This window comes from Aythya fuligula, chromosome 5, assembly GCF_009819795.1.
Source record: "Aythya fuligula isolate bAytFul2 chromosome 5, bAytFul2.pri, whole genome shotgun sequence".
Classification (NCBI taxonomy): Eukaryota; Metazoa; Chordata; class Aves; order Anseriformes; family Anatidae; genus Aythya; species Aythya fuligula.
Genome location: NC_045563.1, coordinates 62,392,199 through 62,670,895, shown reverse-complemented (window position 1 = coordinate 62,670,895; position 278,697 = coordinate 62,392,199). Strand labels below are relative to the sequence as shown.

Below are 278,697 nucleotides of genomic sequence, written 5' to 3'. Positions count from 1 at the left end.
TTGCCATTCCTTCAGATTGCAGTGGGAGCAGACCCTCTTCTGAACTGAACTCTTAGTCAGAGCCATTCCTTTCCTCTTCCAAAACACTAGCAAGAAAATGTGCAGGTCGCAAGTTGTTGATTTCCAGGTAGAATAAACCTCAGAGGAAGCTGGAGGAAATAGGCTGTGAATGTGTAAATTCAGTTTGTATTAATTCTGAGAACAGTAGGAGATTCTGGCACTCTGCCTGATCTGGGCAAAACCAAATCCCTCCAGTTCTTACAGATGTCAGTAATGGACTTTGAGCATTTGTCTTTGGAAATACACAATTGTATGTATAATCAGCTACTGATTTCATCCCTCTTTTCAGGGGAGGTTGCTCAGTTTGATCACAGCTTGACTTATTTTAGTGGTGGGACAGACAATCTTGTGAATGATACCCAAGGTCGGGCAGAAATACTTCAAAGCACTGGTGATCAGTAGCAGTGCACATGTTCTTGCTCTCCTAGGGAGCTGGCTTCCTTTGCCGATGCAGCATGAGCTGAAGTATCTTTCAGTTTGCTAGACTTGAAGGTGGAGATATTTAACCAAACCACAACATGGCAAACACAACCTCTGTGTTAGGAGAGTTACATTGAAGTACTGTTGACGATTCTGTGCATTAGCAAATATTAGCACCGAGTATCCAGTAACATGTCTCACTAAATCTTACCAGTTATGAGCTGCTGCAATTTTGCACGGGCACTGTGGAGGGGGATACAATGGTAGCTCACTTATACTTGCAGCACTTGAGAGTGTAGGAGTCTTGGCTTCATAAAATAAACATAAGAGCGCCACAGAGGTGAGAGATCCTGTGTTTGACTAACACTGTGGTGACCTCCTCTCTAATGCTGATATAAATCATATTTTTATCTTAAATGGATACTGTAAAATACCTTAGGCTCTTTTTTTTTTTTTTTTTTGTCTTGAAGTTCCAAAATAAAGTTGTTTAGATAAAAATGATGAACTCAGGACTTAAATACTTTTTAACTTCCCGATTATCTTTATTTTGGGTAATAATAAAATTTCTTCCTTTCAGAAATTAAAGCACTCAAATCCAGAGTTCATTGATTTTTGCTCTGATGGGAAATTAGAGGAATACCAGGCTTGATAAAGAACCTGTATGAACAAACAAACAACTCCCTCTCCCATCCTCTTCCTCTCTTCTGAAGAAGGGAATGCAAAGCTGTCTTTGATATGAGCTCCATAAGAAGGTGGAAATGCTTGTCAAATGAAGTCTCTATGTGAATACTTCTTTAACTGGTAGAGGCAGAAGGGGTTCACAGTCACTCGTTTAAAACATGTAGTAAGAACATTCCTTGGTGAATCCCACATCGGCATCAGTTGAAACAAGCACCTGTTTTTAGGGCTTTTGCAAAAGAGCTCAGAAAATCTAATTCTGTTGAACTTGCTTATTTTATCACTGGGTTTATTTTATACCCTGTCATTTTTGTCACAGTCACCTGGTAAATCAAGTATGCCATAAAGGAATCTTTTTTTTTTTTTTTTTTTTTTTTTTTTTAAAGCAATAATAAAATAATAATAAAGCAGTACCGTTTCAGAGCTGACCTGTACTAGTCCTGTTCCAGAAACAGTAATAAAAAAAAAAAAAAGTATTTTTTTTCTGCTTGTTTGCTTTTAAATTATGTTCTGAGATTTGTATTCTCCAGGAGGCATATTTCACAGATCTTGCCTGAGGAGTTCCCCCTCCCTCTCCCTGCATACTGCTGTTTGGGATTGATAGCATTCAAAGCATCTAGAATGAGAATACCTTTGTTGTAGATTTATACTTAAGATGAGGAAAATTCTCTAGTTGGGAAAAAAAGAAAAAGAGGAGAGCTTTTAAAAGATTTGCATAGCTCCTTTCAGGACTAAGCTCCCCCGTGTGGCTGGGAGCTTCCAAATAGCCTGTGCAAGTGTCCATGCCCGTACACTTCAGTGCTCATTCTAAATCAGTCGCCCAAAGACAAGAGATTTAAGGTCCCTTCTGCTATATGAGCTGCTATGCTTTTTGTATGATATTTCTATTTAGACCTCCTTTATCTACACACATCCACCAGGTCAAGTTTCAACAATGACTTCAGGCAAACACTTCCATAGCAACATTTATTTACTTTTTATCCTGCATTTCAAACCCATGAAGAGACAGGGTTATGGGGAGGATAACCCTAGATATAACAACCTTAGCTAGCAGGAAGCAAGGCACTTTTCAGATCACAATAGAAAATGAATTTGAGGTAATCTTCTCCTGGTCCATTGTGGTCACCTCCCCACCACGTCAGTTGTTTCTGAGAATAATATATTAGTTTGGAAAGAAAGAAAGAGGGAGAAAATGACAAACTGTTGTTCCATGTTTGCAGAAATCTATGGGTAAATATTTAAAACTTCTTGCTGCCAAGTTTGAATCCGTTTAGTAAACTACTTCCATTACTGTAGCTAGGCATAGATGCCGTTCTGGGGCGTCATGTATCTCCACTAATGTTCAAGGTGTTGACTCAAGGAAAAATTTGGCCAGCTGCCTTATGACTAATTAGCCACACAGATCTAAAAGCAAACACTGATCTAATAAGTTTCCCAGGGTAATGTATACATTAAGCACTGAAAAGGCTTCGCTTCAGTACCATTGCTCTAACAAACATCCCATGAGGTTTTGTGTGCATGCTGATATTTCATGTTCAAAGGAGTGAGTTTTCTCCATGCTGGGAAGGAGTTTTGCCCAGAGAGCCATCTGCTTGCAATCCCCCTTTAGCAAAGTATTTAAGCAGGTGCTTTAACTGCGTTGGTGGGTAGAAAATGGATTGCTGTATCAAAGTATTTAGACCAAGAATGGACTCCTTTGTGTCCACAACACACTGGCAGATTGCTAGCTGCTAGCATAACTGGGGCTTTGTAATGGCTGCTGTGCAGACCCCTTGTCCCTCAGGCTGAAGAAGGCAAGAAAACTGCTGACTGGGCAAGGACAATATGTGGGGGTGAAAAGAAGCCACATCTCTGTTGGGGAAAATTCTCTGCAGTTCCTGCTCGTGCAGCAGCTGTTTAGCAGCATCTTAGATACTGGGCTGTTTAGGTGTCAATGGCTAATGGCAGGGAAGCATCCCAGGGCTCCCTTGATGTGAGGAGTCCATAGCCCCTTTGTTAGGGGTGGCTGTGAATTCTGTCAAGAAGTCAGCAGAAGCAGACTCAGCAAAATAATGCAGCAGGCTCATGGGGAGGTTCGGTCCAGTCACTCCCCTTAGGTGCAGTCTGTAGCTCTGGTTGTTACAGGGTATTGTCAGGCCTTGCCTTGGCCAGGTGCTCTGCATGAAGAGACTAAATCTGGCTGTTGCATGACATCTCTGGTTGACTCTAGGATGAGCCAGGGAATCTTAAACACATTGCATGAACCCAGCTGTCAGCCGTTTTCACCTGCAACTGGAGATGCCTTTCCCTTCTGACGCTCGGTGCTGCAGGCAGACTGCCTGAGGCTTGAAAGCAGCAGGCTGCAGCACATGAGAGGGTCACCACAAAAGGTGTTGCTTCACTGTCTTCTGTGCTTTTCACCCTCCCAGGATTCCTGATGCTGCTGGGGAAAGCCTCATATGCTCCTGTGCCCACAATGGGTGCACAAAGCTGCTCTTGGGCTCTTGCAGCCTGCTTGTGGCAGGTGCCTCACTGTGCCACCCAGCGTGTCTCCTCCTGGCCCTCAGAGTCAGTGTCTTGTCCTGCCAGACCCTTCCTTTCAGGGAGGCTCCCAGCTGAATCTCAGATCTCAGCAGTTGCTGCCAGACCAGGACAGGGCTTGATGTGAAGAAGAGCAGCGCCCTCTTCCTCCCGTGCTTCAGAGTTCAGAAATCTCCTTGAGCAAATCTTCAGCAGTGACATTCCTGCGTGCCCTGGCTCTGCTGCTCCTTGGTCTCTGTGAGTCAGAGAAGGAGAGAGAATATCGTGTTTGTATGGTGTGAAATGACTTGCACAGGTTTAGCCTTGACAAGATCCCTCCTATATCTTTAATGACCTGAATATAAAATTTACGGCGTGGAAAGCCCCAGCAGCAGAGGAAGCCATCAGCACACAAGCTGCCTTTTGCAGGGCAGGAGGGGAAGTGAAATCCACTGAGATTTGGAAGTATGAATGATGTAGTTATGGTTGGCACTTTGAAATATATATGTAGCTTGCTTCAAAATAAATATTTGCAGTTCCACTCCAGCATATATGTGAGAGGGTGAGAGCTAGCATGTGTTGGTATTTCTTAAAACTAACCATTTTGAAAGTTTTGTGCTGGAATAATCTTATTGCACTGAACAGAGTTTAGTGTAATACATGCCAGGGAGAAGTGTCACCTGCCCTTCTACAGCCACCATTTCCTGCCCAGCTGCTCAGGTAGAGTTCCTGAAGAAAGCTGTGCAAGGGAGATTAAGGGAGAGAAAGAGATGAGAATGTGCTTTTGCTTGGAAGCTGCAGGTGAGGAAAGTTCTCTTGTGTTTTCAGCTCCATGAAAAACTTTGAAAGACACATTAGCCATACCTGCATCTAAACTTTTGATAAAAGGCAATTTTTAAGTCTCCAAATTATTCCAGTAATTTGTCTGAAAGTGCTAGAGCTGACCATTATATAGACTGCATTATTGGACAGCATAATTTATTTTTCTACAGTAATTATTGTGGCTTCCTTTTCTTGAGCCCTCCACAGTCTGTCTTCTGGAAATTCTTTCCTGTAGAGTTTTGTCTTTGTCCTGGGTTATATTATTATTATTATTTTTTTTTTTTTTTCTGGGATTCATGTCTGTTTTTCTGTTGCTGTTGAATTATACAGCTTTATCTGTTTCTTATTCTGAGTTTTCTGGGGCATCTCTGCATCTTTTCAGGATATGTTGGCAAGTACTAAAAATCACTTATTTTTAAGATAAGATGAGAGATCAGAAAAAAAAAAAAAAAGGTGGGGGGGGGGAGGACCAGGATTGACTGACCCACTTCCCGCTTTGCTGATTTGCTCTTTGTTTTCCATTGAGAGAGGAGATGAAATGAGGGTGTAAACAACCTCAGCAGCTCTTCTTTCCTTAGACTGGTTAGCCTGCACGCGTGACTGGGTAGTATGCCAATAAAGCATGGCTGTAAAGTGGGGTATAAAATTCCTGGTGTTTAGCTCAATGAGTTTACATCAAATGTAAAGCAAATTCTGTCTGCAGGCAGGAGCCATGCCGCTCCATCTTGCAGGGAGGCTGTTAGATGAGCTCCCCAGTCCTCTGCCCTGTCTTGGAGGGGGCTTGTGCTGCTGTTCAGCACCACCTTCTTGTGCCCCAGCGCCCATATTGAGAGGCCAGGAAGGGCAGCATTTCCTCATGCTTCCTCCTTGCAGCAGCTTTGGGTGCTGAGGACAAAAGCACCCCTGTCCTCGGCTTTGCTGGGCCAACAGATAGCTTGGGCATGGGGGAGGGCCTGTGAGGCAGCCTTGCCGGGAGCCTCTGGGGCCATCTGCCTTCAGCCTCCAGTGAGCTGTGGAAAACGGGCTCCCCAGTCAGTAGGATTGTACAGTAGGTATATTTATTCAGCGCTGGGCAACACGGGGGGTAGTCCCACCAAAGTCATGTGCACCTGACACAGCAACTTGCCTTGGTTATATGCAGCAAAGAGTTACATACGCATGGAGTTTCACAATATGCGTATACATATTCATAACCTGTCCCCGCTTCGTATTAAAATTAGTTCCAAGGAGTCATTTCCATAAACTCCTCCCATCTGGGTTTGCGCAGTGTATTCTGGTGGTGGTTGTTGGGGGTCGTAGGGATGAAGATCGATGACTCTTCCTCATCACTGCTAGTTGACCTCCTGTCTTTGCACAGACTCAGTTGCTCCTTGGCTCTTGTCCATCTGCAGGACCAGTTTCTACCAGTTTCTTAAGATAGGCTCACACTCTCATTAGGAGACTGACCTTGGGAAGGGGCCCATGGCTTCTTGCTGTAGTTAATTTGCACAATGCACCATAGTCAGCAAAGACACTAAGTAGCATCCTAGTTTAATGCCGTCAGCGCTCTATCAATACTTGATAAGATTCTCCTGACTCCCTCTCTCAGTCCCCCCTTTTCTAGAAAGTTAGTAAATTCTTTTGTTGTATTCTCCTAACTCCTCTCCCCAGCACGTGCTGCCTGCAGTGCATGCCGTCTGTCCATGCCGGCAGCGGTGAGTACCAGAGCTCGGTGGCAGAGCCATCCTGTCCTGGAAGGCAGGGCCAGCACCCCCAGCATGGAGGGGTTTTGCAGCCTTTTGAAGCCTTTTGCTGACATCAGCCTTGATGCTGTGTTGTGTAGAGATGTGTGCACGCTGTGCTGGAGTCGGGAAAGGGTAAGAAAGGCATTTTAGTCTGTTGGGCTTTTCTTGAGTGAGAGGCAATGGTCGTGTGCGGACCCGTCTCCAGTGAGCAGGATGAGCGTTTTCTGAGTGTGCTCTCCTTCAGAGACGTTGCACTGGGAGGGAGCCATCAATACCCCTGGCTAATCTGTTGCAAGCGAATAACCAACTCAGGAGTTAGCCACTGTTTTCAAGGTATCCAAACTAAACGACTATTGTACTGTGGATCTTAAGTAGTGTGGGCAGATGATACGCTGCTGCTCCAACTTTCCTCTTCCCCATGATTAAAAATCAGGATGGGAATTAGAACCTTTATCTTGCTTATTACCCTTAAGTACAGGGCAGGTTTTTTTTTCTTATCTTTTGGTATCAGGTGCATTTATAACACACAGTGAAAGTGAAATTGTGTGATTCAGACAAAATGCTTGTCTGCTAAATGAATACCCAGCCTGTGGTCTTGGAGCTGTAGTGCGTGGGTTGCTTTAAATGCTCCACCTGCTCTTGCAGCTTTACTCTTCTTGCCATAAACCAGAGCTGATGGGGCATTTGCTGGTAAACCAGGCAGAGTGCCACTCCACCAGGGAGCTTTTATATTACAGTCACCACCTGGTTTCAGTGGAAGTCCTTTGGTTTTCTTGTGTGCTTCCTTCCTTTTGGGAGAGCTCAAATGTAGCCATGTATCTTTATTTAACCAGGTGAATAAGTGTCAAATAGTTCCCAAGGTGAAAAATAAGGTGCTTTTGTCCTCTCAGGCATGTTTGCTCATAGTGGAACAATGGTCCCGTTGCATAATGAACCAAGTCAGCACGGGAGAAAAAACTATATCCCCCTTCAATCTGTCAGCCTCATTATCCTGCTGCACACAGGCTGCTCAGTGAATGCTTGAGTTGGCTCACGCGTAATGGCCTTTTTGTGAGGCTGTGGAATAATGGGCTTGCATTTCAGTGCGTTTTGCACTCTCATCTGATTTTTCCTCTCTGCGAGGTCATGTGAGGAGGGGCTGAGCACAGCTGGGCCGGCCGTGGCTGCAGAGCTCAGGTGAAATGCCTGCCCGCAGCACGTGGCTGCTCTGGCATCAGCACAGCCCGGGTGGTGCTCACATCTGCCCTGCTCCAGGCATGGCTCTGCACCAGCACAGCTCCTGTGTGCCAGCCTGCGGGGCTGCTGGGTCCGGGCAGCGCTGTCAGTGCCCCCCCCTGCACGTTCTGCCAAACTGGCCGAATGTCGGTGGTGTCTGTGAGCAGCAAGTGTGAGCCTGGGCTGCATCAGCAGGGAGAGAAAAGACACCATCAGGAGCTGTGGTTCCTCCTCAGGGTTCCAAGTGCCCTGGGAATCAGGCTTGACATAAATCCTGGGCTAAGCTCTGCTTTTCTTGTGCATGCTTGCTATCACATCAGAAGTGTCCTTTAGCTTAACAAAAACCAATCCCACGTGGGATGTTTCCGGAGCTGTGCTGTATCTCCTGAGACAGGGCTGTATTTAATCATGCGCCTTCTCTTTGCAACAAATAGCTCGAAAGGTTCACATGAATGTCTGCTTGCTGAGCTGCAGCGTCTGGGCCCTTCTGAAGAAAACACAATAAATTAAAATGTTTCTGGTGAAATCTTTCACCGTGCAGGACCACATTGGTATTGGGCAGCTGTCATCAGCTGGGCTGCTTCAAACACCAGCGTCAGGCCAAAAGGCTGTGCTCCAGAGCTGCGCTGGCTCTCAGGCTGCTGGCAGCCCTGTCAAAGCACTGGCAATCACTCTCTTTTCTGCCAGTGATGCTGCTGGGGGCTTTGAGAGCCACAGGTGTGTCTGAAGGCTGATGCCTGCCTGCCTTTTTCCTGGATCGAGCCCATTTAAATCAGACTGGCTCCGCTCGTAAGAGTCACCATGCAAGACGTTTCTTTGACCGAGATCGGTTCCTGGCACAGGAGCAGTGCCGGAGGCAGGCGCCTGCGGCTAATCTCCCTTTCAGGAGAGGCAGCGAGGAGGAGCGGTGCTCATTATTCCCTTAGAGTGTGCCTGAGCTCACCCGCGTTGTTTGTGCAACGCACTGCAATGAGCCTAACCCCTCCTTTACTACGCGGCGCTGGCTGGAGTACCTGCTGGTCTCCAAACGTCACGAGGCTCCGCTTATAAAGCACAGGCAGTGGATCTTCCCCCTGCTCTGTCCCTCCAAGAGGTGCATCTTTGAGAAGCAAGCTCTGCGCAGGCAGAAAGATGTTTTATTCAGGTATTCTGACAGAGCCGAGTAGAAAAGAAGTGGAGATAAGGGAAGCTGCGTCTCTCCGCCAGCAGAGGAGGATGAAGCAGGCGGTTCAGTTTATTCACAAGGATTCTGCAGATCTCCTTCCTCTGGATGGGCTGAAGAAGCTGGGGACTTCGAAAGACACTGTAAGGTTTATTGTGTTTACTCACAGCACATAATGAGATTTAAGAATCTGATAGGGCAGTGTCTTTTTTTTTTTTTTTTTTTTTTTTTCATGTTATTTTACTGTTAAGAGAATGAGTTGGCTGCTTGAGGAATTAAGTAGAAATTGGTATAATAATGAGGCTTTTGTATGTAAAGGAAAGGAAGTGGAAATATGATGTTATGGATCACATGAGGTTGCTGTTTGCTAGTAGGTGCTTTCACATGTCTGGCACTTGGATCTAAGAGCTTTTTTTTCATTGATACAGATCTCAGAAAATTGGATACGGCTTTCTATATAAAAACCCTCTCAGAATCAGAGTAAACCAAAATGGCTTCATATAATACATACATATGTACACGTTTGTCTGGGATGCAGATGTGTGCGTAACGTGATCACAAAAGGTTCAGTGAAGTACAGCCAGCAGGACTTCACAATATAAAGCTGTCACGATTACGCTTTGATAAAGGCTTATGCATATGTGGTAATTTTTACGAAGAAACTTAATGCTAGGTTTTAAATACATACATATGTAATGAACCATGTGATTCTGCAGCTGACACATAATATCCTCCATTTCTAAGGCTGGAGAGCTCTTCTGAATAATGTGCACAAATGTTTGAGCTTTCTTTAATGGGAAAAAATACCTAAATGTAATAGAAAAAGTCCTAATGTAAGAAGAAAAGTCTAGAAAACATTCCTTACTGGGGAAATCTTTTCTTTATTTTTTCCCCTCAGTTTTTGCAAAATTCTTGCACCTTGTAAGATTTCATATTTACTTCTTTCAATGGTTGATATAGGTTGAAAAATATTAATCTTTATTTTTAGTGAGTTAATTGTATTCTGTCACAGCCTTCCTGCTCAGCTGGCTTAGGGTCAGCTTCGTCTGGGTGAGATGAGTGGAACGAGCTTGCCGTTCTCTGCATTGTGCACAAAAATGATTATTTTTTTTTAACATCCCAAACGTTTTGCAGTTTTAGGCAGCCACGTCTCTCGGCTGGGGAAAGGCTTGGAAGGAGCTTTGCTAAGTCACCATCGAACTGTGGTTATCTGTTAGGGAGCTACAAAGTGACTTTCAGAGCATGCTGGCGTGGTTATCGCTGTGATCTGCAGAGACCAAATAACTTGGCGTGGCAGAAAACCAGGGGTTTCCCCTCTGACCCGGTGAGGGAGACAACAGGTAGCAGAGCCAGGGGTGCTGAGAGCTGAAGTGTCTTTTCCCACAGCATTGAGGGCCGGGCTGTGGGCAGAGCACGGGGCTCCTCACTCCCCTGGGCACTGAGATGTCATCTGAGGCTTTGTCCTCACTCCCATGCCAGTGGCATCTGCACATGCAGCATCGTTGCCTGCTGCTCCCCCGGCAGCAGGAAGGAGGGGTCCCACAGGGGTCCCTCTGTGGGGCTGTGCCCGACCCCATGCATGGCTTCTTGCCCCAGCTCATGTGGTGCCGTGTGGCTGGGGATGGACTGCTGGTGGTGTGTGAGCAGCACCAGGGCTGCACCTGTTTGCTGGTGCTAGCAGGAATCATCTTTTGGTCACCTTTTTGGCTTGCTGGCACTAGCAGGGATCATCTTTGGTCCCCGGGAGGAGCAGGAGGTTGCACGTCTCCGAGACTGGGGAAGCACAACAGCCTCTGAAACACGTCGTGCTCTGGCGCTGCTTTGGGCAGGTGGGACTCCCACCTCAGCACAGCCTTGAACAGCACAGGTAGGAGGCCCAGGGCATCAGGGGTCCTTGCTCAGGACACCTGCACGTCCTTCTTTTCAAAAAACCACACATCTCCCAACAAAGCAGCGTCCTTTCATGTTTAAAACTGCGTGACAGCTGTGCTGACGTAGGTGGAAGAGCATTTGATGCGACTGACATTATTAATGCAGGGTTTCCTGCAGGGGTTTTCCATCAGCCTCGGCAGGAGAAAAGAGGAGATAATGGCTCCTCAGGTTTGGGGATGGGTGGTGAGGACAAAACCTGTCTCCAGGGTGACTGCTTTCAGTGGCAGCTGGCGGTGACTCCTCTTGTTTCAGGGATAAATCCTTTTCCTTTTGGCTGCATCCCGGGCTGGGCCCCCCGGTGGTGCTGTGCGTGTAGAGGGGGGCACATCGCCTGGGCGCCTCCAGCTGCTGTGCTCCCACTCTTTGGAAGCCTGTGCTCTCCTGGTGATGCCCTGCATGGGCAGGTTTGGTGTTCCCCAGTAAATACTTGTTGTAATCATCCGTATTAAGCCCCGTATGTTTTAGTATCTTACTCTGGTTTGAACCAAACTCTTCTAGCTCCTTTCTCCCTGTATGTATTTCATTTTATTTGTATGATACGAGACCAAACCATAGGTTAGCATGCTGGATTTGACAAACACACAGCTGGTTTATGACACATAACCCAGCTCATTTCTGCTCATAACACGCATGGTTATGAGCAGAAACTGGGTTTGTTTTGATGCTTTGCTATCAGCCACCTCTCCAAAGCTCAGGGGACTGGCACAAGGTGGTCAGTAGCTGGGATTTGGGCCTCCCAGTGCAGTACCCGTGAGCTGTTGCCTGAGGTGGACGGTGTGCTGCCTGCCACCAGATCCTCCATGTGCTCAGCATTGCTCTCACCAGCTCGTACTGCATTTTCCACCAAGCAATGAAGGCTGACGATGAAGGCTTGGCTTCCAAAGCAGAGCGAGTTGCTGGGGATGGGTGGCCCAGCAACTCACAGCCTGGGACGAGGGAAAGGCAAGGAACACCAGAAGAAAATGATGGGAAGGAGAAGTTGCTTTTCTAGTATCTCGTGTAATTTATTTTGCTGCCACACCAGGCTGAGTTTTTCCTCACTGCCCTTTCAACATGTGTAGATTATTTACTGATTTACAGCCCATCTGCTTTTTGTCCAAGAGGCACTAGCTAATTCTGACGCAGGAGATTTCTGCTTTCCCACGGAGCTTAGCAGAAGCTGGCAGCTTCCTCCTCGCTTGGGGGGAAAGCACAGAGGCCGTCAGGCCCCAGGGCCAGGCACACAGATCTACCTGTGTGTGAGGCACGCGTCTGAGCCCCCCGATCATCAGCAGTGATCCAGTTGATTTCAAGTGTGGACACCATCATTCAGCTGACCCAGATAGTTGCCTTCTTTTAGGGAGAGCGGGGGCATGCGGGTGAGCAGAAGGCATCTCTTGTCCCATGACGTGATGCTCAAGAAGAGGCTGCTGATAGAATTTGAATGGGGGATGCAAAGAAGAGAGAGAATGTGGTTATTTCCTGGGAGGAGCTCTCTTGGTATTTTAAAACTTTATTTTTATTTTTTCCCCCAAACTATTTGGGCACAAAAGAGAGGGCAAACCTTGTGAGGTTGGTTATGGGCAGGGAGGAGCTGGCATCTGCCCTGACCTTCAGCTCTCACCTGAGGGAGACTGTTGTGACAGGTCTTGTTATCCCCTCATCTAGAAGCCAAAATAGTGAGAAACCTGCCAGGGAAATGCGTACTGGGAACTGCGGTGTGTACTTGTGTATCAATCAGAGAGGGACAGAGTGGACTGACTTATTTGTATTTTTGACAGACACCGGTAAATAGGTTCAGCAATACCTGATGTCTCCATTCATTTCTTCCAGTTTTCTACTCTGACTTTTTTAGAAGATTGTAGGTTTTTGCAAAGTTGCAGGGATGGAAATGGAGATATTTTATGGAGAAAAAAAAAAAAAAAAGGCTTGTTTGGAACTTCCATTCTTCTGAACGATAGCAGGAAATATTTTTTTTACTACTGCAATTTAATAGTAGGAAAGACTATTTTTTCCCCACTTTCATGGTGGTATGTAACATTTTATTCTCTTATAAAACTCTCATCAGGTTTGTGTGATGTGTAGAAAGACAGTACCCAATAACCTGGGTTACTGTGCACATCGGTCCTGGCTGCTCTGCCAACCTGAGCTGAGGAGAGAACACTGCTGGTTTCCAGATCTGTCGCTGAAGAGGTTTTCCCCATTTCCCTTCCATAAATGGTCTGCTTGCAGTTTTCCAGCAAAAACTGCGTTTGCACATGTCCCCTAGCACATTATCTGTTTACCAAGTATGTATCCATCACTTGAGTCATCTCTGTGACTAACATCCCTCACTCTGTTGCACACGAGAGTTGAGAAATACAAGCTAAAGCAAACTAATTAATAGTCTGAGACAGAATGGTGCTACAGGGAACCTTTCAACCCCCTTTTGCCGGATTATTTATGTACTGGAGCACGAGTAAGCAACATTTTCCAGCACACCTCTCCTCCCTCCCCCCCTGAAGGCAGGATGCGCTGCTGCTTCCAAAAGAACGAGCATTAGCAAGAGATGGTCCCATGTGGTTGGTAAATGTTTGCTGAATGCTAGGTATTTTTTTGTTATGGTTATGGATCCCATACAGGAGTCATAAAACCAGGGCCTGAGAAAACCCGTGCATGTAACTAATTAATGATCTGTAGGTGAACTTGTGAAATTTTTTTAGGTTGAAACCAAGGATAGATGACAGCCAAAATAGCAGTGATGTGTGCACTGGTGACTTATTCTTCTCCAGGGTGTCCCTTCAAAAGGCTTTGGCAGTGCAATTTAGGCCAGGCACATTGAGAGAGCATCCTGACTGTTCTGGTTTATGACCACATGAGTTCCTATCAGTCCTAGGTACAGTGGACCAGGGCTGGATGTGAGCTGGTGACCAGTTTATGATAGGCAGTCTTCCATCCAGCTGGGAACTTCATCTGTTTTTCTCCAGCCCCTGCCCCCATTTGTTGTTTGATGCCATGAAGCTTTAGTCCTCCCGATGTGTGTCTGTGTGGTGGGCAAACGTAAAGGATAACAAAGATGTGCCAGCTACTGTCTTGCATTGCTGCTTGGATGTGGAGCCTTCAAGGTGGAGATAGTGCTGATTGTGCACCTATTGCTCCCACCTCCTGTAAGAGAGTGCTTGCTTCTGAATCGATTTCTTCATCCCTCACCATGGGGTCTGTACCACTGATAGTGGAGCTAGTCTGCCTACCTGGCAGCTAGCTAAGCAGTACTGGCTCTTGCAGTTAGTCTTGTGGATCCTGTCAGGAGAGCAGTAGCTCACCAGTGCAGTGATGGATCTTTCTTTCTTTTTGTGCACGAAGGAGGTGGCATATTGTAGGATCTGATGTTTCCCTGTCACTGGGAGCACAGCCATGGTCTCTCCTTTGCACAGGATGTGCTCTCAAGTGTCAGACACAGCACCTGCAGCTGGAAATGATGATGAAATTATATTTCAAGTGACAAGTTGTATGCAGAAGAGCAGTGAAAAGTGTGGGAAAAAAGGAGACTACGTGTCCCTGTGGCCACGGCTATCTACAGCATATACCTGGTTTTGTCACTCACATCCAGCTGAACTGCCAGGGCTCTGCCCACAGCAGGATGTGAAGCACCAACGCCGCCTCAGTTATTTTAGGATGATGCCAAGTTGCATTAGCCTGCTGTAAGTGCTGTTATTTAACATGTCGTCCAGAATATTTGTAAAGATGAGGCATTGTGTGCGAGGCTGCGTGCTGGCTAGCTTGGAGGACTACAGCACGAAGTTTTCAAAATTATCCCAATCCCATCGAAATCCCTTCAGAACTAGGGGTTTGCTGTTCTAGATGCCTTTGCAGACACACGAGTGTATTTAATACGAATGCAAGAAATTCAAGAATGAGACAGTAAAAAGCTCTTACTGCAGACAAATTAGAATCACAAGAAAAGGTCGGGGGGCAGGGGGAAGCTTAGCCAGGCAGAGAAATGAGCAGATAATCAAGTAGAGTCATTTCACCTCCAGCAGCGTGTGTGCATCCGTCCATGACTAGCATTAAATATAAAAAGGCTTTTGGGAAAGCAGTCAGAGGAGATACTGAGAGGCAACGTGCTTCTCGCAGAGCAAATGGAAGTGACACGGAAAGCAAGAGGCAGCCATACGATGCACGGGGACTTGTAGGGGTGAACTTACCGCAGGCCGTGTTACCGCTGCCTCTCCTCTCCTTTCTCTCCCATGGCGTGACACCTAGGACTTGTCCCACTTACCTCAGCTGCTAAATAGAAACGTGCTGGGAAGAGAGACCCAGGGCAAAAGCCTTATTTTTGATCAAATTCTGATCCAAAGACCAGATCTAACACTAGGCAGCAAATTAAGCTCACTCCTTGCAGTTGTGCCTTGTTCACTCGCACATGTAAGAACCAACACACAAACACCCACATCATCTTTTCAAATTCTGGGTTGATCCATGCAAAGAACATGACCGGTGGAGATTGGACTCAGCTATTTTGCATATCAGCAACACCAGTGCTGAGCCAAGTATCAGCATGTGTTCATTCAGCACCTCCACAAGCCTTTTCCATACTTATCTAGTACACATAATTTTCCAATTGATTTTGTTACCTCTTAACTTCTCCCAGTTTTGCAGAATTCCTGATACTCTTATCAACAGATCACGACAATCAGAGTGGAAACAACACCTTGAAAAGCCTGATTTGTTTTTACTCCTATACGAAGTCAAATCCTGAATTTGGAAAAAGAAAGACGTGCCTCCAAAGTCTGCTTAATATTTTTGAAAAGGGTTATTCCCTCACCAATGCCAAGTAGTTCTCTTTAATCAAAGCCATGTTCAGAGCTAGCACAAGAACAAATGGGTGCAGCCTAGGACGAATGCATGCAGTCTGGAAATCAGGGGAAATTTTCTGATCACTGTGAGAGAAGACTTGGGGGCAGCCCTCCCGTGAGATCCATGCTGACCCAGAGGCACCGGAGGATCATGCAGCAGGCTGGCAGCGTGTGTCACTTTGGAGCTTTCCACTGACTTCACCCTGCTCTCTTTTTGTGTTCCCTTAAAGCAACCACACAATATCCTGCAGAGACGCTTAATGGAGACAAATTTATCAAAACTGCGAAGCAGCCGGGGCAGCTGGACTCCGAAGAGTGACATCTCAGCACAGACCAATAAGTTGAATCAGACCAAACTGGGCAGCTCCAGGAAAGTGGAGGATGAGGAGTTCATAGTGGTGAGCTGCCAGGTAATATTCCACAGCCTTCAGTTTTATTTGTTTTTTCCTCCAAATTTTATTTTTGACAGCCTCACGCGATGTTCTTGCTTTCCTTGTTTCTCGATTAGGGATGTTAGCTTAAGGCATTATTTTGACAAAACCCTGTTTAGTTCTAGAAGAGAAAAGCAGGCATTTTCAGCAGCGAAATAAAAACCTATTGCTATTTAGCAGCCATCTCCTCCTACGTGAGGAATGACAGCAGCTCTGCATCACCCGAGATTTGCAGCAGCCTTAGAGGCGGCTGCGTGCAGCTCATGGGTTGCCCAGGGCTGCACTGCTCCTGCCCTCACAGCCCTGGGGCTGCCATGGCATGAACACCCAAGCATCACAGAGAAAACTGGTCTGATGGATGCCTTCTCTTGGACGTCAGGCTGTAGAGAGTAGCAAGGCTGGGGGAGCACACTGAAATGCTCCAAATTTTTCTTGCTCCAAAGCACCCTCTTGCACCATACACCAGGTCTAGCAGCTATAGGGTGCCAAGGAGATGCCAAGGCCAGCGTCTGCAGCTGGAGCCCCTCAGTGCCCAGCACTGTGTTATTTCATAGCCCCAGCTTTCTCAAAAAGCAGTTTAACAGCTGGGATGGACAAGGTGATGTGCTAATGCTGGTGGTCCTGTGGGGCTTGTGCATGTGGTAGGGCGTGCCCTGAGACAGCTTGGAGGGGACAAGGAAGGTGTGGGCTGAGGTAACGAAACACCGGTGCTTCTGCATTCCTCCTTCCCCCCCCCACGTGTTGTCTCCCCTCTCTGCTTGCTCCTCACAGTGCGCTGGGAAGGAGCTGAAGGCCGTGGTGGACACGGGCTCGCAGCACAACCTGATGTCGTCCGCCTGCCTGGACAGGTTGGGGTAAGTGTGCTCTGGTGGGCTGGGCTCTGTCCTGCGGAAACGTGGTGCCTGGCAGTGCTTCCTGGGGCACGCTGTGAAGCAACGCAGCCTGCTTTATGGATTAGAACAGCGCATGTGGAGGGGCTTCATCCTGCAAGATATTACACTGGCTGCTCAACACGTCCTAGCTGTACACTGATGGCCTGTGACAGTCCCTATGCTGCCCATGTTACCCATGCTGGTCCTCTGCATTTTTATTTTTTTATTTTTTATTTTTTTTTTGCAGCACTTCTCAGCTTCAGAAACATGCCCAGGGACTGACCTGGCAGGCACCAGCAGGACTGCCTTTCCACCAGCTTCTTGCAGCTCCCTTGCTGTTTGTGTTTGCCGTGACAAAAGCTAAAGCCAGATTAACCAAGCAGCTTAAAAAACGGGGCTTTGATGCCCAGCCTGTTCTGCCTTCTCTGTGGTAGGCCCTGTGCAACAACAGGCACTGCTCCAGCACGTTTCACTTCAAAGCAGTCCAGTGCACGTGGCGATGATAAAACACGAGTTTTGTTTAAATTCAGCCCTGGAAAGCAGTGGGGAAGTGACTTACTGAGCGTGCTTGTTCCTGCTGGGGCTGAAGGGCCTGCTAGGATGCTGTGCCGAATGCTGCTGCCTGCAGGTCAGGCTTCGGGGCGCTGGGGTTGGGTTCCTGCTGCCTCGTCTGGGGTCTGGGCAGAATGCGTGTGCCTGAGGCACAGGCTTTTTAAAAACCTGTGTGTTGTCATTGTGCCTTTTGAGGTCTTTCTCTTGCCTTAAGGCTAGCTCTCAAGTCACTGCAGTGCAATAAATCCTCCTTGGGTGTAGAACTGAACAGCAAGGCTGTGCTTGGGGGCTTATGGAAGGGAAGAGAGACCCGAGCCTGCATGTCTTCCCTCCAGTCACTAGAGAAGCCGCTGGGAAATGCCTGCTCCAGAGCAGTTCTGGGGCAGAACAAGCCAGCTCAGGGTCAAGGAGCCAATAGACTTGATGTGCTCCTGACAGCATTTTCAAGGCCAGTCTCTTAGTAAAGAGTCAGAGGGGATCCAGATTGTTCTCTTTGTTGCCTCTCCTGGTCTTTGTACTTGTGCTGAATGATGTGGGCAATCCTAACCTCAGCACTGGCATCTCTGCCTCTTTGAATGGACAAAAATAAATGCAGCGTTTACCTGAGAGAGACGTTACTGTCTGGCTGCTTTTCCATTAGATTCTAGTTCGGTTTAAAGGACGCATTAAAGCTAAATAATTAATCAGCGTTGTCAGAATAGTTCTTGGAGCACAGACAGAAGAAATTACTGTACTTGAGATATTTGTGACACCTTTTTTTCTTTTCTTGGGCTGAATGTGATTTATATGTCACAGCTTCCTCTGAAGACAGCCAGCAGTAGTATCTGCTAATAAGCAAGCATTACACACATTGCCCTAGCTTTAAGGCATGGAGACAAAATGTTGTTATCTCAGCTGATGGAAGTCAACGTAGAGCATCACTTGCTTCCTCCAACACTAAATTAGAAGCAATTTTAGATCAGGAGCTTTCTAAGGCTTGGGGAAATGTTAAACAAAAGATTCCTCAGGTAAAAAGAACTCAGAAGCCGTGAGTTACATTCAGAGTTCGCTTCAAACAAGGCCTGACTCAACCCCATGGCTGCATCTTGGGATGGTGCTGTGAACTGAAGTGGGTATGAGCTGCAGACTACACACAGGACATTGCAGAAAACCTGCCAGGAAAGCAGCATCTGTTAGCAGCCGGATAACACGAACAAGCTAAGAGCACTTCAAGTCTGAGTACCCTTCAAACGCAGTTTGCTCCTCCCCAGATGGGCTGAACTGTGGCTGTTTCATGTCACAATTGTTTTCAACGTGCAGGTTAAAGGAGCATCTTGAAGCGCTTCCCAGTGAGGAGGAGGCAATTTCCTTACCACACAACCAGAGGGTCATCGGCCAAATTGCCCATCTGGTCCTGACGGTGGGAGCGGTCCGCGTGGAGTGCGCCGCGCTCGTCGTGGGTGAGTGCTCCGCTGGGAGTACCCTGAGGGAAAGCACGAGCCTTCAGGAAACACATTAAAATTCAAATAGAATTACTTCTGTTCTTGATAGTGTGTTACATTAACTCCTGGATTGATGCTCTGGGCTCAGTGCTTATGTGCAGAGCAGCCACAGCAAGTTGGAGCGAGGCTGGCCACGGACCTTGACCTCCCTGGCATGGGCCGTGCTCAGCCATTTGCCTGGGCAGTGAGTGCAGGAGGGAGAGAGGATCTGCTTGGCAGGGCTGTGCTGATAGCACCGAGCTTGCTCTCTGCCATGGGTCCATGTCTCCCCTGCCTGTCCTCGTTTACCTATGCTCCCCTCTGGAGTAATTCAACCCCTTTATAGACTGGGTTTTTTTTAGCAGAGCAGCTATCGAGGAAGGGTGTAGATACTTTACAGAAAGCCGTGGGAGATCATTTTGAATGTATAAATCCAAATGTTCCTATTTTTCAGAAGACAATGAGAAATCCTTCTCCTTTGGCCTGCAAACACTGAAATCCCTGAAGGTAAAAGTTTTCTAATAGGGCTTTTACCCATGCTGGAGAAGCTGGGACCACTGTGAATTGCAGCTTTCCCTCTTACATGAATACATTTATTCTTTACAGTGTGTCATAAACATGGAGAAGCACCAGCTTGTTCTGGGGAAGACAGACAGGGAAGAAATCCCGTTTGTGGACAGCTTCAGCACTGGAACAGGAGAGCAGTAAGTCTGCTGTGCAGCGGGGCAGCGTGGGGCTGTCCAGGCTGGCGGGCAGGGGGCAGGCAGACCCTTGCTGCAGGTGAGATGGAGCTCACCAGCACAAGCAGAAACTGTGTGTGTTGACTCGTAGAGTTTTGAAGCAGAGCCCCTGGATTTTTCAGAAGCCTTTTTCAGCTTCTGCTTTTTCTCTGGTAAATGTTGCACGGTAAGGGGGATGTCTGCAAAAATCATACTTAGGGAAATACCTCAGAAAATGTACTGAGGTCATTAGGAGGACTTCTTGAGCATTGCTTTTTGAGAGCATTCCCAAACAAACATTTTCCTGGAAAATATTTGCAAAGCAAGGCAAACAAATCCACATGACTATTTTACAAAGCGCGGGAGAGAGAGATCCTGCCTGGAGATAACTGTGTTGCCTCTTCCTGCTTTGACCTGGCTGCTGTTGCTTCTTCAGTTTTAAGTCCCCGCAGGAAGACAGTGCTGCCCGCTCTGGTACTTCCTTAATGCATGCAATAACTCCCTGATATGTCCTGGGGGCAAATGTTTGCTGACGTTAAACATTAAATACAGCTGACTGTATTTAACTATCTGGGCAGCGAGTGCACTGGGCATGTGCACACCAGGTTAGGGAGGCAGGGTACCAGTCGGGATTGCTATTACAGTTGGTATTTCCTGAGCAAAGGGGGTCCGGGGTGACCCAGGCACCAGGCACACGATGGGTGGGTGCAAATATGGGCACTGCTGGCTGGCTGGGCACCTCTCAGGTACCCCACAGCATGCTCCATGGGGACAGGAGCGCACGGGCAGCCCATGACACCCGCCGGCCGTGTTTGCAGCATGGCAGGGACGCGATGCCCTGCACGGCACCACAGGGAGGGAGCTGCAGGGTGAAACACGGGCTGTTTTCCCTCTCTCCTTTGAAATACAAATGAGTATGGCTTCTTGTAGCTCTGCCGCAACTGCAGCTATGAATTATTTCTTGCTACTGCATTCAAGGCTATTTTTTTTTTCCATGTAACAATTCCGATTAAATATATTTTCCTTCCTGTTTCAGCACTTTGGAGGCGTAAAGAGGAATTGAAATGCCGTCCCTCCACAAGAGCTCGACATCAAAGAGATTCCGTGCAGCTGTTCCAGACGAAACAGCAACGCACTGCTTTGAAAACATTTATACTAGGCTACAGCTTAAGTATAGCTACATGAAATCTGTTCAGTAGCCAGTAACTTAGAGATATTGTCATGTTTATCTATGGGGTTTGAGAAACAAATGTGTGCTTATTTTCTGGACTTTTCTATATAGTGTTCTCTTTATTACGAACAGTTGGGAAACCTTACGAATTTCTTCTGATGAGAAAAAACAATTTTTATAGTGGCCTCATAAGAGTAATTGTATTTAGCTGTGATTAGAGGCTATCAGAATGAAATTTTTATTAATGATTTTTCCAGAGGCTAAGCATTTATATTCACTTAATTGATACTGCCACATTCAAATGGCCATTACCAGGAAGTTACTCATAGTAAAATAACAACGCTAATATCGGCCATGAATTATAGTTCATCCTGTTAGCCATAGTATTGTTGCTGTGTAATTGAGGACGCAATGGCTGGTTTGATGAGAAAGAGCAATTAGAGAATTATTCATGGGTTAGGCTCCCCCTCGGGCGGCGTGGCGCGGGCTCCCGGGCTGACCCCTGCAGCCGTGCCAGGGCTCACCCTCTCCAGGGAAGTCCCCAGAGGGCTCTTGGCTGTCTCCCTAGAGGGAACAGGCAGGGAAATTACTCACTGTATTGTGCCAAAAAGAAACAAATGAGCGCACAACGGTATTTTCGGGTACGAGAGCAGACGCAGAGCCTCACTGCGAATCACGTGCCCTCAAAGCACCCTTGCTTTTCCCCTGCTGCTGTGACTGGTGCCTCAGCTCAGCCTGCATCTCCAGCTTGTGACCCACAGCACCAGCAGCACCGGGGCTCCGTACCCGTGTGGGGGTTGGACTCCGGTTGTACTTTAGTGGTGCTGTCAGGAATGCCACAATTTTTTTACCTATTTCCAAATCACCAGGGATTGAAAGTACAACACTAACCTTGTCCACCCTCAGGGCAAGTGGGAATGTTCACTGGGATCAGCACCTCGTTTGGCATTGCTATCCTGGAGCAGCGAGGTTGCTGCTTCACATGCTGCTTGCTTGCAGGCCAGAACAAACGTATGGAACTGCGTGGAGGAACCTGACCTTGTACAAAAGCAGCTTTCTAGATTTTTAAAAGCTAATTGGAATTAATTAGTCATCTGCTGAAGGGGCATCTTTGAAATTCAGAGTAATACCCTTGTGACATTCTGTACCCACTGATTTGGAATCACAGAATTGAAGGGGTTGGAAGGGACCTCCAGAGACCATCGGGTCCAACCCCCTGCCAAAGCAGTTCCCTACAGCAGGCTGCCCAGGTAGGCGTCCAGACGGGCCTTGAATATCTCCAGAGAAGGAGACCCCACAACCTCCCTGGGCAGCCTGTCCCAGTGCTCCGTCACCCTCACCGTGAAGAAGTTCTTTCGCATGTTGGTGCCGAACTGCCTGGGCTCCACTGTGTGGCCATTGCCCCTTGTCCTGTCCCCACAAACCACTGAAAAGAGGTTGGCCAAATCCCTCTGTCTCCCACACTTCAGATATTTGTAAACATTGATGAGATCCCTTCTCAGTCTTCTCCAGGCTGAACAGCCCCAGATCTTTCAGCCTTTCCTCATAGGGAAGATGCTCCAGGTCCCGTATCATCTTTGTGGCCCTCTGCCTGACTCTCTCCAGGATATCCCTGTCTTTTTTGTACCGGGGAGCCCAGAACTGGACACAGGACTCCAGGTGAGGCCTGACCAGGGCAGAGTAGAGGGGGAGGATCACCTCCCTTGACCTGCTGGCCACGCTCCTTTTAATGCACACCAGGATCCCACTGGCCCTCTTGGCCACGAGGGCACGCTGCTAGCTTATGATGCCAGCTGGCAACCCCGTATCAGCCAGGTTTGCGATAGCCAGCGGTGGGAGAGCAGCTCCTGCAGTGTGTGCCTGAGCAGGGACAGGGTCCGGAGCCCGGCCTGTGTGCCAGTTCCAGCCCATGCTCAGTACCGCAGCTGGTGCCTGCAATGGTATCAAAGCTGGAGCTTTATTTCCTGCAGCGGGCTTGAACCTCTTTGCGATAATGAGTATTACTATCACATCTGGAGCATTTGAGTTTTGAGCTCTTTTCTATTTTGGTGTTAAGTTTCAGTGCTTTCTCTACATATAGTATTTTATATAACACAGCTGTATGTATATACATACAGGGTTGAGCTGCCTACAGCAGTCCCACTGACGTGTTGTAGAGAGATTTCACTAAATATGAAATATATTTGATTATTTTATAAGCTATGAGTTTGGTATTTTGGTACTTCTTTCTGTGCTCATTGCTGTGCTAAATGTCAAATTAAATCTAAATAAAGTTTAATTGTTATTGCTGTTTATTTCCTTGTATCCTGGATATGCCAATTATTTGTTTTCAGTGCACTTATCTACTGAGAATAGGAGTTCATTTAAATCTTTACCCTGATGGGGCTCTACGGTGCCTTTGTGATTGTCAAGAATTGATTTTGCGCTGTACAGAGACTGGCAGCTGAGACGCACGAAGCAAGCAGGCTAAATGGCACACAGCACGCTCATGGTAAAATGCGAGCAGTTGGAATCGCAGCCTTTATTGCTGTGCTTCTCCCTCCTAAGGGATGCCTGAAAGCCAGCTTGTGCTGTTTGAGATTTGCCCTTTGAAAGGATGAGTTTGCTTCTGCCATGTTTATCTAGCTCATCGGGGCAGTACGAGCCCGGTTAGTGGAAGATGGACGAGCCTAAACTTCATGAGACTGGGAAATGGAAGTGATCAGAGCAAAGACACCAGGTGAGTCACGGTGCCTTTCTCAGAGTGCCAGCTTCCCTGGGTGCTCGCTCCTGCTCACCTCCAGTCCCCATGGGGCAACCTCTCCCCTGCCGCCTCGTGGTGAGGGGCCAGGAGCAGAGAAGAGGGCAGTGCCTGGGATGAGACGGACTCAGAAGTAACGTTATTCACAGGCATTTCACATCCTGCTGAGCTCCACCAACAGATTTTTTCGTAGCCTCTGCCAGCAGAACAGCTGATGGGCCGAAAGCTGCAGGGGTGTTTCTCCACAACTATCTGCAGGGTAATCTGTTATCCAACAGTTCTCTGGGGAGGCCCTTTTTATAGGCTTTCCTGTTATTGTTTTGCTGATGACAATGCAATGCTCAATGTGTTGTGAAAATAAAGCTGATTTGAGTGCCTCAGAAGCAAACAACCAGGTGACATTTCAACACAAACGTGTCTTATGGCTGTACCTTGCTTGGTTTGTTTTATGGGGCGAGCACCAGCTCAGGTCTGTTCTTTATCACCTGCTGGCTTAAAAGATGGAGGGATGGCACTGGGTTTCTATCAGGTGAAGGGCCCTGAAACACCAGGGCTCACAAGGGATACACTGGTTTCTAATTCCAGTATGAAAGACTCCAGCTAACTTTAGCTTCACATACTCTGCGTGTCACTGTTTGGCTTTTCAACAGATGTTGCACCTTTCCCTCAGAAGCTGGCTCCTGGTTCCTGACAGGCCGTGTTGCTCCCTGGCTTCCACAGCCAGCCCCTGGGCTGTGCGGCCCTGGTGCTACTGCAGCCACGTGCTGATCCCTTCCTCCTCTGTTAATTTGCTGATGAAAAATGAGCCTCTTAGAGACAATGCTATAGGTATCGGTGACATTTCACTAGAGATGGTGTTGCTGAGGTGACTGATTTAATGATTTTGTTACTAGAGTGGTGCTGCCACTTCCCCGGGATGAGACTTCATCGTTCTCAAAGTGGGAGTGAAAGCAGTCAATAACCTAAAAATACCATGAGTTCAGAAATAACAGGATGTCGCACCAGCAGGGGAACCAGTCGTGGAACGCTCCCCAGTTTTCCTTTTTTTCTTCTTCTTTTTCTCTCTTTTTTTGATGTGGCAGGATGGGTGTCTGGGCTCCGTGAGAGCCACCCACCAGGACACGCAGCTGACCTCTCCAGAAAACCACCTTGGCTCACACAAGAGAAAGAGGTGTGAAGATGCATGCTCATTAAATGTGACCCCCCCAGGCACCTCAGAAAGAGGTGTTGTGCCTGCAGGAGCCCTTTTCAGCCCTGCACATCACCTCTGCTGCTCATGCATTGCTCAGGCATCCGCAGCCCCTCCGTGCCCTACCAACACAGCGGGCACGAGGGGCTGCCAGCTGGAGAGCATCTCACTGGCAATGCAGACAACATGGGAATGCACCGCTGAAGTGAAAGAGCAGTACTGAGAATGATGTTCTCAATGAGAAAAAATAATTGTGTTACTCTGAACTCCAGTCCTCTGTTCCTCCACCAGCAGCTCAGATGGAGCCAGGGCAGTTGCCAGGCACTCAGTAGCTGGAGAACACGCTGACTCGTGGGGAACACCTGGGAGTTTGTTGGCAAGGAGAGGACAGGAGAATGCCTCAAAGGGGGCAAAACAGGACTTAAAGCTGGCGCAACAGGGAAAACAGGACTTGATGGCACAGGCGGCTGTGACTCTGGTAAAGTAGGGCTGCTGTGCACTGTGCCCCTGTTTGGCATTCTGGGTCGGTGTGTTTAAAGAATAAATCTGTGGATTTTAAACTCCTGACTCACAGAGAGCTTCTCCACTGAAAGCATCACGATGCCTCTTGGTTTAGGCTTCAGTTGACATATTTAGGATTGACTTTTCAGGCTTACGAAAATGAGATCTTGTTCCTCCAGAAGGAGATGGCCATGGAGTTTTAAGAACACATTACGTATGAGGGCTAATTAGCTTGATATTTACAGTTTAGCATTTCCTGAGATAAATTTGTTCCAAGTGAGATCACATTTTGATGCGAGGAAGCTTCTGCATAGCAGCCCTGTCCGCCTGGTGCTTTGTGTGCTGTGCCGTTAAGGTCATGAGCCCTGCACAGAGCCTTCCAATTAAATGATGAGTGAAGCAAGGATCCTGCATAGGGGTTAGCTGTGAGGGCTGAGACCCCTCTCCTGCCAGGCTCACTTCCCACCCTGGCAGGAGAGCATCTGACACCTGTGGTGGGCTCCCTGTGCAAGTGCCACCGTCCTGGCAACTCAAGCCAAAGGGGTTATTGGGGTGTCAGTGCGGGGCCAGAGAAGGTGGGACCGTGACCCGGCATGGGAAGGGCAGCAGCATAAGCGGGTTAACTGGCGTGGTTAGGGCTGCTCCTGCTCGGTGAGAGAAGCCAAGCTTACAGCTCTGCCACAGCCTCCGCATGGCCACCTTGCAGATTTTCCCTCCCGTGCTATTGGAAAGCCAAGCATTGTCTAAGCAGTTATCACAAAAAAAGGGAGAAGGGGTTCACTTGTACCTGTTCTGAGAGCAACTGAATACAGGTGAATAAAACCCACTTGGGGAAAGCACTAGGGTAATGCGTCCCCACAGCCTGAACAGAGGAGGGATTAACAGGATGCTTTCATTCAAAAATCGTATTAGAGTCTGCTGATTTCTTTGAGCTGACATCAGCTGCTCTCCCTGTGCTTCCGCTCACTGCCAACTGGAATTGAATTAAGGTGCTCCAGATGCATCCTATTGCTGTAGGAGAGAACATCTTACTGTTTTCCTGACAGTCGCAGGTAACTCATGCAAGACAGGCCAGGCACAGGAAATTTAAAGCTAGCTCCGCAGTGATACGAGCTGCCACATCACTGAAGTCAGGGGCTATCCCCACAGGCCTGGCGCAGGCGTTTGGTGCGTGGCTTTGAGGAGCAAGGCCCAGGGCTCTGTCTGCTACAGCACGGGGATGCGATGCGCTGAGCAGGAGATGGGCCCGTGGAAAGGCTGCAGCAATGCACAACGAGTTCTTCACGTGCTGTCCACAGTCTTGAACTTCTTTCACTCTTTCAGGTTTTCTTCATTTTTAACAGCACAGCTGCAGCTGACAGGGTCTCCGTTTCCCCACTACTTGCACATCACTGAGCTACAAACAGAAATGGTGATTGGGTAAGCAAACAAACCAACCCCAAAGACACCTACATGCACACACACACACAAATAAAACATTAATTGCTGTAAAGCCTAAAAGCTCCCGTCGGGGCTCCTGTACATTAAACGTGATACAAACACAACCGACTCAGGCTCCAGCTTTTGAGGCTGATGAGATAAAATTAGGGCAACTTGGCTAGTGAAGAAGGCAAACATGAGGGCAAAAATAAGGAGACAAAGAGGCTTGAGAAGTAATAACTGCATGCAAAAACAACCTACCTGAGAGTGGTGTCAACGATCAGCTGTGCCCTCTGCTGTGTGCAGAGTGGTGCCTTCCAGAAACTGCATCCCAGCTGTACCGGGGTGTGGATATAAGAAACCTCCCAAGGAGTTTTGCTCAGAATGAACGACCTCTCTGTACTTCCCACTTTACAAGGAGAAAAACCAGCCTGTGTATTTAGCAGAATCTCCCGTGTGTGTTCATTGCCTTCCCCAGAGACCATGGGTGCTGTTCAGCACTGCTAAGCTGTAGCCTGTCCCAAATCACTCTCAAAAAAAGCCCCACCACTCCCTCCAGAAAAGGCTCCAAATTTTGGTCCTTTTCTTGATGCCACAAAGCTCCTTTCTGCCCTCGATTTAGTGGAAGTGGGTGCTCTCATCAGGCAGAGGAAGACAAGAAGCACATGATGTACCGTGCTCTCTGGAGACTGCTAATGATGTTTGGTTAATTTTCATTATCAGCATGAACAATCTTTGGGCTTTCTCTGCATCTGTCTTATTTCAAGTCGTCTTTTCTTTCTTAGTTAAGTGGCAGCTCCTGCGAACAGTGATCTAATTGCTCCTCGGTACCTGCTCAAAGCAGCTGAACTTAAAGATGGAGCTCGTATAATTTATTGTACATATGATTTGGTCTTTGAGGCTTGGATCAAATAAAATGGAATAGCAGATTAACCAGTAATTGAATGAAGTGAAAGGTACTGTGCAGGCTAACGCAGAGCTCACAGAGAGCTTTAGAGGCTGAACAAAACTGTGTAGTGAATCAAAGCGTGCGTGCTGTAGTCAGCAAGTGGCAGGAGGCATCATTCCAAGCCTTTGAGCTTGGGTGCCCAGGACACACAAGCTGCTTTCTCTCTACTCAGTTGCAGCAGCCAGGGCACGATGCTGGGGGTGGAGTGAAATGCCCAGGACAGGTTACGTGCCGGCACCTAGGGGCCTTCCAGCACCTTGTGCTGAGCTGCAAGTGGCGAAGCCAGCTCCACGGCTGGGGTTGAGCAAGGCTTTTGAGTCACCTGAGGAGGTCACAGGGAGGTGCAAGGTGCAGGATGCTCAGAGGGCTGTGTTGGGAGGCAGCGTGTGGAGGGTCTGGCCTGCTGATGCAGCTGCTGTTACAGGCACTGTCTGCTCCAGGACATCGGGCCTGGAAAATCTGTTCCCTTTCCTGGCCTTCCTTGGATTACAGCACGCATTTGTAGAAAGAAATAACGAGTAACAGAGTACAGACAGAGCCACAAGGCCCTCTGACTACATCTGGAAAGTAAAATGACCTTAAAATCTGTACCAGAGAATTGTTTTAAAATATTTAAATTATTAAACTTAAAATAACTATAATCTTCCAGCACACTGTAGTACTGCACGGGACTGGCAGCCAGGAAATTGCTCCCTTTTCTCTGCTGCCTCCCAGATTCAGTGCCCTGAACTCCTCTGTATGTTCCCCACCATGCTTCCTCTGTACAGCCACAAGAGAACCACTGGCTTGACCCGCCTGTTGGCCCTTTGGGCTCCTCTTGTACTTATAAAAGGCCCTCACCCCAGCACTGCCAGGACGCATGCAGGTTTTGGGATGACGCTCGCCCCTAACAAAACCAGACCTTCCTCTCCACCACAATTTGTCCCAGCAAGTCCCTGCCACCTACTACACAAAATCAGAAGCTCCTTGAAGCGCTGTTATAGCGTAATTCACTTCAGCATACATGGAGAAACAGGCACACTGTACCCAGAACTAACGAAAACAAATTCAGTCCCTTGAGCAAAACCAGAAGTCATTCCTAATTACCTTACAAAGCAGCAGCACACAGCATAAACCAGCAGACCAAGCCCAGCCATTCTCCCAGTGTTGGGTGATGGCGAGCTTAAGATTTTGTATTCTGACAATCCAAACACCACTCTTTCGGATGGACTTTTTTTTTTTCCCATGTAGAAGAGTTTTTGTTAATCGGAAGAAGTGGGATTGTCAGGGGCTGGCAGTCGCTCTCTGGGCACGGCTGCCAGACGCAATGAAGCGGTCGGGGAAGGCTGGCAGGGAGCTGCTCTGCAGCGTTGTCATGGGAACGGTGCAAGTAGGGCACCCTCGTCTTCTGCACGAGCTCTGGCAACGTGGTAGCACAGAAGTGATGCTGCTCTGCAGGGCTAGCAGGGCCAGCTACTCGGCTTTCCCTAGCAGAGATTTAACCTGAATGAAATCCAAAGGCCAGGATCTCTATTCGTGTGGAAATGGTGGCGCTCCTGTTGAGCTGACTGCAGGCAGACTTCAAGGCGACTGAGCGAGCGCTTAGACGTGGCCCTCAGAGGGAAAGGACTGGCGTTAAACATAGGCAGTGGAACCACAACCTCATCTACGAACCCATTGAAACGAGGTGGTGTTAATGAGCAGTTACTGAGGCCCTTGTTTGCTTGGATGACTTCACTTGATTTCCCCTGTCTGTGCACATTTTAACAGCCCGTTAATTTGGCATTCATAATGGTAGTAAACATACACTCCCCTGTACAGGTCTACGTATATGGAATTATTAGAAATTTCTTTACGCCTATGCGAAATACCTTGTGTGACACCGTAGTTGCTAGGGATAAGCAATGGTTGAGAATAGTTTCCTGGCTGAAGAAGATGCAGAGATTCCTGCTCTGGCAGTTATACAAAAAATTGATACTATAATAATAGAAATGTTACAGCAGAGTTCAGTGAAATAGAAGAATATGCAGTATTCTCAGGCTAAATCTGAAAAGGGTGAATATACTAACTGAAAAAAAAAGGTAAAAAAGCTAAACACAATTCATGGCCTCCAAGCTTTCATTTTACCTGCCCAGGTCTGCAGACAAAGTGAAGAGCTCCTAATTAAAGCAGGCATCTGTGGTGTAACCACGCTGCTGCTGCTGGCCCAGGCCAGCAAGGTGCTGAGCAAGGTCCTCATCTCCTGCTGATGCTGTGGTGTGAATGAGGGGCCCGCGTCCATCCAGGGCTTGCCTTTCACATGCGTCTCACTGGCTGTGGAGCTCCCCTGCCTGCTGCTGCAAAGGTTTGAATGCAATGGCCAGCGCTGGGTAGAGCTTGTGCTGGATTCACAGCGACCTCACTTTTAGTGCTGATCCATTGGAATCTAAGACAGCATGGAGTCATGAGAGTAATCCCAATGTATTACTCTGTATGGACAAGAAACTGGTTCATTTTTGGGGCATGGTCGCCTCCCTGCACACAGAGCTCTGGTGAAAGCTCTTCTGCGTGCCTCTCCTGAGGAGAAGAGGGGAATGATACCAAGTGTATGGAGTGGTGCTGAGCTTGGCTCTCTCATGGACGGCCCATGCAGGTTGCCCGAAGTCCCGACGCGTGGGGTGCGGCGCAGGCTGTTCAGAAAGTTTGCATTAAATAAACAAATGCAGGAGCTCTTCTTTGTGCTTCAAGGGCTGATGTCTGAGTCATGGACAAAGACTGCAGTTAACCAGCTGAAGCCTCCTTCTCACCCACAAGCTGATGTTGCTTGTGTTTGCAGCACTTCTGTGCTGAAGGAAGGGCCACGCACCAGTAATGACATTGGTAAGAGCACGAGCTATGTCACTGACTGAAATTACATGCAGAACGCCGCACGTTCCCCATGTGTGTGATATGGGGAACCAGCTGCTGATAACAAAATGCTCTTGTGCATGAGCACAGACTAACCTTGTATTAATAGAGAAGGACCTTGAACTCTTACAGCCCGCAGAAAAGTCAAGTGGATTCACTGAAACGGAAAGATAAAATAGATGCGGAGCTCTTTCAGCACTTCCCTCCATTTGCTTCATATCACAAATATCAGCTCAAATATAGAAGTGCAGAAGTAAACACAGTTTGCCCAGTCTGTCCTTTCCATATGCATATATTTATGTTGTGAAAGGTTTTACGTAACTTCTACCGGCAGACTGCAAAATAATGCCTGCATTATGAGGGGAAGCCACCAGCCATTACACTGCATTACTGCAACATAATGGCTCTCGGAGATGAACTATATTTGGAAAGCTCGCTTTTATTGTAAGCCTTCTGCCCCATCTACCCACTGGCATTGATTTCTCCCTGTATTCTGCGGAGACCACAGACCATTAGACCAGAATATCAGCTAACCTGAGCAAAGTCACAGAGGCTTTGGCCCCAGTCAGAAACCCGTGAGACAAACTTGTGCTGTGTGTTTTAAAGAGACTCAGCACCAGAGACAGAACATATTCAAATGGACACTGATGACCAACCAGCTGACAGGTGAATTTCTCATTAGCCTAGAGCAACCGACATTGTAATTAATTGCTCCCCATACTTCTTTGCTGAGTAAAGGCTCCTGTAACAAGTACTGACATTTATTATTATTTTTTTTTTAACTGAATATAGGGAATAGAAGAAATCTGTATTTATTTTATTTTTCTTTCTGTGCGAATGTCACATTGCTCTCATGTTGGCAATGACTGCAACAGTGCTGATTCAATTACTTATTTACATAATCCCTTCAGATTCATTTTGTGTATAATTGATGATACAGAAAAGATTTCCTAGCTGAGGAAAGCAAGCAGGCCAGTTCTGAAAATGAACAGGCTGAACTGACATAAGAAGATGGTAATTCGCATTAGTACGAACTAATCACACTGTAAATGATAAAAATTAACATAAATACTGACTACTCTACCTGCCCTGAGGAACATTCAGTGACACTAAATGTCCATTTGCTTGCAGTGTGAAACAAACACCGCACCCATTGCTTGGCACAGCTGAGACCAATTTTATTATCGCTTAATGCATAAATTTATTTTATAGGTAAAAGTTTTTAAAATATTCTTATTTGAATGTTAATGAGTGCAGCACAGTAAGGAGTAAAAACACGGCTTAGAGTATTTCTTGCTGTGGGGATGATGCAGGTCTGGAAAGGATCCTGCAATGGGAAAGGAAGAGCAGACAAACACTCTGCACGTACACTGCCTGGAAACACAAAGCTCTGCATTAAGTATTTCTGTAAGATGACTGAGCAGAAAAGATATGACCCTGGAGCAAACCTCTGAAGCAGAGCCTTGGAATTATCAAAGAGAGTGCCAGTAGCTGTTGGGGTGAGGGCTAGCTGTGGAGTCTTGATGATGAAGACAAATATGACAGAAGCTACAAATGAGAAAAAGCCTACTTCTAACTCAGCATAGTGTATGAATAGGTAAGTGTAATGTTTAGCTTAAAGAGGCCAGCTCGTTGTTGCAACTCTCAAAACAGATCTTATTTTTATGTTAAAAAAATAAAAAAAAAAATAGATGTGAGAGCTCATATCCGTTAAGTTGAAGAGGGTTTACCTGGAAAGGGCTCAGTCAGGAGTGCAGGAAGCAGACTGCACTCCACTAAACCTCAGACTCCATAGATAAACGTTTGAGAGCTCTCTTGAAGATAGAAACCTATCCTCATCCCTTCTGGAAGATTGCATAGCTGAAGAGCAGCTGCAAATAGGGCTGTTACTGTCAGGGCAATCATTTTTTTTCCCCTGAAAATCACTCCTTCTTTAAATTTCTAACGTTTCTTTTACAGCGATTTAACAGCGTTGCTTCTGATACTGGTATGCTGAAAAATAAATTAAAAAAAAAAATGAAAAAAATCTAAATATTACAAGAAAAACTTACAGCACTTTTTTTCTTATAATGTGTCCAGCAGTTTTGCTTACTAATTCAATTCTTACTGTTTCCTAGGGAAAGCACAGACTTTTCTAGAAGAAAAGCTTTTTACTCCCTGATGCACTGAGAGCCCGAGGAAGCTCCCAGACAGGTCTTGAAGGTCCCAAAAGCTATTTCAGCCATCAAAAGTAGGATTTGTATTGACTATGTGTTAGAAATCTTTGAGCATGTTAGAGGTGTTCCATTTGCATTGATGCCTCTGAAGCTGCATGTTATTTACATCAGCTTAAAACTTGATCCATGATTTTCTAAATATTCAGCATAATTTTCAGCTCAGCAGTTGATTTGCCACTCACGGACTATGAGCGTGGGTGATTAAGAAGACAGAGAGCCACCTTCATGCTTCAAAACACTTTCATTGTAGATACAATCATTAAAAAGAATAACTGTTTGGCTAATGCTGAAATCCAATGTAGGCTTGTTATACAACTTCAGGGGAAATTTTATCTGAATTTGAAGTAAAGGTGTTTTTTTGTGTTTCCATAGTAACTCAAGCTCATTTACCAAGATGCCTCATGCACTGTTAGCATTAGACAATTTCACTGTAGTAAAACAAAGTAAAATAGTACAATTGAGGAGTAAACTATATGTAAAAGATTATTTTGGTTCCTGTGAAATTACAGCAACGTACTGGAGGCTGGGGAAGGAGAGAGAAAATAGAATAACTTTTCACTAAGTATTACTACTTAGTTTAGGACAGCAAATGGATGTAAGAAAGATACAAAACACAGGCAAGGGAATGGGGACATGAAAATTAGCTAAAACACGTGGTCTGCTATTCCTCTGTGAAATGTGCCAAAGAATCTGAAATAAATGTGAGTGGGTTCCATGGCTCAGCACTGGCTCCTGTGCAAGAGGCAAGCTGGATTCAGTCCTAGCAGCATCAGGTGTTTTTTGGAGTTTTCCTACACAAGCAGGGAAAACCTCAAAATTGCTTCATCTCCAGGTCTCAAGGGATTGCAGCTGAAAAATGCTGCTTCTCAAGAGCATATATTTCCCTTCTGAAGAAAGGTTAACACTGACTGATCTTGGATGGAAATAATTCACAAGCATGTGAAAAATAGGGAAAATTGCTGTATTTCAGTAAAATTTTCCCAGAGAAGTATCTACATATAAAGTAAGTTAAGATTCAAATAAATTGCTCTTGTGCGTTTAGTTATGGAAAAAAATAGTTATCTGTAACTTGAATGTCTCATTTAGAATGCCCCTTATTATCACTTTTAATGCAATTTAATACTTTTGTGGTTTTGTGTCCCTATAATGTGCTTTATAGGAATGAGTAACATGAGCTTTATTTTTAAGCTTAGCTTTAACAGAACCAATTTAGCAAGTTTTGCAATTTGTCAGAAGCTGTTTAAACAAGGAAAATATTCTCAGTGCCACTGACTGGCATGCATGGATACAACAAGCTTTACATGTTTAAAGAGAAGAAGGAGCTAGGATAACGGGTATGAGTTACATTACACGTAATCCATATGTTCTCTGTCACCAAGTGATCTGTTTCCTCACTCTCCGCTCCAGAAACTATGGGGAAAGTTATTCAGAAAAAAAAAATAAATCCTGCAGTAGGCATTCTAGAAAACGTTGCCTGTGTCTGTTGACCTACGCAAAATGGTTTCCTCACTTACTCTGGAAAGCATCCAGTGTGTTTGTTGGAGGGGATTATCCTGACACATTGCCAGCATGTTGTCACGCTGTCAAACTCTACATGGTGATGACATTTGACCTGTTAAGAATACATAAACAGTATTTAGATTTTAGGCTCGTAATCACGATTTGCTCGAAATCCTAACGGATGGAAGGCCCACGCATCTGCATGACACACAGTTTGGGTTTGGTTTCCTACCAATAACCGAGACAAATCCCCTCCATGCTCCAAAAGCATGGGTAATCTTGGGTGCAGCTGGGGTTGGTACACCAAAAGGCAGGCAGACCTCAGGGTTGTGTGCTTTGTTCTTTGTGTAACAGGGGACACGATATGGCAACACCTTTACCTCTACCATCTTAAGGAACAAGAGGTACAATATGGCAACTCCACCACCTCCACCACTTTGGGTAACAAGGGGCACAATAAGGGAACTCCCACCACCTCCACCATCTTAGGTAAAAATCGGCAGATCAGGGCCACCTCCCATCTCCACCATCTTAGGTTAAACATGGCACAACATGGCAACCCTTTGTCATCTGAAGTGAAATGGGACACAACATCTGAAGTAATATGGGGCACAACATGGCAACCCCTCCATATCCGCCATCTTAGGCAACAAGGTACGTAACATGGCACCTCTGCCATTTGAGGTAACAAGGGGCACAATATGGCAACTCCCATCACCTCCACCATCTTAGGTAAAATGTGGCACTTCAGGGCCACCCCCTGTTTTCCACCCTTTTAGGAAAAATGTAGCCCATGAGGGCCACCTTCCATCTCCACCATCTTATGTAAAGTGTGGCACAAAACGGCAACCCCTCTACCTCCAACATCTTAGGCAACAAGGTACATAACATGGCAACCCCACCACCTCTGCCACCTTAGGTAACAAGGGGCAGAATATGGCAACCTCTCCATTCCCAACATCTTAGGTATAAGGTGGGACATCAGGCCCCCCCCCTCCCCCCCCATCTCTACTATCTTAGGTAACAAGGGAGTATAACGTGGAAACCCTACCACTTCTGCCATTTTAGGTAACAAGGGGCATAAGATGGCAACTCCCACCATCTTACGTAGAAGGTGGCACATTAGGGCCACCCCCCATCTCCACTATCTTAAGTATCAATGTGGTTTAGGTAAAATGTGGCACATCATGGTCAGCCTCCCATTTATACCATTTTAAGTAAAAAAGTGGCATAATACGACAACCCTTCGACCTCCACCATCTTATGTACTATGGGGCACAACATGGCAACCACCCTACCTCTAACATCTTAGGTAACAAAGTGCACAGCATGGCAGCCCTTCTACCTCCGCAATCTTAGGTAAAAGGTGGCACATCAGGGCCACTCTCCCCCTCACCTCCACCATTTTAGGTAGCAAGGTGGTACAATGTGGCAGCCCCCGCCACCTGCACGTGTTTGGTGTGATAAGGACTGAGGGAGGAAGGCTGGGTCAGCGGGCTCTGTGACACGTTTTATAAATAAAGTCTCAACCATTGTTCTGTGCTGAGGGTGGTTTATCTGGTGTTTGTGAAAATGCTGGCCAAAGGCAGACCCTTGGGCACCTCCATCACCCTTGGGAGACACAGGTAAATGCATGCTCTGTTATTGTTCGTCCCAGACACTGGGGAGTGCTTTTGGAAGGGGAGACTGTTTATTCATGGTTTGAAATGAAAATAGCTTATATCCTATACTTTTTTTTTTTTTTTTTTCTTTTTGTATTTGTTAAATCTCGTATATATTCGCCTTGATTGTGCTTCCTACTACTAAACCCCCCGCTTCTGGCGTACAGAAGACACCGCGTTTATTTCAGACGCGTTTCACTCGCAGCTCCCGGTCCCCCTCGGCCCGGAACCGCCGGCAGCCGCCACAGCTCCGCGGCGGGCCGGGACAGCGCGGACACCGCCCGCCGCCGGCCCTGCGGAAGGCGGAAATGATGGCGGCGGCGCGGCGGCGCTAAGCGGCGGTGCCGGTGCCGGTGGCGGAGCGGAGGGGAGCGGAGCGGCCCCGGGCCCGACATGGCGGGCGGCGGCGGGGGCCGGCTGGGGCCGGGGCTGGGGCTGCGGCTGTGGCTGTGCTGGCTGCTGGCCGCGCTGGCGGCGCTGGGCGCGCAGGCCAAGGTGGGCGCTGTGACGGGGTTTGGGGTTTTGTTGGCGGTGATTCGGATTCGTTACCTGGGGGTCCTGAAACGCCGCGTGGGTGGCGAGGTCGGGGTTTTCCTGCTGGCCGTGTGGGGCTGCTCCGAGTTGGTCGCTCGGTACAGGGGTTTATGAGCAAGATTCTTGCTGGGTGGCTTCTAAATTCGTAAAAAATAAGAGTGTGATTTTTCTTATGAAGAACGTATTGTATTTGCTATCAAAAATGTGTTATTTGACAAATTATTGTTTGTTGCTTCTACATCAGTAATGTTGAAAGTCAGCTCTTAAACGTGACAGAAATCCCGAGTTAGACTGTTCGAAGATACCCGCAAGCACTTTGTGTTGAACATTTCATGTATTTCATAAACACAATGCCTTCTGTGCGCTGCCCTGTTGTTGTGCATGTGGTGGTCTGCTCTCAGCACCTTGTTTTCTTCGCAGAATTCCGAGGACGTCCGATGTAAATGCATCTGCCCTCCTTACAAAGACCATTCGGGCCATATCTACAACAAAAACGTTTCACAGAAAGACTGGTGAGTTGGTAATCAGAAGTTAGAAGGAATCTTAGTGGTTAAAGATGTGTTCTGCTGTGCTTACACGTGATGCCAGGAGAAATTACATTTCTTGCCTAACATATTGAGCCTTTATGTTTAAAAGTATTCCAGACTTCAGCTGTAGCAAGAGACAAGGCTTGAAATCTTTAATTTTTCTCTGTCTTCTATTTCGGGTCGCTTGTTTACATTCTCGTTTGTTTATTGTAGAAGGGAAAAGGGGTGTTTGGATTTGCGTTCAGTGATAAGAAATTGCATCATGGCGAGGAAGCATGTGCATAGAACTGGGACTCAGAAGCATTTTCTCTTCTTTGATTTCTCTTTCTTTCATTTCTCTCTTGAAACTTGTACTATTATGTGGGGATTGTTTAGGAGATTCGTTCCTCAGAGTCACAGACAAAGAATGCAGTTATATGAGGTGGCCTGAGCCATCTAATAACCTATGCTTCCTGCGACGAAGAGAATTATTGCTTTCCTCTGTCACAACAGTGTGCCCTACTGTAGTGTTTAGGCCAGCTATGGCATTTGCCAGACCTCTTTGAGCTGAGGACTGTTGTGCATGGCCAGGGTTGAGGGGCTGGGGAAGGAAGAGGGATGACAGTCATTTATAACAGCATATTTTGAAGTTGCATTGATGTCTGACATGCTCAGGAATTCTTGGATCAGCCTATAAATATGTGAGGTACGTTTTGATACGTTGACTCTTCTTCAGAAACATTAAGAATTAATAAACGACTTTTCAGTCTGTTGAGTAGCAGAGGGTTAGAAACTTCGTTATGAAATTGTCATGCCCCTCAGTAGTCCTACTGAAATAGCTACAGGAATAAAGTTAAGGATACAAATGTGTACAGAGCCATGCCTTAACTTATTAAATTACTTACAGAAGAATCGTAAGAAACATTGCTGTAAGTTTCAATCTAAGCTAATGAACACTGAACGTACTGTCTAGTCTAAAGTAATATTTTGTCCTATATGATTACCTTAACAACATTAGGCCCGCGGACAAATTAAGATGCAATAGTGAGACGTACCGAGAGAACTGCATCTGCAGCAGGCATTGCAGAGCAGCACCATTACTGGCTTTCTTGTTTATTACTCCTCTGCAAATGGAAATAGATTTTTTTTTTTTTCAGTGGGTGTTGTTAGTGTTTGTCTTACTAGCAGAAAAGACCCCGTTTCCCTTTAAATCAAGATTGGCAGTGACTGAAGTTACCTTTGAACTCTTCACTAATCTTATGGTGACAGATACTGATGCTTACAGAATCTCAGAAATCTATTTTCTTATCTTAAATCTCATTTTGTTGAGATGATTTCTTAAGAGACTGCCTGTTAACGTTTTATGGTTTTGATCTTCTATTTGAGATGCCTTCTCTCTGCTTTTAAAAGGCTTGATTGCTGGCTCATGTGCAATGAGATTGACAAATTTAGTGCTCTACTTGGGCGTCTGCGTCTTGCAAGTGACTTGTTATTATGTGGAACTGCACCATCCTTTAGGCATTTAGATCTGTCACTCATGACACAAGAGCCAGATCAATTTTTAGTGTCCCTGTGAGTTATGCACATTATGATGGCTGCTTACCGCCTGCTTGCCCAGACATAAAATAACAAAATAATTTTTAATGTTGAACCTGGAGCCTGCATCATGATATTCTTATTTAGGTGTTTCATTTCTTCCAGTGGAGTTGTCTGCTCCTCCCACCCCACAGACCAGCAAACAGGGCCTTGTGCTAACATCAGGACGGGCTGAGGGTGCTCTGACACCACTAAAAGCATTCACCATTGTAGCCATGGAACCATTTCAGGCAGTCCAGTCCCGATTAATGATGCACTAGAGAAGTGTAGCGATGTGTTGGCAAGTACATGGTATTGAGTTAAATAACCCACGTTGAAAGAAACGTGTTGGCATTTCATGTACCGGAGGCTAGCTGCCGTGGTAGTCATCAGCATGGTGGGAGGGAAGACACCCTGTCTGCTAGTGGGATCAACTGGAAATCAGCAGAAGCTGCCCTTCTGAGTAGCCTCGCCTCTTTGATGCTGTTACTGTGGGTACAGGGGAGAATGTGGTAAGGCAGAGGCAGTTGAGTGGGAACATCCTTTAGGAAAGGATCAGCCTTTTCCACTTGAAACACTGAACTAGAGAAAAAACTCACTGATGCTAATATAGGATATATTTACAGTAACAAACTTCCTACTGTACCTAAGCAAAATGCAGGCTTTATTCTACAGCATATTGATGTAAACTTTCAATCTCATGAGATCATAACTTGTATTTTGTGGTTTTGCATCCTACGTACTGCACAGCGGAGATCGTAATTCTAATGACAAATAAAAGGAAAAACAAATCCCTCCATTCCTTCCCAGAGATTGTGACGTAACAGTCAACAGTTTTAGTTATGAGGAGGAAATACAAACCGAACCGAAGTGATGAACTGGTATCTGGCTGTGTGGATTTGCAGCATTTTAATTTAGCTCAGTGCAGTGTTAAATCAGAGGCTGCTGCTGTCATATCAGGCATTTGGTTTCATTACCTCCTTCTGACTCTGCTACATTGAGTTGACAGGGGTGAAAGCGAAACATGCTTTTGTTCCCTAAGTGCTCTGCTGAGCGCCTAGAATATTAACTGAACAACCAACCTGAGTCATCAAAAAGAGCAAAATTTGAAGTTATTGGTGGAAGGAGTTGTCTCATGGCAACTGGATTTTCGTGCTGTGGTATAGAATATTGTCAGTAATATTGTCAACCACACTTTTTGGCATGAGGAATGTCTTACATTTTGTAATCTTTAAGTCAAAGTAGATTTTCACATCCAGTTCCAGTGCTTAAAACGGAACACTGTTTATTCAGTATCTCACTGCTTAAAGAAACAACTCATCTGACAGTGAATTTTATTTAATGACTGTAAGACCCAGTGTTAAGAAAAAAGAACTTCTCTTCATGAACACCAAGGGGAGGTTAATCTTCTTTTAGACACTGGAAGACCAGAGTAAAGCTCTTTAAGTGTGAAGAAAAAGAGTGCATTATAGTTGGAATTTACTTCAATCTGAGATGGCAGTGTCAAATGATGCATGTGTGCTGGGACTCTAATCCTTGGATTTGTTATGCTGACAGCTTTATTTCCAGTCAAAATATTGTGTTTAGTTAGAAGGATCTTAAAAACTTGTTTAGCAGCTTGTCAATAGCTGAATTTCTTGTTTAAGTAAAATAATAGTGGAGTAATGATTAAAAAAAAATCTTGAATAGCTATAATTTAGAACAGCTGTACTTAAGCAAAGGTGAATTCTCAGCCAACATAACGGGTCTGCATGCATCTGAAGATGTGAGAACTGCCTACATAGGGGCAAAGTAAGGTAAAACCATCTCAGAGCTGACTGAGCAGTTCCTGTCTCTCTTCAGTGACTGTCTTCATGTGGTTGAGCCTATGCCTGTCCCTGGACCTGATGTAGAAGCGTATTGCTTACGTTGTGAATGCAAATATGAAGAGAGAAGCTCTGTCACAATTAAGGTAAACGATGTAATTCTGCTGGGATATGTTAAATCCTTTAATTGATTAGTAAATATATCTATGGTCTTTTAGAGAAACACCCTTTATGAAGGGAGAACTTTTCTAAAGCAGTCTAAGAGTTATTTATTTTTCTTGATAGCTGTTCATGATTTGTTTTGAGCAATAACGATAATATCAAGCTGTAGCAGGAGTAGGCTCACGAACCTTTATCAAAGATCTCCAGTTTTGAAATTAAGCTTTATACCTTGCTGAAATTCTGAGTTTTCTAGGGCATTTTGTCAAGCTTTGGACTTGATGTTTTTGTTACTGTTTTAGAAGGTCTCTTATTATTCAGCTATCTTGCTTGATACAAATTTTCTTTCTATCTTGGCAAGCTAACAAAGAGCAAAATCAGCCAAATCAATCATGTTTGCTCGAGCAGGGGATTTCTTTATTCATGTTCTCATTCTGTTAGAACCACTGAGCCTTAGTCTGGGTGAATACATTTTGTAGTGCATCTTCTATTACATTATTTCTTTTTGGTATTCTAGAATTTTGTTGCTTTTTCTCCTTTCTGTTTTTCTTACTGGCCTCTGTGACTGTTTGCAGTCTAACCCGGCAGATTTGTGCTGGAGAACGGAGATCATGCAGGAACCCCTAAATTTGTGACCCTAGTTTAATGCCCCTTAGGAACAGTGGTCTGATTGAGGTGAGATAACACCAAATTATTTTAAGAGTCAAAATGCAGGATTTCAGCAAGGCCTCATTAAGAGAAGCTTTATTTCAAGCTCATTTATCTGTCTGTCCCAAAACTGTAATGCCAATTTAATAAATTGATGGCTCTTCTCTGTTCATGGGTTTTAAGTCGTCTTGTGACACTACTAAAAGCCAACAGGCTCATCACAAACTTTGTCTGTACTGTTCCTTCGGTCCTTGCAGCCTTTTGAGAGATTGTGGGAGGTAATGGCATGACTCTGGCATAAATTGTGTTTGTGTTGTGCAGGTTACAATCATCATATACCTGTCTATTTTGGGCCTGCTTCTTCTGTACATGGTGTACCTCACACTGGTGGAACCTATCCTGAAGAGACGTCTCTTTGGACATTCACAGCTCATACAGAGTGATGAAGACATTGGGGTGAGTTCACCTGACTGCTTGTATGTTTGGGTTAGTGTAAAGATTGGAATGATTAATTGTTACGTAACTGTTCTGAACAGCTTTTTTTGCATGGCAGTATAAATTCCGTTCCCTGAAGGGAGAGGATGGTCTTCACAGGAGTCAGGAATCTGTATGACGACTGTGGAAGCCACTATTTCATTTTTCACTGGGCTTAAAAAGTAGTCAAGGGGACTGCTTTTATTATCCTGCCTCTATACACAGATTCTGTCCTAACTGAAGGAACAGAGGAATGGAAGTAAGCTCATACAGGAGGTATGAGTTCTGGTGTGTTGCCGATCAATACAGTCTCCCTAGAGATCAAATTTTATACAAATTGGTTACAAAAGCAAAGTATATGCTGAGGGATTACATCTTCTGTTGCTCCGGTTTGGATTTGCTGATGCTAGAAATTCAAGAAGGAATAATTGGAATAATATATATATATATATATAAAAGGAATATAGTAACTGATGCTGAAACAATTTCCTTGTATTACAACTGAAAAACAGAATGTGGTAATACATTCTCACGGATCAGAGCAGCCTTTCTCGTGAGGAAAAGGAGAGTAGTCCATCCATGGCAAATGAGAGGGCATGGTTTCTTGTCTCTTACTGTCCTTCCCCACCTTCAGCACACTGTTTTTGGCTTCAGATAAAAATGGAACAAAATTTTCTTTAGTACCGCTACAGGAAGGGAGTGCAAGAACTTAGGAAACTTTGTGTTGGAAACTGTGAGATGCTTCAGTATGGGGAAGACTGGTGGGAGTAGGTTATTTTTGTCTTGAAGAGGGCATTAGAGTAGTATGAAAATACAGACTATCGCTCTCTAACTGTACGTAGTTCTATGAAGCTGTTGAATCGGCTTGCTTGGGAGAGTTATTGCCGTAAAATGATGTAGGGAAAGTATTCTAAACAGCAGCGGGGTTGGTGGTTAAATGTCAGTGTTGAACCATGTGAAATGCTAAAACAGTGCGGAAGTCTCAGCATCAATGTACTTTTTATACTGAGCCCCTAAGCAGTGCTGTTTCTGCTGGTAAAGTACACATCAGATGTGGCATCGCCTTAGAAAGAATTTCTGAAACCAAACCCAGCCTTTGAAACAGGAAGGCTTTCCATCTGCTTAACCTAAGTCCTTCAGCAGACACGAGCACTTCATAGTAAGTACTGTTGAAATAAATGTGAGCTAATCGGAACGATTAGCATTTATTAGTGTCGTACAATAGGATCCTGAAGGATGGTTTTGTCACTCCTTCAAGATAATAGCCTTTGTTAGCTCTGCCACCTTTACGTACTTTGATTTCACAACAAAAATATGTGATTACCCAAATGTTACCTGATGTTTTTTGAAATAGAGCTTATTCTGACAGAGGTAAACTGTTGTTGTGTCCCACTGTTTCTGCACTTCCCCACGTATTACATGGAGATATGCTTTGTATGTGTTGACATCTTAATATTTTCCCAGTCACTTGTAAGAGGCTGTTAGCATTTTTTGGAAAGGAGGGGTTTGAATGACCCCTTTTTCTGCCTGCATCCGTACAGAAAACTGGGCAGATTCCTAGTTGAGTTAAATGAACGTGCTGTATGTTATACCTGAAACAAATTATTTCTATTTTATACCTTAGTTAAATTATTTTAATACCTCCAAATCTGGACTAGAATTCTGACTGAAGGTGGAGGGAGGACATGAAATAAATCCAGTGGCAGAGCTCACGTTAACTGCAGAATGAAATTATCTTAAATTCTCGATCCATCTTAATCAATTTTATGTTTTTCTGTAATGTACCGTGACTCTTAAGTGTGCTTGTGGAGTCACTTGTACTTTTACTGCAGCAGTGCCTGGAACAAAAAGCACTGAATCTTCTTGCTTAGTTCATGTTACTCATTTCACATCATCCCGTCTGTGACAGTGAATGTGAAATAAGTGAAGGTTATTTCATGGCTTAGCCGTTTCCTTGCCTTCCCTCTTGCAAGTTTTTCAAATATTCATCCTTGTCTCGCTCTGGAAATATCATCTGCATCGATTTTGTTGCTCAATTTTGAGCTAATGTGCTTGCTTTTTCTTACTGCCCGTTGGTGGCAGTGGCAACTAGTAAATGTAAGCCACTTTGAGAGACCTCTTTGCTTTTAAATTCTTTTTTCCTCATTTTTTTTTTTTAACATAGAAATTGACAGTAGCTAGCCTTTGAGCTGAGATCCTTATCAGACTATCCAGTACCGTCTAGCTTATTGAATGCTCTCCCTTCCTCTGTTTTATGGTGGAAGTGTGTTGCTATTGTGATGTTTTTTCCCTGTGAATAAAGTGATCTCTAATCTTCAAACTTACCATTCTAGCTATATCCAGCTGCGTAGTCTTTTATGTAAGGTCATAGCTTGGGTCAGGGATCGGCTCTTGCTCTGGTTTAGTGTATTTCCTAGCCCAGAGAGGCCTTTGTGTGGCTTTGGGACTTGTAGATGTTACTTTAATGGATAATCTTTGTACTGATAAGAATTATCATTGAGCTACTAGGCACAGAATCATGTCACAAATACAGTATCCGTTCATGCAAACATCTTCAAAAGCATTCTGGAACAACAACAACAACAAAAATTATATGAGGTTTATATGCACCAAAGGGCAATCGGTTATTTAACATGGGACGTAGTTATTTTTTTCATTAGTCATTGTATACCTGATGCTTTCTGACATAGCTTTAGAACCATGACTTTGTCCAAAACATCTTGACAACCAATAAGTTCAGTTCCAACTCTTACTATTTATAACCTATTTTATTTACTAGGAGAAAATACAGCTTTGCAGGTAGTGTTGGAAAACAGAGAGAGTAAATATTAAACAAGCCCTCAGTTATTGTTGAGCTCTGTCACTTAAACAGCTGTATTTACACTTTGCTTTTGGACAGCTTGGTACAATGGCTTTAGTTTGGTAAACATTGGAGTGTGTTGGCTTTACATAGGATCTTTGTGTGAACATCCTGAACCACCTTACAGTAACAGGCCAAGAAGTGGCAGTGAACCAAAAATTCATGCTTAAAGTGAAGTTAAACGAAGTGCTTTCATGACATTAACAGGAGGTCCCTGGCATCTGGGTCTATTCTAGATTTCTGTCCTCAACAGCTAATGATGGATGGCTCGACTGTGCAATGAATAAATTCGTGGATGTTACTTTGAATGAGAAGTTGAAGAACAGTTTTTTTAACTACAAAACCTTGCTTTGTCATCATGGCTAACTAGCTGTTTAAAATAGCTTGTTTTACCTTAAAACCCAAAGCAAAAAAAAAACACCAACAAAATAAAACCTTCAGTTTCACTGCTCGTTGGAATTGCTGAGGTCTAACTATTGATTTTTGTCATTCCAGGATCACCAACCTTTTGCAAATGCCCATGATGTGCTGGCTCGTTCTCGGAGCCGTGCCAATGTATTGAACAAAGTGGAATACGCCCAACAGCGCTGGAAGTTGCAGGTCCAAGAGCAACGCAAATCTGTTTTTGACCGTCACGTTGTGCTGAGTTAATTGTCTCTCAGCAGTAACTCCAAGGAAGTACAGCAGACTAATTGAAAGAACTGACTTATGTCTTCCTGATCCTACCACTTCAGAGGAGTTTTCATAAATGGTTGGTTACTGATTTGAAAAAATAAAAATAGTGCTTAAACTTTGAGAGAATGTACTAGAGTGGAAGCAATTAAAAATATTAGCTAATCAGAAGCTAAAAACCTTTGCATTTTCAAATGGCTCTTGCTGATAAAACCGAAGAGAAAACAAACCGTGAGGTAGCTTTGTTTGCCACTGTGGTACCTTATTCACAGTTGTGACTTTATGGTGATTTTTAACTATATATTTCTCTCTACTACTTATCTACTACGTGATTAAAAAGTACCTGGGAACACACTAACTGCTTACAACTCACTAATCACTTTATGTAAAGACCTTTTGTAAATATACTTGGATTTTTTCTGCTGACTAATGCTAGGTACTAGAAATCTAAATCTTGCAGTGTAGTTTCCACATCAGAGAATGAACTCCTGATTGGTTGTATTCATCATTTGGTTTCTTGCACTCATACTTTCAAGATGCTTGTATGTCAAGTGATGCTTGCAGATTTAAGGCAAAACTTAAATGGACACTGACTCGTTGAGCTGCATACTTGAATTACTGTGATGTAGATAAACTCAAATGCAGTGTACATCAAAACAGTGTTGGCATTTTGTTCTATTTTGCTTTAATAGTTTAATATATTGTATGTGTATGATATCTCTTTAAAACAATCTTCTCCCTTTCTTTTAATGGGTAAAATCTCAGGAGATATATGATGAAATATTTATTATAAAAATCTTTATGCATTTGTCTGGATTGGTGGTGTGAGGCACGTACTTTCTTGAGCACCTGTCATCTTGGGAGTTAGGTGTATTTTTTTATCTGTGATTCTGTACTCATTTCTCTTAAGAGGTATTCAGTTGCTAGATGACTAACTTTCATATATCCCCTTTGAAATGTAACAATTAAAATGGATTTTTGAAAAACAGATGCACATTATCTGTATGTCATCATTTTTCTCCCTCATTACCCTGCATGTAGGTTCCACGTATAAAAGCACTTACCTGAAAATGCTTCAGAGTAGAAATATAAAATTGTTCAGTGCTTGGATAAGGGAAGTGGCTCACCAAATTGCTAATTGAAAAAAGTTTTTAATTCCTGGCTCAATTTTAGCTAGGCATGTGTAGTTATGCTATTGTATTGTAACAATTTTCATTTCCAGTGTTGAAGGAAATGGTACCATGGAATACTGTTACATATTGGCAGGTACAGTTTTGGCTTTCTTGATTGACAGACATGGGGACAGAGTAGTATGAAAAACAGACTGTACTTGTATATGTTACTCAAGGGTAGAAATGTAGCTGCTCTGTAACAACATTTGCATTGACTACAGCTCTTTGGCAGATTCACTAAGGGAATTTCCCAAAATTGCAGGTATAGTGAAGGTTAAATTTGAGGGTATTAAGCTAACTGTGTTCTCACTTCTAATCTGGAGACAAATCCGTCAAAAATTTCTTCTAAATAAGTATTTGTTTTATGAACTGGAAGTGGAAGCTAAGAAAATACGTGTTTATGCATTGACATCCTAGCTAAAATGTGATACTTGTATTAAGTATCAAAATCTTAGTGATATTAACATGAGGTAACACCCATTTGAAAGAGCTGTAGGCAAAGGTGCTGTGAAACATCTTTGGGCTTCCTGACTCCTGGCTTTTGCCTAGAGAGTAAGAACAAAGGCCAGTGCAGCGCATTGCTCCTCCCTTTTAACCCCCAAGAGGGTATCTGAGCAGTTTCTTTCCCCAGAAAGCATAAAGATGTGGGAATAAGGGCTGATACTTGGGCTTAGTGTTGAGGACTTAAGATAGAAAAGCAGAAGTGTATTTAAAAGTACTTGAAGTAAAGCAGATCTTGTGAGATGACCATAAAATGTAATATTAGTTTAATCCATACTCTTACTGAAATTTCTGTGTCCATTGTAATGGTAAGTATTTAACTAAATTCTAGCTGATTGTTCTAATTGGACAGTAATGTGTGATAGTCCAATAAAGGAAAATACTACTTCAGTAAACTGCAACAGTGTGCATATAGGGAGTAAACAAAGCACATTCCTGTCTTTTTCAAGTGAGCCTGTTTTGTTCAATACAGTTTCAAAATTCCTAGTCCCTAATGCCAAGTCTTGTTGTCATCATAGCTATGGTGTGGGTGGAAAAGACAAACCAGAAACGAGCAGATCTAACTGTAAGCTATTTTGCATGTTGTCAATTGGCTATAAATTGCAGGAGTCATCGACCCAGCGGAACAAGCTTCGTAGTTCAGGTAAGAGACTTGCATATTGCCGTATGTAGCAACAGGTCTTCCCTGAATTTCGGTGTTTCTGTAAAGAACTTCTATCAGCTAGTCAGTAACAGTGCTTCTGTAGCTTTCTAATGAGCGGTGTTTCATATGATCACTTATTACATTAAGATAGAAGAAAACTGGAACGTTAACTTTTTTTTTTTAATATTCAGGTATTTTCAGGTATTATTCATCAGTCTTAAAATCAGCACATCTTGTTTCCTTGGATTTTACTTTCATCTGAAGATTGGTGAGTCTCTAGTCTAATTGGAAGATGAATTTTGCCCTATGTGCAGACAGTAAGGCAACAGATAACTTTTATATTTAATGCTATCATACAGTACAAGTGTCATTACTAAGCAATAAATGCTGCAAGTATCTCATCTTGAGGGGCTGTGTTGATTTTGTGTTCTTGCTGTATAGTTGTTTTGCTATAAACATTTTTTTGTGATGTAACGGGCTTTTTCATTCTGACAATGTTTTTAAGTTGCTGCAGTACAAAATTTTAAGAGTAATTCAACTTGTTAGGAAAAAGAAAGATGACTGTCGACTACTTTCGTTTTATAATGAGTGTATATATTCATCTGTGATCTTTCAGCATGTTTATTAATTTAAAATGAATCTGTGCATGCTGTCAGCCTACCTACAGAAATACCTGTTCAAGATGCACGTGACTTTCTGTCTTGTCTAACAGCATGCTATAAATGAATTCCTAACTCACAGGGTTTCTGTAGTGAGATCCATTTTCATTAGAAAACCAGATGACACTGAATACAGATGCGTTTTGATGGAGTACGTTGTTAGAATAGGTTCATGAGCGAAAATTCCCAATTAAACATGGCAGGTGTGAAATTATTAGAAAACATTAAAATATCTCTGTATCCTTGTGAAGGATGAAGAGAGTCCAAATAATGTTCCAGAACTGCTGTCTGAGCATTGGAAGCTTTGCAAGGTTTTTGTGAGTAGTGGAATCTCAATGTTTCTAGTAACCTAGTTCATGTTCATGTGCTTTTCCTTTTATAGAGAGTGTAATATAACCTAAGTGTTTCAGAAAGCCATATATAGGTGAGGAAGAGGATGGCAAATAAGGAACATTTTTGGATGGGTTTTGTGTTTGCAAGTACTGCTTGAAGTCAGTGAGGATGGATCATAATAAATCTCTAAACTTACTCTAAAACTTTTATGAAGAGTGGATTTAATACATGACACACAAAATTAAGATTGAGATCCCTCCTTCCCTGATAAGTTTTGTATCTAGTCATGATAGTACAGTGAGTGAGACATCAACTGAATGGAGAAGAAAAACATTTTGTCTTTGAAAGCTTTTTGGTATGGGTGGGGAGCCTGCTACAGGAATTATCAACAGAACTTTTTAAAGGAGGATTGGGTGGAGAGAATGCCTTCAGTGTTGGCCTGGTTTGTCTGTTGTCTGTAAAGATACAAGTTTTGGTGGATTTGAAGCAAGCCACACTTATGTGGGGTTCATAAAGGTAGATGTTGATTTCTGAAGCTGAGAGGAAAGTAGACTGTTTGCTGTGTCCTTTAGGAAGTTTTAGTGGCCTTTATTCCTTAAATTCTTAAAATTACTGAGTGATGGTAAGTCCAGGTGAGTAGTTTTTTCTCTTGTTCAGTATGAGTTGTTTAAACTGTTGTGTAATTATGCATTTCCAGGTTAAATGCAGAACCTGATGGATGGCAAAAGCTACTGTAATGTCATGGACAAGTTGTCCATCTGTGCTGACACTCAGTGCATACAGCTCGCTAGGCCTTTCTGTGCAGACCCATTGGTCACATTTCATGTGTACCCAGAAACACCAAACCAGGTCACTGGCTCTGAAGATTTGTCCTTCTTCCCTTTCGTGTCTGAGCATCTCATCACGGAGAACTTCTACAGCGAGCCCTGCGGCTTTCCCTACCAAGTGCCCCATTCCAGTTACAGCAGAAGTGAGTACTCCTATGGGCCAGCGTTCATCAGAAAGAGGAATGAGAGGGAAAGACAGAGGGTTAAATGTGTCAATGAAGGTTATGCTAAACTGAGGCATCACCTGCCTAAGGAATACATAGAGAAACGGCTTAGCAAAGTCGAGACGCTCCGTGCTGCAATAAAATACATCAGCTACCTGCAGTCTGTTCTGTACAGTGACTCTGTGGCGGCAGAAAAGAATGTCATCGAGCCAAGTCAAGCACCTAAAACAATTAACAAATAAAACCAGTGTTTGGAGACTATCTAAACTGTCCCTAACCAAGCAAAAGATACCCTGTCGTGGACCTGATAGCTACTACTATAATTGTTAATAAAATGAACATTCCTGGAGCATGTAGGAACAGATCGTAATACACATCAGTATCAACCCACAGAAAGGAGTGTTAATGTTGTAGACACTAACAGCACTCAGACTTGAAAAATCTCATCTGAATGGCCTAAGATAATTCATGGAAATTGGAAATCACATCTAAATTGTTACCAATCCAAAAATACGCATGTGAAGTAACAGTATGTACTGTCACAGACTGCATGCCTTAAAATAAAATCTTTCTACTGATGAGACTGAGATTCCTTTCATTTTCTGTAATGTTACTGGTTTGTTCTCTCAGGCACCTTGAAAGAATTTTGCTCTAATTGCCAGTGTTTCTGTTACAATGCAAGTAGGTCTTTTTAAAGGTTCCCAGGAACGTTGTTAGAAGCCATTAGAAAGGATAACTTACTTTAAAAGAATAACTCAGTCTTTCCCTGTCCCCTGGTCTCTTTCTCTGTATTATTTGGTGGTTTCAACTAATTGGTCCAGAACAGATTTATGTGAAGATGGTGATTATCTTGTAATTAGCAAACTGTTGTTAACATTTGCTGTACATCAGTCAGTTGTATTGATACTAACAATTCAGCTGGCAGCATGAGAGCAGTTCATCTGTGGGTTCAGCAGAACATAGAGAAAAGGGCTACAGACGTGGTAAGTGCTGTCAGTATCCTTGCCCTTAATTGCAGTCATCTCCTCTGTTCTCATGTTTTAATAGCAGCGAATTGAAAAATGCCTACTAAATGCAATTAATTATGTCTCTGTGGAGCACGGTGGGAAATACACAAGGTGTTAATGTTTCTTAAGGAGAAAACAAAGGTTAGGGATCACAGTGGAGATGAGCAGGAAGATTTCTGCATCATACTTTGGCATTTTTTGGTATGTGCTTTGCAGGAAATGGGGAGAATTCACAAATTCTTCCCTTAACTGTGAAAAGGAAAGGTTTTTAAAGTGATTTGATCTCAGTTTGTCTCAATTTCAGCCCTTCCATCCTCATTTCAAACCAGTATATTTGTCATATCCTGTGGTGGTTTCTCTGAATCTGACCTGTAGCTTTGTATGATGTGATACTTTTTGGCCATATAATGGTACACAAAAGGACTGGAGGACACTTTGCCCTTTTATAATCCCTTCTCTCCCCCTGCAGTCTTTCATCGCAGTATCTAGATCAGCAGAACTGCGTTTAGGAGTACGAAGTTGAGCAAGGAAGTGGCAAACAAATGGTTAGCTCTGTAGCTGGGTTGCAGCTGTTTTTAGCTGGTCAGGTCAGCACGTCAGTTCCTGGTGGTAACGGTGCTGGCAACCTTCTTAGCAACTGGAAAACGCTGGCAGCAAATGTTTCTTGCATCGAGCAGGGAAAAGGGCAAGGTTTGTGCATCGGGACTAAATTCAGATTGACACGGTTGTGTTATCGGTAGCTGGTAAGTTTGAAACGCTGCCGGGTTCAAGTTCCTGGAACTGTCCAGGGGATCTCACAGAACACAACACAATTGCCTTTGTCAGAGCCCTGTTTTGTACATAAACTGGGGACCTGGTTCTCCTCAGCAGTGACAGCTCTGAGAAGCATTACAATGGGCCTTAACGTAGAAGTGGTATTTGTTTTTCTTTGGAAAATGTTACTGACTCCAGTTGGCTTTGGCTTAGAGTAGGGAAGTTTGTGTAGTCGTGAGTGAAATATGTGAGTATAATGTGTAGATTTGCTTTCATAGAGACACGTTTTGCAGCAGTTAATTGACTTTGTGCGGGTTTTGAAATGATGCATAATAAGAGTTTGCAGAAACTCACAAAAAGCATTCTGTGTTTGTATCTCTCTCAATAACATTCAGATATTTTTCTAAGTGCCTAACATGAAAGCCTGAACTGTGTTTTATAAGGGAAATTAGCCACTCGAAGTTTACATACCCCTGACTTCCCATTGCAGATTTTACCCTCAGCATGCTGAAAGTTTCTAAGCAAAAAAAAAAAAAAAAAAGCAAAAACGAACCTTGTCTAATAAATCTCAGATTATCAGAGAGAGCAGCACGTCATGTATCTTACTGTGACAGCCTCTGAATAGTTATCACTTGTCAAATCTCAGCATCTCATTCTTTCTCATGGCAAGCCATAATCCTACTGTTATAAAACATGACAGGACAGCTGAAAGATCAAAATATTTCCTCTTCATACATCACTATAAATAAAACAAGTAACAGGCAACTGTATTCTAGCATTACATTCAAAAGCTGTCATGTCTGCTTGACTACGTGAGCTTCAGCTGCAGGTTCTGTTTTAGCTTGTGCAGCAGGGAAGGGTTGGCTGCCTCTGTGCACAAGGAAGCTTTAAAGGAGGGTGTAGGTGTAAGCAAACAGCCAAATGACAGAGGGGAACAAAAGCTGGAGGTGGGTGAGGGCATTGTTTTCCTTGCGATTTTCACAGCATTTCTAGTTCCCCTGGATGCTTGTGCCCCTTTTATTGGGAAGGGATTTGATGAGTGACTAAATGTCACGGAGATCAGTAATAAGGGTTCGTCTGATCAAATACCAGACCAGATATTTGAATTCATTCCTTTTTTTTTTTTTTTTTTTGGTGGTAATAATTCATAAAAGTTACTGAGTACTTAGCACATGCCAGTAAGTGTTTGCTTGGGGTTGGAAAATGCAAATATATTGTCTCTTCTCGGCTACCAACAGATCATGATTTAGTCTTGCAGGTAGCTGCTTTTCCACCAGTGGCTCATCCAGAAGGGTTCCAGCCCATGGATCACAGATATTGCAGTGGGATGCCAGCTCTGGACAAATTCCCATGCTTCAGTGTCATCCCTCCTGTCAGCCCCTGCTGTAGGAGCTCTTTTGCAGCACATCCTACCTGGGTCACCAAGCCCCCTGCCCCCCAGAGGTAAAATTAAGTTCTTGTTTCAGTCTATGGTTTGTTCTTTTGTTGTGATCTTTAAGCATGTTGGAATGTGTCAGGTTAATAAATCAGCAACTTCAACGTCATTTGTGTTTTCCCCTCCCTTGTGCTGGCAGTCTCTAGATGGTATTAACTGAAATGATTTGCTACTCTGGGAGATTTTGGAAAGCAAAGCCTGGAGTAAAACTGCTATCAAAGAAACAGACTTTTATTTGGGTAAATAAAAGCATTTTGCGCTAGCAGTCATCTTCTGTGAAATGCATCCAATGCTTTGCGACAGGGAATTATTTTTCCTGCTTTGAACTTCAATCTGACATCAGCCAGCAGAATTACTTTTCTGCTTTTTCTGTTGTTTCTTGAACTCCCCAGGACAAACCATCAGCTATAGTGCTCTTGAGTACATCTGAACTGTGTTCTACACTGGAGATGTATCCTTTCTCTTGCCTGATCTTAAGAGTTGTATTGACTTGCTGTGCAAACAGCAAAGCTGCTAGTGGAGGTTATTCTAGCCTAGGATTCCAGCGTATTTCTAGATCCCAAATCAAAGAGAATTGGGTAGGTCAAGCACTTTTTTTTTTTTTTTTTTTCCAAGAGTGAGGGTTTTTCCCAGCACAGGCAAGTTTTCTGTTTCCTTCCACACTATTGGACCTGTGGGAGTGTTATAAAATGAGGTGCAGTGATCCAGTTCTTACAAGATTTCTTTTTCCTGACATACAGTAGCTGTTTTCTCTTACTGCTGGCCCATTTTTCTTTTATTCAAGGTGCCAGTGGATTAACCACTGCCTCCCATCCCCTGGCCCAGCGTGGAGGACGCTGAGCGTGTCAGGGAGATCAGGGGGCTTAGACAGGAACGTCCCTGTTCTGGTGAGAAGGGAACGTGATGGATTTTATTATCGTGGTACAGTGAAAGAGGAGATAGAGGTGAGTGACAGCTGCGGTGCTGCAGCCATGTGGGTGTGTGTAATTGGGTGTGTGTTGTCAGAGTCAAATCTGTTCACCTGCAGGAAGCAGCTGGGTCATCTGCTGACGAGTTGGGTGAAGTCAGTGTGACTGCAGCACGCCCCTCTGTGTGTGGCAGGGACCAATCTTTGCACACCACCTGATTTTTGGGTAGCCATTTCATTCCATCTCAGCTGCTGCGTGAATTAGAGAGCAAATCACAAGATCAGCTTATGCTCATGATTATGCTGATTCCTAAAGCTCCTAATATGCACGATTCCAGGCTGTCCTCATCTGCTGCTTTCGTGGTATGCTGGCTGAGCATTTTGCATGCATTATTGCCTCAGACATCAGTAATATTGATGGTGATCAGATCCTCGTGCTACTCAGCATCCTTTACCAAGCCTGTTTCTAAAAGTGATCAGACTTGGGCTAGGGATCATCATCTTGTACAGAAGATGGGTGCCCACCCACTTTTGTACACAGACAAGCAGCTGCTTGCACCAGGGAGGCTGCTGTGTGTCTAAAAGAGGTCCCAGAGATGTTGCTTTTTCAGACCTCATAAAGATCTCATGTGCCTTCACCAGGTGAGTTGTGCTCCCTGCAGGGAGCTCATCGTGTTGCTGTAATGCCAAGGGCACCGTAGGGGTTGGATGTGGTGCTGTTCCCCTTCCTACCTGCTGAGTTCAGTTAAAAGATCACAGAGTCACAGAATTTCTAGGTTGGAAGAGACCTCAAGATCATCGAGTCCAACCTCTGACCTAACACTAACAGTCCCCACTAAACCATATCCCTAAGCTCTACATCTAAACGTCTTTTAAAGACTTCCAGGGATGGTGACTCTACCACTTCCCTGGGCAGCCTGCAGATCTTTGCCTTTAAACCCAAGGTTTATTCCAAACAGTGTTTTCTTTCTGGGAAGGCTGTTTTTTTTTGTCTCTTCTGGAGCTAACTTGCAAGCACCCCAGCCCCCTCGCATCGTGGTGTGGGCTGCCTTGCCGTGCACCCTGCAGGAGCAGGCCTCCCTCTCTGCTGGCGCTGGGCAGTGAGCCAGATGGGGATGCTGGCAGTGTTGTTGTGCACAACGTACCGGCCACTGTTGTGTATAGACACAGAACCATCAACAGCGCAGGAAAAGTGTTGGTGTGTTATGTACACACTTGCAGCGTGAGTCAGCTACGGACCAGTGGCACGGTGTCTTTTCAGAAATGCTGGTGAAAGCATTTCAAACGTAACAGAGAAATGTCTGTTCTTTCTCAAGAACAAGGAAGTGCCTCGTTTCGTTGTTGATGGGAAGTGTCTTGACAGGCCTCAGCTGACAAGAAAATCAAAATTTCCAACAACTTCCCAAAGAAGCAGTGAGTTAATGTATATAACGAGGAAGGACTTGGGCGTGCATGAGGAACAGGTCTGAGCAGCTTCACTGGCCCTGGTGTGTGCAGAGTGTGGTTTGTGAAATCCAGTTGTGCTCTGCCTCTATAGGGTTTTTGGCAGGGATGGGATACAGGTCCTAGCTGCAGTGAATCTGTACATGTGCTTCCCTCAGCCTGCTTTCTAGTGAGCCTCCTGGCACTTTCTGTGTCTGTCTAAATTCAGAATTAAAACCATGCCCAAGTTCAGGCTTGCTTGGTGCTCTGACCTAGCCACAGGAAGGCTGCTGACGCAGGTTGTGTGACCTGACGCATCTCAGTGTGTGTTTCAGAGGAACTGTTTTGTTCCTGCTAACAGAATGAAAGAGGAGTGTTCCTGGTAGAGTTTGCTGAACCATTTCGGTCACAAGGAAGGCATCCAGTCTGCCTGCAAAAAACAGTGAAGGATGACATCCTGGAGTACACAAATGGTATGAAGCACTCCTTACTCCCTGGAGACAAAGTGCTGGCGCCTTGGGAACCAGATATGGGGAGGTATGGCCCAGGAACTGTCCTCACGGGCATTGAGACAAGGGACCCCTTAAGAGGTAAGAAAGATTCTGCCCTTATCTTGCTTGCTGCTCGGGAGCACAGGCGAGACTGTTGGGATGAACTCTGTTGTGGTGCTACTGACAGAGAACTGAGGGCACGCTGTAGTTTAGCACTGGTTTCGGCTTCCAGGAGGTGATGGAGCTGCTGGGATCTGTATGTAACCTCGCCGGTCTGACCCTAAGGAGGTTGTGACCCATAGAAATGTCACCTTCCGTATCCACTGATGGGTTATTTCCTGTATGCTCAGACAAGGCTGTGTCTGTTGTGTGAAGGACAATGGCATTTTCCTGAGAGATCTAAATGTGGTAACTCTCAGGAAGCATCCATCTGTGCTAGAGTGCTCATGCCTGTGCTGAATGGTACATCCTGAGGGTGATCTTACCACCCAAGCATGGCATTTCAACAGCTCGGTCATTCTCCCATGTCTGACAGGCTCTGCTGACTCCTCAAAATCCTGGTAAAATGTCCTCAGAGTGTTACTGCTATCTTTGGCAGCAACAACAAAGGTAACTCAGCCAACATTTACGTGCTCATTTGATGGAAAACTGGAAGGAAAGATGCAGTCAGGCCCCTTGCCATGCTGAAGGTGCCCCCAGCTGCCCACTCTACATGCCACAAAGTTACGATGAGTTGTCACAGTAAGGGGCGATAGCTGGTCCTGCCACTGGCATGAGGAGAAAGCATGCATAAAGCTGCAAAGCCTGGGCTGTTTGTGTACCCTAGGCAGAACAGCTGCTTACGGCTGCTTGCCTTTTTCTCAACAGCCTCAGAAGATGAAGAAATTACGGTCCAGTTCTGGAATGACAAGAAAGTGAAGCTCCCTCTAGGTGTAGCTCTGTGGATCCCTCCTAGCCTGTGTGGGAGAATCGTGGAGATGATCCACATGCCCTTCACCAGCAGGTTAAGGCCCAGAGCAAGTCCTGACACTAGTTCTTGTGTTTTTTCCTGCAGTCCCAAAACAGCCCTGATTTGTCTTTGTGCTGTACATAGTTTTGCTAAGCACAGCTTGCTCTGCCCACCCTGCTGGCCACTTTTCCCCTATCATTGTGGTTGTACGTGCTGTTCATCAGCCTGTGTCAGGTGCATCTGCTGCTGCCGTCCCTGTTCTGATGCCTGGTGGCCTCTTCCACCCAGGTCTCTGGTCTTTCAGAGAAAACCTGACGAGGTGGAGCCCAGCAGCAAATCCTTTCCACGTGTTTTAGAACTGGAAGGTGTGAAACAAGGAGAATCAGCAGCTGTGGCAGCTTCTTCCCCTTCTGATTCAGAGCGTGATCTGGAGTCATTCCCTGCTAAGAGTGATGTTGTGAACAGTGTTGTTAACACAGACTCCAGCCATCATCAGAAGCCCAGGTTAGAAGAATCTGCAGGACCCACGTGGAAGTACTGGAAAAGGAGCCAATGCAAGTCCCAACCCAGCAGTGCAGGTACTTTTTTAACACCCTTAAAGGGAAGAAGCAGCAGGAGGGAAATAACCAGTGTGCTCTGTGCCCCCTTCGTATGGGCAGTCACTTAGCCTGTGGTGGATAATAAGGATCATATGTTTTGCATATCAGCCTCTGATCCAAAATTCCCTCCTTTGCAACATTTCTTCTCCCTCCTCTTGCACGTTAGCTCTTCGTTTGGTAACTTGTCTAATGGAAAACTACCAGAACACTGAATCTCATGTGGAAGCACAGATACCTCTCGTTGAGTTTCTTCCCCAGCATTTTCCTATGACTTTTTTTGATGCTAACATGTTCCTTAACCTGCACAGCTAATCTGTGCAGAATAATCACCTGAAAGAATTCTTTCAGGTTTAGTAAAGTATGTTTCCCTCTCTTCTTAAATGAATGTTCAGAGCTTTAGTTCTGGTTTCACTGTTCATGAGGCTAAGATACAATATTACTCCCCCCAGCTGCAGCAGCACATGTACAAAGGGCAAGCTGGAATCCAAAGCCATCTCTGTTGTGGACATGTTCCGTGTTGCCCCAGCTGATGGGAGTGTCCCTGAAAATGGACAGTTCTGACCTTCAGTGTGAAAGCACAAGAAAAGATAGCTTGTGTACAATAACTCCTGGATTCAATCCGGAAGAGTGCTGGGCTCTTCTAGTCAAATTCTGTTACTCATGATCTCTGTCTCAGAAAGATAAAAATCAGTATTTTAAACAGTCTTCGCAAGTAACTTCCTCACAAGCAAGCAGTTTAAACAGCCAGTTACTACTGTAAAGGTAGTGGATACAGAATGAGCAAACTGTATCACAACTAAGACAAAGGGACAAAGGACCAACAGTCTTTTTTTTTTTTAGGCTTGGTTTCTTTCTACAGTGGTCCCCTCCTGCTTTAGAAAAACTTAGAAAAAAAATCAGTTAGAACATGAATAACAAACAAAGCAGGCAGAGAAGAGGAATAAAAAAGCTTTCAGGAAGAAGGCGAAGGTGAAGAAACGGCAGGATGAACAGAAACACTGCTCTGCACATGAGCACCATTGGTACAAATAATCAGAAATAAAATGTACTCAAAAAAATTAAAAAAAAAATACTTATGTACTTAATAAAAATACTTAAGGACTTAAATAAAAAAATGTACTTAAAATGCTACTGTAATTTAAACATAATGAACTGGCATGAATAGGAGGAGATCAATCTGTTAATGACATGTCTTAGTGAGCAGAGAATACACTGGAATGTATTTTGTTTTCTCAATGTTTTATGCTGTAATATTTACTGGAAGCCTACTACTTAACTGTATTTTTCATATTTTATTATTTAAACAATCATAATATACACACATTATACACTTTTGTAATTAATTTCCTAGGAATTTGGAATTTTAATGCCAATAGAGAACTCCAGACAGACATGCTCTGTGGTAGTCAAATGTCATATTTGTGCAGTAGTGACATGCTTTGCCCTTTGGTAAAACCAGAAAGAAACCAGGCTGGCTTCATTCTAGCTCAAAACCAGCAGCATGAATCACAATAGTGGACACAACTTGGTAATACAGAGTATGATGGCATACTTTTATTCCTGTAAAATAGCCTTTACTGTTTTTTAAGATACGTTACGTTGCTAGAAGTTGCATTGCTACTCCTTGAGATAGCTGAAGCAGAATTTTGTCTTACTGCATCAAAAGGAAGTTGCAACAAACAAGTGAAGCTGGAGACTAGGCTTCCAAGAGATGCTGTCTGCTGGGCTAATGCCCTCCCTCTGTAGTCAAAAAAAAACCAAACTCCTCTAACTTCCAAAGGAGCAAAGTTTAATCAAAGCTTAACAGCTCCTGAAAACCCTTTGGTCTTACTGTAACACTTTTGTATTTCAACAGTGAAGTTTGTGCTATTACAGAAATGATACCGTTTCTACAAGCTACATGAGGCAGAGGTATATCTATCTTAGAGTCAGGAAAGCCGAAGTTACAGGCACACTGATGCTGCTTATTTTTTAAAAAATAGACTACCAAGGGATTTGTTTTCTGTCTTCCAGGAGGAAGGTTTTGTGGTGTCAGGAAAACAAAGATATAAAAGAGTAAGAAAGAAGACAGAATGATGATAAACATCAAACAACTTGCACAGGAGGGGACAAGCTCAACGATACAGAAGAGGACAGAGAAAAAAACAGCAAAGAGCTCGCTTACAACAAAGCAGAGAGAGATGTGATAAATCAGCATCCAGTAAATAAATGTACAGCTGATGAAGTTCAAGAGCTGAAATTTCAGGTAAACTGCTTACACGATAGCAGTGTTACATTTATTGAGCAAATAAAAGTTCTGATTTAAGCACTTTCTCTATAGAATATGGATAACTATTATTTTAATAACTGAAAAATTATTTCTACCTACATGGAATTTCAGCATTCTCGTTCTTTACGGTTAGGCTTGTATTATATTAAGTCCCTAATTATTTGGATGTGAAATCTTTACAGTTCTGGAGAGATCAGGTAAACTACTATTAGCACTAAAAGCCTGAATAGATGCAAAGCAAGAGTCTGTTAAACCTCCAATTTATCTACAGTCCTCTGGAGATAGCCAGAAGAATTCAGCATAGCAAATTCTCTTTGTAGGAAGCCAGAAGGAATAGAGAAACGACACAAGCTGACAGCCAACAATATTTTTTTCAGGATTAAAGCAGAAGAGAAAGTAAAGGATATGAAGATAGAGACAGCAAAGTTCTCAGAGATTTGGCATTTAAGCCACAGAACTTGATATTCTCCTCCAAGATTAGCTGAAAGTAGTTTACAACTGAAACAGTGTAAACCATCAGCTACAGAAAGATAACAGATCTATACAGATCATGCTACTAATTCTAACTGTGGAATCTGATCTGTCGGAGGTCACCCAGTGAGTTGCGTTAGTGGGATTGTTCATGTTTAAAGAATATGAATTTGGAAATAAACTGCAACATGCAGGCGCTCAGCAGTACTTTTCCCCTGCAGGAACTAGGAGACAGTCCATGTTATCATACCTTCTACTGAAAAAGGCAGCGATATTTAGCCTAGGTAAGAGCCAGCGAAGAGACGGGATTTGAAGTCAGTAGCTTCTGCCGGTGAAAGCATCTGACATATTCAAGCACCTTCCTTAGCTGGGGTCCTAGATAGTTAATTTAATTGGCATTTTATTTCTTTATCAGAATAATAAGTACACAGATGAGATGCATTTTGAGCCAGAGGTGCAGCAGCTCTAAAATCAGAGCCAGCCCACAGAAGCTAGTACGTACATCTATATTCACACCACAGGGATCCTGCTCTTCGTGGCCATGAATGTGACATGGACTTCCTGTCTGAGGCTAATATAAACTGTCACCACAAAGACTAAAGCGTGTATTTATTCCACTGATTGTATCTTTAATTGTTTAAAATGGAGGAGCCTGGAATTACACAGTCACATAATTGGAATTAAGGCAAACAATGCACAAATATTTATAAAATCAGTGTACAAAGTATGCTGTATATAGCCGCATTAAGTAGAAAACAGATATACAGGCCATAAAAATATAGTCCCCAAGAAGAGGATACTATTAAAGTGCTAACATGAACAAGTAATGCATAGTTCATTACATGCTTTAAAAAAACCCTAGTATTTTATTCCCATGATCGCCAGCAAACATCATAGAACAAAAGTTAAATCAATACTTTGTCCTGCACTGATGTCCACCACGTGGGTTTGTTTCACCATGTCCTCGGAGGTCGCTGTGATAGAATAGGTGCCAGGAGAAACTTCAATGTAGATGTCTTTGGAAGCTTTCCTGGTCTGTAGGGGTGGGGAGCGGAGAATAAACAAATGTCATTAGATATCCTGAATTTCCCATAAAAATATAAATTTTGAATTTGGGTGAAAATACTTAATCTGCTACATAAACATTAACTTTTTTCAAAGTACACAGGCAGTACACAGACCAAACTGCAAAATGTTTCTATTAACACAAAAGTTAGTGAATGTCAAGGTATTTAATCTATTGATTAAATCAATGGAAATTGAAAATTAGCGATATGGTTTAGTGGAGGACTTGTTAGTATTAGGTCAGAGGTTGGACTCAATGATCTTGAGGTCTCTTCCAATCTAGACAACTCTGTGATTCTGTGAAATAATCAACATGCTATACTTTCTCCCTCAGAAAACTGAAAGCTGTCAACCTAAACAATTTTGAACATAAACATGGAAGTCATCTATACACCAGGATACTCTCATCAATTTGTGCTGTGGTATAGATTTCCGTGTTTCTCATCTTTTGTGGCTTAGAAGTTCCCAAAATTGATTTGGTGAGGTGTTTGGCTTTGAAAAATCAGGGTTTCTTCTCCTGGGTGAACAGGAGTCTTCAGAAAGACTGTATCGGGGCCAAGCATAACTGGCCAAGCAACTGCTGCACGCATGTGTTGCTTGCCTTTTTTCAGCGTTGGGAATGTGTCGGGAGCACAAATGAGGTGAGAGTGGAGGACTGCTGGATTATTGCTGCTGATGCAAACCACAACAGCCTAAGATTATTCACAATGTTCTGACGTTTTGTATCAGTCCAAAATATTAAACAGATTTAACCAGTTATGTGCCAGAACGTCGTGATCTGGTTTATAATTAATTGTGTAAGGCTCTGTCCATTCTTTTGCCCATCTATACGTGCATTACGATTATGACCGTATTGCTGATTAATCTGTGCCATCACAAGATCTCCACACCTGACTGTAAGTTTTAACCAGCTCAATGCAAAATGCTAGGGAAATGCTGTATCTCAATTAAAAAACAAAGTATTCTGTAAACTTACGCGCTGAGGGCAAGTTGTAGCTTGACTGGATTCTACTGTGGATGCATTTTTCTGGAAAGAAAAAGATGCTGCTTTCTAATGGTAACCTCACAGAATGCAAATTTAGCCCCTGAGAGAGGGGTCTGTTAAGCTTTCCCCTCCACAAAATGACTGAAATGATTGTTGCCACGAGAATTTACTCTGCCCTCCCGCCCTGCCCAGCCAAAGACTCAGGTCAGTCCACAGTTTCATGTGCCCATGATGTCAAACCACATCAATTCACGTGAGCGAGTGTCACAGATGCTGGATGGACTACAGTCCTCCCAGGGTGAGGGCAGGAATAACCTTTAAGTAAAGCAAAGCAGATTCCCACTTACCTCTTCTTTAGAGGACTTGAACTCTTCTTCCCCTGCTTGTCTGCTGTGGTACCTGCAGATGTGTTTGACTTCATGCTCGTTGCATCTCCAGGCCGGCACGCATCTGTAGTACTCCTGGACAGCAATTGGAACAGAGAATATTAATTACATGGAGAAGCATCACAGCCATGCTGACAACTACTCCACATTTGCAATTAAAGGTGGAACTGCACATTTACAGACGTTCTGTATTAATCAGCTGCCTTAATCTCACGTGAGGATGAAAATAGGACCCAGATGTCTAAAGGACGTCTGCCTTCTGGTGCAGAGCTGTCAGCTCTGTTTTCAGACACTCGTCTCCCTACACAGCGTGTTGGGGCTCTGTCATCTCAGAGCCGAACTCATGATAACAGCTGAATCTGGAGTTGGAATTGCCATACAGCACGCAGGAAAACACTGAGCACAGAAGTGTGCTTTATGTTTTTCTCTGTTCAGAGCAGCACTTGTTTTCAAAGTTGTCTGACTGGGAGCCACAAATCAGAATGCTCTGAGGGCAAGGACTGTAGTTGGTTATTATTACAATTAGATCACTCTTTCTATTTAAAGGCCGCACAAGGCTCTCATTTTCTTGCCTTTGTGCTAGCAAATAGAGGGGTTAAGGAGTGCTTAGCCTCGAAATGCTCCTTGTTTGGGCTCTCTGCTTACAAGGCAAATGAGCTGCAGTCAGATTCTCCTCTCAGGTGAGAGCTGTGTTCACTGAATGACGTGCTTCTTTTAAAGGCTGCAGCAATATTAATTGCTTTTTTTGTCCGGAAAAACAAGGAATGCTCTGGAAACATCTACCTGACCGGGCCCTTCAAGCAAAGCAGGTGGAAGAAGCTGTAGTTTATGGGTCTTTAATAGGCTGTAGATGCGAGGCAAGAGCTTTTGCAGGGTGCGTGCAGAAACAGCACTGTAAAAGCAGAGGACGTGTTAATACAGAAAAAAGAGCTGGGGCAGGAGCTTAGTGCTGCCAGGGCTGGCGACCTGTAGCAGAGCAGCTTTGGGAAGCGCAGCAGTAGCAGAGCACTCCTGCTGGGCTCCGGACTAAAGGCAATTTGCATCTCCCTTCCCTGCCGTGAGTCCAGCACTTGCATACAGCTCTGCCGCCACCTGCAGTCCCCGCAGCGCCCAGCAAATGACTTCGACCGGAGGAAACCAACTCCCAAAACGCCGCGCTTTGCCTTGGGGCCGGCGCCGCAGCCCCGGCCGCCCCCCGCGCCCCCCGCACCTCGCACTCGGCCGCCGCGCGCTGCAGGAGCCCGCCCAGGGACGCGAAGGCCGCGCCGAGGCGCGCCGGGTGCTGGCGGTGCAGCGCCGGCGGTTCCCGCGCCCGCTGCTGCTCCCGCTGCTCCCGTTGCTGCTCCTCCTCTTCCCGCCGCCGCCGCGCCCGCTCCAGCACAGCGCGCGCCATTCCCGCCGTCCGCGCCGCGCGCGCCCCGTCCATCCCCGCCGCCGCCGTCACAGTGCGCGCCTGCGCCGCGCGCCCCCTCCGCCCGCCGCCGCTAGGGGGCGCCGCGGCCACGCCCGCAGCTTGGGGGGGGGGGGGGCGTGGTAAATGGGGAATAAAGGTGAAATTTGGTAAAGGCGCTGTTGGTGTGTCCGAGTGGTTTCGTGGCTGTGGCGGCGCCCTCTGGGGCTGAGCGCGCTGCGCAGGGTGCGGGCAAGCATCGCCGCGCAGGGAGGTGTCTGCCCGAGCGCCGTTTCGGTTCTGTTTCAGTCAAAGCAATGAAAGCGAGCTCGCCTTTTGCTCAAGGAGTGCAAAATTAGGGAGAACCAGAGAGAATCAGACAATCACAGACAACTAGGGTTGGAGGAGACCTCCAAACCACCCGGCTGTGCACCCCGCGTGCCGCCCGTCCCCTTCTCGCGCTGCCGCTGCCGTCGCCGCTCGGTGTTCGCCTGCGCAGCGCCCGCTTCGCAAACTTCACCGAAACATCAAGGTTTCGATGCATTCCTCCTGTTTTGCAGGGGCAGCAGCCGCCCTGGGCGCCGGGCTGGGCGCAGGAAGCTCGCTGCTCGCTCTTCCTTCCCTCCCTCTCTCTCTCCCTCCTTCCTTCCTTGCTTCCCTCCTTCCCCGGCTTTATCCTCCTCCTCCTCCTCCTCCTCCTCCTCCCCTCGGCCGCCCGGGGCTGCGCTGTGCTGTGGGAGCAGGTCTCTTTGTTGGCTGCCTGCTTCCCATTAATCCGGCCGTCCCCACTTCCTGCCCGCGCATACTTCTCTCCCTCTCTCCCCCCTCCATCCCCATCTCGCTCCCTTCCCTCCTCCTCCTCCTCCTCCTCCTCCCCCAGCCCTCTCCGAGCCGCCGCCCCGCTGCGCGCCTGGTAAGAGCCGGGGGGAGCCGGGGTTGGGGGGGGCACCGCGGTGCTGGGACCGGGCTGGGGAGACGGCCCCCGGCGTGCAGGGCTCCGGTCTGGAGGCAGAAGGGCAGCCGCGGGGCTTTGCGGAGCTTTTCTTCCATCGCCGTGCCCGCTGCAGGCTCTGCTCGCAGGCTGCAGGGAGCAGGAGAAGCCGCCCGGGCTCCAGGGCGAGGTTTCGGGATCCCCGGGGAGCTGCTCCAGCAGGTCGCTTGGTGGGAAAAGCGCAAGGACGGCTCCTGGCTGGGTACCCGGCGTTTGCTTTCCCAAAGAGCAGCGGCTGCACGACAGAGCCTCCTCCCGCAGATTTACCCCAGCCCTAGCACTCAGCTGTATTCTGGATCTTAACACTGGAGCGGGACGCGTAGCGTGGAGTAGGTTGATAGTAACGCCTGTTACCCTCTCGTTTCACTGTAGCACTGGTTTGGGGGAATGGGTCTTTCTTCTCATTTCATTCAGTGTCTTTAACGTCATTCAGATGGTCTTTAACTTCAGCCAGACGCTGCACAATCCAGCAAAGGCCACCTGGAATGACCAAAACTTTCGGGAAACAAGGGATGAAGTTGTTGCCGTCTGATTTCTGCTCGTGCGGAGTAGGGTGGGTTGGGGTGAGGTTAACCATCCTTTAGGACTGGATGATGTTTTGATGATTTGTGATTGATATACGTTCAGTAGGTGAAAAAATCCCATACAGTGCATGGATAAGTTAACAAAGCAAAAGGAGATGTAAGTGTCTTACATTTAAGATCAGATTTGAGAAAAGCGTGCGTGTTCAGGAATGTCAAAATTTCACATTAATTTTCGTGACTGGGTTATGCAGGTGGCAAAATAGAAATCTGTTACCAGTCTGAAAGGTGAGAAAAAGGTGTATGCCTTTGGGCATTTGTTTTCCTCCGGCTCTAAGATCGGTTGTTACAAGCAAAACCAACACATTTAAGCAGTTATGATTACTTTAGCAAGATACTTAAGCATGTAGCCAAGCACTTTTTAGGACTAGTGGCAGCCTATGCACTCCTGAGAGCGACCAGACTGATGGGGAACTGTCATCTTCCTTCTGCAGTGGACCTGGTTTCCCCCTGGCGTGTGGAGGAGCGGGTGGCGAAGCTCCTTGGGGTAGGGGTGATAGTATGGGTGGTGCTGGGCCTCCCTGCGAGACTGGCAAACTCCCACCTGCACCTCATATGCAGAAATAGGGGAATCCTGCTTGGCTTGGCGTCCTTCTGCTCTCCTCGGGGTGATGAACTTCCCCAGCCAGCTTGCTCGGCACAGTCACTGCCTCTCCTAGTGCTGGGAAGGAGAGGCACCTCCTGTCCTTTCTGATCCTGCGTTTTTGTGCTGTGGCTGCCAGAAACCCTTGCAGTTTCCCTTTAGGCAACTGACTTTTAACATATACTGTAGCATCTAAAGGAGCGCGTGACCCCTTATTATTGGTGACCCTGCAAACCATTGTGTAATCTGTTGACTGTAATGTACCATGGCAATTCATTCTTGGTTGGGAAGCCTTGCCAAGGACTTGATGGAATAGCACGATTTTATCCACTTTATTGTTTTCATTGTGTTTCATAAACATCTAAGACCCTCTGGGAAGAATCACTGGGGCGGCTGGGCCTCCTTTTTTTAATTGCTGGTTAAATAAATGTGGCCAGTTTAAAAAAAAATAAAAAATAATAAAAAAAAATAGTGGTATGCAGGATCTCAGAATGCCTGGAACTGCTAAACATTCATGTTTAGGAAGCAGGACTATTTTTAGTGTAGGGGCATTTAAAGAAATAATACTAGCCCCTTGTGGAGAGGTCACTGCTAAGTGCGCCGGAGAGCCTGCTTTTAACTGGAGAGCAAAACCAAGTTTCCCACAGCTGAATAAAGTTAGAGAACCAGATCTGTACTTTTCCCACTTAGCTGAAGAGAGAGAGGATGGGCTTCTTGTGAGTTTACAGTAGTGGGAGTGAGGAGGCATGAATCCTTACCTCACACATGCAAAAAAATAAATAAAAAATCCTGGTCTTGGGGAGATGCTTAGCTTTCTGATTCTTTCCAACCCATGTCTGCAGAGGAGATGTGGGGCTGAAAAGCATTTAGTGCTTTCTGAGAAGGGCTAGGAACTGGCAGCTGGGAACAGCATGTACCCCTCGGGATCTGTGTCTGGCACAGCTCTCCTGAACGCATCCCTGGCTGCCATCCTCACCTATAGCTAAAAGAACTGGGGCGAAAGAAGTCTGTGGCTGCTTGAGAACCCCAACCAGCTTGGGATCCTAATTCAATTCTGAGTGTGGGACTGAGGTTGCTAAATAAATTACTTCAGATTCACTGAAGATTTTCCTCAGCTCCTCTGACCGGAAAATAGAAGTATGATGGTTTAAGAGAACGTGGCTTAGGTCAAAGCTACCACTGTGTGCTGGACCCGCCATGTCGTCCATGGTGTGTCGTGAGTGACCTAATATAATGGTTAATGAAATATCTTGCAGGGCAGAGAACCAAAATCTGGACCGATCAGACTTCAAAATGTATCAAATGATAGCTGAGTCAAATCAAGTTTTGGTCCAAACTTTGTTGATTTCTTGTTTAACATTAGTTCAGTTTAGATTATGAATTACTACTATTCTACTGTACTGCTATACTAGTCTACTTATTTTTTTTTTTTTTTAATGCTGAATGCCATGTGTGTTAGTTTTGTCTCCATGCTGTAAAGCACATGCAACTGCTGCTTTTCGCATTTTTTGGTCTGCAGTTGGGATTTAGTTGGCAGTGTGGATAGAGGCAAGTTTGGGGAACTGAATCCAAATATTTACATTCTCAATTTGGCCTAGGCCTTCTGCTTGTAAACACTCATAGTCACATTGAACTTTGGTGAGGTTATAAGTGGCTGTAGCAGGCCTTGGAGAGTCACACCCTACAAGACCTGAAATTCCCGCTTCTGGGAAGGGTTTCGGATGTATTTTTTGGGTATATGCATCTCAGTTTGAGAGTTAGTATTTCTCGCTCTTTCCCCTAATCTGACTGCAAAATCTTGTCGTGTATTTTTTTTTTCTTTATTTTTTTCCCCACATGGAAATGTTTTATGCTGGTGAGATACATCAAACTCAAAATGTCATGGAAGAGCAGGCAGGACTGCCCCAAAGGGGCAGCACAGATTCTGTCAGTCCTTGTCTCCTGGGCTGCTGTTGAACTCTGCCCCAACAGGGAGCGGCCGCAGCGAAGATCTTCCTCCCTCCATGGTCGCCATTTCCCCAGTCCTCGCTTTTTAGGTGGGCTCAAATAAGGTTAGATTAGAACAACGGTGATGTTTGCTCATGGAGAATCAGATTTAAGTCCTCTTTTCCTTCATTTACGTGTTGAACAGCTGTCACTTCATTAGAAATTTTTTAATTGCTAGGGACTGAGCCTCTGAGTTTTGCTCTGCATTATCAATTAAACTTTCTGGAGTCCACATTACCAAAAACTGTAGAGGTAGGGATCAACTGGTAAGTTAACGCCTTATGGCCAAACCACCCTCTTGGCTCCGATATGCCTTTCAGTTTGGGTTTGAAGTTTGAAATGATAATTTAGTTGCAGAAAGCTTGTGACTATAGATAGAGGTGACTGGGTTGCAAAGAATTACAGTCTGAGTTCTTGCTCATCACTTGAGGTCAATAACGTTGTATCCGTAGCCAACTGAGCTCTGAAGGAGATTGCATTAGTTGAATTACATATGGAGAGTAACCTAACTTTGCTTTCCGTCTGGAGCAAGTACTCAGTTGGAGCTGTTCGGGGAGATGGATGCTGCTTCACAGGGACAGTGCTGTCCATGTGCTCTGCTGTAAGCTTCTGACTGTGGGGATGCGTTGGGGTTGAGGAAAATAGGATAAGAGGTGTTCGTTTTAATGCCACCTTTCAGCATTTTTTGAAGATGTGTTTGTTTGAGCCATTTAGTCCTGCTGAAGGCCTGTCAGCCACAGCAACGGGGCTGAGACTTGAGTGAATTTGTGCAAATGTCCTCAAGGACACACTGACAGTGCAGTGAGGTTTTGTCGGAAATGCACCCCGTCTGTGTTCACACGCACAGAAACAGGATGTCAGCTTGGTCTTGGTGTATCAGTCTCCCAATTTCTCTTTAAAATGAAGCCACAGAAATGCTTGATATATGAACATTTATTGTTAGTGTTGGTGCCAACACAGGAAACTAGGTCTTTGAGCTGAAACATTTAACATTATTCCCTAACTCCCATGTTATTAAAAACACTCATTGTGCAAAGTTCTAATACTATTATTCATTTAATCATTCTGACAGGGTCGTCACACTGAGTTAATGGTTTGCATTTTTTTCCCCCTTCAAAGAAGAATTAGTTGTCTTCATGCAACATCCAGTCACAATCACAGGGGACAGATGCTGATTGACTAGCATTGTGCCAAGGGCCCTGCTCGGCCTGCTATTTTAAGTATTAGTGCAGAGACCAAAGTGCTTTAGGAGAGCTGCCCCGGAAGATCTCGCAACCCTGCTTTAGTGAGGAGCAGATGTTCCAGACACGGACTCGTTCCATTGTTCTGAGAAGTCCTTCAAGTCAGGAGATGGATCTGCCTCTTGACATTTTTGCTTTCAACATCGTTACTACTCTGAGGGAGTACAAACAGTTTCTGCAAGGCAGGATGAAATGATTGAGGAGTTTGAATGATTTTGGTCCTTTGTCCTGGTGGAAACTTTTTTCACTCGAGGTCACTGGAAAGGGAAATATATTTGGCTTGGTGTCATGCTGCATTCCGAGTGGGCACAGTGCGCTAACGAAAAATGGAGGTTATTGACTCAGCACGTGTGAAAGTGCTCATTTATGCTACAAGATTGTAATGATTGTGGCTTCCAGTGTGTTTCATTTCTTAATCCTGGCTTTAGGCGCACAAGATCCCCTTAGGCAGTGTTGTTTAAATGAGCTTCATTAACTGAGAATATGGTTTTGAAGGTACGGCAGATCAGCAGAGTGCAAGAGCTTACCAGTAACCACCTGTATGATGTGATGGCAGGCTCTGACTACTGCCACTGTTAAGTGGCAAATTGGGCAGCAGTTCCACACCATAGCTGGTGTGGAAGCATCTATTGCTATTTCTCCTGTAGGACTGAGAAAACATCCCACACCACTCGTAATGTTTAAAGAGTATTCCTTGCAGGGAGTGATTCCACATGTAAGTATTTTTCATGATTTGCTCTGCTCTGATCTTTGGTCTCACACTCAAAGCCCAGCTATACAGCTCTGACAAGATGGTTGCTCTGGCTTATTGTGGGTGGCTTGGAAGAGCCGTCGCTGTACCCCTTGTTGCCCAGGCAATAGGGGATGCTCAATGAATGATGGCCCACAAGGGCAGCCACGCTGTGCTGCTACCTGAAATTAAATGAAAAATGAAAGAGGATTCTTTTGTTCTTTGCTGTACCTGTCGAGGAGCCACCCATTTTATATGTGGGAAAGTGCAAGGTGTGCTACTATTTCAGCTTTTTGTTGTGCTGTTGGGACAGAGCATTTCACTGCTGTGTGTGCTTCACCTGCTTAGTAATTCTTTGGTGTTTGTTCATTATTCATAACAGCCTGGACTACTTCTTTGGAAATTACCTTTTTGCTTCACTTGCAGGGTTTGGATTACCCCACTTGCCCCTCTGCTCTGGGAGAGAGCTGCTCCAGCTTCTGTTCTTCTGTTCGTAGACGTGTAGGTTAAGATCTCACACAACACAGCTCTCTGTTTGAACGGGGAGGTTGTGACTGCAACTGGGCTGCCCTAGCTGCCCTTGGTTGCTCATGTCTGCCAACAACTCGGCAGCAGGACCTCCTGAGGCTTTTGCTGCTCTAGTTGCAGAGCAGCCAGCAGAAGAATTGCTCTTTCTCTCCAGGGAATGTCCTTGGGCATGGGAGGCAAAGGGAGATACCATTGCCAGGTGACAGAGCTATCTTCTCATCCAGCGCCACAGGGAGCTGGGGATGAATCTTCACTGGACTGCCCTGCTTTTCCTGTGGCCATGTAACTTGTACAACACAGGTAATGCTCTGTAAAAGGTAAATTCAGGAGAGATGAGGACCCTCAGACTCTTGCCATTTTATACAAAAGACCTTGTGCTTCAGGGAAATTTGCCTGCTATCTCCTAGGAAAATAATCACCATTCCTTTTTAATTTGGTTTTCTTAGCATGTTTATTTTCTTCTTTCTGCTTTTTTTTCCTTGATTCTCCCTCTCAAAACCTAGCAGATAGGCTTTAACAACCTGCATGTGTCATACCCTCTAGTTGTGCTGCATCCAGGCTGTATATGGGTGTGTGATCTAGATCTTGTGGATCCCATTCAAACTTTGGCTTGGGGTTTGTTAGCATCTATGAAGGGTAACAGATTAATGGTAACAGATTCTTCAGTCACCTATGAACATTGGGATTTCATGTTTGTCATAGATATTCCCTGACATCAACTCTTTTGAGCTGCAAGATGTCAGCTGGGGACATATTCCTCTGCTTGGGCAGTTTCTCTGATGTTCGGATTTGTATTTACTGGAAAACCAAGAGAGATGTCAGCCCGTGCTTTGCATCTCACAACAGATCTGACCATGGTTCCGCGTTAAATCTGGCGTTGTTTGCTATCGAGTTGTCCCCAACAAGGCAGTTACCTTTGAGTTTGAGAAACTAATAAAGTTGATGGATGTGGAGTTAAGACGGTGTCTTCAGAATGAAACAGCAAGAGAAATTTTCAGTGGCAAGCACTTTTTAGAGAGAGAATAACAGCAGAGTGTAAAAAGACATTGTTTGTTCATCCCTCCACCTCCATGAGATTAGATTGCTCCCTGGCGGGGGGACCAGGATATATGGTTGAGGGGAAGTGATGGCCTCATCTTTCAGTTGGGTGGATCACCATATATTGTGCTATTTCTGCCAGCCGAAACACTGGAGAGGTTAGTACCTAGCATAACAGCACACCCTGGGAGAAAGAAGAGAATTTACTTTATGCCCTGGGTAAACCTGGCTTCTCTTTTGAAGCTTAATGTTTCAACCTATTGTCATTATTTTTAGCAGACAGTTTAATAATGCAGAGTATGAGTTTAACGAGACTAATTTTTGGCATACTAGCGATGACCCAGAACTACTGTGGGTAGACTGTGATATGATGGAAGAAAGCATCTGGCCTATTCTTAAATTTTGGGAGTTGATAGAGGTTTTTGCCCCGTAGAAGTGAATCTGAGCTTCCAAGCTGCAGGTATGCTCTGGAAAGAGAATGATTAAGTTCAGTGACACATTCATGTGAGAAATTAAAATATGTAATGAATTTTGAAGCTCATGCATATTCATGAGCCTACAGATAATGGATAAAACAGCAGGAATCCAATCCTGGCTGGATTACTGCTTTGTCTTGGACCAAAACTTCCTTTTCCCTTTCCCATATGCTTTGCAGCAGAACAGGTTGGCAACCGTGTCTGCGCGTCCAGCCCAGAAAAACATGTAGTCAGAAGGTTAGCTGGGGTGGAGACCACACAAAGCAGTATGATTTGGACCAGGTGAGCTATCCCAGCATGTAGGCACTGTCTACTTAATTCTTGCTCACCTGGCACTGTACTTTTGGCTGTTACTTTTCAAATTGCTTCTGAGTTCAGTTTTCTTTTTCTTTCTTCCCTTCCTCTTAGCCAAATAATAAAAGGCAAGTACATGTCAGCTGTTTTGGAAGAAAGTTTTTAATGGAGGTTAAGCATGATGTTAAATGTTGAGTGGTCAGTGTGAGACTTTTTGATCCAAGACTTGTTGACATATATAAGTTTTTAGTTGTTGTTTTGTTTTGTTCTCCCCCCCAAATACACAACAAATGGACTAACCTCCATAACTTCCAAAAACTGGATGAGGGCTTCTGAGGGCTTCTCAAGCAAATTAGGGTTAGTGGTTTATGGAGTAGGGCAATTAACAATAATAATAAAAAAACAACAGAAGCTATATTCAGACAATTTAAAATGGCAGAAATATTATGAAATACTCTATTTCACATATGCAATGCATGCATCTCTTAAAAAACACAATGCATGTATCTTTCGTTTGTAAATCTCAAAGCACTTAGCAGTGTTAATGAATGAAAGACCCCACATAGCCCTGGTAGATGAGGGAAGTATCAATACATAAGAGAAAGTTCAGGAGGGTAATAATGGAAACAGAAAACCCCTTTTTCCCTCTACTTTCAGTTTAAAGAAAATTAGAGGTATATGGTGCAGCAAGCTATCTTATCTTCTTTGATCTTGAACTGCAAATACATGTACGTACCCAGAATAGTGCTTTTGAGATGGCAATAATGCTGTTGCCCTTCAATTATTGAAATGATGTTATTTCAGCTAGAAAGTGAGGTTACTTAATTTCAAGATCTGTTTGATTAGGTGATGAGACTAGCCAGGATAGTTTAGGCTTTTAATACCATGTTTCTTAATGTCAGATATGTAGTAAGCATATAATAATGGATGAAATGATATATAGAGATATGATATTAACATTTCTTTGTGGTTGTTGTTGCTTTTTTTTTTTTTTTCTTGAAGAGTGTGCATTGTTCTGTGTCTTCTTATGTTTGATATTTTGAGATAGTCATAGCCATTCTTTCTGGTTAAAAGTCAGCAGTGATTCTGGATGTAAACACCCTCCCCCCAGTATATCTATATAAAGCTTTACTAAGAAGCAAAGATGTGCTTATGTACATCAATGTGCAGCACAGGCTTACTTCTTATGTGGATTATATTTATCACAGTTATTCCGAAGATAATAACCTAGCCATATAATTTCACAAATATTCCAAGCAGTGTTTTCTATATGCTGACTAAATTAGGTATAAACCCCTTTTTTACTGGTGTAAACAGAGGTAGCTTTGATAGGCAAGTTAGTACATGGATGTTTCAGCTATCCCTAACACTTATTTTGAGCGGGGAGGGAGTGGGGGGTGTGGGGTGGTGACGGACAAAGATCTTTTCCATCTTCACAATTTCCTATTTTTAATTATGGGTTCTCAGCTCTACAAAGCCTTCACTGGGCTAGATTGAAATAGATTAAAAAATGCTCTGTCTTTTTTTCCACCCTGCTGAGATTTGCTAAGTCACTCATGAGAATTAGATGTTCATTTCCCGTTAAAGTCAGTTTGAACCAGATACCAAAATCCTCAGTGTGGCTTTGGCCTAATTGTTTAACAATAAACCATCCCCATGCTCTTCTCAGAGGGAACTCAGAATCTTCACATTAGGAGCATGATCAAGTGTTGCAAGCAGAAGTCAGCAACTTACTGTTTCAGTGTTTTCCTTGTATTAAAGATATTTGCTTATCCATGTATATATGCCAGTATATGTCTGCTGAAACAGAAAAGTACCTCTCTGTTAAAACAATGTTACTCCAAAATACCTGCTTTCCTATTTCCTAAAAGCTATTAAAGAGAATAGCTTTATTTTGTGATGTCAATGTTTTTATGTTCTTATCCCATTGAGTTTTACCCACTCTGGGAATAATCACCTATAAAAGGGTGTGTTCATCTTTCCTCAGAAGAGACTGATTACTTTTCCAGAAGCACCTACTATTAAGTACAATGTCCGTAGAAAGATCTGACCCCAGGTAAAGAGATACTAGCTTTCAGACTTCTTGTGTCCTCCTACCTGCTTTGTTATTGGCTCGCTAGGAGGTTGTCTAAGTCATTTCATTACCTGCAATCTCTGTATTTCTGGGCGTTTGAAGGGATAACTGATGTCTCTCCTCATATTCTTGAGATCTGCATGTTAAATCAGCTTAACTTACTAAATGCTCATATTTTGCATTTTGTTGCATTTCTTTCCTAACCTGGAAAAGATGTGGTGGCCTGAAATCGCCCTCAGTTTTACTGTAAAGTTTCAGGGAGCAGAAGATTGAGCCTGAGGAGTGTGATAGACTGAGGGAGCTCTGAACTTGGGCAGGCAATTCCTCATGTTTGTTCTGCACTGACACCTTTAGCCAAGCAAAGAAAAGGTGTTGATGTTGGAAGCAGCTGCAGCCACACTCCTTTGCCAAAACATGAGGTGAAGCCCTGAAGGGAAGGAATAGCAATGATGTATGACCCAGCAAAGAGTATTCAAGACTATTCCCTCAGAGTTTCTGGACCCTCCAAGGCACCTGACAATTCAGTAGCTGCCAGCTTGACACTCTTTTTAGAGGCTCAAAGCACATAGGTTTTATAGGCCTAGTAAAGCAGCACTGCACAAGGGCCCTGTTATATTATTTCTGTGATGCAGCAGCAGTTCTGACTTTGCTTTTTCTCATGGTATTTCCCACTGCCCAGTAATTGTAGCTTCTATCAGGTTACACTTTCATTTAAAGAAAACAGTACGAATACCTTTATAGTTGAACATGCCCTGTGAATACTTTATTTCACTGCTATATTAAATGTGTAACAAATCTGTTTGGCAGCTACCTAATAGGAAACAGGGTATAGGTTTCTTCTGCACATTTATTGTGCTCTAAAATTTTCAGGTTAAATTGGGTTTTAGATAACACTTTCTCTGTAATAACCTCTCACATACCGTTACTTCTTTCTCAGTCCCTTAAATTCTGTAGAAACTTTCATAGTTTTTTTTTTATGTATGCCTCCAGTTTGACTTGCTAGAGCAACGTCTGCAGCAAACCTAGCCGCATCTTTTGCAAAATACATGTTTTTTTTTTTTTTTTTTTTTTTTTTTTTTTTTTTTTTAACCGTGTAAATGGATTACACCTGGGTCATATTTTTTCCTATGTGGATAAAAAAAAAAAAAGGAGCAGATGACAGAAGTCTTATTTATGTCCTCAGCTGTGCTTTGCTTTCTGCAGTGGCTTTCTACTTGTGCTCAGTAGGATAACTGTAAGCTTCTTCTCTCTGTTGTGAAGGGGATGCAGGCTGGCAAAGTGAGCTGCTGGTTTTTCTCCCCTAGCAGTTTTTTGGGTCCTTTTGCACTTTCATGTGGACACTTCCACAGAGCCTGGCACACAAGCCGAGTTGGCCGATCTTTCATGACAGCACTTTATTGTGCTTGCCAACAATTTCTTTCAGTACCATACTAGCTTTGTCGCTACTCCAGAAACTCTCCTTTCCTTGTTAGCTGGTGGCAGGGGATAGTTTAAACAAGAGGCCAGGGTGGATGACGGTTTCTAGCTCAGCTGGGGGAAGATGGGATGCTAAAGGGATAGATAATTTTGTAAGTGTTCTCAGCTTGCATGTTGTGAGACCAAACTAGATTGGTTTTAGTATATAAGCTGCTTGTTTCCCTCAGAGCTGTTCTCTGGACCAAGGCAGTCACTCCTGAAAAGTGTCCTTGGTTTAGGCAGTTTGTGACCTGCCCCCTGGCCCCACAGCTGCTCCATCCTCAGGCAGTGTAAGCACATCCTTTACACCAGGCTAAATGCCAACTGCATATTTGGGACTGAAATCACATCTGTTTTTTGAGTCAAAAAAAAAAAAAATACTTTCTTTTTCATTTCATAATGTATGTTTTTTAAAATAGAGGAAATAGAAATTTAAACCATGGACTGCATAAATATTTATTTTATCTCAGCAAAATGCAAGTGCACACAAACATAATGATATCGTGCTTCTTAGACAAGGATATTGAAGTAATGGTTGGGGGAAAACCTGCAATGACAATGTGACAGAGACATTAGATCTTCCCAGGACTTCGGTTTCCTGTTTGGAAATCAGACCTACTGATAGTTTTCTGTGTTATGTTCAATAGTAACACCGAGCGAAGAGACAAACATACATTCCTCCATGGCTGATACTTCACAAGATCAGGGTTATATATCTGTCTTTAGGGCTGAGAGATGCTCACTTGCTGTTCATTTGGGACTGCAGTTGTAAGTGCCTTTCATGGTGTGGGTTTCTACTCCATTTGTCTAGAAAGCCGCTCCTGAGGGATTGCTCCACTGCGAGGAGCGTGCTCCTGGATGGAATTTGTGGATGACCACCTACAGTGCTCTTCCTGACTGTCAGGCTGAACCTCAGCCTTTGCTGTTATAGAGTTCGAGGGACTGATTTAGGAAAGTAGCCTGCACCCTACTCCCCTGCTTCACACAACTTTTCTTACTCTGCTGAATGTAAAAGGGTGAGAAAATCCCAGTAGTATTGTTTCACCTTTGTAGCGTTTCACCTTTGCTTAAAGAAGAATGTAAATTTTTCATCAGGATATGAAGCAGTGTGAAATCTGGCTTTGAATTTGGACTGGTGGGTTTGGCAAAGCAAGGCGTGTGATGTGAAACTAGTTTTTGCAAGGTCCTCTAAGACTTTCTGGCTAAGTGTTTTCTCATGAGCTAAACAGCACTGAGAAAGGCTCTCTGTGTGGGTAGGAGACCTCCCAAGAGCACTCGTAGTTCTGTGATTCAGTGGATGGCATCTGCCCCCTGGGTGGAGAAGACATCGATCAGTGGTACAGCAGGCAGCCGAGAGTGCAGTTCTGTTGGAGACCATGGTCTGCAAACGACATGTGAATCAGGTGCTGGACGTGAAGTGACTTAACACTCCTGCCTTTCTGCAGCTCTCAGATTTAAACAACTGCTCTAGGCACTCTGGGCTTACAAGAATGTAATAGCGATTGCCCTGCAACATTAAAGTGTCGTCTAAAGATAACAAAAGCTCGGCCCACCAACACTGTTAAACAATTGTAAACAGTACAGATTAAGTTAGCTCACAAATCAAACCAAAAAACCCTCTCTTCTCCCCTTACCAGCCCCTACAGAGACTTGTTGGATGCAACGATTTTGACTCATCCGTGGAAGACTACCAAATTTGGGAACATGGGATATTTCTGACCAATTTAGCATCAAGCACAAGGTGTTATTTAAACTCCAGTTTGGTGAACTGCACTTTTGCCCCCACAAGTTTCCCCTCTTGCTCTAAATGGAGACAATAATATTTTTTCCTTTGTGCCCTCTGTACTTCTGTGGCTTTTTAATGCTAAATGAGGTTTATGCTTCACTCCAGAGATGGCTGTATTTCGGCAGTAGATGAAGCTACTCGTGTCACTGCCCACTGTTCACTATTTATTTTTCAAAGTTATCGCAAAGTCCTTAGTTATGAATTGTAAAGACTTTGAAATCCCTCGATGTGGAATATCATCACTTAGAGCAGTGTTTGAATAAACCAACAAAAACAACAACAGAAAACAAACTTACAGATGTTCCTTGTACGTGTCTTAAAGTTTTCAGTCTGTATTTGTGCGAGTGATCATATGTAGCTCCTACACAGTGCTTTTCATTGCAGCTCTCCAAAGTGCTTTACAAGCTGATCAAAGCCACTTCTAAAGCTAATTGAATCATTTTGATTAAATGAAGTACAGTTTAAATATGGTATTCTGGTAGTCTTGAATATTTCATGGAATTACGTTTATGCTAGGAGAGTTTCTTAAGAGTCAGAGGGGGACGGAGGCCCAACTGAAGCAGAAACACACCCAGCAACTGCTTTATATGGACACAGCAGCATGATTCTTGGTGTGTAACACAAAGGTTCTTGGTTCATTCAAACTTTACATAAAACCAAAGAATGAAACTTTGAAGATTTTCATGTTTTTTTTGGATGACTTTAGCCAGTATCTCCATTTCATAGATTAAAAAATCAAAGCAGAGGGAAATAAAATGACATACAATAACTGGAGTTGCCTACTACGCCAAAGATGCAGCTGGATTTCTGAGTCCCCTGTGAAACTTTGCTGTAGTTTACCAAGTCCTTTGATCTACTGCTTTTGCAGAAGTACTGTTAGTTTCTTTCAGAAATTAAGCTTACAGTTCTAAACAAAATAAAATTTGTAGATAAATAATAGTGAATTTCTCCTGCTCAAAGAAAAGAGAAAATAAGGCTAAAGGTAGACCTAAATGCTACTCTGTAAATGAGAAAAAAATGATAAACTCTTTTACTGCTGATATTTTGCAACAGTCATGCTTTCTAGGATTTTAATAGGAGTTTGGGAGCAGAGGTTGAACTGTAATGAGTTTCCTCTCATTATAAAAAAGTAAGAATAGTACATGCTATGACACTAAAGAAGAGGTGACAGGAAAATTGAGAGAAAAATTGAAAGAAAGGCTGTACTGTTTTATCTTCTTTTAGGTCATTCTGAAAGACAAAGCTTACTCTGCCTTGCTTTGCTGTTTACAAAGTGAAAATAAGTTACTGCCTCCAAGTCAGAAAGGGCCTTCCTCTAACAAACAGCAGAGATCCAATGCCCCATTTATTGTCTTGACATTTTGTTTTATCGTTCCAGTTTGCAGAGCAGTCTCCGGAGGTTTGTGAAGTATGTGTGAGTAAGAGAGAGAAACGCGATCCTATCTTCTTCTGGGAACTTTGGGGATTTTAGCTTGGAAACAGGCCTGTCTGTCTATCTAGACCCATCGCTCTCGCTGAGAGCACTGACAGGAGTCTGGGTGACATGGCATCCCCTTACCTCATCTCCTACTTATTTTTACATTTTGTCTCTGTGCCTACCTCCACCATCCATGCTTTGCTGTTTGCTAGCAAGCCCACAGTATCTTTGGAAGTCTTTTCCATTGGCTGACTTTTATTACCTTTATTAATATTCCAGCATTGTCTACAAGCACCAGCTAGTGTTTGGAGCCAGATTTCTTTTTTTTTTTTTTTTTTTTTTTTTCTGCATGCATAAATTGAGTGGGAGGAAGCAATAACAAAGGTACCTTTTCCTTTGGAAAAAGGCAGATATAAGAGCTGGACAGGAGGAGGAGAAATACATGTTAACCTTCATCCACGTATGCTAAAAAGTGGTCCAATATACAACCCCCTAGCAGTTCTCTAACGTTTTGGGAAGACTGGGCCCTAAGCATTAGAGTATTGATCTAATTAAATATGGGAATCCTTATCACATATGGATGAGAAACTGTTTATATCCCAGAACTTAAATGAGATGCTAACCTGAATAGCTTTGTAGCTTGGAATGTCTGTTTTTTCTTCATAGCTTTACATAGTTCAGTGCTTTCTCTTCTTTCCTCATGCCTGAAGAATGCAGACGAATAGCTGAAAAAGGTTTGTCTCTAGCTTGCCTCTAGTGCTGTTAGGTCATTAAGGTTCTTGGCCAAAAAATATCCCTGACCTCCCTGGTCAGAAGAAAATGCATCAACAGCAATAGTTTTCAGGAGGTTAAAGCTAGTGTGTCTCAGCTGTTGTGTATGAGGCCTAAGAGTGCCTATGAGGATAGAGCAAAACCCTGCTATAGCTTTTTTTCCATCCTTATCCTTAAACACGAATCCAGTGAAAATCTCAATGCTTGATTTCACGAGAGGATGATGCTTCAAGAAGATACAGAGACGTATACTTCCTGTGTCTGTTTTCATAAAACTCCTGATGCTGGTTTTCACCTCAAAGTCTGCCATTCTAGATGCTGATGAAAATGTAAAGCAATCGTTCTCTGCTCCAATGACTCTACAAAGTTAATCACATTGAGGGAGGAAAGATTCACAAAGGGGAAAATACTGGGCTGCACATTGGTACTCTAGCTGTGGTATTATCACCGTGACGAAAGAATATTTTTAACACAGTAGTTGAAGAATGATAATGAAGTAGTTGAAGTAGAACGATAATGAAGAAGTAGTTGAAGAACGATAATGAAGTAATTTTGAAGATTTTATTGGGGAGAGGGGATAGAATACAAACATGCTTGCTTGGAAAATGTATAAAATAGATAGGAAAGGTGCAAAATAAGAGCCTTGAGAAAAATTTCACATGCTTGAGTATGTAGGAAAGACTTTACTGTGTGGAACATGTTCCCCAAACTTGCGTCAATACAGGGACCAAAGGAAAAATGAGCAGAATTTGAAGAAGCACTAGGATTTTGTGCTGTAGGTAGAACACTGCTGTTGTCTTCATTATTTAAATTGTGACATTTTGGCATGGGGGGTGCTTATACAGGGTGGAAGAGGAGAGCATTGCGACTGTTCTTAGTGAGGTTGAACCTGACAGCCGGTAGACTACAGGCAAAAGTCAGAGGAGCTGGTAAGTAAGTTAATTTGGACAGAAGGATGCAAGTCTCTGGTATTTGAAGGATGTGCTACATTGCTTAGAACAAAGAAAAAAAGAGAGAGAGAGAAGCCTGGCAGCTCTTCTTTCTTCCTGGAATTACTGTTTGCCTTAGGGCTTGTGCACCCCACAACAATCAAATGATTTTTCTGCAGGCAGCTGTGTCCTGCTGAGTGAAGCTGGAAATAATAGTGTTCATACTAGTGAGCTGTATTTATTCTGTTCAAGTTTTGTCTTGGTGAGTGTTTTGGAGCTGCCCTCAAACAGCTGAAATACCTGTTTTGTCTGTGGGTCTGAGAAAACATAGTGGGGTTGGATATTTGTGGGTTCTTTTGGGGGATTGCCCATTGAAATCCTGAGGATGGAGGATCTGAAGAAATTAAGCTCCTTGAAGGACCTGGCCATCAGTTATGATCACGTGTAACTGGCACCGAACTGATTGTACCGCAAGTTTTTGCCTTTCAACAGCAACTACTTCCAACAACCCCATGCATGTGGACAGGAAACTCCTTCATTTTCATGTTGGGAAGCAATCAGCACAGCTTTCTGCTATACAGCTAATGCCTCAGCAAATTTCCCCTGAACTGGAGCCACCCTGTGGCTTTGTAGCACAAATGGACCTTTGACAGGTGGGACTTGAGGGACATGGTGTTCGACAGACACTGGAAACGTCAGAGGTATCAGGGGAGCACCTGAAAAGCTGATGCTTCGTTAAGAATAAGTGTCGAGCAAAATCCCAAGATCCTTAGTTGCAGCCAGCAAACCAGAATTTCTGCAGAAAACAACGGGAAATATTGTGGAATATTCTGAAGTAGAGCAGGCTGTTTCTATATTACTAAATGTATTCAGACACTCTTAAATCATTGCTTGAGGGGGAGGTGGTCTGAAAGCAGAGGTGGTGTGTGCCTCATCTCTCAGTCTTCCTCATAGTAGATGCTCCTGGTCTTGCACCATTCTCATTGTCTCTGTGTTTATAGCTCACTGGGTTTTGTGCCAAAGTCATGTCTCAACCTTTGGGATCCAAAGCTTTGGATGTGATTGCAAGAGGGCTCTAGGGGAACACCTGTGGGTTCTTAAAAGTTATTTTATTTCTTGAACGGTGCTGCTTCCTTGGAAAAGCTTATAGCAAGGCACTTGATCCTGTTTACATACGGAAGGTGGACCATGTATAAACAGCCCTCAGTAGGAGTTCCTCTGGCACTGGGAACCCTTTTGCACTGTCCCTCTGAGGAAACTGAGCAGAGTAATCAAAGAGCTCGCATCTTAAATTCAAATCAATGTGCCACTCACATCTGTTATTTGAGAGTATAGCACTGCACCCTTTTTGATAAAGAACCCACACGTGGGAGGCTGACATAATCTTTCTCAGATGGTTAGTACTTGATCAGTTTCAGATAATATTTATCTTCTTGCATTTGTTGTTGTTCTTAGCCCCAACATTTCCTGTGTTATGAACCTTGTGGGAAGGTTTGCTTGAGTGACAGGCCCTGGCTAATTTCACCACATCCAGAAATCTAATGATTTAAACTTCTGGATTCTGACCATATCACCTACAGTCCCATATGGCTTGGGCTTGTTGCTGAGCATTGCTCAAAGTATTTTCTTTATTACATTAAAGACCTTTTGAATTATTATGTACCACTATCTGCAGAACAGAGCATCCTTCGGGGAAATTGAGTTTAGGTTCTTCAGGCAAGCATTTAGTGTTGCAACAAAGCAACATTAGACAGAATTTGCAACCTTAAAGCTTTCTTATAGAGAGAACATACAAGATATCTCTTCGTCCTCAAGATTTTCACCCTGGACTCCCAGGGCACCCATGCCAGCCACTGTTACTGTGTATTACTATCTGCCTCTCTCGTTTTCCTCACACGGAGAATAAGCACGTATTTTGTAGGTAAGGTGACCAGGGTGACCACCCAAGGCTCTAGAGGCTGGTGATCAAAGTGCCTTCATTACCTTATGTGGGAAAAAATGTCACAAACCAGAATGTTCAGGCAGTGACACCGTAAGACGTTTTGCATGGTTATTTGAAGAAACAACATATTTCTGAAGACAATCAGTGGTAGTCTTTACTATCTACACTTCAGCAAGAAAATATGAATTGTCCAGGTTTACAAGGCAACAGTGAAACTCTCTGGTGTCGCATGAGTCTGTTGTGCAGAACTGTGTGTAATGCTGAAAGCAGCTTTTGAGTTGAAGTCTGCTGAGATAGGGGGCTGTTGTTCTAATGGTTTGAATAAGTAGATCTTTGGGTCAAGCTCATAGGAAATAGCAATGTTGCCGCCTGGGAAGTGGAGTATAGTTTGTTTTATTTTAATGAACAAGGTTTTCTCTTTGGATTTTCTTTTTTTTTGAGAAGTGGTGTTTGCTATGCAGGATATGGATCGCTGCAAATGGACCGGTTCTTTCATTTGAACGTTCAAGGTGTTGCCTCTTTACATGACTGAGTAAGTAAAAGATCGTTACTTGCATAAGGTATTTTGTTTTTCAGAAGGATACTATATTTAAAAGTTAGAGTTTGGGTTCTGCATTTGTGCATTACTGCCAAGCACAGGAAAGGCAGTGAGGTTAGCACTCATGTACATTGCTACAAGGCAAGGACTTAACTGATGTTTTGGGGGCTTCCCTGTCTGAACTGGAAACGAGAAGATTCATTTCAGGATAACGTGTAATTTGTATATTTTTTTTCTTCTTGAATTATAATATGGATTACTGTGTCTCTTTTATTATTATTTTGAAATTAAGCTTCAGTTAAACTTCAAAGTATTATTTTAATTTTGAAAAGAAATATTAATACACTTCATTTTAGAAAATGCTGTGGAAAAACGTGTCCTTAATTATTTACAAGTAAAATATTTCAGCATGTATTTTGTATCACCAAATCTTTACTTTTTGATGAACAAAATGTTGAAAGCAGTGCAACTTGCTTCAATATTCTTGTCCATTTTAATACCCATGGAAATGTTTAGATCATTCTATCTATGTAGAGAAAAGAAAGTATTTTTCTTCCATTTAACTGGATGGTTTATAAGGAAGAGGAGTGAATCTTCAAAAACCAAAATAAAAAAGCTCCCAAACTGGGCTCCCGTTTTGCAGCGTCTCCAGCACGTGCTCCTAACAGGCAGAGCAGCGTCAGGCCAAAGTGCTCACAAGGACTGACTGCTGTGCATCCTGAGCAAAGATTTCTGTGGCAGTTCCAGTTTTACCACGGGGCTGCAGATAACCTCCCTGTCATGTTGCGTTTAGTGAAACTGGCAGAAGATTTTGGAAATTGTTTCCCCAAGGATAGCAAACTTAAAATATGTGTTTTTTTTTTGTTTTTTTTTTTTTTTTTAACTTCAGGTTATCTAGGAAAATCTACATAGCTGAGAGCCTCGATAAGTGTGAATAATTGAATTTACCATCAACCCTTTTTGTAAGCAGGAAATCATATTTTTCTGTGATGCAATATTGCTGTTCAAAGGAAAGATGCTAGCTTGCAAGAGTGTCTTTCCTGTTCGCTACATCTGTTTGTGTAAACAGGGATGTTTTGAACTTTGTCTGAACCAGATCAGTATCTTGGCCTGGAATTAATCATCAGGAAAAGCAGTGACCCAGTTCCCCAAAGCTGCTCTAATGCCGGCATAGCTGCTACTTCTTAAGCTCCTCCATGGGTCAAAAGCAACATGCTGAATGACTCTGAAAAGTATGTTCTGATACTTCTTCTTTCTCCAAAATCCACCTCTAATACCAGTCCCTGCTATCCCATTACTCTTGCCATGTTAACTAAGAGTTTGAGTGAATGTAAGATTTGGTAGGGTGGGAGAAAAGATTTTTTTTCCCAAATCTGTTTCTTTAGGGCTAGTTGACATTCTGCCTACATGAGATAGGAGCATAAAAATAAATCTGGTTCAGCATGTGGTTCTGTTTTGAATATTAAATCAAGCTGCTGAAAGCCCAGGTGCAGCGGCATGCCTGTGGATGAGAGCTGGGGAGGGAGGAGCGTGCTCTGCTGACCCAAGCATCACCCCTTGGGCAGCCTTTCCAGCCCAATACCAGTGCCAACACTGACTTCACTGGCATGTAGCAAATTAGTAGGGATCGGAATTTCCAAGCAACATGAGCTCAAACACCTCGGAAAACAGAGTCTCTTTGCTCCAGTTTCCTCTTGATGGGTGTCGAGCTGTGTGGTGTTCCTAAGCTGTGCTGGCAGGAAGGGCTTGGGGTGTGGTGGGAGCAGGTTCCTGCTGTGGGGAGGTGATCTGCCTGCCCTACAGCCCTGCTGGGGTGCCCCAGGTGTCGGCAACCCTAGGAGGGTCCTCATGGGCCATTAGGGCCGATGCCTTGCTATTGGGAGGTGGATGTATCCCTTACAAATGACACAGCAGGTACTGCTTTGACCCTGTAGTTCTGCTTGTTGGAAAGCCATTCGAGTATTTTGCTAGTATTGCCAGTTAGAAATATTCTTATAATTTCTGGCCTAGGATTGGTCATGGCCAGTTTCTGTATAAATTGTTCTCAAGTCAATCAGAATAAAATGGGTGCTGAGTGCAGGGAGTGAACTCTGCCTAGCGAGCCTGTGGAAAAACCCTGCTGAGCAGGCTCCTCTCCTAGGCTTGCAGCGTTAGCCTGCTTGACTGTGTTTGACTGGAAATATTCAGCATGGTCCTGATGCTCTTTAAAATGGAGGAACGTGGGTCTGGTCCCACTCTTGGAGAAGCCCGTGGAAAGGCCTGCATTTGTCTTCAGTGGTCTGGAGAATTCAGCCTTGTGTGGCTTGCATAGAGCAGGCGCCAGATGCATCTCCCACCCACGGCTCAGGCAATGAACATGTGTGCGCAAGGCTGGTGCAATTATGAGAGAATTCAAAGGGAGCTATAGATCCAAAAAGAAATATTCATAGGCTGATCTGTGCCTCGGCAGCGCACTTTCACACAGCCACCAGCTGTAGTGTGGGGCCTCTCCAGAGAAGGGAACATCAGACGTGCCCTGGTCCCTCGGGATCGTGAGATGTACACGGATCTTCCCTGGGGCTGAAGGTGCCCCCTCTGGGGGCTCTGTGTGGCTATTTTTAAGAGTCCTGATCAGGTTGTTTAGTTCAGGAGCATAGAGCAGCTTGCTTGCTTGCAGTTTAATCTGGAAGAAAGGTCTTTCAGTTCCATGCATTTTGGCAGTCAAGAGGGATATTTAGGGGAAGTGAAGCTTGAACTATAAGCAGCACATAATGATTTATTTGGAAACAATAAGTGCAGGAATGACTGTGGAGTGGGCTATGAGTAGAACTAGTGATTGGAAAGTCGATGTTCTCAAAAACTGTAACCTATCAAGGACAAACTGATGTGTAGATGAATATGTTGATATTTGCTACAGGAAGATACCAGTAAGTTTTGATGGTGTGAAACCTCATGCACCTTCTAAGATGTAAGAACCTTCTAAGTTCTTGATTTTCATCTCCAGTAATACCATTTCTAGGGTATGGATTCCTGTGGTTCCTCAAACCCAGGAGGTGTGGGACAGGGAAGAGCTGACCCTCAGCAGTTTGGATGTGGGGTCTCTGCAGAACATGGGGTTTGTTGCATCCTGAATGCCTGTTTCTCCTGGCAGACTGTTGCTTCATCAGGCCCCCAGGATGCTGGCAGCAGCCTGCAAGAAGTAGTTGTCAGCTTTCAGTCAGGAAGAGAAAGCTGTCATTGAAACTACACATGGTTATCAAAAGTCTCTCATTTTTGTCATTAAATATAGCAATGTGGACACTGGTGTTGGAGTGTGCTGGTCTGGCCTTTCAGTATTCAAATACCAGCCTAGCTGATTTATTTTTTCACTCTTCTTCATCTTTATGCATCCTTTAAGGGCTGCCATGTTGTGGTCCACATGCTGTTGTATTTAGCTGGCAAGTGAAGCAGTTCATGATTGCTCTGTGTATAACTACAGTGGCTAAGAACATTTAAAGCTCAAGCGAGGATTGTTCTGTCACAGTGCACTCTTACATAGTGTGGTTGTGTGGGAGATGGCAGGTGATGTAAAAAAAAAATCACAATAAAATTGGTGGAGTTGGCAAGAATAAAGAAGGAAAATTTTTTTTTCATTTCAATGTGATTTTTTTTTTATTTCCTCTTTTAAGGCCCAGGTTCCTGGAGTTCAATGATTATTAGAAAATCTTGACCCTTTCTATCTTTTATACCTACGAGGAAAAACTTGGAAACGTGAGTCCCAAAGGCTTGCAATGTACAATGCTAGTAGGAGGAGATCAACATTTACCTGTACCTATTTTTTTTTTATTTGTTTAGATAATTTTCTCAAAAAAGTTTCTCAAGAAGTTGTCTCAAGGCATGAAAATACTTAAGCCTAGTAGTACAAACTCCTTTTTATTCTCATTGTCTACTTTCTAGTGTGTTGTAGGAAAGTAGGAGATAAGTGTGCCTCAACCTTCCTTCCAGCTGTTGATGGGCACTACAGGAGAGTAACTGCATCTATGCAGAGTGTTGAAGAAGTGACATTTCCTGAATGGAAGGGATCCAGCGCCTTGTATCCTGGGGGGAATGAGGTGATGTCTTTCATTGTCCTTAACACAGATGAGTAGCTACAAGGGACAGCCAAACTCATAGCTTTGAATAACTTACTATTTACTGCATATTTACTTTCCTACTGATGTCACTGGAAATATATTTAATATTGCTACCAACCCCTTGCAAGGCCAAAGATCCTGCCAGGGGAGAAGCTGGTAGTCCAGAATTCCAGTTCTGTGTAACTAAACAAATATTTCAGTAAATCCCTGAGAATGGAAGCTGGGGGCCTTGGCATGACAAGCAGACCCATCAAAAGTGGATATTTTGTTGTTTGTCTTGCATTTGATTTTAATAACAGGCAAAGATTTCCATGCAGGAAGAATGCACATACTGTACACAATTTGTCTAAAGCATACTTTTACTAGAAGGGAGGAAGAAAAAAAAAAAGGAGAGGAATAACTTTTCAGAAAGAATTTCTCACTGATGTTGTCTTCCATTTAAAATGAGGCGTTAGCTCACAGGCTGGAAGTGTTTTCCTGCCTCAGTCTAATGTATCTTTTCTGACCACGTTCTCCATTTTGCTCCTGTTCCAGTAAGTGCTCTGAGGTATGAAGGTGAGCAGGGGCATTTGATCGGGGCTGTTGGCTGCCCAGGCACTCCCTGCCTGCAACTGTAGCTCTAAAGTCAAACTTTGTGGGAAGTCAGATGTGATTATGCATAGAGTCCTCTTTATTATTTTTTTTTAATTTTTATTATTATTTTTTAATGCCAGCTACCCACATGAGCCTAGACCAATTTGCTTTCCAAGTTTTTAACTGGAGCAAAGTGTTTTGAGGTTTCATGTGCTTTTCAATGGATACCCAGTTTTATTTGGTGGAATTCAAGCTGGAGTTGAAAGCACTGAACTGTTAAAAAAAAAAAATAATAAATAAAAAAAATAAAAAGAGAGAGACAAAACAAACACCTAATAACAAAACCACCCCCCAAAAAAACAAGCCTTCCAGGATACAAAGTTCATAGAAAGTTGCATGTGGATTCAGACAATAAGGCATGCAGGAAGAAGGTCTTTGCATCAGTAATAACCAAATGAGAAGGGTGTAATTGGTCACTCTGGTGGTGGTTTTCCAACAGCCTGTTATTTGACTGTGTCATCACAGCTTTAGAACAGGGCAGGTCACCAGTGTGCTGTGTTTATATTTCCATGGCTGAATGCTCTGCGGGTCAGCCTTGGAGCCCAGCCCCTGGTATGATGTTGGCATTTTTGTGGACTCATTAATGACAAGAGCAATCTTCTGTCTTCAGGTGTCTGTGGATAGAGGTTTTTTATCAGTCATTTCAGCAACCAGTTGGCAGGTTCAAACAGGTACTTCAGCATCTGAAGCCTTGGCTAATTGTAGGCATGAACAGTAACTTCAAAACTTGCTACTGCCTACTTAATGAAGCTGCCTCTGTTTGGTAGTTGCAGTGCCTTTGCAGACATCTAACACAACTTACCTTGCATTACCTTCAGGTTATGAGATTAATGTTGTTTTGCCTTTATATATGTTTTGTTTGAAAAAGTCTTCTACAGGCAGTTTTTTCATCAGTGGTCTTAGTCTGCAAGTAGTACTCACAGCTGTGTGGGCATCAGGAGACAGTTAGTCCCCTACAGGAGATAATCCGACTCATTAGTAAGTATTATAATCCTGTACCGTGGCATTGAGAGTTTGGTGTAACTTTGGGTAGGTCAGCAGTACCATATTAGTGCTTAAATTTAGGGTTTAGAAGGCTTATCCTGCCCACACACTCACCAGGGGCAACGGGCTTCAATTGTGTGGATGTGATGGGTGCTCACAGGCGAGCAGTGTGAGCTGGGTGCCAAGGGGGTGGGAGCGCCTGGCCCTCAGCTCTGTGCTTGCACATAAATGTAGGTGACCTTTCTAACTAAGGGTTCCAGGATCTCTTTCTTCTGACATCCACTGCTCAATGACTTTGAGGAGCAAGGACTTGTGAGGCAGCAGATCAGTACAGTTAAAACAAGCTAAACATGAAATTGTTGGGAATCAGAATGGCTTTCCTTTGCCACCTAAGAGTCATGCTTCACATGTGAATGATCTTTCAACCTAAACTTAAACCATGAGGTTCAGGGCAGAGCCATTTATAGAATTGGTTAGCTCTGTAATTCCCTGCATGAATAACAGGATGGTCTGAAAAAGAAAACAAAGATCCTTGCTTCTCAGCGAAGGCACAGAATGAAGATGATCAAATTCTCTTGGGTTTTCTTATTACTGGTGTATTTTTTTCTTCTTGTGGAGCAGAATTGGTGGGGTTTCAGAAATATACTCAATCAGTGTAAACCATTTCCTATTGTGGCTGGCAGCTGTTTGCAGATGTGGGGCACAGCAGCAGTCCTCATGAAACAACTGCTTGTGGAGAACAGATGAGTCTGAGGTTCTGGTTAAGGGAGAATGCGCCCCCATAAATTACTGCATTATTATATATCAGGAGCACTTCTGTAGCCTCTCATTGGAGCAGCCATCGAGTGGGATTCTGCATCCCACACTTGAGGATGGTCCCAGCTCAGCCAAATATTTGACCGTGTGCTTGAAAGCTAAGCATTGATTTCAGCAGCTTGCTTAAGGGCTGACTCAGGTTTCACGCTGGTCTGGAAGGCTGCAGTAGTTCTCATGACTCTTCTCATATGCTGTTTTCCCCAGTGAGAGGGGGCAGCACTATCTGTGCTTATGAAATACAGCGATCAGTCCTCCTCCCTAGCAGTGCGAAGCTCTCTTTTGCAATGCTATGAAAACACTTTTTACGTGGCTGGATCACTGGGGACGTGTGTCTGAGGGTGGGAGTGGGGTGACACATCCACTGATACTGTGGTGTCGGTGGGGGATGAGTTGTCCCAGGCTCACGTACGCTCGAAGTTCACTGATTGTGCGTTCCAGCGTGAATGCGTGTGTGGCAGAGGGCAAAGTTGAAACAGAGCAAGAAAGTTAAGTTACGCTAATTAACTGCCTTCCCGTTAGGGAAGGAGAACCAACTCAAAAGATATGGAGAAGATTATTCAGGGTCAAATGACACCCTTGATTTTCCATCACTACCATCTGAGACTTGTAATGTCTGACTAGCCCAAGGCTTGCCGGGCAGTGTGCTGCTGGGGTGGTTTGCCTTAGTCATCATGTCTCACCCTGAGTGGGCTGAGCCGTGGTATTGTTGTACCCATTATAGATATTGACATAATTCAGTGTTTGCTTGTTTTTCTCCCATGTGCAATGTTGTTTTATTGTGTGTCTGTTTCCCTTTTTTTTTTTTTTTCTTTTTAAAAAGGAAAAACACTAAATCAGCCTTAATTTGTCAATGACCAATTGATACCCCAGAGGGTCAGCTTCCTGCCTGTCACAGTAACCAGTGATGGTGGGGATCCACGCAGCTGTGGGTTGTTGCTACTAGCAAGAGTAGCTCTGCTGACTCAGGCTTCCATAGAGTCCCGGGATTTCACATTTACCATGCATGTTTGCTCCTCCTTCATTGATTCAGTGTGCTAAATTGTAGACAGTTCAACAGAGAGATAAGAAAGAGAAAAAACAAGGGCAGACAGACTTTTTGTCATTTTGGTCAAAAATAAATGTATGGTATAGAGCTGTTCCCAGAGTTGTACAGCCCTGCCTTCGTGTTTTGAGAATGCACATGATGTACTGCAGAAATCAGTTTGGCATAGCATAGGCTGTGCAGATCCAGCAGGACCTACCATTATCTTGTCATGTTTTTTAGCAAACTGACTTTTACAAGGCAGCAGTTCAAAAACATGAAAGAGAAATGTGCAGAAAACCCGTCGTTTTGTGTCCCCCCATCCAGGGTGTGCTGGCAAATCTGCCACAGCCGCACCCGCGGGCAGTGGTGGTGGTGTGCAGCTCCCTTGCTTGTGGGTTTTGGGCATTCTCTATGCGTGAGCTGGTATGGGTCTTGGGTTTATTATTGTGCTGCAAAACTCCCAAGTTGCTGACTTTAATGCTAAGTATGGGAGTTGAGACATGGCTTTCTGTCATGTTTCACTTTACAGACTTAATAACGTTTCATTTGTACAGCGAGAGTAACAAATGCACTGTTAGCAAAATTTTGCAAATCTTGCTGCTTTTCAGCTCTGTTTACCCACAGCCTGCAGTCTCAAATGGACAAAGGAAAATGGACAGAAAGCCGCTGGGTTCATGGACTTGCTCTGACTAGCATTTGAAGGCAGAGTTTGAGCTAGATGCACCATTTGTTGGAGGCAGAAGGACGTTTTTAAAGCATATCCCTGTTACAGTCTCGGCACCGAAGCAGTATTTCTGCATTCTCAGATGCTTAGCAAATGTGCCTAGGTTTTTGTTTATTTTTAAGGGGTTAATATAAAGTGTGTAGAATTTTCCTACCTTCTAGGCATTCTGAATGTTCAGCCCATGTACACCTCAGAAAATAGCTCCTATTTAATAATATCTTTATACACTACTGTTAAGAGATGGCTATCTCAGACAGCAAAGCTGTGGATGTGCCCAAGGGTGAAAAATGAACAAAAAGTAAGAACTGGGGAGGGGAGAAGGAAAGTGTGTTGTCTGTGCAGGTTTTTTTCAATGGAGAATGTGTGTGAAGGGTAGGGGTGGAGATGTTCTGCAGAGCACTTTGAGATAACAAACAGCTTGCTTCAGCTTAACAGAGTGGGTTGAAATTGACCCCTTTCACTGGGTTTTAAGGTGAAACTTCAGGGCTAGAGGTGTTTTCCCTCCAGCTCCTGAGCTTAGTGTGAAGAAGAGTTAGTTGGTTGATACCACTGTCCTCTCCTTGCAGTTTGACAGATGCCCTGTAACAGTGTGTGTGTGTGTGTCGCTGTGCTCTGTGAAACTACTCTACAAACCCTGTCTCAAGCCAGGCATTTTCTTGAAGGCATGACTGCTTTCTCTGTGGAAACTACTTGTTTTCTTTTCTTTCCTCATTAGAAACTACTTTTCACTCCAAAGACCCTCCTGATTTTGAAGAACGAGGCAGAACAGAGATGCCAGTAAAGGAGACCCATCCACTGTTGCAGCAGGTTTCAGACCCCCTCCTGCAGCCCATCCCTTGGTAGATTTTACTTCCTGTCACAAATAAGGTCTTAAAAGCTTTCGAGTGGCTCATCCAATAGAAAAGCCTCTACTCTGTATTAATGGTTAATAGGTCTTTCTACCAGATGTAAAATCCAGTGAAACATATACAGTTTCTTTGGTTTTAACAGGAACAGATGATTTAATAAGCAGCTATAAATCTCTTGGGAATGTACAGACATAGTCAAACAGAACACTTCTGCCAGATTTTTCACTGACTAGACGTACAGCATATGAGTCATAGCAGTCTGCTCCATTCTCCATCTCAAATGCCTGCTGTTGTTGTTTTTGCTTTCAGAGGTGCTGTGCTGCATGTTGGGGGGGGGGGGGGTTATCACCCTCACGTGTTAATGGGCTTGCTCTTTTATCCGGGAGATAGTGTTCAGGCAGCTGACTTTCATTCTCTGGCTGTGCATGACATTTCTTTTCCATTCCCTAGCCCAGCTTGTGATTTTATAGTTGTATAGTGAAAATATTTGAGGATTGTATTAATACAGCCTCCTAAATGGGGTTAGTAGTGGGAAAGTGGTTAAATTAAAAGGGGGTGTAGTCAGCCTCTTTCTTAATACAGCAGTGCTTTCCTTCCAACAATCTTAGGCCACCTTACGAAGTTTAATACGTTTATACTAACAGTATTTCTAATAAACTTCATTAATGACCAGGTCTTCAGAGATGAGAAAACCGAGACAGAAAACAGATTCAGGTACCTGTGGCTCATGCTGAATTGCAGCAGAGAGTTAAATTTCCTAAAGTATTTTAAATACCATTCTAAATGGATGTAAAATGGGATTGTGCTTTAGAAACATCTTCGTTTCCACCTTGTTGGTTTGCTGGCTTTCCAGGAGTGTCATTGGATGTCTAAGAACTGGGAATGCAAGATCCTGCTTTGAACATTTCACAGAATGACAGAATAGAGCCTTCGGGACCTTTTTTTTTTCACAGAGTCACAGAATTGTCTAGGTTGGAGTTTGTTTGCAAGCCATGTTAGCTACACTTGGGAGCCTCTCGAAAGGAGGTGAGGTACTAGAATTGCTGCTATTTGCTCCAGGTCACACCATAGTAAATCAGAGATGAAATTGGTGATAAAACACCAGTCTAGGTAGGATGATTTCAACCACTGTCGAGGTGCTTGTAAGACAGATGCGGTACAGCTTATTCTGAATGCAACTGGATGGAGGGGATATTTAAAATGGCCTACAGTACATTATTATTATTATTTTTATTTTTGCAGTGTAACTAACTAATATTTTAGAGAGTGATCAGAGGTGAAATCTTTGTCTAAGAAAAATGGTGCAAACTTGTGATTTAATTTCATGCATAGGCAGGAGAAAACATGGTCTAAATCTTTCATTCCCTCAGGACTACATTCACTTCTGTTGTGTTCCGGGACCATGTAAATTGTGAGGAAAGTTTCTATTTCAGTGGTAGGGATGACAAAGAAAACTTCTACGTGTTTGGCCTTTTCCAGGCTGAAGGGAGTATCAAAAATGCATAGATGTGGAACAGGTTAAGAAACTGGAAACAGTTTCTTGGAGGTTGATTTATGTACAGAATTGTAAAATGTGAAGAACAATGTATATTGTTTGAAGTTTGTGGTGAGACTGTAGTTTACTGTGTTGCTCCAGTAACGCTTGCTTCTGAGTTGCCAGAGGTTCAGAAAGCCAAAGAGGTATTGCGTTACTAGGTAAAGGACATTGTCCAAAGTCAGTTAACTGGATGGGGTCAAAATCAAGAACAGCATTTGATTATTCTGACTCCTTGTTGGGTCCCTTCTCTGTTTCCTTCACAGCATGGATTTCACCCATATATATGTGCAAAAAGGCCCTTTCAGATCTTTCTGGCAAATGGAGAGCATTGCTTTGTACTTCCAGTAAGCACATGGCTCTCATATTTACTGATGAGACTTTCACACATGAGGAAATTAGAAAACTAAAGTTGTAAGCAGCATGTCTGTTCTTGAATGGGGAATTTTCCCCGAAGCAAGCTATAATGCACTCTCTTAATGGTTTGAATCTTATGGTTCAGATTTTCCATAGGCTGCTTCCAGCATCATGGGCACTAACCTGTGTTTGCAACGAGCATGCACACACCCAGCTGCGAGGGTAAGTTACCTGTCTCAATCTCAGCTGTTAATCGGGCATAGTCAGTGCCTTTAGATGTCTGGCCCTGCATTGAGCTAAGGATGTTGGTGTGGTGGTCAGTGCTCGTGGCGTTACTGGCCAGGGCTGCGCCAGAAATCTAGACTTACAGCAGGGTTTTTGCCAACACTTCTTCACTGGTACCAAGATCTTTTGCAAGCTTTCTGATGCACAGTCTTTGCCCACTGAATGGCCACCGCCCAGCTGGTGTTGTAGGGTTTCAGCAGTCCTCAGCAAGCAGCAGCAGTTCCTGGGAGCTGTCTGTCCCCTTAAAGCAATGTATATAGCAACAGGGAACACCACGTGACTACATGGACCTTATCCAGTGTTTTAAACAAAAAATATCCATAACGGTGTCCTGGCCTGTATAAGCTGTATAGTTTTCCCAGACTTGGAAGAAAAGTACTGGTACTTTCCCAAGTTCCACCCTTTTCAGTTAGATGTTAGAAAAACCAACCCACACACAGCATTGATTCTTGCCTTTCTTTTGTCTCTAAAATGGGAGATACTGTAATTAAAAGAATAAATTATGCTTTTTAGTGGCAAGAGGCAACGTTATCCCTGAAGCATCTGTTTTGATGAGAATAAAGTAAAATTCCTACATATATATATATATATATATATATATATATATATATATATACACATTTTTTTTTCATTAAATAATGACTTCTACTCTTAGTGAGGAAAAGGAGACCAATAGGTGTGTGATTTCCCAGCAGACTGAACCAGGGTTTGAGGAGAGACCTTTCATGTATGTGGGGCTGTCTTCAGCAGCTTTCCCCGCCTCTTTTTGGAAAAATGCACAGAGCCAGAGGGGGAAGAATGACCTTGCTTTTAAGGCATTCATCTGGAGCTCAGGCACTTGGAGCTGAATTCCCAGTGCTGGGACATGCTTCCTCTGTGGTCTGCAGCGTGTTGCTCAGGGATGTCTGTGCTGCACAATGGAGCTTGGCACACAGAGCCCTAGGGCTGACTCCAAGAGCTCTGCACAGCCCCATGGCGCAGGGGGGCACTGTGTGGAGACACGGCTTCTTTCCTGAAAAAATGCAGCTGTGATAGCTCAAGCCCTGTGCAGTTGGGGCTGTGCTGCTTTCAGTTCTGAATTCTGTGGCTAAGGCTCATTTGGCCATCTCCATACTACGCTTCGCTGCTGAACCCAAGAAGCACTAAGGTATTCAGAAATCTCTCTGAAGCTCACCAAATATTTTTGAACTGTCTGCACGGTCTGGTTTTGGATGACTTTTGTTTTGCACAAGCTTGTCCTAGCCACTCCGCTGTCACTGATTTTCATTTCCTCTGCGGCACTGGAAGCTAGCTAGAAGGCAAGCCTCACTTCAGCAGTTCCCATGCCCAAACAAATAGTTTTCTAGGAACAAAAAAAGTTCCAATGTCCCTTGGAGCTGGGCTGGCCCTGACTGCCTTGCGGGGCCTAAACACAACCTCACGGGAGGCAGCAGAGCCTCGCAGGCAGAGCCCAGCTGTGCGCTGTTTGTGAGGGGAGCGATGTGCAGCCTCGTGCACAAATCCGCTTAACGCCTTTGTTCCAGGCAGCCAGACAGCAGTGGCATTTACCCAGACCTGTAAGGCACACAGAGGGCCACGAATGAAAGAATGAAAGGAGCTGTGTATATTCTAAGTAATATTTTGTTTATATACTCTATCCAAAATAGAGAAGAAAATAACTTTATTGTCTGTGGCTTGAAAAATCTGCCTGCTGTTATGAGCATGGAAGACAAACTCATTATATGCCTAAGAAAACAGATGCTGTTGCTGGCTTTGGTTTCTGTGGGGTGTAGGTGATCTGGGGGAGCACTGGACTGGTGTCCCAGTACCCTTCCTCCCCAGAGATGCTAAGCAGGGCTCACAGACACCCCCAGCACGTTACCAGCACTTCACAACATCTCCAGGCCAACTTGAAGGTTCCAGTTATGACTGAAATAAAGGAAGCCAATTGCAGAAGTTATCCCACAGAGAAGTCATTCCTTTGTGTCCAAATGAACGCCAGGCTGACATTTTCTTTTTCGAGTCTCTTGGCTAATAGGATTTGGAAGATAAGATCTGTCCAGTCAGAGGGGGTTGCATAAACTTCCTGTGAAGTTTTATAGCTGGCGATCAAAAGGAATCACAAAACACGTTGCCGTTTTTTATCTATTTATTTCTTTATTTAGAAGCTCAAAGAGAGCACAGAGCTATCGGTTGTGTTTTTTCTCATGTAAACAAGGTGGTATCATACTGGATGCTCAGGTTTAGGCCCTCTGATTTCCCATTTTGTGTTTAAATTAAGAGCTCTTTTGTACAGGGTGGGAAAGCATACAAAAATCACCCCAACCAGCATGCATGGTCTGCTTAAGAACCAGCACTGCATTATTGAATGGATGCGTCCTTGTGTTCCTTGCTTTCCTGGCTAAGAGATGCTCTTCCCCTTATAAGTGCAACAGAAATTACTCCCAACAGCATCTTTGTTCTCTGTCCCATGACCTGAGTGAAAGTTGTTTTGTACAGAAAGGGCTACTTGACACCGGTTTGAAAGGTGGAGATTTAGCTTAAAGGGTCTGTCTTTTCCCATCGTTTATGTGCTCTGAGAAGGATTCTGCCTCTTCATGTTAAATCAGAGTTTTGCAGCACTTGTTCAGCTGTACACAAAATGCAGTGCTCCCAGAGTTGGACTCATGAATACTGCTTGCATTGCAATTCCAGGTGTGAGGAGATCTGTTTTTTCACTTGCCCTCCAGTCCCATGTGTAGCATGTTGCATTGCAGGATGTGCGTTGTGATCAAGGACAACAGAAACTTGTCCTTTGGCTGTTATTTAAAAGAAAGAGCAGTGAACAAAGACAAACTGAGATATCTTGCATTCATGTAGGGTTAAACCAGAATTCCTGCGGAATTTCAAGCAACTCATTGACATCTCTGTTGGTATCACTTCCTAGAGGAAGTCTGCTTGTCTCATTTGTCCCTCTTCTTGGGACACAAATCCATGCTTAGTAGGGAAATGTATGCAGTAAAAAGTGGCATAGGAAGGAGCTAACACCTACAAAGAGCAAAGTTGTCTCGTTTTGTCCAGACAGAACAAAGTGTCCCTTCAGGAGCTTCTCCCCTCCACCAGTTGTGGTCCCACTGCTTCCTGCTGTACCTTTTTGGGCACGCCTGGGATGCAACACAGACTCGCACAGGAAGGGTGTTGGCGGGCATGCAGATGGGTTGGAGACAGGAAGAACTAAGGAGTAGAAGGACTTCTTTAACATGAGCTTCCCAGCTTTTGGTTACCCCTATGGCTTGGCCTGGTGCCACCTGAAGCAGCTTGCAGCACTGGGATGTGGATGGCTGGCTGAATTGGCTGCCTGGGCCTGGCGCCAGTTCGTATGGCTGGTTTGGCTTCGCGCTGCTTTCCTAGCAGGGTGAGCTGTAACGTGTGTCTCCTGTCATGAATCAGGTTGTAGGTATGGGTAATTCTCAGGCCAGGCATTTATGTGAGTTGGTTCTGCATTGTTCAGATTTAAAGTTGTTTTATTAAGTAATTATTCAGCTTATTGCTCAGCAGTTTTTCAGCCTCATTAGTATGTATAGCATGGGGAGTGTGTCCCGGTTATATCACCAAATAACATTTTAAAGCTTTAATTGCCAAATAAAATCTATTTCCGTCTGTCTTTTCTAAAATATACAATATTACTAAAGAACCACTTCAGTAAAATATTGTAGCACATGTTTGGCATATTTTTAAGTTCTTTTGAAGTCAATGTTTAAGTGCTTTGCTGAACCGAGGCCTAAAACAATAATAGTCACAATGTAAATCTACTTTATTTCTGAATGAGTGTTCACACAGGAGTTGAAAGTGTGTCAGGTTCTTGTCATGACCTCACAGGTACAGATATCCTCTTAATTTCACTGAATCTCTCAGCAGCTTTGGCAAATTTTTACCTTGCACCCAGTTGAGAGGTCCAAGTCAGACCCAAGTATGGCAGGCTTTCACATGCAAAAAGAGACCAAACTGAGTTGGGATATAGAGCCATGAGGGGGCTGGCAACATCCCAAAGTGTGCTCAGCTATGATTAGTTCTTTCCTATATACAGTGTGTGTGTGTGTGTGTGTATGTGTGTATATATATATATATGCCTGTGTACTTTTTTTCTGGGTTAGTGAAATCAGTACAGTGCTTCAAACATGATCCTTGTTGGGCTGTTAAAGAAGTCATGGAAATTTTTAACTCTGCTTGAAGAGAGAGTGGTGGAAATACTACGAGTAATGATTCTGATACTGAAACTGGGGAAGACAACAAGTTCATAGCTGACTGATCTTAGGCCTGTGCCTGTGCAGTGCCACTGAAACCAGGGGGCTGCATGTGTTGGGTCAACTCCTTTATTGTTTGCTGGGCCGTGACATATTTTTATACTGCTTACTGTGATACCACAATTCCAGCAAAGCATGATCTAGGGAAGTTTGAAGTTAGTGTGTCACTGAAGTCAGGGGAAGCTTTATTCACGCCAACAAAGCAGAGACCCCCAATGGGAGGTCGGATGTGCCATCTTGTGGCATTTGCCTTGTTGCCATGCTGTTGGGTGTAATGTTGAAAGATAAAGGCCAATGCTGCAGACTTAATTCGTAGGAGAACTCACCTTGTGGGCCTGCTCCAAAGAGTACAGCAGCTGCTGCACTGGATGTCATCCTCTTGTCCCATATACATGTAGGAGTCACTGGGTGTCTTATGCCAAAGTATTGAGCACTGTGCCTCTAAATAGAGAGTAAAGAACACAGTTTATCTAGCGTGTGCATGCTGTACGTTATGAGCTGGCTGGGGCCTTTTCCCGTATTTCCATCCCTTTGCAAGTCACTGCCTGGTGATCAGGAAGTGCTGCCTGGTTCTCTGCCTCTCCCAGTGAGGCCAGCAGGAGCTGTGGGCACTTGCCTTTTTATAGCATTGGGTTAAAACCACACTGGGACAGGGTACTCGAGCTTAACTTGTTGCTGCTGTGTTTTAAGGTTATCTCCGTCTGATTTGATATATATTCACTGAGGTCTCTAGAAAGAAGGTGGGATTGTGGTGTAGAGACAATATGAGCAGGAAGACAAATAAAGTGGTCACCTTCTGTGGGAGACGGGGAGAGGCAGCCCCCTGTGAAAGGCAAGAAGCTATCTGAGGAGGGTGGAAAAATCATAAATCATTGTATGCAAGTATTGTTATGTGGAACTTTTAAATTATTTTTATTATTTTTTTATTTTTAAAAAGGTGCAAAGAAATATACACCTACCACAGATTTGTGCTGTTGTTGTGGGCAGCTTAGTCTGTAGCTTATCTATTTTCATCTTTTTAAATCCCGAAGTTGATGCTATGTTCTTACCAAGTGAAAATAATAAAATGTCACGAGTCATTTAGAAGCAAATCTGATGTTTGTTTCCTTTCTTGTTGCTAAAGATGGCTGCGTGATTTGAAAAGCATTCAGTGAAGAAGCTGAGACCATGCAGCTTGTGGAGTAAGCAGCTCATATTTCCGTTCCCCATCCCAAGGGCAGAGACACCAGGTGTGCCCTGGTGAGGGCTCTCACTGTGCTCTCATCCTTTTTGATGCATGTCTGCTCCTGTGCGTGTCACGTGGCTTCTGCATCTCGTGCCTGTGACCACAGAGCATAGGAAGGAGCATGTCCAACCAGTGAGAAAAGGGAAGTGTATTGGAAATAAGAAACTTAATATCAGCCATATGTGAGTAATGGGTTGTTTGTCTACTGCAGGGGATGAAGATGCATATTCTAATGCTTTCTGATCACAGTGTAGCCATGACATTTCTTTCTTTATTTTGCAACTAACCTAGTATTAGCTGTTTGTCTTGTCCTCTGTCTGTAATCCTAAATTCTGTCCTTACCCTAACTTTTGCTCTGGAGCGTAGATGTGTTCACAGAAGAGCCCGGGGGGGGGGGGGGGGGGGGGGGGGGGGGGGGGGCGGGGAAAAGATGGACATGGTTCTTGTTTCACATGGGCCAACCTGAACAGAACATTTTGCTTCTTGGCCAGGAGTTAATCAGGAGTGTATTTGTGAGGCTTGTAACAGAAAGGTGCTTGTCTGGGGTCTCTGGTCATAGTTACCTGCCTGAGACCAAACTGTGGGCCGTAGTTCTACTACTGTACTTTGTACTTGCATAGTTGTGCATGCATGATGTATTTTAACTACTTCATTTGTTTTGTCTGGAGCTGTTGACTGTAACTGAGTGTATGCACTGAATGCAATGAGCGTTTTCAGTTGTTTATAAATGCTAAAGCACATGTTCCCCTGAGATACTTGCCATGGATGCAGATGTGGTCTCCTAATAAAGTGCTACAGAGCCTTGTGATAAACTCTGGAGTAGGAGGACATGATGCAGATGGTTGGTATATGCTCCCACATTACCAGTAATGGGGTCTGTAGGAAATATGAGATTGATGGACAAGACCTGATCACTTCACCTGCCCATTGATCAATTCATAGTGTTGTTCTTAAAATATATATATTGTTTTTATTCCTTTCATGTATTTGAGCACTCCCTTTGCATTGGTGCCGGGTAAAACATTCCTTTCTTGGGAGGAGTTACCTGCCTTCCCCTTTCCTCAGTTACACGGCTGAAACTGTGCCCACTTGCAGCATGCAGTGAGTTTAACCCAGTCACACACCAAAGGGAACTTTTCAAGACAAAAACATGTAATGATTTTTCATGTTTGGTTCCTATGGTTCTGCTGGGCTTTGCTGCTGTGCTGTCAAGGGAACTTAGCATGAACTTGCAAGCTTAGCATTTGCCACACATGTCTAGACAAACTGTTTAATGTGATGTCTTTTGGATTCTTCACAGCTGAAGTAACTGTCCTGATGTTCCTCTACCTGTGAATAGTCTTCATGCAGTTCTTGATTACAGTGTAAAATATGCTTCATGTAGCCTTTGTGTAGTGCTTTTGGTAGGAAGAGAGGTGGTTTAAGTGTACTTAAACCACTGGGAGCTCTGTCATTCATGAAATGTAGGGTTTTCAGAAGTATAGTCGACACTATGCTCCAGTGTAGCTTATATCTTATAATATGTGATGTGTAGAGACAAGTGGTCACATAAGACAGTTCAGCTATCTCAGACTGTCTGTGGTCTTTTTTTTATCCCACCTTTGTTATCAAGCTACAAACACAAACTGAATAGAAATATGATGGAACTTTTTTATGTCCCCTTGTGTGAACCTACCTGTGTTGGTTATGTAATGTTCATACACATTTTTGTATGTTGTAAATAACACGTGTTATTTAACACTTGTAAATAACACATAAGTGGTTGCAAATGCTGGTTTTATTTTAAATATATAATGCAGGGGTGAAATGTCATAGCAGCATGGTTAACAGAGGAAAAATAAATTTCCTACTTCGCACTGCACAGTCAGCTTTATATTTTTATGTCCACTAGAGGGACTCTTGCTTATACTACTCACTGCAGAAAGCAGAGTCACGCAGTCCCTTTAGTATCTTTTCTGCAGCTTTAAAACTCTGAATGACTGACTCCGGTTAAATCCTCTGAAGAGTAAGTCTCCAAGTTGTCTGTCAAAGTGTAAAAATTTTGGGCACAGTGCTGTTCTTCTGAGTCCAAATACTTTCCTGAATTTTCTTAATACTCTTTGAAAAAAAAAAAAAAGAGAGAGAAAAAGTATTTTTTTCTCGCAACTTTTCAGTCCAAGCTTTCCCATATGACATTGCTGGGGATTAATTTAATTTATTTTTTTTGTCCAAGAAAAAATGTTGTGTGTCTTTGTTTGGAATTAGCTTTGGTTTTGCAACCATACTGCCAGTGAATATGGTAAATTAATCTGTTCTTGAACTCTCCAATATTGAAATGGGTTTCTCCTTTAACTGGGAGATACTGAGTTTTGGGTAAGAGGCATGTAAACTTATAGCCAGTGTGAGAAAAATTCCAAATATATCTGCTCTTTCTTGTTTAGCTGGGGGATCACTTTTGTTTGCATTGTCAAAAAGCATTGCATGCTCCTGACCAGAAGATTTTTCTTCTTAATTACAGAAACATGAAAGGATACAGGAAGTCCTGAATGACCACGATGAATAATACCTGTGCTAATTAGGTCACTGGCTGGGTACTGGGAGAAGAACAAGGTAAGCAGTCAGGCCATGCCAGCAGCATTTCATGTAACCTGCATGATTGTGTTTCAACAAAGCCTTACATGCTTTCAGATATCAAATTCATAACAAGTTGTGCAAAGACAAATAGCCTGCAGGCTTGAATGCGATAGATTCACTTCTAGTTCAGAGCTATGACAAGCAAACATCTGTTTTCCTTCCTGGGGGAAAAAAGTATAAGTTTTGTGTTACATTTTGTTTCTCTCTCTCTTTCTTTTTTTTCTTTTTCCTTTTTTTTCTTTTTTTTTTAAATCCCGAATTGTTGTTTTCTTTTTAAAGGCAATATCTTTGATTTCAACAATCGATTCATGAGCAAAGCTCAGCTTCCTGGGCTGACTCAAGGGAGGGCTTGGAGGAGGGGTGGAATGCTTCAAAAACGTAGCTGATGAAAAGGCATGCTGTTTGGTGGATGCCTCCCAGAATTGTTTAAATGTGTGTGCGCGCGCGTGCGTGTGTATGAAAAAAGAGAGAGAGATCTCCATGACAACTGGCCCGGCCAGTCTGTGTTCTCTGCAATCATTTTAGCTGGAATCAGTGCTGCGAAAGGTCATATGAAGGAGTTGTGGGAAGCACAGCAGGTATTAGACGCTAAACGACTGGTTTTCTGGTAGCCTCAGATAATAAGACAGAGTTTTGTCTGGGAAATACAAATCTGAGAATGGAGTGGAGAGGGAAATGCTCCAAATTTCAGGTAACAAAAACTGCTTTTAAAATGTTATTTCCTCCCATTTTAGAGTGCTTTATTTTTTTTTAAATCCTCTCTGTGGTGTTTACTCCCAGCCCGAGTGTCTGTGCTAGCTTGGATTCCCTAGCTCTGGGGAATGATGTCATGCAGCAACAGTTGGATTCTATTAGCCAGTGAAAGAGGAAACATCCTGCATTTTTTTTTTTTGGGAAAAAAAAAAAAAAGATGCTTTGGCTCTTTGTTGAATCTTGTGCAAAGGCTGCAAGAAGTGTTCAAAAAAAAAAAGTTTCTAACAATTTAATTCCCTGAAAATGTCATTAGGACCTAGAAAACACCAAAACCACTGCAAAAATTACCGCTCTATGCAAGAAAATAATCATGGAAGTGTTATGGAATTCAGGAAACTTTTTTTTTTTTTTTTCCCCCGGATGTTTCTATATGCATCTTTAATGAGAAAATTAATTGCATTTTAATTGAGCAGAGGATTTGGAACCTCTACACGCTTGGGATCCTTTAGCAATTGTTTGGAGGATGTGCTGCTAAAGAGTTTCTTCTGGGTTGGGCTCTGTCTCAATCTGCTGCTTATGAATAGATGATGCTGGCAGCATTGTTCTTAATACGGCTTTCAGTCCTGGAGTGTTTTTTTCATAGTTTTAAGCTAGCCTTTTTGGGAGGGATTGGGAGGGAAATACAGCAAAAAAACCTTAATTAAAATCCAGCAATTGAAAGAGGCTTTTTTCTCCCTTTTAATCAGAGTTGTTTGTTAAATGCTGTAGTCCACAGTCAATATTAGGGTGGCATTCATAGCATTTTAATAACTAATGTACAATTACTGTGTCTTATGAAGAGACTTAGAAAATTGATACAGTTCTACTTTGTTGAACATCATAAAAAATACACTGTACTGATAATCGTGATGAGAAGTTTAGGTCACTCCTGCATTGTTTAAAACTCTCCTGCAGCAGATGCTTGTTTCTACTTTTATGTTGCTTTGCTCCCTTCTGTGCATTTCAGATGTGATCCAAAGTGTGCTGGAGTCCATGGGAGTTTTCCCATCAACTTCAAAGGGCCTGCTTGAGAACTTCTCAGCCTCTGTTTTAGTCTTTTGACTGCAGGACCAGGCCACAGGCTCTCACTTTCCTTTCTTGAACTTTCCAAACAGAGGGTCTTTTGTATTCCAACAAACAATACCAGACACTGCTGACTGGCTTCCGTGTGGCTGCTAGCACACACTGGAGATGATGATAATGCTTATTTCTGCTTTCTGCTACCATCATTCTAGGTAGGGAAAAGTGCAGTGAAAGGAAATCAAATCCACCTGTCCACCTCTACACCCCACACAAGACTATTATTTCTACGTGTGTGTGTGTGAGTGCAAATTGTTCCTCGATTAAAGGGCAGAATCAGATGTGCTTCAAGGAAGAATTCCAGGAAGACTTTCATGGGAAAACACTGTTATCACTGCGATCCCTCAGTAGAGTACTCATGAGGCTGCCACGGGGAAGGCAGTCTTTCTGCAGCACACATACAGAACTGACAAGCTGTCTTCTGTGAAACCATCACTAATCAGCACAGTCTAACACTTTGTCCCCCTTTTCAACCAGATTTGGCCAGCATGACTCTGTAAATAAAATCCTGCTGTGAGTGAATATTAATGAACAGTCTGGTTCAAAAATTAGTAACTTTTCCTCTGTTTGATTGTTGGGAGGACTTTAATTAAGAATCCTTGTGCCATTCTTTAGCAGAAATTAATTATCTGGGGAGCTGATGTATTAGATCAAACAATCTTCCTCCTTAAGAAGTAATTCCATGATGATTACTTAAGTTTAAGGCTCATTTGTAGAAAAAATGCTATTCATCCCTGAAATTTCCAAGACAGAAATCATGATGATGATGTTCAAAATCTGAACCACTGCTTGCAAGTGCTTACGTTTTGCAGACAGTCAGTTTGATACCTGAGAGGTCTCTGCCAGGTGTTGCAAAGTGGGCATCCCGAAGGCAATAGTTGCTTTTTGAAGTCTACCTTTTCTGTGGTGCAATGCAGCAGGGAGTTGGGTGAGTTCTGTTGCAGTGTTTCTGGCCAAGTGGCATTTCACATTGTGGCTGTCTTGTAGTATTTACCTACTACTTTGTCAAATGATACAAGACATCATTTCCCTAGTACTTAAATATAATTTTCAAGTGTCCTAGCATTCTGAATAGCTCCAAATGAAATTTGCATATGTAATATACAACATAGATCTTACCAGTAGGAAATTAAAAAAGTTAATCACTCATAATATATTTATAACTGCACTCATAACAAGATACCTGCTAGCTGACCTACTAAGGCTGGTCTTAAATGTAGCCAGCTGCACACAGGCATTGGCACACTATATTTTTTTTCCATTCATTCAGGGAGTAAACAATTCAAGAAGGCTGCTGCTGTACCCAGTAACTTGTGTGGAGTTGTCACAGCAGTTTGTGTAGGAGTAGTGGCTCTGAGCAACACAGATCCTGTGGGCACGTACTCCTACATCTGTGCATCTTGAGGAGAACCTTGTTGGTCCCATGCACTTTTCTCTGTGGGCTCTGTGCCCACATTCTGTCCATGGATAGTGAGTGTCTCAGAGTTTTCCAGAGAGCTGGATGTGTTCTTTGATAGGATTAGCTGTGTTGCCTTATTGCAGTTACAGGGAAAGTGAAAGGATGTGGCAGAAATGTCTTTTTTTTTTTTTTTTTTTTTTTTTTTTTTTGCCTCTCCTTGATTATCTAACAAGTAATTTTTATATTGAGTTTTAATTGCTTGTTTTATCTTCCATAAGATCATCTTTTGTGTAACTGCTCATGCTCCATCTACCCCACAGGCTGACGTGTATGTTTCCCTGCTGTCAGTTGCAGTGAGTTCCAGGTTAATTGCTGTGTGGATGGTTGTCTTTATTAGCTGGAAACAGTCTGATTTGTGAATGAAGTTATCTAGAAGTCTAGGACTGACTTTGTCATACTTTACTGACTTTGTCATTCAGTGCGTGTTTCTGTTCTTACTCCATTCTCTAACTAACTAAAGTCTTCATTTTCTCTTCTGAAAGTCTAAGACGCTATAAAAACAATATAGTTGTCTCTGTTTCTACAGTTTGAAGGCTGGGTGATCGTCAGAGAACCCATCACAGATGTGGTCAGGTGTACCATTAAATTCTTGAACATGAGATCAGTGTTTTCCTTATGTAACCTTATGCTTACCATAGATATAATTTGTGGATTGAAAACAACAGGGCTGCATATTTGGAAGAGCTGCTCAGGAGGATGCTCAAATCTTTCCTTCATTTTCTGTAAGTTAATTTCAGTTCCACCAGTGTGAACAACCAGTTGCACTGTTCTTTCTTCTTGTCTGTTGTCTTCTGGCCATGGTGACTGAGCGACTTCTGAAGGTGTAACGCGTGAAGTGCAAAATGATTTGATCTGGGCAGCACACACTGGATATGAGCGTGGCTACCTTTAATTGCAGGAAGAACCTTGAACTGATTGCACTGTCATTCTGCTCTGCAGTGCAGGGGCTCATTAGTGCTAATCAGTGATCTCTGTTCTGCCTTTGCATCTTTGACCTAGTTGCTTTTCTGAACTTAACGCAGTTGCTAGCGTGACACAAAGCAGACTCTTGGCACAGCCCTGATCACAGAGCAGGGAGAGATCTGGCAACTTTCACACAAATCCATTATAATTAAGGCTTCCGGTCTGGGGTTTAAACTTCTTTCTCTTAAAAGCCTAAGAAGCATTTTTTTCTTCTTTTTTTTTTTTTTCCTTTCTCTTTCTTTTTAATTTTTCAGGCTGAAAACGAACCTTCTGTTGGTAGAGCAAAGTCCCCTGATAGCACTAGCTGCTGGCAGACCTGGGAGAGGCAGGTGCTTTTCCTGTTCCTTCAGCAGGCTTTGCAAATGTGCTCCTATCCTGAGCACGTTGGGAGCAGAACCTCCCAGGTTTTCCTCAGTTTCACGTGACAACAACAGAGGCTACTAAGCAGCTAGTAGAGTATTGCACAGCTGGCTTTCCTCCAGTGCCAGATCTTATTCTGAGTTCCAGCCCCATAGCATGAATTCTCTCAGCCTACTTGGAGCCAAACTGCCGTATGCAAGGGGTGTTCAAAGGAGTCCCATTTCCCCATCCAGTCAGAGGCAGAGTTCCCAGCTTGAACAGGTTTTTTTTTGGTTTTGTTTTTGTTGTGTTCCCCCCTGCACCTCCCAGTGTAGTTTGATGACAAGAAGATGAATCAGAGGCTAAAACTTCTGCCAATGGCAAAAGTGCAATTTGGCACCCTTTATGCAGCTGGCATCCAAAGGATATAAGCCATCAAATTATCCTGTGCTCCTGGTCCAGCTGAGCCTGCTAGTTTATGGCCAGAACATCCCTCCCCTGCCTTGAAGCATGCTTGAAAGAGGAAAGGCATCACTATGCGTTTACCACAGTAGGGACAGGCTGGGGACAGGTCGACAATTTTGATGGTACAAAATGTGCTCCATACAATACGCTTTTGTACCTCCTTGGTAGAAAGCAAAATGCAAGTTGAGAGCTGCAACAGCATGGAAGCATTTGCAGCTGCACAATTTGTGTTCCCACGTTTCAGTCTCACACAGGCCCAGCCCATGCAGATCTGCAGTTATTAGTTTTAGAAGGAGAATAGCTGACAGCTGATTAATTTGAATGGAGTATTCCAGAGAGCTGTTTTATGGCTGAGTTGTCAAGAGTGGCAAGCCAAGAAAGTATTGATTAAAGTTAAAAAGAAAATCTCTGATGTAGAACACAATCTTGTTTATCCAAAAGATTTGCAGGGGACTAAAGCATCTTCATACTGCTCTGCTGTCAACATGTTCAAACTTGTGCTGGGGTAGGTGAGAAGCTGCACAGCTCAGCCTCTTGCACTTTTCACTCAGCGTTTCCTGAGAAAGCTCCCCTGGGGTGTCCTGGGATGTTCTTCCTACTAGGAAGAGGACACATTAAAATACAGTCTTCACAAAGTTGCCTGAAAATAATTTCAGGTGACTCATTCTGGTACTGGCTTTAGAAAAAAGTCAAGTTGGTTTCAGAACGAAGAGTGCAAAAACATTTTTGGTACTGGATATGCTCTGTGGAATCAGCTCTCTGGATTAGAGCTGCTTTGTTCAGCATCACATTGTTTTTCACCATTGCACTGACCCTGCTAGCTCACACTTTGGGCAGCAGATTGACTTTTGGGAACATATGAAGACCAAAGGGCAAACGATATTTTTGCAGCGCTCTTTTATTAGTAACAGCACATTGCAGTAGGGTTGCAAGTTGAGTGGTATCACCCTCTGGACATGCACAAAGAGCTGTCTGTCCACTTCTCTCCTTTCCTGTGGAAAGCACTGCCCTTGTCAAGTTGCCTGTAAGCAAGACGCTGCTCCCCAGCATGGGCAGCTGAAGCACAGCTCCTGCTGGAGGCTCTTTCCCTCGCCTGAGTCTTCAGCAGGGAAGGAGAGCCAGTCCTGATCGTGGTTCTGCACAAGATGATCTGCATGGGTGTTCCCTCTCCAACTGCAGTGAGCCTCTGCCATGACACTGTAATGTACCTGCTCTCCTGGGACTGTTTGCTCTACCTCTGCTTGGGACTCTGTGGCACAAAGTTAGAAAAGGTGAGAGTGAAGAATGGCATGGGGTGAGAAGTGGGCTCTGTGGGCTAGGCAGAGGCTGCTGTTGGGATATGGAGGAGGTGATCCTGGAACGGACACGCAGCTGAGGTCCTAACAGACCCTTTCTGTCACCATGTGCTGCCTCTGCCCTCCTGGCTGCTTTGTCCATTGGGACTGTGGAGATGGGTGAAGGATAGCGCTGAGAGTGGGGCTTTCTCCCTTTCTGTCCAGCAGGTTCCCTTTATAGCTGAATTCTCCCTGTAAAAGAGATCTGTTGCATGCAAAGGCTGGATGTCAGCAGAGATTGAACCTTAATGCAGTTAGAAATGCTTGCTGCCAGTCTGCACGCTTGGCACTGTGTGTGCAGTGACGGAGCTGCTATACCAGCTGCTTGTGCACATATCCCCTCAGCAGGTTATCATCTCTTCTGTGCCAGACCCAGTGGGTAGAATAATATACTGTCAAATCTGGCATTTGCATTAAGATCTGCTTTCCTCTGCTATGGAGACATTATCCAGTGCTCTGCCGAGACGCATCAAGAGCTAAGGTCCCTGCTGTGTTTTATTTACTGTTGGCTGACGTGCATGGACAGTAGAAAACAAATGTAAACACAAATTGGTGCTGTGTACTACAAAAGCACAGCACGCTTCCTGGGGATTTATGACCATCTGGGAAGAAGGGAGGAACCGGGGGCAGCCCGAGGTCAGCAGCTGCAGCACCTTGTTGGCAGATCCCAGCACGGTTTCTGTGCCACTGATCACTCCGGTGAGATGGGTGTAGAGATCTGCTCTAAAAGTAAGGCCATATCTTCAGGTAGAGGAAGATGAAGCCAGTGGAGTTGTGCTGAAGGTTTCCGTAATTTTTCCAGAAAATCCACTCAGCTCGTGTTCTGGATGTGGCAGGCTGATTGCAAAGTGCCCGCTTGTGTGGAGATTTCAGCTGTTGGCTAACGGCAGCTCTGGCCAGTCTGTGTGATATCCTTCAATCCTGAACAACACACAGATGCCTCTTTTTTCATCTGATTAACATTTTCATGTGCAAAAAAAGGCTGCATTAGCTGAAGTTCCCTTGTGCATCTGCTCTATTAGTTGCATAATATCATTTTGGCAACAGTGCCGCTGGTGAGGTAAATGACCCTTGCCTACAGCAGCAATGCACATGAGGTTAGTAGCTTCTGAAACCTGGCATCAAGTCACCTTTGGGGACATGGTGACGAGACAGGCTTCAGAGTGAGTCACCACTTGTTCTGGGAAAGACGAACCCTTGCTGCCTGTGTTGGTGGCAAATGAGATGCTGGGTCATGGAAACATTATAATGTGTTTTTTTTGTTTTAAGCACAAAGTACAAACCTGTTGTGGTATTCCCAAAACAAACCAGTCCAGGACCTTCACAGCATCTGGGTGAAACAGAGAGCCTGCTAGGCTGTTTCACTACTGCCCACCACTGAACAGGAGCAGCAAATCCATCAGCTTGGACAGATTGCCCTTGTGACAGTGATTCATTAGCAGTTGTCACATCAGTTTTGTCTCCATGGCAGCCTCAGGTCTGACAAATGTGACAAAGCTGTGTTTTATCAGCAAATTCCCTAGCAAATCCCTTACTGGCCCTAGTCAGGAAAGCATATGGATAAGAGAAAATTATTCTTCCTGCTCTTCGTTACTGACTGTTTCTGTTCTTTGTATGTGAACCAGCCAGCTAGGACTAGTTGCATTCCTCTGTAATTTGCAGTACCTCCTGTATGTGGCTGAGCTAGTGATGAATTGATACCTTTCGTCATTTGTTGAGAAGTTTTATTCATTGTTTCAACAACCATGGAAACACCAAAGGTCAGACTGAGCTTTTGGGGAAACTGAGTGGAAGCACTGGTTTCTGACAACTACAGGGCAGGCTGGGGCACCTTTGGGTCAAACTGGCTGGTTTGCAGTGGACATTCAGATAGGTACGTTGGCTTCTCTGGGAGAAATACTGGCTGGGGTTCATCTGTGGAGTAAGCAGTTGGGCTTGCTCTGTTGCAGGCTGTTTGTTTGGTTTTGGTTGTCTGAGAGCGAGTGTAGGAGCATTTCGTTTATATTTATCTCGTAATCTTGTTATCTCCCTTTGAAATTCCTCACTGAACACTATAAGATGAAGCAATATGCAACTTTTTTTTTAATCTGTAGGTCATCTATTAATATGTCAAATCGCATACAGATACGAAATGAGGCAAAAAGAGTAAAATGATGGACATTCAGAAATCTCTTTTTATCACCAAGCTTTCAATTTTGAAATCTAGAATGATCTGCAATATAAGTATTTGATCTTTTTTTTCTTTTTTTTTTTCTTTTTTTTTTTCTGAGAAGGTAAAAGGAAGGAGGAAGATATTAGTTGAATAAACTGGATAATATGATTAAAAAAAAAAAAAAAAAAAAGAAAAGAGAGCTTTGGAAAGTATAATATAATTGCCCTTTCCTGAATTGAATCAGATCTGTTCATAAGCATTCAGTCCATCTATACAGGGAATTGCAAACAGGATACAGCTTTGCTAATACTGGCAGGTAATGGATTTTTTTTTTTTCCTTAAGCAATAGACCGCTTGGGCTTTGTATCAGAAGGTCGGGAGGCTGTATCCTGATCCTACACACTGGTCATGTGCAGTCTAGCTGATATCTGTGTGTATGGTATATACATGTGAATTACTGCTCACCTCAGCTAGCTGTATAAACAGACTTCAAGCACTGAAAATGTCACCAGCAATATTTTGTCTCCAAACCAGTTTTTGTTCAGGAAATCCTAAATTTGCCCAGCGGAGATCTCCAAGAGAGTGGAGGCTAGCCTGCTTAGATCAAGACTACATTCTGGGACTGGCCATCTCATTCGACCACATCCAGCCTGTGCACAGGCAGTGGCGCTGAGTAACTCCCGGGCTGGTGTTTTCCAGTGTTATCTCAGAAATAGGAAATGGGTCAGCTGCTCACAACTGCAGTGTTCACAGTGACACAGTTGTCATTCCAAACTTGGAGGTGATGACTTTGAATGAACCACATATAGATGAATGTATATACTTATAAAAGAAATTAAGATATACCTCAGAAAAATGATCTCTGCCTTGTGCTAATGGCAACTGACTGCTCCCCTGATCTCTGTGGGGGCAATTGCAGAGGGAGGGAACAAACCATCTTTCTGAACGACCAGGTCAGCAGAAGACAGAAGACCACCTTGTGCCTCAGCATAGCTGGGTCTTGTGCTGCAAGGAATAACTTTTGGTTTACATTTTTTAAGCAAATTCAATCAGACTCTCTATTTTGAGAGTGAGAAGACTTACTAAGAAGGGGAAGGTAATGCTTAACTAATGAAGTATTTCTTTACAAGATTTGACATTCTGTTATGTCTCTGACAATGAAAGTACGATGGTCATCATTTGAGGACAGCTAGTCAAAAGGGATTGATAAAAATGTCGTGTTGTATGAACTTTGTGAGTTAGCCTGACTGACACCAGCATGATTGTTTCCAGAACTTCACTCAGACTTGTGGGGAGCTAATCACCAGTGTAAGGACAGACCCAGGCATAAGAAGTCAGTCTGGCATTGTCTTTGCCTTTTACTGTGTGGGGCAAAGCCAAATTTAAGTGAAGCAAGCCTGGCAAGAGGAACGCTTGTTATGAGGTCAAGGGCAGCTGGTGGCAATGGTATACAGCATTACCAATTTTATTGCATATTCCTTTTCAAAGCTGCAGCAAAATTAAGCTTTAGTTGATTCATGAAGTTAACTGCAAAATTTCCTCCTCTCCCAGCAGCAGTCACAGCAAGCTACCTCTTTCATTGCACCTTTCTGGAATGCAGTGGGCATGCAAGAAATTGTGAAAGCATCATAGTGAACTCAGGTTGCTAGGATGTTTGAAGAGAAACTACTCAAGTGAAACTAACTTTTTGGTGTATGTGTGTGTTTTTCTCTCCTCCTGTACAGTGTTCAGAATGGTAAGACCTACTCTGTGGCTAAGTTTCCTAGGTAGCAAGTATAATAATAACTGGATTAATAAAAATTAGGCCTGACAGCATCGCTGTTGAATTAACTGCCCTACTGCCTTACTTTTACCTCTAACTCTCCAAAAGACAGACAGACGCACACACACAAACTGGTTTTGAAGAGCCTTTAATTATCTTCTGATTAAGAATTATCTTCTGGTAGGAAGAATAAATCAGTCAGTGTGTACGTCCATTTGCTCATTTCTTTCCTGTCACAAATCTGTGGTTAAAAATACAGTACTCACAAAATCTCTTCATCCAGTATCTTAATGGGAAGTTTGTATTTCTATTCTGTTTCTGTACCCAGCACATTCCTGCAGGCAGTTCAGAAGGGGAAGTGGAAAACTGGCTTTTTAGAACTGTGCAAAAGTGCTTAGTTTCTTAGCTATTTGCATCCAAGTTCGGGATTTTTACTCTGACTTTAAAATCTTTTCCAAGAAAACTGAATTTGAAGCCCAGACAATATTCCCATATAACTGACTGAGTCATCTTCCTTGGGAATTGAGGGATCACTGTTGCCTAATAACTAAGATGACCAGATAGTTAGGAATTTGTTGTAAGCTTATATTATACCACTTATTATTCTTTCTTATTATTGTAAAGTCATATATGGAGAAAAGCTGTTGTTATTCTGAGACCGGTTTTCTTTGTATTGATGTAGTGGCAACCAAAACAAAAAATGGTTGCACTCATGAGGAGTAAGATGGAGAATTTAGACTGTTGTAATGCTAGTTCTGGTAGTCCCTGTAATAACATACTCTGCAGTAGCTGGAGAACACGCACCCAGTTTGGATGCAAAATTACTCCTCAAATTCAGAAGTACTTTCTAGAGAGAGACAGGATCAATTTTCTGAAGTATTTGAGTGCTCCATTGGACTAAGACATTTTAAAATTGTAAGAAACAGTTTGAAGCTTTATTGAAATAAAAATGAATTTGACTTGTAGGTAGATGTGGTAATTCTGCTAAAAATTCATTACAGTTAAGAGACTTCCAGCTATCTATTGTGGTCCAAGGACAATGCTCTCAAAAGCCCCAACGCCCTACTGACTTCCAGAAATGTTGAAGTGCTCTGGAGGTAGAACTCAAATTCTGTAAGCACCTTTGCAAGCTGTTCCTGTACCTTTGCTCTGTGTTCTAGTGTGTGCTGAAATGATGTATCTTTGAACTGATATGAAGTCACATTGGCCAAACTGTATTTACTTTTTTTCAGATAGAAAAAGCATGCTTTTTAGGTCAACAATTATGTAGCATCATCACTGTAGCAAGAAATGTAAACAGTTTTCATTTTAGATGAAAAGAGAAATTGAAACCAAGTTGTCCTGAGCTGTGCAAAAGCCGCTTCAGCAAGGGCAAAGAGGATCCAACTGGGGGTCTGGGGTCTTTGGGCAGCATACCTTTTGCAGTTGTTAAACTAAAGAGTGGTCAGGAGCAAAGAATAAGAGATGAAAAAAGTGATGAAAGCAGAAGGGTAAGGGAAGAGAGTCTGCACCATACAAATTAAGAGGGATGTTCAGTAAAAAGACAGTTGAGAGATTTTCGTACCTCTGAGAGCAGTGAGGCCCTGGAACAGGGAAAAGTTTTTCATGGAGAACGAATTTCTTCCTTACGTCTCACCTGCCCTTTTTCAGTTTAAAAGCATTACCTCTCGTCCTGTCAGTACACTCCCTAACAAAGAGTACCTCCCCAGCTTTTCTGCAGGCCCCCTTTAGGTACTGGAAGGCTGCTATAAGGTCTCCCTGGAGCCTTCTTTTCTCCAGGCTGAACAACCCCAACTTTCTCAGCTCTTTTTGTTGTTGTTTCTCCAGCCAATAGATCTGTGATACACGCAAAGCAGCAGATCAGGTCTTAGAAAACTGAGTGTGCGTGTAGATGCCTATACAGACTTTGTTCTTCCTCTCTCACTAGATGAAAAGGTGTGTATCCAGGAGGCTGTGCAGGGTATTGTGTTCAGTTCTGTTCTCTATCTGGAAGCTGTTAGTGAGTGGAAAAGAAATTGCCCTCACTTCCAGTTGTGGGAAAGATGTGAAGACAAATGCTCTGGAGGGAAATTGGTGTGCATGACTTTGACCAGATGAGGGAAGGAAAGGCCTGGCTTTAAAAATAGTTGAATAATTAGATCTCATTTAAGTGATGATTCATAGAACTCGGTTTTGGCTGTGTTTTGATAGAACCTTTGGAAGAAGCAGTATCCAAAAGGTGAAAGAAAACGCACCAAAGTTCTTGTGGCACATTGCTTTCTTACATGGAAGGTTAACCTCTTTCTGATGGAGTTATAGCTGCCACGCTCTTTAGTTAACATAAAAACATTAAAAATACTTGTTACCTTAGTCGCGAGTAAAATCACTCAGAAATGAATTTAGCAAAGATACTCTGCAGCAATTGTTGTCACAGCATGGTTCGCTTTAAATTGTCATCCATCCTGTAAAGCAGTTGCCCAGTGTCAGTCAAATAGAGTTTGAAGACTCAGAGGGATCTAGACTGAGTTACTCTACATGATTAGATGACCAAGTCACTGAAATGTAAGAACATTACTAAGCAAAGGAGATGTAGTGGTGGTTTTACAGTGGTCAAAACACATGTTTTTAAGTCATCAGATGGAAAGCTTTTACCAGTACGTGAATGTTTGGTTTATAGTTAGCAAATAAATCACTTTCACTGTGGAAGAAGACCATACCTGATGGCTGTTGTCATTTCCTTTGATTTCATTTAATGGTTTATGTCAACTCAAGTCCAGTCTATACTTCTCCATACCCTGTGGAAATCTGATTTTGTGGTATGTTTTGGGTATATTCTGAACAAGTTATGGAGTTCTAGTGCAGTAAGTGTTGTGAGTTAGCTGAGAAAACTTAGTATTTAAAAATGGATGTCAAATCACAGGTTGGATTTTCTGGGCTGAAGATTACCAGCTGATTGATTTTAGAGGTATGCGTGTGTTTTTTTTTTTTTATTCTTCTTCCCTCTCCCAATGTGGCAATTGTGTTAGCCTGAGGATTTTAGTGTAGTTATTTAAATTGCATTTAGTTTGTGGTGCTTTGACATCAGATATGTCTTTCATCTTGAAGCATAGAGAGAACATTTTATTAAAATGTTGTTGGATCTCTTGCAATTTTTGGTCTTTTTTTTTTTTTTTTTTTTTTTCCAGAGAAATATTCTAAGACACAGTGTTAGAATATGGAGCCAAATCCTACAAAATGCAGTGAATCTGTAGGTTGAAATGGTCATACAGACCAGTGTGGTTGGATCCCAATTCGTCTTGAACATCAGAGTGTAGCAACTCCCTACAGAGGCTAAGGGAGGTCTCAAGACAGCTCTGAAAACTTAGCTTGTGTATAATAATAATCCAGTATCTTCGTGGCGCATCTCAGCTGCAGAACATGTAATGAATAGAAAGCACTGGTTATTTACTTTGTGTTTTGAAGTTGTCAGGAAGCATTACAGTGATCCTGTGCAGGAGTAATAGTGCTAGTGTGCTGTATAGACAGTCTGGTGGTGAGGTACAAGCAGAGCTGAAGTACAGTAGAGATCCGACTCCCACTTAATGCTGTTAGTAACAGAAGGACCCTTCTGATGCCTTTCCAGCTTCAATGGTTGGAGCTGTGTACACACAGTAGGTTTCCTTTTACTTTAGTCCTGTGGTACATAACTGCACTTGCTTCTTTCTATCTGTGGGCAGTTGGATTCTGCTGCATTTTCTCTTTGTGGATGATCACGGTTGAGAAGTTTGCTAATCTCTATTGGAATTGACAGAGAAAAATATTAGGGATATGGTTTTGAAACTGAAAAGTGCAGCATTATAATAAATTGTGGCTCTCTGGTTGAACACAAGGATGAAATTCATTCCAGACCCTGGAATTCGAATGGGACAGTTTATGAATGGAGCTGCAGCCCCTGGATTGTATTTCAGCATTAGTCTCTAGTTTGGAATTGTGCTACTTCCAACATTGACAAGGATGCATATTTTACAAACTTTCATTCTTCCACTGTTAAGACTGTTCACATGTAAAATCTATTGTTGTCTTTGGAGTATATGCCATAGGGAAAACACTTCAATTTTGTAAATAAACAGGTTAGTAACTGTTGTCTGAAATGTACTTATTGAAAATGGCTCTATATTTAGTTGAAGGGGAACTGGCTAATGCTCAGAGGAATCACATTTCTCTCTGTTCATGTCTTGTTTTATGGTCCCACCTCTGTCACCTGTCAGACAGGGATAGCTGCTAGACAGCCTCCCAGCCGTGTACATTGCTTATTGCCATCACATTAGAAGCTTAGATGAAAGCTGCAATCTCTAGTAGATGTGACTTAGTATTGGTTATCCTCAGATGAACAAGCTAGAAGGCAATAATGTCTTAGTTATTCAATAAGCAAAGTAAAATATGCTTAGATAACAGGTATTAGGAAACTGGGAATCTTGGACTGAAGTTTAAACTTTCTAGCCCCTGCTGTAGAGAAACAGCAGCTGAGAAATAGATGCTTAAAGACGAAGAAGGAGCCAAAACCTCCTGTCAGTTAACATACTGTGGTTTCTCCCCTTGCCTAAAACAGTTTACTTTTAAACCTCTCAGATGGATTATGTTATAATGTTGACAGTAACAAAAAATGATATGAAAAGCACCAAACAGAAAAGAAAAGCTTAGGCAAAAAATTTGAAGTGTGATTTTTTACATCTGTTAAATGGAAACTTTTTTTTTTTTTTTTTAATGTTTCTCACTGCAATATTTAAAGGTGGTGAATTCCTGTAACTGGCTGAGAAAAGGTAAATTCTGTTTTAAGGCTACATTTATGTCTGCCTTTGTTCTTTCTGCTAGATTGTAGTTTCAAAGCATAGAAATATCATTTTTTTTCATTGATCTAATAAAAATATTCTCTAAGTAACTAAGTAAGTGTGGAGTTCAGACTAGAAGCTGAGGCATGGGCTAGATTGTCAAAAGCATCTGTTTGAGTTGCACTTGAGAAAAATGGAAGGACAGGTACAATACAAGCACCTCATTTTGACCAGTTTGCTAACTTGTGAGTATTGGGCAAGCAGAGGTAAATGACACCTTGTAAATTGGGCTCTATTGAAGTATGCTGCCCCATCTCTGTAAAGAATTTCCTGTTTCCCCCTCATTATGGCAGGGCTGATGTTGCTCATCTGCAGCAGAAATCTGGGAGCCAAGTGTTTCATCCTGTCTCACCAACTGAGTTTAAACTATCTATAGTGGAATCAGTTGATTTGGGTTGTATTTAGTCCAGGCAGCTGGAAACTGAAATTTCCTCTCGTGTTTCATTTAGCATAGGTTATGATACTGTTGAGAAGGATTCCTGAGAAAACACTAATATACTGTGGTCCGTGCACCACCTTTGCAGGATAGATAAGATAAAAACAGTGCTAATAATACAGGGCTGCAGGTTTAGCAATGTCTAGTGACTTCATCCCTGAACTGACAAGAGAGACTTCTGGTATTGCTTTGGCTTTATTTACTAATAGGGAGATACAGAAACTTTGGTCAAATAGAATGGTCAAGTAATCTTGTAAAACGTTATTGTGTGTGTGTGTTTTAATAAATGGAAAGATAATTAAAAATGGCTCTGTAACAAGGTCTGTCTTTTCAAAGAGCAAATTGTGATAGAGGTGTACCAACTAGTTCGTAGCATGAGCTTGGCTGAGGTGGACAGGCACCTAAATACGGAGTAGGTCTGGAGTTCCCTGAAGTTAGGGACAGTAGAACTGACAGGAACTGGCTCTCAGGAAGGGACTCCTTTGAAAACAAAGCAAATTGAAGGCTGAGAGGAGCTTTCTTCTCTCTCTATAAATGAACTGAGGAATAGATGATTACGACTTTTTTTTTCCTGGTTTTAGTTCAGGTTCTCTTACTAGCTAGCCTTCACTGGTAAGGAGGTGTGCAAACAGCAAAGTTGGAAAGGATGTTGCAAGTTTTTTGTTTGTTTGTTTTTAATAAAGCTTTAATGAAGCTTTGAAAATTGTTACACAATTCAGATAAATTACCAGAAACATGCTTGTGAACTGTTCTCAAGAATGTTCTTTTAAAACAGGCGGTAGGAATCTGGGTCAAATACATTTGTTAAGTGGTGTTTTAAAATACTTTTATTTCCAGAGCATTAGTTTAAATGGTTATTTGTCCATACATTTCTATTTTTGGTTTCTTAATGCAAGTACCAATGTAAATATTTCTTTCTTATCCTGTTCTGTCTGTAAACTTTTGACTTGGATACCTATTTTCCAAACAGATTTTTTTAATCATAGGATAACCTTTGCTGAAACTTGTACTTGAGGGTCTGTTTGCTTTCTGAGGTGTGGGTTTTTTGTTGCTGTTTATAGTGTACAAAGAGAACTTGAGTTTTACCTCCTCTCCTCAACCGTAACAAACCCCAAACCCCACGTTTTGCATGTGCTCTGGGGGATTACTGGGGACTCTGGTGAGAAGAACAATGTGAAACAACTGAGACTAGCAGTGCTGATGAACTTTCAAAGAGATCTGTACAGAAAGTAGGAGCTCGTTTTTAGATTGAGTCAGTGTAAAATTCTCTGGCACATTCTTCAGGCTGAAAAGCTGATGAACTGCTTGTCCACCTGTCTGTCCGCTGTGTCCGTATGAAGCAGACATGCTGGTGCTTTGCAGCCATCCCTATCATTCATTCACAACGTATCTTTAGGAAGACCCTTTCTTACCTCCCTTACCTTCTTTATATTTGCGTGGAACTGTTCATCTCCACAACGCTCTGAATGAGGGCGGGTATTAAAACTCCACCTGTAGGCTAAGGTAAAGACTCAAATTTCTTGGTCAGTCTGAACAGGGCCTTTAGATCCCCTCATTCAAAGCTAAAGTCTTTTCCCCTCTCCAGCTCACTTCTGTTGCTGTTGTTTTTGTTTGTTTAGCATGTAGGACTCATTAGTACTATTTAAAGTAAGCCTTAGAAATAAGATTCAAACTACAATACAGTGGCCTGTGGCCTTCAGTTGTGATGCCTGAACTCCCATTGCCTAGTGGAAACTATAGAGGCCCTTTGCTATTCAGGCACTCTAAACTGACTTAGAAGCAAGGTGCTTTCTGCACAGTCCATTATTATATATATTCTATATTGTATATATAATAGTCTATATTATACATAGAAATACTCCAAAGGTATTTCTATTTTGCTCATTGTTTCTCCTTAGATATTTGAGTTTCTAGGTGACTGGACGACCCAGGCAGATTGAAATTTTGCAGTGTGTAGTAGTAGATAAAATAACAAGTAGAAGTTGATAAACTTCTTAGATTTATTGGACGTAAACTTCCTTACTAAATTAGAACTGTGTAAAAACACTTTACCTTGGTTTACTGTTGACCTTGTTCCTGAAATTTTCAGACAGATTACAGTGTGAGATCTGCTGTATGACCCATTGTCATCAAAGCAATCTTGTTGTCTAACAGCACAATGAGTAATAGGGCTTGGCTGAAGCAGGGTAGCTTTGAAAGAAAAGGTTCAGCTGGCAAATAGCTTTTATTTCTTCCTTGAGAAGAAGAAAAGTTTTTATTGAAATAAATGTGCTGTCCTTAGCATGGGTAAAGTACCTTGTTGACAGTGCTTTGAAAGATCTCTGTAATACATTTAAAGAGGTTACTAAGGTGTTTCCTCATGTGGAATTTTGGCTCCCTGTTTTCTGTCTGTTTTCATTGGGCATTCACTTGCGTAGTTTCTCTGAAAAGACACTGTAGAGAATGACATACACTAAAAGTCATACTCTTGTTCCTTGTAAGAAGTGCAATTCCTTCCTGATGCCTGAAAGCCTCAAACTGTGAGGCAAGGGTGAAAAATCCATTGAGAAACGTGAAGCTCAGCGGATCCTCCATCAAAGGTGTCTTTGTACGTACACCCTAGGCGTGCTGCCTAGCTTCATGCTTCTTGCATTGAATGAATTACCTGGTTAAAGCAGGTAACATCCAGTTTATATCAACTGTGCCTGAGAGTGATTCATCTTTTCAAAAGCACCTAAAAGTTTCACGCAGTTGCATACTGTTGACTTTCAATAATGTTTAAGCTCCTAAGTAAACAAGCCCTTAATAGGCATTGGAATAACACTTCTGTTAACACTTAACATGAAGGCAGTGTTTGCTAGTTGCCTGGAACGGCAGAGTTCGGTGGAAGTCTGTTTTGTTTTGGCAGGAGAAGAAGAGACACTGTGCACCGAATCAAGTAAGTGTGGAGGAGATCAAAGCAGGAGCAATGAGAGGCTGGAACAAGTAGGAGCACGACTGCTTCACCTGTAGGCAGTTACAGGCCTATATGCATATCCTTGATGCAGAGCTGCTGTACTTACCTCTGGGATGTTCAGCTGCCCATGGAACAGAAGGTCCACTTGGTGCTTTGCAAAGCTGCCTTTGAACGGTCTTTTGTGCACCCACATAGGGGCCGTGCTTTATATGTCAGCGAGTCAAACACTGCCAAGCACCACCTCTTTCCTTTCAGGGAGCATCTCTGTCGGAACAAATATACGAAACCTCTTACATAGCACTTAATTTTAATGCTCATTCTAGCACTTGTATAGCATTATTAAGTACACGAAATGCAGAAGAAACAACTATTTCTTCCCTGAAAATTATGTGTAGGGAAAGGGTAGACTGATTAATTTCAGTATAGTAAAATGGAAAATGCTGGATACAGAATTCTGCATAAATCTTCTTAGTTTTAGTTTTAAGTGTAGTACTGTCATGTAAAAGCGTAGCCATAGTCAGGACCCAAAAGAATTCTTTGTCAATGGAGTCTGTTCAGTTTCAGCTACATTATTCATAAGATTCATTCCTCCCTCCAGCTGTTTCCACAAATTGAAAGACTTCATTTCAGCTTATAAATGCTATTTCCCCATTGTTCGTGCCCACAGCTATTTTCCATGCCCAAGTACCCATCTCCCCACCCCAACCCCCCAAGAAAAGAAATCCACACCCTATAAAAGAAACCATGTAGAGTGGTCCTTTGAGGAGAAAATGGCACATCATTGGAGTTACCATCTGCAAAACTTCAGCAGTTGGTATTTTTTGTTGTGTATCTGTGGCTGGGTGGGGATATTGGGCACAGAGCAGAACATGGGGTGTGGCTACATTACCAAAGGGTTTTAATTTTTGTGTTGTGGCTTCAGTTTTCTCATTAAAACTGAAAAAGACAAAACTTGCTTCTTCAAGAACCGAAGAGCAGTCACTTGATGGTGACTGCTCTGGTGGTACAGCTACAGTAGTAGGAGAATTTGTTGCTCACAGAAACTCCAAATGTACTGGCTTCTTAACAGGAAGACTGGTCAAATGGTTAAGAAACTACAGGTGTCTGGAACAGCAGAAATAATAGCTTGAATCTGTGCCATAAAATTAAGCTACAGACTTTTACCAAAAAAAAAAAAAAAAAAAAAAAAAAAGCAGTTTTTCTTCAAATCATCTTTATGCATGTGTTTTCTTCAGAGCCCCAGCTGGAGAATAGCTGCTGTGAAGATTCAGCTAAACTGAATTGCATGTTTTTGACACTCCTAGACTTTGCAAGATCAGAAAAAGGATCCTTAGCAAGACTGCCGCATCTACAACAGAGGATAAGGAAAACCCCTTGTATGTGGATGTCCAACTGTGAATTCTTCTTTCAGGTTAAACAGGAAAAGATTTGTCTAGGGAAAATGAGGAGAACAGATCATCACAGATATTAAATGCACACCAGAAAAGAGACGCAGTTAGTCTATGAACAAACTGCAGGAATTGGGTGTCTATAGGACCTGTGAGCCCTGGGCCTTTTGTATCTTCTATAAATTTCCAGGCACGTTATCAGCTAAAATACCAGAGTCCCAAATCATATGAGTAGATAGTCACAAAAGATTTCTATAATGTATTCATAATCTTATAAATCATTACCTTTTGGTGTTACAAGTAACATTTGTGTTGTTCTAGAAAGGATGAAATCTGCTGTTAGTCTGCCTGCTATATGCTAGGTACAGTTAGGATTCTGCCTGCCCCTATAATACAAATCATGGTCTTAGCATCATAAAAAAAAATAAAAATAAAAATCACAGGTTTTTATGTACCTTTTGGAAGATGAGGACTAAGTTTTGAATGAGCCATGGCCAAGTTTGTGGTATCAACTGGAAACCATGGGGAATTTGGTAATGCAGACTTCATGCCAGACAAAACTAGTTCATTTCTGTGTAGAATGTTTAGATTTTTTTTTCATTAATCAAACCCAGGAAAAATATCTTCACATGAAGTTGAAACTGAAGAGTTTTTGCATGATGGATTTTATAAGCCTCAAAAGCCTTATTTGTTTTATGATGATGGATTTTTTAGCAGAAAAGCATTATTTATAATCTGTGCATATACTTTAGCTAATTTACTTACTGGAAGGCAAATTTTGTGAAGTTTATTAACAAATTATATACCGCAGTATATACATAGTAGTGTATAACTGCACAAATGTGTGTATCTGTAATAACTTGTCTCCTTGCAGATGCACATTTCCAATTTTCTACTTACTGGTATTAGGTATATATACAAGTGAATTGAAAGAGGAATAAGAAAAGAACAGGAGACAGGAGAAAAGTCTGGGATACAATTTCATTTCTGGTATCCTCTGTGAGCACCAGCAAAAGAGTGTGAAACTAGACATCAGCTGAACACTATATAAACATGAATGCTATGAAGAAGACAGAGTTGGAGTTTGCCCTTTTGCTAGGTGGATTATATGGCTGACCATAAAGAACCTGGTTTGATATTTTTATTTGTTGAAGAGATGTGTTAAGAATAGACAGTGTCATTCAGAAAGCCAGCCTGATGCAATTACTTTTCTAGAGTAATGACACTTTAAAAGGTACAGTAAAATTATTCCTGTATAGAGAGCAAATTTAAATTCGATGTCTACACTGTTCTGCTTAAATCCATGAGAAAGAAGAAGAGGAACAGGAATGCCAGCCTCAGCATCAGGCACATGTGAAGCATGTTGAAAGGCACCACTTGAAAGTGTTTTCTGGTTTGGACTCCAATGAGATAAGAAAAGCTTGCATCCAACTTTGCTGTATGCTTATTTACTTTTGGAGGGAGAGTGTACATGCGTTCAGATAACAGTTTTTAGACCATGGTCTTGTCGTGAAGGATATATTTCTATATGGGGGCTGTACCAAGTTCACCCTACAGCATGCAGAACACTCTCACTTTGGTGAGGAGCCAAAATGTTCCCTGTATGGGAAAGGGGGCTGAAATTGTATCTGATCTGAGTACTAATCTACATCCCTCAGGCTTATCCTGTGGCTGTTTCTGTGTTGCAAAGGCAACGCTGGATATGCCTTTTCAATGAGATCATGCAAAATCAAATTGCTATTAAATTATATTTTACTCACAGTTTTGAATTGAGTTTAAGTATGAGCACTGGTGCTAAAACTTTGGGTAGAAATACAGATGCCAGACTGATGCTCCAAATGTTGTCTGGAAGAAATTAATAATTTCACACAGATATTTTAAGCTCATGTTGCATGTTTTAATATTGTTAAACATAAGTGATAGCACATAACAGTACGGCAGCCAATCTGAAAACAAGCCATGGGACCCTATTCCTTAATGTACTGGCTACTTGCTCTTCCTGGACATGTGTAGCTGAATGGAACAGAGTAGGATTGTGCTTTTTTCTTGATACGTTTTTGATGCTGTGTACTCTCTTGTGCTCTCTGGCAGTAGGGCTGTTAGCACTTCCTATGCAAGCAGAGAAGTGAGATTTGAGGAGTCAGAATCACCTGAGCCAGACGCAGTGTGGGAGAGGGCTGTGCGAGGCCGTGTGAAGGGCTCTCGGTGACAGGGGTCGTGCAGTGCTTCTTGAACCACAGCTGTGGGCCTTGGTCCTGTCCAGTGGATGAAATGGTTAAGTCTTGTAACAGTGCTCTGCATCAGGTTTACTCCTGTTCTGTGGACTGCGAAGAAAGATTGTTCCCTCAGCAGAACTCTCCAGTACAGTGGGTCTATTCAAGCCTGCATCTGGGAAGATAGTTAGTGCCTTCATTTGTGAAATTCCTATCATAGAATTGTAAGTTCTTTGGAACAGCGACTGGTCTCTTGAGAGATCTCTAACATCTCATGTACACAGCAGTATGTAAATCATTTTAATAAAAGGAAAAAGGAGAAGCTCTTCCAAACCATCAAATACCATCTCACAGCCTGGAAAGGTTGAAAAGATGTTTGATATCGTTCATGGTTTGTTTGTGCGTTTGTTTTTGCTCTGCCTTTCTCTAAAATCCCTTCACTCCCTTCTGCCATTCTGAATGTAATGTACATGAGAGCAGAGCTAGCGTGTCCGTGTCCACAGTTCTAGCTTCCTTGCTCTGCTGGAGCACATGTTGCTCCAGGAAGCTTCAACAGAAGCCCTGTGCTGTCAGGAGCCACAGTCCATGGCAGTTAGGTGGCCGTGATCAGCTCAGTAGGCTGGGTGGGTATTTCACTGCCTCCTACTGCAAGGAATGTTAAAACAGGTTGAAGTGTTTCCAGTTGTTCCACTGTCTTGTGGCCAGAGGCCTGATGAAAGGAGATTTGTAACGCTTATGCTTGTGGTAGCTTGTCAAAACTTTCCTTTCATGCAGGTGACAAAGGTCTGTGCTGTGGGAGCTGAACTTTCTTGAGCAAAGTGCCTCCTCTTCTGACAGCTGTGTGTACCTGTGACTAAGAGATAGCTGGGAAGATGCTCTCTGCAAATTTACAAACTGGCTTGTAGGTACTAAGGGAAGAAAGCTCGTTTGCACAGTAGGTGGGGATATAACAGGACCGTGGCACCATTTCTTTTGCAATAGATTCAGTTCTTCATCCTTTTAGCTTATAAAAATATCTCTTCTGCAAGAAAGACCTCCTTCTCTCTTGGATCTCGTTGGTGTTTTTTACATTTGTGAAGGGCAACCCTTGACATTCCTTATGTTTCTTCTAATGGCTTTTCAGTGTTGATTCACACTTTCCTTTTTTGTTTTAGTGTGGAAGAGTGAAATTCCAGCAAGGCTGACTTAGTGAAAACTGAATTAGTGTTGATGGCTGGAGAGAAATGTAACTTGATCTTCTGTCTCCAGTGCTCGAATCAGGAACTGAAATAATTGTTCTAAGACCCTGGTAGAGTTGCCAGAAAATGGAGCCATGCTTCTGCCAGATAGTCACCGCAGAAGTGCCAGACATTCCTTCCCTCTTTTGAGCGTGTGTGTGCGCATTTGAGAAGGAAAATGCACACAGGCAGCAGGGGACCAAAATACTTTTCACTCTGTGGCGCTCGCTGAGCGTGCAGTGTAGTGCAGTATTGCTGGCAGGGCCCGAAGGGCTATTAGTGTGTGATGGCTGGCTAGGGGAGCAGATGCAGGACTCAAATGTAGGAGGTTTTCCCTTGCTTTTTCTCTGTTGAGTAGTGGCATTATCCACTCCATCACAGGGCTGGATGGAAGATATGAGGTAAAGCCACCAGAAAGAGGACTGAAGGGCCCATCACACAGCAAGAGAAGCTAGTTCAGTCCCTAAAGAATTCGTGGCTCTCTGGAAGAGATGGTGTAGGCTGCCAACAACTAAGCCCAGCTGCACTGGTTAATGATTCGTGCTTTTAATTGAAACCGTTGTGCACTACTATAGCCCTGCATTGTGGGAGCTGCTGGTGCAATAAATCTTGATTTTTCCATATTAGAAAGCTGTGTTCTTTGGGGATTTTAAAGTCTTGGGTATTTTTCCCCTTTTCTGTTGCTATAGCTACTATAATTTTCCTTAACAGAAGGGATAAGAAGTAGTTTGCTGCACTTAGTTTACGTTATTGTGATTCTGATATAGCTGCCAATATTCTCTCGATCCTTTCCTCTCTCCCATCTCCCCCTACCTGAGTCAGTTCTCTGAACAAACTGCGGGAGGCCAGGATCTGCTGTTCTCCTGCAGTCACTAGAGGGTTGTATGTGCATGGGGGATTAGGTTTCTACCCATGAACTAGGGTCTCAAAGACAGGAATTTAATCTTGTGTTTGGATTTTGAGCTTGGGCTGTATATTAAATGGGCAGCTACGCAGAGTTTGGAAACTTCCCACATTTATGGGGTCACACCCTCTTTGCAGGACAGCAGGAGTTCCAGTCTCTTTCAGTGGGGTCTTACATCAGGGTACCACGGTATTCAGCAGAATAGGGCAGATCCGTTTCTGTTGAGGTATCTTTGGGAACATAAGTCTAATTCATGAGGAAAACGTATCTGAGTGTGAAAAACGGTGGGTTTATTTTTCTGAGGAATGTAGAGTGCCCTCTCAAAGTGGAGGGGAATAAGGGGAGCATATTTCTTTTCCATCCTTGTTGCCCTTTTTTCCTTCAAGAAATCTCTTATTTTTTTTTATTTATTTTTGTTTCCTGGCACAGTGTGTTATCTGTCCTTCATCTCACCCTTGTTCTGCCTGCCTTCAACCCTGTGACATTTGTCTGATCCTCATCTCTCCTCCCGTTTCTTCTTTACAGTGTGCGTCCTTTATTTCAGGGGCACAGCTAGGGGGAAGGTTGAGGTTCTCTCATTTTGCTGGCAACATGCTCCTCTTTAATATTTCTTTTCTCTCTTCCATCATCTGAGATGGGAGCTGGAGCTTAGGCAGGGGACCGACCAAGCCCTCTCTCTGTCAGCCTGCACACACCACACTGTGGTCTATCAGTGTGGGAGCACAGGGGTTTTGGTTTTGTTTGGTTTGGCTTAAAAACTGTAGAGGTTGAAGGAGAGGGAGGTACTAGCCAAGAGCTTCATAAACACGAAGGGAATCTGAATCAGAAAGCCACCGTGGACAAAGCAGGTGCTCAGCAGGTGCCCTGAGAGATGTCAGCCTGCTGGAGCGCAGATGCACTAGGCAGGAGGGGTGGCTTTCAGCCCCTGCAGAGGTAGGGGACTGCCTCGTCTCTGTTGCTGATGCTTTCAGCATCAGTGATACCTACATGTCTGCGCCCCGCCATGTCTCTGAAGAACTTGAACTTACTGATGAGCATGTTCTCATGGCCTGTGTGTGAGTTAAGTCGTAAAGTTATTCCTGGTTCACTGATAGAGCCATGACATGACATCTGGAGAGATCAAAGCACAGAATGCTGAGGTAGAGAAGCCCCAAAAGGAGCAGCTCTGGGAAAATGGGCCACTCAGCCAGACACCCAAATGTGGGCTTAATTTCTGGCAGTGAATTTCAAGATCTCATCTCCAAGCATCTTTCCTGAGACCACAAAAGCAACCTGTCAGAGCTCAAATGCAGCTCAGAACTGAATTCTGCAGCCATTGCTTTAAGCAGAGGAACACCATTTCCAAATGTAAACAGATAAACTCTTCTGAACGGTTCTGGCACAAATCCTCCATGCCAACAACAGACTTGCCATCCCATTTGCTGCTGCTGATGCCTGTGTCCAGGATCACTCCTGGATTTACTTTGCATACAGGGGAATTAAAATCTTCTCTGTGCCTTTCCACAGATTCCCTGGGTAACTGCCAAGAGCAAAAGAGGCAGACCCAAGGTTGTTCTCATCTCTTTGTACAAGCCAAGACAATTTTGGTAATATTTTCTACTTATATCCATGAAGTCTCTAGCCAGTTTGTCATCCTCCCAGGATGCTCTTATATCAGCATATTGGACAGTCCATCCAAATCAACCATTGCTTCACTTGAAGTGTAGGCGTTGGCAGCTGAAGTGTCACAGACAGGTCCTGCTTCTTGGAGATGTTGACTCAGAACACTAACATCATCAGTAGGACACAGTGATCTAAATGGAATAGGTCCATAGTGACGCCACTTATCAGTTTGTGACCTTACTGAGGCACTGTTATCCAAAATCTTCCACTGCTGCTTTAAATTTTAAACAGAAATTAAGACTTGTAATAATGCCACCCTGTCTTCTGCTAGCACTGATGGGTTTGGTATTCTTTTACTGCATAGTAGTAGAGAGAAGTCAGAGTACTTTGCACCTCAGTATAGTAGTTGGCATCCCTTACTTCTACCAAAAGATCTCTGTTTTTCAGTGCTTCTGATGCCTATGCAGCATCCATTCCACATCCCTCTCCAGATGCTCCTTGCAACCCTCCTCTGAAGTTAGTTTTCCTCGTGACACATGCATCAGCCAGGAGAGTGTTATCTTCAGATTGTCCTTTGCTGAATGCTGCTGTTCAGATCCCTGTAGCAGTGTTGTTCCTTAAATGGTCTCAGATTTTCTTCCAGTCCCGTTAGCCATCTTGTCTGTTCTCATCTGCTTAGCACTGTGGGGGAGCATAGTCACACGCTGGATGCTGATCCAGAGCTTTTGCTTTATTGCTCTGACTTGAACAAAGTGGCTGCATTGTTCCTCTGTTTATTTACAGCCTGGGCCAGCATACCTAAGGTCACCACATCTCTTTGCAAAGCGTGCCTCAACCTGAATATTCAGTGTGGCAAACAACCTAACCTGTCTCACTGGATTTCAGGGTAATGTTTTCATCAGTCCTTTTTTTATGTATTTTTTTTTTTCAGCTTTGTTTGCTTTTCCACTAAAACCATTTTTTTTTTCCACTCCTAGTACCAGAACTTCTGTCTTCCATTTTTCCTTTCTTTTTCAGACCACTTGCTTTATTTGCTGCTTACTCTGTCAGGGAAGGAGATCCACCTACAAATCTGCCTGTCCCTCTTCCCTCCCTGCCATCACTGACAGGGGAAGGAAGAAGCATTGCCACTGGCTTGGTAGAGATTATACTTGTCTGTGTCTCTGTGGCCTTGCTGGCCTTTGGTTTGTGTCTTTTCTCCTCTCTGCTCTCAGAAAGGGCTCTGTAGAAAAAGTCTGAAGCAAGCAGAATAAAACAAGCTTCTGAAAATAGATGATCTGTTGAAAGAATGAGCTGCTGAGTGCCACCAGAAGCTGTACCCGAGCTGGCCATTTAAACCCCTTGGTCTTCATGTTTTTCTCAGTGTCACTGTTTCTCACATTGTCACAAGAAGTCAGTTGCAAAGTGAAAGACAATTTCAAGAATTTTCAAGCTTTGTACATGTAAGCTTTATTGCTGTCGCATGGGGTTTGGGGGGGAGGAAGCTCAAGGGCCTGTTTGCACAGTTATTAGGAAGTTCATTTATAACTTACCACCTGCTATGGAATAATTCACAGGTTATGTACTTGGTGCTAAGCACACCCTTGTATAAGGTAGTTTGGGAAGCGTGTTACCTACCCCAAACACACTAAGAGCATTTGCTTGGAGAGTTGGTGTGGAGTAATGAGGATGCTGTAAATTCTCCTCTACGTACAGACAAGTTCTCACTTGTTTTTGTTGTATAGAGCAGGATTTGGGAAATGAAAAGTAAAGGTATTTCTCTGTACTGGGAAAGTTAATTCAGGTTTAAAGCACAGTATAGTGCAGTATCTTGCTAAGCTACCCTCTGTGTGGCTGAGTGTACTTCAAGCACAACTCAAGCAGTTTACCTAGCATCTCATAGGAAGTTTAAGGCAAAGTGAAGGCTGAATCCTTCTCTCAAATCTCTCAGTAGTTGCATCAAGATCCTATTCCTTCCATCATATATTATTAAAAGCTTGGGGAAGCCATATAACTGCTATTAATTTTGCAGTTTGCACTCCAGTGGTGCTCTGAGTGGGAGCCATGTGCGTCTGGCAGGAAGGAAGGGAGGTATGCTGACAACACTGGAGACAGCAGCTTGCTCTGTATTATAGCTGTGACCCGTGTTTTGACTGGCACGATGCCCTAATGAATCAAAAACTTGTAGTAGCTGCAAAGTCAGGATGCTTCTCAGGTGTCCAGCAGACTCTATCAGTCAGCCTCAGGGTGAGGAAGGTTCAGTCATCAATGTCAGTTCAACAGAGAAGTTCTTTTCAAGGTTTACTAAGACTTTTCAGCTTTTTTTTTTTTTTTTTTTTTTTTTTTTAGTTTGTGTTTCCCCTGCAGCCTGTGCTCTCTGGCAGTCTGTACTGAACAGCTTGAATTGTATTGCAATATCTTTAGGGACTGGTGACACTGTGGCAATACTGAAGGACAGTCTATTTTGAAATAAGGTTTCTTGTAATCTATTTTCCTCCATTTTTTTGTTACGCAAAAATATTAATGAAGAAGAACCTTTGTGCCTTAATCTACTCCCATTTCTTAGCAAAATTATAATCTGTTTTTTTTTTTTTTTTTTTTTTTTTTTTGTATGTGTCAAAAGAAACAATTATCGTGCAAATGGTTTTGATTTTGCACTTGGAGGATTATAATTTCATTGAAGAATAAGCAACAGGAGCAGGTGAGCTAGCGAGCCTTGAACTGATGTTTTTATGCAGATATCTTGAGGATGAAGAGAAAGGACAAAGGAAGAATAATACTGAGGAATGTATGATGGGCACAATTTACAAGTAGCCTGTTTTCATACAGTTGTCTGGTCATTGTTGAAGTGTTTGTGTTGTGAAAACCAAAATATACATGCCTCAGATTATTCTGTACTAAAGTTTCTGCAGCAAATGTGATGACCGAGGGCTTTCAACAAAGCAGTGTTCATAAAGTCTACTACAGGGCTTGTTGAAAGGAGTCACCAAATTATGATCGATGCTCAAGTAGAGCAGGAGAAAATAAGTCAGTTTTCTCTACTAAAGCCTGATTCAGATCTGAGGTATGCACATATTTTGCTCACTGAAGCCATGAGAGTAATGTGGATGCTTTGCTTCTAAGACCAAATTTTAGTGTGTGAAATCTGTACCAGTTTTATGTTTCATCAAATGCGTGAGTTTCTGGTGCATACATATCGGAGAGAAAATACTTTGTTGAATGTTTTTATCCTTTTTTCTCTTTTTGTTTTCAAAAAATTAAGAGCAAAAATAGCTTGCACATTTTCAAGGCCCAATTTTATACACTATGGAAACATAATGTTTAGCGTACTGTTCACAATGAAAGAGATTTCTGTCTTAAAAGAGAAAGCATGCAAATGTTGTTTACAATAACAGTATCTGTGCATAGAGACATACCAAATACCTTTGGCATTAGCACAGAAACAATTTGCTTGGGATTCATCTTCTGCACTCCAATAGAATCATTAAGGCTGGATAAGGCCTCCGCGATCATCCGGTTCAACTGTCCCCCAGCCACCAATAATACCCGCTAAACCATGTCCCTAAGCACCACATCCAACCTTTTTCTTAAGCACCCCTAGCGACTTTCCCTTTGTTAGAGTACAACTTAAACTATCCCTGCTTCTTTCTTTCAGAGTTTAGTTTTAAATAACATATTTTGAAGGCATTTTTGAAGTACATGTTCCAGATAGTCCAGAAGAATGAATGTCTCAAATGAATGGCTGAACGTCAGCCTTAACAAAAGAAAAACAAACACAACTGTTTTTCAGATGGATCAGTTCTTCAAACCAGATAGTTTATGACTCAGACGAGTGTGACAGCGTGAGAATGTGTGGCTAACATAGGCATCGGAAAATAAGGCATAAGGTAGCATTTCAGATCTGAGATCAGTTTTAAGGGCAGTGTGAAGGTGTCTGAAGGTTGGCATAGGCCATACAAGTTCACAGTGCCACCAGAATTGTTCTGTCTTCTCCTTAACTCAGCCACAAGGCTCTGACATGTGCCTGCCACTGGCCCTACTTCCCGTGTGGCTGTAGAGTTAAGTTTCCTCTGAGCTTATAATAGTACCAAATAATTGTAAGTATTTTACATCCTTTCTACCCTTGTGTTTCAAATCAAGCTAAATTCAAACCAGTCAAAGTATTTTTTTTATTTGTTATTTGTTATTTTTTTTTAAATACAAACAACCTTCAACCTGCAAAGGTAAATACTAGCTTCTGATTCAATAGCAGCCATATAGCTTCTGTTAATGTCTCCTTCTCACTTCCCTGGGGAACAGGTACTTTTGAAGGGACCTTCAGTTTATTCCACTTTGATTTGTCAATAAATGCGAACATGTTGTATTCAGTGAGAGTTCTTTTAAGTACTCATTTAGCACAAACAATTTGGTAGAAGCCACAGTGAAATTACTTCTATGCTGTTAGGACAATAGCTATGATTTATCTAAACTGTAAGGAAGTCTAGTATAGCCGTACAAGCTAGCTGGAAAGTGGCTATCAGAGACTGCAACAAATGAGGCACAAATCAATACATCTTTCACTTGTGCAGAAAGGAAGAAAGATTCAGTCCAAAAGCTGGATTCAGTCCAGCTTCTTCAGCTAAAATGTAATTCTAGTGACGTACAAAAGCAGAACACAAACAAAACCTTTTTCTTTTTAATACTGAACCAAGCAAGATAAAATAAACACCCTAATTGCCAGAGAGTTCTCGTAATTATACCAAAAAGTTTTTTGAAGTCAGTGTGCCCTCCATAGTCCAAGAAAGATGGTCACGTCATGCCAGCGTTAGTGAAAATTCCTCCATAAAAGAGGCAAACCTCTATGCTACTGGACTCTGATTTTCATGTTTTTATGCCATTGTGTATCTGTGATTGCCCCAGCAGTGTGAATGGTATCAGAAAAGCTTAGCACATAACTCTTACATTTGGACACAAGTTTTGGACTGCAAGGTATGTAACGACAACCAAGTCCAGCCCCACTATAGCTTGTGTCAGTAAATGTGGGATAGGAGAGTTTGTCACCTTGCTATGAAAGCCTAGCAGAAAGACTGTCAATTGGACATGCTGTCTCTGGCTTGTAAGCAGGGAGACTTTGGATGAGATTGTGGACTTAATGCTGACTAAAATCTGTGCCTTTTGCAGTGTCACAAGGATGAGAAGTTTGAGGAACTCTCTTCCTTTTTATCTGTTATCCGCAAACATTGTCACTTGTTCTCAGGGATTTGGATATAGGCAGCTGTACGAATGGCTTGATCTCATTTATCTTGGAGATTATGCTAGAGCATAATATGGCTCGGACACGCAGGTTTGTTGGGAGAATATGGTCTGTTTCTCCAGCCTTTAGGGCTAGCCTTGAGGGCAGTTAATTCTCATGTCTTGCTAGAAGCTTGTTGATGTAATTAGGCTGGCTGTGTGCTGTAAAGAGAAAACTTGGGATGAGATAGGTGAATTAACCCTTACTGCATCTCTCCATGCCACACCCTTGCTGAGCTGGTCATTTAGCTCTTCATGTCAATTTGTACAGTATTGCATGGCTTAACTTACAATGGCTCAGCTTACAGAACAGGTATACACGACGAAAGCACGTAGGTCTTGTAACAAATGTTCTTTGGGGCCTCTACAGGAGCCCTCTCAAGGCAGAGATCTTTAAAGATTTAATTGGACTTTCCATTTCATCAGAGATGACGTTGTTCTGGGAGGATATAATTGTTTTACTGGAAGGGAACAGGCAACTTGCCACAAAACTAAGCTGCAACTCTTTAATAAAAGTTTAGCTATACAACACCTTGAAATGTGAGTAAGATTTCCTAAAAGCAATCAGAAAAACATATTAGTCATTAGATGTTTTTAAAAATCAAGACATTCAGTTGTAGATACTGTTAAGAGAAAAATACGTAGATCAAATTGGATATTATTAATGTATTTTTGAGATTTTTATCTTTATCACAGGGTATGTTTTTGAAAACATGAGTTGGTTTTAGTAGTCCATAACGCTCTTTTCCCTGTAACATTCATTTCTCTTCCCTCACAACATGTCTCCCTTACTGCCCTCCTCTCGGGTCTGCACCTGGTGGGCCAGGCCAAACCCATTATATTTCCCCTTGCCTTCCTCAGCAGTGGAACTTGAAGAGGAAAGGCAGGCTGCTTTAACAAGCTTCAGAACATGTGCAGATCTCAAGAACCCAAACCGTGCCTGGTAGAATTGTCTTGCTTGCAGTACAAATTGGTTTAGCCTAGGACAGATAAATTGAAGGTAGTCCTTGTAACAAGCGTGACAATGAGGACTTTACATACAGTGAGCTGTTGCCCACAAACCTTGCTCAAAAATAACAACAGATGTTCAGAGTGGAGTAGTTCTTGAAGGACATGCGCGTTTTTTGTAGAGTTTGTACCCTCATTAATGATAATGCTAGTGGAAAGAGGGGGCTCGGGAGCCTACTCTCAAAGACTCCCTTCTCAAGTCAGCAGGAGCACTGCATATGTATTCTTCTTTGCCACCTTCCTAACTTCATCTGCTCTATGCTGCAGCCTGGGTTACAGCGAATGCCTGGCTCAGAGGGCTGCATCCGCATACATGTTGTCTTCTGCTCAGGCAAGTTCAGTGCTCAAACATAAACAGCTGCATCTGGGCTCTTCTTCGTTAAGCTGCCAGATAAACAGTGCTAATGTTCCTCACACTCAGAAAACTGGCTTTGAAGGTCTGCAACATACTCGAAGGAGTTTTTGTTGGAACTGTGTACTTAATGGAAAATTTGCCTTAGCAATGAGTGCAAAAAGTGGAGCGTGAGGATCTGTTTTAAGTCTAGGTAGGGAATAAGACCATATGAATAAGAAGAGAGATTGAGCAGAGTATTAACAAAAACACTTGGCAAACAAACAAAAAAGCATGCATGTCTGTTGAACTGAAGAAGTTTTACACAAAAAATCCTCTTCTTCTCCCATTGTACTAACAAAATAGAAGATGGAATCATTCAAATTATGAATGTATTTTTTCTAAGACACCTGTTGTGATCTGAGACATGGATAAGGCAACTGAGCCTGGACATGAGTAACTGGTCCCAATGTTATCAGTGGTACACAGAAGAAGAGGAGAGGATCAGTTCTTGCAGTGCAGGAACTGGTGGATAAATTGCGTGTAGGAAAGTAGAAGGGTTTCTTGGGACCTCACAGGCTCTCAAATTGTACCAAGAAAACACCCCTGACTGCTGGGAATTTCCAAGTGGTTTTGCTCCAAGCTTAGCTCTAGTCCTGAACCATCTGTGGATGGGAGTGAGTGGAGGAACAGCTGCGCTGCGGTGGGGCTGCAAGCTGTACCTCCAAAGTATTGGGATGCTTTAGGAAATGAAGGACAACTTCCAACTGTACAGGGAGAGTTTAGGATTAACACCTCCTTTGCTAACAGACTAGTGGAATTAAAGATTCAGTGATGTCATAAGGTGCACTAGCACAAAGCTTGATGATTTTTAGTGTCCCATCTATGCCTAAGAAGGCTCCAGGCCACGCTTTCAGTTGTACCATTCTGGAAGAGGAAGAGGAAACATGGTCCATAGGGAATGTTCTGTCATGGGGACCTACTACAATGATAAAAATCTGTTTGAAAATGTCTGCATTGCAGCAGCCGTTTTCAGTCAGAAGAAATGTTGTCTGCTGAGGAGCAGATCTCATGTTGCCATCACACTAATTTTTTCCCCCTCTTTATTCCTACCAAATTATTTCCCCCTCTTTATTCCTTCCTTTTGTGGAAGCTTTAGATGAAGTGCATTTAATAATTGAGCAGGTCCAGATTCCACCATCCTGGCTTATTAAAGTACCACTTTGAGCACTGTTCTGGTGAAACTAGTGAGACTGCTCCTGGAGTGATGTACAAATGATGACTAAGTAAGGGTTTCAGAGTCATTCCTTATATTTACAAATAAATCGGAATACTGCATTTTTTGGCAAGTACAGCTAGTTGGTTGACTGGGCAATGCAGAATCTGTGTGACATGACTATTTTTGGATTTGTTTTTGACAGTATATCATAATTCTTGAGAGATTTTGTCATTACTTCATGCCGAATAATGTGCAAATATTGTGCTGGAGAACGCTCTCACATAAGCCTGTGGGATGTGATTCTCACCATAGAATGATTCATATAAACTTACAGGGCTGTCAAGTTCATTCAAAGGCCCTGGCATAACATGACTATAAAATGCAGTTTGTTTGTTTGTTTGTTTGTTTGTTTGTTTATTGCCTCTGTCTCCCTTTTCATTTTTAGGTGTTTTTGTTGTTGTTCATTTGTTTAAGACCTTAAATTACTGAGTAGTTCTGTTAACTGTGCTTCTAGGCACTTCAGTAAATTGTTGACTAGTTTTCTGCCAAGTTTTCAAATAACTTTCTGTTTCAAGTTATTAGGATATTTAGATTTGCTTTGTGTATACTGGGTGATACCAGCATCACCTGCAGCAAAATATTCATGAAAAATACACATTAAAGAAAAACTGCATATAAAAGTCTTCACTGTATATAACGTAGTCTCAACTGCATGGAAATTATCACTAAATTTGATGTATCTTGTGAAATCTCCTGTTAGGACCAAGTTCCCCTTTTGCCAAAAGCAAAATGATTTGGCCTATTTGGCATTCAAGTTAGCTTTGAAATGTGGAGTTAACCTTTTTTTTAAATATATTGGCCACAATGATTTTATCAAGCTGTTGGGAAGCTGCAATTTGAGAAGTGTAAGGCTTCCATAAAAAACAAACACCTTGATGTACATGCATGTGCATTTATTATTATTTTTTATTGTGAGAGAAGTGGAAGATGACTGACTCTTAATGTGCTTTTTTATGCTGCTGTTTTATATCATTTGTGTGTGCTGGGCCAGTGTCCTGTCTTTTTGAAGGTCTATTCAGCTTCTTCTGGTCCTCAATAGAAAAGCAAACCTTGTAAAATGAATATAATGTCTGCATGCTGTTATTTGCCTTGTGTCACACATCTCTTATTTTTCTTACCTCGATTGCTATTAAATAATCTAGATTTAATACAGTAAAAGCATTGAACTGGTGAGTGGAAAACATTTAAAAAAAAAAAAAAAAAAGGAAAAAAAAAAAAAAAGCTGTTGGTTCCCTGTGGAATGTACAGTCCTAGAAAGTTTGGCCAGCAGCAGAGGCTTTTCTTTCTTTTCCCAGGCAAGTCCTTCTCCAACCAGAACAGGCAGTTCTTTACAGCCCTGTTATCTTGACAGTAGAACAGTAACAATAACACTGAGACACTGGGGAAATTTGGAGGGCTTCAGTACATAAAAATAATAAAATAAAAAAGTTACCAACTGAAAAAAGAATCAAAGCTCCACACAGTCCGGGAAGATTGATACACACAGGACAATGGGAGGAGGATAAGAAGACCTGGAATCTGTGGTCAGCATGATTAACTCTGCATTTGGAGCTGCAATCCACAGGAGCTTTTCTGACCTAATTTGTGGTAGAATTGTTTGGAATTAAGTGGTTTAGAGAATGTCCTCCTCACTGCAATGGGTCTGTTTGTACAAGGATTTTGTGTGTTGTCAGTGCCCAGCTTGCTTTCCAGCATCACATTACAGTTGGCTTCTCAAGCTGTCTGGACTTACTGTGGGTTTGGGTAAACAACAAGTTTGTAGTACTCCTTATTTTTGCATTAAGTATGCCATTAATGGTTGTAAAAATTGGTAGTTCTGGTCAGAACCTGGGTGGCAGTACTTCAAATTGTGGTACATATTTCAGCCTACAAATTAAGGAACATCTTAAATCAGCCACAGAGCATGCCAGGAGAGCCACAGAACCCTTGATAAACAGCTCTTGTGGCATCAGGTGGAGTAGTACTCCCTCATTTCTCTCCTGAGGGACTCATGACATAAAAATGTATTTCTCCCTCTTCCTGCAAAATATTTCTCAAGTGATTACAGTGGCAGAGGAAATTAATTGCCACTATGCGCAGTGCCCTACAGAAGAGAAATGTGGGATGCAGTCCACAGAGAGTCATGGTGGCAGAGGTTACCGCTTTCACGTCCTGGCCTGCATCCATATTGTAAAATTCTCCCTTCAGGCTAATAACGTTTCTATTGATGCAGTGGGGCATGGGCAATTTATCACAGTCCTGGGTTGTTTCTTAGCTGATTTTCAGCAGCATTACAATGGTAAGGCCCATCTTTTGGGTTCTTGGTCGCCACTGTCTTTCCTTTCCTATGCATTTGAGGTACCTCAAGAAGGTAGAGTTGCCAATTGCCTTCTCTCTGCACTTGTCTGGGAGAAATTTCTTCCAGAATGTCTTTTTTTTTTTTTTTTTTTTCCCCTCTTCTTCCAAACCCCCCTTACTGTTGAGAATCAATCTGAGGTGTCTGTTTTTATACCTGTTGTGGGAATTCACTTGCAAGGACTTCTCCCTACTGCCTGCCATTTCCATTTAGGCTTTCTTCCATGCATCTGGTATTCTTTTTGTCTCCTAGCTATATAGACGAGCAAACAATATTTATGTGCTTCTGGCAGCATTTTAATTTCTCTTTGGAAGAAAACCATTAGTCAGGAGTTTGTGAAGTCAGGAAGACACTAGTATTGCCTTGTACTGGGAATTCTACAACACATGACTGAATATATAGGGTTTTCATCATGGCTGAAGTTTAATTTACAGCTTTTGGTTTGCTACCAAATCTCATGCCTTAGTATTATTAGGATAGAGCTAGAAATCAGTAATGACTCTTTATATTACCTGAGGTCTTAAAAGCATCATAAGACAGTTTTACTTGAAGAATCTTGTGATTAATAGAGGGAATAAGCCAGAAACCAGAAAAATTTGCAGACATTTTCATGTCACAAGCAGATCTGAAAATTATTTTCAACCTATTCATTATTGAATTTATTTCACTGTTTGGAAAATATTTCCATAATATAAAGAGCTACACTTTAAAATTGTGAAGTTTTCTCCTGTTTAAAAGCTTTTGTGTGGCTGCAATGACAGTCATAACTACATTATTTGCAGGTATTGCAGAGTGCACTTGGTGGGTTTTCAGTGTATACTGATGGATGGAAGAACCACACCAAGCCTGTGATATTTTGTGAACTCAGTATCAAGCTATGTTCATCAGACATGTCAGAATCTGAAGCATGCGCCTAATGTCCATAAACTATCTCCTGCTATAGCACTGGGCTCTGATAAACTCGAATAGGATGTGGATGTGAAACAACAGCAGCAGAGAGGTAGGGTTTAGTTTTTCAGGACCATATCTAGATCTGATTGCATTTTATAGACAGGAGTTCTGGTTTTACAGAGTGTAGTATTTACAGCAGTCTTGAACAATTAATTGTCATTTGGGCTTGTCAAAGCTTAATTGACTTTTCTTCTCACAGATATCCAGATTTCTAGAAAGCAGAAATGACCATGACTGCCAACAAGAATGCCAATGTCAACAGCAGAGCTGGAGGGAGTAAAGTGCCTCAGGACACTCTGGATAGGTAAGTGAACTGCAGGCTTTGTAGACTCTGAGAAAGGTTTGTTTGGAACAAAGTTTTTTTCAAAGACAAGCAAACGCTATTCTGACAGCTTTGTTGGGCTGGGAGAAGGTTTTGGTAGGAAGTGGAGGGATTGAGGTATAAGAGAAGATCTGTTTCTGGCATGTTTCTGTTGAGCTGCTGCTGCTCACTGGTGATGAAAACAATTGCAAGGAAGGACCTGTGTTAAAGGCATCATGCAGGCCCCAGGAGGCTTGGGCTAAATTTCTGGATTTTATGACTACATGCTTTTCTCCGTTGCCAGTCACCAGTTTGTATTTTGTATCAGTTTCTGTCACATTTGCTCTATTTAATCTGTACTGATAGACACTGTGGGAAGAGATTGACTCCCATTGCAGGTCTGGAAGCAAGTGTGAAAGGGCTGAAGGTAAAATATGGGGACTTTTTTTTTTTTTTTTTTTTTTTTTTTTTTCCTCTTATTTGTGCTCCTCTCTGCAGCATTAAGTCATCTACAGAGGAAGTAGATCAACTGTATTATTCACACCTAGGGGAAAGCAAGTGGCCCATCCCATTATCATATGGCATTTTTCCCCAAACTCAGTACTGTAGCCAAGGACACCTTAAGTCCCTAAACCTGGCAACCTTGAGGGTATCAGTCTGTTTAAGGCTAGACCAGAAAAGACAGTGGGTTTGCAGAAGGCTGTGATGTGATTGCACACAGTGACACAGATACCTGTTAAATACAGATACCTTTCACTCATGAATTAGTAATATGACATGGCAAAGAGTGTAAAGTCAGTTGATGCTCCCTTGTCTTTTATTTTACAATGATGAAAGACAGTGTTTTGAGGACAAGAAGTTTCCTTTAGGCAGCTCTGCTTTGCAATATTGCTCTGGGATGCAAGCAAACAACTCATATGCAATCAACAAGTTCATGTATCCTTGTCAGAAGGAGTCTTGTTCTCGGCCACAGCCCTTACAAAATAATGCTGACTTGTTCAGCTTGTGGCCTTCACAGAGGACAAGCCCACCAGCTCCTCTTGGTCTGGGACTGACAGTTACAAAACTCTTACTTTTATCTGCAGTCCCGCTACGACAGCCTTGGTATGCTTTGACTAGGAAAGTTTAAACAGCCATCTCATTAAAGAACCTGTGTGAATTAACCATTTGGACACAGGAGTAAAGTGCTAGAGTGAGTGTGCCACCTTAGCAAAGTGAGCAGAAAGCAGAACACGCTATTCAGCATCTTTCTTCAAAAGCACAAAATGTTGATGTGTACCTTTGTCCCTGCTGTAGCACTTTATGCAGCTCTCCAGGGGATTCCTGCACAGGTAGAACATCCTATTCTGTTTTGAAACTCTGTTCAGACATAATGTCTGCCTCATTTCTGTTTGCCTAAGGAAGTTCAAAACTTTGTAAGGCATTAAGTAGGCTTCAGTAAAACAGGTTTGCATCCAGAATGAATGTGGTAGAGGGGAAAAGCAATAAAGGTCTCATTTATCTATTGGACACTTCGGGATGGAAGTGTGAGTTGTACCAGTGTAAATGAAATGCTCCAATCACCTTGGCTAGGCACAGCTGCAGCAGTTCCAGCCCAATTTCAGTGAGAGTGGCACACCTGGCAAGCTGCACCAAGGTTAAACTCAGCTGCCAGGAGTACTGTATGTGCACAGGAGGGGTGTACTAGGAGAGCTTTGCAGTTTCAAATAAATTAGGAAAAACTGTGATTCAGGTGAGTAGACCGCACAGTTACAGATTGATTTACTCACTTGAAAATGAAATGTCGGAGGCAAAATTTCCCCATCTTGGCAGCTGTCAGGTAGAATAACCAGCATAGATGGAGAAGTTTGGCGAGAGAGATCAAAGAGAGTTGGCTTTGATCTTAGCAGGGAGCTGCAAATCAACTTGAAAGTGATGTCAAATCCTGGCTCGGTTTGGCACACTCGCTATTGTATTCTTAACTTTTCCAACCACAAACAATAAATATGTATATACATGTGTGTATATATATATATATAAATTAAATTGAGAGATTTTCAGGATGGAAGCAATGGAATGGATTTTCTTTAACAACTTTTTGTTTTGTTTTGTTTTTATTAAAGGAAAATCTCTTTTTCATGGCACATCCCTGTTTTGTGTTTAAACACTCTGGCTTTGCTCGCAGTTTTGGTCAACGTTACATATTGTATGCACATATGGCTGTCTTCATGTTGTTTTCTGTGTCTACTCACCCATTTCTCTTTCAGCTCTCTCTCACACCTTCCCTCTTGTCTGCACATAGTGTTGAATTACAATAGGTCCGGGCAATTTTCCTGAGCTGGATGAAATGGCATCATCCTGATTACCAAGGGACAGGTTGACCTACAAAGTAGGGGTGAATTAATAACCACCTTAATTAATAATTTGCCTTAGGCAGAACCCTCGCCTTGGTGCAGTCTCTGATGGTGACCTCCTTTGTGGCGTTGTCACACACCCTTTCAGGGTCTAAACCTTTCATTAGGTTGATTTACCTTTGCCTTTACTCCTGGTACTGTTCTTCTTTCACTTTTAAATTATGCAGCTGACTAAAGAAATAGATGACCTGCATCCATCCTGGCGTCTCTTGATAGTCATGTTATGCAACAGTAGCTGTGGTAAAGCTCAGCAGAAATGGGCTTGGTATCCTCGTACAGTTCCCAGTTTGTTAGTTTGTGTACTTGGTATCTCTTAGTTCAAAACTGTAGAAAACATAGGGGGTGGGGAAAAGAAGGGGTGGCTAGAGGAATTTCTAGAGGCATACACGTATGTGGATATTAAAACCAGATCCCTAATGATATCTGGCATTCACATGTCATTAATCATCCTTCCAGCAGTGCAGACAGGTCAGTGCTGGGAACTTGGATCTGGACTTGAGTAAACCTTGGACCTGCTCTTCTATTTTTATCTTTTCCATTCTTAATAGCTTAGAAAGTACGGTAGGATACTAAGTTATTGGATAATAGCTGTCAAATAAACTGTCTTTCCTTATCATCACCATGTGTTTTGATTAGAATTTATCAGAAAAAAAGATTTTATAAGTACAAGCATGGACCTGAAGCTGAGGAAAATCTTTGAGTTTCATGACAAGTGAGGAGATGAATAGGTTGTCATGCACCGGTTCTCCATCCATTATTTTGCCTTATACAATCTTCTTCACCTGTCTTTGTGAAACCTGTAAGAAGATATTTGAGTCAGCCGTGGGGTTTCTTCATTTTAGTCAGACTGTAAATCAGTGGAGTAAGTGCTGGTATAATAAAAGTTAAAGGCTTGCAGGATTTATTGCAAAACACGTTCAAAGATCCACTTAAACTGCACAGTCATTGTCTCCCTTTAGTACAGGATTTGACTAGAGATTTGGAACACTGCAAATGTGCTTTCTGTATAATATCTGGAGGTAGAATTTCATCAAGGGCCGATACCGGCATAACACAGGTGTATTTGTCCCCTGGTGGCTAAGGCATCTTTTTAGTGTTATTTTCTTGTCAGTCCTAGTTTTGGTGCAGTGTGTTGCTGCAAGATGCAAGGTGTGTTACAGTGGTTGCCATCTCGTTGAAGTTATGGAATGTCTTCACTGGGAGGCAAGAGTAGATTGACCGGTGACCTTCACATTGGAGAGGAGGGGAAGAAGTGGCAATAGAGGACTTTGAAATAATGGGTGGAACAGAGATGGTGAATAGGGAAAAAATCTTTTTCAATTTAAAAATTAATAGGCATTAAATAAACCAGAAAGGGTCAGGTTGAAAAGAAGGTCCTTCCGTTCAGCATGTCTTTTATCAATGAAGCTGACTGCTGCAGGAGGTCGTGGTTACACGAATTCATGGAAGAAAACTACCAAAGTCTTTTATCCACAGCAGCAAAATCTGCGAGGCAACAAGTCTTTAGCATTAGGCTGGCTGAGTAGCACTGCAGCTCATCTTATTCTTACTTCCTTCTCCAGGCACCTGATAATGGTCTTGGGCAGTAACAGAGCCAGGACTAGGGATGCTCTTTGGCCCAGCCTAGTGGGAACATTCTAATGTCATCTGGAACAAAAGTCCTTTATATGAAGCAAATACCAGAGCATTTGTGAAACAATTGTTAAATTTACCGAATGAGACTAGAACTGTAGCTCTGAGTGAACTCCAAAGACACAGCTTTAATCCTTCCTTGTGAGTCACTGATGTGAAAGGCAAGGAGCAGGAGGTTAGGAAAGCACCTTATGTGTAGGTGAAAGTGACTTAGCAATTCCGACAAGAAGCAGCTCTGTGAAATCTTATTACCTCTTCGATGGGAGACAAAGGAGCTCATAGTGTGCAACTGGTGCGTGACTGTTTTGCACCAGATGTCTTCTTTGACTGTACCGTACTTAAGAGGATCACTACAACTCTGAGGAAACCTTAAAAGAACAAAAGCCAAAGAAAAGGCATAACGGTGTTTGTATCTCCCTACAATGGCTTGCTTTTCTTAACAAATAATATTTGTCTGGAGTTGACTTTGTGATCTATGCAGAATTTTTATTTGAATTCATAAATTCATTCATAAAGTGTTTGTCCTGATCTTGTGGTTGCTCCAGTGCAAAGTTAAATGTAGAAATGGCACCACCAGCTCTATTGGCTTAAAAAGCCACACCAGTACTATATGGTATTAAAACAGGCCTACACTTATGTTTATGAGTTCATGCTCTGCTCAGCAAAATATAGGTTTCAAACTTGTAGTCTGTTTAGTCTGACAGGAAAAAAAGAGAAAAAAAAAATAACAAAACTAACTGGAAATAGAAACACTGTGTTCCTGCTAGATGGTGTTTCCCTGATACAAGCTGGGTCTGAATGAGAAACAGAATAAATATTAAGATGCATTTTTACTTTGGAAAGGGTTTCTTTTGAATAAATTATTGTGGTGATTTTAGTAGTGTATATATAAAAAGACTGCCATAATCAGCTTGAACAAACATCTTTTTAGTTGAATGTCACTGGCCTTGATTTGGGAATATAGCCAAAGCAGAAGCCAGTCTTTGTTCCAGTTGTGTGAAAGGACTATGTGGCTATTAGTCTGGGACAGCTACGTCACTAGAATCAGGTTAGTTTCAGCACGAGTTGGATTTGTGATGTGGGCTGCTGTCTCTCCACCCAACCTGCACAGGAGCAGTATGATCCTTGCTGAATTGGAGAATCCTCTCCAGCTGGGCAATTGTGATTTAATGACCTGATAAAGTGTAGGTGCTGATGTCCACGGGTCATAGAGCAAGGCATCTGACATTTGTACTAGCACAGGATTACATCTGCAAATTGCTGTGAGCACAAAGTTGCAAGTTCTTAGTCTTAAAACATTCATAGAAGTCCCCCTTTCTAAATGCTTTTTTTTGGATCTTTGAATCTAATTACTCTCGTGTGAGTAAAACTGAAATCTGGCCTGATGCTGATCCATAAAGCTTTATTTTCAGTTCATTCTGTCTGCTTTAGTTTCCTGATATCTTTGAAGCGGTGACTTCTGTGCACAATAGCAATCAGATTTCCAGTAGGGTATCTTTGATCTCTGAGTTGCATCTCTCTTTCTGCCTGGAAAGAGCAGGAAATAACTGAGCTGGATACCCACAAACCTCTAAGTATAGGCTTTGGTTTTTATCTCCCAGCAGTGTGTGAGGCCATTTCAGCTGTCACCAACAATTTGTCAGCTCCGTTAGTCTAATGCACGCTGAGATTTGCTTGTACTGGCTTTGCGGCTCAGACCTTCTTCAGAATTTAATTTAATGGGTTTTAATTTGAATTGGTGGGAGCTGGCTTATCTCCAGTGCAGGCGATGGAGATACACCACGTAATCCAAATGACTACCCGGACTAATACCTCTCCAGAGGTAGCTACAGAGCATTTCTGCTTAATTGTTTCTAGTTCTTTAAATTATCACACAAAATGCTGCCTTGTATTTCCCAACCAAGTGATCCCACGGGGTAAAGTTATGCCCAAGTTTGTCATGAATCCGAGGTTATTTGCTGCTCTTATAGGTAAAATCACTGAAATGCAGGGGGAAGGCTCCTCAGGCTGATGCCCCCCCCGGCTTCCCCAGGGCCTTGGCTTTGCTGTAGCTGTCAGCAGCTCTGTAACGGGGGCAGGTGCTCGCCGTCTGACACAGCACATACCTGGTGGTTGCTTCTTGCTTTGGGCTGTCACAGGTGATTAAGTCCTAGTCAAGCCAAATTCACCCAGTTTTACAGCAATTTTTTTTTTTCCTATGTAAAATTAATTCTTATACATATTAATAAACCCTACAGAGATACTTCGTTTCTTTTGAAGAAGGAATTATGTGGCTGTGGCCTGGGCAGAAGATTAAGAAATATTTTGCCTTAGGAACTCAGACCTTGAAAGTTATTAAATAAAAAGAATTGGACATGTGTCTGGCATTAGGTTTAGCTGATACTCTGCTGCTGTTGACACTTGAATGTGGGTGTCAGTTGTTCACTCTGCTGGCTTGTCTTGGGAGTGCTTATTCTCTTTCTTTCCATGCTAATTTTTTTCATTTTGAAGGTGATCTCATACCAGGAGAAAAACCTGTCTGTACAGGGAGAAGTGTCGTCATAGTAGAGGCAATGCCAATGCAGTAGTTGGTTGTCATATAGGAAGATTGGTTTGTGGATGCAGCTGTAGAACCTTTTGCTAACCAAGCTTTTTGCTTGATGTTACCTGGTGTGCAAGAATGATTTTAGCCTCATAACGTTTTAGTGCTTCTGCTATTGTAACTCTTCACCCCTAATAAATCAGAAAAAAAAAAAAAAACAAAAACAAAACACACAAAGACCAAACACACAGTGAGTTTCAGCCCTGTGTTAAACTCTAGACACTTTCCATGTTTCTTGTCAGGACGTTTACCCAGATGCAAACCAGCCTGCCTGTACTGCCAAATGAGGGATCTTGTGACTTATGCACAAGAGCTGTGTCCAGAGCCAGGCTCGATGCCTTGGGCAAGTAGTCTCCATACTGTGACTGAGAGTGTGGATGGAGATAACTGTGGCCACCACGATAGAGCCCTGATCTTACCACAGGAAAAATATTATTATAAACAGTAAGGTAAATGAAGTGTATTTTTTAGTATTTACCTTTTTCACACGTGAATATCAATTTAGAACTTAGGATATTTCTTACATGTCTTGAGTTTTCTGAGTGGAGAGCGCTGTGAAGAAAACAGTAACTTGAAAATCAAAGGATGCATCTTCAGCTCCCGGGCATGCCACAGGAACTTTGTGTGCTCCCAGGCAGTCTGTGTGTTTCAGCCATCCTAAAATGGTGCAAACATTACTTTTTCCTCTCTATTTTTTTTCTCCATAACATATTTATGTAGTGAGTTCTTCAAAGTGTGAGACTCTCTGCGTTGTTCCAAAACAACAAGGCTTTGGTCTTATTTGAAACTCCTGTGTGTACAGTTTTCTCAATGCTTACTGTGTGATTGCCATTGTCTTAGCATAATTATGATAACGTATTCTCACATCTCCTTTTCTTTTGTTTACTAAGCATGTGTGTGGTGTTGCTTGAGTGATAGAAAAACTGCTTCTTTCCCTTTCATGTAAAAAAAAAGTATGGGTGAAAGGCTCTCTCTACCTGGCCAACCTCTACCAAGTTCATCAAATGGTTTAAAGGAGTCTCCGTAAAACATTAGCCATGGATATTATGTTCACCTGAACAACTCCTTGTACTTGGATAAAATTTCTGGGCAGATGATGTGCACATCCCTGCTTAACAGAAAGTTTAGCGGGATGTCTGGATGCCATTGCAGTTTGAGTTACAATGATGTGGTGTGGGAAAATATGCTGGTGGATTTGCTGCTGCCTCAAGTCAGCACTGCCATGTTCACCAAAACTCCATGAGTCACCCGTGTGGACTGTGTTAGAGCATCAAAGGGCCAGGGGTGTGAGTGCGGCCGTGTGCTCCTGGGGAGTCCTGGCAGGGCCAGGATCTTGTCTCTGCCACTGTGCACGGCTTGCGGCAACAAGGTGCTGAAGTGCCTCAGCTGCTGAGGTGCCTCCTCCTGCCACTTGGAAATACTGGTGTGAATCTTGTAAGGTCTTGAATTTGTGAAACACAACCCATAGAAAGCATTTATTTTTGCTTTAAAAGGGAGACAAGTTTTAATAACTTTGATAGAGAGCTTGAGAATGGGATGAATCACTATTTCATCAAATTCTGCTAAGAGTAAGCAATATATTAAATTATTGGAGATGCAATGATAAGCCACTTTTTTTTTTTCCTTTTATTTTTCTTTTTGCCATTGAGGTTTAGAAAACAATACAAATCAGCTTCAGTCAAGCAACTGGGGAAGCTGAATGACTGATGTGAAATCCATTCGCAAGTATTGTACTCCTTTAAAGCAGAAACAGCTTGAGCTGTGCAGTTCACAAATTTTCATAAAGTCGGTTCCCGGCAGCACAAAGCTACCTCTGGTTCAGAAAAGAATACAAAGCTGTTATTTACCCAGTGAGGTTGGAGGTGTGTTTGAGAGAGAGCTTGGGCAGCTCAGCCCTGAACTGGGCCATGGGAGACAGGAGGATGCTTGCTGTTATCAGGAACAGCAGAGACATCGGCAGTGGGAACACGTCAGAGCACTGATTAAAATGACCCTGGAATTGGGCAAAGCTTGAATACAGGCTTTGACTTCATTGTTGCTCATCATCTCTGTCAGGAGCGTTGGTGGAGTGCTGATTTGTGATGCTCTGAGACGTGTGATGTGCTCCCTTCCTTGTCCTGTTCAGAAGCGACCTCAGGGAGGTGGGTCAGAGTATGTATGTTTGAAATCTCTTTAGCAGGGTTGCAGAAATATTCTTGCAACCACAGTGGTCTACAGATGTGAGAGAAGAGTAGTTCATGAGTGGTTTGTAACAGCTTCTAATAAGATCAAGAGACAGAACTGAAAAAATGGACCTACTTTTGGACACTTTTTTCAGGCTTCCTCAGTTTGTGGCAGAAGCTGAAGATGGGGCGTTTTCCCACAGCAATTCTGCAGCTGGCTATTTTGTTTCATTTTATTATTAGATGTCAGTTCAAGGAAGAAGAATTATGTACTCGAAGTGCACTTGTCAGTCAAGCAGTTCACTTTTTTCCAGTTGGAAATTCTGTTAATGTATCTCTTCTATATGCATAGGGGGAAAAAACAAACAAACAAAAAAACAAAAACAAAAACAACAACAACAAAAAAAAAACAAAACAAAAAAAAAAAAACAAAAAACAAAACAAAACAAACAAACAAAAAAACAACAAAAAAACAGTTTTTGAGGGGAAAAGTGAGGGAAAAATGAGACTGCATTTTCTTTCATGCAGCTTCAGATCAAGTTTGCTTTGTTACTAGGTAAAGGCAGCAGGAACATAGCCTGGCTAACTAATTCCCAGTGCAATTTAATTCTCATGGCACTTTTAATGCTTTGTTCTTTTCTATGTGGAAATCATGTTATCATTAAAAATACTTTTTCCTGTTATCAAGGTTAATGTTTTCTAAAAACACTGGAAAATAATTTAAAAATGAAAGGAAACAAGTCTTTTAAAAAGCAGAGGTTTGTAATTGGCAGGTTAGGCTGAAAGCATGTTTAATGCAACTGTGTTCTGCTACAGTAAAAAAACTACTTAGTCTAACACTGCAGTCCTTATTTATTTAATCATGGATGGTTTCTCTTTTTACATTAGTGTACACAGTAATACAAAGGCTTGAACTAACCTGTTACATATATTTTTCTTTTTTTCAGGGCATTTTTAGAATAGTGTGGTTTTGAAAACTTTTCTCATGTTTTTCTAGTGCTTTTACTGCACTGAAATGTAGTAAGTAAAGCAGTAAGCAAGATATATGCTAAAGCACTTAAGGGAGTCCCTATCAGTGCAGCATCAGAAAATCAGATCAGGAGTCTTATGTGAATTTGTTTTTTTTGGGGCGATGATAAAAAGTTATTCAGAAGTCTACAGGGGATACTGCATAGAAACTGTGTGCGTAATATTTTAAAATTATCATGCCAGTGTTTCATTTCTTCTGGAGGAAGTTGTTCTTAGGGATGAAAATCCCATTGCCTTCTGGACCAGGGAGACTGGCGATCTCACTGAATAGACCAACAAATATACAAGTCATGAGCTTTCTTAATGATGCTTTATGTTCCATGAATACACTGGCAAAAGGGAGATGGCAGATAGCCTGTGTCCTTTCGAAACTGTTGGCAGAGACTTGAAAGCATTTGCACGTGGATTTTTAACCTCTCCCTTTCCTCCCTAGACAGTACTGCCATCTGTCTGACTTCAGTGTACGTGGTCAGGCAGGCAGGCTTCTTTGCTGGGTCTGTGTGCGTGTGGTTTGGTGCAGCTGATATAGCTTCTAAGATTTTGTTAGCGATCAGCAGCCTCAGGTTGAAGAATGAAACGTAAACCGTTGGTACCTGCAACTTCAGAAACAAAACCAAATCAAAGCCACAGAAGTTTTCCAAGCTGTAGGCAATAAGGAGGAAACATTTGGCTTTCCAGACTTCTCACACACCTGTCCCTTCAAAATCAGCATGTCAGATTGCAGAGAAAGGCTTTGCTAGTTCTAGTCTCGTTAACCATTAATACCAGTTTCCTCCCTTTAAGTACACAAAGGGACAGAGATTTGACAAATGTCCTCAGACCATGTGTCATTCACTGCCTGAGAAGCGAAGCAGCGAGCTTTCAGGAAGTGCAGAGGACAGAGCAGGTTACGAGGGACTGGACGTGGAATTCCTCCCTTTCCATTCCTCACCTTTCCCAGAGGGAAGAGCTTCTGAGTAAGTCTGGAAGCCGTGTGCTGGAGTGATTGCAGTGATGGACAGCTGTGTGCTTGCCAGGGCTGTGAGCGGAGGCAGCGAACTAAAGCAGAAGCGAAGGAGAGTGGAATGCTGTCGCAGTGGATTCCTTGGTGTTCTTTGCTAGTTTTGCAGTTTGATGGGCTTTCTACTCACAGGCAGGAGCTCAACAGCAGCTCTCAGCTCACTAAAGACAGTGATACGAAGAGCTTTATTTTTTGAAGTTTGAAGCTCTGGCTCTTGGTGGAGCTAAAACTTGATTGTGCACCCAATCTCTTCGCCTCCTCCTCTACCTCTCTCAGGCTCTCAGACAGAATATAATTTCTCTGCCTGGCTAAATGCATATTTCTTGCCTTGCCTAATGAGGATCCTTTTTTTTTTTTTTTTTCTTTTTTCTTTTTTTTTTTTTCTCCTTAATAGTTAAAGATGATTTTTAAGTTATGTAGCAGTATTTGTACCTACACCTTCTGCCAGTGTTAAATGTAGTGCTGCTGGGGCACTTCTATGTTTTGTGTTGGTCTTTGATGCCTGATATATATATATATATTTTTTTCCCCACTGAATAAATAGGAGAACTCAGGCAACACAGGATTGCAGACTAAAGCCTGTGGGTCACTGTGTCATGTAACTTATGGTCAGAACCTGGACTTCAGTTTGTTGCTCCAAATATTCTATTCCTAGGCTGAGAGCCCATGTGCAGTCTTTAAGAGAGCGGTAATTTTTGCTATGAGCTTATAAACATTTAGTTGCTTTTTCTTGCTGCCTTCATACATGCAGCTTCATTTGGTATTGCTTCATTTGCTCTGTATCATTCCAGTTTTCTTGCTGCTTTGCCTGATGCTATCACCATGTCTTCCTGTAGGGACATGAGAGTTTTTTTAGGCTCTGTCCCAAAAGGAAAGGATGAGAGAGAGAAAAAGTGTGTACTTGGTTTTAGTCACTCTAATGCATTGTGTATTGAGTAACCTTGCAGTTCTTTATTACTGTGCAGCATTCCTGTTGCATGGCAGTGGTAGCAAACCGTTTTCATCCTCAGGGCTATAGTATATGCAAATTCCCATATAAGATATGAGAAGTAAAATTATATCGGCCGGCTCCTTATAAAAGCTAATAGGCCAACAGAAGAGCGTAAAACTAAATCCACGGTTTTATAAGAAACCCAGGCCTTGTGAGAATGAAATATTTATAAGGGAAATACAAATCCCCCGGATATTATCCCAATTCCAAATTTAGGCTTCAGATCCCACAGCTCTCGTAGGTGTGGTGATGAAACGTGGTCTGGGAGGCTCATTTCAACTTAGTGAGCAATGCACATGCTTACGTTACTTAGGAGTAATGCTGACCACTTAGGAGAGTGGTCAGGAGCATCTCTCCCTGACCTAACTCTGCTTGTTGACATTTATAGAGAAATCTCAGTAAAAAAAAAAAGCAGAGAGAAACTAACGTCTAAACCTTTGGGAAAATTTCCTTTAGAACATGGTTGTGACTGTTGGTAAGCACAGTGATCAAGTGGCTGGTCAATCTTCTGCCTGATATTCAGTGAAATTCTTCTGCGTTAAAGCCAGGGTCAAGTTATATTTGGCCTCGACTGGACTGTTATATAGATTAGTATGATAGCAACAGGCATTGCAAATTATAGGTTGGCTTCTCCCTTCTCCCTTTTTTTCCCTTCTCCCTTTTTTTCCCTTCTCCCTTTTTTTTCCCTTCTCCCTTTTTTTCCCTTCTCCCTTTTTTTCCCTTCTCCCTTTTTTTCCCTTCTCCCCTTTTTTTTTTCTCTTCTCCCTTTTTTTTTCCCTTCTCTCTTTTTGTGTGTTTGTGTCTGCCAACAAATTGGAGAATAAATAGACCAAAAATTGCCTTGAAACTTTTTTTTGGTAAGTGAATTTGCTCCAGGTCAATGCTTTAAATCTTCCTATAGTAATGAGTTTTACATCAGTTTGCATCTTTAGCAATTTATCTTTGCAAACTCTTGATTTGTGCTGATGCGAGCCAGAAGAAAATTGAACCCCAATTCCCAAATATTTGTGAATTCAAGCAATTAAATGAAAGAGGGCCATCACTGAAGCTGAGAGAAAATTCTCTCCTAAAGGCAAGAGAAGTTTTCTATTATTACTCAATCCACACAAATCTACACACAGTGTAGCATGTACCAAGGGTCATGTTTGTCTGTCATAGCTGGAATTTATTTTGCATTCCATGGGGTCAGAGCCACTGAAGAAAATTATGATGATAAGAGGCCAGGGCTGTAAAGCTTCAAGCTTCTTCTGAACAGGAGGCACACTAGTTACCCAGCTGATATGTACAAGCTAAATTCTCAGTATATAGTTTGCTATTTTGCCTATGTTCCTTCGTTCATCTTACTGCAGCATCTGTAAAATGTGGTGCTTGGCAGTGGTGGTGCGGCTTGTATGCAATTACACGAGGGAAGCCAGCTCATAGTGTGTACGTCACAGTGCGTCAGTCTGAGCTGTGACAAGCAGTGGCACCTTCTGACGTGCTCTTTGTACCTTCTGTCTGACGGCAGTCCTGCAGCTGGCCTGTGCTGCAGCTCTGCCCTCACTGTGCTGGGGAACGGCAGGCTGTAATCAGGTTTCTTCTCAGCATATGAGGCGCTACATTGCAACTTCAGCTTGTCTTTCTGGCATTTGAGAAAGCAGCAAGTTCCCATGAGTTTCCTGCCTTCTCCCTTGCTTTGGCACCAGCACTAGCCATGTTTCACTTATCAACTGTTTCAGCTCTTTTCTGCATTTTCAGGCGCTGAAAAAAAATCCTGCTTCTAATTTTTTTCTTGAGGTTGTTCAAGTAAAAGTCACTTGTTCTGGCAGATACTGCTACTGTTCCTCACTTCAAAGTTTCTTAGGAATGTTTGTCATTTTCTTGATTAAAAAAAAAAAGTTTAACTCTTGTTAGGAAAAACTGTTTTGGCCATCTTCAGGGACTGTGATGAATGTGAATGTTTGGGTGGGAGAGAGCACTGTCTGGGTGTGATCCCTTAACTGGCTGGGAAGTTCAGAGAGGAAAGTAATAATTCCCTTTATTATGGTGGAAAAATAGTCAAAGGTTAGGCACACAGACCTTTGGAGCACTAGGAAGGTGGAAATCCAGACTTTGAAGGCACAAAGGAAAGAGGGTAAAATTTATAAAGCTAAGCTGAAGATGGAGAACCAGGCTGCATTTCTCTCGTCTTATTATTGTGAGAGCAATATAGGAACAAACAGAAAGCTGCTACACTGCCTCATTGTTATAAAAGAAACATTAGAAAGTGCCCTTGTGAAGACAAATATGCTTTCTCAATCATGTAATCAGGAGCCTGCTGATTATATGCTGTTGTTTCAGCTTTGTGTTTACACAGGAAGAGTTTGCACAAAGTGGAACTGAGTTGCTGCAGTTGTCTTGATGAACCAATGGCACCCAGCTATTGCAGACAGGAGACCCTGCAGAGGTCTGGGGTGAAGTTTAAAAACAGAATTGCTCCTTCTTTTCCCCTGCCTTACATTAAATGTGAACTGCCTTCACCGCACAGGGGCTTCAGGTGGATGGCAGCCTGACAAGGCGGGTTCAGACAGACTGTACTCAGGGCTGATGCTGAGGTTGTTCTGCATTCAGGGAGGGAATGCAGTCGGTTCCATTGTGCTGCATTTATTTGTTTTAATTTTATTTTGTTTATATTTTATTTCATATGCGGTGCAGTAACTCCAGAAGCTTTGAATCACTTCGGTGTTATCCTGTTGTGACATACCGTATTTTCTTACTGGGTCCAGATGTCTCAGGCCTCAAACTTTCTGCATTGTGATATTAATAGTTGAAATGATGACAGAAATTAGGAATGTCTGTTTCATAACAGACATATGGATAATGGCTTTTGGTTTTATAACCTGTTTTTGTAGGAAGCTTTCTCACTGTGTTAAACTAGTTTATGAGAATGGAAAACTGGCAAATCTATACAGAAGGGCCTTGCTGGACATTGACAGCACTTCAAGACTCAGATCTCTGCTCCTTGGGGCAATAGGCCTTAACCTATAGATCACATAGCTAGCAAAGAGGGATTTAGCGCCTGCTGACCGACACCTTACATGATATCAACAGCAGTAGAAACTGGGGACCAGAAGTAAGCTAGTGGGTCTGGAAGGACAGTGCATCATTGTGGCTACTGGTAGAGAAGCAAACAATTGATTTGGTTTGTTCTGAAAGCAACTTGTCTTAGTGAGTGAGATTGAGAATAGTTCTTAAAGACAGGATGGAGTCCTCAACTGCCTTCCTTTTATTCTGCCTCTACTAGATATTTATTCATAGGTCTATTTAATGAGGTTCTTTGTGACCTAGAAGTTAATTTGTAAGTAAAGCAGAGAAAGCAGGCTTGGCTATAGTGTGCAGCCAAGGCTCGTGACTTTCTGGCTTACAATTCAGTTCTTTTCCCTTTGGGTGTAGAATATTTCAGTAAAGTATACAATGATCTCGTGAAGTTTTCTGGCTTGAGAGAGCAGAAAAGGTGTGAACCTATTTTACAACAACTTCTCCAAACCAGAGTTCCAGAATTAGAGGTCGCCGAACCAGAACTGCCTCAGTTATGTTAAAAAATAAACATCACAATTCATAAAAGTCATTTTCAATCTTTCCCAAACTGTGTGCATGTAAGCATGGAAGACTTGCAGAGCTCTGACAGAATTAGTTCCGAAGCGTTCAAATGTTTTGAGATTCCCAGGCAGATAAAGCACGTTGAAAAAGTTTGAATACTTGTATTAAAGAAAAAGTTTTGAAGACTGGTGGTTCTTAAAGAGACAAAGAGGAACTCATGTTCTGCCTGATTTAAGAACGTGCTATCGTTTGCTGTGTTGCTGCTCTCAGTCCAACAAAAAACCTAAGATCATAAAGCAGGTGAGACTAGATCACTCTGAACAGCCTCCACGACATAAAAATCAGTAAAAGTGGAGACAACAATGGAAATATTTGTTGCAAAAACTGTTGTTCAGAACATGCTGGGGGAAAATAGTAAATATGAAGGAAGCTTCCATTGTCAACTTCAATTTGTATTTATTATTTTGAGAAAATGAGGGACAGTGGTATGAAACCAGTGCACTGTACCTCAGTAGAAAAGAGAGAATAGCTGTCTCTGATATTTTAGTTCTTGCTTTTGATTTTTTTTTTTTTTTTTTTCTGTGTGCAGTCAGCTTCTGATCATTGTGATGGAAGGCACAATGCAGGCTAGTGAATCTTCTGTGCCTGATTGCTGGTGTTTGGGGCAGTCACTTGTATATGAATGGGGAGGGGTGAAAGCCTTAAAAACAGCAGTGACTAAATTCTGCATTTGCCTTTTAACAGTGCAGAAGACTGCCATAAATATAGATCAGCAGGGAATCTAGCCCTCTCAGTCTACATAATTTCACAATTTCCTTCTTCGGCCTTAGAAATTTCTTGGCAAAGGCACATATCTGCTGTCCACTGATTGATCACATTTTGTCTTATGGTCATTTGTCAGTCGGATTTTCTTGCCATCTTTGCTTTACAAATCCAGTCTAATTCAAGTATTTAGGACCTGACTCATAAGCTTTGATGCATTTGCTCTTTTTTTCTTTTTGTATATTTGTGGAGAAGAGTTGCCACTTCAAATTTCTGTGCACTTTTTTTTTATGATTCAGAGCTATAAAGACTCGGAGCTTTGAAGGGGTCTAGCTGTAGGACAGCACTCCCTCCCTAACATGGCCCACCATCACTCTTGTGAAATTAAAGAACACACAGAAATTAAAGTACCTAAAAATAGCACACAGCACTTGATCTTGTTTGTTTGACAGTCCTAGTAGCCTATTATTTTGTAATTAGTTCTGATATGGTTTCAATTTTTTATTTAAAAGGCAACTATCAAAATTCCTGGAAAAAACATCAGAAGCACAGAGAAGTATGTGGTGTTTCTATTTTCATTCTGACTTTAATCATTTCTTGATCTTCATCCATTTTGACTTACTTTGTTGCTTCATTCTATCTAAATGCTGGGACTTTTCCACTACTAGCACATGGTCATGAAAGTGAACTGTTTCAAATGGTCTTGTTATGCAAATTCACCTTTTAGTTTTGAAAATAAATTCTGTTTCATTTTTGTCAAAATCCCAAAGTCAACAATAAGGAGAGGAAATGATCTGTCATGCAGGGTTTGGGGGATTTTGAGCTATGCTCCAGGTGAGAGCTCAAAAATAATAAAGGGTCTGGTGGAAGAGCAGCTATTGTGTTGCCACTACCATCACTTTCCTTTCCAAGCCAGAGGCAAGATGCCACAAGTTTAGTTTCTTGCTTAATTACCAGGTTAAATCAGCTCAGACCCACCTTTTACTGCTATGTGCCTAGCATAGAGTGTAGAAAGTTCACCTCCTTTACTCACAGTAAGCTTTCTTTAGATTTAAAATAATTAAATATCAGCTGTAGTTATCTACTTGAGGTATGTAGACAATTACAGTAGACTGTACACTATGCCAAAGTACAGAATATATTGTAATAGGTTTACTGTCAAACAAAAGTGGATCTGTTTAGATTCAGTAGACCAGGAGGTCCCTTTTGTTTGGTTGTATTGTTCCCACAGCCCCCAGTTACAAGGAGTAGCAATAATACTAATTCTGAAGTCCCTTTCTATTCCCAGTACAATTAATACAAGGAATGATTGGATTTATCATTAATGTAGCATACAAAGAGATTGCACAAACCTAGATGATCATTTAGTTTTGAAAAAAAATCTTTTGAAAAGAATGTCAAAACTTGAGCTATCATCTATACATGGGTTCGACTTGGCTTGTCTTGGCTAATCAACAAAGCCATCTCATGCCACACATTTTGATGATGGTTGTACACGTAACCCTCATGCTAACCACACAGTATCCCAGTTAAACCAGTCTGAGTGCCTGAATCTGCCCCCTGAGCCTTCGCTGTTTCTGCCCTCCAGTAATGCCTTACCAAGTGCTTGACAGCAATCAACCTTACTACTCACCTGTATCCACTGGCAGGGATGTAGGCAGAGGTGATAAAATAAAAGGAAGTAGCACAGTGTCACATGCAAATGATGTTGAAACTTTGCTTCTCTGTCTAATGGCTTTGCCTCATAACTCATCTCAAAATGCAACCAAACCACTGACTCACAGTGTTTACAGCTGAAAGTAGATTTCTCATTGCTCTTCTGAGGAAAGCATAGAGGAAATTATTCTGTCTTTGTACAGAGAGGAAGAAGGATTTCTTTGCAAAGTGTTGTCCCTCAACATTGCTTGAAGGTTGTGATGGTTTTTTAGCCTTTAAATTACTCTTCTGCTTTACACCTAAAGAGGTACGACTGGAATCTTTTTGTTCTGCAGTAGTTCTTTCAATTCTTATTTGTGTAAAAGTAGGGATAATTGCCATGAGCTTTCACAAATGTGTTTCTGAAATAAGAGTGCTTTTCTGTTTGTTTGCTCAATGATTTCCTGGCAACAGTTCCCTTAGAGCAGAGTGAGACTGTACCAGCTACAGAGAGCCATTGGTACTGAACCTTTTCAAAATGGCTTTTTTTTTTTTTTTTTTGTGTGTGTGTGCAGGTCACAGAAGTTATGAGAAACATCCATTTTTAGTCTGAAGACAAAAATGCAACTACAGCTTTTTAGTGTGCTGAGAAGTTATACTGGCATGGGAGAAAATACCCTTTTGAAAATGCAAGAATCCAAAAAATTATATCTCGTTCTGTGAGTTTCTTATTTCACTTGTCTACTAAGTGTTTGGAGGCTTACACTGGCTGAAAATTTGGCATAGATGCTTTCATCTGGACAGACAATAAAATTCTCAGGATTTAGTTTTTTTCAGCATATGGTTATAAATATAATTTATTTTTTTCATCCTGTAATCTGAACACGTCCATTTTGTTCAAAAAGAAGCCGAAAAAACTAACAAGAAGCCAAACAGGTGTAAGCATTTCTGCTCCTTGTGATGGCAGTACTAACACTGGCTATCTGAACATCAGTGCCTCCAATGATATTTTTGTGCAGTCCTTCACTTGACTTGCTAATTGAGCATTTTTTAGCATTCTCTCTTACAAATTTCCAGAGAATTTTGTATCTACTTCTTCAATTACATGAAACAAGTGCAGCCTTAGTGACCTTATTTTCCTAGCAAGAGAGGGAGAAAGCCCTGAGAAATATAGAAGTGCTGTTCAACTTTGTGAGCTCACCAAATTTCTGTGTTATGGTGAACTGATGCGATCTCATCAACAGGAGCCTGGAAAGACCCGATACCTTTCTGTCAACGTGTTTTCTTGCTGTTTCTTTTGTAAATGGGCTGCCAAGGGCTTGACTTTTTTGAAATGGGAAATTACCTGGCATAGTGAGAGCCCAAAACTGTCATCTCCTTCTGTAAGTGTTGGTTTAAGCAAGGTAGATGGGACTTGCAAAACTGAAAGAATGCAGAGCAGCTTCTCCCAGCTTGTGTTTCTTCAGTACAGATGATCTGTGGAGTCCTTCCTGACGCTTCAGGAGAGCTAGAGCAGTGCTGAGGTATCTGAGCAGCTTAGCCCAGAGGTCAGGCCAGGGCAGTGGGAATTAGGGATCCTGGGACTCTTCCAAGGCAAGTTACTTAACCACTTTCCAGTCACATTTAATCCCTGGTCTGAAATGCAACTTACTAGTTTTGTTAATATTTAGAAAATATATGCGAATCATGGATGCAAACTCCTCAATAAATGCAAATTCTTATAATACACCTTACTCTGACATGGAAAAGAGGTACAAAACCAGCTCTTTAGCCACCATTCTGGCTGCCTCCTGTTGTTGAAAGTTGTCTAATGAAGTTAGAGAGACATGCAGCATCTCTGTTATCCATGGATGTTCTTTAGTACTGGGGAAAGGATAGGGCTGTTGATATTACCCTTTATTAGAGCAAATTATATGAATATGTATGCTAGTCCAGGGAAACTATATCTTTATTTGAGTGGGTCTGGACAATTGCAGCTCTTGTAAATTAACTTTTTTTTTTTTTTTTTTCCCTCTGTGTTTAAGTGAGGAATAAAGAAACTGGAGAGAAGAGACCGACTCAGAACTTAAAGCTCAATTGTATCTAGAGCTCCAAATCCTACAGATAATCACTGATATTAATAGTTTTCTACTGTTGTGGGTAATCCTGCCGATTTCTCAGGGAACAACTCAGAACAGCAAAGCTAAGCAGGGTCTGGAGGGATGGAAATCTCTCAGGTTCTGTCTGCTCCCACCACTGTGCAGCCGTGAGTCCCACAGGAAGGTAGCTCTGGGTCTGTGACCTGCCTACACACACAGTGGGCTGTGTGATGGGAAACTTGCCTGTGACACTGCAATGCACTGTGCCTGCTGACTGGCCGTGGTTTGAGAGCCACACACCTCAGCCTGAGTGCTGGAAGAATGCACTTTTCAGAGAGGGATTATGAGCAACTCATTCCAGTGTGTTTTGTGAAAGAGTGATAATCTCAAAGAAATGTCATTGCTCTGAGAAAGCTTCTGTTCAAGTGAACTTGTTAAGAAATCTGCATTTATTTATGAAATAAATATAATATGAAATATTTTAACAGTGATTGTAGTGGCAAGCTTTGTAAGGCGCAGCATGTATCATTCTGTATGTAGGAAACTTCAATAAAAACATTTTGCTTACAGTGTTTGTACGAAAGATTACAAGTTATTTAATTGTCTCTGTCAAGTAATATTTGTTTTAAAGACTGGAATTATTGTGCTTTCAAGAGAACATTCTTCTGATAGAAGCAGGTTTCTCAGGGAAAGGAACAATTTATTATCTATTGTTCAGCTTTTGGACTTGATTCTGTTACTTGCTGCTGTCCTTTAGTGAATGTATGCTCAAAGCCAAAGAGACAAGGCTTTGCTTCTCTTTGTTGCTGAATACTCTCTCCTCTGTCTTCTACCTGAATTACAGTACAACATGAAGTAAATCAATGTTTTATCTATGGTATCCCTAGTACTTAACAGCACACACCTCTAAAGGGCCGTTTGCTCTGCAGTTCCAGACTTGTACAGCAGTGAGTGGGAGTTGTGTAACTGACTTCAGGGGTTCATGATCGAGCTTTAAGTGCAGTCACCTTACTGGGAACCTGGAATTTAAAAGAATGGCTCATATCTTCTGAGAAGAAACATTGTGCAACTTCTGCAGGTCATGCAAATCATGCTTTTCCCCTTTCTTCCTCTCATGGTGAGTCAACAAACCTTTTCCTGACAGCAAAAACAATGGAATATGGCTTCAAAGGCTTCAGTGGAGGCTGTGGTCTTCATACGTGACATACACTACCACTACAAAATGCTTGTTTCATTGAAAGAAATGTTGGTGCAGCTCTGGGGAAGGCCTGCACGACGTACAGGAATAAGGAGAACATGATCTCAAGACTAAGCTAGAGGAGTGCTAAGAATAATATAAATCTTACAGTCGTGGTATTAAGCTGAAGAGATTTCTATGATGGGATAGACAGGAAAAATGAAGAGTTGGGACAGTCCTCCATGTCTGAGGAGGGTGATTTAGGTTGCATCTTCAGGTGCTGTGAAGTTCTGTAGGCCAAGGTAATCCTAAGTAATTCACTGCAAACTCTGTGCTGTGACAAGCAGCCCAAACTGCTCGTCATCTGTCACTTGCTTTTGATCTCCTGAGGTATCATAAGACACCTGTCTGAAACTGTGTAGAATAACAGTAAATGTAACTCCTAGGACTCAAAATGAAAAGAATGTATTCTGACATGCATCCTTCCTGACTGGAAATGAAGAACACTTTTCACTGAGCTTTAAGTAGTTGTTGATGAAGTATTTCCATTGTCTTTGACATAACATTTGTCTTATAGCATGTTTATTTTTCAAAATGATGAAGAAAAAAAAGTCACAAAAATGTGCAACTTCTGTGCAAAAAAAAAAAAAAAGACTTGATTTCATAGGATTTTGAAAAAAAGATAAGTTCCATTTTGTGATAATTTGATTTTTGTCCTTTTGTGACCCAAGCTTTTAAATTTTATGTTCTCCTAATACTTCTGAGCTTTGCTTGCAAAGTCTCATCAACTGTAAGAATCTGGGATGAAATCTAATAATTTAGTTTGGGACTGTGTTTGAAGAAGAAAATTCCTCCCATCTCAAAGTCTATTTTTCAGAAGTTATCTCAGTGCTCTGGACTTTTCGATTCATCCACAGAACTTGGCACCTGCGGGTATCAGCTAGCTGCTGAGAAGAAAGCCATAGAGCAGAAGGGATCTTCCCAATCTTTTCTCCCTTTGCTACAGCTGAGAAATTTGCTCCTGTGACTTATTTTGGTCACCTAGTTCTTCTACTTGGATTTTATGTATGCGGAATGTCTTATAAAAAACCAAAACAAGTAAAACCTTGATGCCCACAGTTTTGTAGAACAGAAACTTAACTGTGTATGCAAGGCGTTGTATTTAGATCTTTCCTTTTCTTTCCTTATTTCTTGGAATAGAAAGGTTGCTAGGTCAAAATGTTAAAGGAGCTGTAATTATTTCTGCTACGGTTTGGGTTTGTACGTGTGCATTGTGGCAGGGCTGTAAACCCCCCATTTTTGTCATGGTTTTGTCTCTTTATTGCTGTCTCATCGCTGATGAGCCAGCTGATTAGTAGGTTGTTTAATTTCCTTTTGTCTTTTTGTTTTTAAGTCTTTACAAGAATGTACAACACCCCAGTAACAATGGCTAATTTTACAAACTGTGACAAAAACTTATCCTGAGGAATTTTTTCCAGGGCGACACTGAGACTTTCTGCACAGTTTGCAGTCTTCTGCTTGTACTGTGGGCAGATTATCCTGTGTCTTTCAGTCTGTAATATTCCTTTGGTACAGTTACTTCTGTTCTCTTTGATAAGAACTTCATCTGTTTGCTACAACATCAGACCAAAGACAAAACAGGTCTCCCTTTTGCAGTTTTATTTAAATTACTGTATACATTAGGGATTTGAAATGCTGTGGCTAAGATACTGTAGGTGCTGACCACAAGGATCATCTGCTTCAGATGTCATGCATTGAAAACTGGCATTTTTTAAACTGGTTTTAGTCACTGCAGCCAGCGAGTGAACTTGCCTACTTGTTGGTCAGTCTTTACAATTTCTGTTGCAGTAGGAATCTTCCCCCTGCCGATCCCCTTTTCCTGCAGAGGCAATCCTTAGCCTGGGAGACCAGGGAGCTATTCTGTTGGAGGTGGTAGATGAGTTCAAGGCAATGGTTTGCTACGAGAATGTCTCAGCTGTGTTTAGACTCAGGAAACTTGGAAAAGTTGAGATTCAAATAGAGGTGAGAAAACTGGCTTGGGCCATGCTGAATGCTCAGTTCATCACTGACATTGCTTAATTACTGCCCTCCGCTCCCCAGATTCTGTGACCGAGGTGTATTTGGTGCCTTGCTGATGCTTTGGGATAGCTTTGTGGTGTGCAAACGTCCTCTGCTTTGCCTGCAGCCAGAAGAAATTTGGCAAATCACTGTAGTTTCCCCAAGGACTTGATTTTTTTATTTCTTTCTACTTCTAGGTGTCAGTCAGTCTCTCCGCCACCTCTTTTGTCCCCGCCAAGAAGCCCGGCCTACCCCCTCAGCGACAGTGAGGACTCTTGCCGCTCTACCCGGCTCACCAAAGCTTCCAGCTCCAGGCTGCGCCTCAAGGACTGGAGCAGCCGCCCGGCCGCGCTGCGCAGCACCTCCACCAGCCCTTCGGACACCGACTCTCCGAGCCACCCTCTCAAAGCCGTCAGTGTAGGCGCTTTGGATAAAAGGTTGTCTGTGTTCAAGTCTGAGGACCAAAAGGAGACCCCAAAGGAGGCTCAGGATGGGGACGCAATAGGGAGCCATCCGCTCGCCCGGAGCACTCTTTCCTTGGGCACTGCTGCGAACTTGAGGAACCTCTCCCTCAGCCGGGCGAGCGTCCGCTCCCAGGTGCTGGACATCAGGCAGAAGATCACAGAATGGGAGTGTCGCCGGGAGCTGTCTCCCAGGATGAGCGTGTGTGCGGACAAGAGGGATGCTGGGGAGAGGTCAGGCAGCGAGAGCTGCCCTAGTGTGCTGACGTCTCCCTGCAGTGAGAAGACATTTGATTTCAAAGGGTTTAGAAGAATGAGCCGAACGTTTTCGGAGTGCTCTTACCCAGAAACAGAGGAGGAGGAACTGCTGGACAGGGATTCCTGCCATCGGGTAGAAAAGAGACCAGGCAGGAGCGAGCCTCCTGCTGCTGCTTTCCTCAAGGGCCACGCGAGGAAGGAGTCCTCTGCTGTGCTCAACAGAATACAGAAGATCGAGCAAGCACTGAAAGAGCAGCCTGGCAGGGGCCTCCCCCAGTTACCAAGCAGCTGTTACAGTGTTGACAAAGGGAGGAAAAAGTCTCTGAGTACTGTGGAGGGACTGGGTGAAAACCTAAGTAATAGCAAAGGAGGGAGTGTTATTTTGGGGGGTGAACCAGAAACACCTACTGAGGTTGAGAAAAGCATTAAGACAAAACAGGGGGTTACTGCAAACTCTGCTGACCCTAAACTGCTCCTCGAAAGCCCAGCTAACACAGTGGTGAATCCTGTACCCAAGCCCAAACGCACCTTTGAATACGAAGCAGACAAAAACCACAAAAGTAAACCAAGCAATGGCCTACCTCCATCTCCTACTTCTGCTGCTCCTCCCCCCCTCCCATCCACCCCTGCACCCCCTGTGACCAGACGGCAGAAGAAAGAGTCGCGCTTTCACAGAAAATCCCAGAATAGGTAAAAGTCTAGGAAATGTCGTGAGCTCGATCTTCAAATAAATAACCATGGTGTATTATTTTAGTAGCAATATTTCAAATTCTCCCTCTAATAGGATGCTTTTGACCTGAGAAATGCTAGGAGTTGCTTGCATGACAAGTATTTTTTCCACTGGACTGCTCTGTTGGGGTGCACTGGCAAAATACCCGTGCATAGCTACAATTTTGGAGTTCTCCATCCTGCATTCCTTGATCCCTGGAAAAGTCTTCAGGTCCTTTTGGCACAAATGCCCTTACTTGAGATTTTTAATGGAGCAAAATTTCATTATCTTCTTGAAGCAGGACCATAACTCATCTGTTGTAGTCCTGTCTGCCTGTTTACTGCAAGATATATCTGCAGAGGGTTTGTGTTTCCAAAGCTTGTTGTTTGTGTTTCCAAAGCAGTTGTGTCAGTTTTATGTGACATTGGTGATTTTCTATAATTCAGTGCTTAGAAATGGTCATAAGTTGCTATCAACAGCTGTAGAGGATTAGTGTTAAGAAAACCATATTTTAGCACAGAAGGGACTTTATATATTCCTGAGTTAATGATGAGCAGAGTATATGGCAACATTTCCACAGCAGTCTGTGGAGTTCAACTTGTTTTAATTACATGATTCCCATTGGCTTTTTGGAAAGGGTAAAACTTATTCTGCTCTCCATTTAGAAAATTGTAGGGATAATTGTTGATAAAAAAAAATCAAAGTGTTGTATTTTGAACATTTGTTCAGCTATCTGTGCATGTGTACAATACACACGCAGCTGAAACTTAGTGACAAGCTTTGCAAGTAGCTGTTAAACAACATCTCAAGTGAATGCTGTGAATTCAGTATCTGGTGTTTGATGTTGGCTCAATTGATTATAAGTTTATGTTAGCACAACCTGACCTGAAGTGCTCTGGGGCAGGAAAAGGAGAAGAGGAGCCTTCAGAATCTCTTCTTTCAAGAAACACCTGTTTCTGAAATGGGTCAGACAACTCTGCTGGTGTACATTGCTTCTCCGAGAAGGAGAGGGGAGAAATGTGGAAAGCCAAGCTCTGATTAGCAACAATTATCTTTGAGTCATGGCAATAACCTCAGTTAGAGGAAACAAACCTAGATTTTAACAAGAATTTGTGAAATAAGCCTGACCTCATTTTGTTCACTGCAGCATATACAATGCACAGAAGCTGGACAGTAATTTTTAGATGTTGAGGTATAAACGGTAGCCTTTATTGGAAAACTAAGGGGCAAATAGTAAAATGGTCTGGGTAAAGTGGCAAGGTCTGTGTGGTGGGTGGGAAGAGGAATGAATCACGAGATGATTCTTGCCACAGAATCTCCTTGTGGCCTATGTCTAAGTGATCAAAGTCAGTCATCTCTGAGTACGTGCTCACACTTATTTTGACCATACAAGTCATCTAAGACCACAGTATTTTGGTATGATTAGTTTTTGAGATGAAGTTTTGAAACCTCTTTTCAAGAAGAAGTGCAAATCATGCTTGTGCCTGCTGTTCTGCAAGCTCAGTCTCTTGTCATTGCTGAGTTAGACAACAAATTTGTACAGACTGCACTGTTTGGCCGTGGAGCCTCAGTCCTAGATGGGGTTGGTAGGCATGAGTTCAGTGCAAAAACAATGTTTATCAGTTTAGGTAATGATTAGCTGAGTGTAAATTTTAGGATTTGCGGTGCTATCATGTGTATCTCTGGATTCTTGCAAATCAGTTTGACATTTTGCAGGTTAGGTTTCTATTTGCTTGGAACATACGTGTGGTTTACGCTCACTGGAATATCAAGAGAATGGACAGTTGATATTTATTCTTTTAATATTTTGGTTGAAAACAGCTTTTCTGGTGGCTATTTTAACTTCATAATACAATGAAGATGAACACTGGCCCTGGTAGAGCTAACAGTGCAAACCATATACCTCCTAACTTCAGTGTAGGTAGTGCCCCAGAGAAACCAGAGCTGGGCAAACTGGAGAACGGGGAGGGCGTGGACAGCAGCTTCTTGCAATCTGCAGGACTCTCCTGCATGCAGCTGGAGGAGTTATGATGCCAAACCTCCCATCCACAGTGACAGGAGAGAGCACAGGAAGGAGGGACCAAGACTCTCTCCAGGAAGCCATCTGAGCCAACTGTCCCTCACCTTCCTGCCAGAAAGGCCAAATCTTCAGGGCCCAGCCTTCACCCAGGGTTGCTCATGCACCCCTGACAGCCTTTATTTATATGCTTTTATTTATATGCTTTGTCCTTTGCTGACAGTGCTTGACACAAGCTGTGCAAGGGAGATGGGTGACTTCTACACACTTGTATCTGCCTTTGGCATTTGTACACTGCTTTTTATGTTAGGATGTATCTGAATGTTCAAGACATGAGTATTTTCAAACTAAAGTTTACATCTGCTAAGGCAACTGGTGGAGGAGTGCTTTCCAGATAAACGCCTTTTTCTTGAGGAGAGGGCCCTGTGTTTCTCCTGGCAAGCACAAAACAATTTCTAGTCTGATGACTGTGCAGCTAACTTACTATGTAACTGATGAAACATATTCCATACTTTCTGCGTATTTTCTCCTCTGTATAAAGGGGATAACAATACTTCCAACCTCATAAAGGTGTCACTGTTTTTTATACTGACTACTGCTGTCAGTACAGGGCTTGAGGGTCCTCTACGAGTCCTCTTAAAGCATGATATGTGATTTATTTTTTAGTTAATTTATATGCATTTCTTAACAAACAATTGCTCAGCAAAGTGTTTGAGTCATTTTTACATTCTAGTTACTAATTACTTATTGTTTTAACTTCAGAAAATCCTTTGAGTTTGAGGATGCATCAAGTCTGCAGTCCTTGTACCCTCCCTCCCCAACTGAAAATGGGACTGAAAGCCAGCATAAATTTGGATCCAAGAGCACTTTAGAAGAAAATGCCTACGAAGACATAGTAGGTAAGAATCTGTTGCATTATATGAACTCACACTGGGTTATTGAGCTGTCGTGGTCAGGCTGTGCATTGCTGAACATATGCCCTGTGCAAGAATATTCAATGCTGACAGCAAAGAGAGATTAAATGAAAGGCAAATGATTCTGTTGTATCAGAGCAGATGTAACTCTCAGTCCACACACAGGAGGTCTTGATTCTTTAGAACTTTGTTGAGTGGTATTAGAGACAGCCTGGTCAGGATTTTTCATGCTTTACAAGAAACAAATATATATATATTTTTAACAAAGCCTTGGCCTGAAGCCTTGAGCGATGTAAAAATGTAAAGTGAAATAGATACAGAACTATCCAACAGCAAGATTAACCTCAGTGGTCTTGTGTGGTCAGCTTGAGCTTTTCAGGACTTCTGTGGGGACTGCCCCAAAACAGTTGCATGTAGCATAATTCCTGGTCTCCCCTCAGTCCCAGTTGTTGGTTAAAGAAAAATTAATTTCCTTTAGCTATAGAGCCATCAGGAATGCACAACGAAAATACTGTTTTGATTAAGCTTCACAAGAAAAACATGTTTCTTTTGGTCTTAGAAGGAAATGTATGGCCTATGCATACATTCTTTTAACATCAAAAAAGTTGTTATAATTACTGAAAATTGGGCAGCCCTTCAGAGCACAGTTTTTCCACACAAGTGATGAATATCTGCACTGTTTTTAACTCTTTCAGTGTTGTGTTATTGCAACAAGTAGAAAGGGTACTTCATTTTACTTTGGACAAATCTTTATGATGAATCTTTATGATGAATCTTTATGATGAATCTTTATCTACTGCAAACTGGAGGGCTACCAAAGTAGTCAGGGGCCCTACAGCACATCATCTAAAGAGATACTGAGGGAGCTAGGCTTACTTAGTCTGGCAAAAAGGAGGCCCAGAGGCAATCTAATGTTGCTTACAAATGTCTGAAGGGCAAACAAAGAGGATAGCACAAAAATCTTCTTGGTCATGGCAGTTGATACAGCAAGGGACAGTTGCCATAAATTTCAGCTTGGGGCTCTTTGTCTGTCTTATTTAAATTCTGCCTCTGGTTTGTCAGCCTCAGTGAAATCAAGACTTCACTCTTTCAGTTTTCAGCTGTACTCTCCCTCTGTGCCATTCAAAATAAATGCTATCAGAACACCAAAAATGCTTTTGTTCAGTGTCTGCTTATAAAAATATGAGAGCTTATGCAGATACTAAAAAGATTTTTCTGTGGAGAGCATCTCCATATGATCATCAGCCGTCTCCATGAACAGCCAGACCACTGTCCAGTCCACACTTGACAATGTATTGTGCATTACAGTGCTCATCTTTGCTCAGGGACTACCGACATGCTGCCACATCTTAAGTGTAATGTGTTTGCTTTCCTTGATTTGGTTTGTTTAAAAAAAAAAAAAAAAAAAAAAGAAAAGAAAAAAAGAAAAAAAGTGCAGGACTAGTAAGAATCTTTCTTCAAATGAGAAGAAATCTTGGGTTCAATGAAACAAAATGACAGTGGGCTCTTCCAACTCACAGGAACTCTAAATTTGCTTTCTGCAAATTATAATTTGGGCTTTTTGTCAGGGCAGTGGGAAGAGAATGCAAAATTTCTGATCTGTGGACAAACACAGAACTTCATTGTTTTGTATTACTTTTTAACAGTCTCATTCCAAAGCACTTCATTCAATACAGGCAGTGAGGGGGGAATAAAAATTCAGTGTAATTCTTATAAACTGTCAAATGTGATTAAAGACAAGCCAAAGTAGTTTGATCTCTGGCTTTAAAGAAACCAATGTAGTTTTGCATATCACATCTGCATAATTTATACCACTAGTACTAGACCCCTGTCTCTAAGTAGCACTCTTGTACTCATGTAAACCAGGTGTCTGTAAGAGCGAGTTTATTTTATAGACTTATGTCTGCTTCAAAGCTAGAAAGAACTCTGCTGCTTTGTGTTTTCTTTGCAAACAGTTGTCCTACAAGTGGTAGGGTTTTTTTTTCTCTCTCTCTTTTTTTTTTTTTTTTTTTTCTATAGCTGGTTGAATATCCTTCCCTAAATGCTTGTAGGTAGCTAAAATATTGTCGTTGTAGCAATAAATTTAATAAAATCTCCCTCACCACCCACAGAATCAAAACTTTTAATGCAGATATCATCTATCAGAGAGCACCGTCTAAAGAGGCGTATATAATGTTAAACACCTACAAGGTGCTGTGTGGGGTACTGAATGCTCTCACTCAGGCTAGTCCAATTATCAAAATGCAGCTTTTAAGCATATAGGTACTAGGAGTGGAGTAATTTTTTTCTGGGATTATTACATGACCGCATCATCTGATGCACACTAAACTTTTATCTTTCTCCTGGTGCCCTTATGGTGTTTCCTTCTTTAATGGTGAGGACAATGATGAACTGCTGTGGGTAGTTTGTTATTTTGAGAGCTGACTTTAAGACTTTTTATTGAAGGTACTTTAAAACCAAAAATCATTGCTGTTTGAAATCTGTGGATATAACGAACCAGAGACTTTGTTTAATTTTGTAATATTTAATTACATTTTAATAAATAAAATATCTGCATGTTAAGTTCAAGAGAGGTACTGGATTGGAACATAATGATCCATTCTGCATTAATCAAAAAGCAACGGCATAAAGGCATACACATTCCTAATATTAATCAGAGCTGTATTCCATGTGCAAGGAACCATGTGGACTTCATTCATCTTCTGTACTAGCATTCACAGGAATGTGGCAGTCATAGTAAACTTAACATTGTTTTGCTTCTTGTGGTTTTGAATGAGTCTTTAATCAGACAAAAACTGATGTGGCTTTATGAATCCAGTTGGGGAAACCATACTTGGCTTTGTGCAAATTCAAGAAACTATCATAGTATTAAGAGATGTCTGAGACAGTTGCTTCTGCTGTGTTTGTGGACAACAGTATTTCCTGTCATGCGTACCATATGGTTTCAGTATTCCTGTCTGTTCCACTAAATACAGTTGAGATATTTGAATATTGTTATTTAATCTCTGCTGTCTCTGAGGCATTTTTCACCTGACATCTAGAAGAAAGCACAAAAAAAGTTGAAGGAAAGTAAAGGGAAAGCAAGGTTAAGGGAATAATATCAAGTTTGTCTAAAGAAAATCTAGTAAAAACATGTGAATTATGGTTTGTGTTTGCAAGAGAAATTGCATTCACAATTTTGAAATTAAATAATGAGGAGGAAATCTGCTTTGACAGGGGAAGCATTCTTACTGCATATGTAACTCATCAGAGTGCTGGACACAGTAGAACAGGTGGGAATCTCCTCTAAATCTATCTTTCATTTTATTTCTGCCCATCAAGCTCTTAAGAGGAAGAGCGCAAGTGTCTGCCCCTGCCCTGGGGAAGTTTGGTGTTTCCTTGGCAGCAGAGCCCCTAGGAACACCAAGACTGGGCACACTACCATATGGCAGCCAGGTATAGCCTGGCCTGGCCTATGCCAGGAGTTTGGTGGCATGCCAAGGGAATTGGTATCAAAACCTGTGTTAGGACTGCTTGGTGGCAGGTCCTGCTGCTGTGCTTAGATCTCTCCTGGAAGTCATGCCTCTCTCCTTTAACTTTGTGGCTGATACAGTCAGCAGTATGAGGCTCTTTTGTTCATTAAATGCAGGTATTTTTTCAGCAGATGTTTTAGGATGTACAGTAGAAGATGGAGCCTAACAAATACCTTCTGGCTCCAACAGCAGAAATGGACCTCTGCCTGGGCAGATGGGTTAGCTGTTAAAGAGGGACAGGTAACCTAGGCAAGAGGAAAGCCAGTCAAAGGTGTAAGGGTCAAGCAACTGGCACAAATTCCCATGGGGCTTCAAAAACAAAAACAAACCACCAACAACTTTCCTCTAAGTAATGCCATAGTTAATATGCAAAGTTAAAAGTTGAAATGTTTTCATGTTAAAGCTGGGATTCAGCTGTAGAGTTTCGGTTCTGAAAGAGCACAGGCCTTTAGATCTGGGGTTTGATATTGTCCACGGTAATAGAGGCCAGCTTTGAAAGCTTGTGCTGGAATGCAGTTCCATCTTCTCCTCATTTCTCCCTATCTCCACATCACAGTTTCTCTGTGCGCCACTGAGGAGACTAGAGACAATTGTCACAGCCTTGATGGGGATGCAGACTTCTTTCCAGCTCTGAAATGCTCAGAGCCATATCTTGGGTTCAGGCCCATCTCCGGCTGTATTTGTATGTTGAGAAGTAACTGATGAAGACTTTTCTGGAGCCTCTGAAACTCTCAGTCAGATGAGTTAGATTATTTCATATTGGCGTTAAATAAAAGGTGATAGTTAAAATGTGTTGGAAATCTGGCCATCTATGGAGGGGGAAGAATGAGAACAGGGGGCAAACAAAGGAAGTGGGGCAATTAAAGGAGAAGCAGCTGCAGACAGCTACTGTAACTGCTTTGAAAGCTACAGCTCAAGTAGTCTAGAAAGTAAAGCAATGTGCCCAGAAATACTGCTCTGGAATCTCTGTAACTGGGATGAATTTCTGAGTGAGATCTTGCTGGTGGGCTTCTAATGGGAGCTTACAGAAATCTGCAGTCCTAGGGGCAGCTTTTTTACACACCTTCCTGCTCTCTGGTTCTGTTCAGTGTCACATTAGGAGATGCTGAGCTCTTCCAACTGGATGTTTCTCTTGACAAATACATTTTGCATCTTAAGAGGAGTTGGAGAGAGGATAACAACTTAATCACTGCTTCTGGAGGCATATTATTAAACTGTTACAATTGTCACCTAAGGTGACTGAGAAGTGAAACTGTGGGATTATATGCAATAATTTATCTGTTTTCCTCTTTGTCCATTTGAGTATCTCGCTTCAGTTTGGGGAGAATTGATTTCTTATTTACTTCTGCACTATAACAGGACAGCTAGCTAAGGGTTTGCATGGGCCTTCTTCACAGTCAGGGACCTGGGTGAAATATAAACCATTATAAAGCCCCAAACATGTCAGATTGGTACCAGGTCTAGAAAAGTTTTTTGTTGTTGTTTTGTTTCATTTATTTATTTATTTATTTAGAGTAAATTTGTTTCCCCCTAAGTCTTATGTTCAGGTTATTACTCAGGAAGCAAAATATCTTGCTTTTGGCGTACGCAGCTCTTCTTGAAATTAGTGGAGGACAGTTTGTTGCTGTACTTGGGTAAGTACAGTCTTTTCCAGAGACTTGAAAATGGCCTGAGTTGGGTCTCTCAGCTATTTCACAACACATCAGACTACATAAGAGAGGAGATGGAGCAATATGTCTCAAATCAGCATTATTAAGCAAAATGTCAGGGCAGCCTAACCCAGGTGGGTGCCTGAGCAGTTAAAATAGGCAGGTGTGAACCTACAAGTAGGATCCTGAGTGCGTAGGGAATGTGGGTGATTTAACCTTCCCTCTGGAGTCCAGTTCTCAAAACAGCATGGTAAAGCACCTTGTCTCTCCTAAACAGATTAGTTGTTTTGCATTCTGATGTAAGCTGGACACAGTACATGTCATGTAACAAATGGGACGATTTAGCTGCTTTACCGAACCCTCCATTAAGTGTGCCAAGAGCTGCAGAAATGATGACTGAGGTCCATTTGGAAGACATTCCTGCTTGAAATTGCTTTCAAATTAGACCGTTTGCAAAGTTCTTCCAGTAAATATAGAAAAGGGTTAGAAAAAGAGTGAGCTGGGGCTCTTGATGTTTCCAGTAAAATCCCATCGCCACATGCCACATTATCCTCTGTCATATTATCATACCACATTCTTTTCCATCAGATCATCATCTCGCATCAAAATGGTTGTATGAATCTGGGGGAAACTGGAACTGCTGGGCTGCTGTGGAGCTGAAGCAAACTTGGAGAGAATGTACCTCTGCCAGCAGCGTTGTGCTAGTCCCTTCTCTGAAAACACTTTGGGCTTTTAGTCAGATGCTTATCAGTAGGTCTCCGGATAACTGGTTAGTAAAAGACAAATCTATGGTTGGTACAAAATGATGGTGCAGGCTCTGATAAGGGAAATGTGTGTCCCTATCTTTCTCTATGACCCTAGCCTGTCTTTCAAAGTCTAAAAAGCATGGGAGTGTTTTGGAAAGTGTAATTGTGGCAATTTTAATAACAGACTGTATAAGGTAATGGCAGCCAGAGCACATTAAATGAAACAATATCCACATAGACCTGTCAGAGAAGGGCCAAATGCTCTAGCTGTCTCATCCTATTGACGATCAGGCTGATGCTTTGTTGCCACATTGGGATACATGGATTTCAGTTATTTTCAATAATCATTTGGCATACAAGAAACGTACACTTTGCCACTTGTGAGGTGCTGACACCTTCTGCCTTAGATAGCCGCACAGCTTAGGAGCCTGGGCTTCCTGTGCAGCCAGTGGGGAAGGCGGCAGGCTTTTAGCTTGGGCATTCAGCATCACTCTCTGGAGACAGCATCTTTTCTGTGTGAGCACAGGGAGCACAGTAATGTAGGCACCAAGTTTAAGGCAATTTGACAAGCCATTTCCTTACTATATACCTGATACTTGTTTCTTCCTACTTGTTGGTAGGGCAAAAGAAAGTAGTTACACTCAGTGAACCATGTGGTTTCTCTGACAGTTGTTTCTGCCATCTAAAATTAAGCATTTCCCTGCTTTCTGTCGTTTACAGAGAAGTGTCTGCCTGTATTTTTTTTCCCCTTCAGTCTTATTTTTCACTCCTTTCTCAGCATGAGACAGGCTTGCTGCGCCTGCCTCTGCTTCCCATTTGCCACGTGTGAGAGGCTGAGCAGAGGAACATTGTGTGCTGCCTCAGGACTCGGTGGGGCTGACTCGCAGAGCCTCACGGACTGAGAAACTGCAACTGCTGGAGGAAACTCTTCAATGCTTAAGATCAAGGCACTACATTCCTCCTGGCTTTTCTAAAGATCCCTGGCTATTTTATCCTTTTTTTTTTTTTTTTTTTTTTTTTTTTTTCTTTTCTTTCCTCTATGGACCAATCTTTAAATTGCCCGTACGAGCTTGTGAAGATAAATGTCATGTAGATAAATGTCCCATGCTAACTCAGCATTTCAGTACGTAGAATTCAAGAGAATAGGAAACGTGGAGAAAAATAAAGGAAAAAGAAAAAAGCCTGTAGAGGGAGCTGATCTGGAAGCAGGGCTGGTGATCAGAGACATGAAATAGCAAACCTTTGACAAACACTGTGACCATATGCGCCATGGGGGTCTGACTCAGCTTCCTTTGAAGTCAGTGATAGTCTGCTCCTGTCTTCTGCAGCAATTGGATCAGCCTCGTTAAGACAAGCATGGCCTCTATACTATGCTGTCTTTCTTCCGATCTGTCTTGGCTTCCAGTAGAGACATCATATGGAAGGAACAAGGACATTTCTTTGCTCTTTCACTGTAAATGTGTTTTCCTTTTGCAACAAATACAAATGAATACAAAAGCACTACAGCTTGCAGATGGTAAATATTCCTTGCCTTGGTCTCTGGGATTAGAGAAGTGATGTTGTTGAGGAGAAATGCTGAGGTCAAAGCTGCAAACCTCTGGAGCCAGCCCAGCTGTATGGAAATCTTCCTCATTTTTGTGCTGCTGCCACCACAGCCCTTCCGCGAAGCTTCCTTCTGGTGTGGGATCCACACCTGTGGGTGCCCACCAGTCTCCTGGTCTATGTGCCTGTGGAAGGCAGTCACAGTGCACTGGGATGGGGATAAATGCTGTTCTAAGGCAGTTTAGGAAATCCGCACACATTTGTTTTGCTTGTGTGCTGTCTTGGGTTTCTTGTAATTTGCCCTTCCTGTTCTTGACACCCAGAAACCAGTCTGTCTCTGCTGCCTGGCACTCTTTTTGCAGGTATGGTCCTTTGTGTCTCTTCCACCAAGAAGAGCACGCATCCTAAAAAAAAAGTGGTTGTCTCAGGTTTGAAAACTGCTGAAGACCACACAAATAATTCTCTCTTTTAGTTCACTGGCTGAACAAAACACTTGGTTCAAGTGTCAAACCAGTAAAAAAAACAGGTTGTTTCAGACTGATCAGACTATTTCATTATCAGAGATTTCTTGGGGAAAGAGGTTACTCTTACAAAAAAAAAAAAAAAAAAAAAAAAAAAGAAAAAAAGTGGCATATTTAATCTCAAGACATCATTTCGAAATGAAAAAAAAAAAAAAGGACCTGAAGTAAATTGATTTTTAGGCAAATGATGAAAATAAGTAAGTGCTCTTGAATGGCAAATCAGTCATCTGAAGAAACTCACACAGCTCTAGGGAAAGGGTTAAAATCCCTGTGGTGTCTCCACTGACCTCCGTGTTACACTGAAGAGGAATTTGGCCAGAGCTTTCTTTTGGTAGACAATCTGAGTCAGAAAAGCAGCCTCTGCTCATTATTTCTTGCTCCTCCTTCTTCTCTCATCCAAGACTTCTCAGGGCCCGTTTCTATACTTAATATTTTAGATCAACATTTGTAATGCTGATTTTAGCTGGATTCAAGCTATTTTGTTTTACATAGTGTCTGGGAAGGAGAATCACCCTAAGCTTTTTAAATGCTTTACCGTTTAGAAAAGGTTTCTTTTCAACTGATGAACTTGTTTCTTCTCAGAAGTTTGGATAATATGCAGACTAATGTAATAACATTAGTAATCTGTTTTCTCAAGGAAGTGTGTGTTTAACCACTGTCCAATATAGTTGGGTATTTTGAAATCTGCTGATCCGTTCTAAAATGCTTGCTTGACCTATACTTGACTTGGGCTTACAAGAAATTTTATTATGCTAGTACTGTCCAATTAGCTGTATTGTTGTGATTGTCATATCTAAAGCTGTAGCATTTAACAGTAACATTTACTGTGCAATGTCTATTTATTTTTCTTCCTGCAGAAGGAGTCAATCAGTTCTATAGTCCTCCTAGGACATCTGTAGCTTTAAATTATTTTGAGAATATTTGTTACTTCAGATTTATCCCATCCATTGCATTCATCAAAGCGTCTTTCTTTTAAGTATTTCATGCACCTGAAGGCATCCTTTCTATACAGCATGTGGACTGACTATTGACAGTGCAACCTCTGTAATCAGATTCCCTCTGGATGAAATAATTGGCTTGTGACTGCCAATTCAAACATTCTTCAAGAGCAGCAGTTATTCAGGCCGCTAATTAAAACAATGCGAAAACATTCACTCTTGTGCTTACTTTTGACTAGAAATCTTAGTATGATGCACTACTGAAGCAGACCCCTGGTTTTACTGGTAACGTGTGAATGTGTGATCTTGCTAATCGCAAGCTCTTATCGCTATAACTGACAGATCAAGCAGACCTGTGTTTCTAGGCTTATCAGTAAACTAGAAACACAAATCATTTTACTTTTCTTTTGTGCGATGAGGAAATATAGTATTCTGTCTAGAATGAAAACTGATAGTCAAAAGGACAAGGGTATTAATTCAAGCCATGCTCTCGTTGAAAGTAACTATACCTCAGCTGTGACCTCTGTGAAAAGTGAATATTGTCTCTGTGAATAATAAACCATGCTATAGCTTTCTGTCCAAACTTCCTAATTAATACAGTATATAATAAAACCTGGATTTTTTTTCTAAACCTTATATATAATAGCTTGAATTCTGGTATATATATTGTACTAAACCCAGAAGTTTCATAGTCAACTTTAGACATAATGACAAAAACAAGATTGTCCAAAGCTTTGAACTTCCTGTGCATTTCAAGCTTCTGCAGATTCAGGTTTTGAATTTGAGTAGATGACTTGGGTTGGGATGATTTCCTATGCAAGGTGATCGGAAAACTGTAAGGACCCTGTGCGTGAAAATCCTGAAGTTCTAAGCCAGCTGCTGATTATGTGTTGTCTGAACTGGATACAAAACTTTCATTTTACTGGTGGAGTTCATTCCTCTTTGTGCTTCTTAGCTTGGTGAGAGGTTTAGTGAGTTCAGTATTTCTGCGAAGATGAGTTGCTCCACCAGTCCTTAGATGGAAATGGCTGCCAAAGGGTTTTGGAGCTCATTTAGATCTATACTGTAAACTTTGGTTCTGGTTTTCAAAGACTGAGAAGACAAAGATTGCAGTCTGCTTTTCAATGTATTTTTTCATTTATCTCATATTTAGTGATTAGCAGTTCAAGCCTTCATATATTACCAGCAGGATGAGTACCCTTCTGGGCAAAACAAAATTTATGTAAGTTGAAACGAATAGCTGCTCAGTCAGAAGGTGAGATATATTTTAAAGAACACCCTGAGGATGTAGCATGGCTGGTGCAGAAATTCTTCCCTCATCTTTTACGTTTTTCAATCTTCTCTCTTGGCACTGCTGAGCTGAGTTGCTTATTCTTTCTTTGCCTTCTCACAGGGGAAGAGAAAAACGAAGGTAGCATCACATAAAAGTAGTCTTGTCGTGTGTAAGGGTGGTATGTTGAGAACAGTTATTTATTGCTATTCCTTTCACCCTTTGAGTGGCTGCTATAGATTTATAAAATCTACTGATATACTTTAAAGTAGTTATGTGCCTTAGTTTTTATATATCAATAAATTTTGCACAGCTGCGGATGCTCAGAAGCACGTCTTGTGAAATCTTTGTGTTTTATTAAAAAAAAAAAAAGGAAAGTAAAAAAAATGTCGACCTCATAGCCAAGTTCTCCTCCAAATACTTCCAGCTGCAGCGAGAGGGATGAGTCATGCTGAAAGCTGAGGAGCTTTTCTTAAAGCCTTTCACTCGGTTCACATGATTTTTTTTTTAATTTTACATTCCTGTCTGTTTTTCTTTTCTTAAAAAAAAAAAAAAAAATAAACACAAAAAAAATCGTGAAGGAGAGTCACCCAAGGAAAACCCGTATGAGGATGTGGAGCTGAAGGGCCGTCACGCGGGCCGAAAATCCCATCAGCTCCCCGAGAACTCCCTAGATTCTTTGCACAGGATGTGGACTCCGCAGGACAGGAAATACACATCACCTCCCCAGGTAATGCACGGCTTCGCAGCGCGCGAGTTGCGTTTCTTTCTGCGCTCAGAGCTTCCTTAAAGCTGCTGCGAGAGAATCAGCTGTGGCACAGGAGGAAGAGCAGCCGCACTGAATGCGAAAGGGTCTCTGGAAAAAGGACGTGATCAAATCCACACATCATTGCTCTTGGCAGCTGTAGTGCAGAGGCTCAGCACTGCACTGCAGAAGCTGATTGCTGTTTGGAATAGCCCTGATGAGCGCTGGCTGTGGGCATCCACGTGGCTATGGGCAGAATCCTTCTGCCAGTTGTTTGGGGAGCTGAATCTGGCCCTAAATCCTTTGTGTGGTTACACCTCTTTGTGAATTCCTCAGTGTTTGTTTGATGAGCTTTTAGGAGGACGGGAGGGAGAAAGTCAGGTTCTTAATCTTGCTCCTGTATGATGTGAGGCCTCTCGTGGCTTGCTAATGTGAAGTATGTAGCGTGGCATGGTTTCTTGTAAGATGGAGAAGGCAAAGTATGCCCCCTGCCCTAGTAAATAAATGAATAATAAAATAATTAGAAAAACCTGAGTGTCTGCATTTAACAAGGCTGTATAAGCTGTGTTGGCAGCATAAAATAAAACACCGGGAACTCTACAGAGTTTCCATTTTGTGGTGAATTTTCCAAAGCAGTGTGTTTGCTGTGAAAGCTATGAAATGCTAGATTGCTATGCTGTTTATGGGATCGTTGTATTCATAAGGAAAAACATAAATTTATCACATACTTAATTTTGAGATTCAAAGCTCCTTTTAACGGAGCTTTGTTTTGTACTGAATCAACAGAAAATTTGCAGTTAAAAAAAGGTCAGGAGGATCTACGTTTTTGTCATGTAAAGTAACCTAGAACAAAACTGAATATGTTTTCTTTTGCTTATTCAGTTTGGGTATGTGTGAGCACCACAGTCCCAGAGACAAAAGCATTACCAGGATTCTTAGCACACACCTTGCCCATCAGTTGTAAAACAGGAGTATTTTCAGCAAAGGTACTGAAAAGGGAAAAAGTGGGAAGTGAATAGTCAGGCAGAGTAAGGAGAAACAGAAACTACAGCCATGAGGATGACTTTGTAGTGAGAGGCATACTGTGCAGAACAATTACTTTTGGCTGTACTCTGTGTGTTAAAAGGAATTGTGATAGCATTTAGATGGTCCAAAAAGATGTTCTCGTGGGGGTAGGACCCATACAGGTCCATGGTAAGATACTGTCCACTGCTGGTGTCTTACGCAGGGTGATCAAAGAATATACAGATTAAAGTTGCTTTTGTGAAGTTTCTCAGGAAATAAGTATTCTCTGGTATCTACGCAACACGGCTATCTTTATTCTGGTAGCTTCTTTTTGAAATGCCGCCAGGAGTTTCCGTCAGTCCTGCCATAATTGTGCTGTCATTTTGTTGATATATAAAGCAAAGGGACACTAAGAGCAGGTCAGCTATGAGCCTGGGCAGTTCTCTGATGACCAGAAATAGAACGGTCTCAATTTCCTGAAAAATGGCAGCTTTGTCAACAATTTATCACCCAGTTTTTCCAGCATAGCAACATAGCTGGATTAGCAACATGACTCTTCAGTCATGGATGATGATAAACAAGATGGAAGAGATCAGAAGGTCAGCAGGCTTTCACCAATCATCTCCAAAAAGAACTTTCATTTCTAGACAGCTGCAGATTTTCCTGGCATGCAAACCTGTGGTAAGCAGAGACCTCAGAAACACTGGCTTGTGGTCATTTTGAATCCCAATCTCTTCTTCTTTCCCTTTTGTTGTTTTCAATTATTAAAGTCATCAGATAGAAAAAGAATGTGTTATTGATGATGATGTGTTTGTGATGCAAAACCCACGCATACAGAAACACCTACTTTTAATCCCAGATTGTATGGCCCTGTAGTAGGTAAACCCTCCAAGTAAAACAAATGGGACATTTGCTACTGCGGGTAGCAGTCTGTCCTTCACTTGCATCATAGGGAAGCTGGAAAGAGAACCCAAAGACCTGACCCTGCCAGCCTGCAGATTAACCTTCCCAAGAGCTGGGCAGAGCTGCTTTGAGGACTGTTCCAGGAGAGTGAGAGCCCCATTTTTTTAAAGATAGATGTTACTTGATGCCTGTTCCCACCAGTGAGAACTTGCCTTCCTTGCTACAATGATAATTGATTTGTCCTTTAAAGAGAATTCCTTGGGAAGGCAGGACAAAGCTGTAACCCAGCCTCTGCATATTGATGGATCTTAAAGCATCTTGACATGGTGGAAATTCAGCCAGCTTGATTTTCTACTTTCTTTCTCTAGGAGGAACAGCAGCCTCAGTGTAGTCACTCTGGATTTTCACCACTGCAAGTGAGAGAGATCAGGCCCATTATATCACTGTTTTGATGTCCATCCGACTTTTAAGTTAGGTTTGAATGCTCATGGTGTTTGTTAATGTGGTGTGGGCGCATGGAAATCCAAAGCCAAATGCAGTCTACTGTTTTCTTTGAAATTTAGATAAAGCCTTAGATATTGACCCCTGTTTCTTCAGTTTGACCTTGCACCCTCTTTTTGCACATACTTTATAGGGTGCAATGGTGCGATGTCCTTGCGTAGCTACCACTCGCTCACAAAGAGCTTCTTCTGCACTAAACGTTGACAAGGAGGGGAAGAGCTCAAGCTGTTCTTGTTCCCACAGCTACCTTCGAAGCCTAGCAGCCAGTCTCTGCGTGTTGGGAACTGGTCAGAAAGGAAGAGCCACCGCTTACCACGGTTACCCAAGCGGCACAGCCACGATGACATGCTGCTGCTGGCTCAGCTTGGCATTCCCTCTTCCCCCTCCAGCCTCAATGAGGACAGCCTGAGTACCACAAGCGAGCTACTGTCTACACGCCGGGCCAGGAGGATCCCAAAGGTACTGGCGGGATGATCTGGTCCCAACAAATTGTCCTCTAGGGAGATAAAACTCAATGCAAGGCCTCAGATACAAGGCTTACGCTGGGGTTAGGTCACCTGTCTGCAAGAGCCTGCAAATTTCTATCCCACCTCTAGCCATTATTTATTTATTTATTTAGCCATAGAAAAGCTCTTTTTTTTTGCATCCTAAAGGAAATTTGAGATCAAAACAGAAACAGTAACTCTTGGGAGCCAAAACGTATTCATTTTTTTACACACATCCCTACTGTGAAATCCCTTCTCTAAAATTACATAGCTCTCCACTGGTCCAAAAGTAGCAAACGTCTGATTGCCATCTTTGCAATGAGTTGATTTTAAGCCAATTCTGTTTTCCATACGTTTCTTTAAGTTTTGTGGGCCAGAGCATTTTGTGTACCTAACATTATGATTTTGCATGGGTGGTGGCCAATTATTATTTATAATATGGAGCAGCATCTGAAGTGTGTTTTTTTTTTCCCATCACTTGTTTGGTTTTGAGAAAACAATTATTATTGACTTAATATGTTTCTCTGCATTTACTCACAGCTTACCCCATCCTCATAACCCTGTTGTCTTGAAGGATTTGAAGCAAAAACTGATTTTCTATTTTGCAAGGAGTTCAAATTTTCCAATTCAAAATGAAATGTGGAAAAAACCTACAAAGAAACACAACCCCCTGAAAAAAAAAAAAAAAAGCATACCAAACAAAACCCAGGCCTTTCCTAGTACAATAGCAACAAAGGGGAGAGAACTGCCAATATATTTATTTTTGGCTTCTGAACAAAGGCAATTTTTACTGTATTCAGCTCTTTCCTTTTCTTATTAAACAGTATATTTTAAAGTATGTGGCTGTAAATACTGTGACTGGGGAGAGATTTTTATGTCCCTGTCAATTAGTTTGAAATTCTGCCTAAGCCAGAAGCAAAGAAGAAAATTAACATTATGTCCTTAATATTTACTGTATTTTTACTTTCTTGAAATATACTATTTTACTGCACAAATGAGTGTACATCTTTGGAGGAAGTTACTCTAGCTTACAGAGTAGTGTACTTTGGTTCTGAGTAAAATTTTGAAACTTTGGGTGTTAGTTTTGTACCCAACTTTAATTTTTGTCAGATTTAAGGAACAGACAATCGCCCCACGCAAAATTATGCTTTAAACATATGAATGTTTATGGTTTTCTCATAAATTTCATGATAATTTCTGCCTTTGACAGCTCTAACTTCTGGAATCATGTATTAGTGGATAATCTCATGTTTTTATTGAGATAATATTAGTTATTAGAGAAAAGACTTGAACCTGAGAAACCCCTGTCCTGCATCACCGCCCCATGCCTGCATAGATACACAACACAAAGAGAAGATAGCAGGGATGCTTCATGAAGCAATATCTAAATGCTTTTTTTTTTTTTTTTTGATATATATAAAAAGAAGGGCTTTCTTCACCACCATGCAGGTGTTTTACTCTTGGTGAAGCAGCTCAAGCAGACAAAGTGCTAAGCAGCCCAGCGAAGGGAGCACAAAATCCCAGCAAGGCCCCTCACTGGTTGCCTCCTGTTTTTCCCCAGAACAAATCTTGATTTAGTTATTGGTTACCTCCTCTGGTCTGCTGTCCTGGCTCCCCTCCTCAGCTACTTTGGGCTTCTCCTTCTGGTAATTATGACTCGAATACCCAACCACATAATGGTGTGTGTTTGGAAATGGAGAGAGGGGCCTTATTTAGTTCTTATTGTGCTCAGTAGAAGCATAAAGAGAATTTGTGCAGTAACTGTAAAATTTGCCATAAAAATAGGTATATGTTTCAAATAGCACTCCTGATAAAATACATAGTCAGCATGATTCAACTGTTGGAGGGACTGCATGAGATTTTGTACTAGTCTGAGCTCTGTTACTGACTTTCTATTGTGTCTATAGCAAATTAGCTTCTATCTCTGAGTATATTTCTCTCTGCAAGCTGAAATAAAACAGCTTTTGCAAATTGTGTAATAGTTCTGTTAGTAAAGCTGCTATGGAATGAAATATGCTATTATGAACCATTATAAAGATTAATTGCTTCGTATTTGTGACTTTTCAGAAATAATATATTGTTTAATTAGTAATTTTTAGTAATCCCAACATCTTGTTAAAGTCACTAAACATCAATACTTTCCTTCATCTCAAATTATTTTAGATAGGCAGTTATTATATGGATTAGTCTTGTTGAGGGAAGTCATAAAGATGATTAGCAGGAGTTAAAACTCCAGCAACTGCTTGCTTTAGCCAGCACTAGTAGCTCGTTTTAAAATACATTTGTAGATAAGGTTAAGAGTGAAGAAAATAGATACAGAACCTCTGAAGGTCAGTAAGTACAGCACAAGTTGGAAGGGGAAGGGAGGAGAAGTCCATATGGGCCAGATCCTCAGCTGATATAATGTGATTCAAACAATGGGATTAAAAATAAGAGAGTTGCACTTTGAACTAGTAAAGGTTTAAGGGCATCCAGCTGACCTATAATCCATGGTCAAATTGTTTAGATAAATCCATTAATTAAAAGTTTCATAGCAGGGAAATGTTTGGCCTTACTGTTTTCTCACTTTCCTATTTTGCAGCTTGTCCAAAGAATCAATTCCATCTACAGTGCAAAAAGAGGGAAAAAACGATTGAAGAAGCTTTCTATGTCCAATATTGAGACAGCGTCCCTGCGAGGTACAACACATGCATCATGGTTCAGTGATCCATTTGAATATTAGAGAATTAACAGGTTCCTGTCTTTCATTTGCATGTACCTCAGGCTCAGCTTTGTTTAGAACTTTCTGGTATGAATGATATTAACTTTGTGAAAGGAGAAAAATGGGGATAAGCTAAAAATAAACCATATTATCACGGATGTCTATGCAATTAATCTTGTGACCAGCTAGACTTACTCAGCCTGTTCTTTAGTTCACTTCTTCAGTAGTTTGCATCTCTAAGTTTTGTCCAGAATTACAATTTGACTCTCTAATTCATTCATGCTTTTTCCTGGCATGAATATTTGAATATAACTCAGCTTGTGCTTTGGATTGCTTCTGGAAAAGCATGGGCCCTGAAAGAAATTCAGGCTGTGTTTGTAATAGGAGTACAATGAAGTTTAATACAAGTACACCTCAGAAATGCATCTTATTGCAAAATTACTTTTGCATGTTACTCTTGGTCTGGTGATTCTGCTGATTAAATCTAAATCTAATTCTGCTGATTAAAAATGTTACCCAGACAAAGCTGGTAAGGCTTCCCTTGACTTCTCAAGTGCTACATAACTTCCTTTCAAAACAAACAAACAAACAAACAAAATAAATTGCAAAAAGTCTGAAAAAGTAGTGGGTGGGGTAAAAATTCATTTTTAAAATGTCTCAGTCACCTCTTTAGCTTAGCATAGGTGGCAGTTCAGTGCAACCATTTGCTGGAAGGGAGAATGAATTCTACATTTTCACCAAAATGAAGCTCTTGTTCTCAAGCAAAATTAAAAATTATTTCAATGGAAACATAATTTAAATAGTCACTCACACTGTTTATTTCAAGATGTTTTAAAACTCAGGAGGACAGCCTGTGTGGATCACAAGGTTCAGTGTGAGGTGTGTGTTTTTCACGGTTTCACCACAGTAAACTGAGTTCGTGTTTGCTTTGGTTTTACATTAACTGATCCCTCTGTCTCCTCTACAGATGAGAACAGTGAGAGTGAGAGTGACTCAGATGACAGGTTTAAAGGTAAGGGGTCAGCCTTTAACAGCTTCTAGTCAGCCACTGTCACGTACCTTGTCAACATACATTCTCATGCTACTGCACATTGTTCCTGTCCATGACCTGTATTTTCCTTCCTGAACTATTCTAACTTCATTACTGTAGAGCTCACAAAAATTCCAACACAGCAGCATGAATGTGGAAAGCAAGGACAAAATGAACTGTGAGGATCTAACAAGGATTTGGCAACTGTGCCAGATAATGAAGAACAGGACCTTTGATAGATTTGCTTTGTCAGCTACTTCACAGATGCTAGTATTTTCCAGACCAACTACTGGGTGCAAACTGAGAGGGATGAGGTTGGATAAATATACTTTCTTCTTATTCATATGCTGCTTTAAGTGTTTGCTTCTAGCTGCTGTTGGAGGCAAGATACTGGGTATGATCCAGTGTAGCAGTTCTCATACTCTTTTATAGGTCTGCAGTCTGCAAATTGTAGAAATTCCTTTATCAGTACACGGCACCTGCACAAACTCTGCTTAAGCCAGGCCAGTAAATTAGTCTGTTATTTTCAAGAGTCCTGATAAATGGACAGAACTGTAAAAGAAAGTCAAAAGCAGCAAAAGCAGACTTTTATTACTAAAAACCTATCATATTATTAATAAGTGAGGGCAAAAAATACCCACAGGAGCACAGAGCTGTGGTTATAAGATGAGGAGAAAGTGTTCTTATCTGTCTGCTACAGGTATCACCTGCTTACTGTTCATACAGGAAACCTGGCTGGAAAAAAAATATCTGAGGAAAAAAGATGTGTTCCAAATAGGTGGTGGTAAGACATAGAAACTCACCCAAAACAAGCTGTATGCAACATAGTACAGCAATATCTGCAAAACAGCTTATTCCTCCTTTGTAGACAGATACCAGCCCCCAAACACTTGTGATTATGTTTCTCTTTGTGTCCAAAAATCAAGGGGGTTGCTTTTACCCATAACCCACAATTAAGAAAAACAGGGCCTCTCTTATAAATACTCTGTTTTCACTGGAAACTGAGAAGCTTTTCCCCTTGCTGTTGTGGAAAGGAGGATCCTCATTCTGATGTTGCTATAACTTACTGCTTCTACATGACCTTATAATTACATAGATGCTCTCAGGGCATCTTGAGCCAAAGATCCAGTTGTCATGTGTAACAAAACAGGATTTGTTAGGTCCTCATTTGTTGGGGTGGGCTCTTTGGTTTTGCCCTTTGCAAATATGAAGCACTGTCCAGCCGCATGAGACTCTCAAGGAAAACAAAGCAGGATCTTTCTTGGGAATTGGCTTCCCTCGTGAAGTCACACCATGACCAAGTGCTGTATCAAAATAATTTATAATTCTTGTGTTGTTAAACTGGTTGTAGGACAGCTGATCATGAAGGGATTTTATTTTTATCAGTTAATTACTGCTGTGATCAGGTGCTTGTAACATCTTATTTTCTTACAACAAGGGAGAGTCTGTCTTTTGCAAACTGTGTCAATGAATATGGTCTTAAGGGGTTGACATGTACTGCTAATATTTTGTCTGCCATTGCACAGAGATCCTGGTGTGAAGAGGTGGGGAAAAGCATGCAGGCATCTGTTTTTACTTAGGTGTTTTCACTTACTTGTCTACCAGAACTGGTAACGATGACTGACTAGTCCACCAGAGAGATCTGGAGACAAGTCATTGGATCAAGGAATATCTTTCAGTCAGGACTGAATGTGGCTATAAATCTAAATCTGCTCCTCAGTCTGAATTGGCACAAGCAAAGCAATCCTGCAAGAAGCAATTTGCACCTTTTTTTCTCCTCTCTCCTTTCTTTCCCCCTTCCCTGGAGCTCATTCCACAGCTGATATGAACTATGCCTATGCTGTGGAGAAGGAGAAAGTACACCTTTGGTGGCTCTTACCATAGAGCTGTGCTGTATAAGGACAGGTCATAGAAGTGCTTTTCACCAATGTAAGCAAGGTCCAAGTCAGGCCTGAGGAGAGGTGTTAGCCGGAAGTTCTGGTGTGTTTGCATTATAAATTTCACGTAAGAGCTCATAATATAGTTTTACATGTGAAGAAAAAGCAGACCTTTGGCAGGACAACAGTTATGAACTGCAAATGATTTCAGTGACTTCATGTTGCATCACTTCACTACTTGGAGAGAGTTTTGATTTATGGGTGGAATTATTGAGGGAGACTATAGTATTAAGGTCTGATTTTGTAAGGAGAACATGCTTGGAATAATATACTGGCAAATTGAAAGTCCTTTGTGAATGGCCTGGCTTACACATACACGTTACATTCCCAGGTAATGATCTGCATTTTTTTTTTTTTGATGCTAGCTCATACCCAGCGTCTAGTACACATCCAGTCAATGTTGAAGAGGGCTCCAAGTTATCGAACCCTGGAATTGGAGCTAATCGAATGGCAAGAACGGGAGTTATTTGAATATTTTGTGGTAGTGTCACTGAAAAAGAAGCCCTCTAAAAACACTTACCTCCCAGAAGTGACATATCAGTTTCCCAAGGTAAAGAAAAAATCTTATGTACAGCTTACTCTAAATGCCTTGTAAGATCATTACTTTGCTAAGATCAGTAAAGTGGGAAAATTAACAGAATCTATTTCTTAAATTGAGTTAATCATTCCACTTTCAGATTTTTTATGAAGGAAAGTGAAGGTGACTGAAAGCTTTCCATATTTACAAAATTGTCTTTTCCAGTGCTGGAGAGTTTAGCCTAACAGTAGGTGCTTTAAATATTGTGTTTAAATTCAGTTTCTAGGTATTTCACTTTCAACTCAGTTTGGCTATATTAGGATTTGTTCCAAAACCCACTGAAATCAATGGAAAGACTTCGGCTGAGCTATGGTATTTCTCTTGTGTTCTTGCAGCAGAAAGGAATTTGAGATAGAAGTGTGTTTTAAGTGAACATTGTGCAACAAGGGAGTTTCAGTCAATTAAAAAAAAAAAAAACAAAACACACAACAACAACAAAAAAACAACAGCAGTGATGATTTCTGTTGTACTTGCATCTATAAGATTGTCCTGGGGTAGTGCCTCTCTTCTCAAAGCACCAACAAGGAACAAGCTGATAGGCCTTTGCTCTTCAGAGCTCATTATTAACCCTCTCCACACTGCTGAGAGGTGCTGTGGAGCTGACCCTAACAGTAACTGATTGAACTTCAATTTTTGCCCCCCTGCAGCTAGAAAGACCAACCAAGCAAATGCGTGAAGCAGAGGAGCGTCTCAAGGCTATCCCTCAGTTCTGCTTTCCTGATGCCAAGGACTGGCTCCCTGTCTCTGAATACAACAGGTAAACCTTCTGGTGCTCCTCTTCTCAGAGTGCTGATGGAGTGCATCTGGAGCAGCTGCCGGCTTGCTGATGCCCAATTAAGGAAGCAGCAGTTTGAGACTTTGCTACTTCAGGCTCAAGCAGCTGTATTACTTTTTTTTTTTTTTTTTTTAAAGTTCCCCAGTCAGCCTGGCTTACAGGCCTGTGTGGCTGAGGGAAAAGAAGTTTGAAGGTTCCTCTCAGGGCCAAATCCAGAAGTGTAAATGGAAGTATTTAAAATAAATCTTAAAAAGAACAGGGCCCTGCCCACTACCTGCCCATGTCATCTACCCCAGAGTGCTTACCTAATGTTTCAGGGCACTTCTTTGTTTTCTCACAGCAATGCTCTTCCAAGAACTTTTTGGAGACGTGCTCTGTGCCAGCAGAAGAGCACTGTCTTCCTATGCTGAGAGATAAGTGTAGTGTGAAATAAGGCACATTTGGAGTGTGTCTAAATGGGCTTTCAGTGATGACAAGGAATTAGCATTCACCTGCAGGAATTACTGCAGAAGAGAGTGCATATGGAACATTTTATTGGCTTACACATGGCACGTACAACACAACCATGCTATATTCTGTGTTGCTTGGCTATATTATTCAATATTTGGAAGCACCTGAACAGTGAAGTATTGAACACACTGAAGAAGCAGAGACCTGCATGAGCAACATTGGTGGGAGCAGCATGCAGGCCTGCTTACAGAGCATTCTGCTGCTGCTGCTGCTGTGCTAGGCAGAGCTTCCATGAGCCAATGTTTGTGAAACAAGATATCCATAGCATATTCTGCTATAATTGTATAAACCCTGGCACTGCAGTATGAAGAAGAAGTGTTTAATATAAGTGATTTCAAACTTGCAAAGTAGCCAGGAACATTTATCAGCCCATGTGCAAATTCACAAACACATCTCTGGGCCTGTGCTGTAATTATAGCCTTAAACTGTTGGTGTACTTCTCTGTCACAAATAGTACTTATCCCAGACAAGGATATAAAATGAGCTAGATTTTACAAATCTATGTTATTTTGGGATTAGAAAATGATTTCTCTACTCTTAGAAAAGATCTAGGGTTCTCCCTTTTAAACAAGGCACAGTCCAAAGAGAGGATCTAACTAAAAGGTAAGGGATAATGCAGCATTTGAATACTGCTCTCAAAATCTGTTTCTTGCGTTCCTTCTGCAGTATGAATGGGACTGCCATGTCACTGAAATTCAGCACATCTCTCTTGTTGTGAGAAGGTAGCTAGGTTGTCCAGGACCACGCAGACATTTTTGCTCTAATGCTGATGGAATTTGGCCCTGGCGTATGCCCAGATGATAGGCAGGTGGAGAGAAGACCCTCAAATGGGTAGAATCTCTCACAGGATAAGGTAGTATCCCTTTTAAAATGCTCTACCTCATAGCTATGCTGTAGTTCTGATAGTAAGATCTGGACAATTTACTTCCTTCTAGTGAGACCTTTTCTTTCATGCTGACTGGGGAAGATGGGAGCCGGAGGTTTGGCTATTGCAGGAGGCTGTTGGTAAGTACACACCTTCATTTCAAACTGCAGAGTTCTGTTAAACAACATCTCAAGACTATAGTCTGAACTTTGAGGCTGCCTCTCATTGTTTTACAACAAAACTGGTTTGCTCACTCTGAAATTCAGAAACCCAAGGGGCTCAAGTATAATAAGACTTTGAAATACCTGTCTGAATCAAATAGATTCCAAGTCCTTTCAGCTATTAATAAGAATGTGGGAAGTTTCTTGTGTGGGAGCCCTCCTTTTAAGTTCTTTATATCACATGCTTTCAAGCAGGAGCAGAAATACTACAGCACTGCAAACAAAGGCAAATGTGGTATTTCTAAACATTTGTGGGTAACGTTTATTCCTCGGACAGCTGCTTACATCCCCAAAGTGCTCTGCCAGCACTGCCTAATCAGTCTGCAGCATATCTGAGATGTAGGTAAATGTGCTCCTACTGGCCAGGGTGGCGTAATGATGGCAGAGAGCAGACCACCATCAGCATTGTTTCAGGACCATGCAATAATATGATGCCTGTCCCAGGAAGTCTCAGTTCTCAGACTCCCTTTCAGTCCTTGCCACCAGGGGTAATCAGTTGGTGGGAAGGGGACCCAGTTCAACAGTTCTGTGTTGTCACTGTACTCATCACGTGGAAAACAGGCTGTGTCGTGGTTCCGCTCGAGTGGGCAGCCGAGCTCCACCACAGACGCTCTCTCACTCCTCCTCCTCAAAGAGGAATGGGGAGAAAATATGTGAAAAGGGCTCAAAGGTTGGGATAAGGACGAGAAAATCACACAATAATTATTGTAACGGGCAAAACAGACTCAGCATAAGGAGATAGTAAGATTTATTGCTCATTACTAACAAGCTAGAGAAGTGAGAAACAAAAGAAAAAAAAACAAAAGCACCTTCCCCCCCATCCACCCTCTTCCACCTCCTCCCCCCAAGCGGCACAGGGGAACAGGGGACTGGGGGTTATGGCCAGTCTACAGCACTTCTTCTCTGCCGCTCCTTCTCGGTCACTCTCGTCCCCTGTGCTGTGGGGTCCCACCCACGGGATGCAGTCCTTGATGAACTGATCCAGCGTGGGCTTCCCACAGGCAGCAGCTCTTCCAGAACTGCTCCAGATATGGGTCCGTACCACGGGGTCCATCCCTCAGGAGAAAACTGCTCCAACCTGGCTCCCCTACGGGCAGCAGCTCCTGCCAGATCACCTGCTCCTGCGTGGTCTCCTCTCCACGGGCTACAGGTCCGGCCTGGAATCTGCTCCGGCAGGGGTCTTCCACAGGCGGCAGCCTCCGTCGGTGCAGGGCCACCTGCTCCACCGTGGTCTCCTCCACGGGCTGCAGCGTGGAACCCTGCTCCACCGTGGTACTCCATGGGCTGCAGGGGGACATCCTGCTTCACCATGGTCCTCACCACAGGCCGCAGGGGACTTCTGCTCCGGCGCCTGGAGCACCTCTCCCCCTCCTTCTACACTGACCTTGGTGCCTGCAAGGCCGTTCCTCACTGCTCTTTCCCTCCCAGCTGCTGTGTGGCGCAGCGTTTTTTTCCCTGTCTTAAATATGCTCTCACAGAGGCGCAAAACAACATCGCTTATTGGCTCAGCTCTCAACAGCTAAAATGAGAGCATGGCCATGTGCATGTGTGTTATGGGGGGAAGAAAACTACATGACGATTTGTGAAATCTATTAAGCCACGTGAAGCACAGTTTAAACACATGTTTCTCTGCCCATTCCTGCAGAACTTACGGGATGGCAGCAAAGCATACAGCAGTTGGCCACCCCTGCACTAGCCAACACTCATCACCAGTTGGATAGATTTGGAGATGGTTGTGAATGACTAGCCAGGGAGTCGTAGCTCCTGTACTATTCACAGGACAGTTGACTGCACTTGGCTGGAGAGCTTATATGGATAATAAATACTGCAGGAGCCTTTTGTATGCTCTGTGCAAAATGAGTATCTGCAGCAATATTGCAAGGTTGTTAAATAGGTATACCCCATCTAAGAGAAAAGGACACTGGCCTTTTCCCCTTCTTTCCTCCTCTGGCATAATTTCCCATCTTTCCAAGCAGGGAACACCTGCCTTCAATAGCTTTCAGAGGTTTCAGGTAGACAGAGCAACTCGCTGATATTAGAACAGCATCCTCCATTCTGCATGCTCCTGTTACATGACCCTGCTCTTACTCAAGTCTCTGTGGCAATGAGTTTTGTCATGCAGAGAGCAGATGCTCTGTCTGGGAGGTCCTCTATTTGTAAGAGGTTTCATTTAAACTAACATAATGGAAAAATTGTTTATCAATTCTGGGGGCGGTATTTGCTTTAGGTAGCATCACAGAGACTCGCTTACTCTGTGTAACAAAGTTTGTAAGCATGGGCTAAAACAACAGGGTTTATCTGTGGAAAGGAAATGTCAATGAAGGCTTGTGTTACAGTAAATCTAGGGCTGGTCAGGAGGTGATTCAGAGATAATTAAGTGGAGCACCTAGAATATATCCTGGCTGATGTAAATAAGCATAACAAGATGTAGTGCAGCAGCATAATTCAGTTATTTTTTGTGTTGTCGTTTAAAAGGATAATAATGTGCATTCAGCAAACGTTGGCTAGAATCAAATTATGGAATGTTTTCACTCTACCAGATCAAGGTGATTTAAGGCTTTTGTATTTATGGAAATGTCAGCAAGTTCAAAATCATTCACAGAGCTTATGTTTGTGAAATGCAAAACACGATCAAGTTGACACTGAAGAAATAGCCACAGTGAAAAAGATGTATACCCAGGAATGTTGAGTTAGTTTTTCAGTGAAAGATTAATGTTTTACTCTCTTAAGGCTCTGTGAAATCCACCCTATATTAAAGGCAAGGTAAAAATAGAACATGGACTTTCAGATAGGGCAGAAGATAGGTTAGCACGGTAGGAAATACTAGGCTCAGAATTAAAATCAATACTGCATCCTTCTACATAAATGGTGTTTTGAGAAAGCATTAGAGAATTGTTTTTATCCTCTGTTGCCATTGGCAAAAATCAATCAACCAGTCAGCAAAAAAATAATTTGAAAAAATGGGAAAAATACATACTCTTCTGCTAAATCTATCTATTAATTATAGAGCCAGTTAAAAAGCAGATCTGCTGCTGCCCTGGAAGATCACTTAATTCAAGATGTTTCATCTGGTTCCAAAACCTGATATGCAGAAGCTGATATGTCTCATCTCACTGGTACAGCCTACCCAGCAGAGGAAAGAAGAGTAATACTAACTGTTCTCTTTCTGGGGCAAATCCTGCCCTCTGAGACCAAAACTGGCACAGCCTGGGACATAGCAAGAAAGAAGTTTTTTGAAGCTGCAGAGAAACATCTCAGCACTTCTCTGTGTGAGGAAATGGCAAAAGAAGCAGAGATCTGCTGTTATTTGAGTCCCACAGAATCTCTCTGCCTTGCTGGGAGAAACAGAGGAGCTGGAGTTGTTACCTCAAATGCCTTCCCCACAGTGCTCAGTTGCGCTCACAGAGAAGCGATTTCTTGTCCCCTGCAAATGTCAGTGCACGGGTGGAACAGTCTCATGGAGGTGTACCTCAGTGAGATACTTGTATTTAAAGCCATGTTCATACTTTCTTTTTTTTTCTCTATGCAAATACAGAATTTCCCCAGGCAACAAGGAGCAGGTGAATTCTGCAGATACCGTTTATATGCCAGAGGCTTGGGCTTTAAAGCATATTTTTGTGTTTGTCTGTGCAGTTCCCTGAGCAACTTCTGAAAGGTGCAGTCAGGGTGGCTCTAATGCCCAGGAGTACACAGTATCTCCTCTGAGCAGTCTGATTCCCAACCCACAACTTCTGTCAAATACACTAACCATAATTTGGGAACTATAAGAAGTTTTCAGCAAACATTACATAGGAGAAAGATGGGGCCATACTGCACAATACAGAACTGTATGAAAATCCTGAATTCATTATAAGCCACTCTGCTTCAAGGTAAGCCAACTGTTGCAAGGAGAACTCCGTAGAGAATTTTCCCTGGAGAGGAGCACTCATAATGTTCAGCTAGAGGTTTCTCACACCTTCTAGAGCACTTGGCAGTCATTGGCAATAGGCTCCATGGTCAGATGGACCGAACTGTCCAACCCTGTGAGGTCCAGCTTACTATTACTGTCTCTTTGCAGAGTTCGGTGTCCTGATGCCTTTGTTTACAAAACAATTGTTTGTTACTGAACTTTTTGTCAGCCTTGTTCTTCTTCAGCATGTTGTGATATGAACAAACAGCTCCACTTTCCCTCTTTCACCTTTGGATTCCAGATTCTTCCAGACTCTTCTGGGAGCAGGGTCTAAAACCCTGCCAAAATACCTCAAGGGATACAATGACAATTATGTTCTGTTTGTATAACAAATCCTGTGCAGTATCCCTTTAAAATGTATTTATATTATCTTGTTTCATGGAATGTGACCTATTGTACCACTGCAAACAATCTGCACTTTCATAGATAGCATGGAGTTTTTTCCAGTTACATTTTGCTACCTCCAAGGCAATCGTGTTAACATCTTTCCTGGTCACTGGATATGAGAAGTGAGCGCTTTCATATAAAAGGAAATCGACTGATATACTAGAGATATTAGATCTTGCTACTATCCCATTTTACTGAGAATAGCAACATCTCTGAAGGTCTCCCCTGGATTTCAAGCACCTGGGCATAGAGGTGTGCTTTGAAAGAGAAAAGTGACAGGCGTGTTTGTAGGGAAAAAAGGTCTTCTGTTTCTCCTACCAAAGGCAGAGGAAAAAGCAGGTTCTGGAGGGGGCTTTTTTTCAGCAAACTTCAGATTAAACTCACTGTAACAAGACTGGTGTGGGCCACTTGTGGATCAGCCCTGATTCAAATCTCAGCTCTTCCATCTCATAGCCAAGTTCTTGTCAGTTTATGTTCATGCTCTTGGGAATCTGTCTCCTGTTATCAACAAAACTCATGAGTGTTTTCATTTGTGATGGGCTAAGGCTTAAAATATCCTGGGCTCCCTGAAAACAAATCAAAACCAAATCAAAACCAAAACACCATTCCCTCCATCCCTCTTCTTTTAGGGGGAAGGCAGTATATGAAGGCAGAGTCAGTCTGATGCCTTTCAGCTTGCGCTCCTTTAGCACGCATCTTTCCTGAACTGGGCCGACTGATTGCATGGAAGAGTGAGCAGTGGAGGACGTGACTGCAAGGCTGTAGCTACCTTGCAGAGCACAGCCTGCAAGCTGGAAGCACTCTCTTCTGAGAAGGGGAGAGGTTAAATCAGCATGGTTGCTGGATGCAGCCTCTACTAAGTCTCTGCTAGCGAAGGGAAGTGAGTCCAGGCAGAGAAAGGAGGTGTGTGGACAGCAAAGTTAAGATTAGTGCTTTACCTGATACAACTATTATTTTATTTATTTATTTATTTTTTTCTGGGAAAGAAACAATCTACAGCACAATGAACAGGTGTTTTAGATCTGTCTTTGCGGTGTAAACTAATGGCTGAGGGGGGAGGCTATGTGAAGAGTTGCCAGAGTTAGAGATTTGAGAAATCCTGCTTCTCAGAATAGCTCTGCCTGAGGCTTTTACTTGCTGTCTCTTACAGTTGATACATATGCACTCGGGAAGCTGTGCTGTTTGCAAGGAAAAGTCTCTGAAACAGCAGAAAAGGATGTCCTATATGATGAGTGGGAGGAAGAAGAGTCCTAGCTCTGAGACATGGAGCTTTTAAAACATTTGAAAACAATGCTATTTCATAAAGCAGAATCTTTGAGTAAGCACTGAGCAGTTATTGTTTCTGGTCTCATAGATGACCCAGGAATGTGATGTTTTTACTGGCACTCAGTGAGACAGCTCTTGGTTGGGAGCTATCCAAGACTCCTGGCATGGCTTCGGCATTCCTGCAGATTTGACACAATGATTTTAACCAAAATCCCACATGCTTGATATAATCACTCAGTGCCTTTGGAAAGGGTTTTATACCTAATATGGACAAAAAAGGGTTCTGCTTTTTCAGAGACATGACGTGTGGTGAGCAGGTTTGGATCCAGAAATAGACTCATCTGTATTCACTTAGCCCTGGTATTTTTTCGTGGTCTCTATTGTAACAGGCTAGGCACCTGCTGACTGTCCAAGCCTAGATTGCAGTATTCCAATTCAAAAAGCACAGCTACCCTCAGTTTCTCTTGATTGCCATGTGCGTGGTGTGTAAACGCCAAACACAGTGGGGGAAAGTTAATCACTGTATCAGCAGACTCTAAGGATGAGACAAAAATATACTGGCCTTTTATGCGGATCCATAGGAGATGATCAGCCACTTTGGCTAAATATACAAGTGGGCAGAAGCAGATGGAAATGGTGACTCCGAGATCCTTTATCACAGTGTTAATTAATAATAAGGTGGGAAGCTGCTGTGCATGGATGTGTCAGCCATCTGTGCTCATTGTACGTATGCAGGACACAGGCAGCCCAGCTCTCTGCTCCGAGAACTTTGCCAGTGAGGATGGGTTTCTATAGTGCTTGGTATTGAGCTAATTGTACCTCTTTTCTTGTAAATCAGCAAAATTCAGCAAGTGGTTGTACCCTGCTTTCACACATAGTGTTGCTGGGCCTTTCTCTGCCGCAGCATAGGCAGGGTTGCAGCTCCAGTATGCTGAGAGAATACACTTCAGTCATGCCAGTTAAACCATTTGCTTCTCTAGGAAATATCTTCAATAGGATGGTTATAGAGAACCATTTTGATAGCTTTTAGAAGGGAGGAGATATGCATCGTTGATTTATACTTGCCACGGTTTAAGTTATTTATGGGTTTTATATTTATCTTGCATGAATCTGAACAAGTTAATGATTTAGCTCATGCAACTTGCCTTTGTTTAGGTCTGTGAGCTTGCTTTCTGTAAGTTAAGCTCTCTCTGAACACCACAGAGTGTGTTGGGAACTAAAGCCACAATAACTTCTAGCATTATAATTCTCATCTCCCAGCACATGGCCCCAGGGTGGCCTCACTTCTCATGCCACAGCAGGAGTAGAGGACAGCGATAGCGTAGGCATGAGCTGCACTCATAGTTAAATGTGCTTTCATGGCTGCAAGTCAGCGCAATGTTGGAATACAGCTCCAATGTGCTGTGATTTCCAAAGTAGGTAAGCAATATTTATGCTTTTTAGCCTCCTGTGTTATGGAAGAAATATGATGCTTCTCCAAAAGTAGCTATTTTGATGGAGAAATGGATAGTAAAAGATGTCACATTGCGATCAATTGTGTAAATAGAGAGATAAGTGTATTTCCGTATGGCTCCAAATTAATATGTAATTTCAATCTCCTTTTTACTGTTATCAGCCAAGTGGAAAAGGGCCACGCCTACCTGAAGTTTATTGTGTCATCAGCCGGCTGGGGTGCTTTGACCTATTTTCCAAGGTGAGAGGATTTTTTTCAATATTGTTTTGAATGTTTACTGTGAAACAGTCACATCAATGAACCAGACAAGAATTTCTTCCTTCGATGGGAGATAACTGTATTTTATGGTTGCTGTTTTGGATATTCCATCCCTATTATTGGGTTCATCAAAGAATGCCTTATTACTTCTGTGACTGAGGCAGAACTTGATTCAAAAAACATCTGGGTGTCTGTATGATCTGGATGACTAGAGCATTTTCCATTGTTTTCTGAAGCCATTCTCTGCTAAGCTGTAATTCTTGGCACCCACAGTTTGGATGATGGGCCAGTACCACTTTTACTCCAGTACCCTGTGGAATAATGAGGTTAAGAAAAAAGATAATTTGATCCGTGAAGTCTATATGCTTTACAACATAGACGTGACTTTATTTTATTTTATTTTAATTTTTCATCCTAAGAGGCTAAGGAAGTGTGGATAATCTTTTAATTGGCTTCTACATCAATGAATCCGAAGTTGCATCATATGGTTATGTGATTTACCTAGGTAATAAATTTCTGACTCAAGAGTTTTGAGACAATAAACAAGGCATTGCAGCTAAATAGGGATTGAATAACCATAGAAACACTTAACTGCCAGTCAGCTTCAAAGCCACAAGCATTATTCTTTTGTAAGACAAAAGGTTATTAAACTATTAAAACAATTGTCAATTGATTAACATTTCAAATGTCTCTCTGGCTGCCAGTTTAGGGCCTCTGGTCCTCTGACAGAGTCCTGCAAAATCCAGTGAGCACCTCAGAGAACCATATAGGATTCACTGGTGATCTGTGGAGAATAATGATGTGACTAATGTCAAATGGTTGCTTCCCCCTTTTCAAATTTCTATACAGTATTCACAGAAATGTTTTAATTTGCCAGAGATTTTCACTTCAGTTACAAGAAGCCTCACAGAACTTAAACACAAATTTTGCTTGTACATTTGTAAATGAATAAAGTTGAAACAAACATGTAAACCATTGAAGTTAATAAAAATCATGGCATTTATAATGTTCATATGATCTAGTAATCATACAGAATGTTATCTTTCATCAAAGCTGGTTTCAAGCCTTTCCAGATAAAACTTAGTTTAACACAAATCTTGTGTGAAGAAAAACAATTGGGTTGAAATAGTTAATTAGTTCTGCTTCTGACTTCTTTCATAAAGCTCTGAAACCAAGGGTTTATAACAGTGACCCTTAGACATAATATGTATCTAAACACAGATATCTGTGAGCGAAACGGAATGCATTGTTCTGGGTTGATAGCACAGCTCACAAAAATAACAATCTTGGAAACTATGCAGAGAGGTTGTGAGGCTCTTTGGTTTTATGTTTTTTTTTGTCTAGTTTTGGTAGGGCACTGATTTTCAAAGGAAACTTTAGGAGAGGGTAAAAAAGCAGAGGGTATGAAAAATGAAAATTTAAGTATCCTGCTTACAACCAAATATCTCTGCAGTTGGGGTATAAAGTCTGCAGCAGACAGGAAAGGTCAAGCCAAAACTGCAAGTAATCTGCTTTCCCAGTTAAATCTGTAATCTGAAAAAAAGTGTCTGATCATCCAGTCAAAGTGAACCAGAGGCTGACTGGTGAGTGTAATTTCACTGGTTTCATCAGGGGCTGATCCCAGGCATCCTGGCAAGCAGACCCTGATGAAATTGCCCTCAAAGTCTTGATCTTTGTACGGGAAGGAAGGCTCCCGCTGAATTACATATGAAGCCCTGAATGAGGTTGTAATACACCTACACTCTTTTTCAATTTATGGGTTCAGGGAGGGGCTGGGCCACAAAAAGACCTAATCCCCACTGCAGTCCAGACACAGCCATTCTGTCCTGCAAAGGGCTGGTCACCTCCAGGCTGTACAGGTAGGTGCTAGAGTGAGAGCAGGTTGTTTGGCAGTGCCCAGCGCTGACTCCAGATTCGGACTGGATTTAGCATGGGTCTTAAACACATGCTCCAAACAATGCATTTGGGAAGGTTTTGGATGAAACATTTTTGTCTGCAACTTTGCTTTAGAGTTAGGCCTTTAGTATGCTGCAAAGAAGGAGGAGAAACTATGCACTAGTGCTGGCATTTCATGTCATCAGCTACCTCTGGAAGTCACCAACTTGCACTTAAGTATGTTTTAATGTTCTGTTTCAGTGAAAAAGCATTTCCAAGAGAAACACGGGAAAATGCATGGCTTAGACCCACTAATGCTTGTATGGCCTTTTGCTCTTGAGTGGTGGTTAAAAGATCACTCTTTCAGGTCAAACCACTAACTGCTTTGAAGCTTGCTTTCTCATCTTCTTTAGGTTTATCATCTATATGGTCTGTCTAATGTGGGAAAACTTAGCTGTGATGTAATTTATGTCGGCCTGTGTCACCAAAGAGAGAAGAAAATAATAGTCCTCTCTATCTGTAAGAAGTTCCATCTGCTTCTTTCAAAACTAGATTGCCTGCTCTGTGTCATGTCAAACAGCAAATGACCTTCGTGCAGGCACCCAGTGTAAACAGCTGGGCACGCTGCTTCATGAGGCTGCTCACAGCTGTCTTCAGCTTGGCACAGACTGCAAAGTGACTGTCACCACGGCCAGGCCTATTCCAAGGCTCTCCTGGTGGAGCCCTGCTGGCATCATAGTGTGGCAGGTCTGCTTTTCTTGCTGGTCTGGCTTTTTCCTGCCCAATGAGTTGCAATGGAAAAGATGCCTTCCTTAATGCAAATATCAGGTTTACAACTGCAATTTTATGCTCACCTGGCCTGTGATCATGGGGTTTGTCTTGATCTTTCTGTTCTTCAGCTGACCCTGTTGTTTGGGCCAAATCCCAACAACATCGATCCATCTTTGCCATGTCTTCTTTCAGCTTTCCAGGTTTGTTATTTCTTCCTTGTCTCTTTTCAACTGCATTCACAAAGGGCTTCATTTTGTAACTAGAGGATGGATCATTATAGTAGGATCAAGTTTAATGATAGCAAAGAAATGTATGGAAATTAGAATTAAACTTAGATCTGCCATGTGTTTAGGCACATATGGGTCAGAAGTTGTTTTAAAAATGTATGTGGTGCTGACATGTTCTGTCTCTTTTCTCTCTTATGTCTTACCAATGGATTAGATCCTGGATGAGGTTGAAAGGAGAAGGGGCATTTCTGCTGCCTTGGTTTATCCATTTATGAGGAGTCTGATGGAATCTCCTTTTCCTGCACCTGGAAAGACAATCAAAGTCAAAACCTTTCTACCTGGAGCTGGAAATGAGGTAAAAAGCAACAGCAAACATTAAGAACCAAAGCCTTTCCTCCCATCACTCCAATAACAAACAGCAAAATTAAAACAGGAGGAGAGGCACAGAATACTGCAAGTCACGTGGGATGGTATTCCTTAAAAAGAGAAGTGCAGGAGCTGCACCAGTGTTAATACATTAAAGTTTATGCCAGCTGATGATTATAAACCAATTTATCGTTATGTATTTGTTATTTGTATTTTTTAATAAGTTGTGTGTAAAAAAAAAAAAAAAGTTCTAGTATGCCTGGCCTAGTGCATCTAACAGAACTACAGCATTCTTGGGCTTTATCACAGTGATAACAAGCTAGCATATGTGTAAGTTTGGAAATGAATCTTCTTGGAAATAAATTCCTTTTACCTCGGCCTCAAATCAATATTCTATATTTGGAAAAGCAGGCCATTTAAAGTTTCTGTGTGTATGTGCACACATGTAATAATTTCATTTTTTTACTGACTCAAGTAGCTAGAAACCTACCATTAGAAAACATAGGCCTTACTAGAAATGACAGTGTTGGTAACTTAAAGTTTTAGTTTTTTGTAGCTTGAGGCTTACTAGCCATTTGGCATGACAAATTCTGAACTCTGCATGTCCTGATGTTAGGATGCAGCAGCTCCATGAAGATGGGCAACTGTATAGAGCAATTATATTACTGGAGATAAGAATAGAATTTGGCCCACTTAGTGAAAGCTGGGAAAAAATAAACCTTTTAGGGTTATTTTACAACCCCTAGGGTTAGTTCTACAGCACTATTTCTATTTTTACATTGAACCATATTTTCTCCAAGTGTAATGCCAGTGGAGTGGACCTGGGAAGTCACTTGGGATGAAATGTAAAGGGTGCCGTGTAACAGTGACTTGCAGGGAATTTTTAAGTCACATGCATTTTCTCCTGGAGAAGCAAAGGGAAATTGAAAGGCTGATTGGTGTAACAGTGGTAAGATCTGACAGTGCTTTTCTGATGTGAATGTATCTGGGAACCATGGATCTGCAGTTTCTCTATCCTCAGCTCAAGCATTTGAACTCTCCCAGAGAAAAATATTGAGATGATTCCAAACAAACAAACAACTCTTTTTTCTGGCTGAGCTTTGCTCTCTGTTATGCTAGTACAAACTTGCTATTTAAATAGAATACATTGGTTTAATTAGGAACAGAATCTTGTCCTTCCATTGTGGCTCCTCTGGCCTAAACAAATATGATGATTAATTGGGAAGTAGACAGTATGTTTCTTTGTAAAGAGCAGACTGAAGCAGAAGGCTTTGCCAAGCAACAGAAAACATCCATGGCATTTGTAAGAGCTGCCGTAACTTGCATTGCATCCTACTCCCAGCAAGATTTTAGTGTTGGAAGTTTTGCAGCAAAACTAACTCCTCATGATTTGGCACGTAAATATGACCTGAGCTTCCAAAGCCAATGCTAAGGAATTGAAGTGGACACCTTTATTGAATGTGAGAAAGGGTAAGCAGGCAACATTTCCCTAAGAGGTATCAATGGTACGTCACCATTCCACGGTTTGATTCTTGCTGTTGTCTGGGGCAGCAGCACACCGATGGGTATGTAATACTGTCACTCTAATGTTTATGTATTTCTTTAAAAAATCAATTAACAGTACACAAATACTGTTCTAAGAATGACTTTTTAGAGTCCTATGTCATTAGTTCACTAACAGTTTTGCAACTTAATAGGTATGAACTGGTTTAGTTTCAGTGTCCTGTGGTCTTGCTGCTGATCATATCCTTAAAACAGTGTGTTTGTGAGGAATTTTGTAAGGGCTACTCAAGTTTATCGCTACTCAAGCAATACTCTGTGCTAGTGGAATGTGGTGTCATGTGCAGGAAAACACAGAAGTGGTTTAAAGCAGTAAAGTGACAGTGATTTTTGGACATGTGGGAAGGAGATGTATATATGTTCCTGCTAATATGTCTACAGAGATTTCAGCACAGCTTTAAGTTGGCCAACTTTTCCCCTTTCCCTTCTGTTTCCTCAAATTCCTCCGTAGTTCATCATTTGCTGTCTTGCACTTCATATTTTTCTTCTTCTCTTATTCTCTTCTTCATGTTATTTTTCTGTCTTCTTTTTTCTGTCCTCTGTCTTCAAGCTCCACATCTGAGCATGTCAATTGCAGAGATATAATAAAGGAAGATATAATAATCGAATCAAGCAAAAGGCATTTGAGAAAAGGAAGGAGAGGGCCCGAGGTCATGGATGAAGTATGAAAATTAGACTTTAAAGGGATGTCACAAGTCACCATCTAAGACCTTGTCCTGACTCCCCAGTTAAGTATATATATATATATATGTACATATGTTTGTGACAAAAAAAGGCTATAAACACTAGCTAGTGACTTATGTGTCATAAAGGAGTGAAAATGAAGTAAAATGTTATTAAATTTTGCACTACACTTAAGTTCAGTCCTTGACTTCCATCTAGATGTGAATTTGAACTGCTAGCTCTGTTGATACCAAATTTACCTTGGCTGTTTTAACCCTGCAAGCTTCCAGTTCCAGTGTTTCCAGTTTGCTGCTTGCTTCCTACTGTTGACTCAGCCAAGCTTTACATCTCTGACAGGATGTTTAGAAGGCAGAGTTATGCATCCCCAGCAAACGATAGCAGATTTAGTGCACACATCTGGATTCTGGGAAGAAAATTACTTGATAGTGCGTTGTGTAATACAGCATTTCTCTGGAGTTCTGTGCCACCAGCCTCTGTTTCCAAAGGATGGGCACTGTTCTCCGTGCCCACTCAACAGACAAGCCTGGGCCAGGATGCCGGGTGCCTCTGGTGCTGCCAGCCCTGGCTAGTGACACTGACTGATGTTTGTTAAATGTGTTCAGGTCATTGAGCTGCGGCGGCCAATGGACTCTCGTCTGGAGCACGTGGACTTTGAATGTCTTTTCAAGTGCCTCAGTGTTCGTCAGATCATCAGGATCTTTGCTTCTCTCCTGTTGGAGCGGCGTGTGATTTTTGTAGCAGACAAGCTCAGGTAAGTGACAAAGGAACCTGAACCTCATGCTGTTAGGGCACTGCTATCTTGAACAAAAAGCTTAAAGAAATGTCTAGAATGACTGTCAGATGTGAAGATTCTCTAACTGCAGGATTTAAAAAAATTTCAAGTCAGTGGAAGTTATTTACATCAAATGGGGAACACGTTCTCTACCTGTCACAAGCTATGAGCTGCTTGTTCTGTTTCAGCTCCCTGTCTGTAAAATCGTGATACCAGTACTTATCTGCTTCATAGTCAACAAATGTTTGCACAACATTTTGAAGTAATATAGTCCTAACAATATTTCATTTCTGTTTTGGAACAAAGTACTCATGAACAGTAGCAGAGATCATCACTGAGGTGCTTCACCTTTGGCCATACTGCCACCCATCAGGGTGCTGAGAGTTTGTTGGGTTTGCTCCATGCAGTACAGAGAGTTTGTAATGGGGCTAGCTTTGAAATCCTGCACTACCAAACTCATGCACTGTGACTGTTAAGAATGCTAACACGGTCCTTCCCAGCTGGTTAGGCTATGTTTCCTGGTGCTCACAGAACCTGAAAACATTTACTTTCTGAAACCCTTTGTTGCGCTCCTTGCTACACCCTCTCAACGTACCTCTTATTTCTCTGCCCTGTGATTGCAACTCCCCACCCCTCCGTCCTTGGCCCTTCTGAGGCATGTACTTGACCCCAAGGTGTGAAGGGGGAGAGGGACAGCTCTTGACTCCATGTGGCCTTTACCAAGAAAATGGGAGCTCCATGTAGGCTGCACCCCTTCCCTGCAGCAAAGAATCATTTTAGATGCTTGTGTAATCTATATATGTAAGTGTGGGCATTGCAAAGAAGACATTCTTTGCTCTATAGCATGGCAAATAATGAAAGATAGCAAATCAAAGTAAAGACTATAATTTATTAGATTCAGAAATATCCAGCATCTTTTAAAAGGACACGAAAGACAGTATGGGTGGTGAAAAACACAGATGGATCTACCCAAACAAACTCTCTTAAACACTTTATCAGTCCTGACCTTCTCTGAATGACCGCCAGAAATAATAGCTGCACTTAGTGGCCGCCAGTGTATATAATAGCAAAAATACTTTGCATAGTAAAAGCTTTACAACCTTTAGGGGAGAATTTCTTAAAGCTGCAGACCCTTCTCAGGTTATAAAGTTATTTCCTTAGCAGTCTTTTTTGTAGTCTAGAACAACAGGAACATTTTATTTCATCCCGTCCCCTGTCAGTAACCCTTAGTTTGAATGACCATTTGGGATAACTTAATTTCAGAAAAACTCCTGGTGAGGATTGTGCAGCTAGTCCAGGGTTTCTGCAGTACCTTGCAAGATATGTGAGTCACACCATGAATATTGGGGCAGGTGGCTTTTGAAAATACTGTTGATGTGCTCCTTCTGACTGTTTTTCTACTGCATGCTTAATTACATCATCTTGCCTGTTCCTATTTTACTGTTCATGTAGCAGAATTAGTGGCACCCACAGGTCCGACTCTAAGTCGGAATGACACAGTTCTGTGTTCCTTCAAACGGCACAATGATTTGAGTGGAAACTCACTGAAATGGTACAGAGGAAATGAAGGCTATACTGTGCTGCTGCCAACCATTGCACTGCTTCACAGTTCCCAGTTGCTTCTTTCAGTGTTGCGGTTTGGCAGAGTACCCTGAACCTTGATCTTGATGGTGGGCATGGTGCTGTGGGGTGGCTTGCTGCAAGAGCCAGCCTCAGCTGTGAGGGGACAGAAAGCAGTCATTCTCAGGAGTGCTCCTCTGGGAAGGCTGGCCTCACCAATATCATGTAATGCTTCTGGGCACTGTTCAGAGAAACGAAACAATTAAACCTACTTTGACAGACTTGCAGCAGCTTGGCTTTTAAAACAGTCATGTTGATGATGCTGAGGCTAATGAGGTCTTCTGGCTGCTCCTGTCAGAAGGGACAGAAGCCGTCTTACAAAAAGGTTTATATGCATGTACTTTATTATCTATTTTATTATACCTACATGCAGCCTTTATTATATAGGTTGTTTTGTTTCCTCTAAAAAGAATATGACATAATCTGACGTGGTAGATAAGGCCCTGGATAAAGACTTGGGAATCCCGAGTTCTCCTTCTGAACCCGCTGACCTGCTGTGTGATGCATGCCGGAAATGTAGCTCCTCTTTTTCTTTTTTTTCTTTCTTATCTTTTGTTTGGTCTGTCTGGGATCCTAAATGCTCCAGGACAGAGAATGTTTCTTGCTCTGCGTGCGTGCATAGTTATACTTGATACAGCACGGGGATCTAGGAGGTACTGTAAAAGAGAAACTAATAATGAGTCCTTTGACAAAGGCCCCAAGAAAGCGACAGTAAGAAGTGGATTTAAATTCAATACTTGCAGAGGGTTTCATGATTTAAACGGGGATGAAGTCTAAAATGAAACACTCTGGCTTTGAGCTAATAACTGTCTGTCTTGGAACCTTTGGCTTGTCTGACATGAATTTTGTTTATGGGCATCATGGCTGAAACTGAAGGAGTTTACCAGTAATGTGGAAAAAAAAAAAAAAAGTGAAATATCTTACAGGTCCGGTCTGTGGGCCCAAAGTACCAGAGCAGGAAATTAAAAAGATTTTACAAGGGTTTGATTTCTGCATGTACCCAAAAAATAGCTTAGAAATAAGTGATGAGGTTTAGGCTTCAAACAATGAGATGCAATGGGTTTTTGTGGCTGCCTGTTTAACAAGTCTCCAAGCAAAAAATGATTTCGCACATTATACAAGTTTCAGAAAGTCACACCTAGTGAAGTGAGATTTATTCAATAAATTGTTATTTATGGGTCTTATATTGCCCAGAGTGTGAAAATTTGCTCCAAAGACATTGCCATCTTTCAATACACAATGTGATGCTACCAGCAATAAGGAAGCAATAGTAAGGTTTGGAATGACAAGCCTGTGAGGTAGCCTTGGTTGGTTACGCATATGTGCAGTTAGTTGTAGTTTTGTTTGTTTGTTCGTTTTTGGTTTTGTCTGTTTTGTTTTTGGTTTTCCAATAGGTTGCTTACATTTTTTTTTCTGTTTGAAATTGAGTGAATAAATCCCTGCAGCTATTTGCTCACCTTCAAAAATCCATTTGAATCTGCCAGTGACCTTTCAGTATTCTGCTTTCCATGAATAGTCAAGAAAACAACATAATAAATAAACAATAATAAACAATAAATAAAGATAAAAACAGAGAAATCTGGAGGAATAATAAGTCAGAAAAAGGACACTTAAAGGTCCAGTTCTTCAAACATATATCAGCTGAAAGCACAGCTGAGATGGTATGTCCCATCCCAATTCCAATCCTTGTCCCATCTGGGAGCCCTTATTTATGTTCCTGGTATTCTGCCTGATCAACCCAGCTATGAAAAATCCCACAACTCTGCCAGCTGCAAAGGAAGAGCTGCTCTAGTGCAGTCCTTTGGGGTTTACAAAGCAAGGCAGCAGATGCAAAATCAGGGGGTTCCTGGGCGCGGGGGACATTGGTGTGACTGCAGGCACAAAGGTAGCAACAGAAAATAAATAGGTTACAAACACTGGAGGAAAAATATTTCTTTGCTTGTTTTAGTTTTGTGCTGAGGAGATGACTTTGCAAGCATGTTTGCTGAGGGGCAGGGTATTGAATCACGCCTGTGAGAACAGGCTCATTGACTTTTCCCCTAAATGTGTGGAGAGGGGGAAAGGAAGGACTTGGGCATCTCAGTGTCACTTTGTTATAATCCCATTTTTTTATGAATAAAAAGTGCTGTTGCTGTAATCTGCTATATGGTGAAGGACTCTGAGCATATTTTGCTTATGTTTCACATGTGGGTCCAATCCAAAGCCAGCCAGAGTCAGTGAGAGCATTTGGATGGGGCTTGTCTTTTGCTGTGGACTGAAATCCAAGAGTATTTTTTCAGTGGAAAGCTTTAGAGGCAAAAGGTGTCTGTTGAGCCCCTGCTCTTGTAAAAGACAAAGTAACTTCTCATTGTCTGTTTTTGTTTGTTTGTTTTAATGAGATACTTCAGCTACTTCTTGGTGATGCAGGAGCATGGGCCTCAGAGAAAATCTCTGCTGACAGGAATGGGTTTTATGCTTCCAAATCATGTAAGTGAACTCAGAGATGTACCCCAAGGCTAAGGTGTGCCGTGCATTTTCTCTGGCAGTGCCAGTTCAGGAAGTCCCCTTCCCCGTTTGTGTTTGTTCCTGCCCTGGGCCGTGCCCTCCTTCACCCAGGAAGCGGTGGTGCCAGCCCAGCCACAGTAGGAGTTACTCATTTTGCAGACTCAATTGTTGCTTCCCCAAGCCAGAATGCCCTCTCAGTGGAGAGCTCTCATGCTAGGACAGTTTTCCTCCCTTAGGGATGACCACAGATGACTTTGTCTTCCCCAGGAGAGCTTTTTCCTTCCTGATTCTCTGCCCCTCGGCCAGCTCACATGCCCTGGCCTATGTGGGTTGACCTGGCGCAATGCAGACCAGCTGCCTGTCACCTGGTGGGCTACGGCCCTGAGCTACCCTTCTCTGCACTGCTTACCCCATAAAGTCAAGAGGCACCCCGGAGGTGGGATGACTTAACAGCTGTTAAGGATAAAAACCACCCTGCCCTTTCCCAAAGTATTTGGGAGGAGAAATCTATTCCAGCACAACTGTAGAAAGTTCAGGCAGATCCCAGACCTGACCAAAGGTTATAGGCTCCAGACAGAAACACTGACTAATACAGGACAGAAGCATAAATATGTAAATATTTGTGGGAAGTCATCCCGCAGGCATGTCTTTGTTAACTTTGAGGAGCAAAAAGGGAGCAGAGTGTACTTGTATAAAAGTGCAAAGGCATTCAGAACAAACGGTGGCATTTTCCTAATCTCATGGACAGAGACAGCTTAGGGCTGTCCTTGCTGTGCTCGAGATGTTCAGGGAGCATTGACACTTGTCCTCGTATTTGAATCTATTGTTTTGGAAACTACGAAGTTATGCTAGAAAGCAGCACGCTTAGCAGTTACACGGCTGGTCCCAGTCTCTATGTACCTACCTAGAAAAACAATATTAGGGATTCTTTTCATCCAGCGGAGAAAATCAGAGTATGATCTTTTAGCTCAAGTTAGCACGTACAAATTCAAACAGGAGGTAAGTGGCAACATTTTGGTAGTAAGAGTAAACTATTATTTTTCAGCCCTGTAGCAAGGTCAGGCGGAAAAGCAACGCTAGCTACAATGTTGTGCAGATTAATATGGTAGACTCTAATCCCCTACTTCCTTTATTATTATTTATTAATAAAATTAGGGTATAATTCTCACAAACTAATCATAGTAGTTGGTAATGAAGCCTGGCCAGGCTCACCTGCTTCCTGCTCCTCACCACGAGTCTGCCACATCATAAAACTCCTAAGATCTGCCAACCTGCAGCTTGAAAGGTAAAAATGTTGGGATGGAGAGGGAGTGTGCTCGGTACACAGGTAGTGATCTCTGGCCAGGAATAAATATTTCCTTTACTTTCCCCTGTCACAAAAACCTCCACAAAAAACTGCGAGGTCGATTTGACAGCAAATGCATGCCAGAAAGCAATTTTTGAGGTATACTTTACAGTGTTCAGTCTTTAACTGATCTATAGCACTTCTGAGGAGAGGCTGCAGTCTTCTCTTGGTCACAGCTTGCACAGCCCTTTATTGAGCCAAAAGTTCAGCTCTTTGTCTCAAGGAAAACTTTCTTTCCCCATCATCATCTGTGCACTGAAGATGTTTAGAGATTTAATCTACCACACCTGCTGAAATGTGTAATAGCTTGCAGGTCTTCTGTCTTCCTTCCTATCAAATAAAGCTGTAATCTTCCTTGAGCAGGATGTTTGCATGCAGCCCAGACCTGCAAGATGCTAAGTGCCTCATCTTACCATCTGAATGCGAGAATTGAAAGTGTTCAATGTGATGTGAAATTGGTAGCTTAAGGTAACCAGCAGAGGTGTCTCTTCAGATTTTGAGAGAGAAATTTTGCACTTTATTCTGCCTTCTCAAGACAAACTTACAAATTGTACCATTTGGAGTGATACCAATCTAGCACTGAGATATTGTGATGACTGATGCCAGCAGGGAAACTGTACATTGACAGTATTTCAATGAATTTTCTCAGGAAATCTGTCAGGTAGAAGAGACAGCCTGAGAAAGAAAATGAACTTTCTAAGTCCCTGTTTTGTTTAAGATTACACAGTCCCATAGAAAAGCAATGTAATAATGACATTTTTAATTTGCAATAAGCTTTGCTGGTGTTTTTTAATATGCCATATCACCGGAAGGGTATAATAAGCTCGTATAATTTTCCTTTTCCTCCTTTCCTCCTGCCTTTTCCATCTTTCCAGTAATATTTACTCAGGTCACCTTAGGCTTTGGCTAAAGCTCTACTGTGGGAAAATATCATCATTTTCTCACTTCTGGTTTGTGCAACAAAATTCTTTCCCTCTTCCACTTCCCCACGAAAGATAATGGCATAAAATTCTCTTCTGGATTGTTTATTGGTGTAATAACTGTATGTCAATAAGTTGCAACAGTTTCCCAACTTGTCCTTTAGCTCCCAGTAAGGGGATTTAGACAGATTCTTTGTTTATGGTTTTTGAATAAGAAGGATTAGGGTGTTGGGATTGTTCTTCTCCTCCTTTGTCACTATCTAGAAAAATTCTCCATCCTGCTTTACAGCTGTCATGTTGTTCATAGTGAAGTGATTGCCTGTGAATCTGAAACCAACAGCATGAATGTTAACAATGACTGGTGGGAATGAAGGGTCCTGGTGTAAAGCACAAGCAGTAGCTGACACTCCTCTGGAGCACCTGGGCCTGAACACTTTCATTATGGCCTTATGTCCTGCAGGAAGGGTCTAGGTAACTCTATGGGCACGAAGGATAACTTTCTCCTTTGAAATGTTGGTTGTTCTTTTAACCACCTGACAGAGCTTGGGCAAGTAAGCGGTCAGTGTTCCGATGAATGATTTCTTGCCAAAAATCTGTTTCTGAAAAACAGAAAGAAAGTTTCCTGTATAGTCCAAACCAATCCTGTACTTGTTTGTTCTTGGATAGCATCCTCTAATGAGGAATGTAATTATAAAACATTGGAAATCTAAATTAATTTAACTGATTAACAAATCCAGTGGCAGATTAACAAATCTGTTTAGCTAGGAGACATCTTCCTTGGCTGTTCCTCCCATCACCTCCTTGCTGCTCTACGGCACTGTAATGTACCTGCTTATTCCTTATGCTGTTGACAATAAATCACAGTTGGGCACAGGAGCTCTACTCTGTACCATGGGCTGCCATGAGCATCACAGACACGGTCTTTGTTCAATTTGTTGTCATCTTAGGAAATACTAAAATTTGAATAATAATGCTCTTAGAATGTATTTTGAACACCTGAAGTTCTGTGATATTCTCTGTTCTGATTAGATGGGATATTTGCCATAAGAAAAAAAAAAAAAAAAAAGGTTTTTCCGTGTATGTGCTTATGAACAAACTTTCATGGGTGAGCAATGAAAGGACAGGCAAGCAGTAGCACGGACCCTCGCTCTTTCTGTGCCACATTGCCTCATGTACTTGCAAAGTGAGGCTGCTGGTGCAACTACAATAGCAGGACAGGATAACACATGATAGGGGAGGGTGTTACAAACTTACACCAAAGGAGATGTGGTCAGAGAATAGTTTATGGATGAAGATGTTGTCCACTTATTTTTCTATAAGATACGGTGAGGAGGGACCAGGAATGGACAACACCTACAGAGGATGACACAAACCTTCAGATGGATTTCTGGCATGAATTGTACCCGTTGACACAGCAGTGTGGCAAGTTCTGTCTCCACAAGATAAAGCCAGAGAAAACAAGTCCAAAAAGTGGTTTGTGACCACTGTGTTTATAATAAAAATTGCCTCCCTGGCATCCTCAGTAGCATGGAGGACTCAGTGTTTGAGCTCTCCGCAACTCCTTGGAATCTGTCCCAGAATTACCTGTACCGCTGGCATCCCACTGATAAGGACACAGCACTGCTCTTTAGCCAGACAGGTGAGGCCATGTTATGATTCCTCTATGAGAATTTTACAGGCTCATCTTTTCTCAGTCTGCATCACACCAGATAACACCTGAAGTGTGACTCATCTAGCAAAACAAGGTTTGGGTTTGGCTCGTTTTCATGGGGAAGAAAATGCCATATGAGGGGCATGAGGGTTAAGTAGCCACACTCTCTGAGTTGTAAGCATAGTTAAAAGAATTCTGTGAAGGAGGATAACTGATAATTGGCTGATGTGATGTAGAAAATATGCGTTTCCTACTTGGTTTGTGTCCCCTCTCCCTGCCAGCGTTATCACTCTGGCCTTGTTTGCACTCAGTGAGATATCACAAAGCTGGCTTGCAGAAAACACGTCAGCACTCAAATTAGGGGAGCCACTGTGACCTGAATCTGCCTTTCTTTCACATGTGGTAAATGCACAGTTAGACTCCAACTTCTGCGTCTGGCTGCTGCCGCCACATGCAAGAAGCCTGGCTTGGCAAGCAAGGAAGCGTCCTTGAGGCCGATGGGCACAGTGCACTAGCAGTGCTGCTGGTTTGCTGAATCAGTCTCATCCTGGGAAATGCTCAGCTCCTGGATAACATTTTTCCTTTGTTACACTCCTCTGATAAGTGAAGGATTTTGGCCTGCTTCTTGGGCTGAGTTGTTAGCTCACTGCTGATACTGGGTAGTACGTGTTACAGTTCTTCTGTATTCAACAGAGAGGGGAGATCTCTCATTTCCTATTTTTAGAGAGTTCTTTATGCTGTTGCATGCAACAACTGTAGCAGTATTTGTTGAAGTATGGGTAGTGATTAGATATAAAATGTTCAAACCTGGCTGCTGAGTTGGGGTTGGACAGAATTATGGTGAATATAGAGGCAAGAGGCAAATAAGTGTAGCAATTACTAAGGAATATTCTCTCTCTCCTTTTTTTTTTTTTTCTTTTTTTTCTTTTCATGGCAGCCAAGCCTTTATTTTTAGTTTGGTTTTAAGTAGATCCTCAGCAGAGAAACATTACATCACAGTGTAGATTTAATCTGAAATTAAGCCGGAAAAGGAAGTAAACATTATAAAATGGCAATGATTTCCATAATGATTGCCTTTCATTCAAGCACGGGTATAACGGCTGAACTTGCAGAGACTGCCAGCCTCTCTGTACAGTCCTTTCTAATAGGAGCTGCGACTGGACAAAAAATGGTAATAAATTCTGGCTGCTGTAAACAGCTGAGTTTACTGCAGTGCTCTTTATGCTGTCTTAGACAGAGGAGAGACGGCTTTTCTCTTGTGCCCCAGGAGAGGTGGAGGGCAGGGGTGCCTGTACCTGGCAGAGTCCAAATCAGAAGCTGCCTGTGAGCAGTGTTTCCCATGAGCACGGGGCCGTACCAGGGAGATGAGAGGTGCCCTGGCTGCAGCACGAGAGTCCTCGTCCCCATGTGCCCCTGTGGGGATGGGCCCTTTGTAAGGGGGTTCTGCCATGGGGAATTCGCTGTTGGGGAGAGAATCTAACAATTTAATTAAAAGTAAACTAAGGCATTAAGAGTTGATAAATGTATTAATGGTATATAAAATTAAAAATAATTAATACATTCAAAAATTACAGTGTCTCTTTCCAAATTACCTTATAAAGGCTTGAAGGATTCTCTGTAGTTTGTTTTACCCTCGAAGGGCTTCTAAACAAGCAGAAAAGGATTCAGATTTCAGATGCCGAAACATGCCTTGCTGACAAAGAGCAGCTAACTTTACAGCTTTTCACACAGCACTCCTTCCACAGCAGTCAGGGTACTCATGGCTCAAAAGAGGCTGTCGTGTCTTGTGCATGCACTTGTGGGCTGATCTGGTGAGAACAGAAGTGGAAAAAGGAAAGGTCTTTTAGGTGTCATTTCAGCTTGACAAAAATGAATTAAGGCCGAAATTGTGCTGAAGTACTTCTCTGAATCAAAGCCTAGAACAGTATTTTGCTTGTTCCCTTATGCTTGAGATTTAATTGGTGAAGCGAGACATGAACTAACCGTAATTCCTGCTATTCTGTAATCATTAGAAATGATTTTTCTATCAGTGTCCAGGTAGGTTACTGTGTCAGAATTAATTTGCATTTGTTTCAAACAGCAATAAGCTAAGCACAAATTCTGGTGTTCATTTTGATTGCAATCTTCTGTCTTGCACTTATAGATCTATTTAATCATTATAGAGGAAACTTATTTTTTCAGTTTGCAGATTTTTCCTGATAGAAACCATGCATTTGTGTGTGTTTGCTTATCAGCAGCTTGCGTGTAGTGAGGGGGCATGGTACAAAACCCGCTGAAGTGTAAGAATGCTGATAATTACTGATTTGCATCTGTACCTGCATCTGAAAGCAGTCCTATGAATAGGCAGACCTCCCAGAGCCTTCGTTAATTGCAGACCTTATGCACTAACACACAGAGGTATCCTTTGATCCGTAATCAGCAGAGAGGTTACCCAGGGCAGCTTCGCTTCTCGAACATCTCCAGTTCAGCTTCGCTTCGGTATTGAGTTACAAGCACTAAGGTATTTATTGCTTCATGTTCTTCCTGGTGAGGAGGTTGTCCCATATACTTCCTGCAGCCATCATCTGTCATGCTCCCCCAGCCTTCTCTGCATCTGATGCTGCACCTTTGAGTGTGGCTGTTGTTCATGAGTGCCTGTGTTTGCACGTTCCCTGACTCGGAGCATTTTCTCGTGGTCATAGCCATGCAGTCCGATTGCTCCATCACCGTGCTCTCTTTTCCTGTAGCAACAATGACTCACATGATTTTGTTTTGAAATCTTCATGGGGTAGGTCTTCTTGCTAAAAAGCTGCAAAAACATGTCATTTATTTGGTTTGAGTCAAAAGAGAGGAATTCCAGGATTTTTTTTTTCCCTATTTAAACAGCCTGGAGTGGTAAATGAGAAACAATCAGCAATAATTTTGCATAGGTAGAAAAGCCAGCATGTTTGAGAATTTCACAGAATTGGAAATGTCCTGCCTCATTGTATCAAGGACTCGTTCTTAAATTCCCATTTTATTCCTCCCTGGCCTATCTGGGAGTAGTTGGTGGTATTTTCATTTATGTCTTGTCCATGATGCTGTTACTTGGTCTTACCCACCTGAATGAAACTGCTGCTATTATTTAGTCTTATCCACTGAGAGAAATGTTTATTTTTTCAGTGTTTAGGTGTGTGTTGTATCTGGTGCAGTGCAGTTCTGACCCAAATGCCAGCCTGTGCAGTAACCGGCATCCGCCCCCAACACACACACTCCATTTCTCATCCAAACTTCAGCAGTCTGCCACAATTTTCACTGCCATTTTCCCGTTACTTGGTGCCTTTCCAAGTTTCTGCTTTCTCCTTCCCCTCTGCCTCTGCAGTTTGTGTGTGGTGAAGGAGGAGGCTGGCCAAATTCTCAGCCTTGTAGTTTCTTCCCAGAACCCTTTACAGTCCTCTGCAAATCTCTCAGACCATTTCATCTTGCAGAGCTGTTGCAGACTTCTCCCTCTCTCTCAGAGACTGGATGGAAGTAACCCAAGATCTGGGGAGGTGTTGAAGGGTGCAGTAGAAAAGTGCCAGGCGGCCGGTCCTGCTACAGAGTTCATCCATGGCACAAGGACAGGAGCTACCACAGGAAAGCACTGCTGTGGCCTGTGATCAGCCCCGTGGGGGTGTAATACCCACCTGAGCCAAGGTATCACACCGGGGAAGGTCAGAGGCTCCAGACTCCAACCACAAGTGGGAGGAAGCCCTCCCAGGCAGGCGAGGGGATGTGGGTCAGGAAGGTGAGGCGGTCACTGAGCAGTTGTAGGTTGGAGCACGTACACGTTAAAACAGCAGCTGAAGGCGTTCAGCAGATGTGGACAGAGTAGCATAATTAAGTCAGCAGGAAGAAATGAGAAACATGAAAAGGTTGTGGAAAAGTAAACACAGGCAGTGGAAAGACTTCTTTGTGAATTTACATTTTTGGCTTCATTTCTCCATCCAAGGAAACAGCAGGACCAGTCCTGTGCGTGGTCCAGCGCATCCGCCTAGAGCTGGCACCAGCCCTGGGGTGACAGACCTGCTGTGTGGCTTGGACCTACATGTAAGGGTGGTCCTCCCTCCCCTCCTGGCAGATTGAGCTTGTCCATTCCTTGGGAGAGGAGGAGGAGGAGGCAGGTGTCTTCTCACCTGCCCCTCTTTTAAATGTAAGTGCCAAAATGACAGTGGGGAGGCAAGAGGGTAGCGAGGCAGGGACCAGGAGGCCTGCCAGCACATGGTTGTCCGCACAGGAGGCACAGTCTTGAATTTACGAGGTGCTCAGGTGTGAGACTCCCTCTCTGAGAAACTGTAGGTGGAGAGAGGAGTGAGAAGGAATACAAGTTTTGGCTGTTAGTAGGAAAAAAAGGCAGTTGTCAAGTGTATCTCTGGAATATTATCAACGTGAGTAGTGTGTGTAACCAAATATGACTTCAACGTTTTGTGGGAGCTGATGACTTCCAGCACACAAAGAGTGATGGTCTTCTGAAACGGACACATCCAGAACTGGTGTCTGCATTGGCAGTGCTCCCTGCAGCCAGGACAGCGTCCGTTCACTGTTCAACAGCACAGCATGTGCTTCTGAGAACCCAGTGATTGTGCTATGCTAGATATCAATGATTAGTTTTTAATGTGGGCTAGATTTGGGGTAATTTGTTGGTGAAGTGAGCTGGAAATTGATAGCAGACATCAGCCTCTCTATGGAAAAGTAAATGTGCTTGATCTCCTTCTCTGCTGTTCTCTCTCCAAGGTATAGCCTAGTATCTGCCAGTACCAAATTCAGCATTCCCAGAATTACACACTTTTTTCACTGAGAAGCAGTAGGTATATTGAGAAGTAGGTATATCGTACAGCCTTAGGGATAGAAATGCTCCAACAGTTACTGCTTAAAGAAGCAGTATCACTTTGTGTGCCAAAATCTCTATCATTTTGGTCCTAAAGCCAAATTATGGCAATTTAGCTCATTTCTGTGCACAGGATGAGCTGTAACAAGTGTTTGTGCTGCAGTCTGTGCCATGAGAGTGGCAGTATCAGTTCGATTACCATTCTTCTATTAAGAGGTAAAGTTGAATCATGTGAATTTGCTTTTGATGTGGGCATTAACCCTGCAGTCCTACAATTCAGCTGAGTCATGGCAGTATCTGAAATTCTTGTACCGCGTCTCTTTGTCTGACCTTAGCGTCTCTACATGCAACAAGGAAAAGTTTCTATGTGCTACCATGGGAAAAGGATTTGGAAAACAAGCTACCCCAGTGGAAGAGAAATCAACTTTGAGTAGGGAAGATGCAGTGTCATTTCTTGCCTATAAAGTGATGAAAGACCTTTTCCTAAAAGGTTTCTTTGATGATGATGTAGCCTTTCCACTTCTGGAAAGATTCATCAAGTTGTGCAGTTGTAAACGTAAAGGAAAAGTGTCTCTTGTTTCCTGTGATTATTGATAGGCTTACAGAGAAAATGTTAGATATTTTTTTCTTTATCAAGAATGTATTAATAAGACGGTTATTACTTAGTACTTTCACAGCAAGAAGGTCATGGTGTTTTTTTTCCTAATCTAATTAACAAGAAGGACAGCAAGAGCCCAAACCTGGGCAAATTCCAAATAAGATTAAGCATAACATTTTTAAGTAGAAGTGGTGAATCACGTGTGTTTTGAAAGCAGTTGGAACTGGCTTTTTTCTCTAGAAATTGTTCACTGGTTTTGCAAGCCCCACGCCAGCTTGGCACTGGCACCCCGGCACGGCTGGCCCTGTGCTGCAGTGACCGCAGCGCTTCCCCTCTGAAGCATGTGGGGCTTTCTGCTCCTTGTTAGTACGTGACTCACGCAACTGTTTGGTTTCTTGTGCCCGTGGATAAAATTACCTGCACGTAGGTAATAACCGCAGCCTTTTCCAGTGAAACGACAGCTAAAACATTATGCAGAGGTCCTGTAAAAACGCATGAACCAGATGAAGAAGCAGTCAAAACTACCCAGGACTGTTACAAGTGAAAGTATTCTGAAAATGTTCTGTGAATTTTCTGTTGCTTTATTTTGCGTGTTTCACACACCTTAAAGGAAATAAACCATCTGATTTACTTCACGTTTCTCATCAACAAGAACATTCGGGACAGCATGTGGGTTGCACAACTTGAAAGGAAAAAATGGACTTGTTTTCCTAGGATAGGACTTTCTTCTTCTAATTTACAAAATATGCTTCTCGTGAATAATAATACCCTTTCAAAAGGATTTGAATTGTATTTTAGAGATTTAAATTGTGGGTTCCTTTACAGCTGTTCTCTCTGAAGTTGACCTTACGGAATGTAAAAGCCTCACACCAAAGTGAAAGATATGTATCCTTTGTAATTATCTTTCCAGCTATGGTAGAGAGACAGATGCTTTGGACAAGTAAGAGTTTGGTGACACTGGTGGGTGTCTTCAAGTCTCTCTGACCTCTGCACAAGCAGTGCCTGTGTGTGGAGCCCTAAAAAAAGCATAGGCCGAGGGGCTGACAAGGGCAGTGGTGTGACCTGCGGGATGCTGGCCAAGCAGGGTGCTGCCACGTGCTGTGTTCAGCTGCTGCCCTGCCCTAATCGCCTTCTGGGAAAGCTCTGAAGGAGAAATCGATGTCCTGGGCCGGAGTCCGAAGCCTCCCCTAGCGTGGGAATAGCACACACAAGAGGATGCAGGGGCTGATTTACGTCACAGCCCTGCGTGTAAAACAGCGAGTTACAAAAGGGCATTCTATAGAAAGGAAAAAAATATTCACTGAAAATTAGAAGAATGTTTGTCTTCCTGCTTTTAGCTTAGCCTGGCTCTTTTTTTAGTCATTCATGTAAGACGACCGAATTGGTAGCAGTTGAAAATGCCACAGCATTTGAGAATTGTGCTGGGAGTCTGCACCGTGCTCTGCAGTTCTTCCGAAACACAGCATTATGTTTGGCACTGCAGGCACTCTGGGGACCAAAATAGGAGTCAACATCAGCATCATTGCACGCTATAAAGGAAAATTAGAGAAACACATCATTTTACAAGAATACTGGTTGAAAGAATACTTCATGTGTTAGAACACAAGAATACTTCATGTGATATAAAAACATGCTGTAATTGATAGATCTTAAAGGAAGTATCAAGTAAAAACAAACAAACAAACAAAAAAAACCAACAAAGAACAGAGTAAGAAGACAAGTGTTTACAATTTTTAGGTTTCCCAAAACTTTTCTCTCTTCCTCCTCTAACTCTCCCTTTTCCCATTCACCAAACTTCAAAAGTTAATCACTGACAGGAACAAACAGATGAAACCTTTCTCCCGGCCCTGGAACAGTCAAATAAAAATGCTTCTGAGAGTTATTCCAGTGGAAGTCTGATGCCACCTAAAGTTTCCAAAAAGTCTTGCAGTTAAAGAAATCGGCATGCCCCCTTCCTGCTCCCTTCTGTCCCAGCATTCTCAAGCAATAACCGCTCTGAAGTTATTAGTTATTTATAGTTATTTGTGGCTACATTAAGCACAGCAGAAGTTTGCACTGTGAGAAAATTAGCTCAGTCATGCTAGGCTGGGTAAAATCCCAAATTTCTGTCATCCTCAGCATGCAAGAAGCAGACACTGTAATTCAGCCCAAAATCAAAGCTCTGTAACGGAGGCTTTATTCCCCTGCAGTTAAAGCTGGCTTGGTAATGGGGTTCCTTTATTTTTAATGTTTGGAAAACACGTGACTGTGAAAGGGAATCAGATTCAGTAGGTGGAAGGAGAATGTGTGCAGTATATGTTCCGCCAATGACATTAAGCATTTAGGGTATGCTGACATGGGTATTTCAGAGCACCTTTCTGAGCAGGGTTAATACCGTGATCACCACAGTTGGTCAGTAAGTCCATCAAAATCCACTGCACTAAAAGTAGGCTGTTGTCACAAAAATACACTAACTTTGAAAAATGTGTCGCTTTTACTAATTTTCTTTGAAACGTGCATTTTTTTTGGTTTATTTTTATTCTGTTTTTATCTGAGTTAACAGTTTTTCTTTACAATGCTTTGCATCAATTTTTATTTTTTCATTTGCTCTTGTTCGTGTATCAGTGCTTGACATAAGAACACCAATATTGTGCATTGTTAATGCTTAAGTGGGCATTACAGCTGAGAACTGCAGTCGGTTTTTGATTTCAAGCACTCATTCAAAGTGGCTGCTATTGTTGGGAACATTAAACATCGTCTTCTAGATCGTGGTCTCCTGACTGCTGTGATGAAACAACCTGATTCTAGTCTTTTAGCTTTATTTTCAAGTCACTTAAAGGTGAACATCAGAAGCAATCTGTTGAAAGGCTTGTGGGGAAAGGGGGGCAGCCCCTTGGGCACTTGCATTTTAACACACTAAGTTTATCAGCTGGTGATACATGGTCTGGATGGACAAGCTCTGCTCACACAGGTGTTCCTCTCTCTTCAGCACCCTCTCGAGCTGCTCGCACGCCGTGGTGGCTCTGCTGTACCCCTTCTCCTGGCAGCACACCTTCATTCCTGTGCTGCCCTCGTCCATGATTGACATCGTGTGCTGCCCTACGCCCTTCCTGGTGGGACTGCTCTCCAGCTCTCTGCCGAAGCTGAAGGAGCTGCCTGTTGAGGAGGTAGGAGCTGGCACCAAAATTATTTGTCTGGACTAAAACTGGCCTTGCCCTGGAGAGAGGCACAAAAGTCCATGTGTGTGTAATTTTTAATCTTCCTCTTTGTTTCTTCTCTGCCAAATTCTCATGTACAACTGCCTTTTGGTAAAACTGCAGTTGTAAGTTTAGTCTTCTCTTTTATCCCCCTCTCTGTGCCTGGCACCTTGACAGAGAGAAGCAAATCGTAACCTGGTTAACAATTAAGTAGGGTAAATATTCTCATTTCTTTTGATTTTGTTGTTCCTGGAACAACAAGAGGAAGTATGAAATACCAGTGCTATGACACCTGTTAATGCTAATGGAAGTTGTGCATGAAGCCATAGGCAGGACAGAAAATAAAGCCTTTAAGGCCCCCCTCCCTTTTTTTTTTTTTTTTTTTGGTAACTTAAAAATTTGCTAATACCATACTGGAATTCAAATGAGAGTTTTGCTTCATCAGTTCTTCCAGTAAAATACCACCAAATTCCTCAAGGCCACACTGTTCTGTCTTACTTCTCTTTTCCTGTCATTTTTCTATGAAATTATTTTTTGTGCCCACTTTCAATATATTGTGTGCATCAGGTCCTTGTAAATCTCTGTTGTTTTCTTCCCACTCTCCTAACATTGCTCTCCCACATCTTCCCAGCTCCTTCTTGCAGCATCAGTGCTTCATTAACATCAACATTTCACACCCTTGCACTTCAGAAGTCCTGCTGCTTAAGACAGTACCATTTTCTCTGAAGCCCTCTGAAATACTTGTCATCCATACGATACCAAAAATGATTACCAATAACTTGCATTAAGTGTGAGGAAAAAAACCCACTGCCTAATCCTTTTAACTTTTTTTTTTCCTTTTTTTTTACATATTTACAGATCCATTATACTAGATCTGTTGTATATAATGATGATAAATTAGAATTTAAGCTCTACAGAAAGAACTTCATCAACCTGTTGTTTTCATAGCAGGAATTTGATTCATGTTGAGGCTTGGGACCATTCAGATGATCTTTCTCCATTAAAAAGCAGACACAAATGTTTTCTGTCTCTTAATACATATTTCACTGTAATGTTTTATTTCCTCAGGCTTTGATGGTTAACCTGGGATCTGATCGATTCATCAGACAGGTAAAGTACAGCTTGCAGTGTTGCCACACAGCTTAGCAACCTGTTTAGTCCTAGACAGGTTGCTAATTACTAGGTTTATTTGCTGTTTGTTTGTTTCTTTGTTTTTAATTATTATTATTAATGAGAGATATGTGGCAGGAACTGTGCAGTAGGCAAGACACTAGGAAAAAAATGCTCATTTTCTGTGTCAGTTGCAAATTAGCACTACTCTCCTCGGTTATCCAACAGGGATTGAGGCCGTAAATGTCAGAAGAAATCAAGAACTGTGTTTGCAGTGTAAAGAAAGCATCCAAATATAACAATATCATGTTAGCAAGAAAACTCACAGTGTTAGAGGGTGAAAAGGACAACAATTGCAGGGAAGTCTCTGAGAGAGAGGAGAGGTAGAGAATAGTAGTGTGGTAGCAGAAGCAGGAGCCTTGTGAGCAGGGAGAGGAAGGATCACCATCTCCTGTAGTAACATGGCACTAGATAACTTCAAAAGTATCTATCTGCAGGTTAGGTGAGTAAATTTCCTTGTATCTCTGGAAGACACGACTGGTGAGTAGTGGGTGCACTGCTACGATTCTCGTGTCCGCTTGCTTTTGCTGAATAAGCTTTAGATAAGTTGAAGAGAGCAGTGGGGCAAAATCCCAGAAAACAAGAAATGCTAGAATATAAGTAGAATCAAGTACCAAGCAGCTGTGTATACATGTAGCTAGGTTTTGCATGGTGTTTATTTAGTAAAAACAACTATTTGGACTCTTTGGCATGTAAAGAGCTGATTCCAAGTTTATATAAGTTTGCCTTGGTCTTTGGATTATTTTGCTCTTTGAATGATTTTTTCTGACTTTAAGAGTAACAAGAAATTTTGTTTAGAAATACATGATAGCTGCACATATGTTTTTATTATTTCATTTACGTAGACATGACAGTAGCTAGCTGATACAAAATGCTTTTCTTCTGAATTTTAAGCTGTGCAAAAGTACGTACTATAGTTGCTGTTTACGTGATGAATGTGATCTAAAGATTTTTTTTTCCTCTGTCAGATGGATGATGAAGACACGCTGTTACCTAGAAAACTGCAAGCTGCTCTGGAGCAGGCTCTAGAGAGAAAGAACGAACTGATAAATCAGGACTCAGATAGTGACTCAGATGATGGTAAGTTCATTTGGAAACGGGCTCATTGTTAACAGACATGGGGGTAGTATTCTGACTGAGGAGGAAGAAAGATTTTAGTACTCAGATACCTTTTGCAGTATCAAAGATAATCTCTGCACACATGGAATGGGGCTGATGACATCAACGCACAGCAATACATTATCAGCAGTCTGTTTTGGTTTCTTTGCAACTGACATGCACACGAGCAATTTTAAGCCTTTACTCAGAAAGAGTTCTGCAGTTAACTTGGCCCTGGTTCAATCCAGATAACTATGCATGTTTAGAAGTGTGTCTGAATTCAGCGTTGCTGTTGACTCTTGATATATTCAGGGGAGGGAAGCAGGTACCTCCAGGGGATGGTTTCTGTACTAGAGGGGCTGAATTGCCTTGGAAGGTTCGTATTTCCCACCAACAACTGTAAAAAGAGCCCAGGGCGAATTTAACTGACTTTGGTTAAATGGTATGCAATGGGCCTCTATTCAGTTTTTGAAATGTATTTCTACTCATCTTTGCTTTACATATGTATAATTATTTTAACATCTCAGAAGTGATGAAAACCTAAATTCTATAACACACCCTTTTTGATCTGTTTGGGTATAGGTTCATTATCCCCAGAGCAAACATTTTAATTCGCAGTCATACAGAAGTTTTTTAAGAAAACACTCAGATTTAAAGTAAGAGGTATAATTTTGATGAGGCACCCACTTAATTTTTAATTTCCTGAGCTGTCTCATGAGGATTTGTATTTCTTCTTGATTTTTGGTTACACAACTCCAGTTTTGTAGGCTGGCACTCTTGATTATAAAGCTGTTACATTTTTCCCTGTCTGACACATATCCATGGCCGCAAAGGATTTGGTACAACTCCTTTCAGTTATTAGCATCAGTAAACTGCTAGATGACAGTACCTGGCTCAGGGGGGGATGACAAAACAAACTGACAGATCTGGGAGCAGCTGATTTTGGTGTCTTACTGCTGCCTTGTTTTGCAGAATGTAACACCCTGAATGGATTAGTGTCTGAGGTTTTTATCCGATTCTTTGTGGAGACCATTGGCCATTATTCCCTGTTCCTAACCCAGAATGAAAAAGGAGAGCGTGTCTTCCAAAGGGAGGCTTTCCGTAAATCTGTGGCCTCTAAGAGTATCCGGCGCTTCCTGGAAGTGTTCATGGAATCCCAAATGTTTGCTGGTTTCATCCAGGACAGAGAGCTGAGAAAATGCAGGGCAAAAGGTAAGGGCGATGTCCTTTGCTGCGATACAGATCGCGCACGTTTCACGCTGATCCAACAGTTTGCATCTGCATTTGCTGTCGGAGCCTAGCAAATTCTGGGTAGCTGAGAAGCCTCCAGAAGTGTGTTACCTGCCTCTCATGGGGCTAAATAGTAGCGACTGCGCAAAGGCTTTAACCAGGAGAATCCACGGCTGAGCACCTTAAATCACTCGGAGGCAAACCTGCTCGAGCCACAGCAGTGCTGCTGCCGTGGAGCTGTGCAGGCGACGAGCAGCAGGGGGATGCGGGGGGATGCAGGAGGATGCGGAGGGATGCGGGTTGTGCTGCCCCACGCTCTGCCCAGCCCCATCTTCCCCCCTGTCCCGCAGGTCTCTTCGAGCAGAGGGTTGAGCAGTATTTGGAAGAGCTGCCGGACACCGAGCAGAGCGGAGTAAACAAGTTTCTGCGAGGCCTCGGTGAGGACAATCTTTACCGGTGTTTCTGAAAGGGGTTTGCATGTCTGGTGGTGGTTGTTTGTTGTTTAAATCCAAAAGAGCCTTGCCTGGGGTGAAATGAGATGATCAACTGGTGGTTTTGGTGATAGGAAGTATCAAAAGGAAAAAGTGAAAACGTACTTAAACCTGACAAAAAGCAGATTTAATTATGACCTCTGTGAATGTCTTCATTTGGGGAGAAAAAGCACGGAAAACACAATTGCATAATTGAGGAGGAAGAAAAAATAAGAAGGTTGGCTGCCGAAGACCGCCAGTTGGCTGTCTCTGCCGGTATTCAGTAAAAGAGTCACTATAGCAACTACAGTACAAATCAGACCCATTTGTTATGGGATTTTTGATTGCACTTGGCTTTTTCAGTATATTCTAGTGACTGATGGTGTGTTTTCTTTAGGAAATAAAATGAAGTTCCTTCACAAGAAGAATTAAACCCTTTCTGCTGAAACATCAACCCAAAGACTATTTATGACACTGTCCTCGAGACCCCTGCAACTCCAAATTTTGATGTGGGAGGAGAATGAAAAAAGCTGACCGCAGCTTTGAGTGACTACCGATGCTGTTACAGTGTGTCAGACGATGACTCCTTTATGTATTTGGATGGAATTTGTAAATAATGTGCTGTAAGCTTTTGTAACTGATTTTGTAATGAGCAAGAAAAACTGTGGTAAATATTTGTATATTCCTGAGAATAACAGGTGCTTTTTTTTCTTTAGTATGAAATGAGTTATGCTTGGTGCAAAAATGAATAGCTGATTATGTGCAGCTGACTGTCTCAGCAGAACCACTGACTTCAGGGAATGTTTGTGAGAACTACACTGATGCCTGAGTACTGCGGTAATGAATGAGCTCTGGGGTACGTGGGAGAGGTTGTATGCGCGGGGGCTGTTTTCATGTGGCAGAGTTGGTATTTTTTTTCCTGATTTTTCTTCTAATTAATTTTAAAAGAAAGAAATAACAAAGTAACTTGATAATGAGGTACTTGGTTCACAATACAAAACTTCCACTCCGTTTGAACTCTGGTCAGTAAACTACTTGTAATCCATTCTGCACTAAGACTGCTAACCGTGAGGAGATCTCCGTTCCTTGACATGCAAGCTGCAACGAATAGGTACAGTTCATCCTTTCCTAATGTATGTATGTATGGTTCCTAATAAACTATGTAAATACACCTGTTTGTTTATATTCTTTGCAAACCTCTGCAGACTTCTGATTTTGAGTGGGTACAAAAACCAGAGAAACTTGTGAACGTGAATTTGCAATTAAAATACAAAAAAAAAAAAAAAAAACACACAAAAAACAAGGTTATTATGAAACTGCCTCTCAGTAGGTTTACTATTTCATGATACAACTTGGTTTTCCTTCTACTTAACACTTTTTATTAGAGCTAAGACATGGCATTTTATACCACCATTTTGTTAATTTTATCCTAACAGAAGCATCTCTTAAAACATTTTTCCTTTTTTCTTCTTCACACGGGTTAGCAGCAAATTTTGTATCATAGATAATTGATCCTGAACTGTGATATTTTCACATTGTTTTTATGCTACATATGTTTTTACATTTAATTTGGTTAAATGATCCAAGTAGAGTAAGAAGAGCTTGTAGCAGGCAAATATTTTGCTTAAATTTCTGATGAGCTAATCAGCTGCAGTCTATGACAATCTGCTTTTCTTTTGCATTAACTGCAGTCTGGTTCAGGTGGTGCTTGCATGGTGGTGAATGCTCTTCAGCAGGGCAGGAATGATTAGCTTGCCATGGCCCTCTGCACAGCAGCAAGTGCTACCCAAGTACCACATTCATCTTTAATCTGGTAACATAAATGCTGTTAAGAGATTCTATTAGCTTTTCCTTAGCCTGAAGAAGAAAATAGAAAATACTTGAATATTCTTTCAAGTCTGATGACTAATGAAAATGACTTAGAGCTTTCTTTTTAAAGAAAAAAGAGCACTATTTTTCTTCTTTGCAGTGTGACTTCTTCGTGTAGTTGAACTGGCATTGAGGCTTGCGCAATTCCTAACCTGGCAGTGGTTCTGGTTTGCTATCAGCCTCATAGAACAAAATTGAGGGTTTTTTCACTAAAAAGGTGAAGTCATTTCCTTTTTACCTTACCTCCCTTACACTCGAGTATATACCAAAGCTTAAGTGTACATGAAAAGAAGCACCTGTAGAATGTAGAATATCAAGCGCTTCTGATCAATTGAAATGTAATCACAATTTACATTAAACATTTAGCATTTGTGTAATCACAGATGTTAATTTCTACAGGTTTTATGTTGTAATATGTTATAAGCTACGGAATGTCTCCCAGATGTAGTTCTTCAGAGCAGAAGCAATAGCCTTCACTTGTACAGGTGGATGCCGGCTATTTCATAAACAACAGTAAATGTGTGTGTAAATACATGTTCCTTTTGAGAAAATGATTGATAAAACGTCATCGTTGGCTGATGGTAGCGTTGACATGAAAAGAGTTGTTAGGAATGTGAGAGAGACACGGGATGCATGCATTAAGAGAATGTGGTGTGAACACATCTCCCTCACAGAAGCTGTTTTCCTCCATCTGCACTGTAAAAACCTAAGCTGGGAGCTTTTGAGCGATAAATTGCCCGTCAGCATGGCTTCGCAGTCAGGGGAGCACACCACTCAGGGCGACAACCGCGTTTCTAAGGCCTGCAGGTGCCTTCCTGGCCCTCGCACCGTGGCTGTGCCCATCAGCCGGCTGCTTCTAAAGGCCTGTGTTTAAAACAACCAGCCGAGGCCAAAACCCGGGCTGCGTTTGGGAAGGAAACGGAGGCGACGGGCGCTGCGCAGGAAGCCCTGAGGGAAAACTAGCGCGGAGGCGTGCGCTTCAAAACGGGAGGGGGGGGGGGGAAACAAAGAAGCCTAACACCTTTTGGTGCAGGATTTATTGAAATAAACAACCACGCGGGCAACACTCGCTTCGAGTTGCCCAGGAACTGTCCCTGTGGCGTTTAGTGGCACTGCTCTTAGCGCCCTACCCCACACCCCTCAGGAGGTAGGCGGGGAGGGGGGGGAGAGGAGGAGCCTCAGCGAAGTCTCGCGAGAGTTCCCCGCGGGCGGCGGTGCCTTCCCCCGCTCTCGCGATCGCGGCCTCCTTTCCGTTCCGTCGCGCGCGGCGGCAGCATGGTGGGTGCGGGACGGGGCCGGGGCCGGGGCCGGGGGTGGCGATGGCGGCGGGGGCTCCTCCAGCCTCGGGGCGCTGAGGGCGGCTCGGGGCGGCCGCTGGGGCCTGGCGGGGCGCTGCGGGCCGTGGCGGCGCCGTGGGTGGGGTGGGGGAGATGGGGGGGGGGGGGGGGGGGGGGGTGCGTGTGGCGCCGCGCTCACCTCTGCCGCTTGCCCGCAGCCTTCCCGGCTGAGGAAGACGAGGAAGCTGCGGGGACACGTCAGCCACGGGCACGGCCGCATCGGTAAGCGGGGGCTGCGGCTCCGCAAGGCCCGCGGGCGGGCAGGGGAGGCCGGGTGCGGGCCCGGCGAGCAGCTCCGAGGGCTGCGGCCTGTGCGGGGGGGGGCTGCGCCGCGGGGGGGTGCCCCAAATGCTGCGCTAAGATGTTGCCCGTCCCTGTCGGACGGGGTTTGTGAGTTAGCTCGGGTAGTGCTTGGGCGGTAGGTGCTGCCTGAGAACGTGGCTGGGCGACATTTTGAGCTTGCGGGCTGATGCTGTGCCACTGTAAACTCCGGCCCATCCTGCCTGTGCTTGTCAGCTCGGTTGTGCTGCCACTGGTGTCTTCTCATATTTACACGTGCTAAAGACAAGGTTTTTTTATTTTTTTTTTCTTCTTCTTGTCTAGGGTTAGTCTTTAGTTGGCTTAGCTCGCTGAACTGATATAAATGCAGAAGGATAGGATTGCTATCATCAGATTAATTAGCTTAAGTTGACCCTGCGTTCCTAAGATCAAGTATTACATGTGATATTCTTAGTCTAACCAACTTTGTTCTTCTTCTTTTTAGGCAAACACAGGAAACATCCTGGAGGCCGTGGTAATGCTGGTGGTATGCACCATCACAGGATTAACTTTGATAAATAGTAAGCTAACATTTTAAATACGTGCTAGCAAAGTGCATGTTGCTGAAGCAGAAACAACTAAATTTTATGTGAACCATCAAACTTCCCTACAATCCCATGTATCTTTTTCTCTAACGTGAAAGCTTAATAGCTGAAATCAACTTGTGTCCCCATTTTCTCTAAGCTTAGGGGCCTTTTTTTCTTAAGCCAAGCATCTTTGAGAGATCACTGCAGTAAACTTGACCAAGCTTGCCAGTTACACCGTTGTCCATACTAACAGATGTGCCCACAAAATGTTAAGGAAATCTGAAGCATTGTATAAATCAAAACTACATTCTACTTAGCTGCATGCCGTAGAGGCAAGGCTTGTTTCTCCACCGAGACTAGAGTCACATCTGAACACTGCCTGTTGTCCTGGTGTGCTAGAGTACTCGGAAAGTAACCACTAATCTTTATTCACTGGCTGTGGCCATTGTTGACTCAGTCAGTTACCGGGTTAGTGACAGGAGCTCTGAAGCTCTTCTTGCAGTACAATCTTGCACTGAGTTGGTTTTGCTCAGAAAATGCAGGATTGGACCACACTCACCATGAGGAGGATTAAGTTGTGAGTTCAAGGGAGAACAGATGCTTAAAGGGCCCTTGCTTTGCATAGCAATGATTATTACACTTAGATACCACATATATTAAAGAAATAAACGTGTAATGTGAAAGTAAGATAAAACTTTACTTTTGATTGTTTTGAGTAAGTAAGATGTTGTATCAGTGTTGATTTGTAGTCCCACCTGTTTAGGATGAATTAGAGATGTGACCTAATGAGGAATGTGTTTTCTTTCACAGTCACCCTGGCTACTTTGGAAAAGTAGGCATGAGACACTATCACTTGAAGAAAAACCAAAAGTTCTGTCCTACAGTCAATTTGGATAAACTGTGGACCCTTGTTACTGAACAGACAAGGCTCAATTACGCAAAAAACCAGGCTGGACTGGCCCCAGTCATCGATGTTGTGCGCTCAGTAAGTTTCTGTTCAGATTCAAATCTGCAGTTTCTGCTCACTTGAAGTGTAACTTAGCTTTGCACATCCAAGTAACAAAATGGTAAGCTATAGATACTCATGCACTGCAGCTTATTTGCAGACTTCTCAGTACAAATTCATGTATCTTAGCATATCAGTAATTAAGCTAGTACTGACATTATGTTTTTTTCCTGTAAAAATGACTTATTTTTGAAAGGTGGTGAAAAATTACTTGTTCAAAATATCACCAGAAGTAGGTATGAAAACATGATAGAGCTATTCTCACTTCTATAAAGTCACTTCTAGTTCCGAGAATAGAGTCACATCTTTACACTTGCGATTGTTCTGGTGTGCTATCGTTCTCGGACATTAAACTTCTGATCCACATTCACTGGCTGAGATGCTTCATATCTCAGTCAGCCACCAAATCAGTGACACTAACTAGTCTGTCAAGGGGGTAGTGAAACTAATCTACGAAGTAGGTAGATTACCTACGTGTACCAAATACCTCTGCTGTCCAGTCACACCTCTTCTAACAAGCTGTGACTTTAAAGGCTGTAGTATTAACGGGTCTTGTGCTGTGGTTGTCCTTTTTATGCAAAGGACAGGAGTGAAATGAGGGGGGAGGGGAACTATTGCTGTGACAGCTCGCAGAGTAGAATAAACCACACAGGCGCATTGGCACTCTTCAGTTTTACTTTTAAGATGTGCAGAAGAGCCTTCTGCTCTCTTCAGAAATACCAGGATGTCCAGCAGGTACAGAGCGTGGGCCAGACGCAAGTGGGTAGTCAGTAGTTTGTTGCAGAAATGCAGCCAGCTGCTCTGTGCTGTGGGAAGTGGTTGGCAGCTTCTTTACAAGACCTTGGTGTTTTCTGTATGTAGTACTGGGAATATTACAGCTTCCAACATTCTGTTACCAAAACCTTCAATTTACTTTATAGTTTCCACTTCTCTGAGTGAATGCAGCGCCACTAGATCACGTGGGATATATTTTTCCATTCATACCAGTCTTGTATTGGAGATGGACAATGAATGAGGTCAGCGGTGGTGATCATGGTTTTGTTTTTTACTGGTGTGTGCTAAAAGACAGGTGTGAATGTAGGAGCCTTTAAGCTGATTATAAACACATAATGTTTTGTTTTTTGTTTTTTTTTAATCTTTCTAGGGATACTACAAAGTCCTGGGCAAGGGCAAACTGCCCAAGCAGCCTGTAATTGTGAAAGCAAAGTTCTTCAGTAGAAGAGCAGAGGAGAAGATCAAAGAAGTTGGAGGTGCCTGTGTGCTTGTGGCATAAAGGCCATTGTTTTATTTGAAGTTTTGAATAAAGACAATGTATAAAATGTGTTGCTTGATAGAATTTTTTGACTTGTTCACACACTGTCCTGACTTCAGTCTTGTGATTTAGTGATTTCTGTCTGTTTCCGATCACTGGTTTGGCTGATGCTTGCTATGATTTGAAACTGCCTGGCTGCAGCAGTGTCTGGCATGTGAAGAGGAGATACCTTGCTGCTTTATCTTTGCAACGTAGTGATGTACATAGGTTCTTCCTCTGTTTGTGCAACTCCTCCAGTTGGTGATGCTCTCTGGTGACCAGCGGTAGGACCTGAGGGAACAGTATGAAGCTGCCTCAGGAGCAATTCAGGGTGGGTATTAGAAAAAGGTTCTTCACCGAGTGAGTGGTCAGGCGTTGGGACAGGCTCCCCAGGGAAGTGGTTGTGACACCAAGCCTTCCTTGCTCAATGACACAATTATCTTAACTTCATTTTTGCAATCGACTAACCTCCTTTTCAAGTGTAGGGCATATGATTCCTGAAGTTGCTTCTGTGGGACAAATGGTGCTAGGTAGCTTCAAACACGTACACAGCCAATGAAAAGCAATGCCACAGCTGTAGAGCTGCACTATGTGAATTTCTGTACGTATTTAAAATGATTCTATAAAACATTTGCATTATTGTAATGTCAAAATAGGATTTTGGTTGTCAATGCAAGGGTTGGCCAGGTATGCCAAAGCAGAATCCTTATATGATGGTTAAAATCAAACTGTTACTATAATGCTCAGCATTATAAGTCTTAAAGTATCCCTAGATGCTACAAATTACCTTCTAGTACACCTGGTACAATCCCAGTTAATGAACTCTTAACCTAGTGTTTGGCATGGATTATTGCAGGGCTTTTAGGGTAGAGTTGACACATTGCATTAAAGTTTGTAAAATACTGAGGTTTTTAAGATCAATATCTTGGTGAGTGCTAGGATGCCTTTATCCTAATGTATTACACTACTGAACTGCTGTCAAAGGTTAAAGCCCGATGAAATACAAGCGTTCACTGGTGTTTACAAGTTGCCTTGGTCCACTCCTGCAGACTGGAGTCTACGTTTATGATAGATGGAGTCTACGTTTATGGTAGACTCCATCAGGTACAGTGTGGGGAGGAGCTGAAAAATGTCTCCCAAGGGGACTACAGGCTGTGGCAGGTGAGAGTCCAGCTTCTGGTTATTTCAAGCAGCTGAGGATGGGGCTGCAAGACGGGTAACAACTGTAAAAGACCAGACCCCAGTCACAGCGGTAAACTTGATTCACACAGGAGCACCCAGTGCACACAATCAGCAAGCGATTCCACGTGGCTAACGCACACAGCAGACGCTGCTCTCAACTCTTTGGAGCGTAATGTTCTAATATGTTAACGCTCTAAGTAACTCTTGGACATTTTGTGCAGCTGTACTCAGAAGTTTGCCGGGCCCCCTCGCTCCGCCCGCCATCTTGCTGAGGCGGGCGCCCTGGTCCCGCCCGCAGCTCTCGGTCGCGGCCGTTGGGCGGCGCTGAGGGGCTGGGGCGGGCGGCGGTGGCCGCCTGTGGCCGCGCGTCGCTCCGGGTTCGGGTTCGCTCCCCAGCCGGTCCCCGGAGAGCCAGAGAATGCTGCCGAGGGCCGACTAAATCGCAATTTCGCTGCATTTTTACCGCCTGCTTTTGTTAACCGGGCTAATTTCGCCCACCGGCTCGCCTCGTATTTGTGTGCGAAGTCATCAAGCGTTTGGGATTGGAGCCCCGATTTGGTGATGGTTTAAGATCAGAAATCACACGCAGCGTTTTGCTTTGTCGCTGATTTTTATTCCCCTCCACCCCCTTATTGTTTTGAAACAGTTACTTCGGGAATTGGGGACGTGAGGCATGGAGCCTGGTTAATCAGGCAGGCAGGTTTTGCCACACACTGCTGCCTTGGCTGAGCTCCACAGACCCCCAACAAGAAGCTGCTGTGAGGGCTTGTCCAGCACGTTCACTCTCTGTTTTTTCCTCAAAGGACAAAAGGGGCTGCTGCTAATAAAGTAATTCGAGAAGGAATTCTAGGTGGAGCTTGCAAAGTTTATGTTACAACATTTCAAATTGCTGTAGCAATATCTGTGTTTAATTGAAAGAAGAAGATACAAAAAATCACCTGATTAGGTCTGAGAGAACAGAATGCTGAAAATTGAAAGTCTTGCATAGGGATTTTATCCCTAAAATAATATAGCTATGGGAATATACCTGTTACAAACTCCTCCTGTGTGAAATGCATAGGTGCTTCACTGGGAGTTTCAGTCCTGTGATACCTGGCTGCTTCCCTTTGATTTGTTTGCTGTGGCTGTTGCCCTCCAGGGGCTGTCATTGATCTTTTGGTCCTGCAGCAGCTCCCCCAACACTGTGCAGCACCTTTTGTTTTTCCTCCTCGAGCTGATAGGCGAAATGCTAGGGGCTTTTCTCCCTGTTTCAGGTGTGGCTGCCTGCCAGCTGCCTCCCCCTGCTCACCAACCCCATCTTCATCCATTTCTGTCCCATGTCCTGCCTCTTCACCCTCACCACATCCCTCCAGATGCAGTTATTTGCTTTGTAATTGCAGCTGCTGGACTTGGTGTTTCCCACCAGCCCCGCCAAGTCACTAGTGATGTAGTTGCCTGACTGCTGCTTTGCATACCTGTCTCAGCAGGAAAGTAGCACTTTATCTCCCCCTCATCCTTCCCCCTCCTACCAAAAAACTTGCACGTAGTTTCACACGTTCTGCAAAAAGCATAGATTAAAATGTATGGTAACCTGCTTCTGGCTCATCCAGACAGCTTTGGCCTTTATGGTGATAGAGCATTTCCCAATATTTGGCTTTGTGTTTGCACTGATTCTCTGTGCATCGATACTTTGGTCCTGGGCTGTGGTTTCTCAGACTGAACAATGCGGTAGCCTAAGACCTCAACTTCCTATCGCAGACATGGCATGTTTTTGCAGGTTTTGGTCTGTTTGCTTAGCAACAGCACTCGCAAGAAACAAAGGAGATGGTGCAAGCTGAAAAGCTGTGCTTCCCTAATCACATTCGTCTCCGAAAGATGGTTGATGAAGATGAACTGTAAAAAGTGAGCTCATACAATAAACACTTTCATAATGTTTACTGTTTAAAATACAGGTACAACTACCACAGCTGTTTTCCAAAGGGACCTGTAGTTTTGAAATTCCAGTCACAAGTTTTAGTGGTATATTTGAATTTGTTGAAGTGAATTCAGTAAAATTGATGGATATCTACTTATTTTCATTGGTTCTTAGAAGTGGGCTTTGGGTGTGAGGTATTATGGTGACTTCAACATAAAGTCCAATTTTTCTTAAATAGCAATGACAACAAACACAGAAGGCTGGTTGTGAACTTCTGAGACCTTCACAATTTTGTTTCATTGTAGAAAAAGATCTGTCTGTTAAACAATTCAATTGGAATCTGCCTTGAGATGGAATCCTCCAAGAGAATACATATCTCTAGGATTAGAGTCGCTGTTCTGTGATGGGGAAATCTGAAGATAGCTGCAAGTAACGTACTGCTGGTGGCAAGGCCACCGTGCCAACAGAGTGGCAGCTACATGGGATTGTGGCCCCAGGAAGGAGGTTCAGTCAGCTGAAAGGGTGATTCCTGGAGGGATGAGACCGTATGTACTTTTCCTTGCAAAATGCAACTTCTTGTATTTTTATGTAAAAGCATGTACATACTTTTTGTATGTACTTTTCCTTGATGCAACTTGCAAAAGTGTCCCTTTGCAGGCTATGCCTGATTGACATCTTTATAAATTTCAGAATCAAGGATAGAACATGAACTGCAAAATACTCAATTTACCTTGGGGAGCTTAGGTTGGCAGGGGGAATGCTGTCCTGCATGTAGAAAATTCTGACTTGGTCCATAATTTGATCTGTGGTCATCTTGACAGGTGAAATTTGAGCACTGTGAAGTGCATTTTATTACATTTCTGTGAAGAAGGTTAGCAAAAGATATTTTACATTTCTCAAGGCAGCTTTCTAATGGGTGTTGCTGAAATGATGGAGGTAATGATCAGTTATACTTACCATTATTTTCTTTACCTGCAAGCTATAAAATATTGTGGTGAAATTATAAAAGCATCATTTTTATTGCACAGTTTCAGTGCTTCTGCCAGGAAATGTACAGCGTGTGACAATTCAGGCTGGTAACAGCTTTGTAAGTAGATCAATAGAATAGATTATTTATTCTTTTTTCTTCTTCTCTTTTTTTTTTTTTTTTCTTTTTTTCTTTTTAAACAAAAGTTGCAAGTACTATATAGAGATAATGGGATCATGGTTTGTAAACCTTAAACCACACTTTCCTGCACAACAATCTGCAAAGATATTCTTTTTTTTTTTTTTTTTTTTTTTTTAATGGGTATGTGATTTTCAGCTGCAAGGGACTTCCTCTTTCTTCAAAAGGGCTAAGTAAATGTTGTTTCTGAGAACGTGCATCCCGCTGTTGCCTTCTAGTTTGTGCTTGAGTGATCAAGTGTATTGTTAAGTGAAGGGGTTGTCATGAGCCATTTTGTGACTCTCCACGTTTTTGATGTCAAATTTCAGCCAACGGCAGTGGGGACTCTGGATCTGCTGAGGAATTGCTTGGTATGCAAACGGGATCTGGGCAAGAGAGACCCCAGAATGCTACCTTGCCTTCATTCCTTCTGTAAGGACTGTCTTCCAGATCTGATTCAAGGATATAGCTGTATTCCCACTGGATATGAAGTTCTATATGAAGGTAATGTTTAAGAATCTGTTTGGCTTATGCTGTTTGTAAAACAGTATTATGAAAATAGATGTATTGGGAATACTTCTTGTAGCCTGCTCCTCTAACGCACTACTTGAAAAGAACAAACTAGGAGAATGCAGATTTGTATGAGCAAAGGGTGGGTTGAGAGCAAGCCTCCTTCAGGATATTTTCCAGTCAACAGCAGTGCTTTGAATAGAAATGCCACAGTCAGGCAACCTTTACATTTTCCAGAATGGCCTTGGTTGCATTTACCAAGTGTGACATTGTGGATATTTGCTTTGCTTAAAAAATGAATAAATCCTAAAGGAGCATGTAGTAATTTTTATTAGAATATGACTCTTGTGGTGCACTGAAACTCCTGGTGCCTTCCTTTTTTCTCATCATAAATGTGGTTTCACCCTATCTGAATACTTACAACTATAGGATGTACTGTAACTCACCCTAACAAGCTGACTAAAGCTAGTGAGAACAAGAAGCATTTTGAGACTGTGGCTCTTGAAATCTTGAAGTTATCTGCACGGGTTTTTGTAATGATGTTCATAGAAAATATGTAACATCTTCTGGAATAGGACTTAAATCACAGAATGCAGTCACTTTAAATGAATGAGGCTTAATTACCATAGGGAAACATTCCAGACTCATTACTAATTTATAAGAAGAGCAAAGGCACGTAGATGACTGGTATTTTCACAGGCTTTGAACTCCAGATGAATAAGTGGCATCATTCATTATCTCTTCCAAAGCAAATTTTAGAAACATGTAGGAAGAGAAGATACTTTCCCTGAGGTGATGATGATCTGACAAGAGAACATAAACTAGGTAAGTTGAGGTTTGAGAAAAAATAGAAACAGTGTTAGGAGGTCACTGTTGAAAGGCTAGCAAAGGAAAAGGGGATAACTTCATGACAAAGGAGAAAGGCTATTCATGGCAGGGTACAGACAGAAAAAGATATTCAGGTGATATGAAGGAGACAGAAGGCAAGGCAGTCATTTTGATTAAATGCCTCAAAATTTTAAATTACCAGACAGAGGTACCTACTTTATAATAAAACAACCACTACATTACTTTAATTTATCCTCATTTGACATGTAAGCTATTCCTTTCTCCCACTTGTTTATGTTTGTGAAGCGGAAAAGGGAAGTTTTGCCACTTGGTGATATTGGATGAAATGCAGCTACAGATTCTCACAAGTCATTAAAATATAAGATAGTTGTTTGAGCACTTGAGCAGGGATCGGGAATTATTTGTCTAGAGCAAATTAGAACAAAGACTAGTTTATTTCTGTATTCTTGAGGTTTCTCCATTTACTTCCTCATTCTCTTGTTGGTGGGGAACTTTTATGGGGAAAAAGCAAGATTAGAGAAATGACTGAGAAAAGAAATAATGAACAGTGATGACCCAGTGTAAATGAAGGGAGGCACCAGGTGCAAAGACTTGATTAATATATGAACAGCAAGAGCAGCAAAAAGAGAAAACCTACGTGTCTCTTAAATCATTGATTGTAACTGCAACCACCATGGGTCAGCCAGGATAAGTTTGTGAAATCTGCTGATGGCATGATGTTAGCACTGCTTATCTCATCTGCATGTGCAGATGGCACAATACCTGCTCAATTTTCAATGTTATCTTTCAGTATGATTAGACATTTGTGTCAATGATGAATTGTAAATAAAACAAGTGCTAAGCGACTTCAGCTGAGGTGTGAAATATTGTCTGTGAGTAAAATGCATTTGCCACTTGCTATGAATTCCTCAAGCAACATATAAGAATAGAAAAAGTGAACGTGGAGTCAATCTGAGATTTGCTGCAAATGCATGCTTTAATTTGTGGGTTTCGATATGTCATAGTGTAAGTAGCAGTATATCAACATAAATAGTTTGTTGTTGTTGTATTAAGATTGCTGAAGAGCTGTAGGTAAGTGGTCTGGATATTTGATGGTAGTTGATGTTGGATGCTTACTTTTATACCTGTATCTCAGTCTTAAGGTATGCCCTGAATGAAAGTTCTGAGGTAGACTGAGTTCCTACGGAAAAGCTGCATACGTGTCAGAATGTATTCAAAGCTGTGAGAAGTGAGAGTTTGATAGCAATTTAAATGAAACAAGAAAATAATTTTTGAAATTTGGCTCCTACAGGTGCTTCTAATATAAAGGGGACTTTAAGTTACTCAGTTTTTTACTTCTTTTTCTGCAGGCCAGTGTCACTTTCCTTTTTTTTCCTCCTCTCCTCATTTGGAAAAAAGAATTGCTTTTATTCTTTTCTACAGATCTGCATGATTTTTGCTTCTAGTCTGCTTCGTACATGGGAAGGAAGAGTTTTAAAGAGTGAGACTGGGGATGAGAAAAACAGAAAATTCCTAAATCTCCTGAAATGATTTTCTCAGGCTACTGCACGAATTCTGCCTGTGTACGTTGCCACTCACCATGAAAACACACGCAATTGGTTCTTGAGTGATGCCTTGGCTTCTTGGGCCTGACCTTCCTAATGAGGACTGAAAACATTCAAAACCAAATTCATCCAGTTTACTCTGCCTATGCCTTCTTTCTGAGCTGGGGGTATGTGTAAAAATAAATTACCCTTTATCTGCAGCTCTTTCTCTCGTTTAGATATTTGACGATCGATGTTGTTTTAATACATTCAATATCACCAATGTAATAGTTTCAGAAGTAGCTGAAAGAGAAGTGGAGGTCTGTTGTTGTGAAAAGTTCACAATTTGGAAGCCCGTATCAGCTTGAGGGCTGGCTTTTTGTTGTTGTTTTGTATTTCTTTTTTAAAAAAATCACAGGCAACCACTGTTTAAATTGCAAATTAGGCCTTTGAGAACAAGGCAGATGAGAACAGATGTACTAGAAAACCTTGCAGATTTACTCTAACTGATATTAAACCCTAGTATTTCCATTTTGTGACTGAATTAGGTATATCTGACCCCTACGTTGTGCTTCACAGTTGTAAAATGAAGTTAGCAGTTGCCCAGCTTTATAAATTGCTTTGGGAAGTGGTGGATTTAATTGTATTATGTTTTTGTATTGAATTTGTATGTTGGGCTATTTTTTTTCCTGAAGTACTATTTTAAAAACATGCTTTGCCCTTTTGTGCTTCTCTAGCTTGGATAATAAAAGTCGTAGAAAATGGCTGCATAATTTCTTTTCACATTCCATGCATAAGTCAAAAACCATCCACACTTGCTTCTTGTTAGCTTTCTATGCACAGCGAAGGGTTCGAGATCCCCACTTAAATGCCAAGAAATGTGACATGAGAGAAATGCAAACTGAACTGGTAAGACAAACTGAAACCAGACTATTAAAGAGAACAAATGTGACTGTTGACAAGCGTCCACGTGCTGCATTCTATCATTTCCAGCTGAAAATGTATAGTTTATCTTATAAGATAGATGCTATGTATAACTGTGGATTCCCAATTGTGAATGGCTTGTTAGCAAGGGACACCCAAAACTCTGCCAAACATTGGTCATGCTTGCATTTACTGTCTTCAAAGTTACCTTCAAGGGGTTTGTTTCAAGAAGGTTGAGCTTGGACTCCCGTGGCTCTAGGCTTTGGCATTAAGAGCATGGTGTACTAGCATAAAGAGGAGCCTCCAGGTGCCAGCACACAATGCCTTGTCTTGTACTAAGTCTGTACATAAGAAAAATACACTTCTGTAGAGTTCTTTGAATTGTATTGAAGCTTAGAGTGGAGTACAATTTGTCCTTCCTGGTGTTACAACTGTCATATCTAGAGGCCCTAAATAAGCTTGTTTTGATGCAATCATATATGGTAAGTGATGCAATGCATCATTCCTATTAATTCTGAAGGAGAACACCAATTTGCTTTAATTAGATCCACTTAACACAAAATATGTGTTTCGCTTCTAAAACGGGAAGTAAAAAGGTTATTCCAAGGATGGAAACTGTTCATAATGTATTTATTTAGTCATCCTAAAATAGATTTAAGGTTACTCAGCCCTTCTCACACTGTTGTTCAGATGCCAGATCCAAAAGGCAAGTGAAACAATGGGGGGATAGCTAAATATGAAGATGTGAAGTCGGAGGTTGTATTCAGAACTGTTTCCTATAACCTGTAATTGGGTCTCTAAGGAAGTGTAAATTATGTCTGCAGTTTGAGCTGTAGCTAATGCTCTCTGAGAATAATTATTCTGATGGTTGTTGGAGGAAAAAGAACAGAGGAATAGGTGCAACATGTGGACAGCAAGTATAAATGTGGTGTGTATGATAGCTCCAATGTTTGTTTCTTTATGCTAATCAATTCTCGGGATAATAATAGGCTGTTAATTACCTGCATTGATTTATTTCCCAGACAACCAGCTTGAGGGTTCTTTCTGTTTAGGCCTGACCAGACTATAAGACCTTGAAAGAAAACTGTGAGGTGAGGCTTTTGATGTTCAAAAGGTCTTTGTACTCAGTTTCTATACGTGGTGCAGAGGTTAGTTTGCACTTTCAGGGATGATTGCTGCAAATTATCTACGGCTCTTTCACTTACAAATTAGATTGCTGCAATACAGGTGGATTAAAAACTTGAGGGCACTCAGCAAATTTACATCTTTGTGCTTTTACACTGGAACACTCCGTACAGGGGTCGCTGCCGTGATGTCCACTTACTATTCCTTGGGTTCAGTGCAGCGCTGAAGCTTTCACTAACAGAAGAGGAACTGCTGTGGTATGTGAGAAATGTGACCTGCAATACGGTAGGGCTTGAATGGCATACGCTTGAGAGGGCTTTGGTGGCAGAACCCTAATGTTTTCCCAAAAGCTGATTTTGGATATGGTGCTGGAACGCCCAGACCGAGTGTCTGTGTCTGACTACTGGATCCACTGCCTTTGAATTTCTGTTTTCCCCAGCCTGCTCTCTATTCACTATCGCTGATGGGAGTGCAGGAGTGGAAATGAACACTTGCCTTATGAAGGGCTGCAGACCACTTCAGCAAGGTACAAGTCTGCTGTTGAAGCTGTCCAGGGCTCCAGTGTGTGTATGTATATAAACTGAACACACGCATACTTAACATACACGCTTCTCTAAGCATGTTATTCTCTAGGGCTGGTGTTTTTTGTGGTGGTGTTCAGGTGCAGTAGTCTACTGTGAAAGGAATAGTGGAGCCCTGGAAGGATGTATGTGTAAGACTACTCCTCCACATACCTCATGTGATGAAACTTCCTGGGAGTCTGTTCAGCACAAAGTGGTCTTCAGTGCTTGCTCAATACTACCTGGTAACTCAAATTCATAGAGAACAGCTTATCTGTGGTTTATCCTGCATATCGTTCTACAATAGGGTTTTATCCTGCATATCACACTGAAACGGAGCTCAAATCTAACATTAGGATCCTTGCTGGCCTTTCTAAATTTGTGCCCATCCCTTTAGCAATGAAGTCTGGTGTCTTAAACGATCGTTTCAATGGATAAACAGCAGAAATTAATGAACTTATAAAAAAAAAATATTTATGCAAACATTTCTGTCTCCTCCCTCCAATATTGTTTACATACAAACTCTACATATTTTATGTCAACAGCTCTTAGTTTTTTTTGTATATCTAGAGATTTTGATAACAATAATGGACCTCATCTGGGCATCATGATTGCATCATAGCTGAATTTGGCTCCTGATCTCTTAATATGTCAACTCTGTTGTTTGAATGCTGTAATTCTGTGTTGGATTACTATTTAGATCCAGAAATTGCATCATTCTCATACGTACAAACAGCAAGTCTCTGGGGCTTCTGACTATTCTCCCCTTCACCCACGGTGCTGTAATAATGATATATTTAAATGAGCTGTCTGCAAAGTACAGGTTCTTAAAACAAATTAGCACAGTTGTTTAGAGGTAGCAGTGAGGAAGTAAGGCAAGAAAAATACTTAGGGAATGGTCTGCAAAGTGTGTTGAGGGAGTGAATGGTGTAAGACCTGCTGCTGCCTGAGCCTGGAAAAGCTCTACTCCTCCCTTCTGCATGCTTGCTCCAGGTTATTCTGATGACTGAGAGAAGACCCAGGCAAGAAGGGAAGTAGGATGCTGCTATTTATTCTCTCTATGGGATTTTTACTTCACCACTTCAGGAAAAATACAACCAAAGCAAGTTAAGAGAGGCCTGAATGAACCTCAGAAAGGTGAAAGCAAGAAGGAAGGCGAGAGAAAAATACAATGCACTTCATAGTGGGCCAGTACATCTCTTTGACCTGCTGATTTGTCGGCATTTCTTGCTGAAGAGGGGGGAGCAGCCCCGCGTACCCTGTGGAAGGTGCAGCCACTTTTGTCTGCAGTACGGCAAAGCCTGATTCCAGGGAGCGCGTTGTGTGTGCGGTTCTGCTTAATAACCCTCTGCTTCCTGACAGAAGTGACTTTGTGGGCAGCTAAGTGACACTTTATCCAGAGGACAGGTAAGGGGTTTCTAGGAAATTGTGCTTTACCTTGAGCACAAACACAGCAGCATGCTCTCTTTGTGTTGTTGAAGTAGCTGCTGCTTGTGGCTATTTGTAAGTGTCTGTGTAACATTTACTTAATTTCAGGACAATTGCTTCACAAACCATTCTGTAGTGTATTTATTGTGCCAAACTATCATTAGATTTTGCAGGAAATTTGTATCGAAAAAGGTTGGGCATTTCCAGGGAGCACAGATTTTGATTAAATGGAAAAGGAAGGAAATGAGAAGTCCAATTAGCTGAACAAGTGTGATCTCCAAAGCTACCACATTCAGGGAATCCCTCTCCTAGCAAGATGCAAATGTCTTCTGTGCTTGTAATGGAGTCTTAAAAAATATACAATTCAGTATTAGGACAGGTGAAAAGGTGCTTGCTGATTAGTGCTTGTACGAGTAGGAAACTGTTTCCAATACAGTACTGCCATGGTGTCCCCATTATTTTTCCTGTTAACTTACAATGTTTGTTCTGATTTTTTTTTTTTTTATTTTATTCCTTTAAGCTGAGAGCTATACATGCTTTGTGTGTTTTCAAGGGAGTTTCAGAGGCGATAGCCCTGTAATTCAAAGTTACTTGGATATTTGAGACGCTCTTGGCATTTACACAACCAGAGCTGTACTTCATTTGATGGTCTGTGGTAGTGATTCTAACGTGATGTTCTGACCTATGTGTGTGACTTGCTCCACGGATATTTTTGTAACAGCACTGATTTCAGTAGCAAAGCTATGATCTCAAACATGGGGGAGAAATGGTAACCTGGCATCCTGAGCGTTGCTTTTAGATATCCCCAGATATTACTCAGCAGTTGTGTCTTGTACCCTCAAAATGGTGACTGTTCTAAACTTCCTAATACCACCAGGCTTCTCAGTATGTTTCAGGAGGATTCTGTGCAGAACTGAAATCTGTGCATGAAAATATGTTTTCTTAAGGTGAAAGGTATTGACGTTTTCTTTAAAAAAAATTAAAGAGATAGTATTGTCTGTTCTTAAATTAATGTATTCTTTATACAATGTATTTCATACTTCACTGGTTTGAAACAGATTAGTACAATTTAAAGTTCAAGCGAACTAGCCTAAGGCTGTGAGCATTACATTAAATATCATTCAGCTGGTATAATTTGATTTAACATTCTGCACTAACTGGATAGCCTTGGAATGTAATAAAATATGTAACTTCAATATTAACTTTTTTAACCTTACGAGGAGGAATCAAGGAAGTTGTTCCTCCTGTGGCAAAGTGAAGGAGTAACTGTGACAGCCATGCATTTCTTACTTGATAGACTCACCTGTTGCTAATTTCCTCTTCAGTCAATTTGTGGCGTACTGCGCAGTCTCAGTATGGAGGTTTTCTCTTTACATTAGCCAGATCAAGGACTGGCACTGCTTGGACAGTGCTGTTAGGGGAGTAAGACACTGGTTAAAGGTCTCAAAGGGCTAGAGGCAATTCCCTGTAAAGTCAGGAGATGGTTTCCTATCACTGCACCAAGAATTAGAGCATGTCCTATGAGACTTACTTGAGAGGCTGCCTGTAAAGTAGGATTTTTGCTACCTAGATTATCAATCAAAATATATCCATGTATTTCTGCTGCTGCTATTAAAACGGAGTTGCTTTGCAAGGTGCTCACATAGAAACTTGAAAACGGTTTCACCTTGTAGGAATTAGCACTGCAATTCACTGATGCTTGTAGTACGCACCTTTTGCAAGGAGTAGGAGAGCTCTGTCTGTGTAACACATCTCGTCTTAAGTACTGCAGTGCTCCTGCCGTGGTTACATTTCTCTAGAGAACCGAGCTGTTAATGGAATGTGTAAAAGACACAGAACCGTAATCCGGGGAAGCAGAGGGAGGTTACAGTGCGACTAATATAAAAGCATCTCATTGTCCTAGGGTGTAACAGATGAAGGTGGTTAGCTACAAGTATTGTAGGTAAGTAAGATACCCTCTTGGCTGCATTCCTAATATTAAGGATTCAAAGGGAAGGAAGTTAGACACTTCTACAGCTTTTTGCTGTCACGGCCATCTTTATCAAATGAATTTTTTAGCCTCTTTGTAACTCTGTCACCAGAACACCCTTAAACAGGTCTCAAGTTACACACCCAGGAGATGAGCAAAGCACTGGCAGCTGCTTGCGTTGCCCTTTTCCCCAGGGGAGGCTTGTAGCTGAGTAGCACAGCCACCTGTGGATGCCACCTGCTTCTCTGCACGCCTGGTGGAAGCAATTCTATCTAAGATGTCTTCTTTCGAAGGAGATGCAACAATGCAAAGGTTTTTTGTTTTTTGTTTTTTTTTTTTTTTTCCCCAAAGCATTTATGAAAGAAAATGAGCTTATTGAGGCATCTGACTGTATAGTGCTTTTGTCAGAAGTGGTAATGTAGGAAGGGCTTTATGTGTCTCTGCAATTTGTTAAAAATAAAAGTAGCCCAGATATGAAACTGGTAGGCATGCAGGGTTAGAACTGCGCTTCTGGTCAGGGACTGTAGGAGCTGTGTTGCAAAGGCAGGTGACACCAAGCTGGAAAACGTGAGTGTCTCTGATAACCATCTAATGTGTAGAGTAACAGATTCAAGATTTGTTTTATCTCCAAGTCACCTTCCTTATTTCAAAATAATTTTAGTTAAGGCGAGAGCATATTGAATGGTGTCAGTTCAGTAAAAAGTTGTAATTGATCTTGCTTTTTAAAAACTTGCTTTAAGTGAGTTTGCATCATTTAGTCATGGAAAATATTTCTATTAGTTATCATGAATGGATCGCTTGACAAGGTGAGAGTAGCGTTAAAATTCTGTTCTCAACAAAATGGAAAGACTTAGATATAAAAAACACTCGATAAGATAAGGTAAAAATAGACTGACACCACCACCTCTAAGGGTTTGGATTCACATCTACACCCGTTTACAGCAATGTGGTCAGAGACAGACATCACTTTTCAAAAAAAAACACTAGATCGTCTAGCAGAGTGAATTCTAGCCCCAGAAGTCTGGGAATGCAATAGCAGAGACACAGAAATGCCGTTATACAGTTATGGACAACTTCTGGAATGGTGCTGGTAGTTCTCAGCCCAGTCACACTGTACCTAATGAAGGGGGAGCCAGATTTTGCTGCTTATGCTGCTCGCTTTGCTTTGCTTCAGGGGTGTCAGTGGAACACAGTCTGATCACTTTGTGTCACTTGTGGACTTGTTGTAGTGGACGTTTTGCAATTCTGACTTTTACTTAGGCAACTTTAAACTTTTACATTGACTTTTTACTTCTGTTAACATCTTTTTACTCCTCTCTATGACTTCAGTTGGAAAGCATGCTGTGCTGGAAAACTAGTATTAGGCAATGTGCATTTTATGCTTTGGTATACCTCTGGTAATGCAAAGCTGATCTAGAAGAACTGTAGCTAGTATCAGAAAGCACAAGTAGCAAGACTCTGTAACAAAAGTATAAAGCTTAAGGTGCACCTCAGCTTTTATCAAAGCTTCAAGCCCTGATGAATCCGTGGGAATTTGGACATGTGGATATCCTTGATAAATACTGAGATAAATCACCTGAACCATAGTATATTTCTAGGGATTTTGTTGCTTTGTTTTTCTTCCGTTTGTATTGAACTAGATCTAGCCACAAGTAACTTAAGGCTTGAAGAATGCCTCTAATTTCCTGGAACTAAGTGTTGGTTTGATGTTTTAAAAAAAAAAAAAAAAAAAAAAAGCCAGCAATACTTAAGTGTGGTTTATATCATTTCCTGGTTCACATGGCTGCTGTGCGTTGTTTAATTTATTTATTTATTTTAAGTACAGGTATCCTTTCCTGCCCTGTGTGTAAACAGACCTGCTTTGCAAGAGATGTAGTTGAAAATTTCTTTCTCAAGGACTTTCACACTGATAATTCAGCTATGGCAAAGGTAAGTGAAAGCCACTAAATAGGGTGCTTTGTGAGTCGTTAAAACACCACCAGAGTGACATTGTTTGATGGGCAGAACAAATTGTATACAACAACAGACTCTTACATTTTGCTTTTGCAGCACTTTAATTGCATCACTGCAAGGGATGGACATACTGCCTTCATATTACTCTTCTAACTTTATTTGAAGAACGATTTTGACTGCTTATATATTATAACTATTGTTTCCATATTGTTTATACATTATCTAGAAGATAATGGATCTCTTGGAATTCTCATTATTCTGTTTCTGCTCTCTACACAAAGTAAACAGAAACAAATACTATTGGCTTAGTGGTTACACCAAGATTACCCTTTAGATCCTACACGGGATTATCATTTTCTGATCGTCTGTTTTAATCATTTAAAAAAAAAAAAAAAGGTCACATCACATTTTAGTTTCTCATTGGGGAATGGATGCAAAAGATGATTGTGAAGCATAAGATTACTATCTTGGCCAGGTATTGACACTGTACACAGATGGGTTTTACTTGTGTAAAATACCCAGATGACAAGCAGGTCTATTCTCACAATACTTTACTTGCTGCTTCTTTGTGATGCCAGGAGAAAGGCAGAGGAAGGTGTTGATCTCTGATCCATCTATTGCAGTACAGTATTATATTATTTGCATGAGTAAGAGAAATTTCAGAATGTGGTAGGAAACTTGTCAAAACTAATCTGTAATCTGCTGACTGCTTTAGCCAAAGTGTGCTCCAAAGCAAAGGACTAGTACCCAAGAGGCAGGGATGTTGGACTTCACCTTTTGAACCAGATCCTGGACGTCTGTCTCTTGTGTGCTTTTGTTGATTCTGAAAGAAACTGGATAGCTGCATTAGGTATTCAGTTTCAGAACCACTGGGTAGAGGGGAACACTTTTGCTATAATGTAGGATGGAAGCTGTATCTTTCCAGTCCTCTGAACTGCCATCGTTATATATGTGTTGGGATTTCTTAATTATCATGACTCACTTCATTTACCTTTCAATGACAATTGGTGTAGAAACAAAATCAAATGAGGATATCTAATATCTTCAAAAGAACTATATTTTTTTTTTAGACCTTCTTTAAAAGAAACTTTTTCTTTTGTGTAACCTTGTAGGAGTCCTATGAGGAGTTCAGTAAAGCAGAATTCTTACTGGAGCACAGGAGTACTCTAGAGGGACTTGAGAACCCTCCTGATAGTTTTGGGCTTGCTTCCTTTTTATTGACAGTCATGTAAGAGTAAGCCTTGCTTACTGCCTTTTAACCACCCTTCCCTCAAAAACAAAGCTATGAATGATATCAGAGAAGCACCAACTCATCCAATTGAAGCACAGCCGAACAGCCATTGTTTTATTAATTCACCTACTGTTTTCAAATGGGAATCTGTCAAGACTCATAACAAAGTGTTTGGAAACCAGATGTTTTTCAATGTGTGAGATAGTGAAGCATAAACAATAGAAAGTACTATATACAAGCCGCAGAAATTTCAAAAACATTCACTTCAAAATCTCTTGCTCAAAAGGCTCTTTTTACATCACAAATAACCTAACTCTGGGATAACTCTGTGCTCTGCAACTTAAAAATAACGCTAACATAAGCTCTAGTCAGGCTGTCTGACAGCGGAACAGTTGCACGTAAACCTGTGATTAGGCAGTTTTGGTTATTGCCAAGAAGGCAGAGCACCTCTGAACTTGTGACCTGTTTCTCATGCAGGTGGTTTGTAAGTGCATTTTAACTTAGCCACTTCTTTTGTAACAGGCTTTGCTTCCCAGAATACTTTTGCATTTTGGTTATATAAGTTATATTAGGCTTTTTGTTTTAAAGTGTTACATATACGTTTTGAAAAACGTTGTTGAGAAGCAAATGGCTAAAACTGTGTCATGGCTTACATGAATACTTTCCTGCCTAGACAACCTAACACATTTAAAAATTTGCTTTTGTTGTCCTACTGTCAGAGAGAAATCTCTTTGAAAGAGATGGGAAATACTTAGAAACTCTTAACTGAGCTGATAAGAGATCAATTTGGAAATTCCAGGCCCACTGAAGAGAATGGTAAAACTTAAATGAACAGGAATAAAATTTTTTTGTTCTTGTGCTGAAGTAAAACCTTTGAGCCAAACATGAGTCTCAGAAGTGGGCTTGGATATGGCTATTCCATTTAGTGTTAAAGCTGTGATTTAACACTAAGAAGACCATCAAAGAAAGAACTGTAATTGTTCTTCCCTCAGGATATCTAAGATCATGATCTGGGACTCAGCAAAGAGAAACTTGACTTTTAAATTTACCAGGACTTGCATCAGGGCCTACATGCTGAATACTTCCAAATACTTCTCTTTGTGTTTCCCATCAGAGTAGTGGGGATGCAATTGTAACAAAACCATATTGAAGATAAGCTGATGCACAACAGAAAGGAAGCACACCATAGGGAAGTCACTTTGCCATCTATTATTAGCTGCTTGAGTAGCTATAACAACAGCAGTAATATTCAAGAACTATGCATAACTACAGTAAATATTTTGTAACTGTGTAGGAAATGTTTGAGTTTGATAAACTGGTGGCAAAGCTTTTATGGTTTGAATATGGTAAAATTATATAATTATTTTCACTCTGCCCATTAGTACCTATTTGTGGCTACAGTATGTTAGAAACATTGGTGTTAGGAGATTTCAACAAGGTATTTTATGCCTCATGCAAATCCTTTTTAAGAGAAGTATCATTATAGTCACCATGAAATAACTCCTGAGGTCATTCTGGATAACGAAGGAGTCAAATCACTCTCTTCACTTACATGGCGCTTTATTCATTTCACTTTTAGCGATGGTTCCAGACAACATGGTCAATAAGAAATGACATTTCCTAAATTGTTGAATCGATAGAGATGATAGTTACAAATTCCAGTTTATTTGATGTTCCCATGTCTGTCTTATGTTTCCAGTTCATTACAGTTGATATCAATATACGAATTGAGCTTGGTTTTGGTCATCTCTTTAGAGTATAGGAAATAAGTTTTTTTTTTATTAGGAGTATGTGGGTGTTCCTGTATTGTGTATACCATAGCCTATAGATTTTGTAGGTTTTCATACCTACAAATAACTATTGTGCTAGAGCACAGAAAGACAGTATGTTTTAAGAGCTTCAATTTGTAATTTTACTCTGGGACCTTTTACAACAATAACTGAGCTACTAAAATCGCTTGAATTGCTCTAATCCAACAAAGCAAAATACTAAGCTTACTGATCTGAATCACAGTTTGTTAGTTTGTACAGTCTAATTTGTTATCCATGTATGTAATTGTGCTTTTTGTTCTTAGAGCTGCTCCATGTGTAAAGAGAAGAAACCTGCTCACAGTCTCTGCACAAGCTGCAATAAGTGGTTGTGCAGCACATGTACAGAGGAACACAGACATGGCAATGAAACTGGAGACCGCTTCCTGTCTGTATCCCTGAAGGGCTGCACAGGTACTGAAGATATGCTTTGAAAGTCTAGGCTTGTTCTCATATGAGTTATTCAGTTGAGAATGGAGCGCACACAGGTTCTGTGCTAGAGACATCATGTTCTGACTGAGTGTGACTTTAAAGTGTATATACACGTAAATGAGAGATTATGGGATTCTATATCACATTAGGTGTCTGAACTTGCCTTTGCCACAATCAGTAATCCATGTTATTTGAGAAATTCTGGATATTTGTTTCTCACAGAGACAGTCTGTTCCATGTACCTTTTCCATCTGTGGGGTGATGGGTTTTGGTTTGGTAGGCTGCAAGACCAGTTGTCCTTGCCCTTCTGGTATTTCTGTGCCCAGCAGGAAACTGCCATAAAGCAATTCCCATGTTTTATGGACAAGGTGTGGGAGGGGAAGTCAGACAGCAAAAGGCTGTGGCCTCTATAGGATGTTCCTTTCACAAACATGGAGTGAAGAACGTGCTTCCTGAGTGTGATCAGTGTATTGCCATTAGCAAGCACAAATGAAACCCACTGGAAAATGTTTCATCCCTATATAGTAATGATCCACAGAGAAGGGTCATCATCTCCTATTACTGCTCATTATTTACTTTATGTAAATACCGAGGAGTATGCTAACCTAAACTGAAGTAAGCAATTTGTAGTCTAAAACAAGAGTGTTGCAACTTTATAAAACTTTAGAAGAAGGAGGATAGAACAAGGAATAAACACAGGTGGGGCCTACTGCTTCTAATGTATTATTTTGACTGTAGGATAGAAGCTTATATTTTATTCTGATGAGGTTACACTTCCATAGTTGGTACCAACTGGTTAGAGTAAGAGAGATTTAAAACTTTGTTTATTATTCAAGAAAGATTTTTTTTTATCCACCCTAGATAAAGAAAATATAGGCTGTAGAAAATGATGACTCAAATGGTGTTTCAGAATTTAGGGCAACTGCAGTTTCCTTGTGCTTCAGGTGAAGTTCTTCTCAAGAAACTGACTTGGATAGTTGTGGTCAAGTTATCTGTTCCTAGGAAAAAAGACCCCTTCTCCTCCTTTTTTTTTTTTTTTTTTTTTTTTTTTTCTTCACACTTATATAAGTAAAATGGCTTTGGTGTAGGGAAATTGAACCTTTTTTCTGGTTTTATATTAGCAAAAAAAAAAAAAAAAGTAATGTTTTCATTTGCAGTTTGTATAAATAAATGTTTTCTAAAGATCAATGCTTTGTTTAATTTCTCATGTGTTGGTCAAAAGTAACAGGATCTTGTCTTAGTAAGGAAACTTTGAGAATGCAATCAGGTACTTTTTTTTTTCCTTGTTCCTTTATAAATGCCTATCTGCTAGTAATGTTAATTAAACATTAATTAATGTTAATGTTTAATAATTAATGTTAACGTTAATAATTAATGTTAATGGTAATTAAACAAACAAACAAACAAAAATCTGTTTCATATAATCCAATTGTTCCAGGATCTGAGTCTTTAGAGATAACACCAAGGTTTTCAATAAAATTATGTGAGAGGATGGCAACTGACTCTGAATGTCAATTCTTGTCAATGATACCACTGTTCTATGTTCCTCAGCAACTGAAGACGAGGCAAGTGAATTTTCCTTATTTTGTCCAATGCATGCTCAAGAGCCACTCAAGTTGTTCTGTGAGACCTGTGATATCCTTACATGCCACAGCTGCCTTCTGACAGAGCATAAAGAACACAGGTACCAGATATTGATTGCTTAATGTCTATTTCATAATCCTACATAAAAACATAGTGAATATAGATTTAAGACTGTTCCATCTGTGTTTCTTGTCAGCTGAAATTGCAAACTCGGTTCCAGCTTCAAAGCCTCAGCAAACTCAGTTCAGCTGTCTTATGCCCAAGCAGTGTACCATGTGGGTTACTGCCCTTACAGAATCGTACACTGGGCTCAGTGGTGTGTGCCTTCCCAACTGTATCATCTGCCAGATGTGGTGTATGCATGTATCTCTTGAGTATGATCATGAGAAACTAGTTGCTAGTTGAATTCTACTTAGCATAATCCAATTACGTCTGTTGGTCTTTATCCAAGACATGATGACTGTAGCTTAGCTGGCTGTTTGTTAGCAGATGTGTGTGAGCCACGTAAGGAATTACCTATACACTGTGACAGACCTTTTGTGAGATGTGCCTGCCCCTTTGAAGAGCAATAAAGTTTGGATAGCTGTCACAGCATTTGCAGTAGGAAAGAAGCAGGGGATCATGTCCGGACTGACATGATCCCTTGACTGACTTGAACACACCAATTTCTTCAGCTTCAGGCATATAGCTTCTGCTTTCAAACACAGGAACCCAAAGTCAATCCGCAGGAATTATTTTTGGAAGAAGGCAGGAGAAATTTGAGAAGGGCTGTACCTGTGACTGTTAAAAATGAATTGTCTGGGTTACAGGGCCCAGTTCCTACTGCAAATGTACTGTAGGCAAAGCTGTTGGGTAGTTAGCAGTAGGCACAGACAAATAAAGGATAACCCCATTTGAGTATTCAGTGTACCGGTTTGGAAGCTCAGGTCTAGCTAAGCCACCTTTGAACAAGTTGTGCACTGTCCACTCCTTAATCAGCATGGACTGCAAACCTTCTGTAATGTAAATAATTCATTTTCAGGATGTCAAAGAATGTTTTTAAGCACAGATTTTTAAAATATTTAAACCTAGGCTTTCTGGTAATCCACCAGATATTTACAGTGACTTCTATTTCTTGAGTACATATATATATGCCTTTGTACTTGAACTATTCTATCAGGAAAAAAAAAAATAGCTAAGATCTATGTTTAAGCCATGTATGAGCTGTGTCCAATAAAGAGTCCAGTAGACCAGTGTCTCCTTTCCTCTCACCATGGGATGTAGGATTTACAGATAAGGCAGAATGGATCCTCCGGAGATGCGCATCTGGCCAAGTCCTTAGTGGAGTCTGGCTGGAGAGAAACAAACTCTAGCCAAGGAACTTAATGGAGCAGCAGCTGAAATCTGGCAGTTTTGCTTAGTGATGCATTGCGGCTGTAGTGACACTAGTTCCAGCAGTTCCCCTCTAACTTTTGTAATAGCAGCAAATGTAAGCAATGCTTTATTTGAGCCTGTAAAAGAAAAAAACAAGTCATGATGTAGCTTCTCAGTAGTTTCTTATCAGCAGAAAAGAACGTGGTGTGAAAACTTCCCCTTCTTTTGCAGGTTCAGACATCTTGATGAAGCTTTGCAAAATCAGAGAGCTATCCTGAAAAATGTCATAGCTAAAGTGGAAGAGAAAAAAAATGGAATTCAGGTTTCAGCTAAACAGATTGAAGACAGGTAATTGTTGTGTATTTTTCTCATGAAAATGAATGACAAGTAAGAGTGTTATTTTTCCTAAATAGAGTTTACTAGAGAAAAAAAGCTGATGCTATATATTTTTTTTCTTGGAGGGTAGGAAATATGAATATTCCAGTGCCCGACCACCCTCTGGGTGCAGAATCTTTCCCTAACCCCCAGCCTGACCCTCTCCTGTCCCAGCTCCATGCCGTCCCCTCGGGTCCTGTCGCTGTCCCCAAGAGCAGAGCTCAGCACCTGCCCCTCCACTCCCTCATGAGGGAGCTGCAGGCCGCCATGAGGCCTCCCCTCAGCCTGCTCTGCTCTGGGCTGAACAAACCAAGGGACCTCAGCTGCTCCTCATACGTCTTCCCCTCTAGACCCTTCATCATCTTTGTAGCCTTCCTTTGGACACTCTCTAGTAGTATTATGTCTGTCTTACGGTGTGGTGACCCAAATCAGCATTATCGCATTTGAAATGTGGGAGAACTTAAAGGAAATGCTACAAATGGTGCTTTCACTGGAGTTCTTTGTCAACATTAGGTAACAAATAACTACCAAGCACTGAATAAAGGACATACCAGTTGGCTCATCCAGGGATATGTATCTCTTCCTCATAGGTTGCTTGAAGTAAAACACTTATACAAAAAAATAGAAAATCAAATAAAAATGGCCAAGATGGTTTTGATAAATGAAATCAATAAACGAACGAACCTCCTTCTTGAACAACTTGAAGTAAGTAAGGCTAGTTTCTTTTATACCCTGGGAAATTAAACTAAATTAAAATTAAATCCCAGTGCCAATGAAAGAATATAGATTGTGAATGTTATTGTCCCTTTGCTTATGTTTTCAAATATTCTTTTTATTGCAGGATTTTATTTGAAATCAATGGTTGACAAAGATTAATGATGAAGTGGCAAAATGTTTGCTTATCGTGTTATCCACATTTTCTAATACAGTTGCAGAGAATGTATGTGCACATTTTGAGTAATTGCAAAACAAGCCAGCTTTTGATTTTAATGTTTCATTTGTGAAAGATCTCTAGCACCACATTTAATATGTTTTGAAAATGATCTTCTGGTCTACTTTCTGTAAAAACATCCTGCAGTTTTGACTCTTAAGTTTTTGCATGTCCAGTCGAAGAATATGTGATAGAAAAATACCCTGAGGAGGGTGGTATAGCCTCTATCTTTGTGGTCCCTAAATCATGAATTGCTGGAGACTGGAATACCATTCTGTGTGCTTGCAAACACTGCGTGCTTGCCCTCTGCTGACATTCTTCCTTAGGTCTCCTCTTTGTGTATTGTAATAGACAAGAAAGAGGTCCAGGTTCAGATTTGATCAAACGTTTACACCTTTCCTGTGTTACATTATTCTGCTAAACCAAGGCGAGAAGGCTGTAATTTATTCCTGAAGAAGTCATTGTTTGTCTTGACTTGGATATATCTGTTGAACAGGATTAGCTTTCTCTCTCTGATTGGTGCTTTAAAGAGACTATAACTAAGAGTGCCTATGTGTAACATAATTCCAATGATTGTATGCATTATGTGTGTCTGAAGGATGACAACTGTCTCCTACCTATTCCACATTATTAACAGAAAATCACAAGTGAAAGGAAGCAGAAATTGGAGCAGCAACTGCAAGGTGTTGTGGTTTTAAGCAGACAGGTTGAACATGTGCAGAACTTCACCAGTTGGGCAGTGTGCAGTAAAAACAGCATCCCATTTCTCTTCAGTAAAGAACTGGTAAGAGAAATACTTTCTCAATAAAGTGAAATTGCGCAGTACATGTGATAACTGTTTTAAGAATTTAATGATTCTCAAATAAAATACTTTTTATAATCTTATAACTGTTAATAAAATCATAATCCTTTGATATGTCACCAGATTGTGTTTCAGATCCAGCGCTTGTTAGAGACAAATTGTAACACAGACGTAGGCCCTCCACTGAAGATCAGATTTACTTGGGATCCATCCTACTGGACTAAACAGCTGTCCAATTTTGGTACGAAAAATCTAGTGTTCTTTATTACACAAGTGCCCAAAGGTATGCAAGACATACATAGACAATATGGTACTTTCCCCGAAGTGCTCTCTTCTTATTTGAGTTCTAGTTTTGGTCTTTCTGTCACAGCTGTAAAGCAATGCTATTGTGGCTGAAAACCTTCATGCTTTTCCCCTACTAAAAGACATCATTATATGTAATGATATGTATAATTTATATATATCAATATATATTATATAATAAATCATAATATTATATAAATAATAAATAATATTTATATAATATATAAATATTACCCTATAAACATTGCCTATAAATGTAATCTGTAAATATCTTTTTTGATAATCTTAGAAAATCACAATGTAAGAACACAACTACTAGTTTAATTAAAACCCTGTACAAGGCTAAGTGGATAAACTTAACTAAAATTACTGAAAATATAGCATCACCGTCTACTAAACAACCTTGACTTTGCCTAATGTGTTTGAATGCAGTTTTGTCCCAGGAAGCAGTAACTCTGCAACTACAGCCCTGTGAGTCTGGCAGTCCCATTAGGAGTATCCTGAGTGAAATGGATTACCTGCAGTGAGCCTTGTGCTGTTTCCTCTGCCTTACCCAGGGACAGCTGGTCTCAGCTATGCTTATGCTCCTCAGAGTGCGATGCTAACAGATACTCTTTTAGTATCTCAGTGGCCCTGGGACCTGAACAGTGTTTAAGATGCTTGCAATTAATGGGCACAAAGATGGCTTTAAGCCTTTTTCTGTGTAATATTGACAATATTATTTATGTAACGAATGCACATACTTTCAGCTTGTTTCCCAGCAACTATGAATTTTCCAACTGCTGCGAGTTTTTACAGTAAATTTAGTTTGGTAGGTAGATCAATGTTATAAAGGGTTGGTTCTCATCCCATTTTCAGTTATTTAAAACCTTTTAGTTTACCCCTTTTAGGGTAAAACAATAGCAAAAGTATTGCAGGGAATAATCTTCTCTTGGCTAAAAGCGTGGATAAAATTGGTTCCTAGGTCATTTCTATTTATAGCTTTTATGATTCTCTCGTATATAACATCAATCTCTTTTATTTTGCTCACTTTCACCCTGAAAGCAGTCTTTTGTACCCATGCTTGTGGATGAGAAAATGTGCTCAGAGTTTAGTAAAAAATGAAAGTATAAGCCATATTCATCAGTTAAAATAATGTAAGTTGAGGGTAATTTTTCAAAGCATTTGCTGGTATTTCAATCATGAGTTCCATGGACATTAGAGGGAGTTTAGTATTATTTTAAATCACTGAAAAATCTTGAAAAATTTATGTTGGAGGTATATTGAAGGACTGCTTGAATAGGATATGAGCCCTTTTATATTTGAATTGAAGAAAAGCGAATGGCAGTCATTTACAATTTTTATTGCGTAAATTTATGAAGATTTTAGGAGTGAGCAAGTTTACTGTTTTGTTTTGTTTTCTTTTCCAGGAGCTTTCACTATGGAAGGTGGACACATTTCTCATTCAGATGTGCTACTCTATGGAAATGTGCAAGGATTACAGACATCCTTGTATCACGGACACTATTCCCCAGCATCACAGCTGGAGCCTGTGAATAGCCAGCCACATCAGTTTCCACCTGCAGTTCAGTGTCCTATGCCCATGTGTTGCTCACACTGCCTCAGTGTCCCTCATCCAAACAAAGCTCAGCCTTCTCATCAAAACATAAACCGCCACCAAAATTTTCAACATCCCGAACTGCATCAGCAGCAGTTTCCTCTGCAGTACAGCATGCAGCAGCGTGACAAAGAGCAAAGGGATGTTCCCCCGCCTCTGAAGTTAACGCAGCCTGGGCTGGAGCAACAGTCACGATCAGAGTCAGAGAATACATCAGGGAAGATGGGAAAGCATTTACCACCCCAGCAGCTGCAGCAGACTGCACCTCTGGGTTATGCTGTTGTATCACATGAGGCTCAGCAAGTTCACACAAGCCATCCACAGTCATTCCGCACACAGACTGCTTTGCAAACATCAACTGTGCAAGTGCAGCTTGGCCATCTTCAGAAGATAAAGTCTAACCACTTGCAGCAGCCACCACAGCAGCAGCAGCTGCCTCCAGCATCACCACTGTCAGGTCAGAATGAGAACACCCACAAACAAGTCATCCAGCAGAGCCTGGACATAATGCACCACCAGTTTGAACTGGAGGAAATGAAAAAGGATCTGGAACTTCTTCTCCAGGCCCAAGGACAGTCCAGCTTCCAGCTGAACCAACCCAAGCCAGCTCAGCATGTTCAACAAACCATAGTTGGTCAGATCAATTACATAGTGAGGCAGCCAGCCCCGGTTCAGCAGCAAATCCAAGACGAATCTCCAGTAAGTTCTCTGAAAGTTCTTTCCTATTTCTTTTAGTCAATGTAAGCTCAGAAATGGGGAAAAAACACCTTTGAGATTTCAAGCAGATTGAACTTTGTTGTCTTTTTGTCTACGTTAGAAATCAGAAGTTTCATGTCTCATAGAGATCTGTCCAAAACTTCCTGTAAAGTGCTGCATAAACAACCTGGATCCCAAATATTTGAATCTGTAAATAGACAAGGCAAGCAGCAGGTGGGAGAATAAAAGCATCATCATTCCCTCTTTGTGTGTAGGTAACTGAAGGACAGAAAAATTGAATAACTGGCTTTACTTTTATAGCAAAGAAGGAATAAAACCTGTCTTCTGAATCCCAATCCAGAGTTTCTGCCTTTGCAAAAGGAACAATTGCTTGGTGGTGGGCATACAAACTCTGTAAGGAAGATAAGGTGGCACAATAAAGTGGCTTTAAGACTCATTCAAAACAGTTAGAATTGCCTTGGAAAGGTGGTTGAAATTTCCCATTCTGTAAGTCCTGTGGAGTTCCCACCCCGAATGACTCTCAGTGGCTTAGATTTAGGAGCAAACAACAGGTTTTGGGGATAGCTGTACATTTCAGTAGCTTTATTGATCTTTTTCCATGAATGTTTGAGATAGATAAATATCTCTCTTTTCATTTATCTCTCTAGCTGGATTTACTTTTAACATCTTTGCTTTAGAGTCCTTCCAGACTTTTCATATCGTGTATGTTGTGTTTATGTGAGTTTGCCACTTTTTTTTTTTTAAACTGAGATTTTGAAAACACTAATTCTTAATTTTGATTTGTAGGTCTGTGAGAGTTCCCCTGAACTTGATGTCCAGAAGCCTGTAGTTCCTCTTGACAGAAGTGATATTCCCTCCCTGTCACAGTCATTAGATGAAGAAGCCAGTGTCAGCAGCCACTCCCCTGAATCAACATTGCAACAATCAGCTTACAACCCAGTGAGAAAGGTATAAAGAACTATTTTTTTTTTTAAATAAATGTTTGGAATAGAAAACATGTTTTCATAATATTGAGTATAATGTGTCATTTGAATTTGCAATTAAGGTGAAAAAATAAAATACAGTAAAAGTTGACAAAATAGCTTGTAAATCTTAGAAGACAGCCATAGCCTAATCTAGTGTGCATCCCCCAGTAACATGTCTATGCACCGTACTGTATGTACACAGGTGGCAGATCAGCAACTGTTCTATAAAGTGGTTTAGTGGGTGACAGTGGTAGTTGGGTGATGGTTGGACCAGATGACCTTGGAGGTCTTTTCCAACCTTCATGATTCTATGATTTTATAAGCTAGTAATTGCTAGTGCGATGCTAGTAGCACTTGAATTTGAAAAAGGAGTCAGGGATTCCGATGAAGTCCTGAAAAGCATCCTTCAAAATACTTGCAAGGAAATAGCAACACTAATTGTTATAGAAATTGTGGTTTTGAAAGGGATATGATTTTTTTATACTCTCTTTGCTTGTGCATAAGCAGAAAAATAATAAATTTCTATATCTCTAGAATATTTTAGCACATACTACTGACCCTTCCACTCACTGGTAATCCCCAACTATTGAAAAAATCAGCCAAAACAGGAGAACTCATCTTTATCAGTAGATCCTTGCTGGCTCTGGGTACCACCTGTGCATTTGTGGCAGGCAAAAACTCCCTTTTTACGTTGCTGAAAATATCCCGAACATGTTCTGGTTGCTCAAAACTGTTTGGTACTTCTGTGCGTGACTCATGTTCTGTACCATGTCGAAGTCTTTCATGACTATTTTTTCTTGGAATTGATGCATGGAATATTGTGGAAGAACTTGTCTTTCCTAACCCAAAGAAAGAAGTTATTTTATACTGTTTTTGTGTGTAGCTTGTTGATCCAACATATTTATGATGCAACATTGTGGGAGATCCTTTTGGGAATTGCAGAGACAGAAAGGTAATGATTACTGAAGGTATGGAAGCAGCATGCAAATCAAATTTGGAAGCCAGAATGAAATCTGCAATTGCTAACTTAATCCTGTAAATGCGATGACATTTCTGGATCAGGCTGGTGGGATCACAACATTACGATATGATGGTCTTTGGCGCTGAACTTTCACATGTGGGAGCAGATCTCTCTCAGCCTCTGAAGACAGAGCACGGGACTGAGGAAAGCTATGCAAATTTTCAACGAAAGGCCTACCTTTACCTTAGGAAATGACTGAAAGTATAAGATGTTTAAGGTGTAAGGAAGACCCTGAAAATGAACACACATTTTTCTTGTAATGCAGACACACCTTCAAAGTTATTTCTGAAAATAAACGGAAATGCTAAGCAACTAACTTTCAAGGGCTCTTTCTACATGCATGTTGAAGAAGCAATCCATGTCTTCTGTACCTGCAAAGGAAGGTTTCTTCCAACAGCTGAAGTGAAAAAAGTCAGAAAAGGGAAGAAAATTGAAGCACATGTGCAAGAGAGAGTCTATTGTAGTTTGATGGGGAAAGGAGTTTTTTTTTTTTTTTTTTTTTTTGTCATTTGTTTTCTGTTTTTAAAAAGGAAGAAATAAAAAATAAGGAAGAAATGCTTATTGTTTGCTGTACAAGCTAAGAAGGCAGCAAGAGAAAGGAAAAAAATGGATTTTTTTTTTTTTTTTCCTAGTGGTACTGAGAAGTGCATGCTCTTGTGCAGAAATCACATGTCTCTACAGTTTTTACTGGTTTCTTGGAATATCTGCAAGAAATGAGGACACTCAACAGCTTCAGTACCACCCATATTTGTTTGTATATATCTTTTCTAATGAGCTGTTTGGGGTGAAGTCACAATATCCTGACAGCTCTGGAAATGGCTGATTAGAAATAATGAAGGAAAACCACAATAAGGAAAACTTGAAATAACTTTTCCATGAATGCTGTTTAAAGGTATCTGACTGCTTTTGCTAGAATAAACTAGAATAGTTTATAACTAGAATAAAGCTAAGTTTAAATGGGAGATTTGTTCTTATTTAAGAATAAGGGAATATGTCTATTTTTTATCATCTCTGTTTCACCTATTTAAATGTTTCCACACTTGTCTTCAGACAAAAAAAAAATCCATATATGTGTCTATCCATTTATTCTTGTATGGCCTGTATTCAGAACATTTTGTCTCACATGTTCTTGGAGGACATGGAGAAATCTGAATGTGAAGTCAAAAATACTACACTTGGAAAACATGGTAGAGAAAATGGCTAAAGAAACCTCTTGCTACCAGGAGGAAATTTGCATTCTGTGTTTTGGAGAATAATCATTGTTGGACCTCTTGGCTTCGTTCTGCAGTTTTTGCTGAACTCTGGCACCCTTCATTGTGTGCAGCATTCCTAGTGGAGCAGGTAATTCCCTGGCTGATGAGATTCTTTCATTAAAGAGAAAGTGGTGTGAACCAGAATGTAGCAACACTCAGAATTAATTGATCAGTGATGTATTTGCCAAGATCTGTCAAAAAATAAAAGTTTCCATTAGTCCAGCGATTTTCTTTATTTTGGAGAGGTAAAAGGCTTGATTGCTTTTGTAAATAAACATCTCTGTTTTAATTGTGAAATGTGCTTACACCATACATTTGGTATTACAGACTGATAACTAGTTGAATTGTCTGAATATGGGATCATGTTCATGTGTGAAGTGATACAGAACAGATGCTATTAATAGCTTGGGATCACAACATCACCCAAATGGGGAAACCACAAGTGCGTTATTCAGATCATCCCAGACAAGTGCTAGTGCAGCCGTTACACCACAGTGCAAGGCACTCATATGCCCCGAGCGCCTTTGATTTCAGAGACGCCTGTTCGAGTTGTTCCGATGAGTAGTTTTCTGTCCCTCACAGTTAAAGCTGATTATTGATAAACAAAAGTAGAGAAGCAATGATGAAACACTTCATACACTTGTAAAATATCCTCAGGTTTTATGTTTCAGCCTCTGTCAAAAATTAAATCCAGCTTTATCGAATGGACAGAATTTTGGTTTTCTAGTGGTATAAAGTAGGGATATGTAGTCAGTGTCTAGCAGAAATATTGAATTGCAAGTCATTGAATTGTTATGTTGCCGTATGAAGGAATGAGCTCTCAGATTCACAATTTTGTGAAGGTTACCAACCTTCTACAGGGATATGGCCTACCTGTTGCTTTTACGTAGTATGCTGTTGAGTTATTCATTTGCTCACAGGACTGGAGAGATCATCTATTCTAAAGCACAGGCAAGAATAAAAAGATTTTTTTTTTTTTGGCCAAACTATGTTTTCAGGAGTAATAAAGGGCGTATGGTCCTTGTTTTGCATATCTGTGTCTAATTTTCATTGTGGCTGTGATGAGCAAGAGGTCTAAAGGCTGTACCTAGCATATGAGGAAACATCATAATTACTGTATATCTACAACAAAATTATAGTTTAAGGCTGAAGTACTGCTGCAACAGACTCCATCGTTTCAGAGCTAGCTGGATCTCTCTCCTCCTTAGACTTTAAGCGCATCCCCTTTAGTTAGAACCAGGGCTTGTACTTCTGGGAGGGAGGATTACTTATTTTGTCCTTCTGCTGGATTGGGTCCTGGGCTGTGGTACACTCTGTACCATACTTACTCATCCTAAAAACATAACAGGCTTTGGCACTCATGGTTCTGCCCTTTTGAAAACTGCAATCATGATAGCATCTGTCAAACTACGGTTTATGTTTCTCAGCAAACTTTGAGAGTTTCTTCCCTCGAGCTGTCATTTCACCTTCTGCTTAAAATAAATCTGAATATGCCATACGCTGTATTTGTAAATTATTACTGAAGAGCTGTATCTACTCAGATTCCTCCCAGCCATTTCCTTCTGAAGCTGTAAAGTGATTATTGGTCTTCTCAGTGTCTTTGTTTTGTGGAAGCCATTCTGTACTTTGGTCTTTTTATCTTTGGCCCTCTTTTCTATATTTTGTTCTTTTGATAAATCCCTTTTGAGACAGGATGACCAGAATTAGTATTCAAGATACAAGAACAAGTGAAACATATATAGTGCTCTAATGCTGGTTTTTGCAAATTTCATTGTGACTCACAGTAAGTCCCAGCGTCTTAGTTCAAGCACTCTGCCTTGGGCACCATGAAGTACTTGAAATGGGGAAATCCTAGAAAATATTCCATGCCTTCAAAAAGGAGCGCAACTGAGAGCATTCTGAGAGACTTCTGTTTTATTCCACTGGTGGGATTGCATAGGTGGCATAGCTAATATAGTAGCAGTTCCCTGTGGAACCTCTCTCTGCCTCCCCCTGGGACTAGATGTGTGGGAACTACTTGGGCTTTGCTGTGCCAATGTCACCAGTGCTGCAGGACTCTCAGAGAGAATAATCAATCTTAATTTGTTGTAGGTGGCCTTCGCGGATATTTTGCCTGAACACATTTATCCTAAGCTTTATTAAGGACAACTCCTCCATCTTAGTGGCAAGTGCTTAACTACGATGTTTTTACTGTTGTTGTTCTTTTTCCTTCAAAAGCAATGTAAAATTTGTGGTGGGGAGCCTTGGGGAGCAAGGTACAGGTTTTCATTTTTACTAGATTTCCTTCAATATGGTGTTATTACTTAGTAATTGGAAGTAATAATAATATAATACCTGACCCTTGGACTTTGAAACTGAGCTTGGGGATAGGGTGAGCTTGCCCCCCATTATTAGTAGTTTTAGGGGGATTATTTGGTGAAGAAAAGGATGATAATAGACTCTGGAATTTAGAGTCCTGCAAATTCTGAAAGTATCAGTGTTTGTGTTTTTTTTTTTTGACATTTTTGATTCCGTAGTTACAGCGCAAATGTGTTCATGCTTAATGAAATTAGGTACATTTCCCAGCATGTTAATTTAACAAAATCTTTTGCTTTGACCTGGAAAAAAAGGATAAATAAAACATGATGCTGCTTGCTCCATACAATCTCTTCCTCCTTCCACTTTAAGCTAGCTCCAATTTATTCAGACAAAATGTAAGGAAGCTTTAGATTCTTTTTCTCATAAAAAAACAGGAAGAAAATCCTTTGGATTCTACTCTAAAATTGGGCAATATGAATAGGAAGCATGTGTAGACTGTGTTATCAGTGCTGCTGTGTGTGGTGAGTTAAACAACTGGATTGGAGTAGTACATTTGTTTAACCTCCTAGCATAATGAGCTGCCAGGGGGATTGCTCCACTTAATAGCAGCCGTTCATTACTCTGCAACCATTTGCAGCGTGTTATTTCTCTTATAGCAAAGAGAATTGGCGGTTCCTAGTTTTAGCTTTCTTTATCTGTGACACTTAATGTCAACAGCCTTGAGACTTTGCCAAAACAATCCTAACAAATCCTAATCCCAGTGTTTCAAGGTAAGTATTTGCTTCTCAGAATTCTTCTGTATTAGTGCTGCATGTTTACACTGGACCTTTTTAAATGCAACAGTGATCAAAGAAATATTTGAACTGAACAATATGTTTATTTCTTGTTCTCTGAAGGCACTTTGCATGTTCTTTATTCTTACCTTTCACTACCATAGCTATGGAATTTGTGGTAGAAGGCATTTTGGGGTGGTGATGCTGCTGCCATTATATTATAGGGATCATCAGACCAAAATTAATTATGAGACAATGAGAAATCCATTTCTAATGTCAGATATAGTTGGATGTGCCAGACTGTACATTAAAATGTCAAAAGTTTCAAAATTAACCTACAGCTGAAGCCACCTCTACCCAAGAGCATAATTAATGCTTATTGTTGTTCAAAGGGTGCAATGTAAAAGCAGTAGAGCTTTTATAAAACAGAGATCAATTCTTTAAAGGCATCCCATCTGCAAAAACTAGCTGAACTGTCAAGGGAAAAGAGAAATTTTTGCTAATGGCAAAAGAAATGATTATTTTAGGGAGTGAATTAATAGGCTATTAATGAGCCTTGTTCCCAGTGCATTGTTCACTTCACACTTGACAGCAGCTCCATGGATCAGAATGGAATGTGTCTGTTCTTAACTGTGAGTTTTAATATTTTGTACTGAAAGATCATAATGTTGCTTCATCATTAAAAAAAACACAAAATTAACTTTTGCCCCAAGGGAAAGACAGATGGCAGTTTGATGGCCTCATTATTCTTTTTTCTTTTTAACACGAGTAAGGTTTTATGTTGGCTTATATAATCTAAAAAAAAAAAAAAAAAAATCTCCTAAGAAACTGATGCTAGCTAGAAGACTAAAAAAGCTATAGCCATAAAATGCAAGTGATTTTCACCTTTCAAAAATGTTTGTTAGAACAAAGTCTTATGCGTCTATGTATTTCTTTCTTCCTTCAAGAAGAGTAGACCCAGTGACTGCTCCCAGTAAGTAAGCTTGGCTCTCTGGAGCCAAGAGTAATCGTACTGTTGGCATAGTAGGGCTAATGTTTCACCCACAGTGTGTGCAGTTACATGTGGAGAGGTCTACGAGGCCTCAGTACGTAATAGGTGATGGCACGCTTTTGTAATACAAGCAAAGGAAAACGTGCATTGATTAGAAGCAAGTAGCCTCGAGGTCTCCAGTTAGCTTGCTGCACAGCTTTGTGTGATGTTCTTACCATGTGTGTGCCTCAGCATGCCCATTTCCACTGGAGCACACCATTAGGTAGCTCCTTGTGACTCAGAGAGGAATTTGTGGATGCTTCGTGGCTTTGAGAACCCGACTAAATAAATACTTAATTACCTCAGAGGGAACTAATTAATGCTCACAATGGACTTAGACTGTAATCAGACCTCCCTTTTCCCCTTACTTCTATCTGTTCAGTTCAAGTAGGAATTCTGTTTCTTACTTATTTTCTGTAAGTGATATAAGATCAATTCAACCTGTCACAAGCAAATTATGACAGCGCATGAACATATCTGGTCTTTGTGGTCATCGTTAGGATGTGGGATCATAAAGGCTGGATTCCTTTCTGACTTACGTATATTCCTTTGGCTTGAAACTGTGGTGGTTTTACCTAACCTAAGCAATCTTAGAAATGCTCTGTCGGATGAGGTGTAAAGAAAACGGTGCCTCCATCAATGCATTTCCTCATTTGTTGTGCTCTAGTTTTCAACTCGAATGTAAGGTAGGAAGAACATGTTTGCCTAGTTTCCAGCTGGTTCCAAGAATTTGTTGTAGCTCAGAAAGCTTAGATTCAGGGATAGTAACCCCCAAAAGTGAGCAGAAAGAGAAGTGAGAATACCCTGGCTGCAGAGACCCAGTAATATCTGGGGTGCCTTCTAGATGGCAAGGACCCTCCAGGACTGCTAATAATAATAATAATAATAATAATAATAATAATAATAATAATAATAATAATAATAATAAAGCCTTACTAGAGCACTCTGAACTCTGCAGAAGAGCTGATGTCTTCGTCTCAAATGCTGCAGAATCTATTGCAAACTGAGGAAAAGGCAATTATATTACATCCTTAGACAAAAGTTAATGTCTGTGGGCAGAATGTTCTCCTAGCACATGGGTGAAATGTATTGCATGCAGAGGGATTTGAGACCGATATCTTTGGCGTTATGTAGGATTTACACAGGCACAACTGGACAGCTCGGTCTAGACTACTGATTTTACCACTGCCAGATTAAGATGGACAAAGTTATCAAAATCCAAAATGGAGTGGCAGCTGAGAATTAAATTAATTACATCTACAAAATGGGTCCTGTCTCAGATTCACTTCTAAGTCACAGGCCCCAGCAGAAAAATCAGTACAATGAAATTAAACTCTAATTCAGATGCGATCAACACATTTCTTTTTGTCTTGATTTATATTATAATGAGTACTACTTACTGTATGGTAGTCAAATGGAAAGGATTTATTCAGTCAATTACCACGGGTAATGAAACACCAATGAACTATGATGAAGTAAATGGAAAATTACATATCGAAATGACACAGATCTCTGTACTTCTTAAGGCTGCTTATATTTGCTTCATATGGATGCTAGCAGAGATGTGATTTCAGTTCAGTCACAAGTTCCTGGCTGTAAGGGAGCTTAAGGAAATCACTTAAATGGAGGGATTTGCTTTATTTTGCATAACATTGTTTCTGTATTTCTAATGGTGATGAGTCACGAGATTGTAGCAAATGCATATTGCTAAAACTATTACTTCAGAGTCTTTAGTAAATAGGCTTCTCCTTTTCTTTTCATGTACATCATTTCCTTCTTAATACGTAGAATATGGTTTTGGGGTTACACTATGATATTTAAATGGCAAGTGCCTTCAGTTTTAATGAAACAGACTCACTACCATAAAGTGTTTAGCATCATAAAGTAACAATAGTTTCATCTGTTTATGTCAGATCTGAATCTTATTTTTTCTAAAACTTCATCCTGAGTAAAATGATCTGATGATTGCTGAATAAAATGATAAAATTTGTGGTCTGAATCTTATTCCTCATGGAATGGCTTAATGGAAATTAGAAGGGTTGATATCAAAGATAAATTTAGGACAGTGTTCTACCTGCTTAAATTTCTCATTCATTGTAGGAAGTTAAAAATCAGGATGCCTGGGAGTGATCAAAGGATGACAATTTTTCTAAGTCACAGAAGAGTAACATGGGCATCTCCTTTTCCAGTTTTCACTTTTAATGACGGAAACTGTAAAGCCTCTGGAAATAGTGTCCGATTGCAATAGATACTCTCATGACCTTGTGACTCAACTGCTTCATTACCTACAGCTGAAACAGCATCTCATCCATTACAGAAATAACAACAATATTTTGCTGCCAGAAAACTGATTAACATACTGTTTTTATTCCTTTCCCCAGCGTTCAGCATCATTAAGCATTGTGGGCTTTTCAAACGATTTAGAAATGGAACTACCTTCAACAAGGTTATCCAGGTCCGCTGATCCACAGATACAAGGTGTGGCTGCTGTAGCACTTGGTTCATCCCCGAACACCCGTTGTGACTGTGATACTCCACCAGAACCAGTACCCAGCTACAGCTTAGTACTGGGCAGAGCTCCAGGCGACCTGAGCCCTGGCTTTGAACCAGGTGATACGCTCCAGAGCAGCGCTAAGTGCAAGGTAGGAATCACTCAAACTCCTCTACTGAAAAGGACCCCATTTTCATTGGTAGTACACATTATTGTTAGTCATGTAAAAAGTGCCTGTTTCAGTTAAGTACAGTTTGGCTTCAAGCTTCAATCAGTCTTCAAGCTGGTACTTGAAGACTGATTACAAGTTGTTTGCTTAAGGTGGAAACAAAGAAAATTAATTATAAAATTTGATATTTTTTTCCTCTGAAGCTGGAAAATGAAGACTTGAATACTGTGGATCATCCTCTAGAAAACAGCATGGCCTCTGATGGGCAAGATGTAGTAAATGAATTAAGTCTTTCTATGCAAAAAGTGCTGGAAGAACCTATTAATCTTTCGGTCAAAAAATCTCAGCGTTGTACTTCTCCTTCTGAAGTGCTCAGCAACAATTCTTCCCTGCCTGTGAATGACAGAATGAGACAACTTAGAAATGAAGAAGGTACCAGGCTTTTCGTTGTTTTCTTTAGGTTTGGGAGTTTTTTTCTTATCACTGTGCATTACAAGCATTACAAAACGGTATGCTTTTTAATGTACTTTCATAAATGTGTTTTTCCATCAAGCTTCAAATATTACCAAGTACTTAATCCAATGGAAAAGCGTGTTTGATTTCATTTGTGAAGGAAAGCTTGGAAATTATATGCCTTGAATTTGTAATATCTTTCATCTCTGAACAAGAAATGAGTGTGACTATGTGAAGTACCTGGATTTTAGTTCTCTTAAAAGCACTTCCTGTTAATGAGACCTGCTGTTATGACTATTGAAGAGCTGGTTTTAAGAGTCCAAATTCAATTTAGGGAAGAAAAAAAAAAAAAAAAAAAAAAAAAAAGGACTTCCAAAATATAACGTGCTTTCTGCTAAGTCCTGCACATCAGTCATATAGCAAATTTTTGTAAGGTTAATATATTTCACAGTATGTGCTTTTGCTTGGCTCTTCTACTGTGGAACATTCCCTTCAGCCAAGGCCTATTTCTTCAGTCTTAATGGAGAATTAGACCTTACTTAACTCTTTTCATGGGCAAATTGCCAGCATCCTTGTGCTATACTGTAAAGCCTCATTCCTGCAAACTCTAAAAGTCAATGGGACTATTCATGCAAGCAAGGGATTTCAGGATCAAGCTGTTATTCTGTGACTTATGCCAATATTTGGCTGCTTTTCTCCGTAAAAGATGAATTAATATTTTTATCTTCATGCTGTATTTTTATACAGAGAATTCTAATTAGTACAAAGAAGGCCTAGTTCAGTGAACCAAGGAAATGTATTTGTCTTCTCTTAGATGTACTATGCCAAACTGTGACAGTTATGCCACAATCAGCTGTAAGCTGGGAGTAGTAAGGATCAGCTGCACCCCTAAAAAGCTGTGCCTCGGTCAGGTTAAGTCACTTTGAAAGGAGCAGTTTTGTAGTGTCTGATTTGGGTTGTGTGACACTCTACACAGAAAGTCCCAGCATGCAGAATTACGTAATCCATAATAGACACTACAGATTTGCTCTGAGCAGGGATGGAAAGACTGGAGCGTTGACCTCAATGCTGCTCCCTTTCCCCAAGGAATGATCAGTAGTGAATAATACCCATCCTGCTCTCTGTCTGAAGAAGTGCAGTGAAGGGAGACCTAAGGAGATGTCGTCATGGTGTGCAGCATGCATCAGTGAGAGATTCTTTGTTGCAGAGGTAGCATATCTTTGCTGGAGGCTCTCTGTAGGACTAACTGGCTTTGGCAGTGCTGTGCTGCCAAAACCCACTCCTTTTGGTGTGCATGTCCAGTGGCTCATCCTTTTTTTTTTTTTTTTTTTTTTTTTTTTTTAATACCAAATCTAAACATTGCAGCTTAATTTAGAGCAAAACACTTCTTATCCTAACCCCTAAGGGATGTGGTAAAATTTTACATCGTTTCATCATTTTTCTTCATACAGCCTCTTTTCTTCTTATCATGGTTTGCGCAGATCCTCCCACCCCTTTCCTAGACTAAACAAATCTGATGATTTCAGGCTCTCCTCATGGCTCAGTTGCTTTTCTTTTTTAAACCACCTCATTCCTTCTGTGCTATTCTGGGCTCTCTGCAATTAGAGTGCTGCCCACAGCTGAATGCAGTGTTGCAGCAGAGGCCTCTGGGGTGCTGAGCAGCGCAGGTTATTGGCTTCCTGTGTTTTACATTCCTCACTACTGGTAATACGCTGCAGGATGGCATTTGCCTTCTTTTCCAGCAGCATTACATGATTGACTTGCTTGTAGTGAAGGGTATGGCATTAACCCTTAGTTCCTTCTACAGAACAGTTCCCTAGTCAAGTTAATTTCCTTCGTGATTTCATTCATCTGATCCTTCCTTCATAAGCATAGGACTTGGAGTTGCCTCAATTCAGGCATGCCGAGTTAGGATATTTTTTAAAAAAATGTATCAAGATAATTTTTGGATTGTCAACATTCTCCAACGCTCTTGCAACCCCTCTGGGTTGGTGTCTTCTACACCTTTTATAAGTACTCTTTCTTCATGAGCCAAGTTACTGGTGGAAATGTTGAATAAGGTTAGGACCCCAGCACCACTGGAACATCCTCTGGTTTGACAGTGTACAAGAGCTACTCCTTCAGCTAAGTGTGCGGTCACACCTTAGTAATTCTGTCCAGAGCCTTGACTACCAGCCTTCACCTGAGCAACAGTCACAGGCGAATAACGCATTGGAGTGACATGACATACACCTGTCCGTGTTAGTCTCGATTGTTTTGTGTTTCCTATGACTGGGAACAACAAGAGAATATCTCAGAGGCACATTGCTCTAAAGCAATGAGCCAGGGACCATTGGCCTGCACTACGTTCTTTGAAAAATTATGTTTTGATGGCGCTTACTTATCTCCAGATAGACATGGTTTATTTTCTTGTTAGTATTATCTACGTCAAAATAATTCCTAACAAAGTATGGAGGTTGTCAATGGACTGATGTTTACAGGGGCATCTGTTGGAGCATTCATCTCTATCCCCCATTCCGTCTCTCCAAAGCTGCTTTGTTACTGATGTCTAATATCAGTCAAGAGCTGCAGTTATGTAATGGAATGCTTATGTAATGGAAAACTTTGAATTGACGTGTTTATATGTTACGTATTTTGGAGGGTATAAAGGAATCCTATAGTATAGCTTTTGTCCCTAAGAGACAGATGGAAGGCATGATTTCTTTTCTGTTTCCAGTAACTAGAATTATCCAGGAGCTGTAAGCATGGAACAGGAGACTGCAAAGACTTCCTGAGCCTCAAGCATTCAGACCTCAGCAGGTCTATTGTTGTCAAGTGAAAAATAAATGGCAAAGAGGATTACTTACATTGTTCCCTGTACATGAATGAATGTGTCATGTCTGTGTACGTCTGTAATACCATAGGAATGTAACCATTTCCACAAAATATTTGGGAAAGGCTCCTTGTATTCAACACAGGACTTTCAACTGTGGTTGAAAGCAAAGAGAGAGAGAAAGACTGTATCCCAGAATAGAAAATAGCACACACATTTGATATACATATAGATGAAATGATTCCATAATTCACTTATGATATCATATTAAACACCAGTCAGAAGTACATGAATATTGAAGTACTTTCTACACTAATCTGACTGATATTATAAATATTTTATTCATTTTCTTATCTTCTGTTCCAGATTCCAATAACTGTGAAAAGGAACATTTAGAAATGGATATGAAAAGCAATCAGGATGTCAGGTAACAGTCTTTTTTTTTATAGAAAAGCACTGGCCATGAAATTTTATGCGTATATTTAGAAAATTTCTCATACTTAATGCTAATGGAAGACTTGTTTTAAAAAGAATGCAAGATTCCTTATAGATAATAATTCTGAAAGTTATGAAGTATTTTCTTAAAACTTGAAAACAATTTAAAACAAGTGGTGAGTTCATGCATTCCTGTTCTCTTGTGATTTTTCAGAACGTTTAAATATTTGCACTTATCTCATTTGAACAACTATGAGCTGTTTAGCCCCAATTAAACCTAACAAATATACATATATAATGGTAACAGGATTAACATTATCTTGAATTTCATAAAATTTTGGTTTTTGCTATTGCTGTGCTAAGATTTTAAAGCAAAGGTGAATGATATGCTCAAAATGACATTCTTATTTGAAGCCAGCCACACTGAAAAGCATCAAACCAGTCTTGAATTGAGATGATTAAAACCAATACATTTGAGGATAGTCAGGGAAAGATTTTAGGACAGAAGTTAATAATGCATTTGCTCACATTGTTAAATGAAAATTCTTGTATTCCAATTTCTTAAAGAATCGGCATGTGAAAAACTTTTCAGATTTTAGCCAAAAGAGTCACAAAGGAAAAAGAGAACAAACAATAGTACATGGAAAATGTTGAAACTGAGTAGGGAGGAGAATTTTGTGGAATATGACTTAATTTAACCATGTTTCATTTTAATAGATCTGGCCCTAGAGAGCTGAAGATTCCTTATGTGAGACTGGAACGTCTGAAGATACATGCATCAGAATCTGGGGAGCTCCCAGTTTTTAAGCTCCAGCCACAGGAGAGTGAGCAGGAGGGCAGTTTCCTCCTGATAATTGAATGTGGGACCCAGTCTTCAAGTATGGCTATAAGAGTGAGTGGAATTTGTTTGAAGTTTTACCTGCTTTTTCATTATTATTTCTCTGGCTTATATTCATAGTTACTGAAAGTTATTATACACTAAACAGGTCTGTTTATAAGTACTCTTATAATTCATTTCACCCTCATACACTTCTGTGATGGGCTGAAGTAAGAGGATACAGCTTTTGTTTTCTGCATAGTTCCCTTTTACTTCCATTTCTGAGAAGTCTGTTTCATCAGATAGCTGTAGTGTTTTTGTATTCTAACAGTCTGGATTGTCTGTCTAGTCACAAACATAGAAAAATAACTTAAATCTAACATAAATGCATATTCAGGCATGGCATCTTTGGATGATAGGAACCAATTCCAGAAATTACAGTGTTACAGTTTTTTAAAAAGCTTAATATTCTATCACTTCATCAGAGTCTTAAATGTGAATTTCCTTTCACAGAATGAAATTAGAATTTCTGTTGGGAACAAAAAAAAAAATGTTCTCTCTCTCTCTCTCTTTTTCTTTTTTTTTCTTTTTCTTGAGCTATTTCCTGTAAAACTTGCATGTGGCAGAGGTGCTTCATACAGTTACCATATATAAGCTTGTTTCTGTGACATGAAATCTATGCTACTCTGTCTGTGTTATGATACTGTGGTATGTGGAGGAAGCGACTTGACCAAGATGACCTGGCCAACCAGTGTCTGATTCTGAGCTGAGCATAAGCCTGCTAAAACTCAGTGCCCTCTCCAGTAGGGTTCATTGTAGAGAAACTAATTTTTCTGCAGGTAAGTACTGCTGTTATATGCTTAGATATGAAAATGATGACTGTGTGATCCCAGATTTTTCTTCCTTTAAGATAAATAAAGATGGTCCACCTGAAGGACTGAAATGCAAAGAGGAGAGCACGGAAGACAGAAAATTTGTTATAACCCAGGCTGAAGGACAGATACAATCTCCTCCTGTAGATACTCTACCTTCTGATCAGAAGTTCAGTAATGGTACCTCCCTCACGATGAAAAAATCTCCAGTCACTCAGGAAGTCAATACAATTGAGAATGAAGATTTCTGCGCTGTGTGTCTTAATGGAGGAGAACTGTTATGTTGTGATCACTGCCCCAAGGTCTTCCATCTCTCCTGCCATGTTCCAGCCCTCCTCAGCTTTCCAGTGTATGTATGACATTTCACTAATGTGCTCCATTTCTGCTTACTGCCTTGGGGTAGAATATTTCCTCAGAGATGTATATGTCAGCCGAACACAAAGGCAAGGACTGCATCTCTACTTACCTTTTTTGTTACTTTCTTACAAAGGAAAGAATTGTCTTATTTTCATCTAGTTTCAAGTATGTATTAACAACAACCATTTCCACGCCTTTCCTGCAGTTAGCTGGCCAGTACAACAAAGGAAGTGGCAGACCTAAGCTTTAAGATCTTACAACTTTCTGGAGAAAAAGTAAAATTCTAACTCTCATGTAATATTGGTGGTATAGCTGTCAACTCTTTCCTGCAAGAACAGTGACTTGCAAAAGCACAGGGGCAATCAGTGAGCTCGACAGTTAAAAATAAATAAATGTATATATATAAATGTTCAGTTTTCCAGCCAGTTCTGGTGGAAATTTAGGACTACTGGGGCTTTTGTTGGCAGTGTTTGGGACATGGGTTTCCTAAGACATATAGTCTCATATAGCAACTTGTCACAGACAAATTTTATGTGACAAAGATGCCCAGCTAGGTATGTGTCCACATAGCAAACTTAAGAAGTGTGAAAAATGTGCATGATTGGTGTTGTATAATTCTGAATTCAGTTATAAGTTTTTCACTTATAAGTGGGACCAAAGACTTCATTTCTGCCAAGGCCAAATAACTGTCTCAGCTGAGCAAAATACCTTGTGGGATATTAGCTTGGAAGTTCTGGCTTGTTCTTTCTGTTAAGAAAGCAGAAAGTTCCATAGCTTGGCTTTTCCTTCTTTTCTCTAAGAGCTAAGTCATTATTAACCTTTTGTTTTAAAGCACTGTGAAAAAATAGTTTTCCTTGCAAAATAAGCTTCCTAAGCAATTAAATACTAATGAATTAAATTAGTTCCTCTAACTAAACCTCTGTATTGATAGTTCTTCAATATACCATTGTATTTGAGGTCCTGATGTTGCACAAGTTCCATCACTGTTCTCGTGAAATTCTTCAAAGGGGTTCTGAAAACAAATAGGAAGGGCAGTTATTATGTTCATGCAGAACTATGTCTATTTGGTTTGGGATCCTATGTACTAGCACACATTATGACTTTTGTGATAATGTTAATTTATTTTATAATTGATATATCATCTAATGGAGCTGTTTTTTTTTTTTTTTTTTTTTTTTTTTTTTCTTGTGACCCTACTGTTGGCTGTATTTCCTTACCTTTATTTATATAAATATTTATATATTTAAACAGAACTTGAGTCAGTATAGCTGCACGCTTTACTGCTATGTAATTTCAAACACTTATTATTTTGTGTTTCTCTTTCTCTGTAACCAAAAAAGTGTAATAAGTAGAATCTGGAATTACTATGTTTCTAACTATATTCAAATATCTTGAAGGACATCTAATAGAATGGGCTTAAGATTACCTACAGTTGTAATACAAGTTAAAAATGAGAATTGTTTTCAAATAGTAATTTCTGAAGTTTGTTATTTGACAAGGTAGCTCACCAAATTTGACTCAATTTTTGTTTGTTTGTTTTGCAGGGGCGAATGGGTGTGTACGCTTTGCCGTAATCCAGTGAAACCAGAGGTAGAATATGACTGTGAAAACACACGCTACAGCCACAGTTACAATGCACAGTGTGGCCTTGATGATTATGATCAGAAGGTGGGAATAACTATATACCCTTACTTTGTAGGAAAGGAAATACGATCTCAACATGAGACTTTGCCTCTTCATTGGAAAGTTGATTGTTTTGACTTGATTCCTTCTAGAATATTTCAGAGGATAGTAAATACACTAAAAGTGGTGTTAATATTCAGTTATATCATTCTATTCTTTCTAGAAAGTTGCTGTTTAATTTAAAATGTATGTCATGCTATAGAAAAATGAAACTCGCAGATCTGGAATTCTCTTCTGCTTTGAACAGAGAAGTTGCACTCAGCAGCAGAGCGACCTTCCCTGTGTCAACTTTGCTTGGCACTCTGCCACTTAATCTCTCTTCTTCAAGACATGTGCCCTCTCAGCCATCTGTTTAGGCCAGTGGTAATGATATTTGCTGATGTGGATGCTTTCTGACTCTCAGTTGGATTGCCATCATCTTACTGTCTTCATATGGACCGTTGATCCCCTTCAGGATTACATGTAGGCCCTGTTAACCCAGCCTAGATGGAAGTTTATCCTTTTACATCTCCATTACCAGTTTCCTCCACCAAATCTCTTATGAAAAATACCTTTTCTTAAGTTTGATTGGTAATAGGAAGCCAGAAACTCCAACTAGATGTTCTGAGTATGTTAGTGACAGCTGGCCAGGGAGGGTGAGTTCACACAGCTGCATGCAGATGCTGAGCTTGCCCTACACAAATGAAATCTAGGATAAGACATAAAGGAAACAGCAATTATTCCCAGAGCACTGCAGCTCATTGGCAAGGCTGAAGAGCTGCAGCACTGCACAAATTCATCCATGCTATTTCCAGACCTGAGCGACTGTGTCCTTAAAAAGCTAGATGTAACTTCTGGACGTTTATGTGATCCCTCATCACATTGGGTACAACTGGCCAGAAATAGCTGTTGATTTGCGAAGTTCTTTTTAGAAAATTGAATTTGTTAGAGACTTCTTTTCTTAAGGGGGAAAATGTGGCTTATAACTATTTTGTAGTGCATTTCTTGTAATCAGTTTGGGGAGGGGGGACACAAAGGAAGATTTTGGAAGGAACAAAGGAAGACTAGTATAAGTATTTTGCAACTTAATGATGATTAAACAGCTTACATCCATTTGTATGAATCATAGATCACAGAATGGTTTGGATTGGAAGGGAATTTAAAGATCATTCAGTTCCAACCCCATGCCATGGGCAGGGACACCTCCCACCAGACCAGGTTGCATGAAGCCCCATCCAGCCTGGCCTCAAACACCTCCAGGAATGGGGCATCCACAGCTTCTCTGAGCAACTTGTTCCAGTGCCTCACCACCCTCTGAGTGAATAATTTCACATGCACACAAAATACATTGCAAAGTGTTTCTTTTCTTCCATTTCTTTTACTATCCTCACTTTCAAAACTGTAAAAAATCAAACCAAAAACAAACAAAAAAGAGTCAAAATGTTCCCCAGATTAGAATGAAGCATGCTATTTTGCATCAGAAATGTACAGGTTACATAAATACTCCCTGTGTCAGTATGATTGATTAGCTAAGGGCAAGAGTGAAACTCACTTGTTTTGAATTATTATTATTTATTTTTTTTTTTTCCCAAAATTGGCTTCTCCAGAAGTGTGAAAAGCTGGTGCTTTCCCTATTCTGCAGTAGTCTGAGCCTCCCATTCCATGAACCCGTCAGCCCTCTGGTAAGTACTGAACACATCTCCATTAGAGGGAAGCCAAAGAATACTCTGGTAGACCTCATGAGTTTCTCCTTTGTCTTCTTGAAATATATTAACTGCATTTTTTTTTTCTAACTAACATTGCTTCCTAGGTGGGGGTGGCTGTTTCCCACTTGCAAGTACTTTGAAGTGTCAGATTTGAGGCGGGTAAATGCTGGCAAATGTTCTCAGGCCAGATTTGAGTGTCAGTTTAAGACAATGGTATGAATACTAAGGGTATGTAAGGTGTTCAAGTGATAAAGGAAGTTGCATTAGTATGACGTTGTACTATTGCCAGAGGAGTGGTCTGCTTCTGAAATAACCCTGGACTCCCTGCTCCTGGCCTGTTGCACAAAGGCAGTTGTGACTGTGTTCACGGGAAGGTGTGGAGCCTGACTGCTGTTTCAGCCATGTACTCAGCTGTTAACTGGCTACTTTATGGAAGTTGTAGATTCATGTGATTTTAACAGGGGAACACAATGTGAGACGAGTTGAAGGAGAAAAATGAGAGAATAACAGGAGTGTTTATGTGAAGAAACAGTCCAAATAACTATAACTATATATATATATATAAAACAACACATTCTAATAAAGCTTGTAATGAACTTACAGAACACATGATCTAACAAGTAAATTTTGTTCCAGAAACATTTATGGTGTGGGAAATCCTGGTAGCTGGTGCCATTGAAAAAAACTTTTGTTGAACTTTAGAAAGAGTGCGTAGTAGCATATTTTTTTAGTCACTCTTGGCAGACTACTACCCACAGTATCAGCTGCCAGTATCTCAGCACATTATTGTAAAAACTGCTAGGGGAAAATAGTAGCTAATTATCAGTGTTACATATATTATTGATTATGGTTTAATGATGACATATATATCTGGGGATTAACTTTAGGAAGTGAAAATAGCAAAGTAGTCCCTGAAGTGTGCTGTTTTCAAGACCAATCTTGCAAGCAAGTATATACTTAATCAAAGCTAAAGGCATACAGGAAGACGATGTGCAAGTGTAGCTAGCAGATCAGAGCCCTCTTCCTTGCTGCAAGGAATCCTCTGCAGTTTGACTTCTGTCCAAACTACAAGCAGAAGTCTGGACAGGAAATGTTTTAAAAAGGTTACATACCTGTATTTTATTCTTATTGCAGGCTCGACATTATTATCAGATCATAAAAAGGCCAATGGATTTGTCAATCATACGAAAAAAGCTGCAAAAAAAGGACAAGTTCCACTATTCTGCACCTGAGGAACTTGTGACTGATGTGCGTCTCATGTTTTGGAACTGTGCAAAGTTCAATTATGTACGTTTCTAATATATGTGGGTGAGGGGATACAACTTCTTGGAGGGTTACGCTTTCAGGCTGTCACAGTGGCATAATTCTATTGGTCTCATTAACATCAGATATTAGACTGGGATAAGCAGGAGGATTAATCAATTTTACTCTTGGAGTTACATAGATTTAATTTATTCATTTAATGGCAAAATTGAGATACATGCAGATCTGAGAACGGGAGGTATATACAGATCTCAAATCAAAGAGGACATCTCAGCTGACAACTTTCTGGAATGATGCTGAGTTTACTGTGAGAAGCCATGCTTACCTAGGAAAATAGCTAGGAAAATTCGGGTGCATCCTAAGCGATGGCAATGGCTATTCTTTCTAGTCCACTGCACATCTCTTTTTCTTAGAGGTGCAGAATCATTTCCCTTAATAGAAGCATCTGGTTTTTACTTACATTGTAAATGCAGAGGAGCTAATGGCCTGTAGAAAAAATGCAGAATACTAATGGAGATGTAGCAGACAGAAACAAAGCGAGACATTAGGGTAGGGTAGGCATTTGTTTCTGATTGTTGATGATTTCCTTGTGCAGGTGGAATAACTGAATGGTTATTTATTCTCTTACAGCCAGATTCAGAGGTTGCTGAGGCTGGACGATGCTTAGATGTATTCTTTGAGAGCAAACTGAAGGAGATCTATCCAGATAGGCACTTTCCTTCAATGCAACAGGATGACTCTGATTCTGAAGAGGTGGAGAGCCAGAATAGCAAAATGCCCCCCCAAGATTTTCAGTGGCCATCGTATGGACAGGAGTGCATTCAGCCTAAAAGAAGACGGCGCCACGCTGTAAGATTGCAAAAACAAAAGCATTTGGTTGCTAAGTGGCCACCCTGCTAATTCTGTTTACAGCTACTGATGGGAAGTTTTGACAGTGCTGTGTGGGAAAACTGTCAAGCTTCTATCACAGAGATGTGATCAATTCTACAGTTTTATGTCAAGATCGTCTCAGTGGAATAAATTGTCAGTTGTGTATAAACGTGTGAGAGTGAACAAGTGAAGTCTCTCAGGCCACACAGTTATCTTCCTAGCAGAAAACTGTCAATTTTTAATTATTATTTTTTTTTAAGACTAAGCTCTCTAGCTATTCATTGTTTGTTTCCTTTGTACACAGGAAAGTGAAAAAAATAAAAGAATGATGTTTCAGCCAGCTAACAGCCTTCCTCAGGTATGACCTCCTGAAGATACCAGATTAACTATGAGGAATCCAGCAGAATAACTGACAGAGTTAAGGTGTGTGGGAGGAAAGCTAAGCACTAGGGCTGTTAATTGAAACTCTCCTATCTGCTGACCATATGCCTTATTTCTACATCTTGTGGATAGATAACAGATCAAATGTGTTTCAATCTGTCAATATTCCATCTGTTACATCATGTATGTGTTTTGCAGTGTTTACACTGAAGTACTAATGTTTTGGCGATAGGTAATCATGATTAATAATAAAAGTAACATGCTAATAATATTTAACTTTGCAGTATGTTTTTATAGTCTGTTCAACATAGCATCTCTATTTTATAGAACACAGGTAACCATGTAAAAATCTTATAATGACAGTGAATTTTGGCCGTGCTTTGTGATAAATACAATGTGTGGTCATAAGACATAATCCTGTTGTCTTATTTGATGATTTTTCTAGGAGCTTGACTCCTCAAGGCCCACGGGATACAGTCTAATGTGATTATCTGATTAGCTGTTTCTTCTGAAGCAGAGCATTTTCATTAAATCACTAAAGAGCTAGTACTAAAAGTGCTAATATTAAGGCTCATTGTGAGTTGTTTCTGAGTGCATACTGGACCCTGGGTTTGCAAGGAATGATTCTTCTGGTATCTAATTCATGCTCTGTAAAGCAGTGTGGCATTTCTTGGGTCCCAAAGGCAACATTTTTATACAACCCAAGCGAGTTGGTTTTCTTTAAAGCAGATATTGGACTATGAATAGTCCAATAGTTAACTATGAAGCACCTAGGTAATTAAGAAGCAATTTACATGGTTATAGAAGTGCCTATAAAATAATATTATATATTCCAGATTTTCTCTTGTTTCTGCTTATTTCTTGTAGTTGTGATTACTAGCAGTGCTAAAAGATAATGATAATGTGTGCATGTAGAAGTTGATACAGGATGAAAGGATGTCTAAGCTTTTGTTTTCCTAAGTTCCATGATGTATTGGCAAAACAACAGCAATGGCTGAAAGAGCAACTTTGGAGTTCACTTGAGCAAAGGCTAGCATGTAATTTTAAAGCCTGAAGGGTGGGATAGGTAACAAGACATGACACCTGATCAAAGTGATGGTTTGCAAGCTGCTTTCTACCTCTTCCAGAAGAAGGTGAGCCAGATCTTCACACGGCTGATGCTTTCTTGCCATGTACGTGAGGGGCATCTTCCTTGTTTGAGCTCTGCCCAGTGGCATAAAGCTGGGCTGTTTTCTGGCTTTGAGAGAGAAGAG

The 278,697-nt window shown here is 41.8% G+C and overlaps 8 protein-coding genes and 2 non-coding genes across 13 annotated transcripts; 9 read left to right on the top strand and 1 right to left on the bottom strand.

The window, feature by feature from the left end:
• The first annotated feature begins 8,360 nt into the window (after positions 1–8,360).
• On the top strand, positions 8,361–21,741 carry NRIP3 (nuclear receptor interacting protein 3). The gene is made up of 7 exons (XM_032188973.1): positions 8,361–8,723; positions 15,557–15,736; positions 16,529–16,611; positions 18,481–18,620; positions 19,096–19,148; positions 19,248–19,345; positions 20,397–21,741. The coding sequence occupies exons 1-7, from the start codon at positions 8,550–8,552 to the stop codon at positions 20,410–20,412; spliced, it is 744 nt and encodes a 247-aa protein (XP_032044864.1). The 5' UTR covers positions 8,361–8,549; the 3' UTR covers positions 20,413–21,741.
• Positions 21,742–35,994: 14,253 nt separating this feature from the next.
• TMEM9B (TMEM9 domain family member B) lies at positions 35,995–45,798 on the top strand (the record flags this gene model as incomplete). The annotated part of the gene is made up of 5 exons (XM_032189077.1): positions 35,995–36,066; positions 36,526–36,617; positions 40,029–40,137; positions 41,120–41,254; positions 44,628–45,798. Coding segments are annotated over 5 exons (564 nt in total), but the record flags the coding sequence as incomplete, so codon positions are not given.
• A 2,243-nt stretch (positions 45,799–48,041) lies between these two features.
• ASCL3 (achaete-scute family bHLH transcription factor 3) lies at positions 48,042–49,654 on the top strand. The gene has a single exon (XM_032188862.1). The coding sequence runs from the start codon at positions 48,815–48,817 to the stop codon at positions 49,343–49,345; it is 531 nt and encodes a 176-aa protein (XP_032044753.1). The 5' UTR covers positions 48,042–48,814; the 3' UTR covers positions 49,346–49,654.
• Positions 49,655–50,029: 375 nt separating this feature from the next.
• Positions 50,030–58,903, top strand: C5H11orf16 (chromosome 5 C11orf16 homolog). Its single transcript, XM_032188568.1, is given in 9 exon segments — positions 50,030–50,086; positions 52,122–52,306; positions 53,083–53,242; positions 54,989–55,217; positions 55,986–56,651; positions 57,112–57,203; positions 58,680–58,738; positions 58,740–58,872; positions 58,874–58,903. Coding segments are annotated over 9 exon segments (1,611 nt in total).
• Positions 58,904–59,523: 620 nt separating this feature from the next.
• AKIP1 (A-kinase interacting protein 1) lies at positions 59,524–63,235 on the bottom strand. The gene is made up of 4 exons (XM_032188567.1): positions 63,053–63,235; positions 61,804–61,917; positions 61,448–61,498; positions 59,524–60,441 (listed from the first exon to the last, which is right to left on the bottom strand). The coding sequence occupies exons 1-4, from the start codon at positions 63,233–63,235 to the stop codon at positions 60,298–60,300; spliced, it is 492 nt and encodes a 163-aa protein (XP_032044458.1). The 3' UTR covers positions 59,524–60,297.
• An 848-nt stretch (positions 63,236–64,083) lies between these two features.
• DENND2B (DENN domain containing 2B) lies at positions 64,084–224,480 on the top strand. Of its 4 annotated transcripts, none has more exons than XM_032188240.1 (21): positions 64,084–64,145; positions 101,873–101,964; positions 139,170–139,274; positions 162,525–163,736; positions 166,535–166,671; positions 177,446–177,594; positions 180,262–180,477; positions 183,085–183,181; positions 184,172–184,216; positions 186,537–186,721; positions 187,396–187,505; positions 188,969–189,038; positions 196,337–196,414; positions 199,520–199,660; positions 202,518–202,666; positions 219,099–219,276; positions 220,375–220,416; positions 221,445–221,556; positions 222,547–222,786; positions 223,155–223,241; positions 223,672–224,480. In XM_032188240.1, the coding sequence occupies exons 3-21, from the start codon at positions 139,195–139,197 to the stop codon at positions 223,704–223,706; spliced, it is 3,363 nt and encodes a 1,120-aa protein (XP_032044131.1). In that variant the 5' UTR covers positions 64,084–64,145; positions 101,873–101,964; positions 139,170–139,194; the 3' UTR covers positions 223,707–224,480. The 4 variants fall into 4 exon arrangements, with proteins under 4 accessions (XP_032044131.1, XP_032044132.1, XP_032044130.1 ...); XM_032188241.1 differs by lacking the exon at positions 64,084–64,145 and adding an exon at positions 99,519–99,557; XM_032188239.1 differs by lacking the exons at positions 64,084–64,145; positions 101,873–101,964 and adding an exon at positions 102,471–102,679.
• Positions 224,481–226,347: 1,867 nt separating this feature from the next.
• Positions 226,348–229,652, top strand: RPL27A (ribosomal protein L27a). The gene is made up of 5 exons (XM_032189397.1): positions 226,348–226,421; positions 226,639–226,702; positions 227,244–227,319; positions 228,136–228,310; positions 229,476–229,652. Exons 1-5 carry the CDS (start codon positions 226,419–226,421, stop codon positions 229,602–229,604), a joined length of 447 nt encoding a protein of 148 aa, XP_032045288.1. The 5' UTR covers positions 226,348–226,418; the 3' UTR covers positions 229,605–229,652.
• Positions 227,675–227,806, top strand: LOC116490423. The gene has a single exon (XR_004253380.1). It is a non-coding gene; the product is annotated as a small nucleolar RNA SNORA3/SNORA45 family (small nucleolar RNA).
• On the top strand, positions 228,618–228,750 carry LOC116490411. The gene has a single exon (XR_004253368.1). It is a non-coding gene; the product is annotated as a small nucleolar RNA SNORA3/SNORA45 family (small nucleolar RNA).
• A 1,035-nt stretch (positions 229,653–230,687) lies between the features above and the next one.
• On the top strand, positions 230,688–277,427 carry TRIM66 (tripartite motif containing 66). The gene is made up of 24 exons (XM_032188565.1): positions 230,688–230,783; positions 232,581–232,678; positions 232,736–232,802; positions 233,708–233,785; positions 234,172–234,346; positions 244,556–244,659; positions 247,989–248,136; positions 249,706–249,838; positions 251,323–251,439; positions 252,057–252,171; positions 253,035–253,181; positions 253,323–253,440; positions 254,912–255,798; positions 256,603–256,764; positions 265,538–265,798; positions 266,020–266,248; positions 269,448–269,508; positions 270,234–270,408; positions 271,244–271,554; positions 273,107–273,230; positions 274,832–274,906; positions 276,065–276,217; positions 276,824–277,042; positions 277,368–277,427. Exons 1-24 carry the CDS (start codon positions 230,688–230,690, stop codon positions 277,425–277,427), a joined length of 4,113 nt encoding a protein of 1,370 aa, XP_032044456.1.
• The last annotated feature ends 1,270 nt before the right edge of the window (positions 277,428–278,697 follow it).

Excerpts from the sequence above, each read along its gene's own strand:
- NRIP3 (XM_032188973.1), top strand. The coding sequence starts at position 8,550 with ATGTTTTATTCAGGTATTCTGACAGAGCCGAGTAGAAAAGAAGTGGAG. Across the intron at positions 18,621-19,095 it reads GTGCGCCGCGCTCGTCGTGG|AAGACAATGAGAAATCCTTC; the intron begins GTGAGTGCTCCG and ends CCTATTTTTCAG. Across the intron at positions 19,149-19,247 it reads AAACACTGAAATCCCTGAAG|TGTGTCATAAACATGGAGAA; the intron begins GTAAAAGTTTTC and ends TATTCTTTACAG.
- ASCL3 (XM_032188862.1), top strand. The coding sequence starts at position 48,815 with ATGCAGAACCTGATGGATGGCAAAAGCTACTGTAATGTCATGGACAAG.
- AKIP1 (XM_032188567.1), bottom strand. The coding sequence starts at position 63,235 with ATGGCGCGCGCTGTGCTGGAGCGGGCGCGGCGGCGGCGGGAAGAGGAG. Across the intron at positions 61,499-61,803 it reads TCAAGTCCTCTAAAGAAGAG|AAAAATGCATCCACAGTAGA; the intron begins GTAAGTGGGAAT and ends TTTTCTTTCCAG. Across the intron at positions 60,442-61,447 it reads CTACAACTTGCCCTCAGCGC|ACCAGGAAAGCTTCCAAAGA; the intron begins GTAAGTTTACAG and ends CCACCCCTACAG.
- DENND2B (XM_032188240.1), top strand. The coding sequence starts at position 139,195 with ATGACCATGACTGCCAACAAGAATGCCAATGTCAACAGCAGAGCTGGA. Across the intron at positions 177,595-180,261 it reads AATACACATCACCTCCCCAG|CTACCTTCGAAGCCTAGCAG; the intron begins GTAATGCACGGC and ends TTGTTCCCACAG. Across the intron at positions 187,506-188,968 it reads CCTGTCTCTGAATACAACAG|TGAGACCTTTTCTTTCATGC; the intron begins GTAAACCTTCTG and ends ACTTCCTTCTAG.
- RPL27A (XM_032189397.1), top strand. Across the intron at positions 226,703-227,243 it reads CCACGGGCACGGCCGCATCG|GCAAACACAGGAAACATCCT; the intron begins GTAAGCGGGGGC and ends TCTTCTTTTTAG. Across the intron at positions 227,320-228,135 it reads AGGATTAACTTTGATAAATA|TCACCCTGGCTACTTTGGAA; the intron begins GTAAGCTAACAT and ends TTTCTTTCACAG.
- TRIM66 (XM_032188565.1), top strand. The coding sequence starts at position 230,688 with ATGATAGATGGAGTCTACGTTTATGGTAGACTCCATCAGGTACAGTGT. Across the intron at positions 252,172-253,034 it reads TCCTTCTTGAACAACTTGAA|AAAATCACAAGTGAAAGGAA; the intron begins GTAAGTAAGGCT and ends CATTATTAACAG. Across the intron at positions 269,509-270,233 it reads AAAAGCAATCAGGATGTCAG|ATCTGGCCCTAGAGAGCTGA; the intron begins GTAACAGTCTTT and ends TCATTTTAATAG.